Below are 288,358 nucleotides of genomic sequence, written 5' to 3'. Positions count from 1 at the left end.
TTTTTACTTTCTGGTTACCTTAAGGCTTGTGTGTAACAATTTATATTTATAGCAGTCTAGTTTGAGTTGATAAGTTTGAATGCATTCTAAAACTTTACATGTTACTCCCTTCCCCTTCAGTTTTTTATGTTTTTGATGATACATTTTACATCTCCTTATCCTCTGTGTCCCTTTTCTGATTACTGTAGCTCTAGTTTTTTTTCTTACTTCTCCCTTTAACCTTCATACTAGCTTTATAATCCATCATCTTTACTAGATATTTACCTCTTGACTGAGATCTATACTTTAAAGTTTATTTTATTATTTTATTTATTTATTTATTTTAAAGAGAGAGATAAAGATCATGAGCAGGGAAAGGGCAGCAAGAGAGGGAGAGAGAGAGTCCTAAGCAGGCTCTGCACATTCAGCACAGAGCCTGATGTGGGGCATGAACTCATGAACTGCAAGATCATGACCTAAGCCAAAACCAAGAGTTAGACACTTAACTGACTGAGCCACCCAGGTGCCACTCATATGTTTTCTTGTTACTAATTACCACCTTTTCTTTTCAGCTTACATAAGTCCCTTTAACATTATTATAAGACTGATGTAGTGACAATGATCTCCTTTAGCTTTTGCTTGTTGGAATCTTTGTAACTCTCTTTCAATTTTGAATACTAACTTTGCTTGGGTAAAGCATTCTTTGTTGGAAGTTCTTTTCTTTCAGCACTTTGAATATATCCTTCCACTCCCTTCTGGCCTGCAAAGTGCATGCTGAAAAATCTCCTAGCACTACTGGTATTCTTGTGTATGTAACAAGTTATTTTTCTCTTGCCCCATTTAAGATTTACTCCTTTTTTTCTCAACTTTGAACATTTTAGTTATAATGTGTCTTGGCACGAAGCTCTTAGAGTTCACTTCTGGAATTCCTGAATTTGGATGTCTATTTTCTTTCCCAGGTTAGGAAACTTTTTAGCCATTATTTCCTCAAATAAATTTCCTGCTTTTCTCTCTCTTCTCCTTCTGGGACCCCCATAATCAAATGTTAGTCTGCTTGGTGTTGTCCCATACGTATATTAAACTGTCTTTATGTTTTTAATTATTAATTTTTGATGTTCTGATTGCATGAGTTCCACTTCAAGATCACTGAATCTTTTACTGCATCTAGTCTGCTATTAAAATACCTCTAATTTATTTTTCAGTTGAGTTATTGGATTCTTCAGTTCTGGTGACTGTGTTGGGTACTTTATTATATTCTCTCTTTATTGAAGTTCTTACTGTGTTCATTCTTATTCCAAGTTTGGTGAGCATCTTTATGACCAATACTTTGAACTTCCTATTAGGTAAATTACTTACCTCTGTTTCATTAATTTTTTTAAGGTTTTATCTTGTCCTTTCATTTGGAACATATTTCTGTTTCTTTACGCTGTTTGTCTCTGTTTGTTTCTGTGTATTAGATGAAATAGCCACCTCTTCCAGTTTTAAAGGAGTACCCTGATGTAAGAGATGATTTATTCAAGCTTGCCCTAGCTCTTATTGTTCAAGCTTTCCCTAGCTCTTGATTGCACCTTGAACCTCTGTGATTGTCCAAGTAGCTCATTTTATTTTTGATAGCCTCCAGTTGTTGAGGCTGTGCCATGATCTGTCAGTGTCCCAAAGCAGGGAGTCTCCATAAACACCAAATTCCACATTGATTGGAAACGAAACCTTCAGGCAACAGTTTTTAAAGTGTGCAAGTATGGGGTACCTGGGTGGCTCAGTCAGTTAAGCATCCAACTTCAGCTCAGGTCATGATCTCATGGCTTATGAGTTTGAGCCCTGCATTGGGCTCCATGCTGACCGCTCAGAGCCTGGAGGCTGCTTTGGATTCTGTGTCTCCCTCTCTCTCTCTGCCCCTTCCCCACTCATACTCTGTCTCTCTCAAAAATATGTAAACATCAACCAAATATAAAAGTGTGCAAATATATTCAGTCATGTAGAAATACAATTGGAAACCCCGCTAGCCTCCATACTAGATAATCTGGAGGTGTCCCTTGCGTGCCACTCACAAAAACTGGGGCTGTAAATGAGGGCGTAAGTTCCTTTCTGGGAGTACCAATGAGCTGGAGTGAGGCAGAGGGAGAAAACTAAGATGGTGTCCCCCAGCCCGCATTCCCTGAAAGCGTGTGTGGGAAACCTAAAGCCTACCCCTCAGGCCTAAGCTCCAGGACAAGTAAATAGGCCTCTTGCACAGGTAGGCTGGGGGTATGGTTCAGTCTGCTGTCTATACGGTGCCCTGGAGGTTGTAGTTTGCCAAAATTTGTTTCTCTATTAAAGTGTCATGGTACACAGGAATGCAAGCCCCACCTGGCCACCAGAACTAGGCAGTCAAGGGATGTCACCTGTGTGGCAACTGAAAAAAAACAGGGAACCAGACATAAAACCTGGGGCACCAGATATGGGCGATAGGTCTGAGAGATACTGGTGCACTAGAGCATAGTAGAGGAAGAACACAAAGTGCCCATATTATGAGGTCTCTGGAAGTGTTCATAGTCACCTCTTAGATGTGTGTTTAGCAATTTGCCTCTCAGGCTGCAGCTATGATAATAAGCTTATAGGCTTCGTTCACAGAAAGACTGATCTCCTGGTTTTGTTGCCTCTTTCTGTTCCCTAAGCATAGTAGCTGTTCAAGAACTCTTAATTCATTGATTACAGTCCTGTGGGACTGGTGAATATAAGCTGTACTGGCCACCTGAGCCAGGTGATATAGTGGTATCCTTGGCAGCAGCTGCAAAAATTAGGGAATCAGACAAGGGTATTAGTTCCCCTCTAGGAGATACTAGCAAGCTGGTTTGAGGGAAAGGGAGAGCACAAAATTGTGTCCACTAGCCTCTTTTCCCTGGGAACACCTCTGTATGGTAGGCCAGACCAGAAACCTGTCCCTTAGGCCAAAGATCTTGGACACACAAAAAGGCCTCTAACTCAAAAAGACTGGGGTATATTTTAGTTGGCAATCCGTGCAGTTCTCTGAGGTTGGTACCCTTCCATGAACTCTTCAAATTGTTACAGTCCCATGGGACCCAGGAACACATGTCCCCTGGTCTCCAAAGCCCAGCAACCAAAGGGTGTCTACTGGGCTGAAGCTACAAAAACTGGAGCACCAGACACATAGAAAAGCTCCCTCTAGGAGACAATGGCAACATGGAGCATGGCAGAGGGAGAGCATGAAGTATTATTTGCCAAGGGAAAAAAAATATATGGTGGTTGCCAGCTTTAGCAAGGCAGAGGGAGAGCCCAAAGATGGTCCTGATCCTTGGAGAGTAAAGATGGCACCAGCCAAGAGAAAAAACAAATGGCTTTAGCAAGGTAGAAGAAGAGTATAAATTGGTGCCCAATATCATTGGAGCCCAATGGTGAGAGAATATCTCAATAAGCCCCTTCCCCTCCAGCAGACACTTGAAGATTAGCAAATCGTCTTTGATCTCCTTCAAATCTCCTTCTCATAGAGTGTGGGTGCTTTTCAAACAGCTTTTTCTGTGAAGGGCCCTGTGGCAAGTGCATCTGTGTATGAGCTGTTGAAGCACATTTTCTCAGTTTGCTAGAGCTCCTTGGCTCTTGAGGGAGTGAGCCCCATTGTTTTTCAAGGCCAGATGTCTTAGGGGCTTTTGATTCAGCTGCAAGTATTAAAATCTGGGGTGCCCGTGTGAGGTAGGAACCATTTGCTTCTCAGAGAGAAGCTCTGGGTTTGTGAGATTCCCTCCTTGATTGTGGTTTGTTGCACCAGAGGTGGGGTTCATGGCAAGACTGCATCTCAGCCTCTTCTACTTGATTCCATGGGACTCCTTTCTCCTTTTCTGATGGAGGATCTGTTCCGCTAGTTTTCAGGTCTCTGGAAAGGGAGATTTTTCAGTGTGTGCATGCGAGGAGGTGAGTTCAGCACATCCCCAAGTCAGGTGGTCTTGGACCACCTCCACTACTTGGTTGTTGTTGTTGTTTCTTCTTCTTCTTCTTCTTCTTCTTCTTCTTCTTCTTCTTCTTCTTCTGCCTTCTTCTTCTTCTTCTGCCTTCTTTTGGATTAGCTGACTATTTAATCCCCCTTTTTTGGCCTTTGAGCTAGAATTCTTTTTTTTTTTTAATGTTTATTTATTTATTTTGAGAGTCAGCACAGGGAAGGGGCCGAGAGAGAGGAAGAGAGAGAGAATAGCAAGCAGGCTCCATGCTGTCAGCACAGAGCCTAATGTGGGGAGCAGTCTCACAAACTGAGAGACCGTGAGCTGAACTAAAATCAAGAGTTGGACACTTTAGTGACTGAGCCACCCATGCTCCCCTTAGCTATAATTCATTATATTGTATAAACAATTCTGTATATTGTTATAGTGGTCACTTTAGGATTCATGGTGTACATCTTTAATGTCTACTTTTAAGTGATAATATGTTACGGCACATATACTATAGCAAATTTACAATAGTATAGTTCATCTTTCTCTGCTTGATTTATATGCTGTGATTGTCATAAACTTTATTTTTACATACATTATAAAGCCCAAAGCACACTGTTACATACCAACTAACATACATGGCAGAAATAGTAGAATTTCAGAATCATGTGCCGCTAGTATAATGCAGTGGAAAGAAAATTACCTTGTTACGTGGTGTTCGTGCTGCCAAAAAAATAAATTCCTCGTGTAATCATGAGGAAATAATCCTACAAACCCTGATTGTGGGATATTTTATAAGACTGAGAGTAAAGAGGTGGGGAGAGGAAGGTGACAACGGATAGGTGGAATGAAAAAGCAAATGTGCCAGGATTTTGTGTTGAATCTAAATGAATAGTAGACAAGTGTTAATGTATGACTATTCTTTCAATTTGTATATGCTAATTTTTTTGAAATTAAGGTTGTTTTTTTTTAAGCGGGAGATAGTTCTGATTATATCTTTGCAAGAATGTTCTTAACTGTGAACATTACTCACCATGATGAATCTTGTAGTAGATAAAGGGCTGAGATTGCTTGCTTGAGGGTATAATATTATAATGAAGTGGAATCTGCATAATCCAGCAATTTCATATTTTTTCACTTCAGGTTTCACTAATTGCATGGAAAGCATGTTGATGTATACAGATTTTAATTGGCGACATCCACTGGAGGTCATTATATATTCGTTTTGAATCTCTATTTTCTCATCTGGGTTAACATCTATTTCACAAGACTATTGTGGTAATTAAAAGAAAGTATATATAAATCGTTTAATGAAGTGCTTAACACATAGTAAGTACTTTATCAATAGTAGGTTTCCTTTCCCTTGGATACTTTAGGTCCAGGTTTAGGTTCATGTGGATATACCATCCTCTCTGGGGACTGCAGTATTCATTGATTAACTTGCAGCCTGAATTACCCCTTTACCTACCATGAACTTTTAACTCCCTTCCCTGCCTCCAGTTGGTCACTTATACAGCCTTTGTACATCTATGTGAGTAGCACAGCAGATCAGAATTATTTTCAGTTTATCCATCTTTGTAGTCCTCATGTGCGTAGACGGGTGTCTTTTAGTTAGCAAGAGGTCACTGAATATTTCAGACTAACTGAACTGTGAAATTTGGGAAAGTATCTCAGCATCCTACCTTTCCCAACACTAGCAGATATACTTGGAATACCTGAAAGTGCCATGATTTTTCACTCTATAATGCGTGTCTACAGAAGCCTGGAAAATCTTCTGACCTTAAGCATAGACAGTGAAAAGAAATGAAAGGGAAAGCAAAGAAAAGAAAGTCATTTATCAATATACTTGTCATCTTTTTCTAAGCCTTAATTAAAATTAATCTCTGTTTGGTGCTTTTAGGCTCTTTTTTTTTTTTAGTGTTTTCTCTTTGATGAAGAAAAATGTGCTCATGGATGTTCAGATAAAACCTTTGATTTCTTCTCTCCCAATCTGTTTTGGAAAACTTTTCTTCTGTTTTGAAGCCTTGCCACAGTAAACAATTACCACCTCTAATTTAGCACTTGGTATACATAAATTTCACCAAGGAGCTTTGGTGCACTGCCAGGTCAGGCAAAGGTAAATGAACTAAAAAACAGAGATGGAAAAACAAAAATGTAAACTTACTCTCTGTCACAGAGTTTCACAGAGTAAGAAGACAAGTCCATAGCCCTCTACAAAATAAGTCCCCAACTTCAGGCTCAAGTTGTTTAAGCAGCTTACATTTAAGCAGAAACCAAAATCACACAAAAAGGAAATAAAAATATAAATATTCTAGTTTTTTTTAAGGTTGAATTATCAGCATAGTACCACTTCCAGAAATGATCATAGCATTAAGTTGGAGACACAACTTGAGTAACGACATTCCAACTAATTTTTTCTGTATATTTTAGCTCTAAACAGCTGCAATAAACATTGTAATACCACATCACATTCAAACATGGCTTTATTTTACTGAGCAGAGGAGGAATTCTTCAGCACCTTTAGACCTAGTCTCAACTTCTTAAATACAGAAAAAGAAGCAATGACTAAGGGCTTTTTTTTTTTCTGCCCTTACCGGGACACAGCTGAAAAGTAATATTGATGAAAAATCAATGTATCCCATGTTGCCAGTGTGGGAATAAGAGTGCCAAGGGTATCCTTAACAGAACTGCCAAAGGAAACACTCTATTTAACTTTTTATTCCCATTCTACCAAGATTCAGAGCTTCACCAGGTAAGGTTCAATACCATCATTTATCAACTTAATGACAACAAACTTGAACAGGAGGAATTTGTGCCTGCTGAGAGCTGGTAGTGAGTTGCCCCTTCCTTCATTGGACCCACATTATCAATCCTATCTTCCCACTTTTTCTATGTTGTCTTCCTCTTCAACAAGGAGATTTAGGTATAGGTAGTATAGACAACCAACTTCAAAGTCTGGTTGGCCTGCAGCCTGCTACTTAATATTTCTCAAACTGACTATTACTCGTTTTCTTTTCTCTTCTTTTTCTGGTTAAAATGCAGCTACCTTTGGAAGGAAATAATGGTTTAAGGAATTCAGGTCATTTATTATTAAGTGTGAATATGTTTCAGATGGTTTTGATAGAAGATAGATGATATTGACAGGCATAAATATCTTTGGAAGTTAGCAGTGAGGGAAATAGTATAAGATACAGGGGGGTGGAAAGCTGATGCCAAGATATCACTGAGGAAGTGAGAGGATAAAGAGTTTATGCTCTGATTTTTCCCACCGTTTGCCTGTTTTCCTAAAATGGGGTCTGATCCTTTGGTGGTGGTTTCAGTGGTATATGTTCAACGAGGAGTTATTCTCTCCCTTCATAAAAACTACATGCATATTTTAATCTTTTACTTTCACAAAATAATAGGATTCTAGTTCAACCTGGGACCATACACTTACAGGCAAGGGTTTTTGCCGTATTTACTTTTGTATTCTCAGGGGACACATACTTGAGTGATTTCTGGTAAAGTGAACTAACGAACTTCAGTTAATTGTTATTTGCCAACATCTTTCACTGCTAGTTCCCACTATTCATATTTCCTAGGAAGATCTTTCTTGCATTGCTTGCTGATACCTAGAGCAGACATTTGTTACCTGAACTCATTTGATGGTGGCTGTGTTCTCCCCAGTATGCTCAAATCCATGAATCAGGGCATAATCTCCAGTTCTTTCAGACTGATTTTTTAAAAACTATTCAGAGGCATTCTTTCAAAAAACAATGAAGTCCAGAGAGGGGTCAAGTTAGATATTTTGGCTCCTATATCATGAAATTAAGCTAAGCTTAATTTGTGAGTGGTTTTCTAATGCCATAGTTGAATGTTTCATGCATAAGTCCCTTTACATATCAAATATTGATATTTTGTACATTAACATCAAGGTGTTTTAGGATTTACCTTGTGAATGTAAATTCCTAATTGATAGGAGTTGTGAGAAGCAGCCAAGAGAAATTTTGGAGGCAAAATTGTTCAATGATTTGTGTGTTTGCCTTCAACTTTGTATTACAGTTACTAAAATATTTGAGCTACAATAAGATAGCTGAACATTAAAGTCTTCTCAAAGATTTTTAAATTATTAACCTGACCTCTAGCTAATTTGTCAAATCATGAAATATTATCAGGAAAAAGTGGGCAAGGGGTAGTGGGGGAATTTTTTAATTGCTAAATAATGTTTTAAAGGAGGGTAATTGGGGTGCTTGGGTGGCTCAGTTGGTTAAGGGTCCAACTTAGGCTCAGGTCATGATCTCACAGCTCGTGAGTTTGAGCCCCGTGTTGGGCAGAACCTGAAGCCTGCTTCAGATTCCGTGTCTTCCTCTTTCCACCCCTCCCTGACTCATACTCTGTCTCTCAAAAAATAAGTAAACATTAAAAAAATTTTTTTAAATAAACAAAATAAAGGAGGGTAATTCATACATTGATGAAAGAGCTTAATTGTGTAATATTAATGTGAAATCCAGGAATATGGTATCTTATGGACACCATATATAAATTAGAGTGCTCATCTGAATTTCTGTCAAGTATACAAGAGTTATGACAATTATGATTTGAAGAGAAAAGTACTTCCAAGTTATTACTTTCTACCTACTTATTGGATAATGTTTTGGCAATATGTACTACTATTCCCAATTTACTCTATCATTATGACTGTATAGCATTTGAACATGGATAATTAAAAATCTACTCAACTACTTGAATAAGAAAACAACATAAATATGAACTGCAATAGAAAAGCATCCCATCATCACTAACAATCACACACGCTTAGGTAGCTGTGCCAGTTTGCATGGCAGAATGTTAGCTCTGGGGAAAAGACTGTATAATAGCGTCAGTGAATCCTTTATATTGTCTTATGCTAGCAAAGAAAAGGTGGGTGGGAGTTGTTGGTTATATAAAATCCTGTAGATAAAAGTTGAAAAAATTCAAAGGAGTATGAACAACCTAATCTTAAAGAATAAATAGCTGGAAAATACCCAAGTTATTATATACGATCGTTTACTCATCACACATACACACCTCCACACACACATACACTCACACACACTCTGAATAAGAAAAACTGTCCTACCTTGCAGTGATAGAAAAGTAGTTTTCTCTTTGATGGAAAAGATGTATCCATAAAAGAGATTACTGGATAAGAAAGCATAATTACCAAGTAATACTACCAAATGCAACACAAAATTTCATAATGGGTTGGGTTTAAAGGATAGAAAGACAAAGACCAGAAAGAAGTCCTCCAAAAAGCAAGAACTTGAGCTAAGCTCTGGTTGCTTTCATAAAAGCAGAGAGAAAAATATAAATAATGAGGTAAGAGGTTCAGAGAAAAGAGAATGGCTGGCAGTGATGTAATTGAAAGAACAATGGCTTGGAAAAAATGTTTTATGGAAATATTGTACAAGTTGCTCACAATTTGAATTTTGAGTAGGTTAGTATATGGGTAAAATAAAGTTTTGTATATGTATGCAAATGGTTTTAGAAAATATTTCAAAATTGTTCACTAACTCAGAGAAAAGGAGGAGCAAGTGGGCACAATTCTAATTCCCCCCCCAGTTTTATTAAATATTTGACATACATCACTGTATTAGGTTAAGGTGTACAATATGATGGTCTGATGTACAGATACTGGAAATGACCACCACAATAGTCTAGCTAACATTCATCATCTTATATAGATAAAATAGAAAAATAATTTCCACATATCCTAGAGCAGTGATAATTATACTCAATATATTGTATGTTGTATGACTAGTACCTATTTATTTTATAACCAGAAGTTTGTACCTTTTGACCCCCTTCCTTCAATTCCCCTTGCTTTCATCTGTAGCCACAAATCTGATCTTTTTCTATAAATTTGGTGGATTTTTTTTTAGATTCCACATATAAGTATTTATCTTTCTCTGACTTTTACACTTACCATAATGCCTTCAAGTTTCATCAATGTTGTCAAAAATGGTAGAATTTCCTTTTTTTTTTTTTATGGCTGAATTATAGTCCATTCTGTGTGTGTGTGTGTGTGTGTGTGTGTGTGTGTGTGTGTGTGTATGCATGTATACACAAACGCACCACAACTTTTTTTTTTCAATATATGAAGTTTATTGTCATATTGGTTTCCATACAACACCCAGTGCTCATCCCAAAAGGTGCCCTCTGCAATACCCATCACCCACCCTCTCCTCCCTCCTACCCCCCATCAACCCTCAGTTTATTCTCAGTTTTTAAGAGTCTCTTATGCTTTGGCTCTCTCCCACTCTAACCTCTTTTTTTTTTCCATCCCCTCCCCCATGGGTTTCTGTTAAGTTTCTCACGATCCACATAAGAGTGAAACCATATGGTATCTGTCTTTCTCTGTATGGCTTATTTCACTTAGCATAACACTCTCCAGTTCCATCCATGTTGCTACAAAGGGCCTAATTTCATTCTTTCTCATTGCCACGTAGTACTCCATTGTGTATATAAACCACAGTTTCTTTTTTTATTATTTTTTTTTTACGTTTATTTTTGAGACAGAGAGCATGAACGGGGGAGGGGCAGACAGAGAGGGAGACACAGAACTGGAAGCAGGCTCCAGACTCTGAGCCATCAGCCCAGAGCCCGACACGGAGCTCGAACTCACGGTCTATGAGATCGTGACCTGAGCTGAAGTCGGACGCTTAACCGAATGAGCCACCCAGGCGCCCCGAAACCACAATTTCTTTATCCATTCATCAGTTGATGGACATTTAGGCTCTTTCTATAATTTGGATATTGTTGAGAGTGCTACTATAAACATTGGGGTACAAGTGCCCCTGTGCATCAGTACTCCTGTATCCCTTGGGTAAATTCCTAGCAGTGCTATTGCTGGGTCATAGGGTAGGTCTATTTTTAATTTTTTGAGGAACCTCCGCACTGTTTTCCAGAGTGGCTGCACCAATTTGCATTCCCACCAACAGTGCAAGAGGGTTCTGGTTTCTCCACATCCTCGCCAGCATCTAGAGTCTCCTGATTTGTTCATTTTGGCGACTCTGACTGGCGTGAGGTGATATCTGAGTGTGGTTTTGATTTGTATTTCCCTGATGAGGAGCGACGTTGAGCATCTTTTCATGTGCCTGTTGGTCATCCGGATGTCTTCTTTAGAGAAGTGTCTATTCATGTTTTCTGCCCATTTCTTCACTGGGTTATTTGTTTTACGGGTGTGGAGTTTGGTGAGCTCTTTATAGATTTTGGATACTAGCCCTTTGTCCGATATGTCATTTGCAAATATCTTTTCCCATTCCGTTGGTTGCCTTTTAGTTTTGTTGGTTGTTTCCTTTGCTTTGCAGAAGCTTTTTATCTTCATAAGGTCCCAGTAGTTCATTTTTGCTTTTAATTCCCTTGCCTTTGGGGATGTGTCAAGTAAGAAATTGCTATGGCTGAGGTCAGAGAGGTCTTTTCCTGCTTTCTCCTCTAGAGTTTTCATGGTATCCTGTCTCACATTCAGGTCCTTTATCCATTTTGAGTTTATTTTTGTGAATGGTGTGAGAAAGTGGTCTAGTTTCAATCTTGTGCATGTTGCTGTCCAGTTCTCCCAGCACCATTTGTTAAAGAGACTGTCTTTTTTTTCATTGGATACTCTTTCCTGCTTTGTCAAAGATTAGTTGGCCATACGTTTGTAGGTCCAGTTCTGGGGTTTCTATTCTATTCCATTGGTCTATGTGTCTGTTTTTGTGCCAATACCATGCTGTCTTGATGATGACAGCTTTGTAGTAGAGGCTAAAGTCTGGGATTGTGATGCCTCCCGCTTTGGTCTTCTTCAAAATTACTTTGGCTATTTGGGGCCTTTTGTGGTTCCATATGAATTTTAGGATTCCTTGTTCCTGTTTCAGGAAGAATGCTGGTGAATTTTGATTGGGATTGCATTGAATGTGTAGATAGCTTTGGGTAGTATTGACATTTTGACAATATTTATTCTTCCAATCCATGAGCACGGAATGTTTTTCCATTTCTTTATATCTTCTTCAATTTCCCTCATAAGCTTTCTATAGTTTTCAGCATACAGATCTTTTACATCTTTGGTTAGATTTATTCCTAGGTATTTTATGCTTCTTGATGCAATTGTGAATGGGATCAGTTTCTTTATTTGTCTTTCTGTTGCTTCATTATTAGTGTATAAGAATGCAACTGATTTCTATACATTGATTTTGTATCCTGCAACTTTGCTGAATTTATGTGTCAGTTCTAGCAGACTTCTGGTGGAGTCTTTCGGGTTTTCCATGTATAATATGATGTCATCTGCAAAAAGTGAAAGCTTAACTTCATCTTTGCCAATTTTGATGCCTTTTATTTCCTTCCGTTGTCTGATTGCTGATGCTAGCACTTCCAACACTATGTTAAACAACAGTGGTGAGAGTGGGCATCCCTGTTGTGTTCCTGATCTCAGGGAAAAAGCTCTCAGTTTTTCCCCATTGAGGATGATGTTAGCTGTGGGCTTTTTATAAATGGCTTTTATGATCTTTAAGTATGTTCCTTCTATCCCAACTTTCTCGAGCGTTTTTATTAAGAAAGTGCTGAATTTTGTCAAAGGCCTTTTGGCATCGATTGACAGGATCATATGGTTCTTATCTTTTCTTTTATTAATGTGATGTATCACATTGATTGATTTGTGAATGTTGAACCAGCCCTGCAGCCCAGGAATGAATCCCACTTGATCATGATGAATAGTTCTTTTTATATGCTGTTGAATTCGATTCGCTAGTATCTTACTGAGAATTTTTGCATCCATATTCATCAGGGATATTGGCCTGTAGTTCTCTTTTTTTACTGGGTCTCTGTCTGGTTTAGGAATCAAAGTAATACTGGCTTCATAGAATGAGTCTGGTAGTTTTTCTTCCCTTTCTATTTTTTGGAATAGCTTGAGAAGGATAGGTATTATCTCTGCTTTAAACGTCTGGTAGAACTCCCCTGGGAAGCTATCTGGTCCTGGACTCTTATTTTTTGGGAGATTTTTGATGACTGATTCAATTTCTTCGCTGGTTATGGGTCTGTTCAAGCTTTCTATTTCCTCCTGATTGAGTTTGGGAAGAGTGTGGGTGTTTAGGAATTTGTCCATTTCTTCCAGGTTGTCCAGTTTGTTGGCATATAATTTTTCATAGTATTCCCTGATAGTTGCTTGTATCTCTGAGGGATTGGTTGTAATAATTCCATTTTCATTCATGATTTTATCTATTTGGGTCATCTCCCTTTTCTTTTTGAGAAGCCTGGCTAGAGATTTATCAATTTTGTTTATTTTTTTCAAAAAACCAACTCTTGGTTTCATTGATCTGCTCTACAGTTTTTTTAGATCCTATATTGTTTATTTCTGCTCTGATCTTTATTATTTCTCTTCTTCTGCTGGGTTTAGGCTGCCTTTGCTGTTCTGCTTCTATTTCCTTTAGGTGTGCTGTTAGATTTTGTATTTGGGTTTTTTCTTGTTTCTTGAGATAGGCCTGGATTGCAATGTATTTTCCTCTCAGGACTGCCTTTGCTGCATCCCAAAGCATTTGGATTGTTGTATTTTCCTTTTCGTTTGTTTCCATATATTGTTTAATTTCTTCTCTAATTGCCTGGTTGACCCATTCATTCTTTAGTAGGGTGTTCTTTAACCTCCATGCTTTTGGAGGTTTTCCAGACTTTTTCTTGTGGTTGATTTCAAGCTTCATAGCATTGTGGTCTGAAAGTATGCATGGTATGATTTCAATTCTTGTCAACTTATGAAGGGCTGTTTTGTGACCCAGTATGTGATCTATCTTGGAGAATGTTCCATGTGCACTTGAGAAGAAAGTATATTCTGTTGCTTTGGGATGCAGAGTTCTAAATATATCTGTCAAGTCCATCTGATCCAATGTGTCATTCAGGGCCCTTGTTTCCTTATTGACCATGTGTCTAGATGATCTATCCATTTCTGTAAGTGGAATGTTAAAGTCCCTTGCAATTACCACATTCTTATCAATAAGGTTGCTTATGTTTGTGAGTAATTGTTTTATATATTTGGGGGCTCCTGTATTCGGTGCATAGACATTTATAATTGTTAGCTCTTCCTCATGGATAGACCCTATGATTATTATATAATGCCCTTCTTCATCTCTTCTTACAGCCTTTAATTTAAAGTCTAGTTTGTCTGATATAAGCATGGCTACTCCAGCTGTCTTTTGACTTCCAGTGGCATGATAAATAGTTCTCCATCCCCTCACTCTCAACCTGAAGGTGTCGTCAGGTCTAAAATGAATCTCATGTAGACAGCAAATAGATGGGTCTTGTTTTTTTTTTATCCATTCTGATACCCTATGTCTTTTGGTTGGCACATTTAGTCCATTTACATTCAGTGTTTTATAGAAAGATAGGGGTTTAGAGTCATTGTGATGTCTTTAGGTTTCATGCTTGTAGTGATGTCTCTGGTACTTTGTCTCACAGGATCCCCCTTAGGATCTCTTGTAGGGCTGGTTCAGTGGTGATGCATTCCTTCAGTTTTTGTTTGTTTGGGAAGACCTTTATCTCTCCTTCTACTCTAAATGACAGACTTGCTGGATAAAGGATTCTCGGCTGCATATTTTTTCTGTTCATCACATTGAAGATATCCTGCCATTTCTCTCTGGCCTGCCAAGTTTCAGTAGAGAGATCTGTCACGAGTCTTATCGTCTCCCTTTATATGTTAGAACACGTTTGTCTCTAGCTGCTTTCAGAATTTTCTCTTTATCCTTGTATTTTGCCAGTTTCACTATGATATGTCGTGCAGAAGATAGATTCAAGTTATGTCTGAAGGGAGTTCTCTGTGCCTCTTGGATTTCAGTGCCTTTTTCCTTCCCCAGTTCAGGGAAGTTCTCAGCTATTATTTCTTCAAGTACCCCTTCAGCACCTTTCCCTCTCTCTTCCTCCTCTGGAATACCAATTATGTGTAGATTATTTCTCTTTAGTGCATCACTTAGTTCTCTAAATTTCTGCTCATACTCCTTGTTTTTTTAATCTCTCTTTTTCTCAGCTTCTTCTTTTTCCATAATTTTATCTTCTAGTTCACCTATTCTCTCCTCTGCCTCTTCAATCTGAGCCGTGGTTGTCTCCATTTTATTTTGCAACTTGTTGATAGCATTTTTTTAGCTCCTCCTGGCTGTTCCTTAGTCCCTGATCTCTGTAGCAAGAGATTCTCTGCTTTCCTTGATACTGTTTTCAAGCCCAGTGATTAATTGTATGACTATTATTCTAAATTCACTTTCTGCTATATTGTTTAAATCATTTTTGATCAGTTTGTTAGCTGTTGTTATTTCCTGGACGTTTTTCTGAGGGGAATTCTTCTGTTTCATCATTTTGGATAGTCCCTGGAGTGGTGTGGGACTGCGGGGCACTTCCCCTGTGCCGTCTTGAATAACTTGCATTGGTGGGCGGGGCCACAGTCAGACCTGATGTCTGCCCCCAGCCCACCGCTGGGGCCACAGTCAGACTGGTGTGTGCCTTCTCTATCCCTCTCCTAGGGGCGGGATTTACTGTGGGATGGGGTGGCCTGTCTGGGCTACTTGCACACTGCCAGGCTTGTGGTGCTGGGGATCTGGAGTATTAGCTGGGGTGGATAGGCAAGGTGCACAGGGGTGGGAGGGACAGGCTCAGCTCGATTTTCCTTAGGTGATCTGCTTTGGGAGGGGCCCTGCAGCACCAGGAGGGAGTCAGACCTGCTGGAGGGATGGATCTGCAGAAGCACAGCGTTGGGTGTTTGCTTGGTGTAAGCAAGTTCCCTGGCAGGAACTGGTTTCCTTTGGGATTTTTGCTGGGGGATGGGCGAGGGAGATGGCGCTGGCGAGCGCCTTTGTTCGCTGCCAAGCTGAGCTCTGTTGTGCGGGGCTCAACAACTCTCTCTCCCATTGTCCTCCAGCCCTCCCGTTCTCTGAGCAGAGCTGTTAGCTTCTAACCTTCCAGATGTCAAGTCCCACTTGTTGTTGGAACACACTCCCTCCGGCCCCTCCACTTTTGCAAGCCAGACTCAGGGGCTCTGCTTGGCCGGTGGGCCGCCTCTCTGCCCTGGCTCCCTCCCGCCAGTCCATATAGCGCGCACCGCCTTGCCGCCCTTCCTACCCTCTTCCGTGGGCTTCTCATCTGTGCTTGGCTCTGGAGACTCCGTTCTGCTAGTCTTCTGGCGGTTTTCTGGGTTATTTAGGCAGGTGTAGGTGGAATCTAAGTGATCAGCAGGACGCGTGGTGAGCTCAGCGTCCTCCTACGCTGCCATCTTTCCAGGATCCTTACCACAACTTCTTTACTCATTTATCCACTGATGGATACACAGTTTGTTTCCATGTCTTGGTAATTGTAAATAATGCCATATTGGTGGTGGTAATACAGTGTCTTTTGAGTTGTTTTCATTTCCTTTGGATATATTCCCTGAAGTGAAATTTCTGGATCATATGCTAGTTCCATTATTAACTTTTTCAGGAAACTCCCTACTGTTCTCTATAGTGGCTGCACCAGTTGATAACCTCATGAACAGTGCATCAGGGTTCCCTTTCTTCCATACATGCCAGCATTTGTTATTTCTTGTGTTTTGGATGAGGGCCATTCTAATAGGTATGAGGTGATAATTCATTTTGCTTTTAATTTGAATTTCTCTGAAGACTAGTTATGTTGAGCAATTTTTCTTGTACCTGTGCCTATTCCTATATCTTATTTAGAAAAAAAAAAAAGACTCACGTCCTTTGCCCCTTTTTAATTGGATTATTGTTGTTGTTGTTATTGAGTTGTATGAGTTCTTTATATACGTTACATATTAAGCCGCTATCAGATATATGGTTCGCAAATATTTTCTCCCACTTTTTGGTTGACTCTTCACTTTGTTGATGGTTTCCTTTGTTGTGCAGAAGCTTTTTAATTTGAGGTTATCGTACTTGTTTATTTCTGATTGTGTTGCTTGTTCTTTAGGTGTGATTTCCACAAAATCATTACCAAGACTCCTGTCAAGCTTTTCCCCTATGTTTTCTTTGAGGAGTTTTATGGATTCAGGTCTTATATATAAGTCTCTAATCCATTTCTATTTAACTTTTGTTAGTGGTGTAAGATAGGAGTCCAGTTTTACTCTTTTGCATGTGAATATCCAATTTCTCTGGAACCATTTATTAAAGAGACTGTTCTCCATTGAATATTCTTGGCTCCCTGGTCAAATATTGAATGTCCATATATACTTTTATATCCTGTATATATTTTGTATCCTGTCACTCTGATTTTGTTGATTTAGTTCTAACACTATTTTGGTTGAGTCTTGGATTTGCTACATATAAAATCATGTTATCTGAAAATAGAGAAGAATTTTACTTCTTCCATTCCATTTCTGATGGCTTTTCTTTTTTCTTAACCTGATTGCTCTAGCTAGGACTATGTTGAATGGAATGTCACGAGTGGGCATCCTTGTTATATTCCTGATCTGAAGAGGAAAGTTTTCACCTTTTACTATTTAGTATGATATTTGCTGTGGGTTTGTCTTCTGTGGTTACTATATTGAGATATGTACTTTCTATGCCTAAAGTGCTTTTATCTTGAATGGATGTTGATTTTTGTCAAATGCTTTTTCTGTATCTATTGAGATGATCATATGATTCTTTCATTCTGTTAATGTGATATATCCCATTGCTTGACTTGTTTATTTTGAACCATCCTTGCATCTCAGGAATAAATACCACTTGATTTTAGTGAATAATCTTTTTAATGTGTTGCTTAATTCAGTTTGCTGGTATTTCATTGAGAATATTTGCGCTCATATTCATTGGGGAATTTGGCCTATAGTTTTCTTTCTGGTAGTATCTTTACCTGGCTTTTGTTCAGGATAATCCTGGCAGTATAAAATGAGTTTGAGTGTGTTCCCTCCTCTTTGATTTTTTTGGGAGAGTTTGAGAAGGATTGATGTTAATTTCTTTTAAAATACTTCTTTTAAAATTGACCTGTGAAGCCATCTGGTCCTAGGCTTTTCTTTGAGTCAGTAGTAAAAAATCACCCAATCTCCTTACTAGTAATCAATCTATTCAGATTTTCTATTTCTTTTTGAGCCAATCTCCATAGCTTGTATGTTTCTAATATTCCCACTTATTCTAGGCTGTCCGGTTTGTTGGTGTATAATTCATAGTAGTCTCTTTGATTCTTTGTATTTCTGGTATCATTTGTAAGGCCTCCTTTTTCATTTATAATTTTGTCGATTTGGTCATCTCTATTTTTTCCCTGGGCAGTCTTGCTAAAGGTTTGTCAATTTTGGTTATCCTTTCAGAAAACCAACTCTTAGTTTGATTACTCTTTTCTGTTGTTTTTCTGTTCTTATTTCATTTCTATTTCTGCTCTAACCTTTATTATTTCCTTCCTTCTGCTAACTTTAGGTTTGATTTGCTCCTCTTTCTTCAAGGTGTAGAGTTAGGTTGTTTATGTGGCTGTGGGGTTTGTTTGTTTGTTATTTTGGTTTTGTTTTTTGTTTTTTTGGTTTTTGTTGTATTTTGTTCTGTTTTGCTTTTTAATGTAGACATTTATTGCTTTTAACTTTTCTTTTCCCATAAGTTCTGATAAGTTATTTCCTGTTTCATTTGTCTCAGATTTTTTTTTAACTTTAATTTCTTCTTTGATTGATCTGATCCATTGCTTGTTCAGAAAGTGTCATTTAATTTCCATGTGTCAAGATTTCTGGTCATATCATCATGGTCAAAGAAGAGACTTGGTATGATTTCAGTTCTTGAACTTGCTAAGATTTGTTTTGTGGCCTAAAACATGGCCTTCTTAGAAAATGTTCCATATATGTTTAAAAAGAATGTATGTTCTTCAGTTAAGCATCTGGCTCTTGATTTCAGCTCAGGTCATGATCTCATGGTTCATGGGTTCAGGCCTCATATCAGGCTCCGTGCTGATGATGCAGAGCCTGCTAGAAAGTGTTCCATGTATGTTTAAAAACAATGTATATTCTTCAGTTAAGCATCTGGCTCTTGATTTCAGCTCTGGTTATGATCTCCTGGTTCATGGGTTCAGGCCTCACATCGGGCTCCATGCTGGTGATGCAAAGCCTACTTGGGGTTTTCTCTCTCCTTCTCCCTCCCTCCCTCCCTCCCTCCCTCTCTCTCTCTCTCTTTCTGTCTCTCTCCCCTCAACTGACTGCCTCTCTCAAGATACATAAATGAACTTTAAAACAAAGAAGAATTTATATTCTGTTGCTGCATGGAATGTTTCATATATGTCTGTTAGGTCCATTTGTTCTATAGTTTGTTTATTCTCTGGGTGAATTAACCTTTTGAGAATTGACCCTTTATCATTCCATAATGGCCTTCTTTGTCTGTTTTTATTTATTTTTTTTCCTTTGAGAGAGAGCTAGCTAGCAAACATGAGTAGGGGAGAGGCAGAGAGAGCAGTAGAGAGCGAAATCCCAAGGAGGCTCTGCACTGAACCCAATGCAGGGCTCACATCTACGGAACCATGAGATCATGACCTGAGCCAAGAGTCAGAATCTTAACCAACTGAGCCACCCAGCCACCCCTCTTTTTTACCATTTTTAGTTGAAAGCCTACTTTGTTTAAGTATAACTATTGCTGTTTTGGGGGTTGTTCCTATTTGCTTGAAATGTCTTTTTTTTATCTGTTTACTTTCAATCTATGTGCGTTGTTGAGGCTAAAATGAATCTCTTATAGGCAGTATATTATGGGATATTGTGTTTTTTAAATCTATTCAGCCATTCTGTATCTTTTGAGCATTTAATCTGTTGATGTTTAAAGTAATTGTTGTTAGGTAAGGACTTACTGTGGCCGTTTTGTTAACTGTTTTCTGGTTGTTTTTTGGATCTATTGTGCTTTGTTTCTTACCCTGCCATCTTTTTCTCCTGTTTTGATGTCTTTTGACGTCAGTTTTCCTTGACTTTGTCATGTTCATTTTTGTAATTGGTACAGGTTTTTCCTTGTTGTTACTATGGGGCTTACATAAAGTATCTTAAATTATTAATACCTCTTGAAGCTGAAAACAACTTCAATGGAATTCCTAAACGTTCTACTTCTCCTCTCCCTCACATTTCATGTTATTGCTATTAAAGTTTATGTATTTTTGATATTGTGTAACTAATAACAGATTTTTGTAGTTTATTTTTACTCTGTTTATTCTTTAAAAGTTTTAAACTGGAGTGGCAGGTGAATTATGAACCATCCCTACCATATTACAGATTCTAACTTTGATAGATAGATGGATGATAACTTTTTATGTTTACGATTAACAGTGTGGTTTTTGTGTGTGTGTGTGCTACATTTTAATGTTTTTATGATGTTAATTCGTGTCTTTTTTTCTTTCACTTAAAGAACTCCCTTTAGCATTTCTTATAGGACAGGTCTGGTGGCAGTGTACTCCCTCAGCTTTTATTTATTTTTTTGGAAAGTCTTTATCTGTACTTCGTTTCTGAAGAGCAGCTTTGCTAGGTATCGAATTCTGGAATTTTTTTCAGTCCTCTGAATATGTTATCACATTATCTCCCCACGTAAAAAGTTTATTGAGAAATCTGCCTATGTTCTTATGGGACTTCCCTTGTGTGAAACTTCTTTCATCTTGCTGCTTTTAAAATTGTTTGTCTTTGACTTTGATAATTTATTTACAGCGTGTCATAGTGTAGCCCCATTCAGGCTATTCTCTTATTGGATAGGACTGCTCGTTTGGTTTCCTACCCAAGTGGGTAGGATGGGCTCTGCAGTTGCCTGGATTTTTTGGTCAGGCCTATTACATTATCAAGTTTTGGGTACTGCAGATGTGCCTTTAACAACATAGGTTTGAACTGCACAAACCTACATATATGTGGATTATATAAATACAGAACTGTAAATAGATTTTCTCTGCCTTATGATTTTTCTTAGTAGTTTTTCTCTAATTACTTTATCATAAGAATACAGTATATAATACATATAACATACAAACTATATGTTAGATTACTGTGTTAGCAGTTAGGCTTTCACTCAACAGTGGGCTATTAATAACTAAGTTTTGGGGGAGTCAAATTTATACACAGATTTTCAACTGCTTGGGAGACTGGCACACCTAACACCCATATTCGAGGGTAATGATAGATTCTGTAGTAGATCGGGCTGTGAATCTGGTTTCCTGCCCTGGTGGAGCAGCAGGACAGGACCCATGGCCATGCTTGGGGACCCAAATCAAGAGAGTGTGCACTGAATTCCCTGGTTAGGTGAGACTACCAGTTTTGCTGTGCAAATGGGAAAAGTTGTGGGCTATGTTGTCTTTTCAAGTGCCACCGTAAGCAGGGCTGTTGGATGGACTGTGCATCTTGGTATGTGCTTTGGTAAAGCTCCTTGGTCATTGAGGCTAAAGGCTGGATTCAGCAATGACTGGGGCTATGAATTATTTTCTCTGCCTGGGCCCAGTGAGAGAAGGACTTCTAAAGATGGTAAAGCACTTTGTTGTCTTAAACCAACCAATGCCCCAGGTTTCCCGCTGAACAGGGCCACTGGCTTTGCACTGTGCATCTCTCAGCTTGACCATTTATGGCTTATGCAGCTTCCAGCTATTTTCATCAGCCCTTCTGGTCAGATGGGTCTGGGAGGCACTCTCCACAGCAGGTGGGGCTGTCTCAGTGCCCTTGCCCAAGTAGGCTTTCTGGTCACAGTTGTCTGTGAGCCACCCTCAGCCATGGCTATGAATTAATCCCAATGCCCAGGCATACTGGAAGAATACTCCAAACCCAGTACCGACTTTATCCTAAGGGCTAACAACTCTGCCTTGATAGTGTTCTTGAACAACCTTTCTAGTTAGATGGAAGAACAGCTTCTAGGTCTTCTTGCCAATACTTGTGGTCTGATAGAGCCAGAACCCTCGTTCTTGGCTATGAATTAATTCCCCTGCCTGGGCCTAGTTGGGGAACCTTTTATGCCTGGTACTGGCTTTGCTCTGATAGTGATAAGTTCTGCCTACCCACCCCTCAGCTTGAATGTTGCTAGGCTACACAGCTTCCATGTGCTTTGACCAGACCCCGCTAGCATATAGGGCTGCGCCTCAGCTCCCTGCTTTGGTGTGGGCAAACCAGACTCTAGGGCCATAAAAGCTTGTTTGAGGACCTGATGGCATATCTGTACCCCATTGAATTCCCAGGTCAGAGTGTGCTCCCTCCCACCCTACTTTGTTCTTCAGATGAACAAAATTTTGGTTGGGATTACTATTTGGGCACTCTAGGTATGAACTCAACCTGCCAATATCGATGTACTAGTTGTTGCAAGCCCCTTTCTTGCCTTCATTCACAGTCTGATTCCCAATAGCTGGGCCCCACAGATTCTCCTTTAATCCACATCAGGTGAGACCAGAGTAGGGGCTCCAATAAAGCAACTCACAGTGCTGGAGGGTCTGATTGTCCCCTTTCCAGGCTTTCCTTTCTCATTGGAAGAACCAGAGATGTCCCTGCATGGTAATGCGCTGGCCTGGTAATGGTGGGCCGTGGTAATGATGGGGGGCGAGGTGGTCAGTATATAGCTACTCCTTTTACCTTTCTAGTGTAGTCTCTCTCGGTCTCTGTGATACAGGAGAGTTCTTTAGTTTCACCCCTACGTTACAGAACTCTCTCAGTTGTGTCTTGTTCATGGATAGTTGTTCTTGGGAAGGAAAGCAAAGTCAGGAACAACTTAAATCACCATCTTGGTGATGTCACTCTAGGTATCTGATTTTAGGAATAGGTGTCCAAGATCAGAAAAGCCCAAGGAAGTACTAAGAGAGTGGACCATGGATTCTTGCTATAGCAATGTTCTCAACAGTTTTATTATAAGTGATTGTATTGTATCACCTGTACTGAGTGACATGACCAGGTGATCTATTAGACTCATCTATGAGACAGAGGAAACTCAACTCCATCTATTTCAGAACCTTTGGGGTTAAGTATCCAGCCCAAGGAAGACACAGACTTCCCTCTGTTATACTCTATCACATAGGATATCTTATTCTAATAATTTAGCTGTTCTGTAAACCCAACTGCGGATCCCTGGAAATCGATACCTAGTTTGGTATGAGTGTGTTTTGGAAGGTTTGGGGAAAGGAGTTAAACAAGCTTGAGATTCCAGAGCTGTAGAATATTACATAAAAATGGCATTACAAATTGTGATGAGTGCTATGAGAGTAAGAAGTATAATAAGATCGTGAAAAAGGAGTATCAGCTTTAGATTAGGAGAGGCATGGAAGTTCTTTTGAAGAAGGGGAATGTAAATCAAATCAAGAGTTAGGTAAATAATCAAGAATAGAGCCCTTTGGGCCTTGAGGCTCGTATGGATGAGAGTTCTGAGGTGGTAAATATCTAAGAAAAGTAGACAAGATGAAGCTGAAGAAATGTAAGTTTCAGATCATAGAGACCTTTATAGAGCAGGATGAAGATAAGAAATATTGTCCCCCCAAAAATGCCATTGAGAAGTTTAATCATTTTTGGTAGTTCTCATTATTTGTGATTCAAAAATATCACATTGTCTTCTTTGCGGAGAAGAGTTTGGTTGGCTCAGTTGCTTATGCATCTGACTTCAGCTCGGGTCATGATCTCACAGTTTGTGAGTTCGAGCCCCACATCAGGCTCTGTGCTGCCAGCCCAGAGCCTGGAACTTGCTTCAGATTCTGTGTCTCCCAGTCTCTCTGTCCTTTCCCTGGTCACACTCTGTCTCTCAACAATAAATAAATGTTAAAAAATAAAAATAAATAAAAATGATGAGATGTGAGGAGGAGTTAGGAGACATTGCATAATTCCAGGTAGGAGATAATGATGACTTTTACTAGAGTGATAAATGAGGGGGGGGAAAAGTAAGAAAGAATGTGGCCTCAATTATCTCCCAGTATCTGGCATGAGATATTGGAGAGATGAAGGTAACACTCAGATATTAGTCAAAACGGTTACTGCTTATCAGTCTCTGAAAAAGATTTGCTCTGTTTCAGCTTTACTTTTAAATTTTATCTCAGCATTCTACACATAGGCATGGAGATGGGTAGTATTTAAGATTTTTCCCGTTTTATGCACACAGATACCAACTCACACATGAAAATACATATTATATAATTATATGAACAATGATAGCAATTTAAGATTTGGTTTCCTTTTTCCATCCCATATACTTCTTTATGTACTTCTATCCACTTAAGTGCTGGACTTAGGAAGATAATTTAGAGTTTTTAAAGGGCATATAATGTCCAGATCCAGTTTATGGTCTTGGAGAAATTACTAAATTAAGGATCACAACCATCAGTAAGTAAAGCATGCCTTATTAGTAATTCCCATACATTGGGGACTTAGAATAGTATTATTATAAAACGGCATGAATAATTTGTAACCCTGATCTAGTAAGGTTCTTTTTAAGTTTGGCAATATTTAATCCAAAACTTAAGGAAAATTTCCTTATAAACAAAAGTAAAGATTTTGGTATTTTTTACATGTTTAACTTCATAATGGTACATTTACAGACATTACCGCTCAAGAAAAGACATTTAATATTAAGAAAGCCAAACAAATTCCCTAACAGTCTTATGACATTGTCTAGTCATGTATTTTCTCCATTTTTTAAATCACTTATGCCAAAAACTAAATAACAAAGCTAATTGTAAAATCATAAGCATCTAATGAACAAAATTATAACTTCCAGTGGTTCATGTAAGAATAGCACATGGGCTTTACCATTACATAAACTCAAAGACAGTCAAACTCCCTTTCTAAAGCGTGACATGGAAATTTTTGAGGACATGTTCTGCCATACATGAGATTATCTAATCATGGAGAGGTCTGTAGGTAGAAGGGAGTAATGTCTCCTGTATAAACTGGAAGTATGATTTAGAGTTAAAAGTTTGTTTTTATTTTAGGGTAATTAAAAACATGTCTCAATGTATGATAGGATAGTCCATCACATGCCACAGTAACAAATTTGTCCTGAAAGTGTTATAAAAAAAAAAAACAAAACAACACAGCAACAATTTGTATCATTCATACTCCATCATATCCAACATAGTTTGCTGTTAGATGGGAGGCTGAAATCACACGGTCACACAGTGACTCAGGCTGACAGAAACCCTGTAATCTCCACATGAAGTCTCTATTGGAAAAGCTAGAGGAATGCACCCCAGTTTTTAAGTGCTTCAAACTCTAATAAAAAGAAAAATATTAAATATCAATTTTGTAAATTATAAAAAAATACTTATTTAGAATGATTATGGAGTCCTAAAGTATGTCTATAATTAAGAACAAATAATTTTACAAAAGAATTGGGAAAATATCTCAAGTTTTCGAAGGATCCATTTAAAAATTGGAGACATTCACCTCCGGAATGGAGGTTTGAGGAGTGCTACATCTCCATTCCTCATTAAAACAATTATAACTGATGAAAATTAATGAAAAATTGTGTTAAGTCTCTTGGAATTTTTCAAAAGGCATACAACAAATGAATAAATATTTATTCCAGAAAATCTAGTAAGAACAATGAGTCTGTGGCACTTTAGCTTTGATATACATCCTTTCTTTCCCAACTTAGTGTCATGAAAGCTTCACAAAGAAGTGTGACCAAGAACAGAACTCCTTTTCTTATCACCTCCTAGGCAAGGAATAGGATATCTTATTGGGAGGAGCAGCAGCACACCAGCGTTTCTCATTCCCTGTAGCTCTGAATTGCATAAGCTAAATCCCTGGTGCATGTAGACAAGAAGTTGTGGGTGGTCACTTCCTCCACCCAAACACCATTGATAGGAGGCGCTACCCTAGTCACAGCAGGCTGAAAATACCAAGGCCTTGATCACTCACTCTAGCTTGCTGGCAGAATGGGGATTCCATGTCAGAAGCAAGCTGAGGAGAAAAGAGGCTCCCATCCTCACCATGTACCATGCTTTTAAAGCAGAGGGATCCCTCCCAACCTGAGCTCTGAAGCAGTGGCCCAGAAATTTTGTAGGGGAAAAGGAATTTCTAAGAACAGAAAGCTCAGAAACTCTCCTGAAAGAAATTGGCTACATTTGAAACGAACTGTGGCAAAGTTCAAGGCCAAGAACACCCTCAGAAAAATGGAGATTGTCCTATGAGCAATTAAAAAAAAAAAAAAAAAGACCCCTAGCTCTATGAGCTCAGCAAACTAAACTGTATGTCAGGTGTTTCACCACAGACAATAGGGAAAGAGATACTTACCTGCCTCCTCTGAGGGTCAGAACAAATCTTAGAGTGGCCTGGAAAATTATGCTTGCAAAGAGGTCTGTGTTTAACTGGATCAGGATATGGAACAACTTATGTCCCTGGACATTGTCAAAAACGATACAGCAATTGGGTGGCAATTAGTGATTGGGTATGATACTGAATCAGGCAGATAGCTTAACAAAGATCATGGGAAAGACAGAAGGGGAGATCTGCTAAAAACATGGTCATTTAGAACACCTGTTCACAAGTCTAAAGCTCCACCATCAGATGAACCACTGTGCTGAGGAGAGGAATAGACTTCAGTAAAATGATACAGCCAAGTTACTAAACAAAAAGAAAAGTAGCATGTTGGAGAAATGCAATTTTAAAATGAAATTAATGAATCTAAAATAGAAAAACAATAGAGAAAATAAACTTAAAAATTGGTTCACTAAAATTGGCAAATTTTAGTTAGATTGACAAAGCCAAAAAGAGATTAAAATTATTAAAATAAAAGCAAGAGGAGGGGCACCTGGGTGGCTCAGGCAGTTAAGCATCCAACTCTTGATTTTGGCTCAGGTCAGGATCTCATAGTTCAAGAGATCAAGCCCTGTGTGGGGCTCTGCACTGACAGTGCGGAGCCTGCTTAGGATTCTTGTCTCTCCTGTTCTCTCTCCACCTCTATGGCTTGTGTGGTCTCTCTCTCAAAATAACTAGATAAACATTAAAAAAAAAACAGGAGATATTACTATTGAGCTTAAAATATCAAATGATTATAAAAATATATTGACAACTATGTGTTAGTAAATTCAGATAAAGGCATGATGGACAAATTCCTAAAAAGACATAAACTGCAGAAACTGAGCAAAGAAGAAATAAAAAAGCTGAATAAATCATAAAAAGGAAAGAAATTGAATTGGTAATAACTTTTAGAAAGCAACCATGAAGTCCAGCCCAACATGGCTTCACTGGTGACTTCTGAGTATTGAATGAAAAGTTAAAATTAATACCAATTCTTCCAAAACTTCTCCTAAAAATATGAGAGGAAGGTATGTATTCCCTAGTCAGTTAAGCCTCTTACTCTTGATTTCAGCTCAGGTCATGATCTCATCATTGTGAGATTTTGCCTGCTTAAGAGTCTCCTTCTCCTTCTCCCTCTGCCCTTCCCCTGCTAGTTCTAGAAATAAGCAAACAAATAAGAGGAACAAAAAAATTTAACAAAATGCTAGTAAGCAAGTTCAGCATCATATACAAATGACTGTATACCATGATGAGGCAGCATTTTCCCATGTATGCAAGATTGATTTGACATCTGAACTAATGTAATAAACTCTACTAGTATAATGAAGGGCAAAAAACCATGTAATCATCTCAATAGATGAAGGAAAAAAAACTGGAAAAAAAAACAACTTTGCATTATAAAAATATTCAAAACCCGAAAGTTTAAAATTTCAAAGAAAGGAAAATGCCACCATCTGATAAAAGGCTCCTATAAAGAACCTCTAGTTACACCAGACGTATTTGTGAGATTATAGTCACATTGTGACAAGGAACAGGACTAAAATGTCTATCCTCACCATATCTTTTCGTCATTGCACTTGAGGTAGCCAGGGCAGTTATACAAATAATTCAATTAAAAGCCCTTAATACTGGAAAGAGAAAAGTAAATCTATCTCTATTTGTAGATGATTATGTGTATGTATATATATTCCAACTGAATCCACTTAACATCTATTAAATAAAAGGACTATTAATAAAAGAGCACAGCAACTTTTCAGTTTACAAGATCAATATCAAATATCAATAGTATTTCAATCTATTTATACTGAAAATATTTAAAAATGAAATTAACAAAATAATTATAATCAAAATATTAAATTGAAGGAAAAAATGCAAGCCTTACACACAGCATTATTGGAAAATTTAAAGAAGACTTTAATGGAAAGACATTCTTCGTTCATGAAATGAAAAACTTAACATTATATTTGTCAATATCGGGCGGCTAGATGGCTTAGTTGGTTGAATGTCTGACTCTTGATTTCGGCTCAGGTCAGGGTGTTACAGTTCATGTTTGGATCCCCACCCCCTCCCCAGGCTCTGCACTGACAGTGTAGAGCTTGCTTGGGATTCTCTCTCTTTTCCTCTCTCTCTGCCCCTCCCTGCCTCTAAATAAGTAAGTAAATAAGTAAATCAATCAATCTTAAAAACAATCATCTTAAAATCAATCAATCATCTTAAAATCAATCAATATTAAAATATAAATAAATGAAAAAAAATGTTAATACTCCATACATTGATCTATAGCTTCAAAGAAATCTGCCAACATCTCATCAGGTTTATTTGAAGAAATGGGCAAGGTATTTTGGAAATTCATACAGAAATTTATAAAGAGATTCAAAGTAAACAATAGTCAAAACTATCCTGAAAAAGAAGAAAAAGTTGTAGTTTTCACTTCCTTATTTCAAAATTTACTACAGAACTGCAGTGATCAAGATTGTGTGGTACAGGCATAAATATAGGCAATATAGATCAATGGAATCGAACTGAGAGTTAAGAAATAAACCCATGCATCTAATGGTCAGTTAATTTTAAACAGAGTGCCAAGATCATTCGTCGGGAAAATAACAGTCTTTGCAACATGTTGTGTTGGGACATTTGGAAAGCCACATGCAAAGGAACGAAACTGGATCCCATCTCATGTACAAAATTGATTAGTACACAAATATATGAGCTCAGACTATAAAGCTCTTAAAGAAAATAAGGATAAATATTAATGACTTACATTAAGCAAGGGGTTTTTAGATATGATTTCAAAAGTACAAATGACAAAAGATATGAACATTTTAAATTTTAATGAAGTTTGTATGTTTTATTTCCAAGGATACCATCAAGAGAGTGAAAAGACATTTCACAAAATGGGAGGAAATATTTGCAAATTTTATATCTGGTAATAGGCTTATATCTGGAATATATGAATACCTCTTATAATTTGTTAATAAAAATACATGTCAATTGAAAAAGGCAAAGAATTTAAGTGGACATTTCTCTGAAGATCTGCAGGTGGCCAGTAAACACCTGAAAAAATGTTCACCATCGTAAGTCATTAGGGGAATACAAAGCAAAATCGCTGAGATACCACCTGATACTAGAATGTCTATAATAAAAAATGCAGAGAATAACAAGTGTTGGAGATGCTGAGAAATTGGAATCCTCATGCATTGCTGATGAGAATGTGAAGTGGTGTAGTCTCCTTGGAAGAAAGTTTCGCTGTTCCTCTAAAGGTTAACGTAAGAGTTACCATATGATCTAGCAGTTGTACTCCTAGATACAGACCTCAGAGAAATGTAAATACATTGCCACACAAAAACTCTACATATATCTACACAGTGACGTTATTTATAAAAGCCTAAAAGTAGAAATAGCTTATACGTCTTTCTTTGGTTGCCTGGATAAACAAAATGTGAGATATGCACACGATGGAATATTATTCCATTGAACAGTTAAAATATTTTTCAAAAAAGTGTAGTAGTGATACATGCTAGTACACAGATGAACCTTTGAACTGCGCTAAATGAAACAAGTCAGTCACAAAAGAACACATGCTGTATCAATCCATTTCTATGAAATATCCAGCATATGCGTATCTGCAGAGAAAGAAAGTAGATTAATAGTTGCCTAGGTCTGAAGGGGAGCTGGGGAGAACTGAGGAGTGATTGCTAATGAATGTAGATTTTATTTTGAGAAGGATAAAAATCTTTTAAATTGTGATGGATGTACAACTCTGTGAATATTAAAAAATTGAATTGTGTACTTTAAATGTGAATTATGTGAACTATAAAGCTATTATAAAATTAAAAAAACTTTTGAGGAAATATGAGGTTGGATAAATTAAAGAACTTGGTAAAAACATTTTTTCAGGGGTGCCTGGTTGGCTTCATTAGTAGAGCATATGACTCTTGATCTTGGCATTGTGAGTCTGAGCCCCACATTGGGTGTAGAGATTACTTAAAAAAAATTCTTTTAAAAAAAACCCCACATTATTTTCTTAAGAAGTTACAGAACAGTGTAATTAATTTGTGGTGGTTGCATGTTATAAGGAAAAAAGAGCACAGAATTCACAGAAAAGTGAATTTTAAGGTTTTTATCTTATTGAGGTTACGGGAAAACAAAGAAACGTAAGATTTGGACATGAATAACAAAGATAATGAGTTTAAGATAATATGTAAGTACTAGAAAAAAGTAAACATGGAAAATAATTAAAAATTTAAAAAATTAAATGGAAGGCAGGATGGTAGAACATAAGAACAGCACATAGGTTGAAAGTAGAAAAAATAGAAAACAAAGGCAAAAAGAACTTCAAATATGAAATAATTTCAACAAATAAAAATATGTTCTCTTCATGATAAAAATGTATAAAATTATAGATTTGAATGAAAAATAATATCCCGGAATATGTTATTTATAAGAGATCTGTATAAAAGAAAGTAATACAAAAATACTGAAAATAGAAAGTCAGGTAAATATGGAGCAAAAATTTTAAAAATATCAGACAAAATAGAATGTAAGGCATAAAAACAGAACTTCTCGGTAGCCTAGTGTAGAATATATGAAACAACAACCAATACACCATGAAAGTGTTCTCCGCATTAGCTAGTATTTCCAGCATAGTGTTGAAAAGTAATAGAGCATACACCCTTTTGTTCTCACCATTAATTATGACAGCTGTAGATTTTTTTAAACCAAGTTGAAGAAATTCACTTCGATTCCTACTTTACTGAATTTTTGTAATGACGGGGTGTTGGATTTTGTCAAGTTCTTTTTTCTGCATCTATTGATGATCATGTAATTTTTCTTCTTGAGCCTCTTGATTTGATGAATTCCAGAAAATGATTTTTGAATGTTGAACCAGCCTTGCATTTTTATGATATAAACCCCTTAGTTGTATATAAAGATTTTATACATATTTAGATTCAATTGGCTAACATTTTATTGAGGTTTTTTTTTTATCTATGTTAATGAGAGATACAGCTGTAGTTTTCTTGTAATATTTTTGTCTGATTTTGATATTAGGGTTATGCTGCCTCATAGAATGAGTTAGGAAATTTTCTCTCCTCTATCCTCTGAAAGAGACTGGCATAAATTCCTCCTTAAATGTTTGGTAGAAACCACCAGTGAACCCATCTGGGACTGGTGCTTTTTGTTTTAGGTTACTAATTACTGATTCAATTAGATATAGGCCTATTCAGATGGTTTATTTAGTCTTGTGTGAGTTTGGCAGATTTTGTCTTTGACAGTATTGATTCATTTTACGTACGATATCAAATTTGTGTCATAGTATTATTCATCGTTTTCCTTTATTTTCCTTTTCATGTCCATGAGATCTCTAGTGATGTTCCCTTTTTCATTTCCAATATTAGTAAAATGTATCTTCTCTCATTTTTTTAGTCTGGCTGGAGGCTTACACTCTATTCACCTTTTCAGAGAGTCAGCTTTTTGTTGATTTCTTTGCTCTATTGACTGATTTCCTGTTTTCAATTTCATTGGTTTCTGCTCTACTTGTTACTATTTCTTTCCTTCTGCTTCCTTTAGATTCAATTTATTCTTTTTCTAGTTTTCTAAGGTGTAAACTTAGATGATTGATGTTACATCTTTCTGTTTTCTAATACATGCATTCAGTGTTATAAATTTCTCTCAGCACTGCTATCAGTGCATTCTGTAAATTCTGGTAAGTTATATTTTCATTTTCATTTAGTTCATAATGTTTTCTAACTTCACTAGAGTTCTTGTTTGACTTATGTGTTATATAGAAGTACGATGTCTAATTCCCCAAGTATTTTGGAACTTTACAGCTATTTTTCTGTTACTGATTTGCAGTTTAATCCATTGTGGTCTGAGAGCCAACGTTTTATGATTTCTATTAAAATTGTGAAGGTGTTGGGGTACCCGGGTGGCCCAGTCAGTTGAGCGGCTCAGGTCAGGATCTCGCAGTTTGTGAGTTCCAGCCCCGCGTCGGACTCTGTGTTGACAGCTCAGAGCCTGGATCCTATTTTGGATTCTGTGTCTCCCTCTCTCTGCCCCTTCCCCACTCATGCTCTGTCTCTGTCTTTCAAAAATGAATAAATATTAAAGAAGAAAATTTAAAAAGCAATTGTGAAGGTGTTTTTAATGGTCCCAAATGTAGTTTTACTTGGTAAATATTCCATATGAATTTGAGAACATGTATCTGCTGTTATTAAAGTAGTCTGTAGATAAGCAATGCCATCAATCAAATGGATATAATGGTTATTGCAACTATAACCTTGACAATTTTCTGCCTACTGGATGTGTTTATTTCAAAAATTTTTAAATGTTTATATATTTTTGAGAGAGACAGAGACAGAGACAGAGCATGAGTTGGGGAGGGGGGGAGGGGCATAGAGAGAGGGAGACACAGAACCCTAAGCAGGCTCCAGGCTCTGAGCGGTCAGCACAGAACCCGGTGTGGGGCTAGAACTCACTGACTGTGAGATCATGACCTGAGCTGAATTTGGACACTTAACTGACTAAGCCACCCAATGGCCCCTGGATCTATTTATTTCTGTTAGAGGGGTGTTGATCTCTCCAACTATCATAGTGGATTGATCTATTTCTTCTTGTAGTTCTATCAGTTTATATCTCATTTATTTTGATGCTCTGTTTTTAGGTGTAGATTGTTATGTTTTCTTGGAAAATTGATGCTTTTATCATTGTGTAATGGCTCTCTTTGTCCCAAATAACCTTCCCTTGTCTGAAATCTGTTATGTCTGAAATTAATACAGCTTTTCCTGTTTTCTTGTGATTATTGTTAGCATGGTATATTTATTTCCATCTACTTTTAATCTTATATATATTTATATTTAATGTGGGTTTCTCTGCTCAGCATGTACTTGGGTCTTACTTTTGATCTATTCTGACAATTTCTGTCTTTTAATTGGTATAGTCATACAATTAATGTTCAAGGTGATTATTTATACAGTGGACTAATATCTACTGTGTTGATGACTGTTTTTGTTGCCCTTGTTCTTTTTTCCTATTTTTGTCTTTTAATCTTTTCTGTTTTGCTTTTTGTGGTTTTAATTGATTATTTCATATAATTACATTTTTTCCTTGTTAGTATATCAGTTTTTATTTGTTTGTTTTACTTTTTATAGTGGCTGCCCTAGAATTTTCAACATGTGTTTACAACTAATCCAAATCCACTTTCCAATAACACCATATCATTTCACATGTAGCACGATTATTTTATATTGACAAAATAATCCTAATTCTGCCCTCATTTTTTGTATCATCGCTGCCATTCATTTCACAAATAGATAAATGTACACAATCAAATACATTGTTATTTTGAACAAACTGTTGTTAGAGTAATGAAGAATAGGGGTGCCTGAGTGGCTCAGCTGTTAAGCATCTGACTTAAGCCCAGGTCATGATCTCACAGTGTGAGAGTTCAAGTCCCACATTGGGTGAGCTTGTGCCCCGCTTTGAGAACAAGCCCCACTTTGGGTGAATCCCACTTTGTGTGTGTGTGTGTGTGTGTGTGTGTGTGTGTGTGTGTGTGTGTCTTTCTCTCTCTCTCTGCCCCTTGCTTGCTTGAGCCCTCTTTCTCTCAAAAACAAAATAAATAAGAATAAAATAATAGAAGTTTTTCCTTTTATCTTCACTTACTCCTTGTCTGATGTTTCTCCTTTCTTTATATAGATCTCAGGTTCTGATGCTTATCATTTTCCTCTCCAAAGAAGTTATTTTAACATTTCTTGCAAGGTAGATACAGTGGTCATGAATTTTGTTTTTATTGGAGAAAATCCATTTGTCTTTCACTTTTGAAGGTTAATTTTTCAGTGAACAGAATTCTAGATTGGTGTTCCCCCCCCCCCAACACTTTAAATATTGTATTAACTCCTTTCTTGCTTCCATGATCTGAGAAGTTGGATGTAAATCTTATCTTTCTTTCTCTATAGGTAACATGTTCTCTTCCCTTCTCCCCTTCTGCCTTTTCCCTGGATTTTTTGGTTGATCTTTAGTGTGGAAATGATATGCCTAAGTGTAGGATTTTTTTTTTAATCTCTGTGTTTTCTGAACTACGGGATCTATGGTTTAGTGTCTGACATTAATTTGTGGGAATTCTCATTTTTTTTTCATATATTTTTTCTATGCTTTGTTTTTCTCCTTCTGAAATTCTCATTATAGGTATATTACAACTTTTGTAGTTGTTTTGTAGTTACTGGATATTGTGTTCTAGTTTTTTCAGTCTTTTTTTCTTTATTCTTTTTAATTTGGTCAGTTTCTATTGACATATCCTCAAGTTCAGAGATTCTTTCCTCAGCCATTTCCAGTGTACTAATAAGCATATCAAAGGCATTTTTTATTTCCATTATAATGTTTTTGATCTCTAGCATTAATGTTTTGTTCTTAGAATTTCCATCTCTCTGGGGCACCTAGGTGGTTCAGTGGGTTGGGCATCTGACTTCAACTCAGTTCATGATCTCACGGTTCATGAGTTCGAGCCCTGTGTCAGCTTCTGTGCTGACAGCTCAGAACCTGGAGCCTGCTTGGGATTCTGTGTCTCCCTCTCTCTCTGCCCCTCCCCTGCTCATGCTCTGTCTCTCTCTGTCTCAAAAATAAATAAAACATTATTTAAAAAAATTTAAAAAAAAGAATTTCCATCTCTCTGCTTACATTGTCCATCTGTTTTTGCCTGTGTCTACTTTACCTATTAGAGCCTTTAGCACTTTAATCATTGCTGTTTTAAATTTCTAGTGTGATTAATTTCAACATCGCGGCCATATCTGAGTCTGGATCTGATACTTGCTCTGTGTGTTCAAACTGTGTTTTTGCCTTTTAGTATATATTATTGGTTTCTTGATAGCTGGAAATGTACTAAGTACATGTAACTGCTGTAAATAAGTTTAGTAATGTAGTCGTGAGGTTTGTGGGGAGAAGTATTTTATCATTTTATCCGTTGGTCTCAGAACCTCAGCAGTCTTTTAGTGAGCTTTTGTCCTTGGACTGTGAACTTCACTCATGTTCTCAGTCCCTCCCAGGAACCTCTCAGTGGGACAGGATAACTAGAGTGGGCTGGGATTGGGTACTTCCCTGCCCCCAGGTCAGTTAGTTTCTGATAAAACTCCCAAAAGTTAGACTCTGCTGAAATACTTCTAAGGGCAAACCTTGTTAAGAAGAACAGAGTGCTCTGGCCTGTTTTAAAATGGTTCCTTTATCCATCTGCTTGCTGGACACGAGGGGGTTTTTCTCAGATATTCACCATGAGAACCTGGTTGAACTCCTGGATGTAAAACTGACAAAGTTTGAGGACTCCTGAAGACTGGGTCCTCCGGAGTTTTAACTCCCAGACTTGTCCACTCTGAGTCTCCACCAATTCATCAGTATTGCTCAGGTTTTTTTTTTTTTTTACCCTGGCACTGGTTCTTGAAGAAGTTTGTGCCTGTGGTAAGTCACGATTCTCTCTATTTGCCTCTTGGTGTCCAAAATGGGGGCAACAGTTTGCCCTGTAACCTTATTTCTCTGATGGATCTAAGAGAAATTATTGATTTTTCAGTTTATTTAATTTTGTACTTGTTTGAAATGGAGTGTTGACTACTAGCTTCTTATGTGCCAGACTAGAAACTGGAAGTCAGTTCAAGGGCTTTTAATCTTGGGTTCGTATGTATATATGTATGTATGTATATATAATCCCTTCTAACTGGACTCTCTGGTTTCTGTTACCTAACCCTGTAAATTATTTGATTAAACTAGTGTTTCTCTAAGTCCATGCCACTTCTTATTAGACCTTAGTAAACTACAATGGATATCAGGTGAAATCAGACACTTTTATCTTGTGTGTTCGATATCATTGCTCATGGGGTATTATTTTAGCAATCCACTCCTAGCTCAGAGTACTCTCTAGTGTTCATACAATGCCCCCATGTATAAGGTCTTTTTCCTTCTCAATAAAGTGTATCTTATTTTTTACTTGAGTTGTGTTTAATTATTCACTGGAATTTTTCTGTACTTGCTTCAGGGAATAATAGTCTTCTCTTTGTGGCTATTTATTTTCTACCTTTTCTCACTTTTTGTATATGTGTATTTGCATACGTGATTTAGCTCTATTTTCCCTCCTTTTTTCACACACACACACACACACACACACACACATTTTATTGACACTGAAGTTTATGTATGAATGAGTATCTTTATAGCAATAGCTTTTAATCCTTTTTTACAAAAAAATAATTTTTGGATGACCTTTATTAAATTTAGCCAATATTTACTGAAGCTCTATTGTTTGCCTGACACTAAATTATACACTGAAAATACAGTGATGAGGAAATCACAGGCAGTATGTGTCCCAGGAGTTTATAGACTGGTAAGATTTGAAAAACTTCCCTATCTTATAAAATAATCTCTTTATAAGACAGATGTTATATGACTTGTCACTCTGCCCCATGACATTCCAACTTGTCTTAAAGAGTGCCCCGGCCATAAATTTTATAAAGCATAGTTCTGAGCATCTAATTTTCTTAATTAAAAACTTCCACTATCTCTCTGTGTTTTTGATGATTGAATAATAAGCTGAGAAAAGTTTCAACAGCATATTTGTAACTTACCTTTCTAGGTACACCTCACTGGCTGATGAATTTCCAGGCATATCTCATTAGACTATAGGTGCTATGAGTAAAATAATTCTATTGATGAAGTTTTGGGGTGATGGGGAGGTTCATGGGGTCCAGAGCTGATGCCTAAGAAAGAATCTTGAAGACATCTTTGATACAAAAAGGTGATTTTATTAAAGCATGGGGACAGGACCCATGGGCAGGCAGAGCTGCATAGGGTCTTGATGGGTAACTCATTATATATACTCGGGTTGGGAGGGAGTCCGGGATAGAGTAAGTCTCTAAGGAATTTTGGAAGCAAGGTTTCCAGGACCTTCAGGGGCTAGCTGTTGCTAGGGAAACACCATTTATTACCATTTAATAAAACCTCAGTCATGAGACCCTTCAGATGTATATTGGGGGTGGGGGGGCATAAGCTTGGAGTATGATTGCCAGCATGTATCTTGGAGGAGTTGAAATAAAGGAAGTAGACTTACAGGATCCTCGAGGTAGGGATAATGTTAAGGTAAGATTCTCTTTTGCTCCTAACAAAGTGTCATCATCAAGGCAGCTGAGGTCCTAAAGGGAGGTAAACTGCTGGTTTCAAAGACTTGTCAATGGGCTGTAGGCAGTGAGGGAATTTAATTTTTCATTTGTCTTAGTTTTCCACATTACCACGGCAGTGCTTATACTCCTTTCCTTTGTTCTTGGGTAGCCAGGAGTGTTGGAGGAATATCACGCATATTCTACCTGGGGGGCTTGGGGGTGGTGTGCCTGCCTGTATTTTGCCCTCAGCTTGCTGCATACTCCTCATTACTATCACCCATCCACCCCCCCCCCCTTTTTTTTTTGTGCTACATGGCTGGTGACCAGCTGCTTCCTGTATTTCTCCACATACTCTGCTTTCTCTCTAATGTTTCTTCCTCCAATTGGAATACTACCTTCACCAAGTATCAACTTCTATCTGAGATGCCACCTCCTGTATAAACCATGTGTTGATCCCTGTATCAAACCAAAAGTAATAATTCTCTCACCTAAATCCTTATAATTGCCCTGTGTATTGCTATGTACCTTAGTTTCAGGTTCAGAGCTTTGCATTCTGAGGATCTGTAGAATAATTAGTCACAATGAATAGCACAATGATCCACGGCCAATAAATGTAACATTAGGCAGAGATTAGAAAACAAAACCAAAACAAACAAAATACCCCAGACCTTCCATAAATGCATTCCTACATATTTGGTAAAAATGTTATTTTCCTGGACTTTTAGCTATTTACAGTTGACACAGAACAAAAAATTAGTAGTGGTTCTGGGGTAATTTGAGCCTAATTCTGAGGCACATAATGAGGTCAAATTCCCCGTGGAATTAATGACAGAATTGCATGAGTAAGAGCTTCAGAATCATTCTTAATTAAAATGACTGATTAGAAAATGCTATTTAGAAGACTCTTTTACAATGGTCCAAAAAGGGCACTGTTAAAATGTAAACAGGACATTAGAGTTACCCTTGGAAAGGCCAAAATAAAGCTCATCCCTTCCTTCCTTCATCATTAGTAAATTTTAGTTCTTGTAATGGAAGATATCCCCAAGAACACCACCAATCAGTGAGGACAATGGAGAACTATGCTACGGAAAGTTCCTGTACTTCCCCTGGAAACTTTCTATCCCTCTTCCCATGATTCATCATTCCCATTCTGTGCCACCTTAGTGCCCCTGATTGGCTCCAGTTGATACACTTTTTAAAGGAAATTGTAATGTGTTTACTTACATTCATGTCACCTCCACTAACATGTGAATGGTTTGGTTTCTTTTCATGTCTTTAGTATTTAGCACAAAGTTGATCCTGGTGTTAAATATGTTTTTAAATACCTAGATGAATTAACAGAAGAATAAAGCTAGGTCGTTCAAGAAAGCAAACAGAGGAAGGGATATTTTAGTTGGTACAAAAGGCCTGAAGGTGTTGTGAGGAGAACATTTCATGAAAGAGAACCTTGTTTTTTCCGTGTCTAACAGACAGTTGACCTATACCTGGCTGACAAAATAGGCACAGAACCTTGGGAAGAGCATCAAAGGACTTGAGTTCTAAATCCAGTCCTACCAGCATGTTACTGGACCATCAGCTTAAAACCTTTAGTTTTTCTACCTCTAAATGCCTCTAAAGGTTGTATTTATGTTAAAAAGCAAAATAAGATTATATAGATAAAGGGACTTGGTAAAATTACTGTTAGAATGAATGAATTTATAAAGTGCTCTAAGTCACATTGTGTCTAGAGTTAGCTGTTGACAAATTGGAGGCCTATGGTTATACACATTGAATTTAATGGCTTATTAGCTAAAAAGTCATTGTAGGTCTGAACTGGTTGGATGACTTATTTCTTCCCTTGGCATCTATTATGCACCTGGCTTTGAGTCATGGTTAAATATGTTTTCTCAAATAATTGAAATTCAGCTGACACTAAACCAAATCTCCATCTCAAGCTGAAGGTATTTTACTAAACACACTAACAAGAAATTTCTTATTTTGAAAATGAGGGAACAAGACCTATTTTGAAGGAGCTACTACATCCTTGAAGGAGGAAAATATTGCCTTATCATTTAATTAAGAGCTCAGAGATTATGTATCCCTAAGCGACTCTTAGCTGAACATCACCACTTAGCTGAAAAGACACTATCTACAAACAAAACAGGCAAACCCTTACTGGTGTAAAGAATTTTGTATGGAAGTTTTGTTTTACTTCGTGTTGTTTTAATTTTTTTTTTATTTTGAGATGTTTTTAGAATTGCAGAGGAGTTGCAAAAATAGTACAGAGTTCTATCCCCTTCATTCAGACTCTCCGAATGTTAATATCTTATATAACCATAGTACAATTATCATGACTAAGACCTCAACATAGTTACAGTGCCATTAAGTAAACCATACAGCTTATTCATATTTCACCCTGTTCCAGGATCTAATCTAAATGCGCATTGCATTTAATTTTCATGTCACCTTAGTCTCTTCCAGTCCTCAGTTTTTCCCGTCTTTCACGACCTTGAGAATTTTGAGGAATATTAGATGGTTATTCTGTAGAATATCCCTTGTAGGATTGTCTGCTTTCTCATGACTACATTGGAGTTAATGCATTATTACAAAGAGAACTACAGCGATGTTGTACTTTTCTCAGTGTATTGTGTCAAGGGTACATAAGGTCAAATGAGGTAAAAATGGCTTATTTCTGGTGGTGTTAATCCTTAGTAAAAGTAGTGTCTGCCAGTTTCCCTACTGTAAAGTTACTATTTTTCACTTTGCCCTTAATAAATATTTAGAGTAGATTTTTGAGACTATGCAAATATCTTATTCCCCTCACACTTTGTCCACTAATTTCAACATATATCAGTGGTTCATGGCTGCAGCTACTATTGCTATTATGTTATCATGAGAGCTTTCTATTTCCCCTGTTGCTTCTACATTTGTTTTTATCAGTTGGACTCAAGGATATTTATTTTATGTTTAGGATTATAATACAATACCATCATTATTTTGTTGCTGAAATTGTTCCAGCTTAAAAGATACTAGGTACTTTGATTTTTGTTAATTTTAATAAAATTTATTCTTATTAATAGTTTTAGATTTACAACAAAGATAAGAAATAATATATGGAGTCCCATATATCCCCTGCTTCCCCTATTATTAACATCCTAATCAGTATCATATATTTGTGACAATTAATGAATCAGTATTGATACATTATGATTAATCAACACATTTAGTTTATTCAGATTTCTTTAGTTTTTACCTACTGTCCTTTTCCTATCTCAAGATCCTATTAAGGACACCATACTGCAATAATTTGTTGTGTTGTCCTAGCTTCCCTTGGATCTGATAGTTTCTGATGCTTTCCTTAGTTTTGATGACTTTGACATTTTTTGAGGAGCATTTGTCAGGTATTTTGTAGGATGTCCTTCTTTGGAATTTGCCTGAGGTGTTTTTCATAATTAGAGTGTAGTTCTGAGATTTGGCGAGAGGTAAAGTACCATTTGCACCACATCATATCAAGAATACATGTCATTAACATGATTTATCACTGTTGATGTTACCTTTGATTACCTGGCTGAGGTTGTGTTTGTCAGATTTCTCCTCTGCAAAGCCACTGTTTTTGTTTTTTTAAATCCCTTTCTGTAGTTCAGTTTCTGGAGGGAATTCACTATACACAGTACACACTTAAGGGGAGGAGAGCTATGCTTGAGGGCAGAATATTTACATAAGTTATTTCGAATTCTGTGTGGGTGATTGTCTATCCTTCCCCACTTATTTATATAAGTATCTGTGTCATTACAGAATCACAGGTAGTTGTTTTATATTTTGGGCTATATTACAGTACTACCTTACTGTGCTCAAATTGGTTTGGCTGTGACCATTGGGAGCTTAGAAAGAAATGAAGCTAAAAGATGGCCCTTTGACATATTCTTTCAATGTGATTTGTTTGTTTTTATTTTAGAACTTGCTGACTTTCTGGCACAATAAGATACTCTATAGTTAGGTATTTCTTGCTCCAGTTCTAGAATCAGCCTTTTCTCCAAGGGGCAGTCCTGGTTCCTTTTAGAATAAATTATGATCTGGGTTATGTGCTTGTTGATGTGTTCATTGCTACTGGGGTTTCATTGCTTTTATTTACTTATTTTTAAAGTTTTTATTTAAATTCCAGTTAATTAACATACAGTGTAATATTGGCCTCAGGAATTCAGCAATTCCATACAACACCCAGTGCTCATCCCAGCAGGTGCACTCCTTAATCCCATCACCTATTTCACCCACCCCCCTACCAACCTCCCCTCTGGTAGCCATCAGTTTGTTCTCTATAGTTAACAGTCTGTTTCTTGGTTTTCCCTCTTTCTCTTCTTTTCCCCTATGCTTGTTTTGTTTCCTAAATTCCACATATGAGTGAAATCATATGGTGTTTGTCTTTCTCTGACTGAATTATTTTGCTTAGCACAACACTCTGGCTCCATTCATGTCTTACAAATGGCAAGCTTTCATTCTTTTTTATGGCTGAGTAGTAATATTCTACTGTATTCTATTGTACCACATCTTCCTTATCCATTCATCACTTGATGGACACTTGGGCTGTTTCTACAATTTGGCTATTGTAGATAATGCTACTATAAATATTGGGGTGCAGGTATCCCTTTGAATTAGTATTTTTGTATTTTTTTCAGTAAATAGCTAGTACTGCAATTGCTAGATTATAGGGTAGCTCTATTTTTAACTTTTTGGGGAACTTCCATCCTGTTTTCCAGAGTGGCTGTACCAGTTTGCATTCCTACCAAGAGTGCGAAAGGCTTCCCTTTTCTCCACATCCTCACCAACACCTGTTGTTTCTTGTGTTGGTTATTTTAGCCATTCAGACAGGTATGATGTGATATCTCATTATAGTTTTGATTTGTATTTACCTGCTGATGAGTGATGTTGAGCATCTTTTCATCTGTCTGTTGGCCATGTGGATGTCTTGTTTGGGAAAATGTCTGTTCTTGTCTCCTGCCCATTTTTTTCATTGGATATTCATTTTGGGGGTATTGAGTTATATAAGTTCTTTACAGATTTTGGATAGAACACTTTGTCAGATATGTCATTTGCAAATATCTTCTTCCATTCTGTAGGTTGCCTTTTAGTTTTGTTGATTGTTTACTTCACTGTGCAGAAGCTTCTTATTTTGGTGAAGTCCCAATAGTTTATTTTTTCTTATGTTTCGTTTGCCTCAGGAGACATATCTAGAAAGAAGGTGGTATGGCCAATGTCAATGTTACGGATTGTGTTCTCCTCCAGGGTATTAATGTTTTCCTATCTCACAGGTCTTCCATTTTGAATTTCTTTTTGTATATGGTGGAAGAAATTCCACTTTTATTCTTCTGCATATTGCTGTCCAGGTTCCTGACACCATTGTTGAAGAGACTGTCTTTTTCACATTGGATATTCTTTGCTGCTTTGTCAAAGATTAATTGGCCATATAGTTGTAGGCTTATTTCTGGGTTTCTATTCGCTTCCATTGATCTATATGTCAGTTTTTGTGCCAGCACCATATTGTTTTGATTACTACAGCTTTGTAATATAACTTGAAGTATGGAATTGTGATGGCCCTAGCTTTGCTTTTCTTTTTCATGATTGCTTTGGCTATTTGGGGTCTTTTGTGGTTCCATACAAATTTTAGGATTGTTTTTACAAGTTCTATGAAAAATGCTGTTGGTATATTGATAGGGATTGCCTTAAATATGTAGATTGCTTTGGGTAGTATAGACATTTTAATGATATCTGTTCTTCCAATCCATGAGTATGGAATGTCTTTCCATTTTTCTGTGTCATCTTCAATTTCTCTCATCAGTGTTTTATAGTTTCAAGAGTACAGGTCTTTCATCTCTTTGGTTAGGTTTATTCCTAGATATCTTACTGTTTCTGGTATGGTTGTAAATGGGGTTGTTTTCCGAACCTTTCTGCTGCTTCATTATTGGTGTACAGAAATGCAGAAGATTTGCTTTGCATGATTTGGTATCCTGCAGCTTTACTGAATTTGTGTACCAGTTCTAGGAATTATGTGGTGAAGTCTTGGATTTTTTATACAGAGTATCATGTCATCTGCAAATAGTGGAGTGTTACTTCTTCTGTGCTGATTTAGATGCCTTTTATTTCTTATTGTTGTCTGATTGCCCTGGTTAGGATTTCCAGTACTATGTTAAATAACAGTGGTAAGAGTGGAAATCCCTGTCTTCTTCCTAACTATAGAGGAAAAGCTGTCAGTTTTTTCCCACTGAAGATGATAGTAGCTGTGGGTTTTTTCATATATAGCCTTCATTATGTTGAAGTATGTTCCCTCTAAACCTATTTTGTTGAGGGAGTTTTCATTGGTTTTAGGACTGAATGGAGCATAAACATGTATCTGTGTAGTAAGCTGTATATATGCACATATCTATAAACATTTCTGTGTGTAGCCATCTGTATCTACTTTAAGCTAAATGGGAATTCGTACTCCTGTCTTGAACACTATGACTGCATAAATCATGTTAGCTTCCACCATTTATTTACTTATCTATAATCTCACACTTGTAGGGAGGAATCTGGTTCCCATCATCCCTCACTCACTTGCTTACCTATTCAATTCCAGAATACGTAAGAGTTGTTAATACCCCACTGGAAACAACTATATCCACAAGAGTAGAGTGCTTAGGTATAGTGCTTTTTTGCTTTAATTTTACAGACTTTGCTAATTTCCCACAGTAGATAGGTCATCACTATTTCTCCACACCCTTCAACAAGGTTGTTTCATACATTTCTACTGTAGTTAGATTCTTTGTCAGTCTTTATTCCTTCTTGGATCCCTTAAACTTCTATGTATTTTCTTTTTAGTTTGAATATATTAAGGCTTAGTATTAAGCTATAGAGTTCTATGAGCTTTGACAAATGTAAAATGTCATGTATCCATCATCGAAGCATCATATAGAGCTGTTTTACTGCTTGAAAAATTCCCTGTGATTCACCTATTTAATTCTTTATCACTTTTCCCTCTTCCTGGCAATAGTTGATCTTTATACCAACTTTATAGTTTTGCCTTTCCCACAATGTCATTAGCTGAAATCATAGAAAATATAGCGCTTTTTTTTAATCAGACTGGCTTTTTAATTTAGCAATATGTATTTAAGTTTTCTATCTTTTTGTGTCTTGACAACTCATATTTTTATCACTGAATAATAATCCATTGTATAGAATTATTACAATTTATTATCATTAACGTATTGAAAGACTTTTGGGTAGCTTCCAGTTGTGGCGATTATTAATAAAATGGCGATAAACATTCACATGCACATTTTGTGTTGATGTACATTTTACAATTAGTTGGGTAAATACTAGGAGTGGGGTAGACCTATTCATTGGTAAGACTATGTTGACTTTGTAAGACAGTGCCAAATTGTCTTCCAAAGTGGTTATACCCACCTCATTTTGCATTCCTTCTAGCAATAAACAGCCCTGTTGCACTGCATTCTCACCAGTGTTTGGTATTCAGGTTTTTGGGGTTTTTTATTTTAGCTTTTTCAGTAGTTCTGCAGCAGAGTCGTGTTATTGTTTTAATTTGCAATTTACTAATGGAAAATTATGAGACCATCTTTTCACATGCATTTTTTTTCATGTGTTGATTTTCTGTTCAGATATTTTACCCATTTTTAAACTAGATTATGTTTTATTATTTCATCATAAGAGTGCTTTGTAGGTTTTGGCCACCAGGCTTTTATCAGATATGTGTTTCACAAATACTTTCTTCAAGTCTGGTTTCTTTTAGCAGTGTCTTTCTCAGGATTTCAGTTTTTAGTTTTAATGCAGTCCAACTTACCAATTTTCTGTCATGTATTGTGCTTTAGGTGTTGTATCTAAAAACTCATTGCCAAACACAAGGTCATTGAGATTTTCTCCAAAGTTCTCCTGGAATTTTATATGTTTTGATTTTTTGGTTATGTCTGTAATTCATCTTGAGTTAATTTGTGTGAAAGATGTAAGGTCTGGGTCTTTTTTTAAAAATGTTTTTTTTGAAAGAGAGGGAGACAGAGTGCGAATGGGGGAGGGGGCGAGACGGGGGGGGGACACGGAATCTGAAGCAGGCTCTAGGCTCTGAGCTGTCAGCACAGAGCCTGATAAGGGCTCGAACTCATGAACCACGAGATCATGACCCTCTGAGCCAAATTCGGAGGCTTAACAGACTGAGCCACCCAGGCACCCCAGGACTGTGTCTTAATTCATATTTTTGAATATGGAGATGCAATTATTCTAGCACCATTTGTTGAAAAAGACTATACTTTCTCCACTGAATTGCCTTTGCTCCTTTTCAAAAGACCAGTTAAATATATTGGTGTGTGTTTATTTCTGGGCTCTCTATTTTGCTCCATTGATCTCTGTGTCTATATATTTACCAATAGTACATTGTCTTGATTACTCTGGCTTTATAATAAGATTCTTGAAGTCAATTAGTATCAGTCCTCCAACTTTATTTTTCTTCAGTATCACGTTGATTATTCTGAGTCTTCTTACTTTCCATATATACTTTAGAATCAGTTTGTTGACTTCTACAAAAAAAGCTTGCTGGGATTTTGAATGGGATTACATTAAATTTACAGATCAAGTTGGGAACAAGTGACATCTTAAAAATGTTAAGCCTTCCAATTAGCGTACATAGAGTGTCTCTCTATTTATTTAGATCATCTTTGATTTCTTTCTTCAGAGTTTTGCAGTTTTCTGCATGATGATCTAGTACATATTTTGTCAGGTTTACACCTATTTTATTTTTGGTGTTACTGTACATGGTACTTTGTTTTCAATGTCACATTACGATCATTGGTTGCTGGAATATAGAAAAGCAGTTGATTTTTGTATATTAATCTTGTGTCCTACAATCGTGCTGTAATTGCTTATTAGTTCCAAGAATATATTTGTTGATTCTTTGGGCTTTTCTGTATAGACAGTCATATCACCTGTCAACAAAGGCAGTTTTATTTCTTTCTTCCCAATCCATATACCTTCTATTTTCTTGTCTTATCTTATTGCAGTCTGTCTTATCTTATTGTAGAACTTTCAGCATGGTGCTGAATAGTAGTGTGTTCCCATTACCTTGATCCCAGTTTTAAGGGAAAATGACCTCTTTCTCAGCCTTAAGTATAATGTTAGCTTTAGAATTTTTTTTAAAGGTATTCTTTATCAAGTTGAGGAAGTTATTTTTTAGTTGCTTTGTGGGATATATTGTTCATCTTGCTTTTAGAAAAAAATAATGTTGGGTAAAGTATCATTCCATCCCTGGAAATAAACAACTATAGGAAGCTTCTTAGAAGAACACTAGTAGAAATTTACTCCATTTTTATAAGAAGAAAAAAGTTTAAAAAATATGTCTCTTTTTTTATTTTTAAAAAAAATTTCCTTTAATGTTTGTTTATTTTTGAGAGAGAGAGAGTCAGAGCACGAGCAGGGGAGGAGCAGAGAGGGAGGGAGACACAGAATCCGAAACAGGCTCCAGGCTCTGAGCTGTCAGCACAGAGCCCGGCACGGGGCTCAAACTCACAAACCGTGAGATCATGACCTGAGCTGAAGCCGGACACTCAACCGACTGAGCCACCCAGGTGCCCTGAAAAAATGTATCTCTTAAGTCTTCTCTCACTACCCTCTTTCCTCATAAAGCTCTTCATGAAATGACAGGCTGACTGGCTGACAGCCCCTCCAGTTTCTGTTAGATCTCAATCACATCAGTTAGGGACAGGTTTTTCGCTTTTCTCCGTGAAGTAGCTCCACGAAGGCTGTCTTTTAGCTTCTTTATTCTCTTATGCAAACTCCAAAACCTTTATATAACAGAAAACATAAATCCAGTTACAGTTTAGCTTCTTAAATATACCTTTCTTCCTTCCATTTCTCTGGAGACCCCAAAATAGTGAAACTTTGTATAAAAACCTGTTTTTTTTAGTTTTTAAAAAATGTTTTATTTATTTTTGAGAGGGAGACAGAGATAGCACAGAGGAGAGAGAGAGAGAGAGAGGGAGACAGAATCCAAAGAGGGCTCTGCACTGACAGCAGAGAGCCTGATGTGGGGCTCAAACTCACAAACTGTGAGATCATGATCTGAGCCAAGGTTAGACACATAACCAACTAAGCCACCTAGCCTTCTAAAAACCTGGTTTTAAAATCTGTTATAACACTTCCCAGCTACATAACATGGGCTATTTATTCTTTCTGATCTTCAACTTCCTAGGGCATACATATTCTCTTTCTGCCTTATTCTATTTTTACCTATTGCTACTTTTGAATACTAAGGGAAAAATTGATATAAAAAAATCTCACACTTAGTAAGTTTTCAATAAATGTTAATTTTCCCCTCTATTTAAAGTAACACTTTAATCTGTCTGAATTCAATCAACAAGAAGTATAATGATGGAAATTTTAGATTATATGACAACTTATTGAGAAAGTCTCATCACTGACTAATTTTTTTCTAATAGATAGGAGTATCTTTTATATAAAAAAATATTTTTACTGAAAATAAGGTCATATTGTACAGAATAACTATAATAGAGTTTCAAAAATATATACTAAAGCAATGAGGTCAATGTATGGGACAAAGTAATTTTCGTACAGTGACTGAAGCACAGGAAAACAAAAGGGTCCTCTTTGATGTTAAAAATATGCACTTTATATATTGTGTAATATATATGTATATCCATAGTATATATGCATATTCAAGCACATTTTATATCTATCTATCTATCTATCTCCATGCATTGGTCTATAAAGTCATCTTAATGAGATTGTCACTGGGTCAGTGACACTAAAATAAAATGTAAAGAAAGGTAAAAAAACATAGCTAAAAGAGAATGTGTTGGGTCACCTATGAAAGTGAGGGACGTGAGAATTCAGAGAGGACATTGGCAGAGTCCCTGAAAACTCTGCCCAAGGAGAGGTGTTGAACACAACAGTTTCGCCTGTGACTTTTCATTGTGGAGAAGAACAAATCTGACTGAGTTGATCTAGGGACATTAGAGCCATCAATGTCCTAACACCATGTTCTAATCTCATACTGCTGAGACTACCTTCCGATTATAAACTGGCTCCCCAAGGATTCTACCTACAGAGATAAAATGTGCTGAATTGAAGAACTGAATTGGAAAGTTCCTTCAAAGGGGGGAAAAAGATTTTGCATTCAACGTTTATTCATTAGTATCATGAGTTGTTTAATAATGAATGTGTCCTTAAGAGATGGAGATGGTCTTAGAATGCCAAGAGATAAGGGATTTTTTTCTTTTTAAGCTCTTAAAGATTAGGTACTTTTTATGAAAACTCATTGAATTAAAGCTGTTCTTTGAGGTCTCTTGGATTATTTTCTTGAAGAGCTGTCCAGGAGGCAATGCTTTTCAGTTGGAAGGAGTTGATGAACAGTGTGAAACATGTTCAGGGTGTGCTGGCATTAATGGGCAAAGGAGTATGAGAGTTTAGATATACTGAGGTAAAATAGGGAAGAAGGAGTGGAGGAGTGAAGCTTTGAGAGAAAAGGAGGCTAGAAGGGTAAGTTGAGGCGGGAGAATAAATGCCTGTCAAGTAAAGGATTATAGACAACAGAGAAATCTTTCAGATCAGTTTATGCTGAGAAATGGTATGACCAATATTTGTTATCTATTGTTCGATAACAACAGCATTAAAATGTATGGGTTTCAAACAGTAACCAAAAATACCGGGAGATGTGATTTATTAAGATTATCAAAGTGTACCATTATGAGCAGTCTTGTGGTTTGGAAAAAAAAATCTGGTTGTAAGATAGAATATATAGTGGATCTGAGACCTGAGAATAAAAGATTAGTTAAAAAACACATGTGGAGGGGTGCCTGGGTGGCTCAGTCAGTTAAGCATCTGACTTCAGCTCAGGTCATGATCTTGAGGTTTGTGGGTTCGAGCTCTGTGTCAGGCTCTGTGCTGACAACTCAAAGCCTAGAGTCTGCTTCAGATTCTGTGTCTCCATCTCTCTGTCTGCCCCTACCCCCCCCCCTCCAAAATCAATAAACATAAAAAAAAAACCCACATGTGGTATAGGCAGGAATCTACATAAAAATTCTAAACCTGTACTGACAACCATATTCCTCAGAGAATCTTATGAGATGAGGAAAGAAATAATAGGAATATATTTCTTTTGACCTTTTGTAATCAAAAGTCCCCCCTTTTCTAACCCTTAGAAGTATAGGGAATCAGGGTTATAAAGAGAACAAGATAAAACTGAACAATACATCTTACAAAAGGACTCTTAAAATTTTTCCAAAATACTGGTGGTTTCATTTATTGCTTATTTGCCACTTTGCTTCACCCTTGGCACATTTTTGTTCCTCTCTGTAGCCTAACCCACTAAGTTTTCTACCTCACTCCCACTTGAGCCAAGAGAGTACATTCTGACATCAAGTCTGAGAAATTCTTTAAAAGTAGACAGGAGGTATGAAGAATGATTACAATGGTATTTCCTTCAGCAGTTTCACAGCCAGTGTTACCTGTGAATCTTTTTTAGTAATCAATGACTATTCCTGGTGAAAATTAATTTATAGTCCTCTAAAGCTTTATGTGAAGGTTCTGCTAAGTCATGAGTGAGTAGAAAGTGCTCAGGACTGAACAAATTCAAACCCAGCTCTGCTAATAAGTAGCTTAGGAATTTGTGTCTGCTTACCTTCTCTGGCCAAGTAGTAGCTGTCTTCATCTACAGAATAAGTGGGTTGGACTTGATGATGTCTAAAAATATCTTCCAGCTCTCTTATCTCTCAGAAGTATTGACAGGCCTTGGACATCTAAGTACTATCTTGGCCACATGTTCATTTCATGTATTTTGATTCATTTTCCTTTTAATATAAGATACTTAGTTTGTTGGTATTAGAATCAACAAAGTCCAGATTTCATAGGCTAATCAGGACAGAAACCAGAAATCAGAAAGAACTGAAAATCTCATAAGAAGCTCAGATTAATGTCAAAGATGCTGTGGTTACCCACAATCAAGCAAGATTTTGCATGAATACAGGAAAGGCCAAGATTTACAGAATTTGGAATCCTTGCCATTATCCCAAATACATTTTCCATAATAAATCTGTTGTATTAACGAATGATAACACTTTACATTTGTGTCATGTACAGTATGTTATAGATGTTACTTGCTTTAGAAGTTTAATTCACTTACGTTTACATATACTAGGAAAAAAATCAGAAGAGGTCTTAATATAGGTGTGGAGAGAACCAAGCCTTGACATGGATGAAACATAAGGTGTGTGATAAACAATATATGTATTCACATGTTCATTTATTCATTCATCACAAATCTTTTGAATGCTTACTATATGCCAGGCAGTGTGTTAAGTGCTATGAATAGGGAGATGATTCAGTTCCTGCCTTCACAGTAATAACATTTCAGAAAGAAAAACTGCCAAATCATGTAACGTGTTATGAGATACCTAGATAAAGAACACCTAATTGGGACCTGGTATGTTGAGAAAGCTTCCTGGAAACATTACATCTCCCCTGAGGCAAACTGGTGTACAATACAGTGTTTCAGGCAGAGAAGAAATCATACAAAAGTCTAAAAGCCAAAGATAGGATAGGGAACTGGATAGATTTCAGCCTAAGCTGAGTATAGCGTAGAATGAGGGGATAGTTATGTAGAATTAGGCTGGAGATGTCATCAAGGAATACCCTGAAGGATATGGTTAGTCATGATAAGGACACTTAATTTCATCCTGAAGGCAATGAGAAGCCATTGGACGTAAATGGACATTGACCGGATTTAGAATATTTGCTGTTGCTGGGGTGTAGATTATAGAATGAAAATCAGATAATATTTGAAAGAGTCAGAGGCAACGCTGTTAAAAAGGAAGGACTATAATAAGTTGAGGTGGTTCAATACAGGGTTGTGACAAGTAGTATTCAAAAGAAGTGAAAGAATTTGAGTCCTCAGAGGACCTAGGATTAACAGGATTTGGTGATGGATTTGATGTGGAGAGAAATAAAAAGTTGGCAGGTTGGATGCGCAATTCCTCATCTTAAGCACTTGGGTTGGTGGTAGTTAACATGAGCTATAGTTCTCAGAGAAAGGAGCAAAGTGGGACTGGTAGATGAGAACAGGGTAGTTTTTAGAAGTGTTAAGTCTTCAGAGTTTGTGTGACCCCTGAGAGGAAATATCGTCAGCTGGATGTGGTAGTTTCAGGAATCGGGGAGAGTTTTGAGCTGACAGAATAAAATTAGTAAGTCTCCAATATAAATACAATAATGAGAAGGACACTGAGTGCTCATTTAGAACATATTATGACGTAGTTGCTATTTAAATACTGTACGCATACTAAGTCTGTAATTCTCACAATAACCCTTTCATGTAGATGCTAATTAATGTTACTCCCATTTTATAGATAAGAAACAAAGGCAAGGAGAGGATAATAAGTGACAGAGCCAGGACTGAATCCAAACAGCTTGGTCCCAGTGTCAGCAGTCTTAACCACTAAGGTAACTGAAGACGTAGGAAGATTAATTAATATATGACTGAAGGAAAGTATGCAGTGATAATAGAAGCAGCCTCAGGACCCATCTCTCTCTCTCTCTCTCTCTCCACTATTACTAACATTTCAGAGATTTAAAGAAAAAGAACAAATAAATACAAAAGAGATTTTAAAAAGAAAGGGATAGAGGGAAATTCTGTCTGTGTTACACTGCAAAGAAAATATATTCTAAGTTATAAGGAGTGGTTAATCCTATCAAATTCTGTTCAGAAGTCAGTGAGATCAGTCCTAAAATGCCCGCATTGGGCTTGAAACATAATGAACCAAACTGAAAAATCTTAGATGTTATGCTAAAGGGTTTGGCTCTTGTTCTGTAGTCCAGTGATTGAGTTTTGTGCGTCAGGAATCAAGGCCAAACAATAGCTAAGAGATCTACGTTGGTTAGTATTTTGGATAAACTCCTGAACTTGGACGGAGAGATGTAGCTCCTCTGAATTTCTCCTGCTGTTTACTTTCATGAGGAGGATTCTACCTTGTATATCTAGTCCCGGAAACACTGTTGTATTTGCAATGTGAAAAAGCTTTTCATGGTGAGTTTAAAATGACTTAGTTTGGCAGTTAAGACGTTCAATAAGAAACTAGCAACTCTGGCACACAGTTGGAAATGAAGAGCTTCCCTACACTATGTTGTATAGTTAGAAATAAGCTATTTTTTTCTATTGCTCAGAAATGATACTTTAAGATGTCTGTACTTCTAAAAGCATTGGACGAGGGGTTCCAATTGAAAGTGTTGGGTTTGTGTGTTTATTTATTTTGAAGAATTACAAAGAATAGAGGGGGAAAAAGACATTGTTTTCTGTCTGCTGCTTTTCAAAAAGCCGTAATTGAGCACAGCTGTGATATGACACAGACCTAAAACAGGAAATGAGTGTTTCGATAATTCTACATTTCCAAAGCACTTCTTAAATGTCTTAGTGAAAATACCAACAACACTACCTTTTGAGGTTAACTGTGAAGGGATGAATTTAATTTACCAAACGATTTCAGAAGACCCCATTTTCAAAAAGACTGCGAAAAAGATCCCTTTTCTCTAAGCTGTCAGGATATACCAAACATGATAGTAAAAAGCAAGAGGATATGTGAGTGTATAAAATAGAGGAAAAGGCCGTTGTTCCAAGCGGAATTTTTCTCCCCTGCGTTATGGCTGCCAAGTACAATTTTGCATTTTTTTGATTTAAGAGCAATCGTCTCTAGACCATTTCTTCAGCGGGAATGTGGCCAGTGATGAAGCGCCTGGGCTCTCGGACGAAGTTTTTTAAGCACTTTGCAATGATGCAGTGCAGGAAGAGATTTTTGTTTCGTTTTGTTTTTGTTTAGGACTTCGAATGTCAACAAATGTTAATGCTATTAAGCAGCACCATGTCTCACACATCCTCTCCCACCACTACCTCTAGTTGCCGTCAGGATTTATTTGGATTACTGACAGATAACTCGGGCCCAGTGGCCTTGTTGCTGGCAGCATAAGAAAACCCTTGCTCTATATCATTTGACTATAATAGTTTTGGATATCGATGTTTGGGTGAGCTGCAAAGCGTGCTCAAAGTGAGAATATTTGTAATTCCTTTGTTTTTTTTTTTTCCAAAAAGGTTTCATTGAGGAAAAAAAACTAGGACCATGTTCACCTTATGTTTTTTCTTAGGAAATTCATCAATCTCTTGGTTAAGTTTGAAAAGGGAGTCTCAAGCGCTGTGCCATGTTGGTGACACAAGGATCTCCCCCCATCTGGTAGTGGTTTAGTGCAAGAGTCTGCCAACTTTTCTGCACATGGCCCAGCTATACGTATTTTAGACTTTGTGGGCCACATATAGTCTTTACCTCATGTTCTCGCTTATTGTTTTACAGTGATTTAAAGTGTAAAAACTATTCTAGGATCCATAAATCATACAAAAACAGATCCCTGGTTTAATGGGTAAATAATATATACAAGATGCTTTTACTTAAAAATGGAAAAACAATACTTTGGGCCGTATGAAAGTGCCAATAGTTGACTTTTTTTTTTAAGGCAATTTCACATGATTCAACCTATGTGTTACATTTAACCTGTTACATAAGTAAGTTCTGCACAGTTGTATTTATTATAAATAAATAAACAAATAAAGTATTATAATGTTAAATATAAATGCTTAGGAAATAAATCAAAGCTACCAGGCAGTATCTAATCAGAAAGGTGAATTTTGGCTTACATTTTTTTAACCACTCCTATTGAGGTATAATTAACATACAACATTTTGTTGGTTTCAGGCATATAACGTAACGATTTTGTATTTGTGTAATCTGTGAAATTTTCACCACAGTAAGTCTAGTTAACGTCTATTACCATGCAGAGTTACAATTTTTTTCTTGTGATGAGAGCCTGTAAGATCTACTCCTTTACCAACTTTCAAATGTGCAATGCAGTGTTATTAACTATAGTCACTCTGTTGTACATTACTTCCTCAGGACTTATTTATTTTATAACAGGAAGTGTGTACCTTTAGACTCCCCTACCCATTTTCCATACACCCTGCCTCTGGCAGTAACCAATAAGTTCTCTGTATCCAGGAGTTCATTCCCTTGTTTTTTTCTTTTCTTCCTCTTTCTTCTTTGGATTTCACGTGTAAGTGACATCATATGATATTTGTCTCTCTTTGTGTGACTTAGTTCACTTACCATTATGCCCTTAAGCTCTATCCATGTTCTTGCAAATGGAAAAAATTTCATTCTTTTTGAGAATACTGATGTGTGTACATGTACATATATATTCATTTATCCATTTATCTGTCATTTAAGTTATTACTATATCTTGGCTATAGTAAATAATGCTGCAATGAACATGGGAGCAAATATATATTTTTAAGTAAGTGGTTTTGTTTTCCTTGGATAAGTATCCAGAAGTAGAATTTCTGGATCACAGAGTAGTTCATTTTTTAATTTTTTGAGAAATCTCCACACTGTTTTCTGTAGTAGCTATACCAATTTACATTACTTACACTCCACAGGGTGTCCTTTTTTCCACATCCTTGTCAACATGTGTTATTTCTTGTATTTTTGATACTAGCTATTCCAATAAGTGAGATGATATCTCATTGTGGTTTTGATTTGCATTGCTCTGATGATTAGTGATGTTGAGCATCTTTTCATGTACCTGTTGGCCATCTCTATTTCTTCTTTGAAAAAATGTCTATTCAGATCCTCTGCCCAATTTATAATCAGATTGTTTTTCTGCTATTGAGTTGTAGAAGTTCCTTATATAGTTTGATATTAATCTCTAATATATAATTTGGAAATATCTTCTTCCATTCAGTAGGTTGCCTTTTCATTTTGTGATGGTATCCTTTGCTGTGCAGAAGCTTTTTAGTTTGGTATAACCCCGCGTGTTTATTTTTGCTTTTGTTGCCTAATCTGCATTTTGATAAGCAGAGAAGAGAGGGGGAGGGGATGAAGAAAATTCAAGTAGGTAAAATAAAATTATGCCAATAAATCCTCACAGTGGGGCTGAAGCACAAAGTAGATATGAAAAATGTACTTAGGTAAAAGTTGGATCAGTATCTGGGACTTTGTACCACTTAGACTATCTTAAAATAGGTATTTAAGGCCTAACTGGAGAAGTGGGACAACTCAATGTTCTAGAAAGCCAATTTTATTCAGGGCCAATTATTCCATATGGCCCTGGGTGCAAATTAGTAAAAACATTCCTTCCTTAAGTCCTTTCCTTCCATATATTGCAACAATTGTTTTTAATGTACTTATTTTGTTAGAACCAATAATTGCTGGAAATTTGCCGTAATAAATGTGAAAAATTATAATTTCTGCCATGTAAACAGTGCTTCTGAGGTATGGCATCTTTTGTAAGAGTTGTATACATGGCAGTCATATCTTGGCAATAAGTATAAGGATAATAGTGGTGAGGAGAAAAGAAACACTGAAGTAAACTAGGAAGCTTTTTTAATAATCCAGGTCCAAGAGAGGAGGTGATGAACTATTGGGAAGTGGAAGCGATGGATATTGTAAACACAGAAGCTATATGAGTTATTGAGTGTACAGATTAAAAAGAGGCATGACTCAAAGAATTATAAGACAACTGGCTGAAGAGCTTTGCCTTTGACTGTAAGTGGAAATGCACTGAGGAGTGTGCAGGTTTAGAGAGAATTTGGAGAGTTAAAATGTGGAGATATTAAGTATGAAGTAAGCGTGAAACACACAAACACTTTCTAATAGATGGCTAGCATTCAAGAGAAGGGCCAATTGTGAGAGGAGGAGCTAAGATGGCAGAGGAATAGGAGGATCCTAGGCTTGCCTTGTTCCTTGAACAGAGCTAGATCAATACCAAATCATTCTGAATACCCAAGAAATCAATCTGAGAACTGACTGAACACATTGCATAGCTACAGCAAGAGAGGAGGCCACATTGTAGAAGGTAGGAGGTACTGAGACATGGTTTGAGGAGAAATGGATCAGGAGTGGTATGGAGGGAAGGGGGCCTGCCCTGGTTGTAGAGAGACAGAGACCGAGAGAGAGAGAGAGAGAGAGAGAGAGAGAGAGAGAGGAGTGCATAGGAGATAGCACAAGGAAAACACTTCCCCAAAGCCATTAACAGGGAAAACGAGAGGGGCTGATTTTCATGGGTATTGCAATAAACGTAGCTCAAAAAATGGAGTTTTAGAGGTCTGTGGTATGGCTGGTATAGAGCCCTGAAGGTGCTTCAGTGCTCCTATAGAGTCAGTAGGCAGGTAACACAGGGATAGAGGGTGCAATTTGTGTATCACCAGAGACACACTGGGAGAGATGGTTCCCCTTCCTTGGAGCACATTGAGAAAGGTGGCATTACCTCTCTGGGGACAAAGAATCTGGTGGGTGCCATTTCCCTCCCCCATCCCTCAGCATAGGCATGGCAACAACTGTTGAGGGCAGCTAACCTGGACTCTGGCTGTTTAGTGTGCTTTGCTCCAAACCCCACACTCCTATGATCTGGTGCAGCCACCCTTCTGGGTCAAACCTGCATCAGTCCCACCACAGCAAGACCCTCATCCAGAAGGACCAGTGCAGGTCCCCTCCACACCAGGCCCCTAAAGTTTAGAGTTTTAAAACTCAGTTGGTCTGGTTGGGATACTGCCCAAAGTGCACTGCACTGGTCCAGGCAGGCAATCTACCCAGATACAGACAGCGTGACTACAATGATCTGAAAAACATCTACAGTACATGAGGGGAAATGCTTTGCTCTTCAGGGAGTGCTTCCATGATAGTAGCAAACATGAAATCCCCTCTCCATGGACAAAGGAGATGGCTAGTGCCATTTGCCTCCCCTGCCTGTTAGCATAAACTAATTTCAATAAACATCAAAGCACCAACACTCGTTGCCTAAATTGCTTACACCAAGCCCTGCCCCCCGTGCTCTGCTGGAAGTGTGCCTGAGAACCAGTGCAACAGGACCCTCCCCCAGAAAACCAGCACAAACCCCTGCACACATCATGTCTACTGACCATAGGGTTCTCTGCAAAGCTTCAGCTCTAGTGGAAATAGCATCAGGTTTCTTTTAACTAGCAGATCAAAGCACACCTAGTTAAAATTTGCCACATTTTGGCCAATGTCCAAGCACTCCCCACTGCAGGCAAGGAGAAACTCTGCAGAGAACTGACCTGGATAAAGGATAAAGCAGCTAGAACACAGCAGCAGAGTGTGTATCGCACACACTTATATCCTGAAGTGACATCCTGAAGTGGCAGGTCCTGATCATTATATTACATCTTCTCCATAAAGTCATTACTCTCAGGAGTAAGAAACATAGCAGGCTTTCCTAACACAAAGACAGAGACCTAGATGAAATGTCAAGATGGAAGAATTCATCCCAAAAGAAAGAACAAGAAAAGGTCACAGCTAGGGATCTAATAGAAAAATATTTAATATGACTGATGCAGAATTTAAAACAACTATCACGAGGGTACTAGCTGGGCTTGAGTGAAGTACAGAAGACACCAGGGAGTCTCTTACCACAGAGATAAAATGGCTTAAAATTAATCAGCCTGAAATGAAAAATGCGGCAACCATGATTTGAAACCAACTGGATGCAAAGACCAGAAGGGCTGAAGAATCAGAGGAACCAATAAATGATACAGAAAATAGAATTATGGAAAATAATGAAGCTGATCAAAAGAGGGAAGGAAAAATCTTGGATTACAAAAGTAGACTTAGGGAACTCAGTGACTCCATGAAATGTACCATTTATATCCTAGGAGTCACCGAAGAAGTGAGAAGAGGGTGCAGAAGGTTTATTTGAGGAAATTATAGCTGAAAACTTCCCTAATCTGGGTTAGGGAACAGACTTCCAAATCCAGGAAGCACAGAGAATTCCCATCAAAATCAACAAAATCAGGCCAGTGCCAAGACACATCATAGTTATATTTGCAAAATAAAAAATCCTAAGAGGAGCAAGACAAAAGACATCCCTAACTTACAAAGGAAGACAAATAAGGTAAGCAGCAGATCTCTCCTCAGAAACCTGACAGGCCAGAAGTGAGTAGCATGGCATATTCAATGTGCTAAAGAGAAGAAAATATGCAGCCAAGAATACTCTATCCAGCAAGGATGCCATTCAGAATAGGAGACCTAGAGCTTCCAAGACAAACAAAAACTAAAGGAACTCATGACCATTAAACTAGCCCTGCAAGAAATACTAAAGGTGACTCTTTCAGTGGGAAAAACTAAAAAGGAACAGAGAAATTATCCAGAAACAATGACAAAACAACAAATAACATTGCACTAAATTCATATTTATCAATAATTACTCTGAATGTATATGGACTAAATGCTCCAAAAAAAATACTTAGGTGTCAGGATGGATGGAAAAAAAAAAAAAAAGGCCCATCAGTATCCTGCCTACAAGAGATTCATTTTAGACCTAAAGACAGCTTCAGACTCTCAGAGGATGGAGAACCATTTATTATGCTAATGAACATAAAAACTAGAGTAGCCATACTTAGACAAACTAGATTTTAAATAAAAGACTGTAACAGGAGATGAAGAAGAGCACTATATCATAAAAAAAGGAGTCTATCCAACAAGTGGATCTAACAATTGTAAATATTTATGTCCCCAACTTAGAAGAATCCAAATATATGAAACAATAAAAACATAAAGGAACTCATTGATAATACACAGTAATAGGGGGCTTTAATGCCCCAGTTACATGGATAGATCATCTAAGCAGAAAACCAATAAGGAAACCATGGCTTTGAATGACACACTGCACCAGATGGGCTTAACAGATACATCCAGAACATTTCATTCTAATGCAGCAGAATTTATATTCTATTCAAGTGCACATGTAACATTCTCCAGAATAGATCACACACTAGGTCACAAATTAGGTCTCAACAAGTACAAAAAGGTTGAGATCAAGTTATGCATATTTTCAGACCACAATGGTATGACTTGATGTCAACCACAAGAAAAAAATTGGAAAGAACACAAATACATAGATATTTAAAGAACATCCTACAAATGAGTGGGTCAACAAGGAAATTAAGGAAAAAAAAAAATTAAAAAGTATATGGAAACAAATGAAAATGAAAACACGATGGTCTAAAACCTTTGGGATATGGCAAAAGTGGTCATAAGAGGGATGTATATAGAAATACAGGCTCACCTCAAGAAGCAAGAAAAATCTCAAATACATAACCTAACATTACACCTAAAAGAGCTAGAAATAGAGCAAAAGAAACATAAAGCCAACAGAAGAAGGGAAATAATAAAAATTAGAGCACAAATAAATGGTAGAGAAACAAACAAAAAACCCTAGTAGAACAGATCAATGAAAGCATAGCTGGTTCTTTGAAAGAACTAATAAAATTTATAACCCCCTAGCCAAATTATCAAAAAGAAAAAAGACTCAAAATCAGTAATGAGAATTGAGAAATAACAACCAATACTACAGAAATACAATTATAAGAATATTGTAAAAAATTATATGCCAACAAACTGGGCAATCTGGAAGAAATGGATAAATTTCTAGAAACATATAAACTACCAAAACTGAAATAGGAAGAAATAGAAAAATTGAACAGACTATCAGCAAAGACATTGAATCGCTAATCAAAAATCTCCCAACAAAAGTCCAGGGCCAGATGGCTTCCTAGGGAAATTCCACCAGGTATTTAAAGAAGATTAATACTGGGGCACCCGGGTGGCTCAGTCAGTTGAGCATCTGACTTTGGCTCAGGTCATGATCTCGCAGTCCATGAGTTCGAGCCCCGTGTCGAGCTCTGTGCTGACAGCTCGGACCCTGGAGCCTGTTTCGGATTCTGTGTCTCCCTTTCTCTCTGACCCTCCCCCGTTCAAGCTCTGTCTCTTTCTGTCTCAAAAATAAATAAACGTTAAAAAAAATTAAAAAAAAAAGATTAATACCTATTCTTAAACTATTCCAAAAAATAGAAGTGGAAAGAAAACTTCCAAACTCATTCTATGAGGCCAACATTACTTTGGTTCCAAACCCAAAGTCTCCACTGAAAAAGAGAACTATAGGCCAATAACCCTGATGAACATAGATGCAAAAATTTTCAACAACATATTACAAATAGAATCTAGCAGTACATAGAAGAATCATTCACCACCATCAAGCGGGATTTATTTCTGGTTGCAAGGGTGGTTCACTATTCACAAATCGATCAATGTGATACATCACATTAATGAGAGAAGAAGCGCCATATGATCCTCTCAATAGATGCAGAAAAAGTATTTGCCAAAGTAAAGCATCCATTCTTTACTACATATATGAAGGCCATATATGAAAAGCCCATAGCTAATAACGTGCTCAATGGGGAAAAACTGAGAGGTTTTCCTCTGTGGTCAGGAACAAGACTAGGATGTTCCATCTCACCACTGTTATTTATCAGAGTACTTGAAGTCCTAGCCACAGCAATCAAACAACAAAAAGAAATAAAAAACATCCAAATCAACAAGGAAGAAGTCAAAGTTTCACTATTTGCAAATGGCATGAAACTTACATAGAAAACCCAAAAGACTCCACCAAAAATAATCGGTAGAACTGATACATGAATTGGGTAAAGTTGCAGGATACAGTGTCAACATACAGAGATCTATTGCATTTCTATATGCCAGTAATGAAGCAGCAGAAAGAGAATCAAAGAATCAATCCCATTTACAATTGCCTTAAGATACCTGGGAATAAACCTAACCAAAAAGATGAGACCTGTACTCTGGAAACTGTAAAACACTGATGAAAGAAATTGAAGAGGACACAAAGAAATGGAAAAACATTTCATCCTCTTGGCTTGGAGGAACAAATATTGTTAAAATGTCTATACTACCCAAAGCAATCTACACATTTAGTGCAATCCCTATCAAAATACCACAAGCATTTCCTAAAGCTAGCACAATGAATCCTAAAATTTGTGTGGAAGCACAAAAGACCCCGAATAGATAATGCAGTCTTGAGAGAGAGAAAAGCAGAAGGCATCACAATTCTGTACTTCATGTTATATTACAAAGCTGTAGTGATCAAGACAGTGTGGTACAAAAAGAGACATATAGATCAATGGAACATAATGGAAAAACCCAGAAATGGTCCCACAACTATATGGTCAACTAATCTTTGACAAAGCAGGAAACAACATCCAATGGCAAAAAGGTAGTCTCCTCAACAAATGGTGTTGGGAAAACTGGAGAGCAACATGCGAGAGAATGAAAGTGGATCACTTTCTTACATCACACCCACAAATAAATTCAAAATGGATGAAAAACCTAAATGTCAGACAGGAAACCATAAAAATCCTTGAGGAGAGCACAGGAAGTAACCTCTTTGACATTGTAACAACTTCTTACTAGCAAGGTCCCCTGAGGCAAGGGATTCAAAAACAAACATAAAATATTCAGACTCCATTAAGACAAAATGCCTCTACACAACGAAGGAAGCAATCACCAAAGCTAGAAGACATCTTACAGAATGGGAGAAGAGATTTGCAAATGACATATCTGATAAAGGGTTAGTATCCAAAATCTATAAAAAACTTGTTTATAAAATTGAACACGCAAAAACCACCCAGTTAAAATATGGGCAGAAGACATGAATAAGACATTTTTCCAAAGAGGACATCCAGATGGCTGACAGATGAAAAGAAGCTTACTATCACTGATCATCAGGGAAATACAAATCAGAACTACAATGAGATAGCACTTTATACCCCTAAGTATTGCTAAAATTAACATAAGAAACAACAGATGTTCGCAAGGACGTGGAGAAAGGGGAACCCTTTTATACTGTTGGTGGGAATGCAAACCGGTCCAGCCACTCTGGAAAACAGCATGGAGGTTCCTCAAAAAGTTAAAAATAGAAATACCCTATGAGCCAATAATTATACTAGTATTTACTCAGAGAATACAAAATTACTGATTTGAAGGGACACATGCACTCTGATGTTTGTAGCAGCACTATCAACAATAGCCAAATTGTGGAAAGAGCCCAATGCCCATGGACTGATGAATGGATAAAGAAGTGGTACATATATATACAATGGAATATTACCAGCCTTAAAAAAAGAATGAAATCTTGCCATTTGCAAGGACATAGATGGAGCTGGGGAGTATTGTGTTAAGTAAAATGAGTCAGAAAAAGACAAATGCCCTATGATTTCACTTATATGTGGACTTTAAGAAACAAAACAGATGAATATGGGGAGAAAAAGAGCAAAGCAAACCCTAAAGCAGTCTCTTAACTATAGAGAACCAATTGAAGTTTGCTGGAGGGGAGGTAGATGGGGCGTTGGGCTAAATGGGTGATGGGTATTAAGGAGGGCATTTGTTGTGATGAGCACTGGGTATTGTATGGAGGTGATGAATCAATAAATCCTACACATGACACTAACAAAACACTGTATGTTAACTAACTGGAATTTAATTTTTTTTAATGTTTTTATTCATTTTTGAGACAGAGCATGAGCAGGGGAGGGGCAGAGTGAGAGAGAGAGAGAGACACAGAATCCGAAGCAGGCTCCAGGCTCCTCACTGTCAGCACAGAGCCCGACGCGGGGCTCAAACTCACGAGCCATGAGATCGTGACCTGAGCTCAAGTCGGATGCTTAACTGACTGAGCCACCCAGACACCCTGTTAACTAACTGGAATTTAAATAAAAACTTGAAACTACAAAAAAAGAAAAGGCGCCAATGCCATGCGTTTGATTTCTTAAAGTGTAAGAATATGAGAAAATCTGAAAGCAAAGTGGAATGTAGGTAAGAGACAGAATGAGCAGAGAACAAAATATATAAAGTCTGAATAATAATTCCAAAGGAAAACCAGATGAAGTGATACCACAGATTCCAAAGGGAGATGAAATATTGTAGAAGGTGTAAACATCAAAATAATATCCACCTTTCTGAGAGTAAGCCAAATGGTCAAAAATGAAGAGCTCAGTACCTTTGTAAGAATAGTTCGGACAATGTGGCAGATAGGATTCAGATTTCTGGATACTCAGGAAAGATGAAAAGTAATGATTTGAAGACAGTGACTATCAGATGCTTTTGCCACTATCACTTCAAAAATTCTGACTGCATAGTAAAGGGGAAAACATGAGTCAGTGTGAATGGAAATATGTGGATGTGTGTGTTTGTATTAGTAAGGATTGGAGGGAAACAAAAGTAAAGTGTTTAATATGCAATAAATAATTACATGCACGTATGATATATGAAAGATGAGTGAGAAGGAAAAAAGATAGTGAACTAAGCTTAAAGTAACTTTAAAAATCAAAAGAATGTGTGAAGTTACACAGCAGTCCATTGTTAAATAGGCAGCCTGGAAAAGAAGTGTTATGAATTTAGGTATTATTAGAACTTCCGTTTCTGCATCTGAGCATCTCTTGATGCCTTACAAACAAGATTACATTTTTCGACACAACTTGGAATATCTGGAAGAGGTTGAATAATGACCTACTGTAATTTGACCATAAGAGAAGGAAAAATATCCATGCTTCTTTTCAATTAGCTTACCTTGGATCTGAGAATTAAAGACAAACCTGGAAAAAAATCTCTCCTAATCTAAAAGCTCTTTTTCTACATAAGAATTCTAGAACTCAGCCAGGTTATTGAAAATGTAATGTCTTTAAAAAAAAATTGTTGGTTCTCCTCTTCCTCCCTCCCTCCCCCTGATCCCTGCATTAACATTGCAGTCATCAAGATCAATTTGGTATGTTTAGATTTTCCAAGGCAGTGGATTTGTTCTGAGTACAAGTGTGTAAGCACATTTGTCTCCATGATTAAAAGGAACCAGTACACCTCTGACACCCAAGAACACAAGCTTTATTTTTCTGAAAAGGATCAATAAGAATAATCTTCCGCATTAAGTGTCACTCCTGGCTACTCCTTATTTGTGCACAGACAGTAGTTTCCCTCTGAATCTCAAAGTGGATTACTACATACATTATTCCCTACAAATACAGCTGAATCATTTAGAGTTCACTTCAGCTCTGATTAGACACAATGATGCAGGAGGAACACATCAGAGACCAGAGAGCATATATCGTATCCTTTAACATATCATATTAAAGGTATTAAATATACCTTTAGAATTAGGGGCGCCTGAGTGGCTTAGTTGGGTAAGCATCCGACTTTGGCTCAGGTTATGATCTTGGGGTTCCTGATTTCAAGCCCTGCGTAGGGCTCTGTGTTGACAGCTCTGAGCATGGAACCTGCTTCGGAATCTGACTTCCTCTCTTTCTGCCCCACCCCCCCGCTTATGCTCTGTCTCTGTGTCTCTCTCTCTCTCTCTCAAAAAATAAATAAATGTTAAAAAAAATTTTTGAAGAATTAAATGGTACAATCTCTGAGACTAGTGAAATGTTCCTTGGTCTTCCTTGTTTGTAAAGAGCCTGGCAGGAATATAGAAAAGTCAATGTGTGCAGTGTGGATATTCCTTAACTAGACAAACTAATTAATGCATAATTATGACATGATCTCCAAAACCATTAAACAGAAAGTAGTGTTAAGAAACTGTAACGTGTTCAAGATGTTTGAGGGAACAAAGATGATGGAGTTGTAGATTTCAGGCAAAACAGTGTTTCTTACAACTTTATAATACAGATATTACAACTTTAAGACTTCAAATTTTTCACAAAAGTAAATATTTCGAAACTCTCACTCCCAGCAAAGTGGAAGGATTTGGTATTGTGAGAAGGTATCTGCATGTCTGTCTGCCTGGAAGGGATTGAGGCTTCTACTTTTACTCTGGAAAGATTGTGCTGTTGAGGGAAAGTTTGTGAAATCTGAATTAAGTTTACATTCCAGCTCTTACTTTTTCCCCAGAAAGGTTCCTGTTTTCCCCCACATCCTTGCCAACACTTGTTTCTTGTCTTCTGGATTTTATCCATTCTAACAAGTGTGAGGTGATAGCTTATTTTGGTTTTGTTTTGTATTTCCCTGATGATTAGTGACACTGACCATCTTTTCATGTGTTTATTGACTATCTGTATGTCTCCTTTGGAAAATATCTATTGAGGACCTTTGCCCATTTTTAATCAAATTATTTGGGATTTTGTTGGGTGGGTTGTTTCACATTGATTTGTATAAATTCTTCATAGATTTTCTTTTTTATTGTTTAAAAAAAATTTTTTTTAATTTATATCCAAGTTGGTTAGCATATAGTGCAACAATGATTTCAGTAGGTCCCTTAATGCCCCTTACACACTGAGCCCATCCCCCCTCCCACAACCCCTCCAGTAACCCTCTGTTGGTTCTCCATATTTTTAAGAGTCTCTTATGTTTTGTCCCCCTCCCTGTTTTTATATTATTTTTGTTTCTCTTCCCTTACGTTCATCTGTTTTGTCTCTTAGAGTCCTCATATGAGTGAAGTCATATGATTTTTGTCTTTCTCTAATTTCACTTAGCACAATACCCTCCAGTTCCATCCACATAGTTGCAAATGGCAAGATTTCATTCTTTTTGATGGCCGAGTAATACTTCATTGTATATATATACCACATCTTCTTTATCCATTCATCCATCTATGTCCATTTGGGCTCTTTCCATACTTTGGCTATTGTTGATAGTGCTGCTCTACACATTGGGGTACATGGGCCCCTTGGAAACATCATACCTGTGTCCCTTGGACAAATACCTAGTAGTGCAATTGCTGGGTTGTAGGATAGTTCTATTTTTAACTTTTTGAGGAAACTGTGTACTATTTTCCAGAGTGGCTGCACCAGTTTGCATTCCCACCAGCAGTGCAAAAGAAATCCTCTTTCTCTGCATCGTCGCCAACACCTGTTGTTGCCTGAGTTGTTAATGTTAACCTTTCTGACAGGCATGAGGTGGTATTTCATTGTGGTTTTGATTTGTATTTCCCTGATGATGAGTAATGTTGAGCGTTTTTTCATGTGTCAGTTAGTCATCTGGATGTCTTCTTTGGAGAAGTGTCTATTCATGTCTTTTGCCCATTTCTTCACTGGAATATTTATTTTTTGGGTGTTGAGTTTGAGAAGTTCTTGATAGATTTTGGATACTAACCCTTTATCTGATATATCATTTGCAAATATCTTCTCCCATTCTGTCAGTTGATTTTTAGTTTTGCTGATTGTTTCTTTCGCTGTGCAGAAGCTTTTTATTTTGAGGAGGTCCCAATAGTTCATTTTTGCTTCTGTTTCCCTTGCCTCCGGAGATGTGTTGAGTAAGAAGTTGCTGCAGCCGAGATCAAAGAGGTTTTTGCCTGCTTTCTCCTCGAGGATTTTGATGCCTTCCTGTCTTACATTTAGGTCTTTCATCCATTTTGAGTTTATTTTTGTGTACAGTGCAAGAAAGTGGTCTAGGTTCATTTTTCTGCATGTCACTGTCCAGTTTTCCCAGCACCATATGCTGAAGAGACTGTCTTTACTCCACTAGATATTCTTTTCTGCTTTGTCAAACATTAGTTGGCCATACGTTTGCGGGTCCATTTCTGGGTTCTCTATTCTGTTCCAATGATCTGAGTGTCTGTTTTTGTGCCACTTCATAGATTTTCAATACTAATCCCTATTTTCTATACTATCATTTGTGAATATCTTCTCCCATTCAGCAGTTTGTCTTTTAGTATTGTTGATGGTTTCCTTGGGTATGCAAAAGCTGTTTCTTTTAATGTCGTCCCAATAGTTTATTTTTGCTTTTGTTTTTCTTGCCTTAGGAGACATATCTAGAAAAATATTGTTATGGCTAATGTCATAGAAAATATTACCTGTGTTCTGTTCCAGGATTTGTATGGTTTCAGGTCTCACACTTACGTGTGTAATCAATTTTGAATTTATTTTTGTGCATGGTGTTAGAAATTAGTCCCGTTTTGTTCTTTTACAAGTATCTGCCCAGTTTTCCCAGCATCATTATTGAAAAGACTGGCTTTTCCACATTGTATATTCTTGTCTAGACCATGTAAATGTGTGTTTATTTGGGGGGGTCTCTATGCTGTTTTATTGATGTTGCTTTTTTATCCATTCCACCACTCTTTTGATCAGAATATTTATCAGTTACATTTAAAGTAATTTTTAATAGCTATGCACTTATTGCCGTTTTTAAAATTTGTTTTCTTGTTTGTAGTTATTTCTTCTATTTTTTCTCTCTGTCATTGTGATTGATAAGTATAGTGTTTTGTTTGGCTTTCTTTCTCTTTTTTGTTTGCATCTAATAGAGATGTGGGGTTTGTGGTTACCATGATGTTCATATGTAAAACTCTAAGAAAATAGTAGTCCATATTAATTGGGTGGTAATTTAAGTTCAAACATTCAAAAAGAAGAAGAAAAAACTCTTTTTATTAATATTTTTCCTATTTCCAGTTATAGCAATTTGTTTTCCACTTAAAGCAGTCTCTAACATTTTTGTAAGGCTAGTTTAGTGGTGATAAACTCTATTTTTTGTCTGGGAAACTTTTTAATCTCTCCTTCAAATCTGAATGATAACCTTGTTGGATAGAGTATTCTTAGTTGTAGGTTTCTCCTTTTAGTACTTGGAATACATCATGCCACTCCCTTCTGTCCTGAAAAGTTTCTGCTATAAAATTAGATGATAGTCTTGTGGGTTTTCCCTTGTAGGTAACTTTTTGTTTCTCTCTTGCTGCTGTTAAAATTCTCCTTTTTATCTTTAATAGTTGACATTTTGGTTATTATGTGCCATGGTGTGGACCTCCTTGGATTCTTCTTGTTTGGAATTCTCTGTGCTTCCTGGACTTGGGTGTCTAGTTTCTTCCCCAGATTAGAGAAGTTTTCATTATTATTTCTTCAAATAAGTTGTACATGTGTGTCTCTTTCTCTCCTTCTTCTTCTGGGACCCCTATAATTTTAATGTTTGTTTCCTTAATTTTATTCAAAAGATCTCTTAATCTGTCCTCATTTTTAATTTTTTTCTCTTTGTTGTTCAGCTTGTGTGCTTTCCATTATCCTGTCTTCCACATTGCTGATATGTTCTTCTACATCCTCTAATCAATTGTTGATTCCCTCTAGTGTGTGTTTTATTTTGTTGTTGTTGATTTCCTCTAGTATGTCTGATTAATTCTTTTCTAAAAAAAAAAATTATTTGTTAGAGAGCGAGCAAGTGTGGGGGAGGGGCAGAGATAGAGAGGAGAGAGAGAATCCCAAGTATCCCAAGAATCTATGCTGTCAGTACAGAGCTGACATGGGTCTTGAACTCATAACCCTGAGATCATGACCTGAGCCAATATCAAGAGTCAGACTCTTGACTGACTGAGCTACCCAGGTGCCCCTGATTAGTTCTTTTTAACATTTTATATCCTTATTGAAGGTCTCAGTTCCTCCATTCTTTTCTCCAGCCCGTGGAGTATCTTTATGATTATTAGTGTAAATTCTTTATCAGGCATATGGCTTATCTGTTTTATTTAGTTCTTTTTCTAACATTTTTCTGGTTCTTTGTTTTGTAGCACATCCTGTCTCCTCCTCCTGTCAAATTTTGTGTTTGTACCTATGGGTTAGAAAACATGAGTGTTTCTCCTAAAGTTGAAGAAATGGTCTTGTGTATGGTGTCCCTTAGGCAGACTATATGTACTTGGTGATTTGCTGGTGGGCTGGAGCTCTGGCCATATTTACTAGTTACTCTTTTAAGCCATGGCTTTTTACAGAAAGAATAAAGCAAACAATAAGAAAAAAGAAAGGAAGAAAATGAAAAAAATTTAAAAAGAAATAAAAGGAGATAAAAAAATTTTTTTAAAGAGCACAAGATAAAAAAAAACAAGTCCTAAAAGAAAAAAGAAGACATATTTTTAAAAGTAAAAAAATATTATTTCAAAAATGCCCAGAAAACTGCATTTTGTTTCTTCTGCTCCAGCACCACAAACAAGGCAGCTGGTGTGGGCTTATGGAGCCTAGGCTTGCTGAAGTCACAAGCTCACCATGAAGCAGACCCTGCCCTCATCTGGGATTTTATGCTAGAGAGGGAGAGAATGTTCTCACAATTCCTTAGCCCTTTGAAATCATAGTTCTTTTTCTGTGCCCCAGCATAACCAGGATTGGTGTGGGCTTGAGAACCATGGGTTTGCTGAGGTCAAAAGCTTTCTGTGGTAATCTGACCCACTTCCTACAATGGCCAGACCCTGTTTAACTCTGGGCTTTTAAGTTTGAGGTGGAGAGAGGTTTCCCATGGTTCCTTGACCCTGTTAAATTTGGCTTCTTTCTCTGTGACCCAGTATGACTAGGGCTGGTATAGGCTTCTGGATGCTGAGCTCACTGGTGTCAAGCTCACTGAGATGACTAGACCCACCCATTATGGTGTCTGAACCCTGCTCTTGGCTAAGTTTTCAAGGTGGGGTGGGAACATAAACTGACATTTTCCAGGCCCTCTGATCTAGAGAGCTTTCCCACAGCTCATAAATTGCTAAACAGAGCTCTGGGGACGTCTCTTGCATATGCTAGTTGCTCTTTTTTAATTTAATTTAATTTAATTTAATTTAATTTAATTTAATTACAGTATAGTTAACATAGTGTTGTATTAGTCTTGGTGTAAAATATAGTGATTCAACGATTCTATACATCACCCAGTCCTCATCATGACAAGTGCAGTCCCATCACCTATTTTACCCATTTCCCCACCCACTTCCTTTCTAGTAACTATCAGTTCTCTATAGTTAAGAGTCTGTTTCTTGGTTTGTCTCTCTTTTTATTCTCCTTCACTTTCTTGTTTTGTTTGTTATATTTCACATATGAACGAAGTTGTATGGTATTTGTCATTCTCTGACTGACTTATTCACTTAGCAGTATACTCTCCAGCTCCATCCATGTAATTGCAAATGGCAAGATTTCATTCTTTTTGATGGATGAGTAATAGTCCATTGTATATCACTTCTTTTTTATCCATTCATCTATCGATGGACACTTGGCTGCTTCCATAATTTGTCTATTATAAATAATGCTGCAGTAAACATAAGGGTGTATGTATCCCTTCTTATTAGCACTTTTTTTTTTTGGTAAATACTCAGTAGTTTGATCACTGGATCACAGGGTAGTGCTATTTTTAACTTTTTGAGGAAACTCCATGCTGTTTTTCAGAATGGTTCCACCAGTTTGCATTTCCACTGATAGTGTAAAAGTGTTCCTTTCTCCACATCCTTGCCTGTTGTTTCTTGTGTTTTTAATTTTACCCATCCTGACAGGTGTGAGGTGACATATCATTGTAGTTTTGATTTCCATTTCCCTGATGGTGGTTGATGTGGAGCATCTTTTCATGTGTCTGTTGGCCATCTGTATGTTTTCTTCAAAGAAATGTCTCTTCATTTCTTCTCATTTTTAAACTGGATTATTCATTTTGGGATGTTGAGCTTTATAAGTTCTTTATATATTTTGGATACTAACCCTTCATTGGATATGTCATTTGCAAATATTTTTTCCCATTCAGTTGATTGTCTTTTACTTTTGTTAATTGTATACTTTGCTGTGGAAAAGCCTTTTATTTTGATGTAGTCCCAATAATTCATTTTTGCTTATATTTTAGGAAACATATCTAGAGACATGTTGCTGTGGTCATTGTCAGAGAAATCATTCCCTGTGCTCTCTTCTAGGATGTTTATAGTTTTGATTCTCACATTTAGGTCTTTAATCCATTTTGAGTTTATTTTTGTGTATGGTGTAAGAAAGTGGTCCAGTTCCATCCTTTTTCACGTAGCTGACCAGTTTTCCCAACACCATTAGTTGAAGAGACTGTCTTTTTCACATTGAATATTCTTTTCTGCTTTGTCAAAGATTAATTGACCATATAATTGTGGGTTCGTTTCTGGATTATCTATTCTATTCCATTGATCTATGTGTCTTTGTGCCAGTACCATACTATTTTGATTACTACAGCTTTGTAATATAACCTGAGGTCTGGAATTATTATACCTCCAGGTTTTCTTTCCTTTTCTGGTGTGCTTTTGCTATTTGGGGTCTTTTGTGGTTCCATTCAAAAATTAGGCTTATTTGTTCTAGTTCTGTGAAAAAACACTGGTGGTATTTTGATAGAGATTGCATTAGATGTATAGATTGCTTTGGGTAGTATAGACATTTTTATTTGTTCTTCCAGTCTATGAACATAGAGTGTCTTTCCATTTCTTTGTGTCATCTTTAATTTATTTCATCAATATTTTATAGTTTTCAGAGTACAAATCTTTCACCTCTTCAGTTAGGTTTATTCCTAGGTGTCTTGTTATTTTAGGTGCAATTGTAAATGAGGTTGTTTTTGTAATTTTTCTGCTGCTTTATTATTAGTGTATAAAAATGCTATAGATTTCTGCACATTGCTTTTGTATCCTGTGACTTTACTGGATTCATTTATCAGTTCTAGTAGTTATTTGGTGGAGTCTTTAGGGTGTTCTACATATAGTATCATTTCATCTGAAAATAGTGAAAGTTTTACTTTTTCCTTTCCAGTTTGGTTATTTCTTTTTGTTATCTAGTTGCTGTGGCTAGGACTTCCATTGCTATGTTTAATAAAAGTGGTTAGAATGGACTTTTTTGTCTTATTCTTAACCTTAGGGGGAAAGCTTTTAGTTTTTCCCCATTGAGCAAGATGTTTGCTATGGGTTTTTCATATATTGCCTATATTATGTTGAGGTATGTTCCCTCTAATCCTACTTTGTTGGGGGAGGGGGGATTATCATGAATGGTTCTGCATTGCCAAATTCTTTTTCTGTGGCCATTGAGATGATCATATGATTTTTATCCTTTCTCTTATTGATGTGATGTATCACATTGATCCAACCTTGCATCCTGGGAATAAAACCCACTTTATCATGGTGGATGAAATTTTTACTGTATTGTTGGATTCTATTTGCAAGTAGTTTGTTGAGAATTTTTGCATCTATGCTCATCAGAGATAAGGGTCTGTAGTTTTCTTTGTTTTTGTGTTGTTTTATCTGGTTTTTGGTACCAGAATGAGAGTGGCATCATAGAATGAATCCAGAAGTTTTCCTTCTACTTTTTGGAATAGTTTGAGTAGAATAGTTATTAAAATGTTCTGCTTTAAATGTTTGGTAGAATTTTCCTGTGAAGCCCTCTGGTCCTGGACTTTTGTTTGTTTGGAGTTTTTTGATTACTGATTCAATCTTCTTGCTGGTAATTATCTGTTCAAGTTTTCTAATGCTTTCTGCTTCAGTTTTGGTAGGTTATATGTTTCTAGGAACGTAACCATTTCTTCTAGGTTGCCAAATCTTTTGGCATATAATTTTTCATAATATTCTCTCACAGTTGTTTGCATTTCTTTGGTGTTGGTTATTTATCCTCCTTAATTGGTAATTTTGTGTATTTGAGTCCTTCCCCCTCCCAACACACACTGTGTCTCTTTGATGAATTTAGGTAGAAGTTTATAAATTTTGTTGATTTTTTTCAAATAACTACCTCCTAGTTTCATTGATCTGCCATGTTGTTTTTTTAGTTTCTGTTTTTGAGCTTCTGTCGCTTTCTTTCATGATTTGCTCATTTTCTTTAGTGATACACTTGAATTCCTTACTCTTTATTTTTTTTGCATATCTTTTACTGTTTTGTGATTTGTGGTTACCATTTGGTTTATATATAACTTCTTCTGCATAGAGCAGTCTATATTAAGCTTAATTTTGAACTCATTTTTCACTCTGCTCCCCTCTAAGTTTCAGATATTTGGTATTATATATATATATATATATATTGTTTTTTTGAGAGAGAGAGAGAGAGAGGTGGGGAGAGAGGGAGAAAACCAGCACAGAGTCCGATGTAGGGCTCGAACTCAAACTCATGAACCGTGAGATCATAAGCTGAGCCAAAATCAAGAGTTGGACACTTAACCAACTGAGCCATCCAGGCACCCTGGTATCATATTTTACATTCTTTAATTTTGTGCTTGTCTTGACTGATTTTTACAGATCTTCCTTTTTTTTTTTTTTTTTTTTGGCCTTCTTAACGTTTCTCATAGGGCTTGTTTAGTGGTCATGAATTCTTTTAACTTTGGTTTGTCCAGGAAACTCTTTATTTCTCCTTCTATTCCAAATGATGGCCTTAATGCATCGAGTACTCTTGGCTGCAAATTTTACCCTTACAGCACTTTGACTATATCATTCCCATCCCTTCTGGCCTGCAAAGTTTCTGCTGAAATTCAGCTGACAGCCTTATGGGGTTCTTTTTGTATGCAACTGTCTTTTCTTTTGCAACCTTTAAAATTTTTTTTTTAAATTTTATTTTAAATGTTTTTTTTTATTTTTGAGAGAGAGAGTGCGAGTGGGGAGAGGCAGAGAGAGAGGGGGACACAGAATCTGAAATAGGGACAGGCTCTCTGAGCTGTCTGCACAGAGACTGAAAGGGGGCTCGCCCTCACATGCTGTGAGATCACGACCTGAGCTGAAGTCGGAAGCTCAACCGACTGAGCCACCCAGGTGCCCCTAAAATTATTTTTAATCATTTTGGTTTTGTTTTGTTATTTGTTTGTTGTCATTTTAAGTACTCTGTGTTGTGTTGCAGACCTCCTTGCGTTGAATTTATTGGAGGGATCTCTGTGCCTTTTGAATCTGGATGTTTCCCTTGCCAGATTTGGGAAATGTTTAGCTATTATTTTATCAAACACATTTTCTGCCCCCCTTTCTTGCTCTTCTCTTCTGAGATCCCTGTAATGCAAATGTTATTATGCTTGATGGTGTCACTGAGTTCCCTGTTTTCATTGTTCAGTATTTATCTCTTACCTGTTCAGCTTGATTACTTTCCATTACTCTATGCTTCAGGTCACGGATATGTTCCTCTGCTACCTGTAGGCTATTCTTTATTTTACCGATTGTATTCTTAATTTCTTTTACTGAGTTAATCATCTCTGATGTTCTTTTTTATCTCTTTGTCAGTGGTCTCACTGCTATCCTCCACCCATTTCTGGAGTCCAGTGAGTATTTTTATGAGCATTACTTTAAATTCTCGATCAGGCATCTTACTTATTTCTGTTACACTTAGGATGTATGACAGATTGGGCTGTGATTTGGACCTATTCTTTCATTTTGGATTTATTTCTCTGTCTCTTCATGTTGTCTACCTCTCTGGGTCTGTTTCTCTGTTTTAGGAAAGTCAGCTACATCTTTTGCTCTTGAAAGTAGTGGCTTTATGTAGAAGAGGCCCTGTAGTGTCCTGCAGTGCGCTGTTCGCTATTCACCAGTGCTCGACGCTTCATGGGAGTCTCCTATGTGTATTGCTTGCCTAATGCTATTGTGTCTGAGTCGCTTTTCTTTGCAGTCCAGAGGTCTGAACTGACTTTCTACCTGTTGTGGCTATGTTTGCTGTCTGTGATGTTAGTGAGACCTAGGCAGGTCTGCTCTGAGGTGGCATGACGACAGAAGGGCGTGGGGATGGGGTGGCAGTGGTAGCAAAATTCGCACTGAGCCACTAGTCCTAGGCTGGATTCTTTGAAGCACGGTGGCAGCCAGGGCATGGCAGCCAGGAGCACTCACTGTCTGTGTACAGGGTAGCTGGAAAGGGTATGCTTAGCATTAGCAAAATTTGCACTGAGTCACTAGTCTTAGGCCAGATCCCTGAGAGCATGGTGGTTGCCAGGGGCATGGTGTGTGTGGAAGGGTTGGCTGGATGGGGCATGTGTGCCATTAACAAAATTTGCACTGAGCCCAGGGCCTAGGCCAACAGGTTCGAGTAGGTCAGTCCTCAGGAGAACTTGTGGGTGGGGTACACTGCTAGCAAGTGTCTGCTCAGAGCCACCTCCTGCAGGTGGCTCTATATTTATGCTGGGAGGGGGCACGGGAGAGGAAAATGGCATCTGCCAGCTCTTTGGTTCTAGAAGTTCTCCAATAGGCTCTGGAATCAGTATAAACAGATTTCCTTCCCCCTTTGCCCCAGGTGTTGTACAAACTATGGCTTCTATGTTGCCCCTCACCCAGTGCTGAGTCAGCTGGCCTTAAACCTCCAGGCTCCAACTGCCACTGGTTTTACAAAACTCACAGAATCCTTCCCCTCATTTTCAAGGCCAGAAGTTCTGGGGATTTGTTTTCTCTGTGTGGGCTCCCTGGTGCTTCCCCCTCTCAGCACCCACAGCTCCCTCCCTCCTATAGGCAACATCCAACCATCCTTTCTGCCCTTCCTAACTTCTCTGATGTGGCTTCTTCTCTACACTTAAATGTGGAGTTTGTTCTGTCAGTCTTCAGATTGCTCTCTGGTTTATTTACTCAGATGTGAGTGATATATAGTTGTAAACATGGGCTGAGGTGAGATTAGGGTCCTGCTACTTCTGCCATCTTCCAAAATCTTTTGCTAGTTAATCTTTTAAACCATGGCAATTTTTCTGTGCCCAAAGACAGAGGAATCTGTTCCAAGTCCCTCAGTACTATCCTTCCCCACCACCATCCTCCGCATTGGAGGTAGGGGTTCCTTTTATTACCATCTCTTTCTCTCTCTTGCTTTTCTCTTGTTGTTTTCTGTCTTTGGTTGTTCAGTGACTGTTCAGCCAGCCATAAGTTTTTTTTCAGGAGCAATTCTTGTATTAATAGGTATAATTTGGTGTGTTCTGTGGAAAAGGTGAGTTCACAGTCTTCCTACGTTGCCATCTTGACCCAGAACTGAGAATCAAGTTTTATTCTTTTACAGTGAATATCCAGTTTGCTAGCACCATTTCTAGGAGAGACCATCTTTAATACGTTGAATATTTTTGACTCTCTTGTCAAACATTAGTTGAGCATATATACTAGAGTTTATTTATGAACTCTCAATTCTGTTCCATTGATATATTTGCCCGTTTTTATGATAGCACCATACTGATTTAATTACTATAGCTTTATATTATACTTTTTTTAATGTTTATTTATTTTTGAGAGAAAAAGTGTGCATGAGTAGGGGAGAGGCAGGGAGAGACATAGTCACAGAATCTGAAGCAGGCTCCAGGCTTTGAGCTGTCAGCACAGAGCCCAATGCAGGGCTCTAATTCATGAGCCGTGAGATCATAACATGAGCTGAAGTCAGATGCTCAACCAACTGAGCCACCCAGGTACCCTTCTGTAGCCTGATATTATAGTTTGAAATCAACAAGTGTGATGCCTCCAGCTTTGTTCTTTTTTATTAGGATTTCTTTTGCTATTCAGTGTCTTTGTGGTTCCATATAAATTTTAGAAGTGTTTTTTCTGTTTCTGTGAAAAATGTCATTGGTATCTTGATAGGGATTCCACTGACTCTCTAGATGGCTAGTGGTAGTATGGACATTTTAAGAATATTAATTCTTCCAATCCATGAACATGGAATACCTTTCCATTTATTTGTGTTGTATTTGATTTATTTCATCAGTGTCTTACGCTTTTTAGAGTAGAGATCTTTCACCTCCTTGTCTAGGTTATTCCTCAGTATTTTATTGTTTTTGATGCCATTATGAGGTCAGTTACTTTATTTCTTTTTCAAAAAATTGGTAGTGTACAGAAACATTACTGATTCTGTATGTTCATTTTGTACCCTGCAATTTTACTAACTTTGATTAGTTCTAAGTTTTCCGTTGAGTCTTTTGGATTTTCTATATATAAAATCATATCATTTGCAAATAGAGACAATTTTACTTCTTCTATTTCAACTCTGTCACCTTTTCTTTCTTTTTCTTGCCTAATTGCTACAACTAGGTCCTCAGGAACTGTGTTGAGTAGCAACAGTGAGAGTGGGCATCCTTCTTTTGTTCCCAACATTGAAGGAAAAGCTTTCAACCTTTTATCATGGAATATGATGATAGCCGTGTGTTTGTCATAGATTACCTTCATTATGTTGAAGTATGTTTCTTCTATGCCTAATTTAAGTGGTTTTTATTATGAATAGATATTAAATTTTGCCAACACCTTTTTCTGTGCCTTTGGGGATGATCAAATTATTTTTCATTTATTTTTGTAAATGGAATGTATATCACATTTATTGATTTGTGTATGTTGAACGCTTCTTGCATCCCAGGGATAAATCCCACCAGATAATGGCAAATGATCCTTTGAATCATTTTGAATTTGCTGAGTCATGTTGAATTCACTTTATTAATATCTTGTTGAGAATGTTTATATTTATACTTATTTAGAGATCGAGGCCTATAGTTACTAGTAGTGTCTTCATCTGGCTTTGATATCAGGATAATGCTGGCCTCATAAAAGGAGTTTGGGATGGCTCTCCCCTCTCGGATTGTTTTTTAAGAGTTTCATAGGGGTGTCTAGGTGGCTCAGTCATTTGAGTGTCTGACTCTTGATTTCGGCTCAGATCATGATCTCATGGTTCATGGGTTTGAGTTCTGCATTGGGCTCTATGCTGACAGTGTGGAGCCTACTTGGGATTCTCTTTCTCCTCTCTTCTCCTTCCCCCTCCTCCAAATAAATAAATAAACTTAAAGAAATAAAGAGTTTGAGAATAATTGGTGTTTCATCTTTAAATGTTTGGCACAGTTCACCAGTAAGTCCATCTTATATTGGGTATTTCTTCCTTGGGAGACTTTTTACTACACATTCCATTTCCTTATGTGTAATAGGTCTGAATCATGAATTATTTCTTCATGATTCATCTTCTGGTTTGTATATTTCCAAGAATTTTTCCATTTCTTCTTGGTTGTCCAGTTTGTTGTTTTATAGTTGCTCATAGTAGCCTCTTATGATTATTTGTATTTCTGTGGTATTATTTTTAATGTCTCCTTTTTCATTTATAATTTTCTTGACTTAGATAATCTTTTTTTCTCTTCATTAGTACAGCTAATGCTTTGTCAATTTTGTTTGTTTTTTCAGTAAACCAACTCTTATTTAGTTTTTTAATTTTTTTTCAACGTTTATTTATTTTTGGGACAGAGAGAGACAGAGCATGAACGGGCGAGGGGCAGAGAGAGAGGGAGACACAGAATCGGAAACAGGCTCCAGGCTCTGAGCCATCAGCCCAGAGCCCGACGCGGGGCTCGAACTCACGGACCGCGAGATCGTGACCTGGCTGAAGTCGGACGCTTAACCGACTGCGCCACCCAGGCGCCCCTTATTTATTTTTTTAAATTTACATCCAAGCTTATAGTACAACAATGGTTTCAGGAGTATATTCCTTAATGCCCCTTACCCCTTTAGCCCATCCCCCTTCCCACAACCACTCCAGTAACCCTCTGTTTGTTCTCCATATTTCAGAGTCTCCTATGTTTTGTCCCCTCCCTCTTTTTATATTATTTTTGCTTCCTTTCCCTTGTGTTCATCTGTTTTTATCTTAAAGTCCTCAGTAAACCAACTTTTGGGGTGGTTAATCTTTTCTGTTGTTTTCCTGTTCTATATTTCAGTAATTTATGTTCTAATGTTTATTATTTACTTCATTTTGCTAATGTTGGACTCAGTTTCTTCTTTTTCTAATTCCTTAATGTATAGAGTTAGGCTATGTGGGATATTTCTTATTTCTTAATATAGGTGTTTATTACTGTGAATATCTCTTGTAGAACTGCTTTTGCTGTATTCCAAGAGTTTTGGTATATTGTGTTTCTATTTTCATTTGTCTCAAGAAACATATTTCCCCTTTAATTTGTTCTTGATTCATTTGCTATTCAGGAGAATGTTGTTTGATTTCCATGTATTCATGAATTTTCCAGTTTTCTTCTTGTTATTTCTAATTTCATCCATTGCAGTCAGAGAATTGTACCTGATATTTTAGTCTTCTTGTTTTTGCTAACTCCTATTTTGTAGTCTGACACGTGGTTTATTCTTTAAAAAGTTCCATGTGCATTTTACAAGAATCTGTATTCTATCATTTGTCAGATAAAATGTTCTATATTTATCTATTAGGTCCAATTGGTCTATAGTGTTGAAATCCAGTCTTTCCTTACTGATTCTCTATTCAGATAGGCTGTCTATTGTTGAGAGCAGTGTAGTAAAGTCCCCAATTCTTACTGTATTATTGCTTGTTTCTCCTTTTAGCTTTGTTCACTTTGCTGTGTATGTTTAGGTCCTCTGATATTGGACACATAGATATTTATAATTTTTATATATTCATAAATGATTCTTTGTCATATAATGACTTTGCCTATTTTTACCATTTTTAACCTAAAGTTCCATTTTGTCTGATAGAAGTATAGCTAATTCTGCTTTTTGTTGTTGCTATCAATTGTGTGAAATATCTCTTTCCAGTTCTTCACTCTAAGTGTATCTTTAAGGCTTAGTTTTCTGTAGGTAGTATATCATTGGATCTTTTTATTTTATTTATTTTATTCATTCACCCATTCTGTATCTTTTGATAATTTAATACACTGATGTTTAAAGTAATTAGTGATAGACAGGATTTATTGTTGCTATTATGTTAATTGATTTCTGGTTGTTTCCTAGATCCATTGTTCCTTATTACTTATCTTGCTGCCTTTATGTTTTGATGTCTATCAGTAGGCATTGACTTCATCATCATGTTCTTTTGTGTAATTGCTTAGGTTTTTCCCTTGTGCTATGAAGCTTACATAAAGTACTTTACAATTATAATACCCTGTTCTAAAATAATAACAACTTCAATAGAATTTCTAAACTTTATACTTGTATTTCTCCTCCATCTCACATTTCAGGTCTTTGCTGTTACAATTTACATATTTTATGTTGTGTTACTAATAACAGATTTTTTAGTTATGGTTATTTTTAATACATTTGTTTTAACTTTAGAGTTGTAAGTGAATGATGCACCACCCCTACCATATTACAGAATTTAAGTTTAACAAAGTATTTAGCATTGCCAATGAGTTTTGTGCTACCTTTTTAATGTTTTTATGATGTTAATTACCCCTGTCATTTTACTTCCACTTAAAGAATTCCCTTTAGCATTTCTTATAAGGCATGTCTAATGGTAATGAATTCTCTCAGCTCTTGATTTTTTTCAGGAAGTCTTTATCCTGCTCTCATTTCTGAAGGACAGTTTCACCAAGTATAGAATTCTTAGTTGACAGATTTTTTTTTCTTCAATATTTTAAACATGTCAACCCATTCTGTTCTGCCCTGAAATGTCTCTGGTGACAAATCTGTCAACAGCATTAGGGGTTTTCCTTGCATGTAATTTTTCTCTTTCTGCATTCAAAATTCTTTGTCTTTTGACAATTATGTGTATTTCAATGCAGCTTTATTCAGGCTCACCCTATTTAAGGTCCTTTGACTTTCATGGACATGGATCTGTATTTCTCTTCCCAGTTTTGGGAAGTTTTCAGACCTTACTGTTTAAATACTCTTTATGTCACTTTCTCTTTTCTTTCTGGTATTTCCATCATGCAAATATTGCTTCTTTCCATGTGTCACATAAGCTCACAGGCTTTGAGTTTTTAATTTTTTTTAATCTTCTGATTAGATTGTTTCAAATGTTTTATGCTCCAGTTTGCTGATTCTTTCTTCTGTATTATCTAGTTTGCTTTTGAAACTCTAATGAATTCTTCAGTTCATTTACTGTATCTTATAAATCAGGATTTTTTTATGGTTTCTATTTTTTAATGGTGTTTACTTCTTTATTAAATGTTCTTTTTTTTTTCTTGAATTGTTTTTTGAATTTCATTTAATTGTTAGTCTGTGTGTTCTTGTTGTTCACTAAACTTCCTAAGAGGATTATTCTAAACTCTTTAAATGACAGTTTATAGATCTCCATTTCTTTAGGGTCAGCTATTACAGCTTTATTAGTTTTCCTTGGAGGTAATATATTTACCTGATTTTTCATTATCTTTGATTTTTTACATTGGTATCTGTGCAGTTGAGTAATCAGTCTCCTCTTCCAGACTTTACAAGTTTACTTTGGCAGGTGAGGCCACCATTTTGCTGGGCAAATGGGGGAAGCCATGGGTTGTGTTCTCCATTTAAGTACCACTGTAAGAAGGGCTGTTGGAGCAGTGCAGATTTCTGTGTGCTATGATTAGACTTTTTGCTCAAATAGGCTAAAGGCTGTATTCAGCTGTGAGTGGGGCTATAAATTAGTTTTCATGCCTGGGCACAGTGGGAGAAGCAGCTCTAAAGGTGAAAAAGCTTTTTATCTTAACTCCAGTTAAACTACACCCCCAGTTCCCTGGCTGAACAGAGAGACATTGGCTTTCCACTGCAGACTATCAGCTATGCCTGCCCATCTTTGCTCAAGTTGCTCACTTACACAGCTTCCACGTGTCCTTACCTGAACTTCTGGACCAGAAAGGCCTAGGAGTCACAGCGGATGTGGTTATGTTTCAGCTTACTTGCCTGGTAACCAGACTTGCTACTACATCTTGTTCCTATATTACCAATGACTTTTCAAACCCTGAGGGTATCTGTGGATGTTTGCAAAGGCTAATGGTTTACTTGCTCTGACAATTTCAGAGTATTTACAAAGCACTACTTCTGTCTAGGGATTCCCCCAGGCTGCCTAAGCCCCTTTCTTTCTCGGAGCAAGTTAAAACTATTTGCTCAGTTGCATTCTTCCAAGAAGTGCAAAGGAAGGAGAAAGGAAACAAAAACTCTCCTCAGGTTGCCTGACATTTGATCTGGAATGAGGTTTGGCAAGGGTAGGATTTGAAAATAGTCCAGTAAGTTTAGCACCAAAACTTACGTTTGGAGGTCTTTTCTTATCATGTGAAATGTTCAGAATTGGCTATCTTATTGAGATAAAAGGGACAAATCTGAACAAGATCTTTTAATGGACACCAAGAAACATGTAAGTGGCTTTATTTTTTGGATGGAGATGATTCAATTAAGATCCCAATGCAAAACTCTATTTTCCACTTGCTAGAAAGGCAGTGAACCAAGGAAGAAGAAAAAATAATGTATCTAAAATTGTGATTTTTGACCTGTTAGATTTTATCTAATGGATTTTAAGGGGCAAAATTACACATAAACAGAAAACTTTATTTTAGCAAGTGGCTTAAATGATTGCAAGAGCTGTTCTCTGAGGAGAGGTTTCAAAATATTATTTAAAAAACCAAAATGTGAGAAAAAGTCTCAAATAATGGGACTGCAGCAAGGATTCAGTCTTGGCAATAAACATTGATATTCCCCAACTGACTTACATTTGATTGTGCCGAATGAGTAATGCTCATGAATTAATGTAAATTATTTATTGAAATTCTTATACCTCCCCTTCAGCAGAACCTTGTCAGAGAAGAATAGATCCCCATAGAACTCTACCCTGAGCTTTCTGTCAGGAACACTTTAAATTACTCACATAATGATGCTTATGCATCTACTAATAGAAGTAGTTCGAGCCTCAAAATGCCCCTTAGTGAATAAATACCATGTGAGCAACTCTCTCTGACTCTGCCTCCAGTGGACATTTGTCCTGGAAGGCAGGGAGTATAAGTCTTGGGGTGTGAGGTATGTTTCTGATTGTTTAGATTTGAACTAAGTTTCTTATTTATTCTCATTCTTTCTCTTGTTCTTCTCCCTCAACTTAGTTTTATGTAAAAGGCTAACATCATGATCATCAGATTTTCTCACTGTGTCTATCATTTATGTTTAAGCAAACTGTGGAGTTCTTTGTAATTTTTTTAATATTTACTATAAGCGTCAACTGGATGGTGCCACTATTTGGTGTGACATAGAGGAATTTATGCATTGCTAGGTTATGAAAACAAATTAATGAAAACAAAAATATATGTTAGGAGAGGACTGATTTTTACCTTCTAAATATAAATGTCTGTATTTTAAATGATGAAAATAAGTTGGAAAATTTAACTTTAAAATATCAATACATATATATTGAAAAACCCAAACAGAAGGACAAAAGGAGCAATGACAAATCAATAAAAAATTTCCAAATATAATAAAGTGATACTTCTAGGAATTCAGTAAATCTTACTTTAGTTGCAAGTAAATTCTTCCTTTTTCAAAGCTCTAGTCCCATTTATCAATTTATTCTCAGGTTTTAAATTGCCGAATTCCACTTCAGTGGCTATATTAAATTTTTGCTAGTAATTTGCTAGAAGAACATCATACTTGTTCATGTACATTCACTTGGTCAGAGTTTTGTCTTATGTCACTTAGTACATTAGTACACTTAGTACTAAAGTGTCTCAATATATCCTGAAATCACCTTATCTTTGAGGTTATTCTGCCTTTTATGCTAGAAGCAGGTGATGGCATTGTGGCTGTTCTAGATTTCTCATGGTTTCCTGTGGACTTTCTCTGAGGCAAAGTCTCAGCAACTTTTCTAAGAGTCAAGTTAACTATAAAGCCGGGGTGTCTTTATACTCACAGTGTTCTACATTATGAGCATAGGTTTGTTATTTGAGGAAGCGAGAGCCAAAGATGAAGTATCCTGAGATTTCCCCTTGCCACCTCTTTCTCTCTCTCCTTTCAACTTCTATGAATGCTATAAATAATGAATCTAAAGCAAGAACAATGCTGGGAGCAAGTAGCCACTCGGGATATTATTTCATTCATGTTTTTAGAGATTTAAAACGTAAGGATAACTAATAAATATATTTGAGGTGTTTAATGCATAGCTGTATTGTATATATAATATACAACCTTGTATACATGGAGTTTGAGAAACATTTTCAGTATAGTCGAAAGAAATTGGATAGACCTTTGAGACAGCTAACAGATGTTAAAATATCAGTTCTACTGTTAAGTAGTTTCGCAAACTTGGAAGATATTTTGCTCCTCTGAGGTTCAATGTCTTTATAGAAAAAGTTTTTAAGAAAATATAAAAATCTTAAAGAGTTACTGTAAATATTATATGAGAGTAACATAAACAGTATTTGGAATATAGTAAATTCTTAGTGAACATTACTCAGTTAAAGCTTCAGAAATGAACTGCTAAAACATTTCCTGAAAAATGCCTTCAAATGCCGAAATATATTTCAAAATACTAGTTTACATGATTTTAGTATGTAAATTTGTATCAGTGGGTCTTCTTTCGCTGGGACTGCCAGTTTGCTCTTGACATCAATGGATAGGTTAAGAGGAATTAAAAGTTTGGATGGAGGAATTGGATACATCTTTTTCTTAAAGTAACATTTGTTGGGTCATATTGCATCATGATTTCAAATATTTTCAAAAATTATATGTATTTTTTTATACTTCTCATACCTATGTCAGGAGTGTGTATGATTCCGCCCTAACAGATGAAGAAGCAGAAGGTCCAAGACAACTCAGTTTTAAGAAAAGCTCTGCTCTTCAAGATCTGATATGCCATTTTAAAACTTATGATAATAAGACCAATTGATTTCAATTCTTCTTCCCAAGTTTAAGAAAAGTGTAGAGTGATGACCTCATAACCTCCAAGTCCTGGCTGACTGTATTCAGGTGAAAACAGACACTCGTGGTAAATGTCCTCTAACCCAGGATCTGTCTTTTCTTGAGGCCTAAGTCTGTATAATTGACTTGATGTGATGCTTCTGGGCAAATAGTGAGGCTCCATGGTTATGTGTGGAGATTGGGGCTTTGCACCACCAAGTTTCAGAGGAGTTTCATATCTTCTTGACAACGTAACTATATGTGGTTAAATATTAATTAAAAGATACATCACATTTTTAAAATTATTATTCTCCATGAGGTAGACTGGTTTTGATATATACATATTAGCTTCCTGTCTAAATAATTAAATGTATAATTCCCTCACTTCATTGAAAGTGGAACTGGATTGAGGATTGCTAAGTAAAACATGCTGAAATGATAGGACCAGTATCACTTATCATCTCTATGGTTATGTTAGTGAGTTTATATGTTGAAAATATCTGGTTCTCTTTGATCACTCTCTGTAGGGAGGGTTCTTCAGTTATCAGGATGGAGGAGTCATTAAATCCTCCCTAATCACTTCCATGATGCTGTCTCTTCTCCGGAGAAGCTGAGTGGCAAGCTCTTAGATTGTTCTGTCTGCTGACTGCTTTGTAAGCGGCCACCTGGAGGGCTGGTCACAGGCTCATGTAGGAATCCATCTACTGCCTAGTGCAAGAGAAGGGAATCACCTCTAAAGATTCTCAAGTGCTAATATAGAGGAATAGAGGGGGGAAAGGAAGGTTTATTTTTAATATTAATAGGTGTAAACCTGAAAAGCTACTGTGACCTACTATAATCAAGTAGCCTTCAAGGTGTAAGGAGTTTGGAATGATGTAGTATCTAGTGTTTGGGGGACATTATTTAAAATTTGTCTATAGATATTTCAGGGTCACATGTCCTTTGCTTATCTCATGCATTTGAAAAAAAAGAATGAATTGCCATAATATCTCTTTGCCCGGTGATTTTTGCTGGACTCTAGTTTCTTAAATATAATAATTGAAAGGTAAGGAAGTTTATGTAACTATGAGGTGTAATACTTTTTAAAGGAACAGAAAGATTTTATATGGAATACTATCAGAAAAAAAAAAAGGAATAATCACTGTCAGAGACACAGCTACAACATTGATCATAGAGTTGGGGAAGATCACAAGAAACCAGGCTTAATTCCTACCTTGCCTACAGTGTAACTGTGACCACTTGAACAAGTCATTTGACCCGCTAAGACCAGTGCTGTCCAACCTAACTTCCAGCAACAAATTCAAGCTTTAGATGCAGTTTGCTTATGGAAAAATAGGAAAAAAAAAATACCTTCTCATAACAATTTCTTTTATACTTAAATAAGATAATATACATCTTAACATATTTAGAATGAAAATACACTAAACATCAAGGCCAAGATAGTGGAGATGTTCTTGTAGTGGGGCAAATCTGTAACTATAGGACATAGCATCTTGCCAGTTAATAAAAATTAACATCTATCATTGGTTACCCTTTTCTTGTGGTGGCAGCCCCCTGGATTTTTCATTCATGCTTTTCCATGAACAAGGAGTGCTATATAATGCAAACCCTGATCATCTACACCTGGAGTTTGAATTTAGGGAAGAAAGGTCCAGAAAGGAACATAGTTGGAAGGATCTCATGCCAATGGAGCATTCCAGAAGAAACTATCCGTTTACGCCCACTGCCTGTTTCCCTGGACCATCACTGGTTGCTGTCCTTCCTGAGGCCTCGTGACTCAGTTTTTCCTTTGATTCTTCAAGAGTCCCTAGCTTCTCCATAAATTCCCCTCTTTGATTAGCAGAGTCAGTTTCTGCCAAACACCCTGGGCTAAAAACTGCACTTTTTTTTTTCAACTTTTTTGTTTTTTAAGTTTATTTATTCTCGAGAGATAGAGAGGAGGAGACACAGAATCTGAAGCAGGCTCCAGGCTGTCAGCACAGAGCCCGACACGGGACTCGAACTCATGAACTTCAAGACCACGACCTGAGCCAAAGCCGGAGGCTTAACCGACTGAGCCACCGAGGCGCCTTGTAAAAACTGCACTTCTAATTCCCACAAACTCTTTTGATTTGGACACAACTCCTGTCCTAATATCTATTTCAATACTTTGGACAGATTGTTAAGCTAACTGGGAGATAAACAGTCACTCACGTTTTGTTTGGTATCTACTCGCAGGTTTTCTGATCTGTTGGTCTATGGTGTCTAGTAAGGTAACCACGTGCTAGCCACATGTAACTACTTACATTTAAATAGAAATTAAAGTTGCTTATTTGCACTAGCCAACTTTCAAGTGCTCAAGAGCTACATATGATCAGTGGCTCCTGTATTGGACAGCACAGAATTAGAATATTTCCATCATCTCAGCAAGTTCTATTGAACAGCAATTGGTCCAAGGCCTTTCCAAAACACTTGTTCAAAAATAGACTAAAGGTTGAGATACTTTCGTTTTGAAGGTTGTTGAATAAAGACAAAATGAAGTTTGCAGTAAAAAAAAAGAATTATTTGAAGAATGGAGATTAAATATGTCTTGCATAAGAATAAAACTAAGTTAAAAAATTATGGTGAGGATAATTACAATGCTTTGAGAAAGAGTGCATATGGAGACTAATAGACATTCAGTATCTTAATTTTTCCTTTGATGATTAAGAGATCCTTTCCCACAGTGCTCTTCCTTTAGGACATTGAGGAATTAAATTATAGTGTTAGTTTCCTAAGTAATTTCAGGGGCTCTCTACTCATTCTCACTCATTTTAGAGCTAAGAGGATTGTCCAGAATACAGAGGTCACTTTCTAGGTCACACAGCTCAACTACCTGCAGACACAACATGAGAACAACACACATCTCCTGAAGTCTTAATCTGAATCGTTGTTCTCTGTTGGACAAGGTATATTCAGGACATCTACCTCAAAATCTTTTCTTGAGTATTATCTCAACCAAAGATATTCAAATTAGAGCCTTCTGGAATTCAGCCTTTCCTGCCTCCAATGAAATGGGTAATTGTGTAACTGCCATTTAACATGTATCCGGATTTCTCTAAAGGCCAGAGAAAGGGAAGTCAGCCCCCTAGAGTTAATAACTACGACTGACCCTGAACTGTCTGAATCTCCTCCTCTGAAATGTCAAGTCCCTATCCACTTTCCCAAGCATTTGAGGAAATTAAGTCATCTTTTGCAGGTGTATTTGTTCAGGTACGTGTCTTCAGAGCTAAAATAATGTATTGCATAAGATGGAAAAATAAATCTATTGGTAGAATTCTTTATGATGTGTATTATAAGCAGGAACCAGAGAGAGCATTAACTATTTTATAGGAAAGGTTGTGGGTGAGGAAGAGCAAAATTGTCAAGTGTATAAACCTGCATTTAATTAGGTCAGTTTCTAAGAGTCACATTCATACGTATGTAAGTAAATATATATTTTTGTCCTTCAGGCCTAAATCTGCCAGGTCTTCAGTTCCGGGACTGACTCAGGACAGTCTTTAAGTTTTACATTTCCTTAAGTGGTTTAGTATGGGCTTGGCCAAAATCTCCCTGCCTGCCTGCCAAGTCTCCCTGTCTGTTACACATTTGATGGCTTCCTTCTGGGGCTTGCTAACTTCTGCTGTCTGACAAATGAATTAACAACAGGATATCATCAGAGTGGTTCCTAGATAATTAATGTCCATTTGACATTTCAGGGAGTTTATGCATTGAAAGACATTTGCTTCTAATGTATACTTCTATCCTCAGCTGTGCTTGGAATTTTTTTCAGCTCCTTTTTACAACGCTTTTGGAATAATACTCAGGTTTCCTCTCCCAGGCTAAATCAAATTTCATGTACTTTGCTTACCTTCTTTCACAATTCCTTGTCTCCTTTCCCAATGCTCTCATTGATTCTAAACTGGGTCATTACTGGCCTTTAAGACCTACTGCTCCACTCAATTTTATATGTTTTTTTTTTAACTTTTTCCTGAGCAGGTTAAACCAGTGCTCTGTGCTTGAGATGGCCGGCAGTACTACACTCAGAGTGGAAGTCATTCCCTCTAGGAGACTGGAGATCTCAATTTTCAGAGAAAATCAGAATACAGGGATAGTTTACTTTCTGAGAAATGGTAGAACCAAACTGAAAGTATTTTTTTTTTTATAAAGGTTTTTCTGATACTGTTTACCACCTTTTCAGAACAGAAGCTGGGTAAGGTAATGCTTAAATTTGGTGTAACAAAAACTTATTTCCATACCCATCCTCTTTAATTCACCTGTAAACATGTTGTTTTCCAAACAAATGTAGATATTTATATCTTTGGGTCCCAAGCCTGGATTTTGAGATGTCTTTTGCTAATTTTCCTTAGCATCTCTTACATAGTCTTAGATACATCAGTGTATTTCCTGAAAATAAGGCTTTTCTTGCAAGTCCTTGAACTATACTATACATAGGAGAGGGGTAGACAGTGACAGTTACAAACCCAGAATATTGATTCAGATTGCTTGGATCCTAATCTCCACTGTTACTTACTTATCTCTCCACTTCAGTTTTCTCATCTGTAAAATAGACATAATAAGAGAACCTCCTTTATAGGATGTTATGATTGAAAATGAAAATCTAAAGTGAGAGATTAGAAACATTAAATATTTTATTATAGAACTTAATGATAGTTTATTATCATAAATGTGAAGTCTGTCTTTAGTAGCCTTGTCCAATAACTGATGCAAGTGTTTTTTGTCTTCTAGGAAGCCTAGACTTACAATTAATATTTCCCTCTTTGAAGACAAGATGAATTAGGTGATGTATGTGTTCCTAGAAGTTTAAACTCATGACTGTATGCAAAGCTATTCTTCTTAGTATTCCTTAGGATACTCGCTGAGCAGCTAAATCAAAGGCCCAGACAAAAGTGGTTAAAAAAGTGGTTAAAAAGTGTTTCCCTTTCCTGTAACATTCCAACCTTAAGTAGTCCAGGTTTGATACGGTCATGCGATTCAGCTGTCACAAGCAGGCGCACATTTTAGCTAAAGAAATAAGAGAAAAGGACAGGGGAAGACCTACCCCTTTTCCTTAAGAGCATAAACTGAATGTTGAACTCATCATTTCTGTTCATATACCTTTAATTAGAACTCATTTACGTTGCCTTGCCACATCTATGCACAAAGGTTGAAAGGTGTCTTTAGCTGGCAGGCCATGCTAAATCCACATGCCCTCTAAAATTGAGGGGTTCTATTACTAAAGCTAGAACAACGGATATATATGCACAACTAGTTCTGCCTTCCACAGTCCACTCCTCTTATACCTATTATTACTTAATCCTCCCCAAGGGAGTCAAACTTCCATTTAATTAATGCTTTCATTGCAAGGTCCAAGGTGCTTAGGCTTGATAAAATACTTTCCTTCAGTTATGTGTATGGCCATTCTTTGTTTAGCACTCTAAAAGCTAAAATGAAAGTATTTTACTTCTATCTCAATCCCTACTATTCCCAATATAGAATGACGGAGAATGGAGTGAGCACAGAATATCTACAACAAACACTTCTCTTTGGAGAAGACTTGGAATGGGGAACACAAAGTAGGTATTCTTCATAACAGTTATTAAGTCTTGCCAGGCAAGGACTATCAACATTCTCAGTCTCCCCATGGATTAAGTTTCTGGTTTAGCACATCCAGTAGTTGTTACTTGGGAGTCTATTTTCTTCTGTGGGTCAGGGCTTTTCCTCTTAGAAGCTTTCCCTTTTATTTTAGCCATAATGTGCACTTCTGAAATGGGCATTGGGTAGAATTCCCCTCTGGAGGACTATGCAGCCTTGGGGTTGTCTGAGGTATTAAATAGCCGCAGGCTTTGAAGGTCAGACTAGTGGTTGCTTTAACAGTGAAACACCCTCAAAAAACCTGGAAAGCTTCTGGTCTATTTGCTTTTAGTCAAATTTCTATATGCCAGAAAGATGGTCAACTATATGAAGTCAGTATACATGTTTCTATACTTGAAAATTTTTCTCCTTTAGGTCCTAGCCTCAATGATCTGGCCATCTCCATCTTTTTTTGACTTGTTGGAGGATCCATGAAATCCTATTGAAATAAAGCTTAGATGACATCTTCAGTTGGATTCCTAGGAAATAAAACCTGAGACAAGTGTTCATGTGAAAATCACTCAATAGTAAGTATTATCAAGGAAAGCCAGTAAAAGAGTAGGAAAGTGGGACAGGATACCAAGGATGGCAAGCAATATGAGTGGAAGGTAATATTACCTCGGTTGCCCCCAGGGGAGGACACAGCAGTGGATATCACACCTTTAATATTTCTAATCAAGTCACAATGAAGCTGGAGTGTTTATACTTCTGCATTCATTGGTCATTGCTTTGGGTAAATGAAAGAATTTATAGGCGCTTCTGGATTTCTCCGTTTGAGGCATAACAATTCCGGCAGGCCAAGGGCGGCATGCCATAAAAGGATGCAGATGTTGGCTGCAGGGAGGGGAAGCAGTCCTGGGGTTGGTGTGCACTAAAAAGGTAAGGAGATCACAGTGAATATTGGCACAGCATTACTACATGGCCACATGATTCACTAAGAAGGCCAGTGTGGTCTACCAAGCTCGATGCGGTTTTAATTTGCATTTTCTTATTAATGAGTTTTTTTCACATGTTTAGCAGTGCTTTTTATTTCCTTTTCTATCAAATGACTAATAGATCTTCAGGCAATTTTAATTTTCCTTAGTTTTTTTTCTTCTAGATTTCCAGAAACTCTAATTAGGGAGATTGGTCACTTTTCTATGGTGTGAGTTACAGATATTTCACCTTTTTCAAACAATTATTTCTTTAAAAAAAATGGGCTATGTTGACATTTTACTGCTAAGAGTTACTGCTACTGTTTGCATTTTTGAGGTATTTTGTGTGGTGCTGTGGGAGTACACTTTTCATGATCAATTATTGCATTAATTGGATTTTTCTGAACTTGAGACTTTCCCGTGATACTCGGTTTTGATTTTTAAATGATCCATAGTGATGTTTTTCTGGTTAATATTCTTCATTTGTGTTAGTATGATGGTCTTGTGCATATTTTTAAATATCTCTGCTGATGCTGTGTCAAACTCCTTTTAATTATTGTTTCCTGAAGTCTCCTGGAGTGTGGGGAGATGGCAGGAGGCTGGCAGAAACAACACAACTGAAAACCTTTTTCTACTCTGCTGCCAAAGATTCAGACTGCTTCCCACAAATACAGCTTTTCTGTGTGATTCCTTGAGCCCATGTTGACAAATGGAAAACACGGCATTTGTATTTCAAAGAAATCTCCTTCCAAAGGAAAAATTTGCTCCCCTGCTCCCAGTACTTTCTAAGATCTGTGGCTGCTTGGTCCTTGTGCCATTACTGTGCTTTATCGCTTTACCTGTTTTGTGTAATTGACTGCTTCCTCAGCTGCCTATATATTCCTAAGTTTAAGTTTATAGGGATTTTTCTTTTTTCCCCTTTTTGCATGTGTTTACTTTAGGTTTGGTGCTTATCGCCACAAATGTATTTATAATCGAAGTTTTAGTCTTAGGGAAAATAGTCTTGCTGAGAACTCTTACAAGTAGACAGCACCCACATTTCTGCAGACATAGGAAAGAGTTACAAAGACAGTTTTGAAAGAGCATGAAACACACTAATGGAAAGAGTAAGGGCTTTGGAACTCAACAGGCTTGCACTTATATGGTGCTCATCCACTTAATAGTTGAATTATCAGAGGCAAATTACAACATTCTAAACTTGTTTCCCTCTTTTGTATAATAATAGTAATATTTTGTTAAGAAAATATTAAATATTTAAGAATTATTTTGTTAATAGGATTAACTACAATATATTTTTAAGTCATCCAGCCATATGTGTTGATTGTTTTTTTTAATTGCATTCAAAAATAGTTAATATAGGCAGGGTACTAGACAGAAAAATGGCTGGAAATAGTTTAAAATTATCTAATAGGTAGAAACACTAATATAGACAGTTGTTAAAATTTGTGAAGGGACTTTTGTTTATTGATTTTGAAAAATGTTGAAACTTACTTCCACTTAAAATATCTTATAGAGGTTGATGGTTAATTTTATGTGTCACCTTGGCTAGGCTAGATACCCCCTTGTTGAATCAAATACCAGTCTAGATGCTGCTGTGATGGTATTTTTTAAATGTGATTAACAATCAGTAGACTTTTGGGAGGATAATCTGTTTTACTCACTGTCTATGGGCTACATCCAATCAGTTGAAGGCCCTAAGAGCAAAGCTTCATGTCCCCAAAGAAGGAGGAATTCTGCCAGAGTTTCTAAATTTCAAGCTCAAGATCGTAACATTGTAGAAGAGGAAAAAACTTTTTCCCTTTACCCTAAATTCTTTGTTGAGGCCTCCTTCTAATAAAAAAAAAGTGATTAATAGAAAAACAGAAGTTTAATAACATGCATACCTCCTGTGTATATGTGAGATACCAGGTACCTCCCTGAAATGGCCCAAGCTACCACCTTAAATACCATCATCAGCTAAAGACAAAGGAAGCTGGGGTGGGGGGAGCCAGTTTGGGGAAGTTATCAGGTAAAACACGATAAATAAGAATAGGGTTGTTATGCAGATTTAAGTCTTTGCCTTCTTCAGTGGTGATGATTTCTGGAGATCTCCTGGTATAGAGACACGCTTGGAAATGAAGAATTCCCTCATACATCTAAATGTCTCTTACAAAAAGTTGATTTCTACTTTGTTTTCAGAGCATTTACTATGGCTGCTGTATTGTAATTATCAGCTCAAAATAATTCTTATGCCACAGAGGCATATTTTTGGGTCATATATTTGGCTCCCCTTCAGTCCCACCTTTGAACCTCATTTCTTCCTATCTCATCAAACCAGTGTCTTCTTGGTCCTGAGGCCAATCCAGTTAAACAGTAGTGCCCTTGCACTTTCAGATTTCAGCCTTTATAGTATGAGCAATCTTGTATTTAATACGAGGCATTGCAGTAGAAACAAAAGAAGAATGAAGGGAAATTGTTGGAGCAGACTATAACACCAGTCTGAGTACTGAGGGCAACAACGGTCCAGAAGATTTCTAGATGCCTGGCTCAAAACATCTTTTGATGTTTCAGTGTCTCTGATGATGTCATCATGTGTTCAGGTAAACTTTGTGAGTGGCCCACACAGCAGTAGGCATGAGGATTGTATATGCAAGCATTGCTGTGGTTATTTCTCTGATGTTTACATCAAGTTGTCCCCCTTCAGTTTGTAGGCATCAGGAAAAAATTACTAAGAACAAAAACTACACAAGTCACAAGGGTAGGAGATAATTGCAAACTTCAGTTTGGAAATTCATAGCCAGATTTTGAAGAAGCTAGAAGAATTCAGGATCCAGTCCATAAGTAGAAAATAAAACCTTAAAACCAACAGCACTAGAATCCAGTTATTTACAACGGTGTAAACATAATCTTTCTATGATCACCCAGATTTCTACTAAAAATAATCACAATACAACTAATTTGTTTGCAAATTAAGTCTAGTTTGAATAAATTTGGTCTGATTATATAAGTGGAACAAGAATATAGCTATTGACCATATTGGATCTTTTTAAATATGCTTTTCTGGAACTTTTCATAAGGAATCTCGTTGAAACTTTTTTTTTTGGAAGTCTAGTTTTCATACAATGTTATATTATAACAGTTTCAGGTGTACAACATATTGATTCAACAACTCTATGTTATGCTATGCTCACCACAAATGTAGCTACCATCTGTAACCATACAGTATTATTGACTATATTCCCTATGCTATGCTTTTTTCCTCGTCACTTATTTATTTTATAACTTAAAATTTGTACCTCTTAATCTCCTTCATGTATTTCACTCACCACCTCCCCCCAAAACTTGTCTCTGGGAACCACCAGTGTGTTTTGTATACTTAAGAGTCTCTTGGTTTGTTTTGTTTTGTTTTTTAGATTCCACATGTAAGTGAAATCACGGTGTTTGTTTTTCTCTGACTTATTTCATTTAGCATTAATACCTGCTCGGTCTATCCATGCTGTGGCCAGTATAGTCTAGGGTGAGTGTGGGTGTATATGTATAATACCTTCTTTGTCCGTTTGTCTATAAATGGACACTTGGGTTGCCTTCATATCTTGGCTAACATAAATAAGGATGGGATGAACATCAAGGTGCATATATATTTTTGTTTTGGGGGGATAAATACTTAGTAGTGAAATTATTGGATCATAGGGTATTTATCTTTTTAATGTTTGGAGAAAACTCCTTACGGTTTTCCACAGTGGTTGCACCAATTCACATTTGCCACCAGTCATTCATGAGGGTTCCCATTTATTCACATCCTCACCAACACTTACTTCTTGTGTTTTTGATACTACCCATTCTGATTTCTAGGACATGATCCTTAATTGTGGTTTTGATTTGCATTTCCTGATGTTTAATGATGTTGAGGATCTTTTCTGTATCTGTTGACCATCTGTATCTCTTTTTTAAAAAAATGTTTATTCATTTGGTGTTGACTTGTACAAGATCTTTATATATTTTGGATGTTCACCCCTTATTGGATATATATTTTGCAAATATTTTCTCCCATTCATTATGTTGCCTTCTCATTTTGTTGATGGTGTTCTTTGCTGGGGTCCCAATAGTTTATTATTTATTCTGTTCGCCTTGTGTGGAGACATAGTCATAAGTCTAAGAGATTAGTGCCTGTTTTCTTTCAAGGGTTTTGTTGTGTAAGGTCTCACATTTAGGTATTTCATCCATTTTGAGTTTATTTTTGTGTAGAGTATAAGAAAGTGGTCCAGTTTCATTCACCTGTGTGTAGCTTTTCAGTTTTTCCAACACCATTTTTTTTTTTGAAAAAGCTGTCTTTTTCCCCATTGTATATTCTTGTCATAGATTGACCACTTAGGCATGAGTTTGTTCTAAGCTCTCTTTTCTGTTCCATCGATGTGTGTGTGTGTATGTTGATTATTGTGCCAGTACCGTACTGTTTTGATTAGAACATCAGAGTGTATCTTGAAATCTGGGATTGTCATAACTCTAGCTTTGTTCTGATTGTCTTGGCTGTTCAAAGTCTTTTGTGATTCCATATAAATTTTAGGATTATTTGTTCTAGCTCTGTGAAAAATGCTGTTGGTATTTAGATTGCTTTGGGTAGTATGGACATTTTAATAATAATTCTTCCAATCCACAAGTATGGATGTATTTCCACTTGTTAGTGTCTTCTTCAGTTTCTTTCATCACTGTCTTATAGTTTTCAAATTATACGTCTTTCACCTTCATGATTCAATTTGTTCCCTGGAAATTTTATTCCTTTTGTTGAAATTGTAAATAGGATTATCTTCTTATTTTCTGTTTCTGCTTCTTTATTATTCGTTTTTTTAAATTTTTTTGTTTTTAAATTTTTTTTTAATGTTTTATTTATTTTTGAGACAGAGACAGAGCATGAACAGGGGAGGGGCAGAGAGAGAGGGAGACACAGAATCTGAAGCAGGCTCCAGGCTCTGAGCTGTCAGCACAGAGCCTGACACGGGGCTTGAACTCACGAACCGTGAGATCATGACCTGAGCCGAAGTCGGACGCTTAACCGACTGAGCCACCCAGGTGCCCCCATTATCATTTTTTGATGAAGTCTTCAGGGTTTTCTATATATACTATCATGTTTTACTTCTTCCTTATTGATTTGGATGCCTTTTATTTCTTGTCTGATTACTATAGCTAGGACTTCCAGTACTGTATTTAAATAAAAGTGGTGAGAGTGGGCATCTTTCTTGTTTTCTGACCTTAGAGGTAAAGCTTTCAGTTTTTTACCATTGAATGCGATGTTCACTGTGGGTTTTTCATATAAGGCCTTTATTATGTTGAGGAAGATTCTCTCTAAACCCACTTTGTTGAGGGTTTTTATCGTGAACAGATGTTGAGTTTTATTAAATGCTGTTTTTTGCACATATTGAGATGACTATATGGTTTTTATCCTTCCTCTTGTTAATGTGCTATATCACAAACACTAAATCACACTTGTATCTCTCAAATACATCCCCCTTAATCATGGTGAAAAACATTTTAATGTACTGTTATACGTGGTTTGCTAATATTTTGTTGAGGATTTTTGATCTTGGCCTGTAGTGTTTTGTTTTTGTTTTTGTTTTTTTCTCTGTGATGTCTTTGTCTGGTTTTGGTATTAGGGTAATGCTGGCCTCATTGAATGACTTTGGAAGTTTGGAATAGTTTGAGGACAAAAGTTCTAGGAGAAGTAGCTGTATCACGCAATTCCTAAAAACAAACATGGAAGGTCAAGCAAAATGAGGAGACAAGGGAGCACAACCTCAGAAAAAGAACTGAACGGAGATAAGCAATCTGTGTAATGAGGAATTCAAAGTAATGATCATAAACATAGTTACATGACTGAAATGAAGAGTGGATGAACTCCCTGAGATAAAATTAATAAAACTTTGGGAAGACCCAAATAAGAAATAGGAGAAATAACAACTGACCTCACAGAAATACAAAGGATTACAAAAACAACTATGAAAAATTATATTCCAACAAGTTGGACAACCTAGAAGAAATGGATACATTCCTAGAAACACAGTCTTCCAAAAATGAGTCAGAGAAATAGAAAATCTGAACAGATCAATTAATAGTAATGAAATTGAAGCAGAAAAAAACAACTCCCAACTAATAACAGTCTGGGACCAGATAGCTGCACAGGCAAATTCCACCACACATTGAAGGAGAAGTTAATACCTATTCCCCTCAAACTATTCCAAAAAAAATAGAAGTGGAAAAAACTTTTAAATACATTCTTCAAGGTCAGCATTACCCTGCTACCAAAACCAGATAAATAAACTACAAAAGATGACAACAGGCGGATATTCCCAATGAACATAGATGCAAAAATCCTTAACAAAATATTAGCAAACCTTAGTCAACAAAAGGATCATTCACCAAATGTGATTTATTCTGGGGATGCCAAGGATGGTTCAAAATCTGCAAATCGATCAGTGTAACAAAATGAAGGATAAAAAAATCGTGATGACCCCAATATATGCAGAAAATCATTTGACGAAATTCAACATACACATATGAGGGAACATAACATATGACAAATCCACAGCTAGCATCATACTCAGTGGTGAAAAACTGAGACCTTTTCCTCTAAGATCAGGAACAAGAGAAGGTTGTCCACTCTCACCACTTTTATTCAACATTGTAATGGAAGTCCTAGCTTCAGCACTGTGACAAGAACAAAGAAAAGGCATTGAAATTGGTAAGGAAGAAGTTAAACTGTCACTATTTGCACATGACATGATGCTATACGTAGAAAATCCTACAGACTCCACCAAAAAAACCTAGAAGAAGTAATAAATTCAGTCAAGTGGCAGGATACAGGATATACAGACATCTGTTCCGTTTCTATACACTAATAATGACGTATGAGAAAGATGAAAAAGCAATTCCACTTATAGTTGTACCAAAGAGAATAAAATACTTGGGAACAAACTTAGGCAAGTGAAAGACCTATTCTCTGAAAACTAAAATATTGATGAAAGAAAGACATTGAAGATGACACAAAGCAATGGAAAGAAATACCATGCTTACGGATAGAAAGAATTACTATTGTTAAAATTACTACCGTACTATCCCAAGCAATCTATGGATTCATTGCCGTACCTATTAAAATACCAACAGCATTTTCCACAGAGCTTGAGCAAATAATCCTATTTGTATGGAATCACAAAACCTTAAATAGCCAAGGCAATCTTGAGCAATAAGAACAAAGCTAGAGGTACAAAAATCCCAGATTTCAAGATACACTACAAAGCTATAATAATCAAGACAGGATGGGGCTGGCATAAAAATAGACACATAGGTCAATGAAACAGAGAGCTCATAAATAAACTTACACCTAGAGGGTCAATTAGTCTATGACAGAGGAGGCAAGAATATAAAATGGAGAAAAGACAACATCTTCAATAAATCATTCTGGGAAAATTGAACGGCTACATGCAAAAGGTTGAAACTGAACCATGTTCTTACACCATGCACAGAAATAAATTTAAAATGGATTAATGACCCAAATGTGAGACCCGAAACCATAAAACCCTAGAAGAGAGCACACAGAGTAATTTCTCTGACATCAGCCCTAGCAACAATAGGTCTCCTGAGTCAAAGGAAGCTAAAGAAAAAGTAAACTTAACTATTGGGACTACACCAAAATAAAAAGCTTTTGCATTGTGAAGAAAACCATCAACAAAACAAAAAGTAAATCTAGTAAATGGGAGAAAATATTTGCAAATGATATATCCAATAAGGGGTTAGTATCCAAAACATATAGACAGTTTATACAATGCAATACCAAAAAAGCAAATAATCTGATTAAAAATGGCCAGAGGACATGAATCACTCTTTTTCCAAAGAAAAAATAAAGATGGCCATTATATATGAAAAGATGCTCAAAATCACCAATCACAAGAGACACACAAGTCAAAGCTACAATGAGATATCACCTTATATTCTTGAAAATGGATAGTATAAAAATGACAAGAAATAACAAATGGTGGCAAGGATATGGAGAAAAATGAGCCCTTGTGTACTGTTGGTGGGAATGTAAATTAATACAGCCACTGTGGAAAACAGTGTAGAAGTTCCTCAAAAATTAAAAAAAAAATAGCAATACTCACTAACCCAGTAATTCCACTATTGGGTATTTACCAAAGAAAATGAAAATACAAATTCAAAAAGATATATTCCCTTGTGTGTTGATTGCAACATTATTTATAATAGCCAAGTTACAGAAACAACCTCAGTATCTATTAATAGATGAATTGGTACAGAAGAAGTGATTGATATTTATTCATTCATTTTTTAATCTATTTTTTATTTATATCTCTTTAAGTGGAATATTACTCAGCCATAAAAAATGAAATTTTGCCATTTGTGGCAATGTGGATGGACCTAGAGGGTATTATGCTACGTGAAATAATCCGAGGAAAGACAAATATATACTTCTATGTGGGGGCTAACAAGCAAAACAAACCAGGCAGAAAATGTCCCATAAATACAGGGAACAAACTAGTGGTTGACAGACAGGACAAGCAAAATGGGTGTATGGGAGTGGGAGGTACAGGCTAACAGTTATGAAATGCGTAAGTCATGGGGATGATAGGCTGTTAGTAGTAATTAAGCCCTTGGGGAGTCAAAAGTTATACATGGATTTTTGCCCGTGTGGAGTGTCAGTGACCTTAACCCCCATATTGTTCATCAGTCAACTGTAACCTAGATATACAATATATTTCCATCATTTAACTTAGCAGAGCACTAAAGTTACAACTTATCAAAGAAAGTTGGAAAACTATATTTTTAATGTTTATTTATTTATTTTGAGAGAGAGTGTGTGTGAACAGAGTTAGGACAGAGAGAGAGACTCCACCCTGACAGCACAGACAACTCGAGGCTCAATCTCACCAACTGTGAGATCATGACCTGAGTCGAAATCGAGAGCCGGATGCTTAACTGACTGAGCCACCCAGGTTACCCTGGAAAACTTTTTTAAGGACACATACTGTAAAACATAATCATTGTTGAAAAGTTTACACAAAAACTCCTATCCCACTTTATCTAAATCACTTGCTTCCAACAATTACATTTAGACTACTCACAAAAACAAAGTCAACCATTATCCCAATCTATTTTTCTTGCTACCACATTTTCTAACAGATAATATGAACCTATTGAACTAGTAAACCCAGATAAAATAAAAGTTCTATGTCTGCATTATATTTAATGCTAGTAACTATGAAGAGGTGCCTATTTTAATTAAAGCAACAAATTTTATTCACTAAAGATTATCTCAGATCATGTTAACTTGGAAAACACTTGGGTTATTTTCTACATTTTGGGGTTTAGAAATACTTAGTTTGATAAGTACTTATTTTTAAGCCAACCAAATACAGCTCTTTTACAAATTAATTTTTGCATTACCAGCCAGAAAAAAATAGCACATATACATAACATACGTATGTAGATTCAAATATACATACAGACAGAGACATTATAGCTGCAATTCTAAAATTTCAACCATGAATCAGGTACTATGCTATAAAACTCAGTGGTTTATAAACAACAGTTGAATCCAAATTGTGTTTCTAGCAGTTTATGCACTCAGATGACTAAAACCTTTTCTTCTAAGATTTGTCAAGAAGACACTTAAGAGTTTTCATTAGCTCAATTCCACATAGCATTTTTTTTTCTTCCTGATGAGAACTATTCCCCTGAAGTTTGCATTTAAAAGAGCTAGCTCCTAAGTCCTGAAGAAGATGGGGGAGAGAATCCACACCAAAAGACACAGAGAAAATATCCAGGCTTTCTCCTGTATTTTTTTTTTTTTTGGAGGGAGTTGGGGGGAGGGACAATATATTTGCTTATTAATCCAAGATCTAGAGTAATTTCTATTTAAATTTTCCTTTTTTAAAGTGTATGACAGTTCTGTTTCCAGTATCTTGATCCTTTATAAAACCTACAAGCTTTGAGAAAAATAGAGGAGGGTTTAGGATTGGTAAAAGAATAGGCGGGCTTTGAATTGCTTCTAGAGCCACATTACTAATTTTGTAATGATTGGTAAGACAAGACAATTACTTCTAATTTCTGAAATAATTGCTTTGCAGCCTGAATAATGTCAAAGGACTAACCGCCCATCCAGCTACGTTATCTTCAATTTGTTTCTTTATATCAAGGAGAAAACTTGTGACTAAAATGGAAATTTAAAAAGTTCTACATTCTGGAGCATCAAGATCTAATGCAGTATGCCTTTGCAAAGTTTGCATAGAGTATTCAACAAAGCCGTTTTAATGTTCTTTTACTGAGCGCACAGTTCAATGGTGGACCAATTTGCCTTAAAGGGATAAGCCTCTACTAATATTTTGCTCAGCCTCTGAACATTGGCATCCTGCTGATCCATTTCTTCCTCAACCCTAGGATAGCCCAGAAGAAATGCTGGTCACCTGTTTCCTCTGTGAGGGAGTTTGGCTCCTCAGGAGGCCATTTGGCTTATCTGTTAACTACAGTACAATCATGGGTGGGAAGAACATTCCTTAGCAGCCAATCAAGGTTCCTAAGAATGAGATTTGAAGGACTGCTCAGCTTTCTCACTCTTCTCTAAATTTGGTCGGATCTTCTTCCAGTGGAGACAAAAAGGACTTTTTAATTTCATCCTGTCAAGGGAGTCTCAGGCTAGCTGCCATACTCCTTTGTGTTCTCTTTTCAGTTACTCTTGCCATAGTATCAATAACACAGTTTTTGAAAATTTGAGCTGGAATTTTTTTTTTCAAATACAGAAATGTTTCCATCTCAGAAGATTCATCATTTGGCCACTGACAAGAGGAACTTCCATTAATCCCAATGGCAATTTAAACCAGTAACCCTTGATTTATGACTGCAAGAAGCATCCCAAAAGATACAACAGATGCACCCTTCACAAGATTCAGGATATTCACTTCCTGTATCAGCCTAAGAAAGCTAAGACCTTCAGTGTCCCAGGCAGCAAGAATGGTATAGAGAAAACGGTATCTCTGTTTTTCCCGTAGGAATGGGAGATGACTGCACTCACAGACCTGCTCATCTGTGACACTGGGCAGGCATTGTTGGATTGGGACTTTTCTAGTGCTAACAGGACACAAATGTTGAGACAACAAAAGCCCCTTATGGAAGTTGACCCCTTATGACATGCTCCCCTCCAAGTTGGCATACTTGGACAGAGGATGCTGCTTCTTGGATTCACAACCTATTCATCTGTCTGCCAGATGCATGCCAACACTAGCATATTCTGACTGGCAGAGACCCAGAAGGAATATTCTCACTGGTCACAAAGCCAAGTGCTTAAGACATAGTGTAGGATGAGAAGAAAACCCATCTGGCTTATTGTTTCCTCCTTATGACAACACAGAAGACCAAAGAGCTCGATGGCCATCTTCTAGAGGAAAAAGAATCAGTAGAAAATAAGAATATTCACTGAGCAGGGAAAGAATGATAAGGAGGCAGGTAGGCAGAAGCTTGGATTTGCTGCCGCTGCTCGTGGGACTGTGACACATGTGAGGCTCCTTAGGTAGAGGGGCCCAAGGATGGTGACAGAGAAATCTACTCAGAAATTGAAATTACCATAATAAAGTACCCATGTCTGAAGCCTTCAGGTGAGCTCACCATATAATTCAGCATGGCTGAGTTGCAGATGTGAGAAATTTACCATTAGTCTACCTTTAGACACCATAACCAGGGGTACTTCACTGTTTTTGAATGAAATTTTTTTTTACTTTTTAAAAAAAGTTTATTTTTGAGAGAGAGAGAGAGAGAGAGGAGATAGAGATCCGAAGCAGGCTCCAGGCTCTGAGTTATCAGCCCAGAGCCCAACGTGGGGCTGGAACCCATGAACCATAGATTATGACCTGAACTGGAGTCAGATGCCCAACTGACTGAGCCACCCAGGTGCCCCAGAATGAAAATTTAAATTGAATATATTCTTAAAATAAATGTTTGTGACTGATTCCACTAAGATGGCATCTTAGTGCTTTTTGTGAGGGAAAATAAAGTCAGGAATAATTCAGCAACTGCTGATAAACAATACACTAAGAATGCTGGGACAGGAGGGTGAGGCCAAATTACACCTCTGTGTCACAAAGCCCAAGCCAGACTGAATTTGAAAGGTAAGAGGAGAAGGTACACACTGACCACATTTCCCCTCCCTGAGGCCATCACAGTACCATGCACAGAGATCTCCCATGAGCTTCTGATTCCTCTAGTGGGAAAAGAGAGCCCAGGGGAGACAAGCAGTCTTAACTTTGTGGGAGCCCCTACTCTGCTTTCATCCCACAGCAATTACAGATACAAAAATCCTCAACAAAGCATTAGCACAGCAAATCCAACAAAACATTTAAAAAATCATTCACCATGATCAAGTGGAATTTATTCCTACGATGCAAAGGTGGTTCAGTATTCACAAATCAATCCATGTGATGCATTACATCAACAAGAGAAAGGATAAAAACCAAATGATCTTTTCAATAGATGTAGAAAAAAGCATTTGATGAAGTACAATATCCACTCATAAGAATCCTCAACATAAGTAGGATTAAAGGGAACATACCTCAACATAATAAGGCTATATATCACAGACCCACAGCTAACATTATACTCAGTGGTGAAAAATGAGTGCTCCTCTTCTAAGATCAGGAATAAGACAAGGATGCCCACTCTCTCCAGTTTTATTCAACATAGCACCAGAAATGTTAGCCATAGAAATCACACAGCAAAAAGAAATAAAAGGCATCCATATTGGTAAGGAAGAAGTAAAACTGTCACTATTTGTAGATCACCAAAAAAATATTACAAGTGATAAATTCAGTGATGTCACAGGATACTAAATCAATATACAGAATTCCATTGAATTCCTGTACACTAATGAAGCAGAAGAAAGAAATTAAGAAAACAATTCTATTTACAATTGCACTGAAAATAATAAAATACCTAGGATCCTAAGGAGGTGAAAGACCTATATTCTGAAAACTGTAATACGTAGATGAAAGAAATTGAAGATGACACTAACAAATGGAAAGATATTCCTTGCTCATGGATTGGAAGAATATTATTAAAATGTCCACACTACCTAAAGCAATCTACAAATTTAATGCAATCCCTATCATAACACCAACAGCATCGTTCAGAGAACTAGAACAAATAATCCTAAAATTAGTACGGAACCACAAACAACACACATAGCCAAAGCCACCTTGAAAAGGAACAACAAAACTGGAAGTATCACAATCCCAGATTTTAAGATATGTTACATTGCTGTAGTCTCCAAATAATATAATACTGGTACGAAAATAGACACATAGATCAATAGAACAGAAAAGAAAACCCAGAAATAAACCCATGATTATATGGTCAATCTTTGACAAAGGAGGCAATAATATGCAGTGGGAAAAAGACAGTCAAATGGTGTTGACAAAACTGGACCACTTTCTTACACCATTGAAAACCAATAAATTTAAAATGGATGAAGGATCTAAATGTGAGACCTGATACTATAAAAATTCTAGCAAAGAGCACAGGCGTTAATTTCTCTGACATTAGCCACAGCAGTATTTACGGGAAGCAAAAGCAAAATAGACTATTGGGACTACATCAAAGTAAAAAGATTCTGCACAAGGTAAACAACCAACAAAACTGAAAGACAACCTACTGAATGGGAGAAGATCTTTGCAAATGACTTAACTGATAAAAGGTTAGTATCCAAAGTATATAAAGACCATACCCAATTCAACATCAAGAAAAACCAATAATCCAATTAGAAATGTGAAGACTAGAATACACATTTCTCCAAAGACCAATAGTTCACCAACAGACACATGAAAAGATGTTCAACATCACTCATCATCAGGGAAATGCAGACCAAAACCACAGTAAGGTATCACCTTACACCTGTGAGAGTGGGTATAATCAAAAACACAAGAAACAACAATTATTGATGACAATGTGGAACAACAGGAACCCTCATGCACAGTTGGCAGAAATCAAACTGGTGCAGCCACTGTGAAGTATGGAGGTTCCTCAAAAAACTAAAAATAGAAGTACCATATTATCCAATAATTCCATTACTGGAATATGAAAACATTAAATCAAAAAGATAGATGCACACCTTTGTTTATTGCAGCATTATTTACAATAGCCAAATTATGGAAGCAGCCCAAGTATCCATCAATAGATTAATGGGTAAAGAAGAAGTGGTATGTATATATAATGAAATATTATTCAGCCATAAAAAGAATGAAAAATCTTGCCATTTGCAATGGCATCGACAGATCTCGATAGTATCATCCTAAGCAAAATAAAGTCAGTTATAGAAAGACAAATACCATATGATTTCATTCATATGTGGAATTTAAGAAACAAACTAGCAAATAACAAAAAAAGAGACAAACCAAGAAAACAGATTCTTAACTATAAAGAACAAACTGACAGTTACCAGAGGGGAGGTGGGCGGGGTGGGGAGGTGGTTGGATAAAATAGTTAAAAGGGATTAGGAGTACACTTACACAATAAACCCTGAGTACAGAATTGTTGAATCACTATATTGTACACCTAAACCTATTATAACCTCACGTAATAATGTTAACTATACTGGAATTAAATCACTTTCTGTGCTCATCCATAAAAACCACTCCTCATCCATTCACTTTCTATCATGAAACTAAAGCAATTCAGTCCTATCTTCAGGCTCCACTTCTAATTCTAGTTCTCTTGCTGTTTCCACCACATCTGCAGTTACTTCCTCCACTGAAGTCTTGAACCCCTCAAAGTCATCCATGAGGGTTGAGATCAACTTTTTTCCAAACTTCTGTTAGTGTTGATATTTTGTTCTCTTAAATCAAAAATCCTCTTAATGACCTCTCTAATGGTGAATCCTTTCCATAAGGCTTTCAATTTACTGATCCATCAAAACAATCTATCTATGGTAGCAATAGCCTTGCAAAAAGTAAGATGTTAAGTCAAAATGACTTCTCTGTTCATGTGCTGCAGAATGTATATTGTGTTAGCAGGTATGCAAATAACATTAATCTTGTACATTTCTATCAGAGCTTTTGGATAACCAGATGAATTGGCAATAAACATTAATATTTTGAAATAAAGCTTTCATTCTGAGGTCTCAACAGTAGGCTTACAATATTTAGTAAACCATGTTATAAACAGATGTCCTGTAATCCAAGCTTTGTTCTTCCATTTATAGAGCACAGGCAGAGTAGATATGGCATCATTCTTAAAGCCCCTAGGATTTTTGAAATGGCCAATGAGCATTGGCCTCAACTTTAAGTCATTAGATTCATTAGTCTTCACCAAGAGAGTGAGCCTGTCCTTTGAGGCTTTGAAGCCAGGCATTAAGTTCTCCTCTCTAGCTATGAAGATCCTAGCTGCTGTCTTCTTCTAATAGCAGGCTATTTAATTTACATTTAAAATGTCTTTAGGGTAGCCATCTTCATTCATGATCTTAGCTATATCTTCTGATCACTTGCTGCTGCTTCTTGCTCTTTTATGTTCTGGAGGCAGCTTCTTTCTTTAAACCTCATGAGCCAACCTCTGCTAATTTCAAAGTTTTCCCAAACTCCTGCAGTTTCCTTACCTCTCTCAGCCTTCATAGAACTGAAGAGAGTTAGGGCCTTGCTCTGGATTAGGGTTTCAATTAGGGCAACTTTGTGGTTGGTTTGATCTTCTGTTCAGACCTTCAGACTTTCTCCACATCAGTAATAAGGCTGTTTTACTTTCTCATCATTCATGTGTTAACTGGAGTAGCACTTTTAATTTCCTTCAAAAACTTTCCTTTGCATGCACAACTTGGCTGTTTGAGACAAGAGGCCTCGATTTCAGCCTGTCTTGACTTTTGACATACCTTCCTCATTAAACTTAATCATTTCTAGCATTTGATTTAAAGAGAGATGTGTGAGTCTTCCTTTCATTTGAACATGTAAAGGCTATTGTAGGATTAATATTTGGCCCAACTTCAATATTGCTGTATCTCAGGGAAGAGGGAGAGCGAGGGAGAGCGAGGGAGAGCGAGGGAGAGCGAGGGAGAGCGAGGGAGAGCGAGGGAGAGCGAGGGAGAGCGAGGGAGAGCGAGGGAGAGCGAGGGAGAGCGAGGGAGAGCGAGGGAGAGCGAGGGAGAGCATGGCTGATGAGGGGAACAGTCAGAACACATAAACATTTATCAATTAAGTTTACAGTCTCAGGTGAGTATGGTTTGTAGTGCCCAAAACATTTACAAGAGTAACAAAGATCACTGATCACATGGGGTGCCTGGGTGGCCCAGTTGGTTGGGCAACAGACTTTGGCTCTGGTCATGATCACTCAGTTTGTGAGTTAGAGCCCCGTGTCAGGCTCTGTGCTGACAGCTCAGAGCCTGGAGCCTGTTTCAGATTCTGTGTCTCCTCCTCTCTCTGCCCCTCCCCTGCTCACGCTCTGGGTCTCTGTGTCTCTCAATAATAAATAAACGTTTAAAAAAAATCACTGATCACAGATCACCATAACAAATGTAGTAATAAAAAAGTTTGAAATATTGTGAGATTACCAAAAATGACATAAACAAGCAAGTGAGCAAATGCTGTTGGGAAAATGAAGCCAACAGACTTGCTAAACACTGAGTTTCCACAAACTACATTTGAAAAAAACTGCAGTATCTGCCAAGTGCAATACAGAAAAGCACAAAACAAAACAAAAAAACAAGTATGTCTGTGATATCCAAGATTATAAGGAGCTTACATAAATCAATAGCAATAAAACAAATAATCCAAGTAAAACAATGGGCAAAGGACACAAACATTTTTTTCAAAGACAGTATATGAATGGCCAACACGCACATGAAAGATGTTCAGTATCACTAGTTATTAGATAAATGCAAATTAAAACCACAATATTTTATCACTTCATACTTGTTGGAATGGCTGTTATCAAAAAGACAAGAGATCACAAATGCTGGCATGGATGTGGAGAAAAGGGAGGCCTTGTACGCTCTTGACAGGATTGTAAATTGGCACAACCACTATGGAAAATGGTATGTAGATTCCTCAAGAAATTAAAAATAGAATTCACCACATGAACTAGCAATTCCATTCCTGGGAATATATCCAAAGGATATGAAAATGCTAACTAAAAGAGCAATCCGCACCATGTTCATACCAGCATTATTTACAATAGCCAACACCTGGAAACAACCTAAGTGTTTATTGATGCATGAATGGCTAAAGGAGTTGTTGTATACATATACAATGAAATGTTATCCAGCCATAAAAATAAGAAAATGATAATATTTGTGATAGCATGGACAAACCCTGAAGGCAGGCTAAGCAAAGTAAGTCTGAGAAAGGTATGACTTCCCTTTATGTGTAATTTTAAAACAAAACAGAACAAAACCCCTTAAACAAATGGAAAAAGAGATCATAGTTTTGGTTACCGGAAGTAGGGAGTGGGGAAAAGGAGAATTGGAAGTGGGTGGTCAAAAGTTATAAACTTCCAGTTTCAAGATAAATAACTACTAGTCCTGTAATGTACAGCATGATGAGTACAGCTATTACTGCTATCTAATATACAGAAAAGTTGAGTATATTCTAAGAGTTCTCATCACAAGGAGAATTCTTTCTTCTATTTTATCTATAGGAGATGTTGGATAGTAACTAAACCTTTTGTGGTAATCATTTCCAAATATTTGTAAATAAGACAATTTTGCTGTGCATCTTATACACACAGTAATGTAGGTCAATTATTTCTCAGTAATACTGGGGGAAAGTGTGCCCATAATAAATCTTTACCAGTGTGACTATACCCAAGGCAATTGTTCACACAAATTGGTTCTCCCACTTGTAAGGGAGGGGACAAGTTTAAATTTTTACCTTCTGCTCGTGACTGGGCACTAGAGTGTGAGATCTGGGAGAACGGATTTTGGTAATAATTCTTACCCTTTGCCAGCTTCTGCCAGTTTTCCAGGTTCCTGTCTGCAGGCTCTGAAGTGAGTACAGTGTCTCAGTAGGCTCCATCATGGGTCACTAAACTGTAGGTGAGGAAAACCAATTATCTCTTTACCCTTATAGGTTCTTGGCTGAGACCTCCTGTAGTAAAAGACATATAAATACTGGGAAAATAAATATAATAATATGTATTCTTCTCCTATACATGGGAAATATTAAATTCCCAGGAAAACTGAGTAACTCCCTGACTTGACCCAAGTTACTTCCTTAAATACCATCTTTAGTTAAGACAAAAGATGTGTGTGTGTGGAGTCTAGCTATGGAAAAGCACAGGAAATGAGGATATGAGTGTTATGCAGATTTAAGTCCCTGTCGTCTCCACTGGTGAGAGTTTCCAGAAATTTTTAACTCCCCTTTTCCTGGTAGAGACAGGGAAACACCTTTACAAATGAAGGTTTCCCTCATAAATGTAAATGCCTCTTACAAAAAGGTAACTTCTATTTGGTTTTCAGAGCTTTTCCTGTAGCAGCAGTTTCTTAAAAATATCCAGCTTGAACAGTCCTTATTGCCAAAGAGGCACTTTTGGGTGTTAGATTTGTTCCCCTTCTATATCAACTCTTACCAAAATGTTCAGCCTTCTGGATGCCCAGATCCTAATTTTGGATCTGCCATCACCCACAATTGCATAAGCCACATCTTTAAAATAAATCTCTCCCTCTCATCTCCTATAATATCTATATCTGTATCTAATCTATATATATGAACATATCAACCTATCTATCTATAGGATATGTTTTATCTGTTAAATAAAAATTAAAATAGTGTTAACATTAGCTTATGTGTGATGAAATAGGAATTATGGTAGCATTAGCAATTGGAATGACATGTTCTTTAACATATTATAATGGCTGATAGCTCTTTTTCCTTAAGCAATTTGACAATGCATTACAAGTGTTACAAAAATGTTTGTATCTTCCAATCCTTCAGTAAAACTTCTAGACTCTCTTCTAAGAAGGTCATTCAAAATAGAGAAAAATATCAGTACACAAAATCTTAAGTATTAACATTTATATTATTTTCAAATTTTCACTATTATAAATCATGGGGTAACAATTATGGTACCATCATGTACTGGGACATAATATAGAAATTAACATTAAATATAATGAATGAATATAACATTTTTAAACCCAACATAAACAGCCAAACTTTTACATATGGTCTTATCACCATTTGTATAAAATATATACGTATGACAAAAGACTTGAAAAATCATTTTAAACTGGTAATCTTAGCAGCAGCAAAACATTCAAATGAGCTTGGATATTTTTTGTTGTGGTCACTATGTTCTGAATTTTCTGTTCAATAATTATTTTTTAAAAATTTTAATTCAAACAAGTTTTCTTTAAGCACGTTTTTAACAATTCTTCTTTAATTTCAGCTTATTTTTAGATGAAGAGTTCTAGGATATAGGAAATGTTGGGGTTTGGAGCTGATGGCCAAGAAAGAATTCTGAGAGCCACACATCTTCAGTGCAAAAAGGTGGTCTTATTAAAACATGGAGACAGGACCGGTGGGCAGAAAGAGCTGCACTGGGTTTGTGTCGGGTGACTAATATACCTTATAAGCATGTACCTTCAGGTTGGGAGGGGGTTAGGGATAGTGCAAGTCTCTAAGGTATTTTGGAAACAACGTTTCCAGGACCTTGAGGGGCTAGCTGCTGTTAGGAAAAGGTCATTTATGATTGTTTAGTAAAAACTCAGTCATGAGACCCTTCAGATGTATATCAAGAGGCTGTAAGCTTAGAGTATGATTGCCAACATATATCTTGGGAAGGTAGATATAAAGGAAGTTTCCAAAGGCATTTTTATATGTTGAGGTAGACTTACAGGATCCTGGGGGTCAGGATAACCTTAAGCTAAGATTGCCTTTTGCCCCTAGCAAAGTGTAATCATCCAGGCAGCTGAGCTCCTAGAGGAATGTCACTCTGCCTGACTCAAAGACTTGTCATTGGGCTGTAAGTTGTAAGGAAATCTAATTTTTCATTTACCTTTGTTTCCCATATCATACTATATTTGGAAAAATAACTTTCATTTTTATAAAAACCACTTCTGTAATTGATACCTACTTTTTAGTATACTCTGTCATAATCAAGCTACTGGAAAAAGGAACCAAAAAAAAACTTGAAAATTTTAACTGTAGATAAACAAAAACTGGTAGAGAATTTCAAATGATGAAAGTATGCAGTTAAAAAGTTAATGAAAAATAAACTATATGATGAACTACATAGATAGCAAAGGTAATTTTCTTCACACATATAACCTTGAATTTATTCCAATCTTTTTTTGAGAAAGTTTGCAATGTAAGCACTTGGGGTGATGGTGTTCCCTAAGTGGGCAACATAGTCAATTAATGCAAAAAAGAGATGACGTCCGTACCAAGGTCAGAAATATATGAATCTCCATAGTGCAACCTAGGTTGGAGGCAGCTGAGGAATTAATTATACCTGAATTTGAGAAGAAGATGAAGGTCAATCACTATTTCAGTTATTTAACCTCAGAGAATTATCTCTATCTCAGATCATTCTGGAAACTCATTAACAGACCTAGAGGATTAGTCTCTTCTCTGAAACTTAGGTTGGAAATAATGGACTAACAAGCAGAAGCTATGACATGGCAAACTCTAATTAAAGGAATTATTTCTATGATGGGAACTAGAGAATTGATTTTGAAACTACTTGGTCTTATTAAACACAAGGAGGTGATGAAGTGTTTTGTTTTTTGGTTTCTTCCCCCCCTCTCCTAACTGGAGAACTAGCCAATATTCTGGGAAGCTTTCAACATCTCTAAGAGGGGTGGATTCTAACATCAAAATACAGCTTTCCTTTTTGTGAAAATGATGAGCTTAAAATCAATGAAATATATAGTGCTTCTTGTAAAAGGCACTATATTAAACTCAATATAATTTTATAAAATTTGGTAAGTATATGTTTCTCAACAATTCCTATTCAAGAAGTAGAGCCAATGATCCATGAACTCTAGGATTAAACTCCCTTCTTTATACAGAAATAAAACTAAAGTACAAAAAAAATTCTGTTATTATTCCAGACAAAATACTAAATATCTAGATAATATAGAACCAGAACCAGCTGTAGCTCTATCAGAATTTAACCTTGCATACTGACACCTCCCTACTCCCCCCCCCCAATACATATTACCATATTGTTAAGAAACCTACCTGGTTATAGTGACATCTTACTAAAAGAATATTCTATGGAATAGATACCAAGTATATAATCACTAGACATTTTTTCAATGTTTTCAGTATTATGGGTAATAGATATATATTTGCAACAAAAATCTGAATGGCCCAGTTAGGCACCTATCTATCTCTGGTTCAATTGTCAATGACCAAGGGAACAGTCAATAGTGAAGACATGGTTTCTGGGCACCTGAGGGTCATTTCTAAATTCTAAATTTCTAAATTCCAGTCTCTCTGACATTCATGCTGAGAGTTGCTCAATTCAGTCTTGGAAAACATGAAATATGTAAATAGGGAGATGGTGAAAAAAAGAAGGCACGATGAAGTGAGAGGGGGACATATTTCATGAAGAGTTTATGGGAAAGCAAAAGGAAAACATAGTTAATCAAAACTAAAAATGAATGTGTTTAAGTGTAATAATTGGATAAGAAGGGAGGAAACAGATTATGAAATTTATTGAATATTTTGACAATAATTTTGAGATGATAGAAACCACATGATGGAAAGTTTGAGTTTGTGAATCACCATTTGTGAAGGTCCTGCACTAAAGAGGTCACCCTAATAGACTTTGTATGACTGATAAAAAAAATATAGGATATATGATGCCTCTTAGATTTCTAATAAGTTCTCAGGAGACAATGATCCTGCTATTGAGAACACAATTTGAGAATCACTGGTTCAGGCAAACTAGAAAAATCAGGTATTTCTTGCAAAATGCAGTTCATTTCTGAATTAGAATGGTAACAAAAATTAAAAGTGAAAATAACAAACATGATCAAAGAAGAAGTTAGGTATCTTATATAAAGTTTATATTATTTGGTGGCTAATTGCCAAAAAGCAAAGTATTTTTTATGTTGGATATTTTGAGCCTAGGTGACACTGAATGTTCATTCTTTTTGACTAGGTAGCTGTCATATGGCTTTTTTTTTTTCCTTTCCACTTTTGGAAAGTCATTTTACTGTCTCCAGTATTCTATCTTCAGTTCAGCCTATCTATCCATTAAAATTAATCATCCTTCTAAATTACAGTGACATTATCACCTCAGACGTCCCCCACGCTTATTCAAGATTTCATTGTTTACTATCAGGAACAACCAAATCCATCTTGTTGCCCATACTGTTTTAACTCGTTTTCTTGCTTCTTTTTCCTTTAATACTTTATACTTACCAAGTAGGAACGTGAAGGAACAGTCACCTCTGCAGAAGATGTGAGAATCCCTGGAGCTCTAGTGCTTTTTTCCAGAAACGGAGAGGTGGCTGCTGCCTTAGCTTAAAGCAGAGCAAGTCCAGAAGACTCCAGTCTCTGCCAAGAAGGCACTGATTTCTCAACATGTGAGGGTCAGCCCTCTTTGTACAGTGACTCCTGACACTTGAATAGGCACTGGTTTTCCATCATTAATTATAATTATGGCTGTCTACATTGCTGACTCCTTGGATTAGAAGGTTGGAGGTGGTGAGCTGTGATGAGGGTTAATGGCTAAGTCAGCAGAAGTCATTCCAGATACAATCTTAACACTGGGATGAATGCAGTAGCTGTTTTTGAGCAAAGCAACTCCAGCTCTGAGAAAGGTCTTATCATGGTAAAGGGCAAGTAGCTCTCTAAGGAAGTGAACTCTTGCGTTCTGATCCTGATGTACCCTTCCATGTGTGTGGAACCACAAGCCACAAACCCTGTCTCTAGATCCCAGCTCTACAGACCCTTTGTGGAAAACAAGGACTTTCCCTGTAGAAGGATGAGCATCCTTCTGCAATCAAACACCACAGACACAGATTAGACCTCAACATAAATGAGGGGGCTGCTCCTTTCCCTACAAAGGTATGTTTCAGAGTCTTCATAAGCTGTCCTTATCGAAATAAATCCAATAGAAGTTTTGGGTTGGTAAACACATGGAAATCTGGGGAGAGTGGCCCACTTAGAGCAGGGAAGCTCCATGTTCTTTCCCACATACCTTGCCTACGTATCTCTTCCATCTGGCAGCTCCTGAGTTATATCCCTTTATAATAAATCAGCAACACAGCTTCTAAATAAGAAAAATGACGTAGGAGTGATATCACCAAGATAGTGACAGAAGTCATTCCTGATTTTGCTCCCCCCTGCCAAGAAGAACTAACAAATATTCATGGACAAGACACCATTGAGAGAATTTTAGAATATGGAGGGGAGGCTGAAGCATCTCTCCTCAACCAGAGAGACTAAAAATTCCTTCATTTGAAGGGTAGGAGAAATAATAGATACACACTGTATTGTCCCCTGTCCAGGTCAGTGCAGCACTACATGGAGAGGTCTCCTATGAGCCTCCAGTTCCTGCAGTGGAAAAGCAGCCTGGGGGGCTTCCAATCCCCCAACATTTTGGGTTGCTTCATGGGAGCCCCAAATCTGGCCTTGACTGACAGAGATGGCAGGAAAAGCTGCAGGTCTCACACACTAGGAATCTGACACTGACAGAGAATTATGAAGGCCTTGCAATAACTAGCATACAGATCTTGGCAGATCAAATTCTTTCTTGCTATATCCTACTAGTAAAACCAACCAGTGGTTTTGCTTATTTACAGAACCAAGTTGGTGGTGCTATCTGACCAGGAAATTTGTTGGGGTATGGATCTGCCCAATTCAGATGCTCAAATGAAAAGTTTTGCTGGTCCCAGAGCCTGGTTTGCCTATGCCCAGGCAAGGGGCTAAGTCATAGCCACCCCCACTAGGGACAGTGTCTCCTGGCTCCAGCTGGCCAGAGAGACTTGTGACAATACCTGGAAGCTATGTAACCAGTAAATCTTAAGGTGAGAGAGGAAAGAGATAATACCGTCCCCCCTACCCCCCCCCCCCCCCCACAGAGCAAAACCAGTACCAGGCCTCCTCCTGTGTTCTGCTACACCCTGGCAGCAGGATTAATTTATCATCAAGGCTGAGGGTACCCTCCTGGGCCAATCTGAACCAAAAGCCTTGAAAAAAACCTGAAAGTTGCCTACACTGACATCGGCCTAATACACTTATGCAAGAAAGCTGAAACATACCCACTAGGACTCTCAGGCCCCATCTGACCTAAAAAGTTCATAAGCCAGAAACACTGAAGCCAAGAGACAGGCAGGCAAAGCCAGTAGTTGTGTTCATCCAGAGAACCTGGGCCACACATGTCAGCTTGAGTTAAGATGAAAAGCATTACCAGCTTAAGACCTGCTTCACCCACTGTGCCCAGGCAGTAAAACTATTTATGGCCCCACTCATTACTGAATGCAGTCTTTAGCCCGCCTGAGAGGGGAATATAATCAGAGCACAGAGGAAGCTGCATAGTTCATCCAATAGCCCTGCTTACCAGGAGCACAGCCTATGGCTTTGCCCATCTGTAGAACACAACTTATTTCTTTACCTGACTGGGGAAGTCAGTGCACTTTTGCCCAGTTTCTGTCCCCAAAGATCTGTACAAACCCTGAGTCTCATCCTGCTTTCCTATCAGGGCAGAAAAGCTAATTTATAATCCCATCTACTACTGAATATAATAGTCCCAAATATCTAGTAAGCGTCAACAGAACAATTAAGGCCACTGGACAACTGCAGAGCCCATCTTAAAGCCTTACTTGGATAGGAAATGAAGCCAGCAGTCCTATCCAACTGTTCTTAACCAGTGGCACACTCCTCCATCCCCAAAATCAGAGTTCAAAGAGTTGCCTTGCTCAAAAACAGACCCTAATCATAGGCCCCAGCTGCTAAAGGACATTAGTAGCAAACATACCCAGAAACCCAAATTGACCTGTTGGGGATGAAGAACTATGTCTGCCAAAGCTAACCTATGAAGCCTAGAAAAGAAAACTACTTATTCAAATGAACAGATACCAACATAATGAATCAAGGATCACAAAAATCCAGTAAGTATGATGCCATCAAAGGAAATAAAGCTGTGACAACTAACTCTCAAGAAATAGAGATGTATGTATTGTCAAAAAATTCAAATAATCCTCCTAAAGAATTTTAGCAAACTATGAGAACACACAAATATTAAACAAAATTAGAAAAACAATGCATGGACAATATGGGTTCAACAAAGAAATAAAAGACATCACACACCCTTGCCCCACCAAAAGAGAAAGACTTTCAGAAGCAGATTCAACCATGCAGAATAGCTAAAAACTTCCCAAACCTGTGAAACGAATAAACATCCAGATTAATGAAACACACATAAACCCAGTAAGTTGATTTACACTGGGGCACCTGGGTGACTCACTGGGTTAAGCATCTGACTTTTGTTGGCTTGATTTTGGCTCAGGTCATGATCTCATGGGTTTTTAGTTCAAGCCCCATGTCAGGCTCTGTGCTTACAGCCTGGAGCCTGCTTGGGATTCTCTCCTTTCTCTGCCCCTCCCCTGCTCATTCACATGTGCATTCTCCCAAACATAAACGTTTAAAAAATAAAATAGGACTACACCAAGACCTATTATGATTAAACTGTCAAAAGTAAAAAAAACAACTATAAAAACATCAAGAGAAAAAAAGAGGTTGCAGACAAAGCAACTACTATTAGACAACTGGTGTATTTCTCAACAGAACTTTTCAGGTCAAGAAAAAAATGGAATGACATAGTTAAACTACTGAAAGAAAGAAAGAAAGAGCATAACCAATTGCTATACCCAGAAAAGATTTCCTTCAGAAACAAAGGAAGGATAAAGATTTCCCAAATAAGGTGAGGGAGTTCATTACCACTAGACTGCCTTATAAGAAAATCAAAAGGGAATTCTTTGGTTAGAATAAAAAAGATGCTAATTAATATCATAAAATCATAAAGAAGTGTAAAACTCAATGGTAATGGCAAGTATGTAGTAAAAGATTCTATAATAGAGAAGAGATGGAAAAAGATACTTCAAGCACATGGTAACCAAAAAGTAAGTAGAGGTGACTATACTTCTATCAGACAAAATAGACTTTAAAAATGATAGAGACAAAGAATGTCATTATATTATGTTAAACTTGTCAATACATCAAAAAAGTTGTAAATATATACGTGCCTGAACATCTAAATACATAAAGCAAAAGCTAACATAACTAAAAGGAGAAATACACAGCAATATAGTAATACCTGGGGACTTTAATACCCCACTCTCAACAATGGATAGATCATCTAGATGAAGAATCGATAAGGAAACAGCAGATTTAAACAATACTGTAGCCCAAATGGACCTAACAGACAGAGACACTCTAACAACCACAGGTTACACATTCCTCTCAAGTTCACATGGAACATATATTTTTAGGATAGATCATAGGTCTCAAAAGAAGTCTTAGCAAATTCAAGTAGATTAAAATCATACCAAGTATCTTCTCTGACCACAGTGGCATGAAACTGGAAATAACAAAAGGAAAGCCTGAAATATTAAGAAATATATGGAAGTTAAACAACACTATAGAACAATCAAGGGATCGAAGGAGAAATTAAATGGAAAATAAGTTTCTTGTGACAAACAAAAATGGAACCATACATCCTTGAACTTAGGAATTTAGCAAAGGCAGTTCTAAGAGGGAAGTTCATACCAATAAACTCTTATATTAGGAGGTAAAGAAGATCACAAACAACATAACTTTATGCTTTAAGGAACTAGAAAAAGAAGACCTGATCCCAAGTTTAGCAAAAGGGAAAAAAATTAATAAAGATTAGAGCAGAAATTAACGAAGGAAAAGAAAACCAATAGAAAAGCTAAGAGTTATTTCTTTGAAAAGAAAAACAAAATTGACAAACTTTTACCTAGACTGACCAAGGAAAAAAGAGATAGAACCAAATTAACTAAAGTATATATGAAAAATAAGCATTACGACTGATATTGCAGCAATACAAAGAATCATAAGATGCTAATATCAACAACTATACACCAAAACTGGACAACCTAGAAGAAATGGAAAGATTCATTAAAAATGTACCAACTACCAAGACTGAGTTAAGAAAGAAAATCTGAGATCAGTTTTACAAGTAAGGAGATTGATTCAGTAATAATAAATCCCAATGAAGAAAAGCCCAAGATCTGGTGGATTCACTGGTGAATTTGACCAATTAAAAAAATAATTTATACCAGTATTTCTCAAATACATCCAAAAAACAAAGAGGAGAGAACACTCCAAAACTCAGTTTTTAAAATGAAAATTATTCTGATATCAAAGCCAGATAAGGACAGTGCTGGAAAAGACTATAGACCAATATCTCTGATGAATATAGGTGCAAAAATTCTCAACTAAATATTAGCAAACCAAATTCATCAGCACACTGAAAGAACCATTCACTGTGATCAAGTCGGATTTATCCCTGGAATGCAATGATGGTCTCAAAATCAACGTGATACATCACATTAATAGAATGAAAGAAAAGAACTATATGATCACCTCAATAGATGCATTAGAGCATTTGACAAATTTAAGATCCATTAATGATAAAAACACAGCAAATGAGGCATAGAAGTAACATATCTCAACATAATAAAGCCCACATATGACAAGCATACAGCTCACATCATACTCAGTGGAAATGCTGACAACTTTTCATGTAAGATGAGGAGCAAGACAAGGGTGCCGACTCTCACCACTCCTGTTTAACAGTGTACTGCAAGTCCATAGCTAGAGCAATCAAGCAATAAAAAGAAATAATACCATCAGAATTGGAATGGAATAAGTAAAAATTGTATTTGCAGATGACATGATTTTACATATAGAAAATCCTAAAACTCAACCAAAAAACTGTTATGACTAATAAATCAATAATGTTGGAGGATGCAAAATTAGCTTCCAAAATGAGTACCACCTGTATACACTAACAAGTTTTCTGAAAAGGAAATAAAACAATCTGACTTACAATAGCATCAAAAGCAATAAAATACTTAGGAATACATTTAAATAAGGAGGTTAAAGATCTGTACTCCGGAAACCACAAGACACTGATGAATGAAATTGAAAATGACTGAAATGCAAAGATATCTCATGCTCATTCATTGGCAACATTAATATTATTAAAATATCCATAATAGCAAAAGCCACCTATGAATGGAATGCAATCCCTATTGATATTCCAATAACATTTTTTACAGAAATAGAGCCCTAAAATTTATAAGGAACTAGAAAAGATCCTGAGCAGCCAAAATAATCCTGAGAAAGAACAAAGCAGGAGGCATCGCACTTCCTAATCATCACACTTTCAAACAATGCTATAAACTATACTAATTAAAAAAGTGTGATGCTGGCATGAAAGAAAATAGACCAAATGTAACAGAATTGAGAGCCTAGAAATAAACACAAGCACAAACAGACAACTATTTGACAAGTGACCCAAGAATATTTAGTGGAAAAAACACAGTCTTTTCAGCAAATGGTGCTGGGAGATTTGGATATTCACGTGTAAAAGAATGAAAACTGACCCCTACATTACACCATTTACAGAAATTAACTTGAAATGGATTAAAGACTTAAATGTAAGACCAGAAACCATGAAACTCCTAGAAAAAAAAAGTAGGAAAAAAGCTTCTTGACACGTGTCTTAGTAATGAATTTTAGAAATCATACCTAAAGCACAAGCAATAAAATAAAAATTAACAAGTGGGAGTACATCAAACTAAATATTATCTGCACAGCAAGAGGAACCATCAACAAAAACAGAGACAATCTAAGAAATGGGAAACATTGTTCACAAACCATGTATCTGATAAAAGGCTGACATCCAAAATATATGAGGAACTGATACAACTCAATAGCAAAAACCCCCAAATAATCCAACTTTAAAAAGTGGGTGAAGGATCTGAATAGACATTTTTCCAAAGAAGATATATGAATGGCCAAGAAGTACATGAGAAGATGCTCAACATCTGTAGTCATTAGGAAAATGCAAATTAAAAGTATGATGAGATATCACCTCTCACCTGTTAGAATGGCCATCATCAAAAAAAAAAAAAAACAAACAAAACAAAACCCAAAAACAAAAAACAAGAGATAACAAATGCTGGTGTGGATGTGGACAAGAGGTAACACTTGTGTACTGTTGGTGGGATTTTCAATTGGTGCAGCCACTATGGAACACAGTGTGGAGATTTCTTAACAAATAGAACTACCATATGATCCAGCAGTACTATTTCTGGGAATATATCCAAAGGAAACAAAAACACTATCTTGAAAAGATATTTGTACCCCCATATTCATAGCAGCATTATTTACAATAGCCAAGATATAGAAACCATCTTTGTCCGTTAATGGATGAATGGACACAGAAGTTGTGGGGTGTATGTATGTGTGTGTGTGTGTGTGTGTGTGTGTGTATCAGATTTGTGTTGTGTTCACCAGAGGCCAGGGGAATGAGGAGGGGAAATTGGAGGAAGGTGGTTAAAATGTTCAAACCATCTGTTACAAGAAAAATAGGTACTAAGGGTATAAGGTACAACATGATAACTATAATTAACACTGCTGTATGACATACAGGAAAGTTGTTAATGTTGTACCTATAAGAGATGATGGATGTTTAAGTCTATTGTAATCTGTGCCGTTATGTAAATCAAACTGTTATGGTATACACCTTAAACTTACACAGTGATGTATGTCAATTATTTTTTCAATAACATTGAAAAAAGAGTGATCTTCTGATCCAAGATGGCAACACAGGAAGACTGAATTCATCATCTCCACAGGCACACCAAGTCTATATGCAATTATACAGCAATTCCTCCTGAAAAAGAACTGAGGGCTGACTGAACAGCTTCTGCACAATGAAAGATAGGCCACATAGAGAATGGCAAGAGAGATGAAGACATGGTAACAAAGGGAACCCCCGCTCCCTGATGCTGCAAACTGCAGAGGGGAAAGGTAGTACTAAGAGACTGTGAGCAGATTTGTCTGCCTTGGGCACAGAAAAAAAACTGTGGTTTAAAAGGGCAACTAGAATATAAAGCAATCAGCCCTAGAACTCTGCTAAATGACTTGGAATTGCTCAAACTCTCACTGGGTTACAGGGGCTGCTGAGCACCATTCTTTGTATTCCACCTCCATCTTGAACGTGCAGATAGGAGCAGGGTCTGTTTGCCATAGCTGGGCCCCTAGTCTATACCAGCCCCAAATGCCCTGAGACACACCTGCTAAAAGCCACAGTTTAAAATACCAACTAGAATGCAAAGGATCTAGCCCTAGAACCTCACCAAACACTGGGGGAGATACTGGATTCTCTCCAGGAAGGAGGGCCTGGCAAACACCACTGCCTATGTTCCCCTTCCACCTTGACAGTGCAGATGAGAGCAGGGTCTGAGTGCCCTACCTGGCCTACTACCTCAGTGAGCCCTGGGCCCCTACTCCACACCAGCTATGGCCATCCCCATAAGGCAGCCCCAGTGTGGCACATACCTAGACAGCCTCATAGGTGCTCAGACAGCTCCAGCTGTCTTCCCAAGGTGATACAGATGCAAATTACCCCCAGAACATTCCAGGCCTCCACCACTTCACTCAGATGAATTTCTAGGAAATCCTTGGTGCAAAGCACTCTGGGACCTCCTGTCTCATGCCTGACATGGCTCCAGGCACCTCACCAGGGTGGTCCCCTCCTGTGGAGCACCCTGGGTCCATCACAGGCACCTAGTCTTAGTTTCTAGCTATCTTAATAGAGTATCCCCTGGGTGAAGCACCCCAGGATCACCTAGCCAGACCCTGCTTCAGCTGCTTTGTGAGGATGCTCGCTGCACTGAACACACTGGGGATACGCTGGTTGACACCCTGCTTTGTCACCAGCTGCCCCCCACCAGAGCACCCGTGCACACAGGGCCCTGGGACCCCAAGCCCATACCCCACCTAGGCTCCAGCCACTAGGGTGCCTTGTACACTGAGCATCTGGGGACATCTTGGCTTACACCCATTTCAGTGTCAGCTATCCTACCAGAATACCATCTACGTGGAAAGTCCTAGGACCAACTTGCTTGCGTACACTTCAGTTCTGATTGCCCTACCAGGGTGCACTGTGTGCAGAGAGCCCCACGATACTTCAGCTTGCACTCACCTCAGCTTTAGCTCTTCTGGCAGGATACTCACTCATGGAGAACCTTAGGACATACCCAGCCTATACTTTAGCTCTGGCTATCCCAACAAGGTACCTCGAGCACAGAGTGCCCCACGACCCCGTGTGCACCCCAGCCATAGCTCCAGCCAGTCACCCAAGGTTACCAAGTACATACCGCCTACACAGGGAATTACCATACATAAGATAATTCCTTCAAGTTTGAGAAGTGGCTGTACTGCCTAATTTATGGGGGGAAAAACATATAAACATCAAGCAAGATGAGGAAAGATAGGAATATGCTCCCAACAATAGAGCAAGACAAAACCACAGAAAAATAACTATTAGAAATGGAGATAATCAGTGTACCTGATAGAGATTTCAAAGTAATGGTCATAAAGATGCTCATCAGACTAGAAAAAAAGATGAGCTTAGCAAGAATTTAAAACAGGAGATGGAAATACTAAAAAGAACCAATCACAGTGAAGAATATGATAACTCAAACGAAAAATACACTGAGGGAATCAACAGCAGAGTAGAGACTGCAGAAGAATGGATCAGTGATCTGGAAAACAAGATAATGAAAAGCAACCAACCTGAACTGCAAGAAGATTTTAAACAAAGAAGATACGTTAAGAGATCTCATGGAAAACATCACACACAAACATTCACATATAGGGGTCCCAGGAGTAGAGAGATAAAGGGACAGAAAAATTATTTGAAGAAGTAATAGCTAAAATATTCCTTAATCTGGGGAAGGAAACATACGTCCCAGTTCAAGAAGCAGAGAGAATTTCAAAGATGATAAACCCAAGGATATCCACACCAGGACACATAATAATTAGAATGGGAAAGATAAAGAGAATTTAAAAGCAGTGAGGGAAGTAATTAGTCACGTACATGGGAAACTGCATAAGGTGATCAGCCATTTTGTCAGCAGAAACTGCATGCCAGAAGAGAGTAGCATTAAATATATTCAAAATGCTGAAAGGAAAAAACCTACAACCAATAATATTCTACCTGGCAAGGATATCAATAAGGAGTGAAGAAGAGTTAAAGAATTTTTCAGACAAACTAAAATTAAAGGAGTGTATTACCACTAAATTGGCCTTACAAGAAATGTTAAAGGGATTTAAGTAGAAAATAAAACGCCATACTTAGAAGAAAATTATGAATGACAATGCTATAGTTAAAAATTTATGAATGAAAATATTTCATAAATAAGAGGACCAGATGGACAAGCAAAAGTTAATGACCAGATGGATTCACAGATGAATTCTATCAAACATTTAACAAAAGAGGGGCACCTGGGTGGCTCAGTCAGTTGAGCTTCCGCCTTCGGCTCAGGTCATGATCTCACCGTCTGTGAGTTCGAGCCTCGCATTGGGCTCTGTGTTGACAGCTCAGAGCCTGGAGCCTGCTTCAGATTCTGTGTCTTCCTCTCTCTCTGACCCTCCCCTATTCATGCCCTGTCTCTGTCTCAAAAATAAAATAAAATAAAAAACATTAAAAAAATTAAAAAAAAATTAACAAAAGAGTTAATACCTATCCTCCTCAAACTATTTCAAAAATAGAAGAGGAAGGAAATCTTCCCCATACAGTTTATGAGGCCAGCATTTCCCTGCTACCAAAAACAGATAAAAGCATTTCAAAAAAAGAACACTACAGGACAAGATCATTGATAATAATCCATACAAAAATCCTCACAAAAATTATTAGTGAACCACATTAAATAACACGTTAAAAAAAATTCACCACAGTCAATCAAGAGGAAGTTGTTTTGGGGATTCAAGGATGGTTTAGTATTCACACATCAATCACTGTGATACCCCACATTGATAAAATGAAGGATAAAACCTTATGATCATCTCAATAGATACAGAAAAAAATGTGACAATTCAACATCCATTTATGATAAAAACTCTCAACAAAGTGGGTTTAAAGGGAACATACCCCACATAATTAAGAGCATATATGTAAACTCACAGCTAACATCACATTCATTATGAAAAACTGAAAACTTTTCTCTAAGATGAGAAACAAGGCAAGGATGTCTATGCTTGCCACTTTTACTCAACATAGTACTGCAAGTTCTGGTAACAGCAATCATCCAAGAAAAAGAAAGGAGAGCCATACAAATTGGTAAGGAAGAAATTAAGTTGTCAGTATTTGCAAACAGCATGATATTATACATAGAAAACCCTAAAAACTCCACCCCCCCAAAAAAAAAACTACTAGAAGGAATTAATGAAGTCAGTAAAGTTTCAAGATACAAATTAATATAAAGAATTTATTGAATTTCTACACACTAATAAGTAGCCAAAAGACAAGTAAACAATCCCATTTTCAATTGTACCAAAAAGAATAAAATACTTAAGTATAAACTTTCAAAAGGGGTGTGGAAGATCTGTACTCTGAAAACTATAAAACATTGATGAAAATTCAAAGACAACACAAAGAAATGAAAAGATACCATGCTCATAGATTAGAAGAATAATATTATTCAATGTCCTTACTACCCAAAGCAAGTATAGACTCAATGTAGTCTCTATCAATATAATAGCATGTTTAACAGAACCAGGACAAGTAATCTTAACATTTGTATGGAATCACAAAAGATACTGAATAGCCAAAGTAATCTTGTGAAAGAAGAACAAAGCTGGAGGTATCACAATCCCAAATTTCAAGATAAATTACTAAGATGTCGTAATCAAAATAGTATGGTACTGGCACAAAAACAGACACATGGATCAATGGAACAGAATAGAGAGCCCAGAAATAAACCCATGCTAACCCATGCTTTTATGGTATGGGGAGATAAGACTATACAGTAGAGAAAAGATATTCTCTTCACTAAAGGGTGCTGGGAGAAGTGGACAGGTATGCAAAAGAATGAGACTGGACCACTTTCTTATACCGTGCAAAAAAAAAAAAAAAATCAAAATGGACCTACACATGAGATCTAATGAAAAATTATATGTCTAGGTGAAAATATAGAAAGTAATCTCTTGGATATCAGGCTTAGCAAAATTTTTCTAGGCATGTCTCCTCAGACAAGGAAACAAAAAACAAAAACAAATTTAAAAGGTTTTGCATAGCAGAAGGAAACACCAACAAAATGAAAAGGCAACCTACTAAATAGAAGATATTTTCAAATGATATATCCCTTAGGGGGTTGACACCCAAAATTATTATAAAAAACTCAGACAAGTCAACCCTAAACAATAACAATAAAATAATGCAATTGAAAAAAATAGGTAGAGGACCTAAATAGACAGTTTCCCAAGACCGCAAACAGTTGCCCGACACGGGAAAAGATGCTGAACGTGACTAATCATCTGGCAAATATAAATCAAAACTTTAAGGATTTGCATTTCCCTGATGATGAGTGATGTTGAACATTTTTTTCATGTTTTGGCCATCTGGATGTCTTCTTTGGAGAAGTGTCTATTCATATCTTTTACCCATTTCTTCACTGGATTGTTTTTTGGGTGTTGAGTTTGATAAGTTCTTTATAGATTTTGGATACTAACCCTTTATCTGATACGTTCTTTGCAAATATCTTCTCCCACTTTGTCGGTTGCCTTTCAGTTTTGCTGATTGTTTCCTTTGCTGTGCAGAATGGATGAATGGATACAGAAGAAGAAGAAGACCACACACACACACACACACACACACACACACACACACAATGGAGTATTACTCAGCAATTAAAAAGAACGAAATCTTGGGGCGCCTGCGTGGCTCAGTCGGTTAAGCGTCCGACTTCAGCTCAGGTCACGATCTCGCTGTCCATGAGTTCGAGCCCCGCGTCGGGCTCTGGGCTGATGGCTCAGAGCCTGGAGCCTGCTTCCAATTCTGTGTCTCCCTCTCTCTCTGCCCCTCCCCCATTCATGCTCTGTCTCTGTCTCAAAAATAAATAAAACGTTAAAAAAAATTAAAAAAAAAGAATGAAATCTTGCCATTTGCAACTACTTGGATGGAACTGGAGGGTATTATGCTAAGTGAAATTAGTCAGAGAAAGATAAAAATCATATGACTTCACTCATGAGGACTTTAAGAGAAAAAAACAGATGAGCATAAGGGAAGGGAAACAAAAATAATATAAAAACAGGGAGGTAGACAAAACAGAAGAGACTCATAAATATGGAGAACAAACTGAGGGTTACTGGAGGGGTTGTGGGAGGGGGGATGCGCTAAACAGGTAAAGGGCACTAAGGAATCTACTCCTGAAATCTTTGTTGCACTACATGCTAACTAATTTGGATGTAAACTTAAATAAAAAATAAAACAAGTTAAAAATCAAAAAAGAAAAAAAAAACTTCAGGGAGATTTCACCTTATACCTGTAATGGATAGAATAAAAAAGACAAGAAATAACAAGTTGGACAGGAAGTGGAGAAAAACGAACCCTCATGCACTGTTGGTGGGAATGTAAATTGGTGAAACTATTTGGAAAACAGTATGGAGGTACCTCAAAAAGTTGAAAATAGAAATATTATAGAATCCAGTAATTCTCTACTGAATATTTATCCAAAGAAAACAGAAACACTAATTCAAAATGACATATGCATCCCTATGTTTATCATAGCATTATTTACAATAGCCAGTATATGGAAGCAACTTAAATGTCCAATGGTGAATGGATAAGGAAGATTTGGTGTGTGTGTGTATACAGTGGAATATTACTTACCCGCCCCACCCTCCCACACACACACCAAAAATGAGGTCTTGCCATTTGCAACCCACATGGATGGACCTGAAGGATATTTTGTCAAATGAGGTAAGTCAGACAAATACTATATAATTTCACTTATGTATGCAATCTAAAAAATAAAACAAATGGATGAAAAAGCAAAGCAGAAAAAGACCCATAAATACAGAGAATCAACTGGTAATTACCAGAGGGAATGGGGTGGGAGGATAGGCAACATGGTTGAAGGGGAGTGGGACGTACTGGCTTCCAGTTGTGGAATGAATAAGTCATGAGTACAGCATAGGGAATATAGCCCACAGTAGGTAATGTAAAACTAAAACTAGAAAAAAAAAAAAACTTAAAAAATTATCCAAATGACCTCTCTACCTGTGCATGTAACAGTCTACTAATTGCAGTGTTTCTAGGGGAAGATGTCCCCTTCCGTTATCTAGGATGGAGTTCTTTCAATCCCTGGCTTTTTTTGTTGACAAAGGAAAGAGCATTCAACCATGTTGAGTTTTTATGAGTATTTTTTATAACCAAAGCAACAGCTAATGGCTGTTTCAAGGGGTATGTGGCTGGATTGCTGGCACTCTTAAGATAAATGGAGGACTTATGGTCTCATTTGCTCTAGAACCTTCCAGGTATTCATCTAAGAAGCATTCTGTTTTAGCTCTACCCTTGTTAGGTTACCCCACTAGTTTCAAGTCTTATCTCAGATTACAGATGGAAAATTTAGATGATAATTAGAAATACTTGGGAAATATTTTTGAAACTGTAGATTATACAAACCTATCCTGAGAAACTCTTATTCACAAAATCTAAAGGAGGTGGAGAACACACATTTAAGAAAAAATGTTCCTCCAATAAATCTGATCATTAGCCATATTTTAATAGCACTGACGTAGGAGAAGCAGGGAGCAAGCAATAGGACAAATAATACCAGATGCCTCTTTAAGGCTCTTGGCCTTGAAAAGCATCCCTTGTACTCAAAGCCTCCATCAGCCAACCTCTTCTCGTGCTGCCACCAAATATCCAGATTGTCAAAGCTTGATAAGAAAGATGCATGCGTAGTTAGTCCTAGACTGTCTTCCAAAAAAAATGACTGCACAACACTAGCTCCAAACAGCAGACTATGTGCTCATTTTATTCAACCAGTATGTGAATAAGACAGATGTACTTCCATGGGGGAGAGGAGGAAAAGAAAAAAAAATGGCACAAAACTATAAAATTAATTCTCTTTGAGCAGTGCAGCTCTCTGCCTGGGATATTTCACCCTACGTTTTCATCAGCCAGATGAAATTATTTTGATATTCCCTTTTTGGCAATGCTAACCCAGAAAGAAAGGGAAATGTTTTTTTCTCTTTTCCCATAGTCTCCTTTGCCTGACTTTTATTCTTCCAGGTAAGGGTAGCCAGACCCATACACGGAATTTATCTTTCCAACTTTCCTGATAGCTGCATGTAATTTTAGGATCTCCTAATCTATAATAAAATAACATTTACAGGTTCTACTCTCAAGGTCCTCTGGGATGTTCAGGACATACGTGTTTACACTCTGCAACTGGGCCTTGAATCAGATATAAGAAAGAATGTACTATTATTCCCGTACAGTACTGGGAGCAGACTGAGCCTCAGATCAAACATGTAATGATAAATAATTTTGTTTAGGTGCCCCTTCTCTACTGTTCCATATACCCTGGGTCCTACTCTCTAGAACTATACCCACCAACCCTACAATTCCTTCCTGGCTAATAGCATCATGGCAGAAGACATTTAACAACTATTCATAAATCACACCTACAGACTTCAATTCCTATTCTAAGAGGCTAATGCTTGATTCTATGCCACTGTTGTTAATTTACTCAAGGGAAAAACTAGATGCTAGGTATGGTTAGTTGCTAGTAGGTTTGTGCTTTACCTCTTACGGTATATTCCAAGGCTCAGAGAAGCCATCCAATTCATGTTCACTGAATTAGGGAACATATTGCATTCAAGCTGAAGTCCTCTAGCAACTGCTTTAATCCTGGAGAATAACCGGTTATTCTTGAGGTTTTCATTTGACCCTATTTCAAATATGATTTCTTGTACCGTTTATGCATGAGGTGGCTTTGAGAACTGGGACTGGAACAGAAAGAGTCAATTTTCAATAAAGTGGCAGGACATGGCTACATTCATCTCCATGCGCTATAGTCTCCAAGAAACTGTCCCTAGAATGAAAGTAAGGGTGGGGAAAAAAGGTAGAGAAAGAACGCCAGAGTAAGTCTAAGATGATTAGAATTTGGGTCACAGTCAGTAAATTTTCTACACACTTTAATCGCAAGAAAGTACTGAGAGCACCCATAAGAAAAACGTGTTCTTATGACCTTAAAAACAATTTCAAAGAAATTCTAGAGTAATTCTCTCAAAAAGTATAGTTTTTAGGCACTCAGCAACTTAGGAACCCATTTTTACCTGCCTGTTAACAGGATCACATTACCTACCCAACTTTCTCTCCAAGAAATTACTAACAAAGTAATATTCTTCACAGATCACTGTTCTCTATACTACTATGCCTGATGTATTTGATAATATTCTATTTCATGCACTGAATTGGTCCATCCCTTCCTCTGCTACTGATAGTTCATTCATTCTTTGGGACTGCAGCCCTATTCTCTTTCTAAATACATCCCCTTACTATTTTTTTTCACCTTCTGACTTTGTGTAATTCCTATCTTCGCCACTTAGGATAAGCTAATTTTTTATAACTTTTTCAAATGCATTTTAAATTATCAAGTAAGTTGAGAAAAATTTTGAGGGCAAGATTCCTGTCTTAAATATCACCATAGATAGCAAAGAAACATAATTGATGCTTAATAAATATTTATTTGAATAATATCAAATTCATCATTTCAAATCACAAACCTCATAACTGATCAAAATGATTGCAAAACCCATGTGTTAGGGTCATTTAGGGAGCAGGGAAGAGGACCATCACTCTTTTACAGGTCTCTGACTTTGGGCCTGTGTGATCACATCTTTTTCTGAGATTCCAGGGGCTTCAGAGGACAGTCATGCACCCCTGAAAGAAAGAGAGAGAGAGAGAGAGAGAGAGAGAGAGAGAGAGAGAGAGAGAGAAAGAAAGAAAGAAAGAAAGAAAGAAAGAAAGAAAGAAAAGAATGCATTCCAGTTTTAAGTCTATATAGTATACAACTCAGGTGACTGCTAGACCAAGCCAATTTACTCAAGTTTTTATTAGGAAAGGGGAATTTATACATTTTTAACCTTCAGATATCCCCTGAAAGGCTATGTGTGAACAAATAAAAATGTGTCCATTATTCAATAAGTGTAGCCAAATATTATATATTGGCCTAAATTTTTTCCTAGAAGATATTAGTTCTTTCAAGTGGACAACACATATCATTTTAACTATTCTCCTCTGTAATTACTCACTCAAATGCTGGCCAATACAAGTTATCTGATCCACGAACAATTTCTTTTCATCAGAAAATGAGGAGTATTTGAGATCTGAGTAGTTTATACAAATGTACTAGCTCCTCTGCCAAGGATAAACCCCAGGAACCTGTCCTCAATTGGATTTACCCAAGTTTACTATTTTCTTGAAAGGGCTGGGACACTTGATGACCTCCAAGGCTTTTCTGAAAAAGGGAGAGTGCTTTGCATCTTCTCCCCATCCATCATAATCAGAGCATGTGAATTAAAAACATGGATTTGAGCTCCCTGTGACTGCAGGCTGAGAACTGCTCAGGGAGCTGCTCTGCTGCATTAGCCCATCAGCTGCACTTCATTAGGGGATGCATTCACCTTCTTAGAAGAGTTCAGGGCTGTGTGGCTTCGCCATAGGAGCCTGGCTTCCTGCCCAGCATTATTTAACCCTTCCGTGGAACTGAGATGTCCCTCCCAGGAGGGGCATCTTCACTCAGAAAACTGGTTGAAGGAAGGAGCCTCAAAGAGAATTTTCAGCTTGATTTTTCCCTTTGCCAGCAATGTGCAGATGGAGGGGTGGGCAAGGAGTAAGGTGGGTGTATTCCTTGACAATAAATGGAGATGCTAATAAACACATTTGTTCCTGACTTCACTGAAGATTTGTGGTTGCCCAACTGACAGTTTAGCACCTGGTGGAGCACTGCATGGATCAACTGCAGATACCATGCACTAGTCCTAATAGGAAAAAATGGGTAGAAATCAGTAGAGATGCAATACATATAACTACTCCATTGGAGACTGTTTTGCAGTCTCCTGTAAATTTACTGTTACATTCAACTGCAAATTTGCTATCCTAGCTCACCTCTTTCACTTTGTTTCCAATTTTCTCCCCAAATTTTCTTCTGCCTGAGTTTAGGTTCCCATCAATGCCGCCCCCCCCCCCACTTTTTCCTCAGCAGGCACTTAGAGAAAAGGCTAAATAAAATTATCTTGAAATGTGTCACTGTAATTTGGGGTTCTAAGGGTAAGAAGACAAGGTAGTTCTATCAGTTTGTTTTATGCACTATTTTTAGTTTACCCTTTTCACTTCAATCTCATAACTTCAAGTAGTGCTCAGCATCTACCTCATGTATGCCAATACATTTTGGCAGAAATTTAGGTTACAGTCAGTCTTTTTAAGGATAACTGCATATGTTGAAAGGAGGCCCAAAGCTACAATGCTCAGCTATTTCCAAATATAGTGGCTCCCCCTTATTTGTAGTTTTCTACAGTTACCTAAAGTCAGCTGTGGTCTGGAAGCAAATGATTCTCCTTATGACTGTTGTCACATCATTAGTGGCCTAATGCTACATCACAATGCTTATGTTCTTCACCTCACTTCATTTCATCATGTAGGCATTTAATAATCTCACATCATCACAAGAAGGGTGAGTATAGTATAAGAAGGTATTTTGCAAGAGAGAGATGATCTTCACATAACTTCTATTACAGCATATGGTATAATTGTTCTATTTTATTATTGTTAACCTCTTACTGTGTCTAAGTTATGAATTCAACTTTATCATAGTTACACATGTATAGAAAAGAAACATTATATACAGGGTGTGTTACGATTTGCAATATTAGGTATCCACTGAGAGTCTTGGAATGTTATTTTCTATGGATAAGGGGGACTAATGCACATAGCAAGTTCTCAGTGTATGTTAGTTATTGTTCTCTCTCTCTCTCTCTCTCTCTTTTTTTTCCCAGGGAAACTTAATTTTAAGTTCCAGTAGCATCTTAAGAACTCTGTGACTTTGGGAAAGTCACCAGGCTTTTCTGGGCACCAATTTGCTTATCTGTTTTTAAAGTCGTGGTGTTGGAGGGTAGGTTGAAAAAGAGAATTTTCACTGCCTCTTTCCAATTTTATGCTTGTATGGGGAGAGAGACATCTTAAAGAACGCTAATTTGTGTCTACGAATAGTCTTAAACCAAGTTTTTAAAACATGGAATAAATATTAAAAATAGAGCTCTCAGAGGGGTTTTTTCCCCTTGTTAATTGTTTGTTTTAAGCATCCAATTCAGGAAAAGTGAATGTTTGCTGAATTCATGAACATTTGTAAAGAATCATTAGTTTTTCAGGGCAATTGCATAAGCCCCATGCTCTCATGCTTTCATGGAGCAATTGCAACAACTCCCAAACCCAATGACCTGCTTTCTTATGTTGATATTGGTATTCTTTCTTAAGAAGGTGACTCTAGAGCAAAATTTACGCCAAGAATTTTTCCTTAGAACACAAATTTTTACTCATTATGTATGCACTTATTTCATTTACCTAACAGTTACAGAACACCAACTAAATATTGGGCTCTGAGAACTGCAAAAGTGAGTGAAATCTCCCGGTCATCAGTAATACTAAGGAAATGAAGAACCACACAGTGGGAAACACAGTTATCAAGAAAGTTATAAATCCCCTATTGGTCCTTTATTCTGTCTCTCTATTGATTACTCAGAAAAGGAATACTGAAAAAAAAAAAAGACTTGATTGAACATTCCCTTTTAAAATTCATGTGCTATGTTCAAGAAGATAGTATGGACTAAAATACAATGAGCAATCTGTGTTGAAGCCATCTATCACAGTATAAACAGCAAAGATATTAAAGGATGCTAGAGAAGTCATCCATGTCTCCATTTAGCCATTCATTTATTTACAAATATTTATTGAATATCTATTAAGTGCCACATATTGTACAATAAAGGAAGAAAACTGACAAGAGCTTGCATTTTAGAGGGGGATGATGACAGCAAATACTTAAGATAGAGAAAACTTTCTCCGGGGCGCCTGGGTGGCTCAGTCGGTTAAGCGGCCGACTTGGGCTCAGGTCATGATCTCGCGGTCCGTGAGTTCAAGCCCCGCGTCGGGCTCTGTGCTGACATCTCAGAGCCTGGAGCCTGTTTCAGATTCTGTGTCTCCCTCTCTCTGACCCTCCCCCGTTCATGCTCTCTCTGTGTCTCAAAAATAAATAAACGTTAAAAAAAAAACAACTTTCTCCAATGATGGATTGAGATTTAAGGGTACCAGGGTCATCTTCTTGGATAAAGAAACTTAATTCTGAGATCTACAATATAAGTAGGAGTGTTATGTAAAGAGCAGGGTGAGGAGTGAAGCAAAGGAGTGGGGGAGGGATTTGTGCCACCCAAAAGACCAAACCCCAAGGTCAAGAAATAAGCGACAAGAGGAAATGGAATTCAGTTTTATCTAAGTGGTGACATCCAAAGAGAGAAGGAAATGACATGGAATGTGGCTAGATATATAAGCTGAGAAGATCTTACAGGTCCAGTAGAAGTTGTAGGCAGAAAAAGAATGGAATTAGATCTGTAAATTAAGACAGTCTCTTAAACTGCAATGTGGTTTAAGTGGAAAATATATTGAACACAGTAAGACCAAATAGGAAACTGATGCAGTAAGCAAGTGAGAGATGATGATAACTTCAACTTCCAGTGGGTTTTGGAAAGGGACAGCTTTGGGTGATCTTTAGTTAGCAGAGTAGACATGACTTGCTGATTAGATGCAGGAATGAAAGAGAGCTTTGATAAGTTTCTGCCTGGATTATGATGGAATGTCATTCATTGGCTAAGATGCAGTAACTATGATGCAGGATAAAGATAGTTATTGAGAGGAGATAGGATGACTTCCATTCTGAATGTTCTGAATCTTATATACACATGGTACATCCCAGTAAGGTTCTCCAGTGGGCAGTTTGTTTGGTTTGGATCCAAAGTTCAGCGAAAATAGAGGAATTGATTAGAGAATCATCATTTTAAAGAAAATAATTGTTGGCATGGGGATCCAGGGAGAGTATATGAAATCATCCACTAGAAAAAAGACTTTGAATAATATTTAGTGTTAATATTTATGAGAAAGAAAAGTCTAGTAAGGAGATTGAGTGGAAGTGTTCATAGATAGAGAAAAATATTTTCTGTACTGAATGTTACTAGAATGGTCAGATTTCATTTACCTATTTGTATTCAGCTCATTCCCATTCTGTGTGCTCAGCTGTGAATTACAGGGGAGTGAGCCACTCCAAACTACATTCCCCAGACTCTATTAGTTGACTTCCATTTCAGTTTAGGCAATGAGAGAGGCCTACTGGAAATTGGAAGCTGTAAGAAAGGGAGAAACTACTGAATTTTTCTGTCATTCTTTCTGATAATGTCTCTACCAGTGGTCATGTCTGGTGGGGACTGTGGGCTCTCCCAATGTCAAAGGTTCCCAAGCTGTAGTTTTAACAGTAGCAACATTCATTTCCACCAGTGTCAGCTCCAAGTGTGCTCCTGAGCTGTGGCAGAACTATCTACTGCTTTATTTACCCTACCCTAGGGATGGTTATTAAAGTTTCCTGTAGTTCCTTCCTGTACTAACTTGCTTTTTGTTCTTGCTCCCTAAGCTCTTCAAATACTCAAATTCCTAAACATGGCTTACAATACTACGTATCATCCTTCTATGAATAATTTTCCAACTTTATTTGTGCCATTCTGTTTCCTCTTTTAAAATTAATACCCCAAACATATTTGAGATTTTAATTCTTCCATCTTTGTAACAGTTTCCTTGTATTAAATCTCCTCCATTTGAAATAACTGGCATGGCTCTTGTATTCCTGGTTGGAACTTAATTGATTCAGAATTCCTACTTAAGAAAAAAAGGATTGGTATTATATGTGGCAACAAAGAAGTTGTTAAGGACTTTAGCAAGAATCAGTTCAGTGTAAAAGTGGGGCAAAAGTCAGACTGCTGCAGTTGAAAATATTCAATGGTGATTAAGTCCAGAAAGCAAGGATAGACATGTTCTAAAAGTCTGGCCATAAAAGTGAGGAAAGAGGGAACAGTTGGGAAATAAGTATTACCCTTGTGCTGTTAAATATGGTAGCCAGTAGACACATGTAGTTATTGAGCATTTGAATTTCTTTAGTTTGAATTGAGATGTGCTCTAAGTAAAAAACCAACTTACTGTATTTCAGATACATAGTATTAACATAGGAAATATTTCACTAATAATTTTTAATTGATTACCTATTGAATCAGTAGGAATATGTTACACATATTAAATTGAATAAAAACACTACTTAATTTAACCAGTTTATTTGAAATGTTTTATATAGTTACTAGCACATTAAAATTACATTCATGGTTTGGACAGTGCTGTTCTAGACTAAGAATGAAATAGCCAATTGTGCCATAAGTCTTCTTTATGCAGTATGGCCTACATGGTACCTGCTTTAAAGAGTTAGGCATGGTAGCTTTAAAGAGTTAGGCAGGGCCTAAAACATACAACATGCACATGAAACAATGTTACATCAAAACAAACTTAGGTAATATAGAAAAATGCTGATTATTCCTAATCCCATTACAAAAAAACCCATAATTTTCTGTGCTCAGAAGACTCTTGAGAACAAATGGTTTTTGTAGGAGACATGCTCAGATTTGCACTAAGAACTATCACGGCAGTGTGCAAAGTAGAATTGAGAAAGGACATATTGAAGTCAAGAATATCAAAGGACATTAGGAAGAGTCCTGGAGAGAGGTGATGGAGTCCTGACTTAAGATGGTGTAGGTGGGAGAGAGAACAGAGGGTGGAATAATGGATATTATGGAAATAGAATTGTCAATGTTTGGATGATGAATAAATGTCGAGGTTTAGAGAGAAGACGCACCATCTATCAGCTGTGAAGCACTCCATGAAGGTAGATTGAGTACTCAGGTTTCAGATAGTTTTGCTTAGAAAGAGGAAATGCCATTGCTTTGGAAAATAAGCTTACTTATATTATTGGTTTTCCAAGGACCAGAGACATCACCACATGCCCTGATGGTGCAACCAAACCTCCTTATACCAAACATTCTCTTGAAGTCTATAAATAGCAATTCTGATGCTGATGACATATACAACCATCCCAGTTCTCACACTCGGTCAAGCATTTAATAGAAACATCAGCTGGTTATTAATATCATCCTCAAATGATGCTGAACAGCTACAGGCAGTGGAAACTACCCTGGAGGTGGAGGCAGCAGGTAAGACTTTGAATCAACTATGAAAGTAACTTTACCTAATGGAACCTCAATTCCTTCACCCATAAAATTAAGATAAACACATCTGGCACCAGATACTTTAAAATTGCACAAGGCCACGTAAGTGAATACACCTTATAAATGAGGAGATTTACACAGATATATGTATGGTACATTTTTATGGCTTCTATTTCAAGTTTACACACAGTTATTTTTTAGTGGAAATGTATTTCCACAAGTGAACTTTTAGTGATTAAGCTCTTACACCATGGAGCAAAGAAAATCTGAACCACAGTATCTATTAATAGTGATTCCAATACTCACCCACCCCCATAGTAAATGTGTTGGTATGTGTGAGCTTGTGTGGGGAGGCGTGTGTGTGTGTGCGCGCGCTTCAGAGTGGCGATGTTGAAAGAAAACATCACAGCTTGAAAAAGCTACACATGACTGTTCTGCAAAAACAGTTTCTACAATTAACCCTGCTGATCTGTTTATAAACCCAAAATAGTATAAACACACACAGTTGCTCTCATTAATTTTTGATAAGCAATAAGGCTCACAAATATTTTATTTCCAAGCATATGTTATCTGCAGTTGGCTACAGTGCAGGCATATGCTTTGACATATGATACTCCATCTTGTACCAATGCACATGACTCACATCTAAAACAATAGATGAACTACACGTGGGCATCTCATTGGCTGAGTGTTTGGCTCATTTATATTTAGGATTCTTTGAATAAGATTTTAAACCAGGGAAATATACAAATATCTAACTCTGGGACACTAAATTTTGTGAATGTATGTTGCCTTATCCATTCTTAAAACAGAAATATGTAATGTATATACGGTGTAATTTGAGTTTGTGTATTTTGTTTTCTCCTACAACATCCATTTGTCCTCAAATAACCGACAGAAATCTGACACACTGGGTCCTTTCCTGAAAATATAATTCTCAAAGTCATTCTTTTGTTTTAAGCATCCCAACCAAAATGGAAAACCTTTTACAAATTTAGCAAAATATTTACTACAATGTTTTCTAAAAGCAGCAAAAGACCCAAATAACAACCTAGTAGGCAGAATGGAGAGTCGATATATTTATAAACAAAATTAAAAAGTCACCGTTATATACAAACTTCTTTATTATTCAATGAAAACTAGTAGGTTCTATCATTAATCACTGTCAGACTTGAATCCTGGAAAACCTGAGGAGTTAAAGGAAGTGATAAGAGAGGATATAATACAGAAATAATGACTGACTGACCTGAGGATAAACCATAGATAAGTTAAGAATGTCCAAAAAGAGGAAGAAGACATTCTTGTTGTGGACAAAACATGAACCATATATGAAGGTTTAAATCAATTTTTGTGTCAATCGTAAAGGGAAACTGGTGTTAACAAGGCAGAAGCATTTGGGGGAAGAATTTGTCTGAAGTTAAAGGAATCTAGAGACCAGGGTAGAGGAAGATGGTGGTGGAGTAGGAGGTCTCTAGGCCCCTGTGAACATAATTAGATAACTATCAAATCATCCTAAATACCCTAGAAATATACCTGAATAATGACAAAACAAACTCTACAATTAAAGGGAGAGAAAAGGCCACATTGAAAAAGGTAGGAAATGCACAAATGTGGTTTAGAGGAGAAAGAGATCACAGGTGGTACAGACAGGAGGGAGCCACGGTTGCAAAGAAGGGTGAGAAAGAGAGGCACACACATGGGAATGCACAAAAAAGAGTATTTCTCCAAAGCCATTGGCTTGGAAAATGAGAGGGGCTGAATTTTATGAGTTCTTGAAATCAGCAGGGCTTAAAGCCTGAAGCATTAAAGGTCAATGGTCTTGGCTGGGATAGAGCCTAGAGGGCAATGCACTGCTCCCAGAAAGAAGGAAGTCAAACAACTCAGGGGCAGAAAGCATGGAAACATTTATCTCAAGAGCACCTGGAGGATACAGGGGGAGATTATTCACTCTTCTCAGAGTGTGTCCCTGAGAGGAAGCATTCATGAAGACATCTCTCAGGGAACAAAGAAGTTGGTGAGCACCATTTCTCACCCCCACCCCTCAGCATAAATACAGAGCAACCTGTGGGAATAGGGCAGCACCAACACTGGCTTCCTATCTTGCATACACCAAGCCCCACCCCCTTTCACTCGGTGCAACTACCCTTCTCAGTCACTATTGCTTCAGTCCCAGCACAGCAGGACCTACCCCAGAAGATAAGCAAAAACCACTGCCCACACCATGTCTCCCAACCAGTGAGTTCTGCATGGTCCCAGTTGCTGTAGAGGAGGTGACAAGTCTCATTTCACAAGCAGACCAGAGCACACCTACTTAAAAGTCACCACATTTAGGCCAGGGACCAAACATTTCCCACAGCAGGCAAGGAGAGCTTCTTTAGATAATTGGCCTGAAGGATAGAGCAGCCAGAACATAAAAGCAGAGTGCACACATCAGTGATAATCCCTGAAGTGCCAGGCCCTGGATACTACATGACCTCTTTTTCATAAGGACATTACTTTCAGCAGCAAGAGATATAACTGGCTTTTCAAATACAGAGAAGGCAGCAACTCAGACAAAATGCAAAGATATAGGAATTTATCCCCAATGAAAGAAAAAGATAAGGCCATGCTACACACCTAAGTGAAACAGATAGAACTAACATGCCTGATGGAGAATACAAAACAATGATCATAAGAATACCCACTAGGCTGGGAAAAAGAACAGAAGACCTCAGTGAGACCCTTACCATAGAGATAGGAGTTAAAAAAAGAATCAATCAGAGATGAAGAGTGCAATAAACAAGATTAGATTCATAGGGGCACCTGGGTGCTCAGTCAGTTAAGTGTATGACTTCGGCTCAGGTCATGATCTTGCAGTTCATGGATTCAAGCCCCACATTGGGCTCTGGGCTGACAGCTCAGAGCCTGAAGCCTGCTTCAGATCCTGTGTCTCCTCTCTCTCTGTCCCCTCCTGCCCCACATACACATTCAGTTTCTCTCTCTGTCAAAAATAAACATCAAAAAAATAATTTAAAAAACAAGATTAGAATTACTCTTGATGCAATGAACAGTGGGCTGGAAGAAGCAGAGGAACAAATTAATGACATGGAAGACAAAGTAATGAAAAGCAACATGAGAATAGACTTTGGGAACTCAGTGACTCCATCAAACATAGTAACATTCATATCATATGCATCCCAGAAGAAGAGAAAAGTGGGTAGAAAATTTATTTGAAGAAATAATAGCTAAAAACTTCCCTAATCTGAGAAAGGAACTAATATCCAGATCCAGAAGGTGCGGAGAACTCCCATCAAAATCAACTAAAGCAGGGCAACACCAAGAAATATTTTAATTAAACTTGCAAGTTATAAAGAAAAAATCTTAAAAGCAGGAAGACAAAAAGAAGTACTTAACTTACAAGGGAAAACCCACAAGCCTAGCTAGAGATTTTTCAACAGAAACCACAAGCCAGAAGGCAGTGGCATGATATATTCAAAGTACTGCATGGGGAAAATCTGCAACAAAGAATCTCTACCCAGCAAGGTTATCATTTAGAATAGAAGGAAAGATAAAGTTTTTCCAAGAAAAACAAAAATTAAAATTAGAGCTCCTGACCACTAAATCATCCCTGCAAAGAATATTAAAAGGGCCTCTTTGAATGCAAAGGAGAAATAAAAAGTGAGAAAGAAAAAATGGGTCAGAGAAATCTCAAGAAACAACAAAACAAGTAATAAAATGGCAATAAATACATATCTATCAAAAATTACTTTCAGTGTAAATGGACTAATGCTCCAATCAAAAGACATAGGATGTAAGAATGGATTGGAAAAGAACAAAAAAAGAACGACCCATCTATATGCTGCCTCAAAGAGATTCATTTCAGACCTGAAGAAACCTGCAGATAAAAAGTGAGGAAATGGAGAAACATTTATCATGCAAATGGGTATCAAAAGAAAGCCAGAGTAGCAATACTTACATTGGACAAACTAGACTTTAAAACAAAAACTGTAACAAGAGACAAACAAGGGCACTATATAATAATAAAGGAGACAATCCAACAAGAAGCTATAACAATTGGAAATATACATACACACCATGGGAGCACCCAAATACATAAAACAATTCATAACAAAGAATTTAATCAATAATAATATAATAATAATAGGGGATTTTAACAACCCATCTACATCAATGGAGAGACAATCCGCAGAAAATCCACAACAAAAAAATGGCTTTGAATGACCTACTAGACCAGATGGACTTAAGAGACATATTAAGAACATTCCATCCTAAAACAGAAGAATACATGTTCTTTTCAAGCACATGTAAGACATTCTCCAGAAAAGATCACATATTGGGCCACAAAATTAAGATCAAAGCCATACTGTGCAACTTTTCTGACCACAATGATATGAAAGTAGAAGTCAACCACAAGAAAACATTTGGAAAGAGCATGAATATATGGAAGTTCAACAACATTCTACTAAACAATGAATGAGTCAATCAAGATATAAAAGAAAAAATTAAAAAAACATACATGGAAACAAATGAAATGAAAACACACAGTTCAAACAAACCTTTGGGATGCAGCAAAAGTAACCCTAAAAGGGAAGTATACAGCAATACAGGTCTACCTCAAGAAGCAAGAAAAATATGAAACTGCCTAACCTTAAACCTAAAGGATCCAGAAAAAGAAAAATGAAGCTTAAGGCCAGCAGAAGGAAGGAAATTATAAAGATCAGAGCAGAAATAAATGATATAGAAATATAAATATGAATGACTAATAAAACAAGGAGCTGGTTCTTTGAAAAAAATATATAAAATTGGTAAACCTCTAACCAGACTTATCAAAAAGAGAAAGGACCAATTAAATAAAATCACAAATGAGAGGAAAATTAACAACAATACCACAGAAGTACAAACAATTATAAGAGAATATTATATTATGAGTGGCTCAGTCAGTTGAGCCTATGATTTCAGCTTGGTCATGATCTTGCAGTTCATGAGTTTGAGCCCCATATTGGGCTCTGTACAGACAGCTCAGAGCCTGCAGCCTGCTTCATATTCTGTGTCTCCCTCTCTCTCTGCCCCTCCCCTGCTCATGCTCTGTCTCTGTCTCAAAAAATAAGATGTTAAAAAAATAAAAAAGAAACTATTATGAAAATCTATATGCCAACAAAGTGGACAACCTAGAAGAAATAGGTACATTCCTAGAAACAGAAACTATCCACATTTAAACTGGAAGAAATAGAAAATTTGAATGGATAACCAGTGAAGAAATTTAATCATCAATGAAAAAAGTCCCAACAAACAAAAGTCCAAGGCCAGATGGCGTCACAGGCAAATTCTACCATTTTTTTAAAGATGTTTAATTATTTTGAGATAGAGTGAGCAAGGGAAGGAAACAGAGAGAGAGGGAGAGAAAGAGAATCCCAAAGAGGCTCTACATTGTCAGTACAGAGCCTGACATAGGGCTCAAACTCATGAACCATGGGATCATGACCTGAGTCAAAATCACAAGTTGGATGTTTAACTAACTGAGCCACCCACGTGCCTATACAAAGCATTAAAAAAAAAGTTAATACCTATTCTCAAAGAATTAGAAAAAAAATGGAAAAGGAAGAAACTTCTGAATTCATTCTGTGAGGCCATAATTAACCATGATGCCAAAACCAGATAAAGACACCACAAAAAGAACTACAGACCAATATCCCTGATGATCATAGATGCAAAAATCCCCAACAAAATACTAGTAAACTGAATCTGACAATACGTTAAAAAAATCATTCACCACGATCAAGTAGGGTTTATCCTGGATTGCAAGAGTAATTTAATGTTTGCCAATCAGTTTGATCCATCACATTAATAAAAGAAAGGATAATAACCTTAGATCATTTCAACAGATGCAGAAAAAGCTTTTGACAAAGTTCAACTTCAATTTATGATCAAAACCCTCAACAAAGTAGGTTCAGTGGCAACATGCCCCCACATAATGAAGGTCATATATGAAAAACCCACAACTAATATCACCCTCAGTGGGGAAAAACAGAGCTTTTTCTCTACCGTCAGAAACAAGGCAGAGATGTCCATTCTCATCATTTTTATTTAACACAGTACTGGAAGTCCTAGCCACAGCAATGAGACAACAAAAACAAAAAGCATGGAAATCTGCAAGAAAGAAGTCAAACTTCTATTTTCAAATTACATCATACCCTGTACAGAAAATCTGAAAAATTCCACCAAAAAAACTGCTAGCGCTGATACACAAGTTCAGTAAAGTTGCAGGATACAAAGTCAATGTACAAAAATCTGTTGGATTTCTATACACCAATAATAAAGCAGCAAAAAGAGAAATTAAAGCATCAATCCCATTTACAGTTACACAAAAATCCATAAGATACTTAGAAATAAATCTAACCAAATAGGTGAAAGACCTCTACTCTGAAAAGTATAAAACATAAATGAAAGAAATTCAAGATGATACAAAGTAATGGAAAGCCATTCCATGCTCATGGATTGGAAAAACAAATATTGTTAAAACGTCCACACTACCCAAAGCAATCTACAGATTTAATGCAATCCTTATCAAAGTACCAACAGCATTTTTCACAGAACTAGAACAAACAATCCTAAAATTTATATGGAACCACAAAAACCCAGAATAATCAATGCCATCTTGAAAAAGAAAAGCAAAGCTGGAGGCATCACAATTCCAGACTTCAAGTTTTATGACAAAGCCATTGCAATCAAAACAGCATGGCCCTGGCAGAAAAATAGACATGTATGTCAATGGAACAGAATGGAAAACCCAGAAATGAACCTACAACTATAAGGTCAACTAATCTTTGACAAAGCATGAAAGAATATCCAATGGGAAAAGGACAGTCTTTTCAACAAATGGAGCTGGGAAACTGAACAGCAACATGGAGAAGAATGAAACTAGACCACTTCCTTGCACCATACACAAAAATAAACTTTAAATGGATTAATGACCTAAATGTGAGACTGGAAACCATAAAAATCCTAGACGAGAATATAGGCAGTAACTTCTTTGACATTACCCTTAGCAACTTATTTCTCAATGTCTCCTGAGGCAATGGAAACAAAATACAAAATAAACTATTGGTACTATAACAAAATAAAAACCTTTGCACAGCAAAGTAAATAATCAACAAAATTGAAAGGTAACCTACTGAATGGGAGAAGATATTTGCAAATGACACATCTGACATAGGGTTAGTATCCAAAATATATAAAGAACTTACCAAACTCAACACTCGCAAGCCAAATAATACCATTAAAAATGGGCAGAAGACAGGAATAGACATTTCTCCAGAGAAGACATACAGATAGCCAAAAGACACATGAAAAGATGCTCAACATCGCTCATCATCAGGGGAATACAAATCAAAACTACAATGAAGTATCACCTCATACATGTCGGAATGGCTAATATCAACAACGCAATAAACAACAGGTTCTGGCAAGTAAGTGGAGAAAGAAGACTCTTGCACTGTTGGTGGGAATGCAAACTGATGCAGCCATTTTGGAAAACAGTATATAAATTCCTCAAAAAGTTAAAAAAAAATAGGGGCAAGTGGGTGGCTCAGTTGGTTAAGCATCCAACTCTTGATTTTGCCTCAGGTCATGATCTCACAATTTGCGAGTCAAGACCCTGCTTGGAATTCTCTCTTCCTCTCTCTGCCCCTACCCCATTTGTGTTCTCTTTCTCTCAAAATAAATAAACTTAAATTTTTTTTAAATTAAGATCAGATATATTCTACAATTGCTGTAGTAATTTCTGTAGTAGGTGGTTACCCCCAAACTACAAAAATACTAATTCAAAAGGATACATGCGCCCTGATGTTTATAGCAGCATTATTTACAATATCCAAATTATGGGAAAAGCCCACGTGTCCATCGACTGATGAATGAATAAAGAAGAGGTGGTATTTGTATTACTCAGCCATAAAAAAGAATGAAATCTTGCTATTTGCAAATTACATGGATGGAGCAAGAGAATATTATGCCAAGTGAAATAAGTCAGTAAGATAAAGACACATACCATATGACTTCACTCATATGTGGACTTTAAAAAACAAAACAAATGAGCAAGGAGAAAAGAGAGAGAGAGAGAAAGAGAGAGAGAGAGAGAGAGAGAGAGAGAGAGAGAGGCAAACCAAGAAACAGACTCTTAACTATAGAGAGCAAACTGATGGTTACCAGAAGGTATGTGGGTGAGGGGATGGGTTAAATGGATGATGAGGATTAAAGAGTGTGTTTGCTGTGATGAAAACCATTTGTTGTATGGAAGTGTTGAACCACTGTATTGTATACCTGAAACTAATGTCACATGGTATGTTTATTAACTGGAATTTAAATAAAAACTGATAAAAAAGTTAGAGACCTACTTCTAAGGAATTTGGGTGATAGAAGTGATGAAAATTGATAGTAATAGAGTAGGAATAGGATCAGATTAGTCTGATGCAATATTCAATGAAGAATAAAGGCATAGAATAAAACCACCAAGATAATGATATAGGTTATTTATACCTTTGTTCCCCGTCATGAGAAGAACTAACAGCTATTCCTGGCAAGACACCACTGAAAGAATCCTAAAACAAGGCAGTGAGGCTGAAACACCTTCATGCACCACAGAGACAAATACAGACTGCATTAGAAAGCTATGGAGAATAGCTACTCTCTGACCACACTGCCCAGACCAGTGCAGTATCACGTGGAGAGGTCTCTCCTGAGACTATAGTTCCTGAGGTGGGGAAAGAGAGCCCATGGATGACATCTGGTACCTCCAGCATTGTGGGTTGCTTAGTGGGGACCCTACCTTGGTTTCGACCCATGAGACTTGCAGGGGAATCTACAGGGTTTAACCACTGGGAATCTGATTGTGATAGAAAAGCAGAGGAACTTCCAACAACCAGTACATGGATTTTGGCAGGCCAAATTCCTACCTGCATTGTCCAAGTAGTAGTCTCAATCAGTGTCTTTGTTCACCTGCAGAACTAACTTGCACAGTTTGAGCAAAGAATATAGCAGGATGCAATTCTGCCTCATTTGGGTCCACAAATGAGGAGTTTCATTGTCCCTGGAGCCTGGTCTCCCCACACCTAGGCAGAATTGCTGAGTCACAACTCCACATGCTTTGGAAATGGTTCCCAGACTCTCCCAACCAGAAAGGCTGTGACAGAGTTACCTGAAAGTGAGGAAACTGAGTCACAATGCCACCTGCTATGAAGTGTCTAAAAGGAAGGCTGGTGAGAATACCCAGAAGCTGCATAACATAGCACCTCTTGAGCCGAGAGGTAATTGGATAAAGTGCCCCCAGAGCAAAGCCAGTGTCCCTGTTCCACGAGGGCCTGTGAGCATGGGTTGACTTGAGTCATCACAAATAAAAGTAGCAGTGGCCCTGGAGATTCTTCTCCTTCCCCATGTCTGCAGAGTCATAATAAATCATAGCCCTACTTATTGCTGAATACAGCCTGTGCAGTCAAAACACCTTTCTAGAGAACATGGGAAACTGCATAGCCAATGTGACAGCCCTGTTTACAGTGGCACTTGAACAGAGAACACAACCTGTGGCTTTTCTTGTCTATAGAAACAAACAGTTCTTCACCTGACCAAAACACTCAGTGCACACTCTTGTATGATTTGGGTTCCAAACAATGAGATGTGTAGGTCCTGGGTTTTCTCCTACTGCCCTTCTGGGGCAGGGAGCTAATTCATAGCACCAACTAGAGCTGAGTATAGTATCTAGTACCAATCATTAGGTAAGCCTGACCAGAGAATCCAGGCAACTCAGAAGCCCATCCTATAGCCTCAGTTGAGCAAAGAAACGAGTCAGCAATTCTATCCAGCTGTCATAAGTTAGTGGCACACGAACACCCCATTCCTTACCTCAGTGCTTAAATAGTTGCCTTGCTCCCAAATAGAATCTAATAGAAGTCCCACCTGCCCTAGAACATTGCCAGCAGACATGTCCAGAAATCCAAACTGAACTGACTGGTGAAAAACTGTGTCTGTCAAAGCAAATTTGTGAGGTCTTGAAGAGAAGACTACTTAATAAAATGGTCAAATGACAATGTAACGAATCAAGGATTATGAAAAATCAGGTAAATATGACACCACCAAAGGAAACTAATAAAACTGTAATATTTGACCTTAAATAAATGAAGATCTATAAATTGTCCAAGAATGCAGAATAACCCTCTTAAAGTAAGCAAAAAAAAAAAATACATACACATATATATGTATGTATACATATATGTATATATATATGTATATATATATCAAGGGTAGCCTAATATACTTGCATTAAACAAAACAGACTTTAAAAATGGCAAGAGACAAAGGCAATTATATAATGATAAAGGGGTTGATACATTAAGAAGATATAACAATTATAACAATTGTAAATATTTATGCACCAACACCAGAGCACCTGAGTACATAAAGTAGAAACTAACAGAGATAAAAGGAGAAATAACAGTATAAGAATATTTGGGGACTTTACTACTCTACTCTCAACAATGGATAGATCTTAAAGACAGAGACTTAATAGGGAAACAGCAGATTTAACCAACATTTAACCAAATGGACCTAACATACATAGAACATTATATCTGACAAAGGAGAAGGCACACTCCTCTCAAGTGACATTTTCTAGGAGAGATCATATGTTAGTCCTTAAAACATGTCTTAGAAAATTCAAGTAGACTGAATTCGTATGAAGTACCTCTCTGACAATACTGGCATAAAATTAGAAGCCAGTAATAAGTGGAAAACTGGAAAATTTATAAAGACATGGCAATTAAACAACATTCTCCTGAACAACCAATGGATCAAAAAAGAAATTAAAGGGGAAATAAAGTAGTTTCTGGGGACAAACAAAAATGGAAACACATATACCAGAATTATGGGATGAAGCAAAAAAAGTTCTAAGAGGAAAGTTTATATTCATAAATGCCTACATTAATAAGAAAGTATTAAATAAACAATCTAATTCTATGCCTTAATAAACCACTCAGAGAAGAACAAAATGAGTCCAAAGTTAGTAGAAGGAAGAAAATAGTAAAGATTAAAGCAGAAATAAATTAGAGAACAGGAAAACAGTAGAAAAGATTAACCAAAATGAGTTGGTTCTTTGAAAAGATAAACAAAACTGACCAATCTTTAGCTGCACTAACCAAAGAAAAAAAGACAGAAGACCCACACCAAAAATTATGAGAAAGGAAATATTACAACTGATATAACAGAAATACAAACGGTCATGAGAGGCTATATTGAATAATTAAATGCCAACAAACTTAACAATTTAGACAAGTTGCAAAAAATCTTAGAAACTACAAGAAATAAATATAAAGAAAGAATAGACCAATTACTAGTAAGGACTTTGAATCAGTAATCAAAAATCTCTCAATGAAGAAAAAGCCCAGGACCAGGTGGCTGTACTGGTGAATTTACCAATTATTTAAAGAATAATTTACATCAATCTTCCTCAAACTCTTTCAAAAATCAGAGACAATACTCCCAAATTCATTTTATGAAGTCAACATTATCCTGACACGAAAGTCAGATAAGGAGACTACTAGAAAACTACAGTCCAATATCCATGATAAATACAGGGGCAAAAGTTTTTCAATACAATACTACCAAACCAAATTCAAAACAATCATTCACCATTATCAAATAGGATTTATCCCTGAGATGGAAGGATGATTCAACAGATGCTTATGAATCACTTTGATATATATTAATAAAATGTAAGAAAAGAATCATATGACTCAATGGATGCAGAAAAAGCATTTGACAAAATTCAACATATGTTCATAAGAAAAACACTTAACTAATTAGGCAAAGGATCATATCTCAACATTATAAAGGCCATACATGAGAATCTTATAGTATCATTTTTTTTAATATCAGGAATGAGAAAATTGTGCCCACTCTCACAACTCCTATTCAATATAGTAATGGAAGTTCTAGCTAGAGCAATTAAGTAAGAAATAAAACACATCAAAAGTCAAAGGAAGAAGTAAAATTGTCTCTTTGTAGATGACATGATTTTATAGGGAGAAAATTCTCCCGATTTAACCAAAAAGTGTTAGATCTAAACAAGTAATTCAGTAAAGTGGCAGGATACAAAAGTCTGTAGCATTTCTATACATTAACAATGAGTCATCTGAAAAAGAAATAAGGGAAATAATCCCATTTATAATAACATATAAAACAAATAGATGAGTGAAGGTTTGAAAATTATATTGGAAGGATACAAATAACTCTAGATCTACAGTCTTCAAAAACCTAGCATAATTATTTCATCTTTCAGTAGCAATTTGCTGCCATTTGTATTGGGCTGAAGAAATTACTATTCCGGTATACTCATATCTTTTTAAAAAATATTTTCCTCTTTTAATTAATTCCCTTACACTGGTTTTCTTGTGTTATTATCACTTCAGGCTTCATTTTGCTTTAAAACAAGCTGAGCACACTATTAAACCATGATTTTTCAGGACCTTTGGTTTTGGACACTTTTATTTTTGGGTAGGGAGAGGTTACATAGGAGTATGGAATATGCTATAAATAAAAACACAAGCTAGTGCTTTGTCTCAGTAATTTTAAGAAATTTTAGAATATATTTAATTTTTCTTCTATTAAAAAGCCCTATGATTGCACATTTTGCATTCCTATAAGTAGGTAACTGTGTTTTTAAATTGCTATAATTTCACATCCTTTTGAAATCTGCCCTACAAATTTTGTTAGGCATAAACTCACTGCTGTAGGTGAAAGATTTCTAATCTGAAAACTACATATACTGTTGAAAAAAATCAAACAAAACACAAATCAATATAAAGGTATCCCTTGTTCATGAGTTGGAAGAATCAATACTGTTAAAATTTTCAGTGTCAAAAGCCAACTCTAAATTCAATGTAATCTCTGTCAAACTTCAATGGCACATTTTTAGAGAAATAGAAAAAAAAATCCTCAATTTGTATGGACTTCAAAAGATCACAAGTAGCCAAAGCAGTCCTGAGAAAGATGAAAAAGCAGGACGTATCAAATTTTCTAGTTTCAAGCCACACTATAAAGCTATAGTAATCAAAACAGTATAGTACTGGCATAAAAAAGCAGACAATTTAAAAAAAAAGGGAGGAGACTCAGAAAAGTGAATCAGAAATAATAGAGTAACTGACACCCCAAAATTACAAAGGACTATGAGACTAAAAAAATTATATGCCAACAAATTGGAAAATCTAAAATAAAATAATAAATTCCCAGAAATATATGATCTTTCAAGACTGAAACAGGAAGAAATAGAAAATCTGAACAGACTAGTTACTAATTACAAAATTTTGTCAATAATTAAGAAAACTCCCAAGAAGCAAAAGTCAAGGACTAGACAACTTCACAGGTGAATTCTAACAAATATTCAAAGACTTAATACCTATTCTTCTCAAACTACTCCAAAAATAAATAGAAGAGGAAGGAAATTTTCCAAATTAATTCAACCAGATGAGCATTGGCTCAGTGGGTTAAGTGTCCAACTTCAGCTCAGGTCATGATATCACGGCCCGTGAGTTCAAGCCCGGCATCTGGCTCTGTGCTGACAGCTCAGAGCCTGGAGCCTGCTTCAGATTCTGTGTCTTCCACTCCCTCTCTGCCCCCCCTCCACTGCTCACACCACATCTTTGTCTCTCAAAAATAATAAACATTAAAAAAAATTTTTAAAAACAAGATGAGCATTACCCTGATAACAAACCCAGACAAAAATATATAAAAAAGGTAAATTATAGAACAATATCCTTGATGAACATAGATGCAAAAATCGTTAAGAAAATATTAACAAACTAAAGTCAACAATACATTAAAAGGATTATTCACTATCATCAAGTGGAATTTAACCCAGGGATGCAAGGATAATTCACTATCCACAAATCAGTGCAGTACAACAGAGTAACAACATGAAGAATAAAAAGTATATGATCACTTCAATAGAAGCAGAAAAAATATTTGACAAAATTCAACATCTATTCATGAAAAAACTCTCAACAAAGTAGGTATAGAGAGAACATACCTCATCATAATAAGGGCCATATATGACAAACCCACAGCTACCATACTTAATGGTGAAAAGCTGAAAGCTTTTCCTCTAATACCAGGATCAAGATGAGGATATCCTCTCTCACCACTTTTATTCAACATAGTGCTGGAACTCCTATCCAGAGCAGTCAGACAAAAAAATAAATAAATAAATAAATAAATAAATAAATAAATAAATAAATAAATAAATAAATAAAAGTCATCAACTTGGTAACGAAAAATAACACTGTCAGTTTTCTCAGATGACATTATTATATCTATATGTTTAGAACTTCCTAAAAACTATTAAAATAATAAATGAAATCAGCAAAGTTGCAAGATACAAAATTAATATACAGAAAGCTGTTGTATTTCTATACACTAATAATGAAATAGCAGAAAAAGAAATTAAGAAAATAATTGCATTTAAAATTACACCAAAAACAGTATTTTGTAATAAATCTAACCAAAGAGGGGAAAGACCTGTATTTTGAAAACTGTAACATTGGTGAAAAAAACTGAAGATGACAGAAATAAATGGAAAGGTATACCATGCTCATTAATTCAAAGAATTACTATTGTTAAAATTTTCATACCACCCAAGACAACCTATAGATTGAATTCAATCCCTTTCAAAATGCCACAATAGTATTTCTCACAAAACTAGAAAAATTTGTATAAAACTGAAAGGGCCCTGAATAGCCAAAACAATTTTGAGAAGGAAGAACAAAAGTATAGGTATCACAATCCCAGATTTTAAACTATACTACAGAGCTATAGTAATTGAAATAATATGGCACTGGCACAAAACTAGACACTTGGGTTGTTAATTTTAGCCACTCTGACTGGTGTGAGGTGGTATCTCAATCTGGTTTTAGTTTGTATTTCCCTAATTATGAACAATGTTGAGCATCTTTTCATGTTCCTGTTGGCCATCTGGATGTCCACTTTGGAAAAGTCTCTATTCATTTTGTCTGCCCATTCCCTCACTGTATTATTGGTTTTTTGGGGTGTTGAATTTTGTAAATTCTTTATAGATTTTGGATACTAATATTTTATCTGATATGTCATTTGCAAATATCTTCTCCCATTCCATCGGTTGCTTTTTAGTTTTGTTGATTGTTTTCTTTACTGTGGTCCCAATATTTCCTTTTTGCTTTTATTTCTCTTGCCTTCAGAGATGTGTCGAGTAAGATGTTCCTGTGGCCAAGGTCAAAGAGGTTGTATCCTGTTTTCTCTTCTAGGGTTTTGATGGTTTCCTGTCTCACATTTAGGTCTTTTGTCCGTTTTGAGTTTATTTTTGTGAATGGTGTAAGAAAGTGGTCCAGTTTCATTCTTCATCATGTTGCTGTCCAGTTCTCCCAGCACCATTTGCTAAAGAGACTGTCTTTTTTCCATTGGATATTCTTTCCTGTTTTGTCAAAGATTAGCTGGCCATACATTTGTGGGTGCATATCTGAGTTCTCTATTCCATTCCATTGGTCTATGTGTCTGTTTTGTGCTAATATCATACTGTCTTGATGATTACAGCTTTGTAATACAGGCTAAAGTCAGTGATTGTGACCCTCCTGCTTTGGTTTTCTTTTTCAACATAACTTTGCCTATTTGGGGTCTTTTGTGGTTCCAAACAAATTGTAGGATTGTTTGTTCTAGGTCTGAGAAGAATGCTGGTGCAATTTTGATTAGGATTGCATTGAATGTGTAGATTGCTTTGGGTAGTCTTGACATTTTAAACATTTGTTCTTCCTATCCAGGAGCATGGAATGTTTTTCCATTTTTTTGTGTCTTCTTCAATTTCTTTCATCATAAGTTTTCTATAGTTTTAAGCATACAGATCTTTTACCTCTTTGATTAGGTTCATTCCTGGTTTATGGTTCTTTGTGCAAATGTAAATGGGATGGATTCCTTGATTTCTTTTTCTGTTGCTTCATTATCGGTGTAAAGAAATGCAACCAATTTCTGCACAATGGTTTTATATCCTGTGACATTGTTGAATTCATGTATCAGTTCTGGCAGTTTTTCGGTGAACTCTTTTGGGTTTTCCATGTAGAGTATCCTGTCATCTGTGAAAAGTGAAATTTTGACTTCCTCTTTGCCAATTTGGATGCCTTTTGTTTTGTTGTCTGATTACTGAGGCTAAGACGGGTGAAAGTGGACATCCTGGTTATGTTCCTGATCTTGGGTGGAAAGCTCTCAGTTTTCCCCCATTGAGGATTATATTTGTTGTGGGCCTTTCATATATGGCTTTTATGATGTTAAGATATGTTCCTTCTATCCTGATTTTCTTGAGGGTTTTTATTAAGAAAGGATGCTGTATTTTGTCAAGTTCTTTTTCTGCATCTATTGACAGGATCATATGGTTCTTATCTTTTCTTCTATTAACGTGATATATCATATTGATTGATTTGTGAATATTGAACTAGCCCACGAATGAATCCCACCTGATCACAGTGAATAATTCTTTTAATATTCTGTTGAATTCTATTTGCTAGTATCTGGTTAAGAATTTTTGCAGCCATGTTCATCAGGGATATTGGCCTGTAATCCTCCTTTTTAGTGGGGTCTTTGTCTGTTTTGGGAATCAAGGTAATACTGGCTTCATGGAATGAGTCTGGAAGCTGTTCCATTTCTACTTTTTGAAACAGCTTGAGAACAATAGATGTTAACTCTGCTTTAAATGTGTGGTCGAATTCCCCTGGGAAGCCATCTCGCCCAGGACTCTTATCTGTTGGGATATTTTTGATAACTGATTCAATTTCTTTGCTGGTTATGGGCCTGTTAAAATTTTCTATTTCTTCCTGTTTGAGTTTTGGTAGTATATGGGTGTCTAGGAATTTGTCCATTTCTTTTATATTTTCCAGTTTGTTGGCATTTATTTTTTCATCATAGTATTCTCTAATAATTGTTTGTATTTCTGTGGTGTTGGTTGTGATATCCCCTATTTCACTAATGATTTTATCCATTTGGGGTCTCTCTCTCTCTCTCTGATATAGAGGAAGGGGAACTTTCTTGCACTGTTGGTGGGAATACAAACTGGTGTAGCCACTCTGGAAAACACTGTGGAGTTTCCTCAAAAAATTATAAATAGAAATACCCTATGACCCAGCAATAGCACCACTAGGAATTTATCCAAAGGATACAGGAGTGTTGATTCATAGGGGCTCATGTACCCCAATGTTTATAGCAGCACTTTCAACAATAGCCAAATCATGGAAAGAGACAAATGTCCATCAACTGATGAATGGATAAAGAAAATATGTATATATATGTATATATACACACACACATACACATATGTGTATACGCACACACACACACACACACACACAATAGAATACTACTTGGCATTGAGAAAGAATGAAATCTTCCCATTTGCAACAATGTGGATGTAATTGGAGAGTATTATGCTAAGTGAAATAAGTCAGAGAAAGACAAATATCATACGTTTTCACTCAAATGTGAAATTGAGAAACTTAACATAAGACTATGGGGGCAGGGAAGGGGAAAAATAGTTTCAAACAGAGAGGGAGGCAAACCATAAGAGACTCTTAAATACAGAGAACAAGCTGAGGGTTGATGGGGTAAGGTGTGGGGGGAAGGAGATATTGGGTGTTGGGCACTGGAGAAGGCACTTGTTGGGATGAGCACTGGGTGTTGTATGTTAGCAATGAATCATGGGAATCTACTCCCAAAGCCAAGAGCACACTGTATATACTATATGTTAGCTAACTTGACAATAAATTATATTTTAAAAAATAGACACTTAAATCAGAACAGGATAGAAAGCCCAGAAATAAAACCATGCTTACATGATCAATTAACCTATATCAAAAGAGGCAAGAATATAATAGGGAAAAGACAATCTTTTCAACAGGCAACACTGGGAAAATTGGACAGCTATATGCAAAAGAATGAAACTGGACCCCTAACAATATACACAAAAATAAGCTCAAAATAGATTAAAAACCTAAATATGAGACCTGTAACCATAAACTCCTAGGAGAAAATATAGGCAATAATCTCTTTGACATTGACCTTAGCAACATTCTTCTAGATGTCTCTCCTCATGCAAGAGAAATAAAAACAAAAATAAACTCTTGAGTATACACACACACACACATTTTGCAGTGAAGGAAACCATCTATAAAATGAAAAGGCAATCTAATGAACATGAGAAGATGTTTAAAAATGCTACATCCCATTGGGGTTAATATACGAGACATAGAAAGAATTTATACAACTCAATAAATTATTGAATAAATTATTCAATATTTATTGATTTATTATTCAATAAATTATTCAATAAATAATAATTTAATTAAAAATAGGTAGAAGGCCTGAATAGCTATTTTTCTGAAAAAGATATATAGATGGCCAACAGAAACATAAAAAGATGCTCAACATCACTAACCATCATGAAAATTCCAATCAAAATCACAATAAGATATTACTTTATACCTGTCAGGGTGTCTAGACTCAAAAAGAAGCAACAAGCATTGGCATGAATTAGAAGGGAACGCTCATGAACTGTTGACAGGAATGTAAATTGGTAAAGCCATTGTGGAAAACAGTATGGATGTTCCTCAAAAATTAAAAAACAAAAATACCATATGATCCAGTAATTCCATTACTGAGAATTTAATGAAAGAAAACAAACAAAAAGCAGTAATTCAAAAAGATGTATGCACCTCTATGTTTATTGCAGCATTATTTACAATAACCAAGATATGAGAACAACCCAAGTGTTCATCAGTAGATAAATGGATAAAAAGTACACGCACACACACACACACACACACACACACACACACACACACACAGGAATATGAGTCATAATAAAGAATGGTATCTTGACATTTGCAACAACATGGATGGACCTAGAGTGTATTTTGCTAAGTGAAATAAATCAGAAAGGGAGAAATACCATATGATTACGTTTATATACGGAGATCTTTAGGTTTTATATATAAACAAATGAACAACCAAAATCAGAAACAAGCCCATAAATACTTGGAATAAACTAGTTGTGACAGGGGAGGAGACTGGGGAGATGAGCAAAGTGGGCTAATGGGAGTGATAGTTACAAATATCCAGTTATGAAATGTCTAAGTCACAATGATGTGAGATAAGGTACAAAAGACGGAATATTGTGATAATGTTGCATGGTGACAGATGTTAGCCACACTTTGTGGTGAGCACAGCATAACATACAGAGTTGTCAAATGCCTATGTTTTACCATGAAAGTAATGTAACATTGTAGGTCTACTACAAAAAAAATTAAAACTCAGAGAAATAGACCAATGGAACACAGCTGAATGTCCAGTTATAAACTTATGTAAAGACTGTCAACTAATATTTGATAAGGGAGTTGAGAATACTTGATAGAGAGAATATAGTCTCTATCACCAATAAATGGTGATCATAAAATTGTATGTTCATATGTAAAACAAATATAACTAGACACCTATATTTTACCACTCATGAAGATTAAATAAAAAATAGGTTAAAGACTTAAACTTAAGACCTGAAACCATAAAACTCCTAGAAGAAAACATGGAAAGAAAGCTTCTTGATATGGGTCTTGGTGTGAGTTTTTAGATAGGACACCTAAAGCACAAGCAACAAAATAAAAAACAATCAAGTGATATTATATGAAATTAAAAAGCTTTGGCACAATAAAAAAAAATCAAAGTGAAAAGACAACTTACAGAATGGAGTAAAATATTTGCAATTCATATTTCTTCTAAGGGTTTAATATACAAAATATATGAAGAACTCATACGTTCAATAGCAAAAATGAAAATAATCCACTTAAAAATGGGCAGAAGACCTTTCTGACATTTCTCCAAAGAAGATATATGAAAGATATCTGAAAAGATTCTTAACATCACTAGTCATTAGGGAAATGCAAATCAAAACCACAATGAGATATCAAGTCTTACCTGTCGAAAAGACAAGGGATGAGGAGTTAAAATGGTGAAGTAGGGAGACCTTGAGCTTCCCTTGTCTTCAAACATAGCTGTATTGAGGTCAGATGACTTCGAACACCCAGGAAATAGATCTGCAGAGCATCAGAAGGGTCTCCACAGCTGGAAGGAGACAGGTTGGTAGATGTGAGGTATGTGGCTGTGTATTGGGGGAGAGAAAACAGTGAAGCTGCAGAAAGGAGAGAACCCTTTGGGTTGAGAGACAAAAAACAGACAAAAAGAATGGGGATGAGAAAGTGTGGCATCAAGTTAGCACAAGGGGAAAACCACTCTGAACCATGGACTGAAGAGCAAGAAGTACTGAGTGTCTCAGTTCTTTCTTGCAAACAGTTTTTGGAGCTCCAATTCTGAGGTTTTGGAAGTGCATGAGTTTCTTAGTTCTCTTTTGCAAATAGCTTTTGGAGCTAAAGCTCCAAAGTTTTGGAAGTGAGGGACTTTGTTTGGAGCAGAGCTATGGCAAATGCTCCTGGGGAGGAGGCAGCTGGCCCCAGAGCACACAGTGTGGTGTGGACATCCCCAGAGTACACTGAGAGAGAACAGTCCTCTTCCTGGAGTACTGTTTGAAGAGGGTTTATGGCATCTCTAAGGTCAAAAGACCCTGCAAGTGCCAGCCAAAGGCCTTTCATCAGGGTGGAGAGGCTTCTACTCTGGAGGAGGGGAGCAGGTCTGCACCATGCTAGGCTCTTTACGACACTGGGTTTTGAATCCCACCTGTGGGTCAAGGAGAAGGCCCAGTATAGTTATGGTGCAGGGTAAGCTGACTGCCCTTGCTATTCTGTGAGGGTGCCCTGAAAAAAGCAGGGGTTAAGATCCCTGACCCGGCACAAGAGATTGGGTGGTGCCATTTCCCCCACAACATCCACAAAGTGGGACTTCAGAGAGCAACACAGCAGCCCCCAGTGGAGGCAGGACTTGCTTATAGCAACCTTTACAACAACGCAGCTTGGCAACTGCTTATTTACTGGGGCAAGACTGACTCAGACAACACAGCCAGCCTCTCCTCCAGACCAGCACAGCCACCAACCCCCAAGGCACCAACAGACAACTCTTTTTTTTCCTCCTTCCTTATTTCTTTTGGAATCAGGTTCATAGTTTCTGATTTTTTTTTGTCATTTTGTTTCATATTTTTATTTTTTTAATTAGGCTTTTTTTCTTTTCTTTTTTCCTTCTTTTCTCTTCTTTTTCTTTAAAATCCGCCTTATAGTTTTTTATTCTCTGTTTAATTTGTTGTTGTTGTTGTTCCCTTTCCTTTTCTCTTCATATGGGATCAGGCTCTCCGCCCCGCTTTTTCCCCAGGGTTAACACAATAGTCCAAATCTTTTGGGATGCAGCAAAGGCAGTCCTAATAGGAAAGTATATTGTAATTCAGGCATATGTCAAAAAGCAAGAAAGATCCCAAATATGCAACCTAACATTACACACAAAAGAGCTAGAAAAGGAGCAGCAAATAAACCCAAAGCCAACAGAAGAAGAGAAATAATATAGATTAGAGCAGAAATAAATGATATAGAAACGACAGCAACAACAACAAAAATCAGTAGAACAGATCAATGAAACTAAAAGCTGTTTTATTTAAATAAACAAAATTCATAAATACCTAGCCAGACTTCTGAAAAAGAGAGAAGACCCAAATAAATAAAATCATGAACAAAAGAGATCGCAACCAACACCATAGAAATATGAATTGTAAGGTAATATTATGAAAAATTTGAAAAATTATATACCAACAAACTGGACAATCTAGAAGAAATGGACAAATTCCTAAGCACTCACACACTACAAAAACTCAAACAAGATGAAATAGGAAATTTGAACAGACCCATAACTAGCAAAGAAATTGAATCAGTTATCAAAAATTTGCCAGGGGGACCTGGGTGGCTCAGTCAGTGAAGGGCCTGACTTTGGCTCAAGTAATGATCTCGTGGTCTGTGAGTTCGAGCCCCACATCAGGGTCTGTGCCGACACCTCAGAGCTTGGAGCCTGCTTCAGATTCTGTGTTTCCCTCTCTCTCTCCCCCCTTCCCAGTTCACACTCTGTCTCTCTTTCTCAAAAATAAACAAACATTAAAAAAAAAATATCTTCCAACAACCTAGAATCCTTAGCCAGATGTCTTCACAGGGGGAATTCTACCAGACATTTTTAATAGAGTTAATACCTATTCTTCTCAAACTGTTTCAAAAATTAAAAATTAAAAGAAAGCATCCAAACTCATTCTGTGAAGCCAGCATTACCTTGATTCCCAAACCATACAGAAACCCCACTAAAAAAGGAGAATTACAGACCAATATCCCTGATGAACATGGATGCAAAAATTCTCAACAAGATACTAGAATTCAACAATACATTAAGAGAATTGTTCACCATGATCAAGAGTGATTTATTTCTGGGCTGTGTGGTTGGTTCAATATTTGCAAATCAATCAACATTATACACCACATTACTAAAAGGGTAAGAACCACATGATTCCTTCAATAGATGTAGAAAAAGCGTTTGACAAAATACAGCATTGTTTCTTGATAAAACCCTACAAGAAAGTAGGGATATAAGGAATATCCCTTAACATCATAGAAGCCATTGATGAAAGGCCCACAGCTAATATCATCCTCAATGGGGACAAAATGACAGCTTTCCACCCGAGATCAGGAACATGACAGGGATGTCCAGTTTCACCACTGTTGTTCAATATAGTGTTGGAAGTCCTAGTCTCAGTAATCAGAGAATATAAATAAGTAAGTAAATAAATAAATAGATTGCAGCCAAACCAGCAAGGAAGAAGTCAAACTTTCACTTTTTGCAGATGATAGGATACTCTACATGGAAAATCTGAAAGACTCCACCAAAAAACTGCTAGAACTGATATGTCAATTCAGCAAAGTCACAGGATATAAGATCAATGTACAGAAAATGGCTGTACTGCTGTACAGCAATAATGAAGCAGCAGAAAGAGAAGTCAAGGGATTGATCTCATTTGCAATTTCACTAAAAACCCTAAGATACCTAGGAATAAACCTAACCAAAGAAGTAAATGATCTGTATGCTGAAAACTATAAAAAGTGTTTGAAAGAAATGGAGAAAGACATAAAGAAATGGAAAAACATTCCATGCTCATGGATTGGAAGAACAAATATTGTTAAAATCTCTATACAACCCAAAACAATCTCTTATTCAATGAAATCTCTATCAAAATAATGCCAGCATTCTTCACAGAGCTAGAACAATCCTAAAATTCGTATAGAACCAGAAAAGACCCTGAAGAGCCAAAGCAATATTGAAAAAGAAAAGCAAAGCTGGAGGCATCACAAAGTTGTAATCATCAAGAGTGTAAGGTACTGGCACAAAAACAGACACATAGATCATTGGGACAGAATAGAAAACCCAGAAATGGACCCACAAACCTATGGTCCACTAATCTTTGACAAAGCAGGCAAGAGTATCCAATGGAAAAAAGCAAATGAAAAGCAAAAACCTTTTCAGCAAATGGTGTTGGGAAAACTGGATAGTGACATGCAGAAGAATGAAACTGGACCACTTTCTTACACCACACACAAAAATAAACTGAAAAGGGATGAAAGACCTAAATGTAAGACAGGAAGTCATCAAAATCCTAGACAAGAACACAAGCAACCATCTCTTTGATCTTGGCCATATCAGCTTCTACTAGGTATGTCTCCAGAAGCAAGGGAAATGAGCAAAAATGAAGTACTGGGATAACTACCTTATCAAGGCAAAAAGCTTCTGCATAGTGAAGGAAACAATCAGCAAAACTAAAAGGCAACTGACAGAATGGGAAAAGATATTTGCAAATGACAAATTGTATAAAGGTTAGTATCCAAAATCTACAAAGAACTTACCAAACTCAAGGCCTAAAAAACAAATAATCCAGTTCAGAAATGGACTGAAGACATGAATAAGACAATTTTCCAAAGAAGACATCCAGATGGCCAGCAGATACATGAAAAAATGCTCAACATCACTCATCATCAGGGAAGTACAAATCAAAACCACAATGAGACACCACCTCACAACTGTCAGAATGGCTAAAATCAACAACTTGACCAACAACAGATGTTTGTGAGGATGCAGAGAAAGGGGAACCCTCTTGCACGGTTGGTGGGAATGCAGACTGGTACAATTCTCATTTATATTGCAACTACAAGTTTGTACCTTTTGATGACCTTCCACTCTTGAAACCAATACTACACTGTATGTTAACTAACTTGAATTTAAATAAACACATAAATACATACATAAATGACAAGAGATATCAAATGCTAGCAAGGATATGAAGACAATAAAACCTCTGTGCTCTGATGGCGGGATTGTACACTTCTACAGACACTATGGAAAACAATATGGGGACTCAAGAAATTAAAAATGAAACTAGCACATCATCCAGCATTTCCACTTCCAGAAATATATCCAAAGGAAAACAAAACACTAACTCAAAAAAAAAAATCAAAAAACCTGGTACCATTGTATTCACAGCAGTGGTTATTTACAACAGCCAACACATGGAAACAACTTGAGTGTTGTTCATTGGTAGATGAGTGGATAAAGAAGTTGTGGCATACATGCATATATATATATATATATATATATATATATATATGTATATACACGCATGCATGTGTATATATACATACACCCACACCCACAGGAATATTATACAGCCATAAGAAAAACAAGGAAATCCTACCATCTGTGACACCATGGATGATCCTTGAAGGCATTATGCTAAGTGAAATAAGTCATACCAAAAAGACGAATAGTATATGATCTCATTTATATGTGGAATCTTAAAATAATTTAGAAATAATAGAAAAAGAGATCAAACTGTGGTTTACAGAGAGGTAGGAAGGGGCTGGGGGAATTGAAAGAAGGTCATCAAATAGTACAAACTTGTAGTTACAATATAATTAAGTAATAAATCCATGATGCACATGAGGACTATAGTTAACAGTGCTGTATGTATATATTGTTAGAGTAAATCTTAAGAATTCTCATAAAAAGGATTTTTTTGCTTTCTCTTTTTATTATACTTATACGACATGATGGATGCTACCTAAACAATAATCATTTCACAATATATGTAAACTAAACTTTTATACTGTACACCTTAAACTTATGTAGTGATGTATGTCAGTTGTATCTCAATAAAGTTGGATTAAAAGAAAAATAATAGAAACAGGAAGACAAGGTAAATTTCAGTAATTCAAGTGTGGGATATTGAATGCTTGAACTAAGATGAGACTGCAAAGGATGAATGGAATAAAAAAGTCCATCCTTCATACTAGGGAAAATGGCTCTTGTCACTGACATCTTTTCTTCCTTTCCTCCCCCTCCTCCCCCCTCCTCCCCTCCCCCTCTTCCTCCTCCCCTCCCCCTCCCCCTCTTCCTTCTCCCCCCTCCTCCCCCCTCCCCCTCTTCCTCCTCCCCCCTCCTCCTCCCCCTTCTCCTCCTCTTTCTTCTTCTCCTCCTCTTTCTTCTTCTCCTCCTCCTCCTCTTTCTTCCTTCAGTCCAGTAATTAAGCACTTATTATATGCTAGGCACTGTGCTAAACCCTTCCATATATTATTTTTTAATTTATTTGTCAACTGTAGGTCTTTATTTTTACATGTACTGTTTAGATGAATAAACCAAATCTTTGAGAGAAGTGCCTAGCCCAAGCCCCCCAGGGCAGAGTCTGCTTGACCCTGAAATCCTAAGTGCACAACTATTAAAACAAACACCCTATATTATCATGGGGGTGTGTAGTCACTCTTCGATTATTCCTATCTTCTGTTTTATTTTTACATGTTTGTTTAAATTTAAAACTAAAATATGCACATTAAAAAAATCCTCAAGTACTGTGAATGTTCATGGACTACAAGACAGATATCCTATTCACCACTATGACCCACCCCCAGCAATTTCTATCCCCTCTGTGGAGGAAACTGATAATTAGTTTATAGTGTTTTTTTTCATTGGTGAAGGCAATCTTTCTCCCTTAAGAATTTGCACTGCTTTGAATTCATCTTGATATATAAGTGGGATCTTGCCTTCTCATTCCCCTCGGTGTGGGTAGAGGAGATGGAGGAGAGAACAGGGGACTCAAAAAATATGGCCTGTGTAGTAGCATAAATATTCTTTCATTTTTTTATAAAGCTGTCTCTTTACTTCTCAAATTTAAGAAATAAAAAAAAAAAAAAAACAGATCCACCCTGTACATTTACTTCAATTCAACAAATGCTTATTGAGAACTTACAGTGTTTCATGCACTGATGTTATAAACACATAAAACAAGGCACCTATCTTTAAGATGTTCGTAGCCTAGTAAGGGAGACAAACATACAAAGCAATGAATATATGGAGTAGACACATGCAATAAAAGTCACCTGAAACCAGATAAATTGTATTATAGTTATTTATTGCTACATAATAAACCACCTCAAAACTCAGTGGCTTTAAACAATTTATCATTCTCTCTCATGCTTTTACAATTTGACTGCACTCAGTTGGTACTTCTTTGTTGGGGTCTTTTATTTGATTTCAGTCAGATAACAGCTGCATCTGAGGTCATCTGCAGAACTAGGCTGGTTATCAAAGATGGCTTCCTCACTCACATGCCTCATCCCTCAGTGCCCTTCTTGGTTATATCTGTGTCCACCAGAGTAGCCTGGACTTTATATGCTGGTTCAAAACTGTGACAGGGAGGAAGTTGAACTGCCAGGCTAGTTTGGGTTATAAGATATTATAAGAATTATAACATCATTTGTGCTGTGTTCTATTGGTCAAAATAGTCATAGGGCCTGACCAGATTCAAGGGAGTAGACAAATAGATTACACCTTTTTAAAAATTTTATTTTTTTTAACATTTATTCACCTTTGAGAGACAGAGAGAGAGAGAGAGAGAGAGAGAGAGAGAGAGCAAGTGAGCAGAGGAGGGGCAGAGAGAGAAGGAGACATAGACTCCAAAGCAGGCTCCAGGCTCTGAGCTGTCAGCACAAACCCTGACATGGGGCTCGAACCCACAAACTGTGAGATTATGACCTGAGTGAAAGTCAGACATTTAACCAACTGAGCCACCCAGGCGCCCCTAGATTTCACCTTTTGATGGGGGATTGACAATGACAATGTTCAAATACAGAATTGCTATTGGTGGTAGATATTGTCAAAGCTTCTCTGTGAAATACAATCTCTCACAAGCAGTAAAAGGAATTGGAATAATAAAGTGTTTTGGGAAGAGACAGTATCATGGGAAAGGCAAAGTTGAATCAAGTTTTGAAAAATAAATCAAAATTTCATAGGTACATAGGTACATAGAGTATTAAATTGCATGCTGGGTGTTAGGGAGAGTTTAAGGGCATATATATTAAGGCAGAAGATTATAAAATATAAGGTCAGGTCTTTGACAAATGGGTCTGGAGACTTGGACATGGATTTAATAGTGAAAGATCCTGTCACCTATATTCAAGTGATAAAAATATTCTTTGAAGGGTTCCAAACAAATGAACAGTAGTGTTAGATTTTCTCTCAAGAAAGCTCCTAGTAGCAGTAGTGTAAATTGAGAGAGAGAGAGAGACAGAGAGAGAGACAGAGAGAGAGAGACAGAGAGAGAGAGAGACAGAGAGAGAGAGAGACAGAGAGAGAGAGAGAGAGAGAGAGAGAGAGACAGAGAGAGAGAGACAGAGAGAGAGAGACAGAGAGAGAGAGACAGAGAGAGAGAGACAGAGAGAGAGACAGAGAGAGAGACAGAGAGAGAGAGAGAGAGAAGAGTCAGATAAACCAATAGAGTGTTATTTCACCAAAGGGCAAATGCCTACATTGGATTTGAATTCAGTCTATCTGGGTTTGAACCCTGACACCAACATTTACTAACTTTGTGAGACTGTGCAGGTTACTTGGCCTCTCTGTGCTTCATTTTCTTTATCCGAAAAGTAGACTAATATACATAGCATTACATAGGCTAATCTACATGAAGCATTTAGAACAGTGCCTGGTGTACAGAAAACATATTTTATGGAATTCTCCTGAAGTTATATTTCACCAGCCTCTTGTAGCGGGAGCTCACCTTGTACCTACCACAATATCTCATTTAATATCTTTAAAAAATTTTTTTTACATGTTTATTATTTTTGAGAGAGACAGAGCAAGAGAGAGAGAGCAAGAGAGAGCGAACAAGCAGGGGAGGAGCAGAGAGAGAGGGAGACACAGAAACGAAAGCAGGCTCCAGGCTCTGAGCTGTCAGCACAGAGCCTAATGCGGGGCTTGAACTCCCGAACTGTGAGATCATGACCTGAGCCGAAGTCAGATGCTTAACCGACTGAACCACCCAGGCGCCCCTCATTTAATATCTTAAGAAAGCAATGAGATAGATACCATTATCAGCCCCTTTGACAGATGAGGACACTGAGATATAGAGGACTATGTAACTTTCCCAAGGTCAGTCAACTGCAACACGGACCAAATTTAGCAAAGAGAATGAAATCAGAAAAATGTCGAAGCAGAATCAATTTTCCATTTTAGATTCTATGTTAACAAAAAAAAAAATAAATAAAAATGTATATTTCTACTTAGAGTACCAAAAGAGTTATCTTCAATGATGATGATTGTCATTTTTAAGAACATCGTCTCTCAACCGATTATTTTAATTTTTGCCTAAGTAGAAGGCCTACCAGTTGCTAAAATTAAATTTATTAAAAACTACAAGTCACCATTTTCTTAGAGAGACCAATTAGACTTTTTATCTGTCAGCAGGAAAATAGCTGACAAGTTAACTTGCAGGAAGTGTCAAAGCTCAAGCTCACCTTTTGTTAGCAGCCCTACAAAACACTTCTATGATTTGGCCTAGTAGCTTCTTGCATTCAACTCACTCTGATATAGAGACAACTAACTCACCCAAAATATACAGCATGGAGTGTATGCATCAGAAATTGCAACCTGAATACAAAAGTAATAGGAGACTTGGACTTCCTTCAAAGTGATAAATTATTATTTCTTATTTCCCTGTTTCTTCAATGATAATTTTGTGTCTTCCATGATACATAAGACACTTTGGTGAGAACAGAAATAAAGCTTCAGGAGACCTCTCTAGTTAAAAAAAAAATTAAAAAGAACAAGAAAAAAAAAAAAACAGATCTGGGCCAACAACTAGCATCCATGGAGTAAACACTTCTTTCTCTTTGAGACATGTTTTGTGGGACAAATTGAAATGACATAGTCAAAAACCTTTCTTGCTCACAACAGGGAGCTCTTGGCTATAGGGAGAATTCTTGTGAACTCCTTGGGCAGGCACTGTTTGAACACTTCCCTTAAATGCCTGGTTGCTTCTCCGTGTATTCATGCTCATTATCCATTGGAGAAGGAATCTGTGGGAAACTTGTTGCATTCTTTTCACTCAGACTCCAACTAACTGTTTCATGGGCTCTTTTATTGATCGATATTGCACCCATATCAGTTAGCTGGAAGGTTGATTTTCATTCGAAACAGCCTGGAAACCATGGGAATCACATTAGCTAAAACTCTTCTCTTGACTGGAAGGGAAAAAAAAACTGTCTATTTCATTCTCTCCTTTCTCCTCTGGTTTTGTTCTAACCAGATGGATTCAGTAACCGGAACTCCAAAAACTATAAAGTAAAATTACGCCTTTCTTCATGATGGGAAGTTCATTGCCAATACATGGAGGACGAGGCATTCTTTAGCTCTAATATTTGGGGTTCTAACTGGCCCCTTGGGAGAGAGCAGCCTTGTCTTCACCAGCAGCTACTTCTTGAGCAATTGGAGGGCAAGATGCAGGATGAAATGCCAAAGGCTTTTCTTGGCCACATTTCTTCTCTTTAAAAAGCTTGTTTTTCTATAAACGAGTCATGCAGGCCAAAAAAAGGAAACAGTTCTCCTCCTTTCCTGCAGTCAGGAAAACTGAATCACTTTAGGATTACTTAAAATTATTATCATCACTTCTAGGGCCACTCAAACCATGAACCGTATTTTTAGCAGTGTAATTGAATTCTCGGTTTTACTCTACTTTACATTGTGTTTTTCAAGTCATGCATAATGTTGGGATCTGTTTCTTAGGGGTTGGGGCAGTGCATATGGTGGAGTCTGTAACAAAAAGAGCCACAGAACAGATACCAAAACTAATTTGATTGCAATTCAGGGTGATGTTTTAAGCAGTGCTAAATATATTGGTTGTGTTTCCCACAAACAGGTTGAATGTCATCTTATGAAAGGTGAAATTACCTGTATTGATGCAAGACATACCAAAGCATGGTCTAGATCCAGGGCAGGGGAAGGAATTGGCAGGAAAAAAAAAGGCCAGGGAGATAAGGTCTCATGTGACTATGCCTCAGTTCAGACAGATTACTGATGGAAAATTGAAGAGGTCATTGGAAATCAAAGCAGAAACCAGCTATCCATATCAAGTGAAGTTTAAAGAAGGAGGCTGCACACCTGATGGGCCAGGTTCACTCCTATAACACACTCTGTAGAGACAATAAGACTTTCAAACCCCAGTGTAGATTTGGGAGCTTTCACCAGATAGCTCATTGTCCCTGGGCCTGAAGTGGCTCAACATGCAAATAGTCCATGCAGGCAAGAAGTGACAGACACAGACATCTAATTTTTCTACAAGATTATAATGAAAACTCTGGCAACATACAGATTAGGGCACTGTTAACAACCCCTAGATTTAATGTTGGTAGATACATTTGGATCAAGAGACTGGTTTCAGAGCCCAAAGTATATCTTTTTTTTGCTTTTCTAATTAATTCCAGTCTGACATTCTGTTGAGCAGAAATCAAAGCAGAAACATTTTAATTATTTTGCCTAGGCTTTTGGTCAAACATTGTCAATTTTTGTAACTGGTTTTAAGAGACCTACTCTAAAAGCAAACTTTGAGAACTTAGTTGGAAATCCTTACAGAGACCCAGTATGTGTAAGAAGAATGAGGAGGTGCTTCTGATGCATGGTGCTTTATATTGGAAAGTGCATCCTTTGCAATAAAGCTGTCTGCTTAAGTCAGGAGGAGCTGAAAACATGAGGCCAGTCAGAGACCCCATCAAGCCCTGGAAGTCACTGGAGTCAAGCACTCAGCCAGCTTATTCTCACAGCTTTGTAAGTAACTTAGCTTCTGATGTCGGATGGGCCCCAAAAGCTAGGCCTTCTGTGACCAGTCTATGTGGGTAGGGTAGCAGAGTGTCTTAAGATATTCCATAATAGAGAGCTGAAAGAAAGTCAACACAAGTGCAAGGGGGCATTGAAAATACTTTTTCTGTCAGTGGAAGCCTCTAATTATCTCTTGGAAAACAACAGTTTCATGATGAGCAGCCTGGGGTGTAGTTCCTAGAAATGGATTGGGGGGGGGGCTTATTTGGAAGCACAGGCTTTAAAATAAAGGTAAAGAGAAGAGTTCCAGTCCAAGATGGTGATGCAGGAAGACTGTGAACTCACCTCCTCCATGAATGGTTACCAAATCTGTAACCATTTATAGAGCAATTCCTCATAAAAAAAGAACCGAGGGCTGATGAAACAGCTTCTGCACAATAATAGAGAAACCACAGAGAGAATGAAAAGAGACAGAGATGGTGGGCAAGTCCCACCCCCAATGGTGCAAACTGCTGTGGAGAGGTTAAGTACTGGAGTACTGTGAGCAGATTCATCTGCCCAGGGGCACATAAAAACAGCTGTGTTTAAAAAACAAAACAAAACCAACCAACTAATGTGTAAAAGATCCATCCTTAGGGCTCCAACAAATAGCAAGTGAGCTGCTAGAACTCTCTGCAGGTTGCAGGGACTGGTAAGCACCATGATTTACAGTCATTCTCCATACTGACAGTATAGATAGAAGCAGAGTTCTGTGTATCATAGCCGGTCTGACCCCTCAATGAGTCTGGGCCCCTAGCTCACACCAGCCCCATTTAGTGCAAGGTGGTCTCAGCACGGCACATATTGGGATACCTCTGGTAAGCACTTACCACAGCTCCAGCCATCACAACAAGATGACATAGGTAGAAAGCACCCCAGAACACTCAAGGATAGCGCCATTCTGGATCTAGACAACTCGGTAAGGCATCCCAGCACAGAGCACTAAGACCCTCAGGCTCATACCTCCTTCAGCTCTATCTACCCTACCAAGGTGTCCCCTACAAAGAATACCCCAGGAACCCCAGCCCATGCTTCCAGGGTATTTCCAGTGTACAGCACTCTGAGACCCCTAACTCACAGCCCACCTTGGCTCCAGCTGCCTAGCAGGGGACCCCCTATGAGGAGTGTGCTGGGAAACCCTGGCCCACACCACCCTTGGCTCCAATAACTCCCACAAAGCAACCCCTGTGCTTAGCATGCCTGGACATTCCAGCTTGCACCCATTTCAGCTTGAGCTGTCCTACTTGGGTTCCCCTTGTGCAGGACATATGGAGATGCACAGGATCATGCCCTATCTTGGCTCCAGTCATCCAACCAGGATGCTCTTTACAAAGAACACATTGGGACACCCTAGCTAGCAGGTACGCCAGCCAGAATCACTAAGTACACCTAGTATACACATGGGATGACCATACATAAGACCATTACCTCAAGTTTAGGAGAAGTAGTTGTTCTGCCTTAATTCATAGAAACAAGTACAGAAAGTCAAGCAAAATGGGGAGACAGAAAATATGTTCCAAAGAACAAGATAAAACCTCAGAAAAAGAACTAAATGAAATATGGATATGCAATATGCCTCATAAAGAGTTTAAAATAATGATCATAAAGATGCTCAGTGGACTAGAGAGATAAGTGGAAGAATTCAGTGAGAACTTCAACAAAGAGAAAAATATTAAAAAGAACCAGTCATAGTTGAAGAATAAAATAACTGTAATGAAAAATACACTAGAGACAATCAGCAGTATATTAAAGGATACAGAATGGATGAGTGATCTGGGAAGACACCCAAGGGTGTAATGGAAAACACCCAAGCTGACCAGAAAAAAAAAAATGAGGATAGTTTAAAGGATCTAGTGGACTACATCCAACAAAGTAACATTTGCATCATATGGTTCCCAGAAGAAGACAGACAGGAGTAGAAAACTCATTTAAAGAAATAATAGCTAAAAATACCTATACACTAGGGAAAGAAGCAGATATCTGGTTTTAAGAATCAGAGAGAGTTTCAAACAAAATTAACTCAAGGATGTCCACATGGAAACACATAATAATTAAAATATCAAAGTTTAACGATAAAGTTAGAATTTTAACAGCAGGAAGAAAGTAGGAAAAAGTTGTACACACAGGAAACCTTCTAAGTCTATTAGCTGAATTTTCAGCACAGACTTTTCAGAACATAAGAGAGTGACATGATATTTTCGAAAGAAAGAAAGAAGAAAGAAAGAAAGAAAGAAAGAAAGAAAGAAAGAAAGAGAGAAACCTACACTTAAGAATACTCTACCTGGAAAGATTATAATTCAGATTGAAAGGAGAAATAAAGAGTCCCAATAATAGCTAAAGGAGTTCATCAACACTAAAAAATTCTTACCAGAAATCTTAAAGGAAGTCCTTTAAGTGGAAAAGAAAAGGTCATAATTAGAAGTAAGAAATTTTTAAGAAGACGTATGACAATATATACATAAAATGTGGAGGATGTAGTATAAATGTTCTTTCAGAATCTGTTTGACTTAAATAGCCATCAAATTAACATAGACTGCTCTCTCATTAGGATATTATATATGACCTCATGGTAACCACAAACTCAAATCTATAACAGAAAAAAAAATAAAGAGGAAGAAGGACAAAAATAACACTACAGAAAGTTAGCAACACAAGGAAAGAGAGCAAAAGAAGGACCAGACAGCTACAAAACCAACCAGACAACAATTAACAAAGTAAGAGTAAGTTCTTAACATTACTTTAAATATAAATGAACAAAATACCCCAATCAAAAGACCTAGGGTAGTGAAACGTTAAGAACAACAACAAAAGACTCATCTATATACTTCCTATGAAAAACTCATTTCAGACATAAAGACATATAGAGACTGAAAGTGAAAGGACAGAAAAATATATACCATGTAAATAGAAGCAATAATAGTAATAAGAAGAAGGAGGAGGAAAAGGAGAAGGAAAAGGAGGAGGAGGAGAATAAAGAGGAAGAAAGAAAAGAAAAAGAAAAGAAAAAAGAAAATCAGGTAGCAATACTTATACCAGAAATAATTTTTAAAACAATAACAAGAAAGAAAAACATTACATAATTATCAAACAGTCAATCTGACAAGAGGATCTAACAATTGTAAATATTTATCTACCTAATATGAAAGCACCTAAATACATAAAACAAATGTTACCTGACTTAAAGGGAGAGATTGACTTTAATATTCTGTTTACATCAATGGATTCAGACAGAAAACTAACAAGGCAAGTGTCTTTGATGACACATTAGACCAGATAAACTTAACAGATACATACAGAACATTTTATCCAAAACAACAGAATACACATTCTTTTCAATGTATATTGAACACATGAAACATTCTCTAGGACAGACCACATTTTAGGCTACCAAACAAGTCTCAATACATTTAAGAAGATTGAAATCATATCATGCATCTTTTCTGAAAATAACAGTATCAAACTAAAAATCAATCACAAAAAAAAACTGGAAAAAAAATAGAAACATGGAAGCTAAACAACATGCTACTCAACTGGGAATTGGTCAATGACGATGAAAGAGGCAATAAAAAAAAACCATGAAGATAAATGAAAATCAAAACAAAACAGTTTAAAATATTTGGGATGCAGTGAAAGCAGTTCTAAGAGGGAAATTCATAGCAATATAAGCATACCTCAGAAAAACAGGACAAATCTCAAATGATCTAACCTATTTCCAAGAGAACTAGAAAAAGAAGAAGCCCAAGATGAGCTTAAAAAAATATTAAAGATTAAAAAAACACACGAATAAAATAGAGACTTTTTACAAAGGCAAAATAAAGATCAATGAAGAAAAGAGTAGGGCTTTTTGAAAAGTTGAACAAAATTGATAATCCTTTAGCCAACTCATCAAGAAATAAAAAACAGAGAAGACATAAATAAGTAAAATTAGAAATTAAAGCAGAGAAGGAAAAACCGGCACCACAGAAATCCAAATGTTTATGAGACAATACTATAAAATAACTTATGCCAATAGTTATAAATTCCTATTTGAAAGAAATAGAAAATCTGAACACACCAATCACTAGTAATGAAATTGAATCTGTCATTTTAAAAACTCCCAACAAGAAAAACAATCAAGACCAGACAAACTTACAGATAAATTCTACCAGATACTCGAAGAGTTGATACCTATTCTCTTCAAACTTTCCAAAAAATACAAGAGGAAGAAAAGCTTCCAAATACATTTTATAAGGTCAGCTTTACTGATATCAAAACCAAAAGACACTATAGGCAGATATTCCTGATGAACCGAAGTACAAAATTCTTCAAACAAAATATTAGCAAACCACATTCAACAATACATTAAAGAGATTATTCATGACAATCAACTATGATTCCTTTTGGTGATGCAAGGGTGGTTTGATATTCACACATCAATGTGATGTACCAAGTTAACAAAAGGAAGGATAAAAATTCCATGATCATCTCAATAGATACAGAAAAGGCACTTGACAAAATTCAACATCCATTTACAGTAAAAACTCTCAAGAAAGTAGGTTTAGAGGAAACATCTAACATCATTCACAATGTGAAAAAAATTAATTTCATTTAAGATCATGAACAAGGCAAGGATATCCACTCTGACCACCTTTATTCAACATAGTACTAGAAGTCCTAGCCACAGCAATCAGACAACAAAAAGCAATAAAACACATCCAAGTTGGTAAGGAAGACGTTAAACAGTATTTGCAGATGACAGGATGCTATACATAGACGACGCTACACCAAAAAGACTACACCAAAAACTATCAGATGATATACACCAAAAACAGAAGAAATAAATGAATTCAGTAAAGTTGCAGGACACAAAAGTCATGCACAGAAGTTGTTTGAGTTTCTACATACAAACAATGAAATAGCAGAAAGAGAAATTAAGAAAACAATTACATTTACAGTTGTATCAACAAGAACAAAACACCTGGAATAACTTTAACTGAGGAGGTGAAAAACCTGTTCTCTGAAAACAATACAACACTGATGAAAGAAATTGAAGAGGACACCAACAGTGGAAAGATATTCCATACTCATGGATTGGAAGAATTAATGTTGTTGAAATGCTCATGCTACCCAAAGCAATCTACAGATTAAAAATGCAATCCCTACCAAAATACTGAAAGCATTTTTCACAGAACTGTAACACATAATCCTGAAATATGCATGGAACCACAAACGACTGAATAGCTGAAGTAGTCTTGAGAAAAGAGAACAAAACAACAGGTATCACAATCCCAAATTTCAATATGCAATACGAAGCTGTAGAAATCAAAACTATATGGTACTGGCACAAAAACAGACACAGAACACATGGCCAATTAATCTACAATAAAGGAGGCAACAATATAAAACGGGGAAGAGACAGTCTCTTCAAAAAATGGTCCTGGGAAAACTATACTGCCATATGTGGAGGAATTAAACTGGAACATTTCCTTATATCATACACGAAAATAAATCCAAAATGGATGAAAGATCTAAATGTAAGACGTGAAATCATAAAAATCCTAGAAGAAAATACAGGCAGTAGTCTCTTTGACATTGACCTTAGCAACATTTTTCTAGATATGACTCCTTAGGCAAGAGCAACAAAAGCATAAATAAACCATTGAGACTACATAAAAATAAAAAGCTTCTGCACAGTGAAAGAAATCAACAAAATAAAAAGTCAGCCTACTGAATGGGAGAAGATATCTGAAATAATGTATCTGATAAGGGGCTAATATCCAAAATACATAGAGAATTTCTACAACTAACATAAAAAAAATTATTCAATTAAATATAGGGACCTGAATAGACATTTTTTGAAAGAAGACCTATAGATGAAAGCCAAAATGAAATATCACCTTATCCCTGTAAGAATGGATAGAAACAAAAAGATAAGAAATGACAAGCATTCATGACAATGTTGAGGAAAAAAAAAAAAACAACCTTTATGCACTGTTAGTGGGAATGTAAATTGGTTCAGTCACTGGTAAATAGTATGGAGGTTCCTTAAAAAAAAAATTAAAGGGACACCTGAGCAGCTCAGTTGGTACTTTGATTTAGGCTCAGGTCATAATCTCATGGTTGTGAGATTAAGCCCTGCAACAGACTTCTCACTGGGCATGGAACCTGCTTAAGATTCTCTTTCTTTCCTTTTGCCCCTCCCCCACTCATGCATGTGTGCTCTCTCTCAAAATAAACACACAAATAAATATAGAAATACCATATGATTCAGTAATTCCTTTACTGGGTGTTTACCCAAAGAAAACAAAAATACTAATTTGAAAAGATATATGTGCCCCTAATGTTAACTGGAGCACTATTTATGATAGCAAAGATATATATGGAAGCAACACTCATGTATATCAGTAGATGAATGGATAAAGATGTCACACACACACACACACACACACACACACACACACGCGCAATGGAATATTGCCCACCATAAAAAAGATTGTGGTCTCACCTTATGTGACAATATGGATGGACCTTGAAAGTATTACGCTAAGTGAAAAAACGAAAAGACAATACTGTGTCATTTAACTCATATGTGGAATCTAAAAACAACAAATGAATAACAAAAAGCAGAAATAAATTCATAAATATAGCAAATAGGTTAATGGTTGCCAGAGGGGAGGGGAATGGGACCATATACAAAATGGGTTAAGAGGAATCAGAGATAGAGGCTTCCAGATATGGAATAAATTATGGGGATTAAAGGTATAGCACAGGGAATATAGTCAGTGATATTGTAATAGCGTTGCATGGTGATAGATGGTAGCTACATTTGTGGTGGGCATAGCATATTGTATGGAGTTATTAAATCACCATGCTGTGTACCTGAAACTAATTTAACCCCATGTGTCAACTATACTTCAATAAAATTTAAAAATTTAAATCAAACAAGGTGAAGAGGCCACGGCCTAAAAGCTATCAGTCATGACAAATGGCCTCTGTCACAAGAGACTAAAAGACTTGGCAACCATCAACACATGTATGTTTGAGATCACAAGAAACTTACACACACACACACACACACACTTCCTGAACAATGTATTCATTTATTTAAAAGATATTTATTGGGCACTAATAATGAGCCTGGTTAAAGTAATGTTAACTATGAAAGATGCAGAGTAATCAAGGTCAAATTAAGACAAAATAATTCCTCATTTCCTAATGTTTGACTGAGAACCCCAGCCTATTCCTTATATTTGCTTCTTTAAAGAGAAACATGAATAAAATTTTAACTTTTCTAAAAGTTTAGAACTTGAATTACATCTTTTACAGACAATGTCACCACTATGTCAGTTACTTCAAGGAATATTCTTTGACTCCTCCCAAAATTAGTTATAATATGGACAATTTAAATTTAATTTTTCATTATATTTTCAATAAAAGGAGTATTTTCTTGAATTTCTCACTCTCCTCCCTCTCTTCCAACTCTGAACACAATTTTTTATAAATTGCTTTATTGAGTACCCTCTATATGCCTGGTGAAAATAGTTAAAACTATGTAAGATACAGAAGGAATCTAACCTCTAGAACTAATGTCTCATTTCTGACATATTTATGATTCCTTCTTCTTTATATTCATAAAAATACTCCACAGATTATAAAATGCTTTAATACATCATCATATTATTATTTATAAGGACTTAGTATGTATCAGACCCTGTCCTAATTATTTGTGTAAATAACTTCCCTAAAGCCAAATAACAACCCTTGAGGAGTTACTAATATTTCCCAATTTTCAAATGGAAATAAAAAAAACTGAGATCCAGAAAAAGATTATAAAGGAACAAGACTTGAGGGCAGGGAAGCAAATCTAGCCTTTTCAGTTTATTGCAGCTTCTAGGAAATTACTGATTTAAGATAAATCATGAAATTGATGCTTGCTCACTTGGGAGCTTTTCCAACAGTAAGAGCTAAAGGAACCCTCATCTGGCTAAGAGCAAACTTCTATGAACATAAAGACAGGTATTGAAGATGAAAACCACTGCTTAACTATTGTGGTTGCCTGCCATTGGTTTCCTGAGCTCACCCAGAACATATTATTTCAATCACCCATTTAATGCCTACCATAGGATTACTTATTCATTAATACAGATAGCCCATATAATCAAATATATTTAAGCCATAATCTTTCTCAGGTCAGAGACTATAACCAGATCCTAGCCACACAAACAGTGGGTGCTGATATCATTCATTCATAGCTATATACATTCAACAAAAGAACCACCAAAATTTTCCTTACTGCTTTAACATTAAGTGCTTGTTTTGTTGTTGTTGTTGTTACTGTTATTATTATTATGAGTTCTTATTTTGTACCAGAAAATCTCCTATATTTTAGGGATCTAGGGGTAAAGAAGACAAAATTCTCATTTCACAAGAGAATTCCAGGCAAGGGTAACAGCAAACCCAAAATCCTGAGTTGGAAATAAGCTTTGTGTGGACAAAACAAAACAGAAAGGTGAGTGTGGAAACAGGGAAATGAATTAGGAGGTAGTTGCAGTAATTACAGAGAAACTAGTTGGCTTTAATTATGGCAAGAGAGATGTTGAGATTTGGGCATATTTTTTTTTTCAGATCTAAAATCACCATGATTGGCTGATAATTAGAGTGTAGAAGCTAGCCAGAAACTTTTGTCATTTGTTTGTAAGAGCAGGCTATGTGTGGAGAGCAGATAACCGAGTTTTCCGTGGGTCATGATAAGCAGAGATACCCATTAGAGGAGAAATGTCACGTGAACCATTGGATATATTAGTCTGGTGCCCAAAAGTAAACTCAGGGCTTGACTGTGCTACATGCTGAAGTCACAAAAATAAATAAGCATAATTTCTGATCTCAAGGTCCTCACAATGTTTTGGTTGGACATGATTTGGCTAATAGAAACTTAGCTCTTGTTTATTTCTTGAATAGTCCATTATCTTCGCAAGGACAGGGATGTTACTTCATCCATCTCTGAAACTATTCTTTACCACATATTATATTCTCATTATATTTGTGTTAAGTTGGGCTGAACATCATCAGGCCAAGCTGAGAAGCACTGGACTAATACATCAATAAATGCCAGAACAGAATATGCTACAAAAGATGGATTCTGCTTCCATGAGCATAAACTTTACATGAGGCCACAAAGTACTTTCTTGAAAACAGAAATTTGAAAGCACATATACTAGGTATCAAATGCATGTAAACAGAAATACTTAAAGGGTATGAGTAGAAACATATCTGAGTTTGGAGTGATCAAGGAAGCTGTTAGGGAGACATATACCTGGGTCCAAGCCTTGGGGGATATATAGGATTCAGAGGATTGATGATATGTTTTATAATAGCAGGTACCATCTTATATTCTTAGAGAATCATCTATGTCAGATATTAATTTGAATCAAAATATGGAATCTTTTTGAGGTCTTTAAATATTGGTTAGATACCTAGAACTTAGCATGCATACAGACCAATTAAATGGAGGCTCTCCCCAGGGTCTATGCAACTAGAACTTGGAGTCCACCAACTATCCCTCTCAACTTTTATAGAAAAAGCCTTTAATGATGCAGTAGTTCAACTGATGGCTGCTAAAATGCCAGGATTCAAGAGGACTTGGAAAATTACCTCATACCCAAAGTGCTCTTCTATCACTTTTATCACCTGCCTCAGTGTAAGAAATGCCACCATTAAAGGATCATCCCTTTAAGCCAAGACAGCTCATTTGTCTTCCATTTAGGGTCTATATTCTAATGCATTTGGTGCTAATGCTTTAAGGGACCTAGGTTGATGGTGTGAAAATATCCAACATTAGATGGATAAGTGGGGTCCCAAAAGTTGAGAGGGATGTTAAAAGAGATGGCCAGATAACTTACAAGCTCCACTGTGCTCTGGGATGATTTTCTAGTCCTTTCCTCACAGTTTTATAGACACATTTTTTTCACAGAGAAGAAATCTGTTTTTTAAAAATCATCATACAACTATCCAAGTAAGGTCCGCATTATATTTTAAGAAGAAAACATTTCTATCATTTCATTTGTTTTTTAAGATATTTGGGAAAATACTGAGAAACAAAGAATAGATTTATTTCTGTACCAGAAAAAGCTAAAGTGTCCCCAGACAGTGGCTAGCCATATCAGAATGCTGGATGCTCTTCTCTTTCCCTTGACTAAGATTCCTTATCCATTTTCCTGTCACTACCTGCGTTTTGCTTCCACATCTCCTCCCTAGAGTATTCAGCCATAATTTTTTAATATTCACTAAGGGAACTTGCTGACTCTGCTCTTCACACCTGAAATGTCAGAACTAAAGCAAGAGAGCTTTTGAATATGAAACTGGAAGCACATGATGAATCGAGTGTGGGCCACCTCTTGTCCCCTAAAGCCATCTATTGTATGTGTCTCACAGCTGCCACACTATTGATCAAGTTCTAGTTCTGTTCTGATGTCAAAATGTCTAGTTGGCTAATAGAGAGTTCACTCAAAAAGGATGAAAATTTGGGGATCTGGGGAGCTGAATGGAGAACTCCACCTAATAAGAAAATTGGAAAAAAATATCAGTTTCTGCTGTTTACTTTTCTTGGGGCTTGGCATATTCACAAAACATTTTAGCTGTACTAGATTACTTTACAGTAGCCTTCCCCCCTTCCCCACCCATGGGGAAAACATTCCAAGAGCCCCAGTGGATGCCTGAAACCAAAGAGTAACAAACCCTATGTATCCCTTTTTTAAATTTTACCATTACATAGCTCTGATAAATTTTAATTTACAAATTAAGCATAATAAGAGATGAACAAATAAAACAATTATAACAATATACTATAATAAACATTATGTGAATATGGTCTCTCTCACAATACCTTACTGTACTGTATTCACTCATTCATGTAATAATGTGAGATGATAAAATGCCTACACGATGAAATGAAGTGAGATGAACGATGTAGGCTTTGTGACATAGCATTAGTCACTACTATTGACCTTCTGATGATATGTCAGAAGAAAGGTTATCTGCTTCCAGACTGTGACTGATTGTGGGTATCATTGTTTAGGAGTACAGACCACTTTTGGTACAATTGATACAAATATCCCTTCCATTCTGTTCTGCAAAGATATCAAGAGTTTGTTATGTGAGTTCACTGTATTTGGGATTATAGTGTAGGCACCTTTTTTTATTGTAATGCAAGTTCTTGACTTAAGCTTTTGATTGCTGAGGCATCTGCTTCAAAGTCAAATACACAGATTGTCAGCCATAGTGCTACATAAAGAGTGAGGCCATCCCACTCTCATCTCCCTACTCCCCCAAACCTTTCCTTCCCCAGGAAAGTTTCCTTTTCTTTTAGTGCTCTCTGGTTGACTTATATAAATGACCACTTGGCTGCTTGTGTTTCCCTTCTTGTAATTTAATTCCTTCTCTTAAGTTTTAAATTCACCAATAAAGAGTGAACACATGAAATTCTATGTCTTCACCATTGACCTCAATAAAAGTAGACCCCAGGCCTGTGCTCTCTATGCTCTCTTTTTCTCTCCTCCACCACCCCTATCCTCATATACTTGATGTGTGGCCCCAGGTGTGCCACGTATGCTTCCCAACATTTCCCCCCCCCAAAATTTCCTGGTTATTGTGGAGGATATTATGCAATTATGATAAAAATCACAAGGGTCATTTTAGCCACAACATTGGTTCTGAAATGGGAAATGTCTTTGGAGAGTTTGCCATGAGCACAGGTAAGTGCCTCCAGGCATTTCTAGCCAGTAACATTACTATCAATAGGCCGAGACCAGCACAAAACAGAAATAGAATCACTTTTTCCCCCCTTACTACCCCGAAATTAATCCTTTCCAAATATTTGTCATACTGGTTTAGAGTGTTTATATGTTTGCATTCTTCACTAGACTAGAAGTGTCCACAATGACAAGAAATGGGTTTTTCTTGCCTACCACTTTTACTTAGCAACAAATGTAATAGCTAACATTCATTCAATGAGACTTTCTTACTGGATGCATGGAATGCATGAATGAATGCCTCCACAACCACCAAATAAGTAAGGCCTCATGCCTATTCTAACAAAGCATCTAGCCTAGAGGAGCAGATAGTCACTCATAAAGATATTCTGACATTTTAGAGGCATTTGCCCTTTTTCCATTTTGAAAGCTTTGAATTCAACTAAGAGATTCTTGTGTAACTGTATGGGCTTCCTTAAATAGCAGGCTTTCTTGGTTTTAATGTTTGTCCTAGCCTAAAAATTACCTACTTTGGGGTGATGTCAGAAAGCTGACAGAATAGGAGGACTTAGGTCCCCATTACCCACAGAGGTATCATGTTAACAAAATGTGAATCAAATCCCTTTTATAAGAACTTTAAAAGCCAGTTAAGAGGTTGAAGCACCACAGGGTGAGCACAAAGTGAGCACAAAGACAAGAAGAGTCAGATCCAAGTGGGCAGGAAAGTATTTTGCATTTGCCCACCATAGTCCCTCCCCTTCTCTGGCAGTGTGATGTGATTAGATAAAATTCCCAATCTCCAGTCTTCCCCATGGCAGGGTAAGAAAGTAAAATATGCATCTACCATTCTGGCTTTTCAAGGGGCTTCCTAAGGAACTGGTTTCTGTTTCACCTAATCTGGAGCACTGAAGGAAATGATGTTATAATTTGGATGCCAGACTGGGGACCTCAGAGAACAAAGGCAAACACTACCACTTGTTAGAGCACCAGAAAGACTGCAATACAACAGACAGTTACCAGAGGTAAAGAAGGTATTACAGGTTCTTTAAAAGAAATGGAGAAACTACTTTAACTGGAAATTACACACACTGCCCAAGAGCAGACACATTCCCAGAAAAGGTTTCAAAGGTCCCAAGAATCTCTAGCTCACCTGAATGGTGAATGTCTTCCCCCGCACAAAATTCAGACACTAAAGTTTAGGAGAACTGTTTATTCAAATGTCCAAATATGAACTAAAGATAACAAGGCATGCAAAGAAATAAAGACATGGTCAATCAAAGGAACTAAATCTCTAGTAATCAATGATAAAAAATAAAGCTCTATGAATTAGCTGATAAAGAATCCAAAAGAACCATTTTAAAGGCACTCAATGAACTAAAAGGGAACACAGCAACTACACAAAGTCAAGAAAACTATGTATGAACAAAATGTGGGTATCAAATTGGAGACAGAAACTCTAAGAAAGAACTAAACAGAAATTCTGGAGATGAGAAGTATAATAATGGAATTGAAAAAAGTTACTGGAGGGGTTTGAAAGCAGACTTGATTAAACAGATGGAAGAATCAGCGATTTTGAAGACAAGGTGTTAAAATACGAGGATAAAGAAAGAAAAAGAATAAAGAAAAGTAAAAAGAGCCTACAGGACTTATAGGAAATCACCAGACAGATCAATATACTCATTATGGGAATCCCAGACAGGAAATAAGATACAACGTAACAGAGAGCCTATTTAAGAAATACTGGCTGACAATTTCTCAAATATGAGAAAAGAAATGGACAAACGAGCTCAAGTAGCTCAATAAACTTCTTAGAGACCCACTGTATGACACATGACAATCAAACTGTCAAAAGTCATGGACAAAGAGAGAATCTAGAAAGCAGGAAAAGTGATTTCTCATATATAAGCAACCCCCCCATAAGACTATCATTAAATTCTCAGCAGAAACCTTGCAGTTCAGAAGGGAATGGCAAGATATATTCCAACTGCAAAAACAAAACAAAACAAAACAACTTCTAACCAGGAATACTATGTCAGGAAAAGCTGCCGTTCAAAATTTCAGGAGAAATTAAGACTTTGCCAGATAAACAAAAGCTGAGGGAGTTCATTGCTACTATGTTTATTCTACAAAACAAAAAAACTGGAAACACAATAGCAACAACAACAAGAAAAAACAGCTAATAAAGCCCTTCCAAGTTTAAAAGGATGCTAGACATCAACGTGAAAATATACAAAGTATTTTCTGATAAATACATAGACAAATACAGAATCCTATAGCATTGTAATGTTAGTGTGTAAATCTCTTGTAAGTCTAATATGGAATTTTAAATATAAAAAGAAAAAACTATAAAATAATGTTAATCAATACACAATGTAAAAATGTCATTTCTGACATCATAATATAAATGGGAATAAAGATATAAAGTCTGTGTATGTAATTGAAGTTGTTAGCAGTATAAAATAACTTGTTATAAGTTTAATATATTTTACATAAGCTCCATGGAAACCACAAAGAAAAACCCTATTGAAGATATACGAATGAGAATGTGAAATGAATCAAAGCAAACTACTACCAAAAAAAAAAAAAAAAGTCAACAAAACACAAAGAAAACTGCCAAGAGGGAAAAAAAAGAGACAAAATGGCTGTAAGATATAGAGGAAGTTGTTATAACAAAATGGCAAAAGAAAGTCCTTCTCTATCAGTGATTAATCCAAACATAAGTGGAGTAAACTCCCCAACAAAAAGACATAAACCGGCTGAATGGATAAAGTAACAAGTCCCATGGAGATGCTATTTACAGGAGAGTCACTTTAGATGTAGGGCACGCACTGTCTGAAAATTAAAGAATGGAAAAAGATATTCCATCTAAGTGGCAACCTAAAGAGAGCAAGTGTCGCCATACTTATATCACACAAAATGGACTTTGGTTAATAACTTATCACAAGAGACAAATGAGTACAATATATAATTATAAAAGGGCCAATTCACCAAGATAAAACAATTATAAGTATACATTCACTTAACATTAGAATTCCCAAATACATGAAGTAAAAATTGACATAATTGGAGAGAAATAACAACACAGTAATAGGATAATTAAATACCCCACTTTTAATACTGATACAACAAGCAAACACAAGATGAATTTAAAAAAAAGAAAACAAATGAAGTAAATAATAGTATAGATAAATTAGATTATAAATATAAATTATAACAGACATATATAGAACACTCCATGCAATAAGAGTATAATATACTTTTTCAAGTGCACATGGAATATTTTCCAGGATACACAACATGTGAGGCTACAAAACAAGACTTAACATATTAAAGATGATTGAAATCATAAAATTAACTTCTCCAACAACAAGGTATGAAAGTAGAAATAAATAGAAAGAAAAGTGGAAAAGAAACACAAGGAAATCAAAGGCTTAATCAATAGGTCAAAAAAAGAAATCACAAAGGAAATCAGAATGTATCAAGACAGATGAAAAAACAAAAACATAATATATGAAAACATACGGGATTCAGTGAAAGAAGTATTAAGAGAAAAGTTTATAGTGGTAAATGCCTGTATTAAAAAAGAGAAAATATCTTAAACAATTTAACTTTATACCTCAATAACCCAGAGAAAGGAGAATAAACTAAATCCTGAAACCAAAATTGCACTATATGTTAACTAATTAGAATTTAAATAAGAATTTGGAATAAAAAAATTAAATGTAAATATAAATCATAAAAAGTAAAAAATAAAAACAAAATTTAAAACTCTTAGAAGACAACGTAGAGAAAAAGCTTCATGATACTCATCTTGGCAATTATTTCAATGATTTTGTTGCATAGGCAACAAAAGTAAAATAGAGAAATGAGACTACAGGAAACTTTAAAACTTCTATGCATCAAAGGAAACAACAGAGTACAAAGACAACAGAAAGAGTAAGAAATAATATTTGCAAATCATCTTTTAAGAGATTAATATCCAAAACATATACAGAAGTCCTACAACTCAGTAACAAATATTCCAATTTAAAATACTTGAATAGATATTACTGCAAATAAGATATACAAATGGACAACAGCATATAATAAGAAGCTTAGTATCAGTAACCATTAGAGAAATGTACATCAAAACCACAATGGAGAGCAACTACCAAAACACATACCACTACCACCACCACCACCACCACCACCCACCACCACACAACAACAACAGTAACAAGTGTGGCAAAGATTAGGAGAAACTGGAACCCTTGCAAATGTGCAAGGTTAGAATGTGAAATGATGCAGCCACTACGGAAAACAATTGGGAGGCCACTCAAAAATTTGAACATTGATTTATCATAAAATCCAGTAAGCCTGCTTCTGGGTATATATCCAAAATAATTCAAAGCAGATATCAAAATAATTCAAAGAGATAGTTGCATACTCATGTTTATTACAGCATTATTCATAATAATCAAGAGGTGGAAGCAATCTAAATGGCCAGATAGACGAATGGATAAAGATAATGTAGCATAAACATATAGTGGAATAATAGCCTCACAAAAGAAGAAAATCATGTCACATGCTACAGCATAAACCTTGAGGACATTATGCTAATGACTGAAATAAGCCAGTAATAGAAAGACACTATATGATTACACCTACATGAGGCATCTAAAATAGTCAAAGTCAGGGTTCCTGTGTGGCTCAGTCAGTTAAGCATCTGACTAAGACTCAGGTCATGATCTCTCAGTTCATGAGTCTGAGCCCTGGATCCAGCTCTATGCTGACAGCTCAGAGCATAGAGCCTGCTTCAGATTCTGTGTCTCCCTCTCTCTGCCCCTCCCTTGCTCTCTCTCCTTCTCTCTCTCCCCTTCTCTCTCTCTCTCCCCTTCTCTCTCTCTCTCTCCCCTTCTCTCTCTCTCTCTCTCCCCTTCTCTCTCTCTCTCTCTCTCTCTCTCCCCTTCTCTCTCTCTCTCTCTCTCTCTCTCTCTCTCTCTCTCTCTGTCTCCCCCCTGAGAGTGGTCCCTGGGACCACTGGGCCATGCCCGCATCACCTTCAGCCACCTTGCCATGGCACCCCTGTGCAAAGCTCCTTGAGAATCCCTGGTCTGCACTGCGTTGGCTCCAGCTACCCAACCAGAACACAACCCTGCCCCAGGATCCTCTGGTTTGCACTGACTTCAGCTTCAGCTCTCCTTTATCCTCTATGCAGACAACACGAACCCCCCTGGCTTACACCCACATTAGCTTCAGCAATCCTGCCAGGGAGCCCTCTACATGACGAACCCTGGGACTGTCTATGCCCATTCTCATGTCAGCTTTGGCAGTCCCACTAGTGCAGCCCCAACACAGAGTGCCCCAGGACCCCCAGCTCATGACAGCCACAACTCCAGCTATTCCAACAAAGTCACCAGGCACACATAGTCCACACAGGGGATGATCATAAATAAGACCATTCTTTCACGTTTAGAAGTAGATGTTCTGTCCAACTCATAGAAATAAACACAGAAAGTCAACCAAATGAGGAGACAGAAGAATATGCTCCAAACAAAATGACAAGAGCAAATTTCTCAAAAATAGCTAAATAAAATAAAGACAAGCTATCTATCTGATAAAATGTTTAAAGTAATGGTCATAAAGATTCACACCAGACTCGAGAAAAAATAGATGACTCAGTGAGAACTTCAGCAAAGAGATAGAAAATGTAAAAAAAAAGAACCACTCTTAGTTGAAGAATACAATAACAGAAATGAAAAATACAACAGAGGGAACCAATAGAGAATAGAGAATGCAAAAGAATCTATCAGTGATCAAGAAGACAGGGTAATGAAAAGCACCTAAGATGAACAACAAAAGGAAAAGAAAAATGGAATGAGGATCTCTTGAATAACATTAAATAAGTATTCACATTATAAAGGTCCAAGAAGGGGAAGAAAGAGAAAGGGGAAGAAAGCTTATTTGAATAAATAATAGCTGAAAAAAAAATACCTAACTGGGGAAGGAAACAGGTATCCAGGTTCAGAAATCACAGCAAGTTCCAAACAAGATGAACGCAAAGAGGTCTACACCAAGACACCTAATAATTAAAATGTAAGATTGAAGATAATTTGAAAAGCAACAAGGGAGAAGCAACTAGTTACATATGAGGAAACTCCATCAGACTATCAGCTGATTTCTGAGCAGAAACTTTGCAGACCAGAGGGAGTAGCATGATATATTCAGCGTGCTGAGCGGGGATAAAAGCCTAGAACCAAAAATACTCTACTTAGCAAGGGAGAAAGAGTTTCTCAGAGAAACTAAAGATACAAGAGTTATCCTAAAGTGGTACTTAAGGAAATGTTAAAAGGGACTTCTTTAAATGGAAAAAAAAACCATAATTAGAAATTAAAAAATTATGAAAGGAAAAAATTCATGAGTAAAACCAAGTGTATAGTTAATGAGGAGGAGGAATCACTTAAAAAGTTAATGTGAAGGTTATAAGACAAACATAATAAAATTGCTTATGTCTAAAAATTAGTTAAGAGAGCTCACAAAATTAAAAAAGTTAAATATGACAACATATACATAAAAAAATGGAGGGGAGTAAAAACGAAAGATTTTTAGAATGAGTTTTAACTTAAGTGATCATCAACTTAATATACACTGTTATATATTCAGAATGTTATATATAAACCTCATGGTAACCACAAACCAAAAACCTGTCATAGATACAGAAAAAAAAATAAAGTCAAGCATAACACGAAAGAAAATCATTAATCACAAGAGAACAAAAGAAGGAAAGAGCGACAAAAATAACAACAAAAATTAATAAAATGGCAGTAAGTGCATACCTCTTAATAGTTACTTTAAGTGTAAATGGACTAAACACACCAAAAGACATAGGGTAGTGGAATGGAAAAAAAAAATCAAGATCCACTTACATGCTGCCTATAAGAGACTCACTTTAGACCCAAAGACCCACACAGACTGAAAGCGAAATGATGGAAAAAGATATTTCATGCAAATGGAAGCAAAAAATTGCTAAAGTAGAAATACAGACAAAATAGACTTTCAAACAAAGATTGTAGAAAGAGACAAAGAAGCACACTACATAATGATAAAGGGATCAATCCAATAAAATAATATAGCAAGTAAATATCTGTGCACGCAATAAAGAAGCATGTAATACATACAGCAAATATTAAGAGACATACAGGGACATATTGACAGTAATACAGTAATAGGAAACTTTAATATCCCACTTATATCAATGGATAGATTGCCCAGGCAGACAATCAATAAGGAAAAACTATCTGAACAACACATTAGACTAGATGGAATAAACAGATATGTACAGAACATTTCATCCAAAACAAAATACACATTCTTTTCAAGTGCACATGAACACTTGCGAAACATTCTGCAGGATATACAACATGTGAGGCCACAAACAAGTCTCGATACATTTAAGAAGACTGGTATCATATCAAGCATCTTTTCCAAACACAATGGTATAAAACTAGAAATCAATCAGAAGAAAAAAATACAGAAGAAACATAAATATGTGGAGGCCAAATGACCACAGAACAGCAAATGTATCAATAAAGAAACTTAAGAAGAAATTAAATACATGCAGACAAGTGAAAATAAAACACAATGGTCCAAAATCTTTGGAATGTAGTGAAAACAGCTCTCAGAGGGAAATCTGTAGCAATACAGGCCCACCCGGGGGGGGGGGGGGATCAAATAATCTGACTTTACACCAAAATAAACTAGAAAAATAAAAACAAGGCCCACAGTTAGTAGAAAAAAGAATTTGTTAAATATCAAAGGAGAAATAAAAGAGACTAAAGCCACAGAGATCAATGACCAAAATCTGTTTTTTTAAAAAGATACACACAGTTGTTAGACCTTTAGCCAGACTCTTCAAGAAAAAATAAGAGAACCCAAGCAAATAACATCAGAAATGAAAGAGAAGTAACAAGCACCACAGAAATACAGAGGATTTTAAGAACAACTATAAAAAAGTGCATGCCAACAAACTGGACAATTTAAAGAAATAGGTAAATTCCTAGAAACATGTAATCTTCCAAAACTGAATCAGGAAGAAATAGGAAATGTGAACAGACCAATGACTAGAAATGAAATGGAAACTAATAAAAACAAAACAAAACAAAACAAAACAAACTCCCAGCAAACAAAAGTCCAGGACCAGATGGATTCACAGGTAAATTCTACCACACATTTAAAGAAAAGTTATACCAATTTCCTTCAAACTATTCCAAAAAATAGAGGAGGAAAGAAAGCTTCCAAATACATTCTATAAAGCCAGCACTACCTTGGTTCCAAAACCAGACAAAGAAAATACAAAAAAGAAAACTACAGGCTAATATTCTTGATGAACATAGATGTAAAAATCCTCAACAAAAAATTAGCAAACCACATTCAAGAACACATTAAAAGGATCAAGTGGGATCTGTTTTGGGGGATGCAAGGATTATTCAAAATCTGCAAATCAATCATGTGATACCCCAGTTTAATAAAACAAGGGATAAAATTATATAATCATCTCAGTAGATGCAGGGAGAAAATTTGACAATATTCAACATCAATTTATGATAAAAACTCTCAACAAAGTGGACTTAAAGGGAAAATACCTCAGCATAATAGAGGCCATATATGAAGAACCTACAGCTAACATCATACTCATTGGTGAGAAACAGAGAGCTTTTCCTCTAAGATCAGGAGCAAGACAAGGATGTCCACTTTCAACACGTTTAATCAATAGAGTATTGAAGTCCTAGCCACAGAAAAAAATAAAGAGGAGAGAGAGAGAGACAGAGAGAGAATGAAAGGCATCCACATTGGTGAGGAAGAAGTAAAACTGTCACTATCTGAAATGACATGAAACTATATATAGAAAACCCTCACGTGTCCACCAAAAAACTATTAGAATGAGTGCAGTAAAATTGCAGAATACAAAATTAAAACAGAATTCTGATGCAATTTTTATACACTATACACATTTTCTACAAAGTAGCAGAAAGAAATACTAAGAAAACTATTTCCAGGGGTGCCTGGGTGGCTCAGTCAGTTGAGCATCCAAGTCTTGATTTCAGCTCTGACCACAAGAGCATTAAACTAGAAATCTAGTTCTACATATGGGCATGGACACTGGGTAAGTGACATCCCCACTTTCACAGAATGGGAGAGGGAATCTTCTCCTGGGAATGTGTCAGCTATAGTTACATGCTTCCAAATCAGGGAAGGATGAAAAGGAAGCCATCATTTATTCAAACTCTACTGTAACAGGCACAATTATAGACGACTTCCATATAGCGTCTCATTTCCCTCTCACTACAGGTAGCTAAATCCTAATTTACCTTATTTTATGATTTTAGGAGACTTCCTAAGTTCCCCTATTAATAGGAAAAGTTTATTATTATTTGCAAGGAAAGAAACTGAGGTAGGTAGCCAACAACCCCAAAGTAAAAGAAACCCTTTTAAAGAGAAAGTTCTCAAGGACCTTTAAAAATATGTCCTAAACTTTCTACTACCCCCAGCTTAAGAAACGCTGACTTGAACAGAGAATGTCCAATTCTATTTAAAGTATCTTTCAATTGCAAATCATGACCTGCAAAGAAAGTATACCTTTCTAACTGGGAAGATATTTCTAAAGAATAGGATACTCTCAGTATTAAAACCAAAGTATATTTTGGGGTGCCTGGGTGGCTCAGTCTGTTGGTTAAACGTCTGACTCCTGGTTTTGGATCAGGTCACAATCTCACAGTTTCCTGAGTTTGAGCCCCTCATCAGGCTCTGTGCTGACAGTGCGGAGCCTGCTTGAGACTCTCCCTCCCTCTCTCTCTAAAAATAAATAAATAAATGTAAAAAAAAAATCAATGTATATTTTAATGAAAATCTTAAACATTCTCTTAGATCTTACAGACTTTCAAGTACTTTCCAGGCCCTGCTGCTACATACATTGCTGCTTAAGAAAGAGTTTACTCAAAATTTTGTTAGAAAATTGTACCTACACTGTTTTTTGAATGGTTGTCTTAGAGAAGCAGATAATCTACTCCTAAAAAGGCTGCATGGAAGAAAGGTGAGAGCACTTTAAGGCAACTAACAGAACTGTATTTCCCCTTTTGGTAGAACTGATGTTGATATCCACTTGAAGGCTTTATGCAAGTGATTTTGAAGTGTTTTGATTACTTTCAGGTTATGAGGGATAGCTGCCAAAAATTCTAGAACTGCTACTTATTTGTCTAATTAGGTCCTAATTGGGGATGCAGTTATGCTGCTCCTTAACATGGAAAAAAGTCTGTTGCAGCTGTAAGGGTCTGTGTTCACCATTCAAAACCTTTCTGGCCTGAAAGGGTGATAAACTCTTTAGTGCTTTCCCTGAAGAGGGTGATTGGTTTCCTGTTGGTAGTCTATTGTGCTGTTGGTAAATCCTACGTTTTTCTTTTATGTACATAAGTCAGAGGAGGAGGAATTTGCTTCTGGTTCAATCAGTATTTCTTCTGGAAGGTAGAAGGAGGCCCTGGAGAGCTGTTAATCCAGTCTGCTGGGGTAGCTTATGGCACAAGTGAAGAAGCAGGCTACTAAAACAATAGCCATGAGTGGTAGGACTCAATGATCTATAGACTTCACCTTCGCGGAAACCAAAGCCTATAATAAAGTTTACAGTTTATAAAACACAGTCTTAAAATATTTATGTGGCTCTGTAGGTGAATTGGATCTGTTTTTCAACTCTGTACGCAATCACACCATACAGAATGCACTGACCTTTATACAGGAAAATATAGAGCTTCTCTTAAGTTGTTCAATGAATTTGACGTTCTATTTGAATAGGGATGTCTAGTTTGGGGGAGAGTTGAGGGGTGAGTAGGGGAATGGAAAGAAAGGGGTTGGTTCTCTTAATAGAGACCAATGGATATTTTGCATATTCTTAAAATGATGAAAAGCCTTTAAAGTAACACTGTGTAACAGAGTATCTTTCCATCATTGCAGAAAGTTCTATGTGTACTGTTCAATACGGTAGCCACTAGCTACATACAGCTACTGAGCACTTGAAATAGGGCTACTTTAACTAAAAAACTGAATTTTTGGTCTTTAATTTTCAGTTAAATGTCAACTAATTTAAATTTAAGTAGCCACATGCGGCCAGTGCAGACCATATTCAATAGTTCCAAGGATTCATTTTAATGCCTGAGTTTATACAATTTTTTATAAATGTGCTGAAAACTACGGACCCTTTTTATCTAGAAGAATGCTAATGCAAACACTTTCCAAGTGTTCACAAGACACTCTGAATCACATCTATGGATCCAGAGAGGTCTGTGAAACCCTGAGAACTTACATTCTGGAGTGAGATATTTTAGGTTTGCATTATAATCACAAAAAGTTGCATGACTCAAATTAGATAATATTTATAAAATGTGTCTTTAACCTGCCAAATGATCCTACTAGTGATACCTACTTCATAGACTTGGGAAGATTAAATAAAAACCTTCATTATCATGCTTAGGTTAATGTTTGAGTCTTTGAAAGAATTATGGAAACATTTTATGTTTTAACTGGGTGAACACTGGTCTGTTTCAGTCTGAGTTTGGTCAGGAGAATGGGACCCCTTAAAAGTATTATGGGAACAGGGTATACGTGACCAGAATTAGATCTTACACAAATGCAAGAGGAAGCAAAGAAGGGAAGATGTAGAAAGGGGAAACGGGAAGATTCAAAAAATAATCATTAATCATGTTCTCCTGAAACACCAAAGCATATGAACATGTTAGAGGTTGCAGGAAAATGCTACAAGCAAAGTACTTCTGGACATCTAAATAGGATCATAAAGGGAGTACTTGTGGGAAGGCCTGTAGTATCTGTCCCTTTTGAGGAAGTTAGTGCCTGTGTATAACTGGTGTCTCCCTAGGCTTGTAGACAAGTGCCTGGTGGTGGGCTTGGTTTCACTGTTGGTTGATGGGACCAGCAATTAGAAACACAGATGAACTCAGACTGGGAGGAGAGTAAAAACAAACTCGAGTTTACTTCTGCTTTATTGTCCTGATATGCAACGGCTGAGTTTCTTCTCAGAGTAGTGGCTTTGGCATAACTTCTGCCTTCTGATGTTGTACTAGTTCCTTTCTTGACCTGCTCTATTCTGGAAACACCCCAGGAAGAGAATTCTGGAAAATACAGCTTCCAGTCTTAGCCAAGTTGATAAAACTTATTCAAGCACACAGTCTAGTCTCCTTATTTTATAAATAATTTTGATTTTCTCATTTATAAATAATAAATTGTAAATGTTAAAAAATTATTAAAGCTTATTATTTTGAGAGAGAGCATGAATGTGTGCATGCACATGAGCAGAAGAGGGGCAGAGAGAGATAAAGAGAGAGAGAGAGAGAGAGAGAGAGAGAGAGAGAGAGAGAGAGAGAATGAGAATCTCAAGCAGGCTTCCATGCTGTCAGTGTGGAGCCTGACATGGGGCTTGAACCCAAGAACCATGAGATCATGAGCCAAAATTCCAGAGTCGGACACTCAATGGACTGAGCCACCCAGGCACTCCCAGATATGTCAATTTAAAAATCATTTAAAGGGGCACCTGGGTGGCTCAGTCCATTGAGCGTCTGACTTCAGCTCAGGTCATGATCTCACAGATCGTGGGTTCAAGCCCTGTGTGGGCTCTGTGCTGACAGCTGTGAGCCTGGAGCCTGCTTTGGATTCTGTTTCCCTCTCTCTCTGCCCACTCACAGAGTCTCTCACAAATGAGTCAACATTAAAAAAATGTTTTTAATTAAAAAAAAATTTAAATTGACCTGATTCACCCTTATTTTGTAAATGGTTTTCAGAATGCTCTGTGACTGGCTCAAGAATGTTTAATAGGAGGTCACTATTAGAACACAGGTTGCCTGATCTTCAGAACAGGGAGGACTCTTTCTACCTGCACCCAGGCTAACAAGCCCTGGAGCAAATCTATTGCTCCTACTTTTATGCTGATGAGAGAAGCTAAAGGGCAAAATAACATCTAAGGTCAGTTTACATTTCTATTCAAAGACAGTGACTCAGGTGGCACTAGCCAAATGATCACTGGAGTACACAGAAAAAGCTCAAGGCCACGTTACTCATTGGGCTTTTTATGTCTCTTTTTTATGTCCCATTAGCCTTTGGCTAAAATTCAGGTATATCTTTATAAAATAAAAGATTAGTATTACCTTCCTAGCAAAAAGAACTGAAGGAACGTATTGTGTTCACAGTTACCCGTTGTGCCAGTTAAGAAGTTAAATCGATCTCCATTCTTTTGTGACAAACTTGTAGAAATAATAGTGTGTAAGCAAATGAAATGCAAGGGAATTATTTATGTAATGGAGACATTTGTTCTCATAAATTGTCAAATTATAAATAGCTGCCCACCACCTGTTGGATTTTCCTAAGGCTGTGCTCTTTGCTTTTATCAACTTTATATATGATTTATGAAGGCAGATCCATCAGATTGAAAAACGGTAAGGAAATGTGCCTTGCCTAAAAACATAATTCAGAGATAAGTTCATGAGCTTTAAAATGTACTGACTCAGAACACAGAATTTCATTGGTGTGATGACATAAAGTTTGCTTATTTTCATTAAAAAATTAAGAATTTTTATGTAAAATACCTGCTACTTAAGAATTAATCACAAAACTTTGTGAAGTTGTTATTACAAAGCTCATTTTGTGTAAGAAATAATTGAGACTCAAGGAAATGTAGCAACTTGTTCACATTGTTGTCCAAGGTGAAGATGAATGGTAGTTTGCTTTGGTCCCAGGCTATAAATCTTTTTAGTCTTAAGTTGGTCTAAAAATATATCTAGACTCAAACTAGGCTATCACTTAGGAAATTCAAGTCCTGCCTTAGTCATGTACAGCTAAGTTCCATGTTTCCTTTCTATATAAAATTTAAGGAGAGTGTATTAAAAGGAACTCAAATTACAACGAAACTGGCTGAGGAAAGATCTGGTCAAGAACCACATGCTTCCAGGAATAAACATCATGGCACAAAGTACCATGATCACTCTTTATTAGGTACATGATACGGTTAGATTTTTCTATGACTAAGTTTCTCTATTAATATTTTCTATACCTCTGTGAAATAAAAATTACATATATAATGTATAATGTATAGCGCATGCGCGCGCGCGCACACACACACACACACACACACACACACACACACACACACACAGTCTGTCTCTGGTTCCTGGCATCGAGCTCCTAAAACCCTTGTACTTTCCTAACATCTTTTCTTCTAATATTTCGTCTTTGACCCTGGTTTCTTATACAGAATTCCTAAATCCCTTCACCTTTCTAGGTAATAGTAGTGTCTTTTGTTCTCATGAGGGGACTCAGAGAGCTCCTGGATAGAGAGCCTGCCCCAGAAAGTCCAAGCCATGATTAGAAGCTTGGAACGTTCACCCCAACCCCATTCTTCAAAGAGGAAAAGGACTGGAAATGGAGATAATGATCAATCGTGCCTACGTGATGAAGCCTTCTTACAAATTCCAAAAGTTACAGGGTTTAGGGAACTTCTGTGTTGCTGAATACATGAAGGTGCAGGAGAGGGATGTTCCTGGAAAGGGCATGAAAGCCCTTTCTGTGCCCATTCCCACATACTTCACCCTATGCATCTTTTCTATTCATCTAATGATGTTATCATATCCTTTTATAATCAACTGGTAAAAAGTAAGCCATTTTCCTGGTTTTGTGAGGTGCTGTAGCAAATTAATAAAACCTAAGGAGGGATTTGTGGCAAACTGCAGTTTATAGCTAATTGGTCAAAAGAACAGGTGACAACTTGATTTATAATTGGCATCTTAAGTAGGGGGAGAGCAGTCTTGCCGGAACTGAGCCGTTAACCTGTGGGATCTGAGGCTATCTCCAGGTAAATAGTGTCAGAAATGAGTTAAATTGCAGGACACCCAGTTGGTGTAGCAGAATTGCTTGGTATGGAAAAAATCCCTATACCTCTGTTCTAGTGTTGTGAACGTGAAGTTGTGTAAGCATAAAGGAGAAACATAGGAGTAATGCATGTTTTCCATACAATATCCCTGCAGACAACCAACATAAGCAGGAACTATATCATCACCATTATTTTTATTCCTTTAGCTCCAACTGTACCTTGAACAGATACACAATAAACATTTGTGGGGGGTTTGTTTGGTGCACACCTCTTTTGATCTTTAGACTCATTTCTAACTAACACCATCAACACCACCCTTGGATCAGTTCTGGACATAGAGAACATGGGGTGTCCCAAGCTCAAATTATCACTAATGAATCCTTCCTGCCAACCATTACCTTCTAATAGTCTCCAACTTTGTTAATCTACCCTCAATTACCCAATAACCCAAACTAGCAAACTGGGACATAGTATAATGTAGCAAAGGCCAGACAGCCTGCATTTGACTTTACCTTTGCATGAGTTAGGTAATTTTGCCTCTCAGTGACTCAGTTCCCTCACATGTGAGGAGAAAATAAAATGGTACCTATCTTCCAGGATTCTAGTGTAGATTAAATGTAGATAAATATACAGTATTTAAAATTCAATAAATCTATACCTTTGATTCCTCTCCTTTTATGTCTTACATTTCATTTATAACCTGATCATTTTATTTCCTCTTATAAAAATTGCTTGGCTCATTATTTCCTTTGTGTTTATTCAAGCCCTTATAACCTCTTACCTTCTAACTCATTTAACCTGTATCCAGTATCTACAGAACATCTCAACCTTCTATCTCCACTCCTCCTCTTTGACATATTTAACCCATTCTCTATTGTATTGTTACCAATTCACATGTATATGATCAAGCCACTCTCTCAAGAAAAATTTGCTATCTCTTCAGTACTCAAGACATACAAGAACTTTTAACATCTGCTAGAACGTACTTTTATCAACTATCTTCTGTTCTATCCAAGCTGAGAATCAGAACCATCTACACCAAAACATCTTACATTCTACATTAACATGACTTTATTATTCCACTTATCATTAATATAACCTTATAATTTCACGCCACTTTTGCCAGGCAAAATGAAAGTTGCAAATATCATTCATTCTAGGAACTACCTCACAGATACATCAACACTCCACTTGAAAGGTCAAATGATAGTTTATACCCTAAGACTCTGAACCCCCGTTTCAAAATCCTTGCCCTGCTGGTCTGTAACAATCCTAACTTAAATAATTTTTCAACCCTCACTTTTAAAAACCAGCCGTACACTTGATTTTAAAACCTCAATAAATATTGCAACTTTGCCCTTCACCCTCAGTCAATACTACTGCAGAGGGAGCTCTCTTACTGCGGTAAGAATTTTGTCTCATTGGCTGGCTGTTTGGCTTCTATTTTGGGGAGGCCACATTTGGCACCACCTTGCCAATATCAGCTAATTTACAGTTCCCCAAATGTCTCATTCTCAATCACACCCTATTTCTTCCCTCAAGCCAGGGATGTTTTATACCATCCCCTGCCCCCCCTTTTTTTTTCAACTGACACGCTTCAACTTCAACTTGAAGACCAATTTTGTTATGTGAAGTCTCCTTCAACAATTACAGTTAGAGACAATTAATTCCCTCTTGGTGCTACCAAAAGATTTTGCATGTGCCCAATTGTTACATATCACATATATGCTTTTCATGTTCCATGAAAACATGCTCCCTGAAAACATGTTTCTTTCACCTCAGTATCCCAAAGCTACGTTTCTTTCACTTCAGTATCCCAAACAGCCAATCTAATGACTGACCCATTGCAGCAATGCATTTGTTCTTTAAAAATTGAATGAATATACATAAACATGAGCCTTCTTAATATTAGGTATTCATAAATTAAGCTATAGTTTTGTTTATGGTATCAAATAGCTCAAATCAATAATTCAGCAAGGTAGTGATGAATGAAAATGTAGAAAATGGCACCCAGCTTCTCATTACAAGAAGAATTTACCCCTTTTGGAGGTCAACGACAATGTGAGACTTCAAGTGGTGAAGGGTTATGGCCTAAGACTCATGGCCTTTGGCAAAGTTCCTTTCCCTCTCCTTCAATTCATAGAACTGTTTTCTGCCTATTTTCCAATTCATTGGTAGTTAGACTACTATGGGTTTCATTCTTATTTTTTTTCAAGTTATGTCCAGTATTTCAGAGTTGATTCTCAAATCCAGAGAGTAGATACTGTGGCAAAACGGGAATGGATTCCAAACAGAACAGGAGTTGTAGGATTTTATTCATTATAATAGGTATATTTCTTTTACATTCCCTACTTGCTGTAATATTTAAGCTCTTATTTCTTCTCCATTCAGTAAGGAGGATTTGTTCCTAAATTAAATATACAATTTTCTACAATTGGAAAGAATAAGATTTAAAGCCAGAGAATCCATTGGGTGCCTAGGTGGTTCATTTGGTTAAGTGTCAGACTTCAGCTCCAGTCATGATCTCACGGTTCTTTGTGAACTGGAGCCCTGCACTGGGCTCTGTGCTGACAGCTCCAAGCCTGGAGCCTGCTTCGGATTCTGTGTCTCCCTCTCTCTCTGCCCCTCCCCTGATCATGATCTGTCTCTCTCAGTCTCAAAAATAAATAAGCACTAAAAAAATTTAAAGCTAGAGGACCCATATTTTAGCACTATATATATACACCAATTTCTTTCTTTTTTAATAATAGCTTGCTGTGCTTTCTTTTTTTTTTAAATGTCTATTTATTTTTGAGGTTGGGGGGGGGGCAGAAAGAGTGAGAGAATCCCAAGCAGCTCTGCACTGTCAACACAGAGCCCTACTCATGAACTGTGAGATCATGACCTGAGCTGAAGTCAAAAGTCAGATGCTTAACTGACTGAGCCACCCATGCGTGCTCCCCCCACCCCCACATACCATTTTCTAAATGCAGTTTCTGACTAACACTCTTATTAATCTAGGATCTAAAATGGATGTGCCATTTTAGAGTTTTAATAAAACTCTAAGAATAAAAACTCTGAGAATTAAAAACATTAATACTCAATCCACAGGATCATGTGGAAAATTTAATGTGATAAAAAGTGTTCTAGAAATGATAAAAATTGAGGCAAATGTGGCTATTGCTATTCCCTTCTCAATTTGTCGAGAAAGGAATTCTCTTCTCTAAGCTAATTACGCCCAACATATCACGATGGTCTCTGTACCCAAAGCTTGACACATGGACCATCTGCAGAACTTTTACCACATGTAAGAGTAGATGTAATGTTCACCCAGCAATGACAGTTTCCTATCTGTACCGTGACTATTCCAAGGTCCTACCAATCCTTTTATCCATAGTATCCAACAATTCCCTTTTGGAATCAGTTTTTACTGTAAGTGTCAGTTCAATCACAAACAAGGAATCAAATGGCAAGTTGGCAAGTAGAACTAATTCTGGGCCAATTTGTGAAAATTGGGAATGTATTTGTTCCCTACTTTTTCCTGAACTTCTCAACCTTTTCAAGATCAATTTCTAGCCTGCATCAAAGCAGCCACTTTGGACCTAAATACAAGTGGAAAAGCAAATTTGCCAATATAAAATTTTACCTAAATGCCAAACAATGAGAAATGAGTGAAATTCAATGGAAATCAGAAAAGAGTGGATGGATTAAGGTAGAAGGATTCATCTGTAAAGAAAGAGAATGGTAGAAGGGAGCTTCCTTCTCTTTCAAAACTGTAGAACCCCACAGTGGAGTTGAAGAGGAATTGGATACCAGGGAACAATGGAATAGTTAAGAAAGATAAAAAGCAGAGATTTTATAATCAGAGAGTTATACAGGGATTTTGGATGAGGACAGGAAGACTTTTGAACTTCTGCGGCCTTGACTGTCCTTGCAGGTAAAAGCTCTGCTCAGCAGCAAATACTCCTCATAGGATTTCCTCTGTGCTCTATCTGTTGAGTCTTTCAGGAATCTTCTGAGCATAGAAAGTGAGTTTTAGGAACATGAGAAGCCCCAAGAGGGTTTGCCCCAATGCTGTACAAAGTCTGGTAAGTGCTGTCCCCTCCACTCTTATCTGCGTCACATTTAAGTGTGCTCTAAAGAAGTTCCTGAAGGGCACATGGCTTCCTGATTCCTCTGTCATTTAAGTTCCTGGGGTTTCTTTGGAGAATAATGAGAAATTGACAAGAGTACTGGGCTTCTCTGGATCTGAGTCACAATACTTACATTTACTAGTTTTGCAAAATTAGGAGAAGGACTAACATTTCTGAGATTTGGAACAAGTCAGGTATAAATTTGCTTTTCTGCATTGTTGGAAGGAACATGATAATAGAGAAGAGAATTTCTAAATCTGTAAACAGATCAAAATTACCACATTCCCTTATCAACCTCTCAATAAATACTTGACATTTTCTGGTATAGGTCTCTGGTATAGAAGCCACAACATGTGTGCATATATGAATATACTATAAATATTGTACATACGCAGATACAAATTTGCTGCTGGTCAGAACTTGTAGGCCATCAAAAAGAAAACAGACAAAAAGACACCCACACACTCTGCCTGTGTTTTTTACTTCTACTACTCACATACAGTATTTCTGACAGTAGAGGTGCAGGTTTTCCACTCCCCAAGTAATTTTCTGGCAACAGCTGAGTATCCTACTATGTAACTTAATTCTGACACTACCCGGAGCTAGCATCAGACCCCTTAGGGGCTCAGTTCCGCAAGATTGACGCCCCGCATCAGACACCAATCACAAGTTCCAGGCTATCACTTGTACTTCGGTTAGCCAGTGATCAATTGGGGTTCCTACTATCTCCTGCTTGGGTTTGATCCTGAGCTCACAGAACTCAGGGAGACTTATTTACCAGTTTATTACACAATAGAGGATACGATAAAAGATACAGGTAAAAGCCATATGAAGAGACACATAGGATAAGGTCCAGAAGGAGTCCCTAGTATAGGATCTTTTGTCCCCAGGGAGTTGGGGTATACCACACTTTCGGTGTATGTAGAGGTATACACCAACCCAGCAGTTGTCTGAACCCTATACTTTCAGGGTTTCTGCGGACCCTTCATCATGTATGCATGGTTGACCATTAGCTCATCTGACAGCACTTCTCCCCTTTCCGGAAAATGGGGCCTGGGACTAAAGTTTCCAAGCTCCCAGTCATGGCTTGGTCTTCCTGATGACTGGCCTCCATCCGGGAGCTCACCTAGAGTCATCTCATGAGAGCAAAAGACATCACTGTAACCCAGCCAATTCCAAGGGATTTAGGAACTGTGTCAGAAACCAGGGTCAAAGACCAAGTATTAAAACAGAAGATGCTCTTAGTACTGTATCACTTAGGAAGCTGCAAGGGTTTTAGGAGCTCTGTGCCAGGAACTGGGGGCAGATAGATCTATCTTTACCTATTATTTCACAAAAGCAAACAGCACAACACAAGAGCCTCACTGGTGAGGTGAGGATACACACTCATAGTGTGTCTAATACCAAGTTAGATTAATGAACCCCCAAAGTCAGTTTAATCTGGTAGCACAGGATACATCCTAAGCCATTTGCTGTTAGTTTACAGAGGAAAAAAATGTATTAGTATTATCTTTTGAGATCCTTTGGCTTTTCTAATTATCCAGCATGTCCTGAACTCACTGGGTCTACCAAAATGTCTACGAGATATTACTCTATCTCCCCCAGTCAGTTCAATGCCTTTTAAAACCACCTTTCTTTTGAGCTGATTAAATTTCTTTTTTTTTTTCTTGGTCTCTTTCCTGTCAAAGTGGCCCACTCCAAGGCTCAGAAATAGTCTTCTTTCCTGGAAATGCCACTAATAATGTTAGTGCCTATTAATACTTGAACATTTAGCCTGTTAATGTATATGAAAACAGATGGCAACATCTAAACTACATCAAATAAATGCAACACATGTAGGTATATCTAAAGCCAAGTTACCATGGATTGTTTTTTTGTGTTCAGGTTGCAAAGTACTAAATTCAAAAATGTTATTAACAGCTGATTTTGACAACTATATAGTGAAGAAATGATTTGTAATATGGTTAAAAAAGGAATAGTGAAACTTCATAGTTAGAAATATGTTCCAAGATTACCTTTTACTCCGATGTATAATGCTTGTATATATGTTATGTGCCCTTTTGTAAATATCAATTGTTTAATAAATTTGCAATCAATCTGCGCTTTAAATTTTAAGTATATCCAATTCATTAAGCAAATATGCTTATTTACTCAATGGTTACTATGATGCCAAAGTATATACTGTTACTTCAGGTAAGAAAGAGGGAACTTAATTCTATCTGATTCCTACTCTGAACCAGACACTCTGTATTTGTTATTTCATTTAATCTATGTAGTTCTCCCTTATACCATAGGTACCTAAAGAATATCGTAAGGAATCTAAGGCTTCAGTACATCAAGTAACTTGCCTAAGTTCTGGAGTTCAGAACCAGGACTAGTTGACTTCAAATTTTACTTTCTTTCCACCTTTATCAAAATAAGCTCTGCCCAACAGGAGTTTATAGGCTAAATGAATAAGAGAATAAATACACATAAAAACAATTAATGAAAAAGTAACATAGTAAGATTCACCTGTGTAGTACCACAATACGCATACAAAAAATTGCTAAGGGGAAAAAAAAGCCGTGAATGTAAGAAAAAGGTTTGGTAATCCCAGATCTGGCACAAATGTAGGTTTACTTAGCTAAAAAAAATCAGCCTAGAACTGCTTACCTGTCAATCTGATTGCAGTGCTGCATTTGTTTCCTATGGCCATTGCACCAAGATACAGCAAGTTGGGAGGCTTACAACAACAGAAACTCATTCATTCATAAATTCTGAGGTCAGAATTAGGGTGTTGGCAAGGCCATGCTCTGTCTGGAGATTCTAAGAGAGAATCCATTCCTTGCCCCTTCTAGCTTCTGGTGGCTTCAACATTTCAATCTGCCTCAGGGAACACACCTTCCGGTCAGTGTCTCTGGTCTGCTTCTGCCTCCCTCTTATAAGGTTACACGTGATTGCCTTAAGGGCCCACCTGGATAACTAAGCTCTTCTCCTCAAGAGTCTTAATCATAGCTGCAAAGATCCCTTTTTTGGTTTATTTGCCATAAACGGTACATTTCCAGATTCCAGGGCTTAGGACATGGATATTGTTTCGGGGGAGGTGGTGGTAGTGGGGGTGCATTTTTTTTTTAGCCTACCTCAATTATTTTCTTGACAAATTGAAAAATCTTCAACAGATTAAATGGGAAGAAAAGTTTTGAACCTGCAGTACATTCTATTGGTTCTCGACTCAGAGCCCTTAGCCAGGCCCATGAACCATCCCAACTGCTATGAGGGTTGGGTAATAATTGCTCACAGCTGCCTTCCCTGGAGAATTGTCTGCTAATGGAAGATGCCTTAGTCCCAGCCTGCAGCCAATGACTGACTGATTCAGGGGTTCAAAAGGTCAACTCTACTGCCCCAGTAAGAATTAAAAACTGTTAAACATATTACTCTAACTTAGCAAAATGTTTTGTGTAGGAACCAAAATCTGCACCTAGTAAATGAAAATATTGCAGCCCACCTTTTTTCACTGATTGAAAATTTAAATACAAATAAAACTCCAAGTGGTCACAATGAATTATAAAATTGAAATAACTGAAGTTGTATTTCTTTATCTTTACTACCACTGGGCTATTATTGTTTATTTCCAATGTACTGTTTAAATAAATGCAAGACTACATATCCCCACAAGGACACACAATTCAATCAGAAAGCAAAGAATTCTATCCTTGCCAATTAGCTCTCATAATGAATATGTGTTCTGGGACACCTGGATGGTTCAGTCGGTTAAGCCTATGACTTCAGCTCAGGTCAAGATCTCATGGTTCATGGGTCTGAGCCCCACATCGGGCTCTGTGCTGATGGTTCAGAGCCTGGAGCCTGCTTTGGATTCTGTGTCTCCCTTTCTCTCTGCCCCTCCCCTGCTCATGTTCTGTCACTCTCTCTCTCTCTCTCTCTCTCTCTCTCAAAAATAAACATTAAAAAAATTCAAAATGAACACATGTAGCTTAATCTGCATATGTTGACAGCCATGATATAAATGGGAGAATGTCAAACTAATTTCCATGTAGAATAGAACACTTACCAAAAAAGAATAAAAATGTGTAATTTGAAGCTTAAATATAAATTACTAGGACTCAATAGAGACTGAAAACAGTTTTCTAAATTTAGTATTCAGACTAACCAAAGATTTTGGTGCAGGGGGAGAACTACAAGCAAGAGAAGAGTGGTAATGACACTGATCTTTAGTTGGCTTTAATATTGCTTTCACATTCTTTTCAGAGAATATATCCCCTTATTTACAGCCTGCACCCAGGACAGAACGCTCTTCCCACCCTTGGTACTTGTTCAGTTGGGTAAATAGGACAAAGAGTTTTGCTTTAATTGATGGCTGATATTGTTCAATGAAACATTAATTCTAATGGTTTTTAATTAAAATTCTATGAAAAATTCTGTGATCTGTTAGAGAATGAAAAAAAACCCCACAATTAAACAGTTCTTTTTACTATAAGATTTCTCAGATCTTTAACATGCAAAAATATATGATAAGCCTTCAAAGGCAAGTTTCAGACTTTTTTTTTTAAATTTTTAACATGGAATTCTTTGCTCCCAGAGCATCTGGAGAGATTAATGTTCAAAGGATATCACTTTGGAAAACACAGCTGTAGTAGAATTCCATCCAGCTTTTAAATAATACAATAAAGTTTGTTAGTGACATTACTATTTAATATTTTTCTGGAGGGTCTATTCAAAGTCAAAGGGAAAAAAAGGAAGAAGAAGAAAGAGCAAGTAACAAGACTTAAACTTACCGGAAATAATGGAACAAGATGATTGCAATGATGTCATCACATCCATTTTGTTTTTAAAGAATGTAGAGGATTAACTCCATTATGTTATTATATTTTAAATAATAAAAAAATCCAGTAAAACCGCTAAATAAAAAAGCAATAAACTTCCTATGTATCAGTAAAGCCAGTTAAAACATTTAATGCATCGAAGTTCCTTCAATAATGCGATGTAAATAAATAAAATATACAGAAATGATCAATTCTCATGGAAAATGGTTAGAATTCATATATGCAAAACCACAACACTTTCTAAGAGCTATGATATTTAAATAAATGAGGAAACAGTATTTCTTTGGATAGAAATATTGAATACTGAAAAAGGTGTTATTTCTGTCCAAAATATTTCTCACATTGAGTGAAATCTCAACTGAAAATTATTTGCAATTTGATGAAATAATTTAAAGTTGTTTGGAAATATTTTGAGAAATTATTTTGAATATGGGACTAAGGAACTTCCATCATTAGACATGTATATTTATTATAAAAGTACCACGGTTAAATGACTCATTGGTATAACATGGAATATATATATATATATATATATATATATATATATATATCATATAATAATAATAGATAGGCCTATCTATTATATACTATCTATTATTATGAGCTAACATAAGTAGTTCTAAAATAGACCAGAGAATATCTAAGAATGCAATATGTGATACGATATATGATATGTAAGTGAAACAATAAGCATTCCAACTCCACACAGTAAAGACTTAGAGATATTCCAATAAAGGCCAGAATCCTTGTGTGTCTATGAATTCTGATTAGCAGATAAATATTTATAAATGTTTATAACTTGTACAGTTACATTTATATACTTCTATATGTTATAACTTATAACTTAAAAGAGGGATTTATGCTTAAGGTATTGTAGATGTCTTACTGAGAAGTCAGAAAAGGAAAATGTTAATTTATTAAAGCAGGCATAATATAGCTATCACTTTATAGACCAAAAAGTTATTTTATATGCTCTCTACCCATCAATTTTAGAAAATACAGCACGCTCACACACACACACACCCCCACACACACACATTCACAACTTAGATGCTGAACAAATAAATACATCAAAATAAGCAATAAACTCAGGAATTAAAGCATTTATGAAAATAAATGAAAAGACTTGAAGAGAGAATGAAGGTAGTATTTTAAGTGACTGCATCATGGGTAACTATTTTTTAAGAATATACTAAGTTCAAAAATTTATACTTGTCTACAGAATAATGAAATATATGTGGACAAAAGTAAACAATAAAATTGAATTTGTATCTCTAAAAATATACTACTATAAATCATTATTTTGAAAACAATGCTATCTGGAGATTGAGAAAGTCAATTGAAAGAAGGAAGAATATAAATGGCTAATTAACAAATGAGAAAGGTTATTCCCTCTTATAGATAGAAAAATGAAAATAATATGATAAACCAAAAAAGAGTGCACTTTTCATCTAGTAAATTGACACAGATTAGAAATAGTAATGATAATCAGAGCTGGCTAGATCAATGCAACAATGACACTGGTGGCAGCACAAATTGCCACGGGTGACCTGAAGGGCAATGTTACCATATGTATACAGAGCCTTGAACAGGTCTTATGCACCTTGATGTAGAAATTTCATTTCTATCAATCTTTACTAAGAAAATAACATGTACAGATATAACTATATTATAAGGAGACTTATCCAGGGGTGGGGATTTTCCCTGTGTGTGTGTGTGTGTGTGTGTGTGTGTGTTGTAGAAGGGCAAAACTTTGGAAACATTCCATATGCTCAGAAAAAAAGAAAGAATTATTGAAAAATATATGATATATCTATGTGAAAAATCTTGCGCAGTTATTCAAATTATGTTGTCAAAAGTGTTTTTGACATAGAATGATATAATAAAACATTACAAGAAAAAGCTCACCAAATTTATCCACGCACAGAGAAATAAAGAGAAACACAAAACTATATTAATATATTTTAATGCTCTTATACTTTTTTATAATTTAAGTTTTATAGACTGAGCATATAATCTTATAATCAGAAAAACAAATTTTTTTAGGATAAATGCAAATTTGTCTATAATCATATAAAAGAATTTGAAAACCTAAACTCTGAAAGAATTCCCTGGATGATACATTATGTTTTCTGTCACCAGCTTCCTAGCACTGGAATAACAAAACACAAATTTCCCCTTCCCCTCCAAAAGCAAGAACAAAGAGCTAACACAAAATCCAAAAAATAATCAAAAGCACCTCATTAAAGAGTGGCTTGAAAAACTAGATTATAATCAATTTATACATGAAACCTTCAACAGAACAATATTCTAGTTTCATGATTCAAATATCCCCTCAGAGATTCAGTATCACATCTGGGGATTATTTTACAAATAGAAGCTTTGAGTTTTGTCAATCTGAATTTAAAATGTCATCTTCATTAGCATCACCTACAAACGTGTCATTTATTCCTGCCAAGGTTGGTAATGATATGCTAAACACTGATTGAGAAATATGATTGATGTCTTTTTTGTTGTTTTAATCCAAAACTGGTTCAAGGCAGCTAGGTGTGTGTATAAGCCTCTTTTTATATTTTAGCAATTACCTTTTTTCTGTATGTCTTACAAGAGTAAGACACTTCCTGACTAAAGCATTAGGTTTTTTGGAAACAAAAAAAGCAAGAATTTGACAAATTCCAAAAGGCACACTGTTTCATTGCTTAAAACACGCCCCTAATTTATTTGCATTGCAATAACTAAACCCTTCTTTACCCATAACCTTAATTACCACAATCATCCATTCTTTAACAGCTCTTATTTCCTTGACTTCTCTCCTTCCAGACTCCAATTTGTAATGTTGCCTCCTTGAGGATTCATTATCTGGCATTCTACACCCTGGCAGAGGGGAATTCTCTCTTCAAGCTCCACTCTCTGAGCATTTATAAGTCACCCTTATAAGCATTTATAAGACCCTCTTGCTGGAAATATATTGCGGCAGTCCTGTCTTTATGAGGTGGCTAGTATCCATATGAAAAAACAACCACTTTCTATAAATAAGGGTTAAACCAAAGATATTCCTTTTTGCAATGAGATGTTAATTTTTCCATTAAAAATAGAATCTTTCATTTTAAATATTTTGATGTAGTGGTTCAGAACATAACCAATCACCATAGTCATTATATTTTGGGTTCTCCAAATCTAACATGCATGTTTACTGTACCATTAATTCAATTACTAACTGGAAATGTTTGTATTTCTTTTAATTTGCCATTCATATATTTCAAACTCTGACAGCCATCTAGACTTATCCCTAATGAAGCTAGGAGCAATTCCTATAGGATGGACCACCCAAATGTTGACCAGAACTATCCTCTCTCTTTTTGCTGTAAAATTCCTGATACAAATCCCAACCTTCTAGTAGCCTATTATACTTTCCTGATACCATGATCTTCCTGCCCAAACGAATACATCTTCCTTTTTCAAAAATATATATCTGACCATATCATACCTGTATGAAAAATTCTCTAATGGCCCTGTGCACTAATTAGGGTGAAGCTAGCTGCAGTTACAAAAAAAATTGACAATGCCAATGGGATAACAGAGTAAAAGTTAATCTCTCAATTGTGCACGTGTCTAATGCAGGTGTTCTTGGTTAGCAGGGTGGGGATATGATTCATCAAGTCATTAAAAAGCCCAGGTTGGTTTTTTTGCACCACTTTGACCTGGGAGAGACACATAACCCTGTGGCTTACGTTTAATTAGTGAACACTACTCACCATCTAGATTTGTCAGTGACTGGAACATGTCGTCCCTGGCCAAGAAGCCATATTTAACAGTAATTCTGTATTACAAAATGAGCCCCCAGATCTTTGGTGGTCAGTTTCCATTCTCCAACGTCATTTCCATCACCAGCCTTCTCAGTAAGAAATGCAGAGATGATAATGTAGCCCTTTGCTAATGTGTCAGCCTCTTTTCCTGTGCTTTGCCTGGGCAGTCAGTCAGCTCAATGCCCTCTAACTGTGCTGAACAGGGTTTCACTGTTAAGCCCCAGATCTCTGCTCAAGTTACATTCTTGCCCAGATTTCTCCTTCTCTTGTTGATAGTTTCTTGAATCCCCAAAAGTAGAATTAGGAAGTTCTCAAGCTCATTTTTATGGAGCAATTTATACATAGAATACATTTGATGTATGACTGTTACATGCCTGAGTCTCCTACTCCATAGTGAACTTTTGGAAATCAGGAGTCACTTGGTTATTGAAGGGATTCAGAATGTGCCACCCCAAAATATCCTGCTTTGGAACATTGATTGTTTTGAGCTGCAGGCATTTAAGAAAGAGTAGATACATGAAGGTCTCTCTGACCTTCCCCATTCTACCTAAAAGCAAGCATAACATTCCCATGACAAAAGTGGCTTCCTTGTGGGGCACCTGGGTTGGTTAAGTAACTGAATCTTGATTTCACCCGACATTATAATCTCACAGTTTGTGAGTTCCAACCCCACCTCGGGCTCTATACTGGCAGTGTAGAGCCTGCTTGGGATTCTTTCTCTCTCTCTCTCCCTCTCTCTAAAAATAAATAAACTTTTTAAAAAAGTGACTTCCTCATACTGAGAAGAACATTTTATCACCTGACTGGGAGTCAATGATAAAATGGATCTGTTCAAACAAACCCAGTAAAATAGCCCTTTTCTTCCGTTAGTTTCTCCCATGTATTTCCTAGTCACTTGCCCATAATTTACTACTCCTAGCCTAAGTACAGTTGACCTTTGAAGGTTTGAAGTGCTCTGGATCCACTAAAACACAAATTTTTAATTAAATAAATATAATACAGTGCTGTAAATATATTTTATTTTCCTTATGACATAAAAAATGTTATGTTTATTTATTTTTGAAAGAGAGAGAGAGAGTGGAGGGGGAGGGGGAGAGACAGAGGGAGACACAGAATCCAAAGCAGGCTCCAGGCTCTGAGCTGTCAGCACAGAGCTCAAAGCAGGGCTCAAGCCCACAAGCCATGAGATCATGATCTGAGCTGAAGTCAGATGCTTAACCGACTGAGCCCCCAGTTGCCCCTATTTTCCTTATGATTTTAATAACATTTTCTTTTCTCTACCTTGCTTTATTGTAAGAGTATGGTATATAATACATATAATATACAAAATATATGTTAATTGACTTTTATGTTACTAGTAAGGTTTCTAGGCAACAATAGGCGATTAGTAGTTGAATTTTGGGGGAATCAAAAGCCACACAGATTTGTGACTGTGCAGGCAGCCAGCTCTCCTTGCCCCTGCATTGTCAACTGCATAACCTTTGGGACCTTACAGCTTCTTTGGGTCTTCATTTTCTTTTGGAAGACTCTCATGTACATTATACAAAATATTAAAGAAAATGTGTACACTTTTCTTCTGTTAATCTGCTTATGTCAGTTTAATTCTTAAGCTAAGTCATAGATCCTAGAAAAATAAAAGGAAGTTCTTCTCCCTCTACATTAGTTTCTTTGGGGGAGGGAAATGCCTGCTTGGGTAAAAATGTGTCCCAAATTTCTAACACATGTCTAGGCACCTAATAGAGTCTCAATAAATATTTGTTGAATAAGTAAATGTGCAAACCTTTGCATTATTAGTATCTATTAGTGTTGACAGTTGACTTAAGGAATATACAGCAAAGAAGAAAGTAAAAAGTAAAAAGTAAACGAGAGGATGGAGAGAAGGGAAACTTGCTAGGTTCTTTAGCATAGCATCCTTTATTTCAAAGGTCATCTTCAATAATTTGGAGTTGGAAGTATATGCTGTATACTATTATTTAAATAAAATATGTGATTCAACAAATAAGTTCACATCATACACAGATTTCTCCATGGATAGACAGGGCGATGACTTTCTCTAATGTAGGTTATTAAAGAGACTTCTCATTTACATACAATCCTAGCTACATCTTCAATTTCTAAGTCTTAGTAAATATTATCTGGGGTGTGGGGGGTGGTGGTGGTGGTGGTGGTGAGAATCAGAGAGTGTTATGATTTAATGGCACCAGACAGATATGACAAAGAAGAGTTGAAACACAGAAATGTTCTTTTAGTCTGAAAATAGACAAAATGAGAAACTTTTACAGCTATAGTTTGGAAAACATAAATATTGTATTGAATGAGGCTATAGAAATTCACTGGGTAGAGCTAAGAGCTCACAGAAAGCTCATAGTTACAGAACTTCTAGAAAGTACCTGATTGCTAAAATAAAACTCTTTATAACAATTTATTTAGAGGTTTTTATCCCAATATTTGGAAAGATTCCATGAAATATCTCCAAAGTATAATTAATATGAAAGAATTTTGTTTTCTTCTTGGCTCCATGCTGGTTGTCCTGGGATGTGTTCAGCCAAGGGGCACTTAAGAAGTTCAGTGAATGACTTCATTATGTATAAAGGGTAATGAGCTTGAGTGTTCTACACTGGTAAAACCTGCAAGAGAAATTTCCTCACTTGCTCAAACTCATTTCCCTGTAGCAAACTTGAAGTCTTTGCTCCAATAGTCATCCAATGATCAAAGCCACAAAGGCAAAACATACTTTCCTTTGGGACTTTTATCTAATCATTGAACACTGAAGACTGCAAAGGAAAATGCTCTTTTTTTTTTTTTCGTACAATCACTTAAATTCATATTCCTGATTTCTAGTTAATGTATTCAAGATCTGAATCCAATTATCTCTCATGGTAAGATTCCCTCATTTTATCTTATTCCTTTTGAGATGAAGGTCCTCTTAAATCTTATAAACTCAACCTCTCTTATTAACCCTATCATCTAGATGCAACTGTTGTTTTCATTTATTTAAGCCATTCAAGAAGTGTGTATCCAGAATAAAAAAAACAAAATAGCATTAATGTAGAATTAACTCTATGATCGCCACAAAATAATGACAAATTCCAGATCTAGAAGCAGTGCGGTGTTGCTGCAATTGATTTACCCGGGCAACAGTCTCTGAGATGAAGTTTAACATGCAGGAAATTTATCAGGGAGTGCTCTGGGGATCTAACCTATGGAAGAAAAAGCCATTAGGCAAAATGAGAAGTTGAACTGCAATGTGGCCTCAGTGTAAGTCACAGATGATCCAGCAGGGAATTGTAAAGAAGGGATACTTCTTCAACCTTCCTCACTTTGGGGTTAGAAGCCAGGCCCTTTGACTTTTGGTTAGTCATTGGTTGCAGACTATCCCAGGAAGTAGAGATGAATTTGAGTGAGGCAGATCTCTACCCAAGGCAGTATCTGGAGGGGGCTGAAATCTGAGACACCAGCAACTGGAAGTTTAAATCCTTCATTCCTGTAGATAATTTGGGCAAGAGTCACAGCATCTACCACAAAGTTGCAGCTACACTTGGGTAAAATAGCACAGAGAGCCTATACACTGCAGAAGGTAAGACAGGAATAAGTGGTTGAAATCTGTGTTAATAAGTAGTGGAGAATGGATGATATCAAGCAATCACAAGGGAAATGCAACCAACAACCCCCACTGGGAACATTTGGAAATTTGGGGCCTACTACATCGCTTCACTTCTGCTTCCTCATCTAAAAACTTGAAATATTAATGCATTCTCCACAACGTTATTGGAAACATGTTTAAGACCCTTCCCTGGAGCCAACAAGCCATATATCCTCATTGATCTCAAGTACTGAGGGAAAAGAAGAGGGAGTTCTCTCAAAACAACAGCATGGGAACTCTGCAGACAACTCTCAGCAAGGTAGTCTCCATCTCAAATTGCTCTGATTAACAACTCATTGATAATGATTTCTCACTTGTTTCTATGCAACATTTTTCAGTTGGCACATACTGGCATTATCAACTACTGGGGCTCTGCTAAGACCCTGAGTTAACAGAGCAATGAAATTTCTATTTTCTAAATGGCATATGACCAAAAGGGTGGTTTTGTTGCCAAAAAGATGACCTAACCTGATTTCACACATTTTAATATTTATCTAATCACCCTTCTTATGATTACTTTTTCATAAAAGAATCAGAATCACCCCTTACATCTGTACCCTTGTTCAAATATGGGAAATGTTTGGCAAACTTATACGGTGATCTAACCAATAAAATTCCAGTCCACAAAACATGTGACATATTACATACCTACTGAATTTGATATTCAAATTCAAAGACCAGGATAATTATTTTTTGTTATATAAACAAAAATAAGTTTAGAAAAAGAGATGTACAACCAATATTTATTTAAATATGCAATAGAAGTCATTTGCAGCACAAAGTAGCTACAAAAGAACTCCAAATGGAATGTAAGTATTATATCATTAAAATTGTCCTGTGAATGACTTTAAGAATAGTAAAAATTCACTTCATAATCTGGACTCTATTAACAATAAATGCCCAGTTACACTATTGCACTTTTACTAATCCATTAAGCTGATGTTTTAAAATTGCTTATAAGGAAATGTTAATATGGGATATAATAAAATACTATACTATAGCTATAACATGTTGCATTTTAATTACTATTCTTATAAAATATGAATTAACATGGTGGAAATTCACTTGAAATCTAATTAACATGCTTTAGCTATCTTGCTCAATGCCCACAATACACAAATAATTTTTACAAAGTTATCATATTAATAAGAATATGATTATGCATTTTCCTTAATTTAATTTCTATTTAATTATGTTACTAAACTTGGTTTGTCTCCCAGTGAAGTATCAATTTTGTAAATAGTATCTGTAACAGTCACTTGATCAGAGCTTTTAAATACAACCCAGTACCTTATTAATTCTGTATAAATTATTAAATGCATCTGTGCTTAATGCCCAATGCCCCAATTTTCTGCCACTCTGAACCAGTGCTGCTCTGATTCCTACACAGATTTCTTGTTAAGTGAAATAAACACTTTGTGGAGTTACAATCCCCATGCCCTAGGCATCTCCCCTGATAAAAAGAGTGAAATGGAAAAGATAGAAGGAGACTGGCAGGAATAAAGGGATGCCAGGGCAAGAGCAAGTACCAAGGTCAACTTAACAGGTCATGTGTAAAAAAAGATGTATATTATTTGTAAAGCTTGACGCTGCAGATTTTTAAAAATACTAATGTTATTCTGAGTTGCATTCATTAAAAATTTTTTTATTACGTTTCTTTATTTTTGAGAGGCAGAGACAGAGTATGAGTGGGGGAGGGGCAGAGAGCGAGGGAGACATAGAATCTGAAGCAGAATCCAGGCTCTGAGCTGTCAACACAGAGCCCGACGCGGGGCTCAAACCCATGAACCCTGAGATCATGACCTGAGCCAAAGTCAGATGCTCAACCATCGGAGCCACCCAGGCGCCCTGCATTCATTTTTTTTTTTTAATATTCATACAAAGCAGCTCAAATTTTCCTACTAATACAGGGAGGAATATATTATGTAGCAAAGAATTGGAAATCTACTATTACATTCATCAGCTAAACAGAGTTCCATCCCAGCTCTTTACTCCTTCATCACCTGGATCATAAAGAGAGCAGCTGGCACAAGTTCAAGGGCTTATTATTTTTCTTGTGGGACACCACATGTCATGGGAGTAACCAATATTCTTTGCCTATCCAATTCTGAGAGATTTTCATAAGATACCAAATTATAATAACTTCTTAAGCCTCTGTGATCAATCTCTTCTAGTTCACATGCATGTGAGTGAAGGGAGGTGTTACAAGGAGAGCAAAAGGAAACTTTCCAGGTGAACTGATCTGCACCACTTTTGCCCTATATGCTGTGAGATTTCTGATTCTATCTTGTGTGTGTGTGAACTTCTGGCATCTTATGATCTCTGACATCTGTCCAAAGAAGCCATGTTAACGCTTCATGCCAAACATCATAAGTCTCCAATTTATATCCCTTCCTCTAGCATTATTTACAGTGGCAACTAGAAATAGGCTAAGGTATGGAGTTAAATTCTTCTTAACGGATTTTCATTCTATTAGCTAAGAAGAAAAGGAAAAGAGAATGCAGATGTGGATTTCTGGCCATTCAGATCCATCTAGTCTGAAATATATTTGGCAGATATTAGGGGAAAATGGTAGATTTAGTGCTTCTGGGGCAATCTGCACCATTTTAAAATTAATATCTGGAATTTGAGTGAGTATTCATATTACAATTCAATAGCACTACCTTTTCTAATTAGATGGGGTTATGATATGGGATAGATAAAAGATTTGTAATTAGAAAAATTAGACCAAAGTATGGGTGAAAGTAGGTGGAGATGATAATCTTTAACATTTACATAGAGCCTTAGTATCTACTGACTATTCTCATCAAAACATCAATGCTAATTCATTTGAGCCCAACAAAATCCTTCAAAGAGATAGACACTATAATCTACATTTTACAGATGAGGAAACCAAGGCTCAGTGGGATTAAATGATTGGTCCAAGCATCTCTGGCAAGTCAGTAATACTTCTATGATTTGAACTCAGAGCTTTGAACTCTAAGCCTATAAATGCTAGAATATAGGTTATGTTTCATTTTTATTCTGCTAAATTTAGATCATGCGTTCTTATGAGGGGTGGTATCAACTTCAAGGGTGTGAAAACTGGTTCTTAAGGGACAAAAAAGCCCTGAGCGTTCTAATGTGTAAAGCTCAGATACACATTTGGTACATTAACAGAGATGGCGTGTACCTGGAATATGATATTTCATGAGAGGTCATTTATGTAAACAAACGTCTAAGCAGGTTCCTTCGTGGAGATATTGGAAAAAAAATATTGAGAAATAGTAATCTACATAAAGAACTTAAAAAATTTTAAACTAGGAGCACTTCGCTAGAACTCATCGGAGACTACGCTTTAAACACCACATAAAAGTTGTCAGTGCACCACCTCTCTTCCACCATGGTCATTTTTGTTACATCACTCTAGAAAAAAAGTGTCCACATTTTGTTATTCTTGTTCTGAAAGAGCATCTTGGTGACCCTAAGCTTGGTCACATTTGTTGTAGCAAAGTAGGATATGAAGGCTTTGGTAAAATCTTTTACTGTATGACTTTAAAATGAAACAGTATTGTGTACTGTGTGTCCCCCCATATTTCTCAGTCCCTTTCCAGTTTGGTGGGGCCAGACAACTAGTGCTGGCCTATGGGCTCAAAGCAAAAGTAACAAGTCTCATTTCTAGGGTGAAGCATTTGAGAGCCAGAGGCCTGTGTTCCAGAAGGTGCAGCTCTAAATTACCAGAGCCTCCAAAGGCCTGGGTCCACATGGAAAAATGTGGAGGAATGGTTTCTGCCCATCTGCATGAGAAAAGTAGTCTGAGTGAGAAATCAACTCTGCTTGTGTTAAGTCACAGAAGTTTTAGGGTTAATCTGTTACAGGGTCATACTTTGGCCTATCTTGAAAACTACAGAGGTGATTGTTGGTTCTCAAATGTGAAGTTGGTACTGGGGTTCCAAATTGATTAACCCCTGCAGCAACTTTATAGCCTATGTAAAATATACTCTTGTATAAAGCCCAGGTGTTGTGGACCAGATATAAATGTTTCATAAACTTCCTAATGGAAAGCCCACAGGTCTTCTTCAAAAGCAACATGTTCTCTTTTTTATTTCTTAAAGACTTCATTCAAGTGCCCTCAATGGTGAATCTTAATAATACAGTCAACTCTCAAGGCGGGGTTCACAGGATTAAAAAGGAAAACATCATAAAGCAAATATTACCAATGCTTTGGGAATTATTTTTTATTTTTATTAAAATATGCTTGCCTCCAGCATTCCTTTCAAGCCCAGCCAAGTGCCTTTTAAATCCTGGGCCTGCGGGCCAGTGCTTATTTGCATGCTAATTACCAGCTAAAGGCATTTTATGCTGATCTAAGTTCTTTAACCAATTAATGAACCAAGAAAAGATGATCTTTCCTTAGAGGAGAATTGCTTACTTTCATCATCATTACCACTGAATTGCATTCATTGTACCCATTGCCTCATACTTCAGGCTCTTTCCTGAATATATAAGTAGAAAATTAAGTAGCCATGGTTGGATGCCACCGAGTATCTGATTGCATATATCTATACTTAGGAAACATGCCAGATACTGTAGATATGTAACTGACACTAAATGGGCAAAAGGAAAGTCTAAACCAGTCTTCCTGCCATGCCACGCTTCTTAAGGAAGCAGTTACAGTCTGCCGAAGCTCTTAGATCTTTAGATGAGTCCCTATATAGCCCCATGATCAAATAATTTTTATTGCTGTATTTTGAGACACTGCAGACAAATAAATGGAGAGTCTAGTGAGAGTAAAAACTAAGAAAGCAGTATCAAACAGTAAATGGAGGTCAAGTGAAGTATGAAAACTGAGATGCTATACACGATACTTAGGAAGAAGACCTAAGTGTTTGGTTTCCATATTTTATAAGAGGGTTCCACATAATTGTGAGAGTTTTTTGAAAACTATAGCTGCTTACAACTGCTGTTTCAATGACTTAGAATATAGGGAAATACACATAAAGTCCTTAAAGCATGGCATTATCTAATTTCAATGACCAAAACAGTTTACCTATCCTGTTCTTTTCCCTGAGAGTTGATCTTTATAATTAGAGGCACAGTTCTAGTTCTCAGCCTAAAGGATTTTTAAAAAAATGCATCAGTACAAATACATAACAGTGGTCTATTATTTCTCCAAGCTATCCATTTCTTGATCGTGACCCTCTGAATTCTCCTAGGCTTACCAGTGTTGACAATGAGCAATGACAATACTCTACCTTAGGCACTTCTCATTCCCAGGAATAGGAACAATTCTATTGTCCTCTAACAGAGATTCAAAATTAGTAGTATGTTGAGAAACGCAGCTTTGCTTTTAGTTTTCTTAGAACTAATTGATATGATGCTCTGGAACACTCTCTACTGCTGAGAGAAGGGAACCGAAATTTTTCTATCAGTTCAGTTCAGTGACTTAGACCAATTTAATAGCTTAGATTCTCTAAATAACTCAGTCTCTGGGCAGTTCAGTAGATACATCTTTCTTTCAGATTTAAGTCAACACTCCAACAAAACTCCTTTCTTCTATCACCAGTGCTACATAGGAACTGAGTGAGGCTGCTCTACCTCTGTCACTCAGAATAGTAATCAGCACAGAACAGGCACTCAATAAATATTTCTGAATGAGTAGATGAATAAATACACATGGTTCTCCTTCAAAAGCCCAAACTAGGGCAGGAGCACTTGGTATTCTCTTCACTATTACAATCTACTGAAGATTTAAAGCAAGGATACTAGAACATAATCTGAAGCCTTCCTTCTGTTACCATTTTTATCCACATTCTCTTCATTATTAGCAACTAGAAGGGGTCTTCTTCGAACTTTCTCTTCCTGACTGGATCACCTTTACATAAAACTTTTTGCTATTTCACCTACCAGGTATAGCTCTTGATCAGCAAAAGAAGTGATCATGGAACTCAGTGAATTCCCTCTTCCCCCACTCCTTGTTTTCTAATCCAGTGTTAGGCTAAACAGGCTAATATCAGCCCATTCCATCTTCTAATTTAGGAGGCAGGCCTCTAGACTCAGTCACAAAGAAAGAAGGCTGAATAAAAAGAGGTGTGAGGCAGAATAAATGTATATAGTTCATAGTGGCAAAATATTCGCTAGTGTTTTACTAGGAATTATAGGAGCATTTACAATCAGTAATGAAATAAAGGTCAGAGTCATTTTGAATGGAAGTTCACAAGTCATTGGTAACTAACCGAGGGAAAAAAAAGCAATTGATGTACATTTGGTCAGGGACTGCATATCCACTGGTCATTTCACCTCCCTCCTGAGTATATATGCCAAAGACTAATGACAATGATTGGTTCAGTGAGAAAAGGGAGTGGTGTTCATGGTTATGGGAATAATGAAACTGGAATACTCAATAGAGTCCACTAGCCAGGACCTTCTCTTTGCTTGCTTTGTATGCTGTCCCTGCTATTCCAAGTGTTCTTTTTAGTTATTAGTATTAAATATCCCCCATGTTTTCATGGGGTTTGGATAAAGACATACCCAAAACACCTGCTGAAGAAGAATGGGAGATAAGAAATGGCATGCTATGGGACGCCTGAGTGGCTCAGTCGGTTAAGCGTCCGACTTCAGCTCAGGTCACGATCTCACGGTCCGTGAGTTCGAGCCCCGCGTCAGGCTCTGGGCTGATGGCTCAGAGCCTGGAGCCTGCTTCCGATTCTGTGTCTCCCTCTCTCTCTGATCCTCCCCTGTTCATGCTCTGTCTCTCTCTTCTCAAAAATAAATAAACGTTAAAAAAAATTAAAAAAAAAAAAAAGAAATGGCATGCTAGCTATTTTGCTTTTAGTTTGCCTGCCTCTGCTACAAGTTGATTAAATAATCTATGCTCCAGTATTAACTATGATAAAGAAAGTGATTCAGATTAGTACTATGGATCCCACTATTGCCTGCACATGAGAATCTCCTAGGGAATTTCTAGAAAATATTGATTCTTGGACCCTATCCTCAGATATTCTGATTTAATTTTTCTGGGCTGGGGCCTGGGCACTGATTTCTTCCCCTCCCCACCCCCTCCACCCCCAAATCCACAGGTTCTTGTAATAGAAAGTTCTGAAGGCACGAATTGGAACCACTGGATTCAGGGCCACTCTGTCACTAACTGCCTGATCCTAGGCAAGCCATCGCACTCTGTGTAGCTCAGGTTCCTCATTTTATTTTATCTATTTATTTTTTAATGTTTTATTTATTTTTGAGACAGAGAGAGACAGAGCATGAGCATGGGAGGGGCAGAGAGAGAGGGAGACACAGAATCTGAAGCAGGCTCCAGGCTCTGATCTGTCAGCACAGAGCCCAATGCGGGGCTCACTCACGAACCGCAAGATCATGACCTGAGCCAAAGTCGGACACTTAACCGACTGAGCCACCCAGGCGTCTCTCAGGTTCCTCATTTTAAAATGTAATGTAATAATGCTAACTTACAGAGTTATTTTGAAGAGTTATTTGATAGTGCATTTGGTTATTTGATAGTGCATCAAAAAATGTTTGGAAACTCTGAAGTTTTATATAAATATTAACTATGCACCTGAAGCTTAAATGATTACTCAGATTGCATTCAATTATTTGAATTACAAACACTTAAGAAACATAACAATAGTAATAGTAATAATAACAGTAATAATAAACTACTCTCTCAACCCCAGGAGAAGGCCTTTGAAAATCTTTTATGGAATATGATGGTGCAACGGCAGTGAGGGAGTTATTTGTTTTAGTAGTCTATGAGTTTCTCTTGGGAGACCATTCCTAATAAAACTGAATTTTATTTCAAATTTGTTTTTACCTAGGTTATTCTTATTTCTTATTCTTATTCTCGTATTTCTTCCCCATCATACATGTTTCCCGTATTCAGAATGGAGTTCTAAAGTACTACAGATCCTCTGAGAGGGGTTTGCAGGTAAATGCAAAATACATGTTGGTTATACCCATTGCTTGTTTATGAAGCTAAAGGACAGCAGGGAGCCATTTGGATGTGCTGTTGTTTGCAATGATAAAGTGTAGGAACATGAAGAGGGAGAGAAATTACCTTAAAGTAGGGGAGGGCCAGAGGATAGGATACATTTGCTGCATAGCCTTCCAATAAAAATATCCTAAGTAGACTGCTGGAACTATTCCTGGATGGAAGGAGACAACATGACTGGCAAAAAAAGGAAAAAGACAGAACTAGCCAACAAATAAAGAGTGCCTTTGAATGTTACCGAGAGGTGACTTGATTCCTTCCTTAGTGAGGGCTTGGTAAACAGGCCGGAGATGTATAGTCTTTTAAATAGCAGCCCAGGAAACACCTGCATCGCATGGAATGATTTCTGGCTACTCTTTCTGAGTTGGCTTTGCCTTCAAATCAAGGAGCTCTAAACTGGCTCAAATTCTTACCTAGGGCCACAGAAATAAAACTGAACCATGGGTATATCCCCCATGTACCACCACAGGCTGAGCCCAGAGGATTCCAGGGCAGATATTTGCCAGATAACCAAAATGGAAGACTTCCAGTGGTGGAGACAAAGATGCTGCGCTTAACTCTCCATGAAGTTGAAAGACATTCTTAACATATCCATCCTTTCCAATGAATCTTTGGCCTGGGAGTTGTGTTCCACATAATCTCTGACTCATATCAACAATCAAGAAAAAAATATCATTCTTGGTGACATCATGTTAAAAGCATCAATCATTACTACAATAATCTTCCGTGTTTGAAACTTGACATTCCAATGGTCAGGAAATGAACTCCTCTCCCCCTATCTTTTTATTTTACTTTTTGAGGGAATGTTAGGCTATTTCGGGGCCAGTAAAATATATTTACGTATGAACAACCATAGAAGAAAATGGGCATGTAATCTTTAAACTATGTATGCAATAAATAGCCTCCTTAAATGAATCATCCCAGGAAATAGAGTGTTATTTCTGTCCCAGCCTTTGCTGATCTACACTTGCTTTAAGCTACATATTTCAACACTGCTGACATCTAGAAATGCAGTGCATAAGCTGTAGCTCCTACATCTGCCTCGTCTCACTTTCCCCCTGTGCCTCAATTCTAAGGCATGCCATACATTTCACTCCAAACGTTTCCCAGGTTCTTTTGATTATCTTATGGTCAGATGATGACCAAACTTGGTGTCAGAGAAGGCATTTCAGAAACCTCAATAAATAGGCTTTCAAAAGGAATACCAATGTTAGGAAATGATGAAGAAAAGATGTGACTTCCCGCCAAGCTCCAGAGAGTTGAAATCCTTTCTGAAAAGATGATGAAGAACAGGTCCTTCTGTCTCTCTCAGGGCTGCTCTAGTGCCAGCCAGATGCTTCCAGAGCCAGGCTGTTAGCACGTGCCTTGCCAGGGAATGTTAGAGAGAAACATGAGAAACAGCACATCAAGACCTTGCTCCAAAATGATGTCCTTTGGGGGGAAAAATTAGCAAAATCCTCTTGATGCTCAAATAGCGTGGATTTTATGCACAGCCTAAATTAATAAAATGATGGCAATACACACAGATTTCACTCTTTATTTATACCCCAAGTGTTCCAGGATGTTTTTCAAAGCAATTGGACAAACAGAGCTCAGATGCCAGCCTTCCACTTATTTATTGACATGAGAATGGAGACAGTGTAGATAATTAAATCAACTTACAGGGTCAGACACAGGAAAGGCTAAAAATAAGTGACATCTCTTCTCAACAGTTTTTCTGTACCTGAGAAGGCTTAGGTTTTAGTTCTAGCTCTGTTAATACCTAAATAAATGGCCCTGGTCAAGTTGTCCTATTTCATAGGGGTTAGGCCAGCTTAATTGTATTTCTCCCCAATCCCTCTATAATATTCAATGATTTTTTTTTTTTTGCCTTTCCTTCAATTCCATCCTTCAAGTTCACCTTCTGCTAAAATATCTGGGGCAGATGCTCATCCCAACTCAGGCTTTTCCTTTTCTTGGCCAGTGGTTCTCAAAGTATAGTCTAGCAGCATCAGGTCACCTGGTAACTTGTAGAAACACAGATTCTCAGGCCTCACCCTAAAGCTGTGGATCAGAAACTCTGGGAATAGGCCCAGCACTCTGTACTTTATCAAACTCTTAAAGGTGGCTCTGATACAAGCTAAAGTTGAGAACCACTGCTATAAACCATGCACCACAATCTCCATCATGTTCTGTTTAGTAAAGCTCTTGGAGTCAAGGTGTAAATACAGGAGAATAACTTACTTACAAAGTAAGAGAGTCACAAGTAAAACTTGGAGCCAGGAGAACTGGGAATGGAATAGTGGCTTTGCCACGCTGTGTGACTTGGCCCGAGCCATCATTTTCCCTTTCCTCATCTATAAAATGGTAATAAGAAGACTGCCTCCTTCAAGGGGTTGTTGTAAGAATTATGTGATACTATTTGTTTCTGAAAAATAGTAAGCACTCAGCAAATGGGAGCTATTATTCTCGAGTTACTTAGGTATTTTTTTAGTATTATTTATTGTTTTACCAAAAAAAAATTAGAGCAATGTGAGAATTTGGGATTCATTGAGTGCGATAACCAGACTCCTCAAAAATATCCATGCCCTGACACCCCAGAATCTGTGAGTATGTTACTTCACTTGGCAGAAGGGATGTTGCAGATATGACTTAGGGTAGAGACCTTGAGATGAAGAAATTACTCGAGATTATTTTGGTGGGCCAATTTAACACATGAGTGGAGAACCTCTCTCAGCTATGATCAGAGCAAGATATAACGATGGAAGGAAGGTCAGAGAGACGGTACCTGCTGATTTAAAGATGGAGGAAGGAGGTCAAGAGCCAAAAGATGCAGCTAGTATCTAGCAACTGGAAAAAAAAGAAAATAGATTCTCCCCTACAAGTTCCAGTAAAGAATGCAGACCTGCTTGGACTTTGATTTTAGCTCAGGAGACCCATGTCAGACTTCTGAAAGAAAGAGGAACTAATGAGCCTTGAATTAATGACAGGAGAAGCAAAAGAGTTGGATAATCCATAAAATGGATAAGCAGCCACTGGATAATTAACTGCAATTTAACTGTAGTTAGAGTTTCTTATCTAAAACAAAGATATAGTATATTCTAGGATACTTAAATCTGTATAGCAATAAGCTCTTCCTCTAATTTCTGCTTGGAAGTTTTTGGGAAAGACACCTGGGGCACACTATAATGTCCATGTAATTTGTAGAATATAAAATACTACTTCTACTGATGATTAGCATCATCACGATGATCATATTTATCATAAAATAGTGTTTTAAGAGTTCTGATGACTAGGGAACTAAGAAAAATCAATGTAAAATTTAGGCAAAGAAGCTCTTTCAACTGTTTTTTTTTAATAAAAATGAGAAATAATGCACTGGCATACATATACAGGCTTTTGGTACATATTAGTTTCCTGTGATGCTGTTAAGTCAAAAAAAAAAAAGAAAAATGTTTTGGAACTATCTTTATTTTTAATGTTTATTGATTTATTTAGAAAGAAAGAGAGAGAGAGAGAGAGCACAAGTGGGGAATGGGCAGGAGAGAAGATTCCAAGCAGGCTCCACTCTGTCAGCACAGAGCCTGACACGGGGCTCTATCATAAACTGTGAGATCATGACCTGAGCCGAAATCAAGAGTCAGATGCTTAACTAACTGAGCCAACCAGGTGCCCCAGAAATATCTTTAGCTTACAGATTTCTGAGTACAATTCTCTACAAAACAAAACAAACAGCTACAACAGGGATTGATATACAACAAAAGTTTTAACAAATGATTAGTGTATACTCTAACACTAGGGTTTTATGTACTGAGTGTAGGCCTCTGCTGTGCAATTCAGGATGTGTGAAATTTAAACTTTTTAAAAAATTTGATTACATTTTCTTTCAGTGACAAACTCTAATTACTTAATGACTAACGTAGGCAAACAAATGAAAAATCACAACCGAAGTGGATTCTGTTCATCAGTTCTATTAATTCATATATTAGTAATCATTTTTCCCTTTCAGTAGTATCTAAACTTTTTGTAGGGTTGTTGCTTATGCTTTTTTGGATACTTATTTTGCGTGTCTTACTTTTGTATGTATGTTATATAGTGTTTAAACAATCTACCACAACCAGGTCATGGTGACAGATATAAACAACTTGATATTGCTTCTCATCTTTGTATTGTATGCAACTGCACTTACTGAACGCATTTGGAAATCATGTATTTCAAGCACACAATGTGTAACATCATGTGGTAGAAATAAATCGATCAATAAATACTGGCATTGCCCTCTCTTTGTTTCCAGGAAGTCACTATGATTACTCTGATTTACCATATTGAATTCCTTGAGCCATAGTATCCAAATTACCCATCTATTACTCTGGGCTACTTTGAGTCCACACAGAATGTGACCTGGGCAAACAGTAGAGATCTAAACATTCTAACCAAAACACTGATTATTTTATAACCATTTTTTTTAATGTCAGAAGAAATATTCTTTTTCATTCTACTTACATCCATCAAATAAATTGTTTTACTCTATTCTTTGAGTCTAAATCCAAATTTTGCATGCAAGATTTCATCGTGGGGAAAGGAGATTTGTTGGGTCATATGTAGTTGATATAACGATTCTGGGTGGAGAATGTTTTACATGTGACATATTTAGTAACAAGTTAAATATTGTACTTATTTAATTTTGAAGGCAGCCTGAAATTTTCAACAAACCTGTATCCTCTTAATCTTCTGACTAATTATTCAACATGCAGTGGGTGGTTGTTGCTTCTAAAATAAAGCAGTTAAACATATACAGTCGTATGCTCCCAGACAGTTTATAATGTATAGGAAGGAGTTTTCTAGATTTACATAGAAATAGAAAAAGCAAAAACAACTAGCTTGAAGCAGAAGTCCCAAAGGGGACTCCACACACTGGTTTCAGGTTTACTTATTCAGATCTGCTATTACTCTAAAATAGTTCAAAGAGTGATAAGAAATAAATAGTGTCTTTTAAGCATGTACATGCTGGAGTTGCACTAGCCAGCCATATTGAAACCTCCCACCTTGCTGAAAAGCTTTGGCTTCAAATACATGTGAATTATAGCCAGTTACCTAAATAACTGAATAAAATGGATAGTGTTGGTAACTCACAATCCAAGGAGGTTTTAAGAAAAAGATTCTTTCTGTATATATGTTATTACTTTCTCCTTTGTTACTCCTTACCTTACTCTATTTGTAGATCTTCTAATTTATAGACTATTTTAGCAATTTAATGAAGGGACTCTGGTTTCATGTTGCCTGGTGAATTGTGCCTGAATGAAAATATCTTCAGTTCATTAATCAAAGATGTCACACTGGGTTATTTTTTATTATTGTTCATTGCCAAGTCTGCATATGCAGAGTCATGATAAAAGGTCAAATACTATTCGTTGACAAGAATATAATGAATGGAATAGGATAAACCGTAGAAAAGTGCAAATCTTCTGGACTTCTTATAGAAGTGGAAGCTCTCTTGATATTCATGCACAGTCTGATTGCACTACATAGCTCACTGAAGTGCCAAATTGCTGACTTCCAATGCATTCATATATTCAATGAGTATATATTGACTATCTACCATGGTACTTATGCATTCTGTTTCATAAGAGGATGCAACAGTAAACAAACAGGTAAATTCCCTAGGTCAGTAATTAAATAAATAAAATAAAATAAATAAATAAATAAATAAATAAAATAGTATATATATTAATACTATATATATACACACACTAACTGGGGGTGAGGGACTTTGACCAAAATAGCCAGCTAACACATACAGCCTGCTAGAGTGTTATAAATGATGTATAAATAATACATGATAATAATAAAGCAGGGTAAAATAAAAATAAATATGAGGGATAAAGGCTAAAATTTAATATTTCTACTAGTATAAACATAAACATCAAAGCTCATTAACTCAGATGCAATATTCAGAGGAAAAAAAAAGATGCCTACCCTGGTGGAGTTAGCATTATATACTATGCAGTATGTTATAGGATGAGGAATGTTCAAAGATAGAAACGGAAGGATAGGGGTTTTAGGAATGCCAGGGGTAAATACAGAGTTGGGTTGCAAATTAAATATGGTAGTCAGGGTAGACTTCACTGAAAAAGTGAAAGTAAGCAAAGAGTTGATGGAGATGAGGAAGAAATTATGTAGACATTTAGAAAGAACATTTTAGACAGAGGAAATCACCCATGTAAAGAACACATAAATGGATTGTGCCAGTTTGCTCAAAGAACATCAATGAGGTCAGAGTGTTTGGGATGGAGTAAGAATTGGGAAGAACAGTAGGAGCTGAAGTCTGAGAGACAATGGAGGCCAAGGTGTACATGGCTCAGGGGACACTGTTGTGTTTGCTCTAAGGAAAAAGGAACGAATTGCCAAGTTTACTTAGAGAAATTACATAATCTGACATATTTCCTCTGGTTGCTCTGTTCAGGATAGAACGTAGAGCAGCACAGGCAGAAGGAAGCAGAGGATTCTAGGGCCGTTAAAGTAACCCACAAAGAGATGGTGCTCAGAAGATAGCAGTCATGGAGATGGGAAGTAATGGTTGTGTTCTGTGTCTGTCAATGCAGTAAGTCCAGAGATGACTAAGATTAGGGTAAAATGAAGAAAAGAAAGTCCAAAGGGCAAGTTCCATATGGTGTTTTATTTAGCCATTTATTCTATTCATTATTTGCATTATCTGGACACTTGAGGAACTCCAACACATAATTCCATTGCCCTGGAATCCCCACCCAAAAGTAGTTAAACAGTTTGTGTCCTAATTGAATGATAAATCATGATTTTTTATTTCAGTTACAGACTTTGCCCCCTTTCATCATTGTCTTAAGAGAAATGAAATTATAAAAAAAAAATTGCAAAGTTCCATTCCAAGGTGGTGATGTAGGAAGACCCTGAACTCACCTTCTCCACAGACACACCAAATCTCTACCTATTTATAAAGCAATTCCTTCTGAAGAAGAAATGTGGTTAACTGAACACATCCTATACAATAAAAGATAGAGAGACAACATAGAGAATGGCAAGAGGGATGGAGACACGGTAATGAAGGCAATTCCCCACCAGACTCAAAGTGAAGAAGGGAGAGACAGTACTGAAGAACTATGAGCAGATTTGTCTGCCTTGGAGGGACAGAGAAAAGCTGTGGTTTCAAAGGACAACTAGAATATAAAGGAACCAACATTAGAACCCTGCTAAGTAGGGGACAGGGGAGCTGCTGGAACTATCTCCGAGTTGGAGGGCTTGGCAAGAGCCATAGTTTCTGTTATGCCTCTACCTTGCAGTTGGGAAGTGTTCAGGTGCCATAGCTAGCCTGCCACCTCAGTGAGTCCTGGGCCCCAGATGCCCTAGAGCACAGAAAAAAAAGCCTTAATTTAAAAGAGCAACTAGAATATAAAGTATCCAAATGTAGAATTTTACCAAATGTCAGGAGAACTTCTAAAACTCTCTCTGGGTCAGAGGAGCTGACAAAACCATGGTTTACAACCCCCCCCCCCCACCTTGATGGCATAGACAGGAACAGGCTCCAGCCTACCACCTCAGTGAACCTGGGGTCCCTTGCTCATACCAGCCCCAACCATCCCATCAAGGTAGCCTCAGTGTGGCACACACTGGGACACCCCTGGTGAGCACTCACTGCGGGTCCAGCCATCTCACCAAGGTAACAGGTGCAAATCACAGGGCAGTGTAAGCCCACACTGCTTTGGCTCTAGCCACACTTGCAGGATGCCCTCTGTACAGAGCACCCTGGGAACTACTGTCTCATCCCTGCCCTGTTTTTAGCCACACCCCAGGGTGCTTCCTGTGAAGGGTACTCCAGGACACTTTGGCTTGTACCCACTTCAGGTTTAACTGTCCTCCCAGGATGACTTCTATGTGGAGAGCCTGATGTCTTTCTCACTTGTACCAATTCAGCTTTAACTGTATAGCCAGGGTGCTCTCTGTGCAGAGACATCTAGGACTGCCCTGGCCTGCACCCACTTCATCTCTAGCCATCCTACCAGGATGTCCCCAACACAGCGTACCTTGGGACCCCCAATTTGTGACAGCCACAGCACCAGCCGCCAGTTGGCCAAAGTTACCAGGTACATACAGACCACACAGGTGATGACCAAACACCACATCATCACTTCAAGTGATAGCTATTCCACCTAATTCACAATACAAATACAGAAAATCAAGCAAAGTGCAGAACAGAGGAATAGTTTCTAAAGGAAAGAACAAGACAAAACCCTAGAAAAAGAACTAAAGGAAGCAAAAATAAGCAATCTACATGGTAAAGAGTTTAAAGTAATGGTCATAAAGATGCTCCCCAGACTGGCGACAAGAGTGATGAATTCAGTAAGAACTTCAACAAAGAGAATATATTTTAAAAAACGAGAGATGAAGACTTCAATAACTAAAGTGAAGAATATACTAGAGGCAATGAACAGTAGATTACAGTCTGCAGGGGGCGCCTGGGTGGCTCAGTTGGTTAAGTGTCCCACTTCAGTTCAGGTCATGATCTCGGGGTCTGTGAGTTCCAGCCCCATGTTGGGCTCTGCTCTGCTCTGGCAGCTCAGAGCCTGAGCCTGTTTTGGATTCATGTCTCCCTCTCTCTCTGTCCCTCCACTGCTCGCTCTCTCTCTCTCTCTCTCTGTCTCTCAAAAATAAATAAACATTAAAAAATTAAAAAAAAAAAGATTATAGGCTGCAAAAGAATGGATCAATGATCTGGGAGCTAGGCTAATGGAAAACATCCATGATAAATAGCAAAAGGAAAAACAATTAAAAAAAATAGGATAAGTTAAGGAATCTCTTGGACAACATCAAGTGAACAAACATTAGTATCATTAGGGTCCAAGAAGTGAAAGAGCAAGAGAAAAGAACAGAAAATTAATCTGAAGAAATAATAGTGGAAAACTTCCCTAACCTAGGGAAGGGAACACACATCCAGGTTCAGGTAAAACAGTAAGTCCCAAATAAGATGAACCCAAGGAAGCCCAACTAAAACACATAATAATTAAAATGTCAAAGATTAAAGATACAGAGAATTTTGAAAGCAGTAAGAGAAAAGCAACTAGTTATATAAAAAGAAAAGCCCATCAGGCTATCAGCTAATTTTTCAGCAAAAACTTTGTAGGCCAGGGGAACCTTGGTGGCTCAGTCAGTTAAGCGTCTGAGTTTGACTCAGGTCATGATCTTCCCGTTCATGGGTTAGAGCTCTGTGTTGGGCTCTGTGCTGACAGCTCAGAGCCTGGAGCCTGTTTCAGATTCTGTGTCTCCCTCTATCCCTCTGCCCCTCCCCAACTCTTTTTATCTGAAAAATAAATAATAAACATAAAAAAATTAAAAAACTTTGCACGTCAGAGGGAGTGGCATGATACATTCAAACAGCAGAAGGAAAAAAATTACAACCAAGAATACTTTACCTTACCAGATTATGGCTGAGAAATTGAAAGATAGCTAAAGAGTTTCCCAGACTAATGTTAAAGGAGTTTGTCACCACTAAACTTATAAGAAATCTTAAAGAGATGTTTAAAAAATAGTGTTTATTTACTTTTGAGAGGCAGAGACACAAAGTGTGAGCAGGGGAGGGGCAGAGAGACAGGGAGGCACAGAATCTGAAGCAGGCTCCAGGCTCTGAGCTGTCAGCACAGAGCCTGACATGGGGCTCGAACTCATGAGCCATGAGATCATGGCCTGAGCCAACGTCAGACACCTAACTGACTGAGCCACCCAGGTGCCCCTTAAAGGAACTTTTTAAAATAGAAAATTAAAATCCATAATTGAAATAAAATTATAAAAGAAAAAAATCATGACTAAAAGCAGACAGATAATAAAGACAGTAGAGCAATCACTTATAAAGGTAGTATGAAGGTTAAAAGACAAAAGTAGTAAAATCAGTTATATCTAAAAATAGTTAAGGGGAATTCACAAAATAAAAATATGTAAAATATGACAACATATACATAAAACCTTGAGGGGGTAAGTAAAAATGAAGTTCTTTCAGAATGTGTTCAAACTTAAGTGACCATCAACTGATGGTATATATGAGCTCAAATGGTATATATGAGCCTTATGGTTTCACATGGTAACCACAAAACAAAAAACTATAATAGATACCCAAAGAATAAAGAGAATGGAACCCAAGCACAACACTAAAGTGATCCATCACAAGGAAAGAGAGCTAGAGAAGAAAGGAACCAAGAACTACAAAAACAATGAGAAAACAATGAACAGAATGGCAATAAGTACATACTTATAAATAAACTTTAAACATAAATGGTCCAAATGTTCCAACTAAAGACACAGGATGACAGAATGGATGAGATGAAACAAAACAAAACAAACAAAAGAAAACAAAACAAGACCCATCTATATGCTGCCTATATGAGACTCAGTTTAGACCTAAGGGCACGTATAGATTGAAAGTGAAGGGATGGAAAAAGATACTCCAGGCAAATGGAAGAAGAAGAAAAAGCCAGGTAGCAATACTTATATCAGACAAAATAGACTTTAAAACAAAGACTGTAACAAGAGACAAAGAAGAGTATTACATCTTGATAAAGGCATCAATCCAAAGACAATCTCAACATTGTAATCTCTGCACTCAACAGAAGAGTGCCTAAATACATAAGGGAAATATTAACGGACGTAAAGATAGAAACTGACAGTAATATAATAATACTAGGGAATTTTAACACCCCATTTACATTAATGAATAGATCCTTCAAACAGAAAATCAATAAGGAAACAATGTCTCTAAATGACATATTAGACCTGATGCACATAACACATACATAGAATGTTCCATCCAAAACAAAAGAATGCATACTTTTTCAAGTGCATATAAAACATTCCCTAGGATAGATGAGATGTTAGGCCACAGAACAAAGAAGATTGAAACTGGGGCCCCTGGGTGGTTCAGTCAGTTGAGTGTCTGACTTTGGCTCAGGTGATGATCTGGCGATTTGTGACTTAGAGCCCCACATAGGGCCCTGTGCTGACAGATCAGAGCCTGGAGCCTGCTTCGGATTCTGTGTCTCCCCCTCTCTCTGTCCCTCCCCTGCTCATGCCCTGGCTCTGACACACACACACACACACACACACACACACACACACACACACACACACTCTCTGTCTCTCTCTCTCTCTGTCTCTCAAAAACAAAAAAAAAATAATTAAAAAAGAAGATTGAAACAAATATGCATCTTTTCCAACTGTACTGGTATTCAGCTAGAATTAACTACAAGAAAAAGACAGGAGAAAACTCCAGATACATATGGAGGCTAAACAATATGCTACTAAAAAACCAAAGAGTCAATGAAGAAAACAAAGATGAAATTTTTTAAAAAATGCATGGAGAAAAGTAAAAATGAAAAAAACAACAGTCCAAAATTTGGGGGATGCAGCAAAAGCAGTTCAAAGATGGAAATTTATAGCAATATAGGCCTACTTCAAGAAACAAGAAAAATCTCACATAAACAATCTTAACCTTACCTAAAAGAAATAGAAAGAGAAAAAACAAAGCCCAAGGTTAGTAGAAGGTAAGAATTAATAAGCCAAAGTAGAAATAAGTAAAATAGAGACTTAATTTTTTTTATTTATTTTTATTTTTATTTTTTTAAATAGAGACTTTAAAAAACAATAGATTGGGACGCCTGGGGGGCTCAGTTGGTTTAGCATCCAACTTTGGCTCATGTCATGATCTCATGGTTTCTGAGTTTGAGTCCCACCTTGGTCTCTGTGCTGACAGCTCAGAGCCTGGATCCTGCTTCAGATTCTGTGTCTCCCTCTCTGCCTCTTCCCCACTTGTGCTCTGTCTCTGTTTCTGTCTCTCTCTCTCTCTCAATAAACATTAAATTTTTTTTAAAAAGAAAAATATAAATAAAAAACAATAGATCAAATAACCCAAAAGCTGGTTCTTCAAAAATATAAGCAAATGTGATAAACCTTTAGCCAGACTCACCAGTAAAAAAGAGGAAGAATCCAAACAAAATGAGAAATGAAAGAGAAGTAATATATGACAACACAGAAATACAAAGGATTATAACAGAATACTACAAAAAATTATGTGCCAACAAATTTGTCAACCTAGAAGAAAAGGATAAATCCCTAGTAATACATAATCTTCCAAAATTGAATTAGGAAGAATTAAAAAATATGAACGAACTTATTACTAGTAATGAAATTGAATTGGTAATCAAATAAGCTATAAACAAATAACATTTTAGGACCAGATGGATTCACAAATGAATTCTACCCAATATTTAAACAAGAGTTAATACCTATTCTCAAAGTATTCCAAAAAAGAGAGATGGAAGAAAAGTTTCCAATTGTATTTTACAAGGCCAGCATTACCCTGATACAAAGAGCAGACAAAGACACTACCAAAAAAAAAAAAAAAAAAAAAAACAAACAAAAACAAAAAGCTACTGGGACTATATCAAACCAAAAATCTCTTGCATAACAAAGGAAACTATAAACAAAATTAAAAGGCAATCTGTTGAATGGGAGAAGATATTTGCAAATGATATATCTGACAAGTGGTCAACATTCAGAATATACAAAGATCGTATTCAATTTAACACCAACTAAATCTGATTTAAAATGGGGAAAATGGCCTGAATATATTTTTCCAAAGAAGACCTACAGACAGCCGCAGACACATTCAAGGATGCTTAACATCACTAATCATCAGGGAAATGCCAATCAAAACAGCAATGACATATCACCTTACATCTATCAGAATGACTAGTATCAAAAAGACAAGAAATAACAAGTGCTGGCAAGGATAAGGAGAAAAAAAGAACCCATGTACACTGTTGGTGGAAACGTAATATAAACTGATGTTGCCAGTGTGGAACACAGTATAGAGGTTTCTCAAAAAATTATAAATAGAAATACCGTATGATCCAGTAATTCCACGACTGGGTACATACCCCAAAAAACAAAAACACTAATTTGAAAAGATATATGCAACCTCATATTTATTAAGGCATTATTCGCAATAGCCAAGATATGGAAGCAACCAAGGTGTTCATAAACAGAGAATGGATAAAGAATTGGTGTGTATGTATGTACATATATATAAAACGGAATACTGCTCATCCATGTAAAAGAATGAGATCTTGCCATCTGCAACAACATGGATGGACCTAGAGGGTATTATACTAAGTGAAGTGAGTCAAACAGAGAAAGGCAGATACCATGTTATTTCATTTATATATGGAATCTAAAAAATAAAACAAATGAATAAACAAAGAGCAGAAACAGACCCATCATACAGAAAACAAACTGGTGGTTACTAGAGAGGAAAGTGTTAGAATGATGGGCAAAATGGGTTAGGGGAGTGGGAGGTACAATCTTCCAGTTATGGAATGAATAAGTCATGGGAATGGAAAGTACTCCATAAGGAATACAGTCAATGATATTGTAATAGTGTTGTATGGTAACAGATGGTTGCTACATTGTGGTTAAGCATAGCATAACATATAAACTTGTCAAATCAGTATATTATACACCTGAAACTAATATAACATTGTGTCAACTATATTTCAATTGAAGAAAAAAAGCAAGTGCAAAAAATATTCAAGAACATATCCTTTTCTTCTTGATTAATGTGATCTATTATTATATCACTACTATAGAACTATTGCAAAATGTTGCAGTTTGTTCTTGATTTTCCACACAATTACAGACAAATTTTAGTTCACAAAAAGGAATAAAGACCTGATGAAGAAATAAACCAACCTTGAATATGCAATTGTGTATTACTATTAAAAAGTCCATTCTCATCTACAGATTAATCCAGCAGCATAAATATATGAAGATTTTAGGCATGCCAAGGAAATAGGGTGGCTGTAATCACTACATGAAATCTTTTTGAATAAAGAAAACATTTGCTATTTATTCTGTAAGCTGCACAGTCCAATAGAAGAGCCACTAGGCAATGGCTAGTGAGCAGTTGAAATGTGGTTAGTCTGAAGTGAATGCATTGCAAATGTAAAATATATACCAGATTTCAAAGACTACAGGAAAAAAATGTAAAATATCTAATATTCTATGTTAAAACAATAAATCATTAAATGTATTAGGCTAAATAAAATGTATTATTAATATTTAATCTATTTTAGTTTTTTTAATATAGCTACTGGAAAATTTAAAATTACATACATTGCTTATATTTATAGGTCACCTTATATTTCTACTGGACATTTCTTCTCTAAGGTAATAAAATAAGGATAGTATTTTAAATATTTTCTTTTATCCTATGTCCCTTTTAAAAGCTTGCTTAAGGGGCGCCTGGGTGGCTCAGTTGGTTGAGAGTCGAATGCAAAGAGAAAATATAGGATATATTTTTAAGGATGTATATTCCTAACTCCCCTTTTTAAAGCAGGTAATTCCTAACAATAATGAAACAAATTTCCACATGTCAGAGATAATGTGTTCACATGAACACTTAAATTCTAACTATAGCCTTCAGCTTCAGACTTAGAAAAAAGTTAATTTTGTTGTAGTTTAACTTATTGGTCACTGACATTAAAAAAAAAAAAAGTTCCCTCCAAAATATTGTTCACTCCTAGTTTCTGTACCTGGGCAGAGACCACACTGTCAAAATATTTATTGTCATGCAGAATCCAAAAGAAAATCCTCAATTGTCCAAATCATTAATTCCCAAATTCTAAATAAACCTTTAATCAGTATTGTATACCATTGTGTAGCTTACCTATATTATTATTTTTTTTATTTGTTGTATGATATTTACTACCTGAATTAAATATTCTTTTTAGAAAACATTGTTTATTTATTAATTTTTGAGAGAGAGAGAGAGAGACAGACAGACAGACAGACAGACAGACATAGAATCTGAAGCAGGCTCCAGCCTCTGAGCTGTCAATGCAGAGACAGACACAGGGCTCAAACTCACGAAATATGAGATTGTGACCTGAGCCAAAGTCGGACACTTAACCCACTGAGCCACCCAGGCACCCCTTAAACATTCTTTATGTAGTTCTTACCTTTGGATAAGCATTGCAAATCCCTATAATCCAAGACTAAAGATGCAATTAAAAATATTTATTATACCCATATAATCTAAGACTAAAAATGCAATTAAAAATATTTATTATACTTTCCATTGTTCTATAGGTAGATTTCTATTTTACACTTTATGTGCATGATTCATCTTGGTTAGTTTATCTGTGTACAAAGTGTGAGATTTAGATCTTGCATCAGTGGATTAAGCCCCACTTGGTCATAGTTTATAATTATTTTAATATATTTCTGAATTCTATATCCTAACTTTTTAAAAGGATTTTCCATCTTTGTTTTTGCTTGTTTGTTTTTTAGTAGGCTCCAAGTCCAGTGTGGAGACTAACAAGGGGTTTGAACCCATGTCCCTAAGATCAAGACTCAGAGCTTAATTGACTGAGCCACCCAGTCACCCCTGACTCTTTGTTTTTGAGGTGTTTTAGTTTTCCATTTTGTGTTGTCTTTGTCTGGTTTTGGAATAATGGTAATACTAATTTAATACTATGCATAGAGAAATGTTCCCTCCATTTCTATTTTCCAAAAAAATTTTGTTTAGAGTTGATACTAATTCTTTTTTAAATATATAGTTTATTTATTTATTTTAAGAGAGAGAGAGAACAAGAGGGGAAAGGGGAGAGAAAGAAAGAGAGAGAAAGAAAATCCCAAGCAGGCTCCATGCTGTCAGTATGGAGCCTGACATGGCACTCATGGAGCCTGCTTGGGACTTGATCCCACAAATTGTGAGTCATGACCTGAGCCAAGATCAAGAGTTGTACACTTAACTGACTGAGCCACCCAGGCGCCCCTAGAATTGATGCTAATTCTTTAAAAGGTTGGTAGAATTCTCCAGTGAAACCATCTGGGCTTGGAGATTTTTCTTTTGGAGTTTTTAAATGATGAATTCAATTTCGTTAATAATTATAGGCCTATTCAGATTATCTATTTCATACTGGGTGTGTTTGCTAGTGGTATTTTTCAAGGAAGTGATCCATTTTGTCTCAGTTATTAACTCTGCCAATGTAGAGTTGTCTGTAGTATTCCATCATCATCACCATCATCAACATCATCATCACCATCATCATTTGATGTCCATAGTGTCTCCAGTTATATATCTTATTTTTAGTATTTATTTATTTATTATTATTTATTATTATTATATTATTTATTTATTATTATTTATTATTTATTTATTATTTATTATTTATTTATTTAGTATTTATTTATATATTTAGTTATATATCTTATTTATATATATATCTTATTTTTAGTATTGATAATGCATGTCTTTTTTTTTTTGGTCATTATTACTAGTAGTTTGCAATTTTATTTATGTTTTAAAAGAACCAACTAGTTGTATCATTTTCTCTAATGTTTTGCTAGAAAAAAATCCACTTATTTCTACTTTATTATTTCCTTATTTCTGCTTGTTTTGAGTTTATTTTGCTTTTTTTTTTTGCTAGGTTTTTGAAGTGGGAGCTTAGACTTTGGGTTTGAGACTTTCCCCTTATATAATGTATATATTTAGTACTATAAATTTTCCTCTTAGCACTGCTTTGCTACATCCCACAGATTTTGATAGGTTTTGTTTTCATTTGTATCAAGTTCAATGTAACTTAACATTTTTTTTCTTGGGTCTTGCTCTTTGGCCATGTGTCATTTGGAACTTTCTTGGGGCATCTGGGTGGCTAAGTGGGTTAAGCATCCAACTCTTGATTCTGACTCAAGTCATGATCTCAAGGTCTGTGGGATCGAGCCCCACATCCCTGCTTGGGATTCTCTCTCTACCTCTCTCTCAATAAATATTTTTTTTTAAAAGAAGTGTGTTTCTTAGTTTCCTAGTGTTTAGAAATTCTGTTATATTTCTGTTATTGTTTCTATCTTAATTCTATTTTTCTCTAAAAACATATTGTAAATTATTTCAATTTAAAAATTTTGATTGTTTTATGGACAAGGATATGGTCTTAGTATACATTTTCCATGGGAACTTTAAAAGAATGCATATTCTGCTCTTTTTAGGTAGAGTTTTCTTTAACTGTCCATTCGATTCTGTTGATCGATGATATTGTTGAATCATATATACTTTCTGGTTTTTTTTCTCTTGTTGTTCTATCGATTGTTTAGATAGGGCATTGAAGTCTCTATAAATGTGAATTATTCTCCTTTTAACTCTCAGTTCTTGTTTCACATACTTGGTAGCTCTCTTGTATATGTACAGTCTTGGTGGATTAACCCTTTGCCATGGATAATTCATTCTCTGTCTCTGGTACTGTTCTTTGCTCTGAAATCCACCTTATCTAATATTACTATAGTTACCGCTGCTTTCTATTAATTTTTGCATTACATACCTTTCTTTATCCTTTTACATTTTACCTGCCTACATCAATGTAAGTTTCTTGTACCACATTTTTAACCCACTCTACCACTGTTATAATTTGTATATTTAGACCTTTTATATTTAATGTAAGTATTCACACGTTAGGTCGTCTTCATTCTATCAATGTGTTTTTAGTTTTCTGTTTGTTCTTTTGTTTTTCCATTTTCCTGTTTTCTACAGATTATTTGTAATCATGTTTAGAATAAAATTTTCTTAATTTTTTAAAATGTTTATTTATTTTTGAGAGAGAGAGAGAGACAGAGACAAAGACAGATTGCAAGCAGGGGAGGGGCAGAGAGAGAGGGAGACACAGAATCTGGAGCAGGCTTCAGGTTCCAAGTTGCCAACACAGAGGCTGTCGTGGGGCTCAAACCCATGAATTGTGAGATCATGACCTGAGAGCTGAAGTTAGATGCTTAACCAAACTACCCAGGAGGCCCTTGAATAACATTTTGATTTGTCTATATACTTTTTGTTGTGGTTGTTGTTGTTGTTGTTGTTTTTTAAACATAATTTATTGTCAAATTAGTTTCCATACAACACCCAGTGCTCATCCCAACAGGTGCCCTCCTCAATACCCATCACCCACCCTCCCCTCCTTCCCACCCCCCATCAACCCTCAGTTATTATCAGGATTTAAGAGTCTCTTATGGTTGGCCTGCTTCCCTCTCTGTAACTCCCCCCCGCCTTGTCCTCTCCCTTGGTCTTCTGTTGAGTTTCTCAGGATCCACATATAAGTGAAAACATATGGTATCTGTCTTTCTCTGTCTGACTTATTTCACCTAGCATAACACTCTCCAGTTCCATCCATATTGCTACAAATGGCCAGATTTCATTCTTTCTCATTGCCACATAGTACTCCATTGTGTATATAAACCACAATTTATTTATCCATTCATCAGTTGATGGACATTTAGGCTCTTTCCATAATTTGGCTATTGTTGAGAGTGCTGCTATAAAAATTGGGGTACAAGTGCCCCTATGAATCAGCACTCCTATATCCCTTGGGTAAATTCCTAGCAGTGCTATTGCTGGATCATAGGGTAGATCTATTTTTAATTTTTTGAGGAACCTCCACACTGTTTTCCAGAGGGGTGCACCAGTTTGCATTCCCACCAACAGTGCAAGAGGGTTCTGGTTTCTCCACATCCTCTCCAGCGTCTATAGTCCCCTGAGTTGTTCATTTTAGCCACTCCGACTGGCATGAGGTGGTATCTGAGTATGGTTTTGATTTGTATTTCCCTGATGAGGAACGACATTGAGCATCTTTTCATGTGCCTGTTGGCCATCCAGATGTCTTCTTTAGAGAAGTGTCTATTCATGTTTTCTTCCCATTTCTTCACTGGATTATTTATTTTTCAGGTGTAGAGTTTGGTGAGTTCTTTATAGATTTTGGATATGAGCCCTTTGTCCGATGTGTCATTTGCAAATATCTTTTCCCATTCCGTTGGTTGACTTTTAGTTTTGTTCATTGTTTCCTTTGCAGTGCTGAAGCTTTTTATCTTCATGAGGTCCCAATACTTCATTTTGCTTTTAATTCCCTTGCCTTTGGAGATGTGTCAAGTAAGAAATTGCTGCCGCTGAGGTCAGAGGGGTTTTTTCCTGCTTTCTCCTCTAGGGTTTTGATGGTTTCCTGTCTCACATTCAGGTCCTTTATCCATTTTGAGTTTATCTTTGTGAATGCTGTAAGAAAGTGGTCTAATTTCATTCTTCTGTTAAAGTTTTGTTAAAGAGACTGTCTTTTTTCCATTGGAAATTCTTTCCAGCTTTGTCAATAATTAGTTGGCCATACATTTGTGGGTCCAATTCTGGAGTCTCTATTCTATTCCATTGGTCTATATGTCTGTTTTTGTGCCAATACCATGCTGTCTTGATGATTACAGTTTTGTAGTAGAGGCTAAAGTCTGGGATTGTGATGCCTCCTGCTTTGGTCTTCTTCAATATTACTTTGGCTATTTGGGGTCTTTTGTGGTTCCACACAAATTTTAGGATTGTTTGTTCTAGCCTCGAGAAGAATGCTGGTGCAATTTTGATTCGGATTGCATTGAATGTGTAGATTGCTTTGGGTAGTATTGACATTTTAACAATATTCTTCCAATCCATGGGCATGGAATGTTTTTCCATTTCTTTATATCTTCTTCAATTTCCTTCATAAGCTGTCTATAGTTTTCAGCATACAGATCTTTTACATCTTTGGTTAGGTTTATTCCTGGTATTTTATGAATCTTGGTGCAATTATGAATGGGATCAGTTTGTTTATTTGTCTTTCTGTTGCTTCATTATCAGTGTATAAGAATGCAACTGATTTCTGTACATTAATTTTATATCCTGCGACTTTGCTTAATTCATGTATCAGTTCTAGCAGACTTTTGGTGGAGTCTATCGAGTTTTCTATGTATAGTATCATGTCATCTGCAAAAAGTGAAAGCTGGACTTCATCTTTGCCAATTTTGATGCCTTTGATTTCCTTTTGTTGTCTGATTGCTGATGCTAGCACTTCCAATACTATGTTAAACAACAGCGGTGAGAGTGGACATCCCTGTTTTGATCGTGATCTCAGGGGGAAAGCTCAGTTTTTGAGCTTGATGGTCAAGCATTTTTGAGGATGATATTAGCTGTGGGCTTTACATAAATGGCTTTTATGATGTTTAAGTATGTTCCTTCTATCCCAACTTTCTTGAGGGTTTTTATGAAGAAAAGATGTTGAATTTTGTCAAATGCTTTTTCTGCATTGATTGACAGGATCATATGGTTCTTTCCTTTTCTTTTACTAATGTGATGTATCACATTGATTGATTTGTGAATATTGAACCAGCCCTGCAGCCCAGGAATGAATCCCACTTGATCATGGTGTATAATTCTTTTTATATGCTGTTGAATTTGATTTGCTAGTATCTTGTTGAGAATTTTTGCATCCATATTCATCAGGGATATTGGCCTGTAGTTCTTTTCTTTTTTTGCTGGGTCTCTGTCTGGTTTGGGAGCCAAAGTAATGCTGGTTACATAGAATGAGTCTGGAAGCTTTCCTTCCCTTTCTAGTTTTTGGAACAGCTTGAGAAGGATAGGTATTATCTCTGCTTTAAATTCTGGGGAGTCTGGTAGAATTCCCCAGGGAAGCTATCTGGTCCTGGACTCTTATTTGTTGGGAGATTTTTGATAACTGGTTGAATTTCTTTGCTGGTTATGGGTCTGTTCAACTTTTCTATTTCTTCCTGTTTGAGTTTTGGAAGTGTGTGGGTGCTTAGGAATTTGTCCATTTCTTCCAGGTTGTCCAGTTTGTTGGCATATAATTTTTCATAGTATTCCCTGATAATTGCTTGTATTTCTGAGGGATTGGTTGTAATAACTCCATTTTCATTCATAATGTTATCTATCTGGGTCCTCTCCCTTTTCTTTTTGAGAAGCCTGGCTAGAGGTTTATCAATTTTGTTTATTTTTTTCAAAAAACCAACTCTTGGTTTCATTGATCTGCTCCTCAGTTTTGTAAGATTATATTGTTTATTTCTGCTCTGATCTTTACTATTTCTCTTCTTCTGCTGGGTTTGGGGTGTCTTTGCTGTTCTGCTTCTATTTCCTTTAGGTTGGCTGTTAGATTTTGTATTTGGGATTTTTCTTGTTTCTTAAGATAGGCCTGGATTGCAATGTATTTTCCTCTCAGGACTGCCTTCGCTGCATCCCAAAGCGTTTGGATTGTTGTATTTTCATTTTAGTTTGTTTCCATATATTGTTTAATTTCTTCTCTAATTGCCTGGTTGACCCACTCATTCGTTAGTAGGGTGTTCTTTAACCTCCATGCTTTTGGAGGTTTTCCAGACTTTTTTCCTGTGGTTGATTTCAAGCTTCATAGCATTGTGGTCCAAAAGTATGCATGGTATGATCTCAATTCTTTAATACTTATGAAGGCCGGTTTTGTGACCCAGTATATGATCTATCTTGGAGAATGTTCCATGTGCACTCGAGAAGAAAGTATATTCTGTTGCTCTGGGATGCAGAGTTCTAAATATATCTGTCAAGTCCATCTGATCCAATGTATCATTCAGGGACCTTGTTTCTTTATTGATCCTGTGTCTAGATGATCTCTCCATTGTTGTAAGTGGAGTATTAAAGTCCTCTGCAATTACCACATTCTTATCAATAAGGTTGCTTATGTTTGTGAGTAATTATTTCATAAATTTGGGGCTCCTGTATTCTGCACATAGACATTTATAATGGTTAGCTCTTCCTGATGGATAGTCCCTGCAATTATTATATAATGCCTTTCTTCATCTCTTGTTACAGCCTTTAATTTAAAGTCTAGTTTGTCTGACATAAGTATGGCTACTCCAGCTTTCTTTCGACTTCCAGTAGCATGATAGATAGTTCTCCATCCTGTCACTTTAAATCTGAAGGTGTCCTCAGGTCTAATATGAGTCTCTTGTAGACAGCAAATAGATGGGTCTTGTTTTTTTTATCCATTCTGATACCCTATGTCCTTTGGTTGGAGCATTTAGTCCATTTACATTCAGTGTTATTATTGAAAGATACGTGTTTAGAGTCATTGTGATGTCTGTAGGTTTCATGCGTGTAGTGATGTCTCTGGTACTTTGTGGTCCTTGCAACATTTCATTCACAGAATCCCCCTTAGGATCTCCTGTAGGGCTGGTTTAGTGGTGATGAATTCCTTCAGTTTTTGTTTGTTTGGGAAGACCTTTATCTCTCCTTCTATTCTGACTGCTGGGTAAAGGATTCTCGACTGCATATTTTTTCTGTTGATCACATTGAAGATTTCCTGCCATTGCTTTCTGGCCTACCAAGTTTCAGTAGCTAGGTCTGCCACTAGTCTTATGGGTCTCCCTTTGTAGGTTAGACCTATTTATCCCTAAATGCTTTCAGAATTTTCTCTTTATCCTTGTATTTTGCCAGTTTCACTATGATATGTCGTGCAGATGATCAATTCAAGTTACGTCTGAAGGGACTTCTCTGTGCCTCTTGGATTTCAATGCCTTTTTCCTTCCCCAGTTCAGGGAAGTTCTCAGCTATAATTTCTTCAAGTACCCCTTCAGTCCCTTTCTCTTCTTCTGAAATTCCTATGATACGGATATTGTTCTATTTGATTGCATCACTTAGTTCTCTATTTCTTCCCTCATACTCCTGTATATTTTTATCTCTCTTTCCCTCAGCTTCCTCTTTTTCCATAATTTTATCTTTTAATTCACCTATTCTCTCCTCTGTCTCTTCAATCCGAGCTGTGGTCGCCTCCATTCTATTTTGCACCTCATTTATAGCATTTTTTAGCTCCTCCTGTTTCTTAGTCCCTTGATCTCTGTAGCAATAGATTCTCTCCTGTCCTCTATACTTTTTTTCAAGCCCAGTAATTAATTTTATGACTATTATTCTATATTCTTGTTCCATTATATTGCTTAAATCATTTTTGATCAATTCGTTACCTGTCGCTACTTCCTGGAGTTTCTTTTGAGGAGAATTCTTCCGTTTCGTCATTTTGGATAGTCCCTGGGGTGGCTCCCAACTGCAGGGCACTTCCCTGTACTGTCTGAATAACTTGTGTTGGTGGGCGGGGCCACAGCCAGACCCCATGTCTGCCCCCAGCCCACTGCTGGGGCCACAGTCAGACTGGTTTGTACCTTATCTTCCCCTCTCCCAGGGGCAGGACTCACTGTAGTGGTATGGCCCCTGTCTGGACTATTTGCACACTGCCATGCTTGTGGTGCTGCTTGGATGGGATCTGGTGTATTAGCCTGGGTGGATCCGCAAGGTGCACAGGGGCGGGAGGGGAAGGCTCAGCTCGTTTTGCCATCAGTGGTCTCCTGCGGGAGGTGCCCTGCAGCACCGGGAGGGAGGAAGACCAGTTGGAGGGATGGATCTACAGGAGCACAGCGTTGGGCATTTGCCCAGTGCAAGCAAGTTCCCTGATGGGAACTGGTTCCCTTTGGGATTTCAGCTGGGGGATGGTGAGGGAGATGGCGCTGGCGAGCGCCTTTGTTCCCCAACGACCTGACCTCTGTCTTCCAGGACTGAACAACTCTCCCTCCCGGTGTCCTCTTGCCCTCCCAGCTCTCTGAGAGCAGAGGTGTTCACTTTTAACACTCCAGGTGTTAAGTCCCGTTGGCTGTCAGAACTCACCGTGTCCAGCCCCTCTGCTTTTGCAAGCCAGACTCGGGAGCTCTGCCTTGCTGGGTGGGCTGGCTGCCCCTCCACCGCCCTGGCTCCCTCCCGCCAGTCCGTGTAGCGCATACCGCCTCTCCGCTCTTCCTACCCTCTTCCATGGACCTCTCGTCTACGCTTGGCTCTGGAGAGTCTGTTCTGCTAGTCTTCTGGAAGTATTCTGGGTTATTTAGGCAGGTGTGGGTGGAATCTAAGTGATCAGCAGGATGAGGTGAGCCCAGCGTCTTCGTAAGCCGCCATCTTCTGAGAAGTGTCTATATACTTTTTGAAAGTATCTCTTTCAAGTAAAGTTTTTTAGTGGTTGTTCTGAGCATCACATTATAGATACATAATTTATTACAGTCTATGGGTATTGTCATTCCACCATCTGTATGAAGAATAGAAACTTTACCTCCCTTTATGTTCTCTTACCTTCCCTATTTACAATATACTTTCCTTAAGTATTTCTTCCATATACATTTAGAATCACTACGTGCAAGGATACTTTTATTATTTTTTACTTTAAAGGAGAACATCATTAGAAAATAGGAGACAGAAAAACTGTTGCATTACCAACATTTTTGCTTAGTGTATACTTCATCTTTTTTTATGTTCCAAGCAAGTTTCCTTATTTTTTTTTAACTCTGTTTAGGAAATTCTTCTTGCCATTCTTTTAAGATAGACCTGCCAACAATAAATTCTCTTCGTTTTCCTTTGTCTCAAATGTTATGATTTCCTTTTCATTATTGAAGAGTAATTTCTCTGGATATGGGATTGTATTAATAGTTTCCTTATTCAAGTACTTGAAAAATCTCGTGCTGCTTCCTTCTGGCCTTCATGATTTCTGACAAAAAGCCACTCTTATTCAAATAATTTTTTGCATCTAGGTAAGGTGTTTTTTATCTTGCTGCTTTCAAGAATTTTTTGTTTTTAGTTCTCCTAAGTTTGACTATGATTTATTTGTGTGTGGAATTCTTTGGGTTGATACTGTTTGGAGTTTACTAAGATTCCTGAATCTGTAGTTTCATACCTTTTACCAAACTTAGGAAGTCATCATTTATTTCTCCAAGTACTTTTTCCTCTTTCTCTTCTACTTGCTAAACTTTAATGACATGAATGTTAGACTTTTGTTATAGCCTCACAGTGCCCTGATTGTTCATTTTTGGTTTTTACCTTATTTTGTCTTTGTTGTCCAGATTGGTTTTTTTCTGTTGTTGTAATTCTTCTTTCTTTCTGTTCCTCCATTTAGTCATCCATTGATATTTTTATCTTGGTTCTTGTATTTTTCAGTTTTAAAATTTCCGTTTGGTTCTTCTTTATATTTTCCCTTTCTTTGCTGAAGCTTTCTATTTATTTGTTGCAAGTGTTTGAAAATTATCAATTAAGAATTTTTACGATGACTACATTAAAATTTTGGCACTAATTTTAACATTTCTGTTATCTTGAAATTGACATCTATTACCTGTCATTTTCTCAATCAGTTTGAGATATTCTTAGTTCTTGGTATGATGAAGTATTTTTGTTTGTTTATTAAAAGCTGGACATTTTGAATGTTAAGCTTCAATTTTAGCCTGTTTCCTCTGACAGTATAGAAGGGGTTGGAAGGAATGTGCCACCTTGTCACTGCCAGATGAGAATTCATGTTAAGTTTCCCAACTCAACTTCCATTCACACTCTGGTAGACAAGAGGTTTAGTCATTACTGAATGGGTGTTCATGTCTCCTACTAAGTCTCCATTAACACCTTTCTGGTTGGGAAAAGTAGGAGCGTCTTGTTATTCTTCCCTATGAGGCCTCTACTGACATCATGGAAAAAATTGGTTATCACTGGTGGTGAATATCCTGATTCTCCATTAGACCTCTACAGACACCAGCCAAGCTGGGGCTGTAAGTTGTGCTTTACTATTGCCAGATATATTTGGAAATCCAAGTTTTTCTACATGGTCTTTAACTCCACAAGGGGAGGTTATCACCTAGTGGTGATGAAATTCTTGGCTTTTTAGTTTTGCCTCTCTGAAATCATTCTGGCAAAGGTGGAAGTGTAGACTACCCACTCAGTCTTATCTTAAGTGGTTGGGGGTGAGGGTCACAATCTTTTTCTGTGGTATTTGGATTAGGTAGAGAGGTATTGTCTAAAGTTTCTGTCTTCCCACATTGTCCTTTTTCTGGTTCTTTGGATAGTAAAATCCAACTTTTATTGGGGATATTTTATTCACTGGCTTTTCTGGGTTGTCATCTTCTTTAGTTCCAAGTCTGGAATATATTAAGCAAAAAGAAAACTCAGAAAACACAATATCTTATCCATCTTTGTGCCTCAAGACCCCTAACCAATCCACTTTCTTCTACCTTAGTTTCTCATATATATAATATCCAAGATCTTTAGTTGTACCTAGTGGGAGGAATAGAGAAAAGTATATTTATTGCATCTTTTCAAATTTTGTTACTCTTCCCCATGCAGCCCAGCAAGGAGAGAAGTACCTTGAGGCTATATGTCTTGGCCTCGACTCTGCTGATGGTCAAGTGTGGGTACTTCCACATGAAGACTCAAGGGCAGATGTGAAATTTAAGGCATCTCCAGTTTCTTCCTAGCTTCTATCTTATGCACTTTGCCACCTTCTAAAATGAGATGCTCAAGACACTTGATTAGAGGGGCACAGAGAAATACAGGTATATAAGGTCTGTTTCTTGACAACGTGCATCACTTGGAGGGAGTTATTTAGTTTTTTCTCCTGCAGGACTTCTAATTATCATGAGGAACCACAAATTACCATAAATCATTTGAGATACAAGGTCAGCCAGCCCATCCACCTGCACTGTGGGAGGCCTGATTTTATTAGTACTAACCATGCTTGATAGATGGATGTCAAGGCTGTCTTGAATTCCTTTCACAGAAGAATCTGAGTAACATTACTTAGCAGATTACTCATTTATTCTGGCTGAGTTGTCACTGGATTTGACTTTCAGTGAAGCCAGCTAATAGAGACAATAGTAAAAAAAGTAAAAACCAAAACCCAACCAACAACAACAAAACCCCCAAAAAACAAACAAGAAGGCGGCATAGAGTCTGTCATTCAAAGGGGACTTGAGGGGAAAAAATAGTCCCCTATTTATTTTCCTAAAGGTGGGAAAGGAATGAATAGAACATACTAGGTCACACTCATTCTACACTTCAGTATCCTCATTCATTAGCATTCTCTAATTTGCAATCATAGTGTTTACCCTCCTTACCTCTAACGGTTTCTGCGAGGCTAAAATGAGGTATAATATCACTCCTCCAATGATAAGTGAGTACGAATCCCTAATTATTGGCAAATTTGCCTAGTCAACGCCTCCTCTGTGTTCTTTCTGCTTTCTTATATTCTTCTTACAGTTCCATTCAGGATTTAAGAAGGAAGTGGAGAAGGAAATTCCAGGATCCATGAGGTATAATGAAATAGGTCTTGTGATGCCAATTGTATTTTTTCACCATAAGCCTTGCTGGCATGAGGAGCAGAAGAAGATGGGAAGATGTAATGGAAAGAAGAAAGACGTTAAGTCAGGAACTTGCATCTACTCATAAAATATGTTAGTCCCTCAGTATACCCCAGGCACTAAGCCAGACAGTGGAATTAAAAGTACATGTGACCCAGTCCTCCACTGGATTCCCATATAGAGGGATAGACAATGAAACCAATAATAATCATACAATGTCAATATTGTCAAGGACAATGATTTATGCAACTGTCTTTAAATACCTTTAAATACCTAGCATTCTTAACTCTGCATATATGTTCAGGGAAGCAAATTTTCACTGAGATGATCATATTCGAGCTAAGTCTTATAAAGGATAAGGAACTAAGAAAAGAGGGATATGTGAACACTGGAGAAAAGTTCGCTGCAGCAACAATTTGAAGTGACAATAGAAGGGCTACAATTTACCAGCAAGGAAATTGTTAAAAAAATAATAAAGTACCAAAAAAAAAAAAACAAAAAACAAAAAAAAAACAGATACAGCAAATGCAATTTGAAAGCAAGGTAAAGTTGAATGCATTTCAGGTTAGCATAAAAAAATTTAGTCTTCAGCAGTTTCTTTTTAAGTTAGCAACATTTTATTTTGGAACAAGAATTCCCCCAACTTGCCTCTGTTCTTAAAACATCAGAAGCTTCGTGTCTGAGAAAGGAGAATAAAACCCTCTTTTTCTCTTAATTCCTTCATATATATAGGCCATATGAGGCGCTTGATGCCCTGGTGACTCACTCACCTATTCTCTTATTGAATTTGATAGGCCACAAGCTCTGGAATTCTCTTAAGGGTATAAAAAAAGAGGACATGGAAAGATCAAGAAGCTATTGTTGAAAGTAGATGGCATCGAAGAAGTGGCACTTATTTTTGCATTTTACATGTTTAAATCCACTAGGATCTTTGTCCAAAATCTCTAATCACAAATTCAAGGGCCACTTCTGTATACACAAGGTGTATTTATTTTGTCCACATAGCTTTTTAAAAATCTTGAAATTCATGAATAGACACTTCTCTAAAGAAGATATCCGGATGGCCAACAGGCACATGAAAAGATGCTCAACGTCGCTCCTCATCAGGGAAATACAAATCAAAACCACACTCAGATATCACCTCACGCCAGTCAGAGTGGCCAAAATGAACAAATCAGGAGACTATAGATGCTGGAGAGGATGTGGAGAAACGGGAACCCTCTTGCACTGTTGGTGGGAATGCAAATTGGTGCAGCCGCTCTGGAAAGCAGTGTGGAGGTTCCTCAGAAAATTAAAAATAGACCTACCCTATGACCCAGCAATAGCACTGCTAGGAATTTACCCAAGGGATACAGGAGTACTGATGCATAGGGGCACCTGTACCCCAATGTTTATAGCAGCACTCTCAACAATAGCCAAATGATGGAAAGAGCCTAAATGTCCATCAACTGATGAATGGATAAAGAAATTGTGGTTTATATACACAATGGAGTACTATGTGGCAATGAGAAAGCATGAAATATGGCTCTTTGTAGCAACATGGATGGAACTGGAGAGTGTGATGCTAAGTGAAATAAGCCATACAGAGAAAGACAGATACCATATGGTTTTACTCTTATGTGGCTCCTGAGAAACTTAACAGAAACCCATGGGGGAGGGGAAGGAAAAAAAAAAGAGGTTAGAGTGGAAGAGAGCCAAAGCACAAAAGACTATTAAAAACTGAAAACAAACTGAGGGTTGATGGGGGGTGGGAGGGAGGGGAGGGTGGGTGATGGGTATTGAGGAGGGCACCTTTTGGGATGAGCACTGGGTGTTGTATGGAAACCAATTTGACAATAAACTTCATATATTGAAAAAAATAAAAATAAAAAATAAAAATCTTGAAATTTACTTATATGTATTAGTTGAATTAATTGCTTCTCTGTAAAAATCACAATACCTGGCTGTCTAGACCCAAATTTCTGCATAACAAGTGAACAGACAGTGAGGAACTACCATCTCCTGTAGATAAAGCCTGTGCTCTTCAGTTTACCATGTCTCCATTCTACTCTGTTTCCTTATACCTGGCCAGATTCACTCAATTTGTTTTTTCAATGCAGTAGACTTAGAATTTATGAATCCATATATAAATAAAGCAATTTAAAATGTATCTCACTTGATTTTAATGATGTGCCCTATCTTCAGTTTTCACAAATGCAAAACCAAAGACATGGATTTGGATACAGGTAGTTTATTTGGAAGGTGAGCCCAAGAAGCTATATTGGAGAGGGAGCAGGGAAGGGAAGATTGCCAAGAAAGACAGGGTAAATTGGCAACTTTCTGCATGAAATATATGTGACTTTCTGAAACATAATTTAGAATGTCTCAGGGAGGCAAGAAAACTGGAGCATTCATCCACTACATTAATGCTTTCATTGGTTGACAGTCATACTTGAGGGATATTTAACTCTCCTATATGTCCAGCTTCTACCAGGTTGCTTGAGCATAGGAGGAGTGCTTGTATTCGGGAGTCATTGTAAGTGCTCATGAGAAGTTTCCACTACAGTTGCAGACAGCCTCAAATTGGTCCAAGTAATACGGATGAGGTAACAATAGTTCTTGCTAGATAGTGATACTCCCGAAATAGAATGTTAGTCCAGGTCCCTCAAGAGGCAGACAAGAAGATGGAAATAAGCATGCAGGAATTTTATTAGGGGAAATACCTATGAAAGAAAATGAGAAAGACTGGGAAAGCCATGAGAACTCAATGCAGGTCTGTTGTTAAGTGAGGGAGACGGGACTCAGAGATAAGGCAGAAGTGACTCATATGGCCAAGGGGCTTAAGAAAAGGTTTGGCAAAGCCATGGTGAAGTATGTGAGTCAAAGTCTGTCCTTAGAGGCATTTCAAGTCTTCCAGGAATAGGCTTGCCTTAGCATCCCTGCCATCTTGCCACTGGCTGGGTGTCATCCTAAGAAGTATGTCCTCTGCTCAAATATGATGGTTCTGGAGCATGGCTGCTGATTAACTGCCATCCTTGTAGTCAAAGGTCTTCTAAGTGCATAGTGGTGGCCACCGCAAATAGAAATAGATATATAGCATGGCATACAACATCCAATAATGTGCAAGCGTCAGGCCATGCTGGCCTGTGTATCTCCTTCAATTCTTGTTCAGTGACTCCTTGGCAACATGAAATTGGCCATGATGGGAATCTTTGCAACACAGACACTGACAAATGCTGCAAATCACTTTTTCTCCACTCCAGAGACTGTTGTTGAACACGTACCAGTGCCCCACGAAAAACATCTCTACTAAATGTGTCACAATGTAATAGAATAAAACCCTCTGAATATTCTTCCATTTTCAACCTTACTGAGATTGCACTTCTTTTTTTTTAAATTTTTTTTTCAACGTTTATTTATTTTTGGGACAGAGAGAGACAGAGCATGAACGGGGGAGGGGCAGAGAGAGAGGGAGACACAGAATCGGAAACAGGCTCCAGGCTCTGAGCCATCAGCCCAGAGCCTGACGCGGGGCTCAAACTCACGGACCACGAGATCGTGACCTGGCTGAAGTCGGACGCTTAACCGACTGCGCCACCCAGGCGACCCGAGATTGCACTTCTTTAGAATGATTCCATACTGTTTCCTCTGAAATAATGTCACTCACTTATTTTTACCACCCAAAGAGACTTCGTTCCTTTATCTGTCACACAAGAATGTCATACAAGTGCTCTTTCAAAAAAGAAACACATGGTATTTTTATATCAGTGTTTTATTGTCTCTCTAGTCTGAACACTCAAGAAAAAAATTACATTGAAAAGCAAAATTGGGGCCCTGGTAGCTCAGTCAGTTAAGCTCTTACTCTCAATTTCGGCTCAGGTCATGATCTCACAGTTGTGAGACTGAGCCCGCATCCAGTTCTGTGCTGAGCATGGAGTCTGCTGAGGATTCTCTCTCTCTCCCTCTCTCTCTCTCTCTCTCTCTCTGCCTCTCCCCTCCTGATGCTCAGTCTCTCTCTCTCTCAAAATCAATAAATCATCATTAAAAAAAGAAAAGCAAAATTGTATTGTTATTACAATATTATATGTGGCATTAAAAATAAGAACACCTTTTTTTGGTGAACATACCATCTCTAGATGCAATAATAGAGTTAAAGTTTAACCATCAATGAATGAAATAAGGTACACTCAACCTAGCAAAAGGGTGAGAGTCAATTCAGACGCCTGAATTCTAATATCATGTGTGTTACTCGCTCTTGAATTTCAGGGCACTGAATCGGTCTCCCTTCTATAGCCTAATTCAACAAATGAATAGGTAGTATTGCCCCCTACTTACTGCAGAGAGAGACATATATATCGTAGAATAACACCATTAAAGCAATTTAGGTTTCTGAGAAGAAAGGTCCTTTATAAATAGGAAGCATTATTATTCATATTCAGGAATCTTAACAACTCCCACAGCTTCCCTTATGATTATCTGCCATTTCCAATAAGTAACACTTCAACATTTGAGGTTATCATGCAATCATAATAAAAGAATATTAAACTAGAAAAAAAAAGAAAACCAAACACATGGAAATGTCTATACATTGTATTGTATCATATCATGTAATTTAAAATTCATAAAGTCTACAAGACTGGTATAATTTAAGCCTATTCAAGTATATGCTGTCATTTTGGAATAAACATTGTTTCTCATAAAAATTAGACATTTTTATGAGGGTGTGACATTTTAAATAAATACCCTACTCAAAAGAGAATAGAAAGTTAATGTTTAGATTAGGTGGTACCCACCTGTCAGAGATGCTGTGCTAAAAGTGGATATAGTCACTCTCTTGAGAGTACTGGGATTTGAATCGTGTATGAGGGGGTAAGAGCAAGGATGGTAAAAATTGATGTGCCTACTAGTGAAAATACGTGTTGGGGACAAAGTGGGATTTTGCTCAAAACCGCATTCTCGAACTGTGCCAGGGATTTCGCTTAAAAAGGTATATAAGAATTGCACATTTGCAGAAGCCTATGTTTATAATCCTAGCCAATAGGTCTATGCGGAAGATAAAAAGACCGCTCAGTCCCCCAAATGACTTCCTATCTTCTCCTCATTAGAGATTCATTATGTTGGATCTTTAAGATTCTTTTTATCTTCAAGTATTGTCTTTTCAATTAAATATATCCTTGAGTTAGAGTCATTCTTTAAGAAAGTCTCAGTAAATATTTTATTGATAAATGAGCACCTTAATTTCTAGTTAAGAATGAAAGACCAGGGCCTTTTTGGTAGCTGTCTAGAGAGAGGAATAGAGTCACAGACGACACATCTTGGGGCAAGGATATGAAAACCAAGGGAGAAAAGAGGTGTGAAATAAAGTAAATAAAATAGAGTAGGGAAATGTACAGCCTGGTCCTGTGTTTCTCAAATTATGCCATTCAAGCAGTTTTGCTGATTTCTGGGTTAATAAAGTTCCTTTATATATAATGGAGGTTCTATCTTCATAGCTATGTGTTGGCTGTTTATTTTTATACACACACATGCACACACATACACACATGCACACACACGCGCACACACAAATGTGTGTCCTTTGCAATGAGGGACATACAAAATACATTATATATGATGCCTAATTTGGTTTTGTTAACCATTCTATGTAGTATATACAATTCATTATATCTTACAGATGAGATCACAATAGCTCAGATATGTCAAGTCCTTGGCCCCATACAAGATATTTGAAAGAAGAACTGTCAAACACGAATACCCTTTACTAACCATTATGCTACAACATCTTCCTCCTAGCAACTTGTTCAAGAGATGGTTTATTAAGAAAAGTTGTTCTGTGATTCAGTATGTTTGGAAAATGTTACGTATTATAAAATCTTGGATGATCAGAAATAACATTAACATATTAAAGGCTAAAGAAATATCATATTTATCTAAAATAAAACACCTTTGTGTAACCTGCCATTTTCAAAGCTGATCAATTTCTGATGGAGCTAATACTCTACAGACCGTAACTGGATATCATGAGCTAGAGAAACATGAGTTAATCCTACATTTCCCTCCCTTCTCTTGACACATTTATAATTTTACTAAAATCCCTTCTTGGGGCACTTGGGTGGCTCAGTTGGTTAAGCATGTGACTCCTGATTTCAGCTCAGGTCATGATTTCACAGCTCATAAGACCCAGCCCTACATCAGACTCTGCTCTGACAGCATGGAGCTTGCTTGGGATTCTCTCTTGCTCTTTCTCTGCCCTTCCCCCACTCAAGCACATGGGTGCACTCTCTCTCTCTCTCTCTCTCTCTCAAAATAAATAAACATTTTTAAAATTAAAAATAAATAAATAGGAAATAAAATCCCTTCTTGATTGTTCATGAAGCCTTTAAGTTCAGTATAGAATCCTGAATGGAATTTAGAGAGATGATTCCTTAATGCCAAGTCATTTGTGTGAAACCTGATTAACTGCTGGAATTGTAAATCACTAGTAATTTGCAGGTATGTTTCTCCTAGGAAATAAATTTGGATTTTGGCTCACCAAGTGCGTATTATTAGAGGTTTTTTTTTTTTCCCTAGTTCTTACTAGATAATAAGCTCCAGGAGGGCAGGGAGTAAGTTTTTCATTCATTATCATATATTGGCAGTATAATTCGTGGGTCATTAAGAGCTACTGAACAGACATTTGTTGAATAAAGATTATCAATGAGGCGCACCTGGGGTGCCCAGTCGGTTAAGCATCCGACTTTGGCTCAGGTCATGATCTCACGGTTTGGGAGTTCGAGTCCCACATTGGGCTCTGTGTTGACAGCTCAGAGCCTGGAGCCTGCTTCAGATTTTGTGTCTCCCTCTCTTTCTGCCCCTCCCCCCCACTTGTGCTCTGTCTCTTAAAAATAAATACACATTAATAAATAATAAAAAAATATTATCAATGATTAAACAGTAGAAAAGTGACTTAAAACTCAACATATTCTCCACACTAATGTCTGACATTAAAATCCAGGATAAGGGTTGTCCGTGGAATGAGGGTAAGAGGTGGTGACTGGAAGGGACACAAATGGGGCCTTCTGGAATTTTCACAATATTTGTTCCTGATCCTTGTGATGGTTATACGAGTGTGCTCAGTGTTTGAAAATTCATCAACCTGTGCTTCTTCCCATGTTTACTGCATTTCAATAGTACTAGGGAAATATGCGAGATTTAAAAGTGATCTATGTTTTCATCCATTTCATCAATACCTTCTGAGTATGTCAGAGCTCATAGATACATGGAGATCAAGAATTCACTACTAACTACTGATAGACAGTTGGGTATGGTTAAAATCTCACAGTGGTAACCTTCCCTAGATGGACTTGGCCTAGGCCTCCGGACCTTTCTATGATGTTTGGGAGTTTTCAGATTGTAGTTCTGTGAATGCTGGGGCTATAGTAGAGAAGGCAAGTTACATATTTTGTGTTTGGAGTTGTACTCTGTAGTTTACTTGCATCACCTAATTCAGTCCTCCCAATAATTCTACGTTGAATACTATTCTCTCTCTTTTATAGATGGAGAGAGATACTGAGGCCCAACGGGCTAACCTAACTGGTCCAAAGTTGTAGGGCAAGCACAAGATTTGAACTCAGATTCTCTAGTCTTGAAGACCCAGACTTTTCTAAATACCATGCTGCCATGAAACCAGTTCTCCTCTAATGAAAAGGAACTCTCTGTCTTGGATAAAACAGAACAAAAGAAAACAAATCAAAACAAAGAAAAAACCCACAATTCATCAGAAATTAGACTCCAAAACCACCACGGATCTGAGATTTCAATTTACTTTCAACTCCAATGTTCGACATATGTGAATTCCAATGATTTGCCTTTTTTTTTTTACTGTGTTAAGAATCCTTAATAAAAATATACTTCATATGTGCTTCTCTTTTTACAAGTACTATTTCTGCACATAAGTGTAAAATATAAATGAAATATCCATAATTGTCAGTTAATAAGCATGCGTTCTGCTAAATTTTTTACATATCTAATTGGCTTTATTAAAGTGTTCATGAATCAGACAGCATCCCATCCAGCAAGTGGAAAGGAGGTTCATGTTCTTTTCATTTTTTTAAACTATGTTTAACCTTCCAGATTAGACATACTCACAAAGTTGAATGATACCCTGAATCTCATTCTGTTTACAAATAACATGTGTTAGATTTAAAATTTTATATTTGTTGAGGCGCCTGGGTGGCTAAGTCAGTTAAGTGTCCAACTTCGGCTCAGGTCATGATCTCATGGTTTGCGAGTTTGAGCCCTACGTCGGGCTCTGTGCTGACAACTCAGAGCCTAGAGCCTGCTTTGGATTCTCCGTCTCTCTCCGTTCCTCCCCTACTTGCGTGCTCTTTGTCTCTCCCTTTCCCTCCCCCCCCCCCCAAAATAAACAAACATTTTAAAAAATAAATAAAATTGTATATCTGTCCACAAATTCCATCTGTGGTTTGAACGGTACAATAAGTTTGGAAGGGGAGTCAGTTGGATAAAATACAGCTTATTCACATTTGGCTCAATCAGCACATGGAACAATAAGAATAAAAGAAACAATTAAATTGCCTTTTAAATGTATTTTGACAAGGCCTTACAAAAGCAAAAGTTTTATCAGGTAAATTCTGGAAACAACTTTATTTAGGTTGTGCATTTTCTGCTTTAGTAGGGATCAGAAATCAGAATCTTGGAGAGAGTTTTCTTCTTTTACTTTAAAATAAATTGCCATTCAGATGCTGGGTAAAATCATAAAAATTGGGAGAAATCAGTCAACTCCAAAAGGTTCATTTAGTTTCTGACAATATTTCTCACACTTGCAGTGAACTATGCAGAAAGAGACAGGTGATTAGCAAGTGTCATTAATCATGTAGGTAAAAGAGAGTGGGGGTGGGGGGGGACTTTCATTTTCAGTGAGCAGAAACTCAGAGGCTAATAAAGGCAAAAGTCAATGGGTGACGTGTAGTTTACTTATCTCATAGAATAAAGTCTGATTTGGAAAAAAAATATTGTGATTCCAGCAGCATTCTTTTATGATTATTGAAGTCATTTATTCTCCATGGCACACGAATATATCATTTGTTGAAACATATTGGCTTTTTAAAATTTATCTTTTTCTATTTATTTTCACTGTTCAAAGAGAACATGTAGCTTTCTGATCTAAAAGCATATTCAGTGAAAACTGTGGATTATTCTGCCTTCTGAGTGACTCTTCAAAGGTAATTTCCCTGCCACCAAAGGTCAGAACAAAGAGTTACAGTCTTTGTGTAACAGGTGCATAACCTGTTCACGTAAAGGTAAAAGAAAACAGATACTATTCAAACAATTCTAGGGTGGCCTTTGACTAGGGGAGATTAGAATACAGAAGTGGAGATAGGTCAGGTAGTTCTTGAAAAATTTTGTAGGGCACTCATCAGCAGAAGAGGCTTGATCTTTCGATCAGTCAGGCTTCAGCCAGGAAAGAGAGATCATACACTAAATTGAATAGGGTTAATTTAATAGAAAGAATTATTAAATAACAACAGATTAATGGCAAAGGAATAAAGAGGATGCTAAAGAATTCCAGAATAGGGCATTTTAGAAGCAGCCACTACCTCTAGGGATAAGACAGAGTACCTAAAGAAGGAACACATTAGAAGATGTTCCCTATCCCCTACCAAGGTTGAGATTCAGACTTCGTTGTAAAAAGGTAGCTTTCGCGGCCCTAATGGCAGAGAAATTTGCTGGGATGCTGCCAGATAGGGCTGGAAGGCAGGAAAGTACCAAGTACCGTGCTGATGAGAACCACTGAAAAGCTGCTTCTAGGGGCACCACTACAATACTCTGGGAAACTACCCTCTGGGCAACCACTGAAATTCATTTGCAGGGGAGTGTAAACGAGTGTTTTGCATGTCCGCCAAGGGCTGCAAGAGCAGGGGAAAGTACACTAGAAGAAAAGAAGTCACTTCCTCCTGTAGTGTTCCTCCAGTGCCATCAACTTACAAAGCTTAATCTTGTTCCAGCTGCAAAGAAGAAATGTTTCCAGGGTCCAGCTATAGTATCACAAAGCAGGGCAACAAAGAGCGGATTTGTTACTGAGAGGAAATACAGCGGTAAGTGGCACAACCATCAAGCATATGTCTGGGTGCACAGGCAAACAAGCACACCCTGTGGACTGCATACAAAAGTATTTCAAGATAATAAAATTATTAAGATTGGAAATTCCAGCTAGATGAGATCACATTGGCTCCAAAACTTTAATCTCATTTCTTTAGCAAACTTTCACTGAGCGAAATATATATTTAGTCCAAGTTATCTGAGCTATAAGAGTAAAAAATCCTTTCCTAAACCAACTTTAGTGTTTCCTTTTTCTACAAATGGTTCCGACATCCACTAAGTTGGACAAGGAATAAACTAGCAATAATTCTTTTTTTTTTTAATGTCTATTTATTTTTGAGAGACAGCATGCATGAACAGGATAGGGGCAGAGAGAGAAGGGGTCAGAGGATCCAAATCATGGAGCTCGAACCCATGAACCGTGAGATCATGGCCTGAGCTGAAGTGGGTCACTCAAACAACTGAGCCACCCAGGCGCCCCAAACTAGGAATCAAGTTTGAAAACTCGTTTCAGTCGATCACAATGTTAAGTTGTGGACCCAACAAATACTGTTAATTGGAAGGAATGCACTTTACAAACCTCTCTAGTCAATGATTCTTTTCTGTCTCCACCGAGACAGGACGCCACCATCTCTTCCCTAAACGACTCCAATAGTTGTCAGGGGATTTTTGCATCCAAATAGCATCTGACTTCTGTGCATTTTTAAAAAGGAATTTTAAAAATGTGCAATATGTCTCACAAGAGTGTATACAATGGATATACTACCAAGAATAGACATCAAAGTATCCTCCATGCATTAGACCGTTACCAACACCAGTGAAAACCTGAGTCATTTCCCAGTCTTGCCCTCTACCTCTCCCATCAACAGAGTTCCTTTTTCTGAGTGTTGTGCTAATGATTCACTCCTAATAGTTTTCTGCACATATATGCATCTTTGAATAAATTCCCTAGTTGCATTTTTTTAAACTTTACATAAATAGAATAATGGCATCATCCTCTATAACAACTGTTTTTTATTTGTTTGCTGATAAAGTAGCTGCCTATGATTGAGTTTCATTATGGTATTCTCTTTGTGACTATCCCATGCTTTCTATATCCATTTTACTGTGGAACGATTTCTAGGTGTTTTTTCTTCCTCTTGTTATGAACAGCAATGTTACAGATTCTTAAACATATCTCCTGGTGTCTCTGTGGAATAGCTTCTTTTTGACAGATGCTGGACTAGAAATTGAGCAAATTTTCAATCGATAAGATATAGGACTTCCCATTGCTCTACATGCTCGCCGACACTAATTATTCCAGAATTTTTAGCTTTTGCTAATTTTGCGTCTGTGACATGGTCATTTATTGTGGATTTTCCTGTATTGTTCTAATTACCAATGAGGTCACACATCTTTCCAGATATTTAATGGTAACTTGTATTTGTTCTTTTCTAAAGAGCTTGTTCAAGTCTTATGCACATTGAAATAAATTATTTCTACATGTTCCTACTGATTTGTAGTGATTGTAAATTTTGTCAGTTAATATGTTGCAAATGTCTTCTCCTATTAAATGGGTTTTCTTTATATTCTCTAAATACTGTACTCTAATGAGCAGACATTCATAATTTTATTATCATCAATTTTCTCAATATTTCTCTGTGTCCTTTATGCCTTGTCATATATTGTTTAGTAAGTCCTATAACATTCAGAGTTGAACAACAATCATCCTATAGTTTATTCTAAAGGTTTAAAAAATTTGCCTTTTTAAGTCTGTCTTTGATTAAGCTGAAATTATTTTTTGCATATAATATTAGGAATATATTTTAATTTTTCTGCCATACAAATAATACAGTGCTTTTCATTTATAACAGCTTTGTAACAAATTTGTTATTAATAATACCATACAATTTCACTTATATGTAGAATTTAAAAGGCAAAAGAAATAAAACAAAACAGAAACAGATGCATAGATAATAGACAGCAATCTGGTAGTTGCCAGGGGAGGGAGGCGAAATAGGGTAAGGGGGTTAAAAGGTGTAAAATTCCAGTTATAAAATAAATAAGACACGGATGCAATGTACAGCATAGAGACTACGGTTAATAATAGTCAAACCATTTTGTATGGTGTTCGATTGTAGCTAGATTTAGTGTGGTGACCACTTTGTTGTGTGTATAAACGTTGAATCACTTTGTTGTATGCCTGAAACTAATACAATATTCTATGTCAACTACACTTCAACTAAAAAAAAAAATTGTTCCGGCACTATGCTTTGAATATTTTAACATTTTCTCACTGATTTTCATTACTAGCCACATCATAAAATAGGTTTCCATGTTTGAGTCTGTTTCTGGTTGCTCTCTGTCCCTTTGATCAATTCTGTGCCAATACCACACTGTTTTAATTACTATTAAAAATCTTACCTGATGATTCTTCTTCATCAGTGTCTTGACTTTTCTTAGCTCTTTTCTATCCCATAAATCTAGAATAAGTTTGTCAAATTCTTTGAAATATACTAGTGAGAGTTTGCTTTGCAATTTTATCAGATCTATAGATCAATTTGAAAAAAAATTGACAATTTTACTATATTGGGTTTGTCTACTGTAAAACATTACTTTTAAATATCTCAGGAAAATTATGCAAATTTTAGCTAATGGTCTCACATATATTTTGTTACATTCATTCTTACAAGCTTTCATTTTTCTTATGCCATTGTAAATGACATTTTTGAGTTTCAAATTTACAACAAACCAATACCATATGTCACAGATAATGGCAGGGATCATATCATGAGTAAGACAAGATAGTAATGAAGAGAAGAAGGAATTGGGCCATGAATAGAATTTGAGATTTCACAGTGTGTAATTAAACACTATGAAGACACAACTTGGTCCAGTGGCTGTCTCTGGTGGTCTATGATTGGGGTGTAGGGGGGCACAAATAATTTTATATATTTAACTTTCCAAATTATTTCAGTATGTATTTTAGTATCATTTTAAGAGAAATCACTCATTTCATCGTTCTCCAGAAAATATTACACTCTGCCTAAACTACCTTTATATATGTGTGTGTGTACACGCATGTGTATATATGTGTTTTTATTTTTGTTTTAACTCTGAAACAAGGTTCTCTGATCTCTCTAGTGGATGTGTTCTATTGTCTCACATGTTTTGGTCAGAAGGTGCTTATTCAATTCATGAAAATTCTTCTATGGGTAACGGTAAAACCATTTCATCCTTAGTAGAAATGAAGAATAATCCTTCAATATTAATAAACTATTTCTATATGTCATAAAGCTGTGATAGAGGGGAATCATATATTTCAATACTGCATTTTTCTTTTTTGAGTCAGGAAATCTCAATTCCTATATCTTGTCTTCCTGTGGTTAGTTCAGTCCAACAAATACCTCTTGAGGACTTTTTCTGTACCAGGTAGAATGTTACTTGCTGCAGAAAAACACGTAAGTTACGGTCTCTGTCTTAAGTGAGATAAATAGTTTCAACAACAGATGTACGAACAGAGCCCCAGATTGTAAGAAATATAACTTGGTTTCCTGCAAGAAGGAGGGCAGGTGGTCATGGAAATTTCAGAGTCATATTAGCAAATAATTTAATTATGTACATGGTTCTTTACGCATTGATTCAGATTCAAGTTCTTAATAACTTTCATATCCTAAAGATGTGAGTACAGTCCTGTTGCTGCCTTTCACACTTATGACTTGTTGCCGCAAGATGACTAATGAAAAGAGACTCCGTATCTGCCTCCGTCTAGTTTGGAAGGTACACGATATATATTTGGAACAATGGCTGAGTTAGTGCTATATAATATTATTACAGGTCAGTCACTGTGGAATTGTGGTCTCAGAATTATTTTGTCAAGTTATCTCTCATTCTTTTTAATACTCTAAAGGCAGTGCAGAATGATCGAATGTTCTTTGACTGAATGAGAGAAAAAATGCACCCTGAACATGTGAAAAAATTTACTGTGATGAAAATAAACATATTTAAATTTGAAGTGAATTATTAAAAGAACAAATAGAATTATAACAGATCGGCACTGCATGGAGGTCAGGGAAATGGGGAGTGTACATACATTTTATTTATGTCCAGAAATGAGAGAACCAACTACTTAACATGCTCTACGTCACTCGGGGGTCTTTTACTTCTCACCAAAAGCTGCAGTGGAGCATTATTTCTAAAGGAGCCATGCTAATAATTAGAAACATTACAAAGCATGCCAAGGTTATGTTCTTAGCAGGTAAAAAAAACATCGAGATTCAAACCCAGGACTGTCTAGTCCCCCAAGGATGTGCTCTCTCTTACAGCCTGCAATACTTCCCAGTTATCAGAACTGTGAAATAAAAGCATCACGGGAACCATACAGAGTGGGGTTGGCACACGGTGAGTGCTTAACAAACGCTAAATGTTGTCTGTTTCTGTTTTTATATTTTGCTACCATGTAATTAGAATCTTCTAGGGAAAAATAACCAACAGTCAGAGGGATCACCATCCCTACTTGGTTTGTATAGCCAGCATTTCTCACAGTGTGCTGTGTACCTGAAGCACTGGAATCATCTTGGAATTTTCTTACAATGTACATTCTGATAATGAAGGTTTAGAGAGGACCCCAAGATACTACATTTCTAATAAGGCTTGCAGATGATGCTGTTGCTGGTTCAAGGACCGCACTTTGGGCAGCAAAAGTTTACAAATCTGTCTCTGAGTCACCTGGTACATTTATTTAAAATGTACTGTCCCATAGTTACTGTCCCATAGTTACTTACTTAGAATACTTGAACGTAAGCCTTGGGAATATGAATTTTCCACATCTCCTGGCACTTTTGCACACTAAAATTTAAGAACTATTTGTGTGTTCTGGGGTGCCTGGTGGCTCAGTCAGTTGAGTGTCCAATTCTTGATTTTGTCTCAGGTCACGACCTCATGGTTTGTGGGTTCGGGCCCTATGTTGGCTTTGCACTGGCAATGCAGATCCTGATTGAACTTTTCCCTGCTCCCTCATATTTTACCCTTTTCCTTCAGGGAGATAATTTCACAAAGAGATGAATCTGGATGAACAGTTATTCCAGATTTCTTCCCTGAGGTGAGTCTTCAGCCTAGAGTTTCTAGTGTGTGTGTGTGCGTGCGTGTGTGTGTGTGTGTGTTACATTTCGGGATTAGGCTGATGAACCAGCCACCCATAATTAGAGGGCAATGGCCGTGTGGCTGTCCCTGAGAGTCACAAAGGAAATACAAACCAGGATATCTAAGAAGGTCAAGAGAAACATACAAACCCAGAGAACCTCAGACAAAAGTCACAGAAAGGACAGAATATAGAAGGATGTTCATGAGTGCTAAGAGGTTGGTTTTGTGTATCAAAACAGGATTCTTGGAGAAACTATCTTAAACAGCAGTCTGACAATGTTTAATTCATCTAATACTTACTGGAAGATATTACATGTGTCATGTGCTGGATAAAAGGATATAATCCTTTTCCTCATGGTAATTGAAATCTAGCAGAAGAAGATAGCTTAATAAGGAGAGGTTAAACCTGAGTTCCTGGTGGGAAGAAAGTCAAAGAGCAAAGTAACTTTTCCGGTCATTTTTTTAATTCAGTGAGAAAAACCTATGTTCACAAAGGTTTTTAATAATCTAAAATAACTGGAAAAATCCAAATATCCATCAACAGATGAATGAATAAAGAAATTGTGCCATATTCACACAATGGACCACTCCTCAGCCATAAATAAAATGAACAAATGATGTATGTAAAACATGAGTGTATCTCAAAAGCATTAAGAGAAAGAAGTCAGATATAAAACAATGTACATTCTGACTCAACCTACATAAAATTCAGTAGAAGGTAAAACTAATAATTATTAGCTAATATTAACACTGAGGTTGACAGTAATAAGGATTTCCACACCATGAATACCTACATTAGAAAGATTATTACATAATAATGTAAAGCATATACACACATCTATATACCATGGTACATAGGTATATGTGTATGTATACATCAATATATACATATTGTTCAGGAAAAGGCAGGTAGGGTTTATCTTGCAGAAGATCAAACAATTTATACGTGGAGATATTAATATAGCCAATATAGAATGGTGGGGTTAATTTATCAGTTTGTGAAGAAATTGAAGGAAATTCCATGTCATGGAATTTTCGTTTGACTTGAGAGGCAGTTGAAACTATTATTTCAGAGAAGTAGATTAAGGCAATAGTGTCTAAGGAGTATGGTTCTGATTGTGTAAGGTATTTTTCTTATTGTTCTTATAGAGTGAGACCTGGTGTGTTACAGACAGGAGGATGATTGATGTCAAGGAAGGACCTACAAGGAAAAGAAGGCACTTAACAAAAATATCTGAAATTAAAAGTGTTTCCCTTTCAGTGTAGGTCTGAATAAGCAGCTACTTTTCTGTGAAATGTACTGGGTCAGAAATGGCAGGAGTTGATAGTAAACAAGACATGAAACACCCAAAAGGAGGGAGAAGGCCAACTTTCTTGTCAGAAGGGGGTTTTGTCAACAATGGAAATGTTTAAAAGGAAGAGCACTTTGGCAGAGAGGAAAAGGAAGTCAATATGGAAAATGTTTTGTTTTATGTTATGAAAAGACACAGAAGTGCAACCTCCAGGTGCAGAGGCATTGAGGTTCAGACAGAAAAGAAGTGCAGGAAGTGTAGGTCTGCTGGGCTGCATTTCAGCCAGATTTGTGTTTGATGAATTCTCCAAATCTCACCTAAGGGAAGGAAAATGGAATAAACCGTGAAAGGCAACCATAGAGCTTCTAATGGGATTTAGCGTAATTTTAAGTGTGCATTATCACAATACTCCCATAGGGGGACTTCTCTCTGGAATATTCCAGGTCAGGGAATCTCCATCGAAAGGACACAGGATTTGGAGTCAGATCGTCCTTGGGGTAAAGCCAAGCTTGAGTAATTGCTTAACTTCTTTTAACTTCGATTTCCTCATAGACAAAATGGGATAATAACAGCATTCTCTTAAGACTTGTGTTGAAGATTAAATGAGGTGATGATGGGTGTGAGGTGCCAGGTTGGGTATCTCCTACATAATTTTCTCTCAAATATTGATCGTTACAAGTCAATATGATAGAGGATGTGAATGTCCTTTTAGTTTCAACACGTCTGTTATTCCCAGTATGTAAAATAGCACACCCCATTCTTCTCTCCTTCAATCGAATGTCGGCGTCCCCTTCTTTCAGTTGTATATATTCCCATTCTGAAACTTATTATTTTCAAAAAGTGCCAAGTTAATTGGCAGCAGTGATGCATGGTAAGATAGCATTCACTGCAATTTGTTAAAAGATCCATGAAATGTAATCAACGGCCATCAAGTGATTCTTTCGTTTTTAATGAAAGAGCCAGATGTGTAATGCAGTGTTTTTCTTTCTTGGCCTTTGCCTGAAAATTTTCCTGTTAACATATCATGCCTTGTTGTGACATTACAAGTTTTCTTTGAAAAAACCCCTTTCTCTCTGGAGCACCTGGGTGGCTCCGTTGGTTAAGCTTCTGACTTTGGCTCAGGTCATGAACTTGCGGTTCATGAGTTGGAGTTCCATGTCGGGCTCTTGTGCTGACAACCCAGAGCCTGGAGCCTGATATGTGCCTCCCTCTCTCTGTTCCTCCCCTGCTCACACTCTGTCTCTCTCTCTCTCAAAAATAAAGATTTAAAAAAAAATTAAAAATCCCTTTCTCTTAAAATGAAAACCAGCCAAGCAAAGTAAAAAGTATAATTTCCATGCACAAAAAGAACAAAAATCTCTGGGATTTATTTGTTTTTAGCTTCCAAACAAAATCCCCTTTGAAATATCTGGATGTATTGTGAATGTAGTAGTCCTCAAATTTATATCTGAATCAAATGTCTGTGTTTGCTAATCTCTTCACTGTTTTCTAAAGGTTGTCTTCCTTTCTGCTGAAATAATAAATGGGTAAATAGTCATATGTGAGATGCTTGCATCTTTAATATGCCAACACCTTCTGTCTTAGAGGCATATTGTGCCAGATGGAACATTTCACAAACACTATAACAGACAAATTACATTAGATACCCTGGCCAGCACAGTGACACACAGCACCTTGATATAACTCAATTTTGTCTTTGCCTACATCTCAACCATTGCATTTTAAATCAGCAGTGGGGTAGTATAAACGATCATCGCTGAATAGAATGATAAATCCATCCACTATGTTTATAAAGCATTCAGCTTCTATTAATTTTTTTCATAGCAATATTTATGCTAATAGTCAAACCTCAGAATGGCAAAGCAAGATTGTTTTCCCCACAAAACCATTCTCAAAAGACAGTACCTCTTTCTAAGAGTATTGTAAGGACTATGAGATGAAACAATTGAAATACATTTGAATCCTTGTTTTGGCATTTGCAGCTGAGCAAATGACTTAATGTAAACATTTTTTTAAATTCTTTTTTTAAAGAAATTAGTAGCTTGAAGGTTGAAGATAAATAATTCCCATTACACAAAATATTATGACTTTTTGGTATTTAAAGAAGGAATATGCTTTTTTCCCCCAATATATAAATGGGGAAAGTAAGAGAACACTCAGAAGTAAAATAGCAACTAGAGAGATGGATAGATAGATAGATAGATAGATAGATAGACAGACGGACAAATAGAAAGAGCTCATCTAATCCTGGGAAGTCAAGAATAGAATTTATTTTTCCAGTTTGAATAATAAAATAGTTTCTTGCATAGTGTAAGTGCTTAATTTAAATAAGTAACTTTAGCTTAAAGGCTTTCGTGTAGGTGTTGTTTTAGACAGGAATTAATATCAGAAGTTGCAAGCATTTAAAGATAGAATTAAACATTCTTAAAAAAATTATTTATGACAAAGATGGAATTTTGACAGCCCCTTTTCTTCACAAAGACCTGTCTGTTCTCTGTTGCCTGCCCTATTAACTTTCAGGGCACTTACCTGGGGGCCTGACTTTGCAGGCCAAGGATTCACAGCATGCCCTCCCCACTTCCCATCATAAGGAGCTTTTACACGAAAATGTTTCCATTCTCAAGACAAGGCGATAATTATTTTTATTCATGATGTGGCTTGCCTTTACAATCTAGTTTATTATGCAATTTAGTAGAAACTAAGGAAAGCTTAGGAAATGCCTCATGAATTCATGGATTAAAATCATTGCCATAATTGGACACTCCTTAATCTCATGAAGGAGACAATGAAATTTATAGCTGCATGACTAAGTGCAGAAATTGACAACTTTTTTCAATTAGTGGTCTAAAATATAATTTCAGTGTGCTAGTGATGGTGAGTTAATTAAAACATAAAGCACTGGTAAACCATGTAAATCAGAAATTGCATAAATCATAATAAAAATTCCTAAAATTTTATTCCTTTAAAAAAATAAATTTGTAGTAAGCATATTTGGAAATGTGTGATCAAAGAAAATACGTTATACAAACAAATCTGGTCAGTGAGTTAGCAAAGTATGTTTTTTTAAAAAATCTTTTGATACATCAGAACTGTTCTTTTTGCTGAATTAACTATTTGAGAAAGAAAAAATATATACATGATTAACTAAAACATTCATTATCATAATTTAATATGACCACCATTTAGAATAAAGAATCTGATTTGATAGTGGATCTCTTTTTTAAATGTTTTCCATTATAAAATTAACATAACACATTTTTAGAAACTACTGAAACAAAAAGGAAATATACCCATAATCTTAACACACCCATAATCTTAATACACATTTCGTTGTAGATTTTTAGTTTTACTTCCTATTCATTTTTTTTTATTATGCTGTCAGCCAGCTTATACAGCAATGTTCTTTTTCTTATTTTCTGTTGTATAGTCAGCATTTTGAGTCTATTAGTCTTTATAATACTCAATTTTAATAGTTGAAGAATATCCCATTCTGTAATTTTAAACCATCCCTTTATTATTGCACATGGGCATTTTCTTAGCTGTAGTTTTACTGTAATTTGAATAGAATTGCCACTTTAAAAATGGTTGGAAGAGGTAGAATTGCTAGCTTGAAGCACATGAACTTGAAATTTTTCTTTGGCTGTGCTTATTTCTTATTAGACTTTGAACAAAAGATACTTCGTACACAATTTAAAAACATATAAGTGAATGGATATTATCGTGAAGGTGTTCTTTCCATCTAAAAGTATTCCCCCAAAACTTATGAAGACTATGGAATCATGGGGAACTGAACTGGACTGCTCCTACTTACACGTGACCCAAGGCAAACCACTTAACATTTTCTTGGCCCCAGTTTTTCCAAGTGTACAAAAGTACAGTATTGGTATCTACCTCTGGGGTGTTTTGCTTGAGTATTAAACAAGAAAATACACGAAAAGTACTTAATATGATATCAAGCAAATTGGAGGTCTCAGCAGTATTCCTTAATTCCTTAAAAATCAATGCTGGTATTGACAATAATATATACTCAGGCCCTTGCTAAATAAATTCATTAAATAGCATGTCTAAAAAAGTTTAGCTAACAATGTATGATTATTAAATTAATACTAGTGACTAAAATGTCCTGAAAAGTCTCAGATGGGCTGGGCTTTCCCCCCCCCTGGAATTGGCCAGCAGTTTGGGCATCATATAAACTCTCTGGATCAGATATCTGTACGATTGATTGAATTGGCCAGCTAGTTGATCTGAATTGGCTCTTGAGACAGTATTTATCAAATAGATGTGTCTCTGAGTGACGTGGATGGCTATAGGCATTCACATCTCACACTTCCACAATGACATGAGGATGTAATGTGTTCCTCCCAAGCTTTAATTTGGCAAGGAATCTCTGCCTCTGAAAGCAAGGATGTGACAGCTGTCTGAGGAGGCACACAATGTAAGGGAGGAATTACATAGCTGCAAAGACGGGGCGCTGCTCTGTCATTACCATCATCATCATTTAATATTTATCAGGGTGTCCACCATGTGCCTTGTGCTTTCCAGGCTGCAGGCATCCCTACGCCTCAGGAGAGAGAAGCAGATGAAAGTCAGCACATGCCAAAGATGAAACAAACACCCACCCTTCATCAGATGTACCTGCAATATTTAGAAAGATGCTACTTATTTCTGAATGCTGAGCTTGTACGTGCTGGTGGGCAGCTTCCCAGCCAGCAATAACAGGCCTTCAAAAGGAGAAGAAGCAAAGGTGAGATTGGGGAATCTTTTTAAGCAATGATCCTGATGCAAAAATAAGGTTGAACACTATTTTGAAGGTACGTTCTTCCTCTTTGTCTCTGTTGCCCCAGACGTGAGGTAAAGAAAGTGGATGGGACATCTTGTTTTTCAAGTGTCACATTTAAGATGTTAAATCACTCAGAGAAACCATTCATTTCTGGGAGGTTACTGTAGAGTAATGGTCAACGGTCTGTACCAAAGTGAGGGTTTACATTTTGATATAAGACAATACTATCAGCAATTTTTAATGGTATACTTTTGCTCGATTTATTAATGTTTTTGACTGTAGGATAAATTAAGGAAAAAAAATATATACAAAGAATATAATAAAAATTAATTCCTTAAATCTACCATGGTTAACATTTTGTGTACTGCATTTCTGTTTAGGCATTTCTCCATTTAGGAAAGACTTTCCTTCTGAAACTTAATTTTCATCATTAAAATCTAAGTAATTTCTCATGAAAAATTTAATTATTTTTATTATTCTTTTAAATAGTTAATTAGCAAGAAATTCTTTATGACAAATAACTAGAAATTCTATTTCCTGGGACAAAAAGTCATGCCCATTTTAAATTTCAATGGATACTAACCAGTCTTTAAAAACACGCATATAGCAAAAGAAGTAAAGACGGAAGAGAATTAGGGGGACTAGAATTTCCCTTGTCCCTCAAACACAGCCATATTGAGGTCAGAACACTTGGAATACCAAGAATACAGGCTGCAGAGTGACAGAAAAATCTGTGGTACTGTATTTGTTGTTTTTTTTTTTAATGTAATTTATTGTCAAATTAGTTTCCATACAACACCCAGTGCTCATCCCAAAAGGCGCCCTCCTCAATACCCATCACCCACCCTCCCCTCCCTCCCACCCCCCTTCAACCCTCAGTTTATTCTCAGGATTTAAGAGTCTCTTATGGTTTGCCTGCTTCCCTCTCTGTAACTTTTTTCCCCCCTTATCCTCCCCTCTGGTCTTCTGTTGAGTTTCTCAGCACCCACATATAAGTGAAAATGTATGGTATCTGTCTTTCTCTGTCTGACTTATTTCACCTAGCATAACACTCTCCAGTTCCATCCATGTTGCTACAAATGACCAGATTTCATTCTTTCTCATTGCCACGTAGTATTCCATTATATATATAATCCACATCTTCTTTATCCATTCGTCAGTTGATGGACATTTAGGCTCTTTCCATAATTTGGCTATTGTTGAAAGTGCTGCTATAAACATTGGGGTACAAGTGTCCCTATGAATCAGCACTCCTATATCCCTTGGGTAAATTCCTAGCAGTGCTATTGCTGGGTCATAGGGTAGATATATTTTTAATTTTTTGAGGAACCTCCACACTGTTTTCCAGAGCAGCTGAACCAGTTTGTATTCCCATCAACAGTGCAAGAGGGTTCTGGTTTCTCCACATCCTCTCCAGCATCTATAGTCCCCTGAGTTGTTCATTTTAGCCACTCTGACTGGCATGAGGTGATATCTGAGTGTGGTTTTGATTTGTATTTCCCTGATGAGGAGTGATGTTGAGCATCTTCTCATGGGCCTGTTGGCCATCTGGATGTCTTCTTTAGAGAAGTGTCTATTCATGTCTTCTGCCCATTTCTTCACTGGATTATTTGTTTTTCGGGTGTGGAGTTTGGTGAGTTCCTTATAGATTTATAGATTTTATACTAGCCCTTTGTCCGATATGCCATTTGCAAATATCTTTTCCCATTCCATCGGTTGCCTTTTAGTTTTGTTGATTGTTTCCTTTGCAGTGCAGAAGCTTTTTATCTTCATGAGGTCCCAATAGTTCATCTTTTGCTTTTAATTCCCTTGCCTTTGGAGATGTGTCCAGTAAGAAATTGCTGCCGCTGAGGTCAGAGGGGTTTTTTCCTACTTTCTCCTCTAGGGTTGTGATGGTCTCCTGTCTCACATTCAGGTCCTTCATCCATTTTGAGTTTGTTTTTGTGAATGGTGTAAGAAAGTGGTCTAGTTTCATTCTTCTGCATGTTGCTGTCCAGTTCTCCCAGCACCATTTGTTAAAGAAACCGTCTTTTTTTCCATTGGATACTCTTTCCTGCTTTGTCAAAGATTAGTTGGCCATACATTTGTGGGTCCAATTCTGGAGTCTCTATTCTATTCCATTGGTCTATGTGTCTGTTTTTGTGCCAAAACCATGCTGTCTTGATAATTACAGCTTTGTAGTAGAGGATAAAGTCTGGGACTGTGATGCCTCCTGCTTTGGTCTTCTTCTTCAAAGTTACTTTGGCCATTCGGGGCCTTTTGTGGTTCCATACAAATTTTAGGATTGCTTGCTCTAGCTTTGAGAATAATGCTGGTGCAATTTTGATTGGGATTGCATTGAATGTGTAGATTGCTTTGGGTAATATTGACATTTCAAAAATATTTATTCTTCCAGTCCATGGGCACGGAATGTTTTTTCAAATCTTTGTATCTTCTTCAATTTCCTTCATAAGCTTTCTATAGTTTTCAGCATACAGATCTTGTACATCTTTGGTTAGGTTTATTCCTAGGTATTTTATGATTCTTGGTGCAATTGTGAATGGGATCAGTTTGTTTATTTGTCTTTCTGTTGCTTCATTATTAGTGTATAAGAATGCACCTGATTTCTGTACATTAATTTTGTATCCTGCGACTTTGCTGAATTTATGTATCAGTTCTAGCAGACTTTTGGTGGAGTCTATTGGGTTTTCCATCTATTTGTGGTGTACAAGAGAGTCATTTTAGACATGAGGATACCTTCAGATGTATTTGGACAAGAGAAAAACCTCTCCGGACCACAGACTGGGGATGAGAAATACAGAGGGAGCCAGTCGCTACTTTGCAAACAGCCTCAACAGCTAAGGATTGTTTTCAGGGTTGCGAGACTTTGTCCAGACCAAAGCTTTCCAAGTGTGTGCACCAGCTCCAGGGCTGGGTAGTTATCTTGGAGGTGCACAGGGAGAGAATAGGACCCCCTCCCTTGAGTACTGTGTGAAGAGGGTATATTGCCCCCCAAGGACAAAAGACCCTGCAGGTGCCAGCCAAAGGCCCCTTGTCAACTGGGTGGAGTGGTGCTACCCCAGAACTGGATTTGTGTGGTGTGGGATCCTTTAAGACGGTGCATTTTGCATCCCAGCCAAGGGCCTAGGTGGTGAGAGAGACAGTGGAGCAGGGCAAGCTGACCACCTGCACTACTCTGTGAGGACTGCCTGAACAGCTGGTTTGAAGCACCAAGTCTGGGGAAGAGAAATTGGAGTGTCACCATTTTCCTCCCCAACACCAACACGGTGGGGTTTCAGACAACAGAACAGCGGCCCCCAGTGGAGGTGGGACCCACTTACACCAAACCCTGCCCGTCTGTTCCTGGTAATTTACACTGAGCAAGCCAGATGGCCTCGCCTCCTCCAGACGAGCACAGCCACCGGTCCCAGGCACCAACAGACAACTGTCTGAGGTTTTGTATGTTTATATTATTTGGTTTTGCTTTTTATTTTCTTCCCTTCTGTTCTCTTTTCCCTTCTGTTTCTTTCTACCCTCCTCTTCCCCCCCAACCTTTGGAATCAGGCTCATAGTTTCTGATTTGATTTTTGATCAATTCTTATTGTATTTATATATCTGTATCTATATATCTATATCTATATACACACACACTGTATATATATATATATATATATATATATATATATATATATACACACACACATATATACATGTATCTGTATATAAATATCTATATATCAATATATAAGTTTATATAGATATCTACATATAAGGCTATATCTATTTATCTATATATAAATTTATATATATATATATATTTTTTTCTTTCTCTGTTCTGGTTGTTTGTTTAATCAGGGATTTTTATTCTTTTAACACCTTTTCTGTATCTTTCTTATTTCTCTCTCTCTCTCTCTCTCTCTCTCTCTCTCTGGCTTAAGCCTTATAGTTTCTTTGATTCTCTGTCTGGTCTTTTTTTTTCACCCCTTTCATCTTTCTCTTTGTATGGGATAATGTTCCCCCCCCCTTTCTTTTTTTCCATGGTTCTTTCTTTTTTTTTTTTTTTAATTTTTTTTCAATGTGTATTTATTTTTGGGACAGAGAGAGACAGAGCATGAATGGGGGAGGGGCAGAGAGAGAGGGAGACACAGAATCGGAAACAGGCTTCAGGCTCTGAGCCATCAGCCCAGAGCCTGACGCGGGGCTCGAACTCACGGACCGCGAGATCATGACCTGGCTGAAGTTGGACGCTTAACTGACTGCGCCACCCAGGCGCCCCATCCGTGGTTATTTCAATGAACAAATCAAATCACACCTGGTGGAAGGTACAAACAATCCACCACTACGAGTAAGGAGGAGATTTGCAGAGGACTGACCAGTGGGAGAGGGCAGCCAAATATGCAAAAAGAGAGTGCATGCAACACACTCCAAAAACACTTCCTGAAGTGCCAGGTCCTGGACAGTGTATGACCCCTTTTTAATATAGTAGTTCTCACAGGTGCAGGATACATAGCAAGCTATTAAAACACATAAAAGACACAAACCAGGCCAAAATGACAAAATGGAAGAATTCTCTTCAAAAGAAATTCCAGGAAGAAATGACAGCCAGAGAATTGGTCAAAACAGATATAAACAATATATCTGAACAATTTACAATAACAATCTTAAGACTAATAGCTGGATTTGAAAAAAGCATAGAAGACAGCAGAGACTCTATTGCTGTGGAGATCAAAGACCTAAGAAATAGTCACGATGAATTAAGAAATGTTGTAAATAGGTGTAAAATAAACTAGGTGCAGCGACAGCAAGGATGGAAGAAGCAGAGGAAAGAATAGGTGAAATAGAAGATAAAATTATGGAAAATGATGAAGCTGAAAAAGAAAAAAAGAAGGATAGGAAATTACTAGACCTCGAGGGGAGAATTAGAGACCTAAGTGATTCAATGAAATGAAATAATATCCATATCATAGGCATTCCAGAAAAAGAAGACAGAATGAGCCAGAAGGTTTATTTGAACAAATTATAGCTGATAGCTTTCCTAATCTGGGGAAGGAAAGAGACATCCAAATCTAAGAGGCATACAGAACTCCTTTCAAAATCAACAAAAACAGGTAAACACCATGACATATCATAGTGAAACTGGCAAAATACAAAGATCAAGAGAGAATTCTGAGAGCAGCTAGGGACAAACAGGTCTTGACTTACAAAGGTAGACACATAAGGGTAGTAGCAGACCTGTCCACTGAAACTTTACAGGCCAGAAGAGACTGGCAGGAAATATTCAATGTGCTGAATAGGAAAAATATGCAGCCAAGAGTCCTTTATCCCACAAGGGTGTCGTTCAGAATAGAAGGAGAGATAAAGTCTTTTCCAGACAAACTGAAGCTAAAGGAGTTCATGACCACTAAACCAGCCCTGCAGGAGATCCTCTGCTTCCTTCTGCTCTGTGAGTGGAAAGCAGCAAAGACTACAAAGGACCAGAGACATTGCCACAAACACAAAACCTACAGATAACACAGTGAAACTAAGTTCGTATCTTTCAATAACCACTCTGAATGTAAATGAACTAAATGGCCCAATCAAAAGACAGGGTATCAGAATAGATTAAAAACAAAAACAAAAAACAAGATGCATCTACATGCTATCTACAAGAGACTCATTTTAGACCTGTGGATACCTGCAGATTGAAAGTGAAGGGGTGGAGAACCATTTATCATGCTGTTGGATGCTAAAACACACACATATACACTAAGAATCTACTCCTACAAGTAATTTATGAGAATTTCCCTCTGTTTATGCCCTTGCCAAGCCTGGATACTGGCTAAAGTTTGACATTTTATTATTGTTATATTTGTTTTTTTTATATAAAAATTGGTTAAAGAATTATTTCATATGTTTATTTGACCATTTTAGATTTTTCTTATGTGAATATATTATTTATTTCACCACTGAAAACTTGGCTATCTTTTTTTCTTTTTCCCCTGACCTGTGTTAGCTCTTTACGTTTTCTGGTGTCAAAGCAAAAATTGCACCAGACAAAAATAAACACACAAGGAAGACTTTATTCAAGGCCATTTCAATAGGGTAGAGGCCAGAACTCCAAATAAACTCAACTCTGTGGAATTGAAGGGCAGGGAAGTTCTAAGTATGGGGGTGAGACAGAGAACGCAGGTCATCTGTGTTTACTAACTAGCTTTACCCAGGAGAAAGTAAACTTTCTCATAGAGCTCTGACAGGAGGGAGACTCATACCTTCCCAAAGAAACTGGAGATACACGTGGGGTTCTGTCTCGCTTGAAGATTGCATTTCGAAGAAGTAGCTCCTGGGTCCTTGAGGAAGGTATTCTTGGGTCATAAAGCTGTCAAGAGATGTTTTAAAATTTTTACAGAGAAGATTATAGGAATATGGCAGAGTAGGAAGCACCAGGCATCTATCTCACCAGCTAGACAATAACTGCACTGGCACAATCTATCTGTGTAACTGCTTCGGAAATTTAGAGCCTACTGATTGCTTGACACTTCTAGGGGAAGATATGATTGGTAAATCAAGGTTTATTTTGCTTAATCCCATCTCTTATCACTGCAGCAGCCACCTAGCCCTAGCCCTACTCATGGCACACAGCTATGCACCCACTCCATACACACAGCTTGTGGGGACCAGAATGTACAAAATGCACCCTATTCTCCAAATAGTTGGATCTATCCTTTAATTGCGGGCTGCGGCTTCCAGTTACAAAGGTACAGACAAAAAAAAAGCTGCGGCCATTGTTGCATTTCAGCCATAATTATGACCCGCTCCCCCACCCCCGCCCCACCCCAACTGAACTTCTGGGAGATTTAAAGGGCCAGTGCCCTTCTTCCTCATCGTCTTTACCTGTCCCCCATTTGGGGAGCCAGACATTAAAGACTGGAACATTCAAAACCAGTTGCATTTATGGGGAAAGTTAGAAAGTGACCATGTATTCTCAGGGAGAGGCAGTATGGTGGTGCCTCAAAAAGTTAAAAATAGAATTACATCTGGTTCAAAATTCCACTTCTGGGTATATACCCAAAAGAAGTGAAATCAGGTTCTCGAAGAGATATTTGCACACTCATGTTCACAGCAGCATTATTCACAAAATGCGAAAAATGTGGAAGCAGCCCAAGTGTCCATCAAGAGTTGAAAGGATAAGCAAAATGTGTATACACATACAATGGAATTTTATTCAGCTTTAAAAAGTAAGGACACTCTGACATATGTTGTAACATGGATAAAACCTGATGACATTATGCTAAGTACAAGTGAGTCACAAAAAGACAAATTCGGTATGTTCCCATTTATGTGAGGTACTCAGCGTAGTCAAAATCCTAGAGAAAAAAGTAGAATGGTGGTTGTCAGTGTCTGGGGTGCAGAGTTTCATCTTCACAAGATTAAAAGGGTTGGATATGATGATGATGATGATGATGATGATGATGATGATGATGGTTGCACAACATCATCAATATATTTAATAGCACTTCATCGTACACTTAAAATAGTAAAGATGGCAAATTTGATGTTATGTGTATTTTACCACCATAAAAAAATACTGGAAAAAAAAGATTTACATATATCTCAAAGGGGCACAGAAAGCACTTATAAGCTTTCTAAAGAAAATGCTCTAAAACAAGTAGGTCAGGGCCTAGAATCAGGAAGAAGCTGAGGGGAACATTAAGAAAGGTTGTTGAATTCTATGTTACAATTATTTTCTCCAGGTCTGCCACTGACATTTTAACTTCTATGCTTTTTTTGTAAAAGGATTTTAATTTTTATAGAGTAATTAAGGATTTTATGATTTGTATTGGTTTCAGAAGATTCTAAGTTTAAAAATATATTTTTCCGTTCTCTAAAGTGTGTATTTTGGATATTGGTATTAATTCATCTGAACTTATTTTTAGAAACTAATATTTTTCTCCAAATTCTATGGCTAAATATCCTACTACCACTTATTTACCGGTCCATCCTCTCTTGTCAGTGTTAATGCCAACTTTATTTTATACCACATGGTGTTAATCATGGGGCTACTACTGATCTCACTCTAGTCTGCCTATGTATCTGTTTAGAATTCATGAATGAGGAGAAACAGACTATGTAAAGAATAGTGAAAGAGAGTGTTTGGGGCTGAGAAAACAGAAAACATAGAAGTTCCGAGATGGGAAGGATCTCATTTTTTTAAGAAGGAACAGGAGGTTGGTATGTCTAGAACACAGTAGGTCAAGAGGAGAACGGTTCAAGATCAAGTTTAAAACATGAGGGGGGCCGATCACACGTGGTTGGTGGTGCTTCTGCCTAGTGAAACTCACAAGGAGTGTGGGTGGACACATTTGTGGTCACTGCTTTTCTGGAGAAAATTAGAGACAGGTAAGGTCTGTCTCTTCTCCAGGCCTCCCTGGACCTCTATCCTCCTCAGACCAGTTACAGAAGAATCTCCATTGGATGGTTAGGGAAATCTCAGAAAAGTACAGTGTGGAGATTATGTGGAAGTTCAATCTAAATTACTTGCTCCCTTAGATTATGCAGAAGCTCTTCCAGACTTAGCTGTTGAAACGAGTGTCCTATATAACTTTCTCTCTCTAGACCCCAGGGCCCACTCAGTCCCATCTTCTCCCCAAAGCCCTTTTAAATTTTCCCCAGGTCCACACCTTTAGACATTCCGTAAAAAAACACACTGGTCTTCCAGGGATAAGGAGCTTCATCCTCTTCAGCACCTTACAAAGTTGTGAGCCGGTGGGATTCACTTATATGCCAGATTATCTTACCCTAAAGATGCCTGAGGAGAAGGAGGAGACAGAAATCATCAGGTTCCATTAAAGTGTTACCTTTGGTTTCCTAAACTTTCAATATCCAATGACATCTCTATGTTATAGTATATTCCTTCTTTTTAATGGCTTTTAATGTTAATACGTGGATATTTAAAGATCTATACTGGTATCATGGATTGCAAGCAAGTATCTGAAGAATAATAGAAAACCTCAGAGCCTTTGGTATTTTTGGAGTGGATGGGTGGGTACTGGTCATATATCCTCATAGGCAAAGTCTTAAAAATTTGAAGATGATTATGGTGATAAAACCTGCACTTAAATAATGTATACATGTATGATCACATATACTATCCTATTTGAGTCTCACAACATCCTTCGAGATAGGTTTAATTATTATTTTCACCACCTTACAGCTAAGAAACAAGTTCAGTAAGAAGAAATTGCTTTATTAATAACATATATGCACACAGAAGATGGATCTGGAACCCAGTTTCTCTAACTTTGTAGCCATTCTGTCCTTATTCTACTAAAATTTCTGTCCTTATTCTACTAAGCACACCATTCTGTCCTTATTCTACTAAAAATTTTTTTAACGTTTATTTATTTTGGAAGGAGACAGAGACAGAGTGTGAGGGGGGGGGGGCAGGTGCAGAGAGAGAGAGGGAGACACAGAATTCAAAGCAGGCTCCAGGCTCCGAGCTGTCAGCACAGAGCCTGATGCGGGGCTCAAACCCACAAATGGCGAGATCATGACCTGAGCCAAAGTCGGACGCTCAACCGACTGAGCCACCCAGGCGCCCCTGTCCTTACTCTATTTAACTAGGGAGGCAGCAATATTGTCACTCTACTCTTTACATTTTTTTAAGGGCTACTATTAGGAAAACGAACAATTAACTCACTATTAGAAAACCAAAAAACATTGTGACTTCTTAGTCATGAAGGCAGAAAGATTATGCTAATAGAAACTTGAACTGATGAATAACCTTTTATCGTGCATTGCAATGTAATACCTGTAACATTTAGCTGCAACAATATTTTAATTTTGCGAAGCTTTCTGTAGTACTGTTGGCACACTCCTATGAAAATCAAGCAGAGAGAAATATTGAAAGAATCCTAATGGGAGCCATTACGCAGATAACCTGCATCCTCGGAGTATTTATAAGTCAAAGAAAAACTATTCCATTTCTCCATTTGAGAGATGAACGAACTTTGGCCTGAGGGAAACCTGAGAAGCCTCTGGTAGCTTTACTTGGACATATTTTTGGAATCTCTATGTTCATCTCCTCCTTTTCTTGTGATTCTTCTTCACCACTTCTCCTAGCTCACCTGGGGTGTTCCCATGACAGTGTTCCTTCAGATACATAAACGTTCTCCAGCAATATGCATTTTAGAGTGGCCCTTACCGTATTTTGAAGATGGTTTTAGCTCTTCAGGGAAAACAAAATAAAGACAAGTCTTTAATTATAAGCTGAATTTCCAGGCAACAAGCGCGATTTCGACTGTGTCATTTACTCACAGACATTCTTTTATGTAGACACTGGGTAGTGTATGTGGAATAGTGATCGTTTCTCTTGAGTATTATAATTTAAGAGCTGCTTGGGCGCACTGGAGATGATAACATCCTCCCTTTGTTATAGTAAAAGGCCATCACACCGGTCAGAGCGGCTAAAAGGAACAAATTAGGAAGCTACAGATGCTGGCAAGGATGTGGAGAAATGGGAACCCTCTTGCACTGCTGGTGGGAATGCAGACTGGTGCAGCCGCTCTGGAAAACAGTGTGGAGGTTCCTCAAAAAGTGAAAAATAGACCTACCCTGTGACCCAGCAATAGCAATACTAGGAATTTCCCCAAGGGATACAGGAGTGCTGATGCACAGGGGCACATGTACCCCAATGTTTATAGCAGTGCTTTCAACAATAGCCAAATTATGGAAAGAGTCTAAATGTCCATCAACTGATGAATGGATAAAGATGTGGTTTATATATTCAACGGAATACTATTTGGCAGCGAGGAAGAATGAAATCCTGCCATTTTAAGCAACATGTAGAGAACTGGAAGGTATTATGCTGAATGAAAGAAGTCAGTCAGAGAAGGACAGACATTCTATGTTTCCACTCATATGTGGATCCTGAGAAACTGAACAGAACACCATGCGGGAAGGGAAGGGGAAAAATAGATACAAACAGAGATGGAGGGAGGAAAACCACAAGAGACTATGAAATACAGAGGACAAACTGAGGGTGGATGGGGCCTGGGGGAGAGGGAAAATGGGTAATGGGCATTGAGGAGGGCGCTTGTTGGGATAAGCACTGGATGTTGTATGTAAGCCAATCTGACAATAAATTATACTCATTAAAAAAAGAGGCTAGACTTTATATTCTTAATTCATAGTCGCTTCCTTTTATCGAAAACTCTTCAAAAACATAGGTCATTTGATTGTCTTGCAGCTAAAATTTAGGGAGAATAATACTTGGCATATAGTTAATAATGCATAGGGATACCAAACACGTATTTGTGAGAGAAAACACTCTTTCTGAGTTGAACGGATAATTTGCAACCTGCAAAAACACTCTGACAAACTGAGCTGGGCAAATTGGCCATTTCAGGTTAGCTTGGCTGTTCTTGATGTATTCAATGCTGAACAATGTCATAACAACACTGCATTTTATTTCTACAATCTCCATGCACTATAAAGGAAGTCCCCTAGGTGCTAAATAAGACTAAGAGCAGTGAAAAGTTGTTGTACAATAAACTCACAAATAATTTAGCCATTCCAAGTGGATTTATAATACACCTTTTGTGTCGAAATGACACAACACAACAAAGAAAACAAATCTCAAATTAGTGTGTGTGTATATAAAATTAAAATTATATATTACACGTAAATATACAATTTAAAAGCCAAGAAAAGAACATTGGAGAAGAAAAAGAAAAAGGAAAAGGAAGTTGACTGGAATAGCGGATTGTCTCCTCAGAGCCAGAGGGTCCCATTTCTCTTTAGCAACAGGACAGATAGAGTCCTCTTGATTGATTTTTTTTCTGTGGTTTGAGCTCTGGTTCTGAGGCTCTTTGTTGAGCATTCATAGATAGATTAGGAGTCCAGATAAACTACGGTCCTGTTTTAATTAAGATCAGGAGGCAGCCATAGGAGTTCTTTTGAAATAAATTACAGTGTATTTTCTCCATGAAGAGAATCAGGAAGCTAGAGCACAATAAGAAAGAGAATGAAAAGTAAAGGAAATGGGGAAATGCATTGGATGGTACCACTGATTGTTACCAAAAATTAATTTGTTCTTTTTTGTGAACCTTTTCATCAGGAGAGTCTCCATCAAGTGCAACATGATGTTTCCAATGAATGTCCTCAAGGCAATAGAAGTAAAAATTCACCCTGTGTTGCAGCAAATGCTCACCCTGAAATTGAACAGAAGCGATCAATTCAAGTCCAAACAATAACATTTAAACAAATAATAAGAAAGACTCCAGATCAGGGGATGATATAATTAAAAGGCAGCCTCTTGAGAACTGAAAAGGTTTGGGGTTTAAAAAAATCCAATTTCAATAAAAAGAAACCTGTTGAAAAATGTAATCATATTTCAAAATAATTCACTTTTAGAGGAAAATACTTTTTTTTTACATATTCAATTTAGAATGGAATATTGAACCTGAGTATACAGAGGATAGCAAGGGCTGCTTTAAGGTGTTTTCATTATAATTGCTTTGATTTTCTTTGTTACGATTGCTTGCAAGATCTCAGAGGGCAGATGATTATTATCTCTATTTTTTTCAGAGAAAGAAATGGACACAGAGACATCCAATGATATATATCCAAGTGGTAGAGACAGAAACATTGGTTTTGTGAGTCCTCATCACCAATGTGTTCCTATAAAACAAGCATTTTTTAAAAAGCAAATGACAACAATATTTTTATGAAACAGTTTCTGATTTAATATCAAAGTTTAATTTATATAATATATGATTTCTAAACTTTGGTCCTTAGTTTTGAGATTTGGAGCTGACATGTTTCTGATTAATGAATGTATGGATCACCTTGAGTGAATATGCCTGTGGTATTTTAGAAGTTTTTGGGTTTTTTTTTTGTAATTTTGAAATAATTTTAGACTTTAAGAGAATTGAGGGCACCTGGGTGGCTCAGTCAGTTAAGCATTCAACTCCTGATTTCAGCTCAGGTCATGATCTCACAGTTCGTGAGTTCAAGCCCTGAATCCGGCTCTGTGCTGACAGAGCCTGGTTGGGATTCACTCTCTTCTCTCTCTCTCTCTCTCTCTGCCCCTCCCCCAGCTTGCACGTGCATACACACATGCTCTCTCTCTCTCAAAATAAACACACATTAAAAAAAAAAATTGTAAAACTAGTACAAAGAATCCCTTATACCCTTTACCTAGATTCTTTAAAATATAACTAGAATTAATAATTAAAGTCAGGAAATTAATCTTGATAACAATATTAATATTTAGATCTACAGACTGGTTTTGCCAACTGACCCACCAATGTTCTTGTACTGCCCCAGGATCTAATGTAAGATGAGGATTCATTTTGTTGTCCTGGATTCCTTTCCTTTAATCTGGAAAGGTTCTTTCATTGACCTTTGTCTTTCATAACCTTCATATTTCTCCAGAGTACTGGAGTGTTAATTTGTAAAGTACTTCTTGCTTTAGTCTGATGTTTTCTCAGGACTATGTATTTGTGCTAAGAATGCCACAAAAATTCTGCTGTGCCTTCTTGTGACATCATGCTTATCTCACACTCATGATGCCCATAGGTCTTATTACTGGTGAAGCTAAGGTGATATCTGCCAGATTTCTACACTGTAAATTATTATCTTTCTTTTTGTATTTAGTATCATGTGGGGAGATGCTTTGGAATTATGTAAATATTTTATTTCTCATCACGCTTTTGCCTAGCATCCATAAATGATTCCTTACTGAAGCGACTATTGTATTTTGTATATTCTAAATTTATTAGTTGGAATTCTGCTTTCAGCAGAACCATACATTGCCTACCATTTATTCATTCTTTCAATTTTTTAATCAGTATGAACTCATGGCTTCTTATTTTAATGTATGGGTAATAATCTAGTACTATCATTATTGATTGATTTTTTTCCAGGGACATTTTATAAATCAATCTGTTGGAAGTGTCAGAAAAACAGGTTATAAAGGTGAATTGGTATGAGCTGGTAAGATCCCTTTTAGGGCTAAAGTTCTATGCTCTGGATGTTCCCACATATTGGAATGTGTCTGAGGTGCAATTTGCTACCACGCCTTCCTTTGCTGGAAATATATTTATGAACCGAGAGACCATTACTGGGTTTCAAAAGTGTTTTTTCTGCGCTGAAGTCTGATGGTCTGCCCGTAGGCTAATCCTTGGGCTCAGCCAAACACTGCCTTGCTCTATTTCTAACCCTGCCTCAGGCTATCACCCAGATCCCTTCACTTATCCATTCCTTCTGCGCCCCGGAAAGCCCCAAACACTAAAAGTTCTTCAGCTTTATGTTTCTAATTTATCAAAATAATAACATCATCATTCCCCACTCAGGTGGCTCTTTGCAATGTGTAGGCTGTCATTTGGGTTCTCCTTATTAGCGATCCTGAGACAAGGATTCATTTGTCAGTAGTATGCTTGAGCAGTTCAGATAACACAGGTGGAGACATGATATAAGGCATGGAAAGCAGCCAGTGGAAGGTGTGCTATTAAGCCAGCTGACATAGCATACAAGTTGAGCTAAATCCTACTTGGACTCTGGAAATTGATACAAAACACAGACGTCATAATTACGCAATCTGAAGTATAAGGCAACTAGAGTATTTATATACTAATTCTAGAGAGCCAACGGTTGAGAGTTGCTCCTGGAGCTGTTAGTTCCTCAGTATTCTCCCTGTTCTGTGTATGCACACACATGAGCACATAGATAGTGAGGTTTTCCGTGGTTTCCGGGGGGGAAAAAAAGAAGCCAGTGTTTTCAGAGTTTCAGATACGGGAAGTTTGTTATTGGCTAGAAACACTGAAAGATGCTAGAGTTATGGGTGAGGCAATGATAAGGTCTGCTACCCAAGTCCTTTTGTGTATTTTATTTAAGGCTCTAAAAGAATCATGCCCAAGTAGGAAGGATAGATGTCATTTTCATTGTATAAATTAAATAGCTGAGGTGTGGAGACGTGAGTGGCAAGCTTAAGGTCACATACTGTAATGTATGTACATAAAGGATAGGGCTAGACAATTGCAGCGAATAGGGGAAAAAATACAATGTCTTCACTTCCCTTTTTTAGAGTATGGAGTTGCTGGTATTAGGTTGACCCTTACAGGGAAGAGATTTGCTCCTTAGCTTTCTAAAGTGGACCCTGGGACCTCTCAGCCACGGGAAGTCCTCAGACATACTCCAAAGTGCAAAATGGCACGAACCATCCCCATTTCTCGGTGATTTACATTTTGCTGCTCTGCTCAATTGATACCACTGAGTAATGACCTATATTTCATTTCTTGCTGACTTTACTGCACATTAGGCAGTTTCTATTAAAGTCCTAATGTACCAAAGCAAATGGCTGACCAGGAGATGGGCACATACAGCCCCAAAGTTTCCTTAGAGTCATCCACCACGAGACCCAGTCAAGCTAATGCCTGGAATCTAAAAACTAGGAAATGCCTGAGCTAATTCAGCACTAAAAATAAAGGAAGTGCTCCATATTTTTACTAGACATAAATGCAATTATAGATCTAAGAAGAACAGAATTACTGAATAGTCAAAATTATATCAATTCATTCATTTACTATTTTATTTATATAAATAAATACTTATTTATTTAGCTTATTATAGTTCATTTATTGATTCCTATTATATGCCTACATCTGTGTAAGCACCAACACTATAAAAATACATGTCATTGTCCTTGCTTTTATGAAACATACACTCTAGGGAAGTATGGAATGCAAGGAACTCCCTAAAAATTGAAAACACTTGTGATGCAAAATGGTAGTCTACAATAGAATACAGGGTGGCAGAAAATGAAACTGGAATGACAGATTGGATCCAGATTGTGAGGGGATTTTAATGTGATGACAGGGGTTTTGGATTGTTTTAGGTAACAAGGAATCAGTGGATTTTTCTTCAAAGCAGTGGTATGACTTAGAAACATATCAAGAAAGTGAAGAAGATTATTACTCCCTCAATTAGGCAATCCAGTTCTTGAGCACTATCGTCTCCTTCAAAGAAATGCCCTGCTATTAAAAATGACCTAATGATTCTATGGGCCATTTGGTCACAACTTTTTAAATTTTTTAAAAAATTTAATGTTTATTTATTTTTGAGGGAGAGAGAGAGAAAGCAGGGGAGAGGCAGAAGATCCCAAGCAAGCTCTGTGCCGATTGCCTGACGTGGGGCTCACACTCACTCCAAGATCATGACCCAAGTCGAAGTTGGATGCATAACCAACTGAGCCACACAGGCTCCCCTTTTTGGTCACAACTTTTGAGTAACTTGCCTTGTTTGTTTTCTTTGAGGGCACATCCTTTGCTTGCTGATATTTCATCCATGATTCTGACCCACCTGTAGAAAGCATTAAAAAATCCATAGATAAATGAGGGGAATATTATAGGTTATGGATCTTTGTAGTGCTTTATCTCTCACAGCAGTTTTTTTCCAAGGAAACTTCTGAGTATTCCCTGCAGAATTGTCTTATTGGTTCAGTGAAGCAATGAAAACCAGGCGATGAGAATGCCTAAGAAGAGTATCAATACCAATAACATGTAAGTAGTGAGGTTTTGTTATATCCCAGACACTATGTCAGGTACTGCAGGCAGAATTGGGAGTAACACGGGTAGATTCACCTCCATCCTAATCTGATAGGTGGGTAAATGTGGAGAGAGAGCCGAATCATGGAAAGAGCAATGAGATTTGGGGACTGGGATGTGAATGCCACACGAACACTGGGAAAAGTGCCTCACTTCTTGGTCTTAGCTTATCGTTTATAAAATGGAGATAAGATAGTTTACTTTTTATAACTCTCAATCCCCATTAATCTCTTTCCACTAACCCTGCTCTATTCAAGTATTCATCTATTCTTAAAAATGTATGACATGTTTCTATATTTGTTATATCTCTCCCCTCATTAAAATACAATGTCCACCAGGGCAGAGATCTTAACCAGTCTTGGCTACTGTGGTAGACAGAATAGTGTTCCCTCAGTGATGTCCAAGTTCATATTATATGACATGGTGAAGGGGAATTAAGGTAGCTGATTGAATTAAGCTTGCTCATTGGCTGACATTAAGATAGGGAAATTATTGATTATCCAGGATTTCAGATAGAACAACAGAGTGAATGGCAGTATAAGGACCACTCAGCACTGCTGGTTTTGAAAATCAAAGTATGAGTTCACAAACCAAGGAATGTAGGTGGCTTTTAGAAGCCAGAAATAGTAAGAAAGAAGGTCCTCCCCTAGAGCCCCAAGCAGTAACACAGACAGCTGACACTTGATTTTAGCCCAGCAGGACCTATCTTGGACTTCTGACTTCCAGAGATGTATAATATTTTTGTGTTACTCTAAGCCACTAAGTTTACGACAATTTGTTATACCAGCCATAAGAAACTAATATTGCTGCTCAGGACTTTTTTTTTCCTACTACTCTGTCACTTACTGTCTAGCATAGTGACTGTAGCACAGCAACAAATAAATATGTGTGTATGTGTGTGCATGTGTATTTTATTAATTAGTGAAGTGATACACAATCAACTGGAATATAATGACACCACTATTTAGTTAGTTAGTTAGTTAGTTAGTTAAAGTTTATTTATTTTGAGAGAGAGAGACAGAAAGACCATGAGCAAGGGAAGGGCAGAGAGAGAGAGGGACAGAGAACACCCCAAGCAGGCTCTGCGCTATCAGCACAGAGCCCAATGTGGGCCTCAGTCTCACAATTAATGAGATCATGACCTGAGCTGAGATCAACAGTCAGATGCTTAACCAACTGAGCCACCCAGATGCCCCAATGACACCACAATTTAAGGGCACAGAAATCTACAAGTAAAACACACATAGATATGAGCATGTAAAGGCCAAATATGTATCAAAGAGATTTAATGTAAAATTATTTCATTAAAATTATATTCATTATTTTACACACATATAGAATGATATGTACTATTCCACAGAACGTATCTTAGTTTGCTTTGGTTTAGGAACACAGAATTTTACGTAACATATGTTAAGGAAAACGTGCTGAAAGACCTTCTGATCAACTATTATCACAAGTTTTTGTCAATTACTGCTGTGTAAAACCCTTCTGGGTTTTAGTATTACATGAGAGCCTAGGTGACATCACTGAGAACAGAAGTAAAGGAAGTACAGTCTTTTCTAAGTACAATAACAATGATAAGGCACAACACCCTCTTGATATTAGTATTTTCTTAGCAGTGTTTCCTTCTCACCATTACTGTCATTCTCTTCTAGCTCCATTGTAAAGAGAACTCATTACATAATCACATTTTAGTATTGATATTCCTTTCCCCTAGACCAAACATCAAGCACCTCACTAATCTTATTTCATCATAGCTATAACATAAGGAGACAGAAAATAAACAAACATAGGCACAAGGTAAGCCTGAAACAGATTTTTGTGCCATAAAATAAGAGATCACTGAGTGAATGATGGAAATCTGTTAAAAATTCTCTTGAGCCATTTCAAAGGGCTCCAAGTAGTCAAATCTGAGACAACTGGAACATAAAAATAAATTATATTAATGGTTTATATAATCCATTGAAGAAAATAAAAATACATGAATTCAAAAAGATATAAATAAATAAGTGGAAGGAGAAAGGAAATCTCTTTCTTAAAAACAAAAACATCAACTAATAAATACAGAATAGATAATAGAGTCAGTCATCCATGGATACTAATATTAGTGAGTGAAAGTTTGAGGAGGAACAAGATATGTATAGTATCAAAGTATTACCCCACAGATTACTGTTAACTACAAAGGGAAAAAAATAATAGCATCACAGTGGAGAAATACAAAAGAAACCATTTGAACAGATAGCCAAGGTTATCACTAGTTTTGAGGTAAATCAACACCATGTTGCCGGGATATGCTAGGAAGAATATAACATTTCTGGGATATTCCTGCCACAAATGTGTATAACTTGAATAAAACTGTGAAGAAATATTAGACAAACCTAAACTAAAGCACATTCTGTACAATAACTTACCTGTGCTATGTCAAAATATCACACTGAAGAAATTTTCCAGATAGAATAATCTAATAAAAAATGACAAATAAATGTAATTTATGACCTTAAATTGGATCCTGAAACAAGGGAAAATAGCATAAAGGATATTGTTGGGGCAACTGATGGAATTTAAATAGTGATTGAGAATTATGAGAAAGTACAAAATCAATTTTAAATTTCCTGCTTTCCATAACTGTACTGTGGCTAAATAAGAGAATATCCTTATTCTTAGGAAATTCACACTGAAATGTTTAGAGATAAAGGGATATACATGTCTAGCTTAGTCTCAAATGGAGCAAATACAGGGAATAGGTGAATGCAAGTAAATGGTATACAAGTTCCTTTAAGTGTTCAGGTGACTTTTCTGCATATTTGAAATTACAACAAAATTTAAAGGTACAAGCAATACCAGTAGGTTTAGATTTTACAGTTTCCAGAGACACTGACAGTGCCAGTAGTTCATAAAGACATGGAAACACCATGAGTGGTATTTGAATTGCTACAATGGCTTTGGAAAGGAAATTGATAGCATCTAATAACTGATGATTTGTATCCTTGTGGTAGGCTGAATAATGTCCTCTCAAAGATATCCACATCCTAATCTCTGAAACGTGTCATTTTGCGTAATAAAGGGACTTTGCAATGTGATTAAGTTAAAGATCTTGAGGTGGGGGGCTAATCCTGGATTATCTGGGTGGGCCCAACATAATCACAAGGGTCCTTTTAAGAGGGAGACAGAAGTGAAGGGTCAAAAGCAGAAAAAGATTTCAGTTTGGTGAAGAGAAAAAAAGATTCGCTCTCTGAAATGTAGGTGCAATATGATACCATATATGTAAATTCTTAAAACAGTACTCTATATTAAGGATACATATATATGCAAAAATATATGTTATAATATGAAATCATGTACAGAAAGGATGCACATTCAATCAAGCATTACACCTGGAAGAGGGAGGGGGACAGAGATTGAGGAGAGGCTACCCAGATGATTTGGTCAAATTAACATAAAAATGAATATGACATGATTAATAGATATGAACAGTGAAGAGAGAGGAGTCAGTAAGACCAGTATTTTGTAAACTCAAGTAAGTATTTGTTGATAACTGTAAGCGGGAGTGGTAATAAAAAAGGAAGAAGAACATGTTTTTGAGAAAATGAAATAATTTCTGGTTTAAATCTCCAGCATTTGAACACTTTCTCTAAGATGTCTACAGGGAATGATGCAAATAGATCTATGATACTACCACTGTCCTCAAGATGATTATATTCTGGACCAGAGGTAGGCAAAATTATCCTGTAAACGATCAGACAGTAAATATGTGAGGCTTTGAAAGCCATTTGTTGTCTATTGCAACCACTCATTTCCAATGTTATTGCATGAAAACACATGTAAACAACATGTAAGCGAACGGGTGTGGCTCTATTCTAAGAAAATTGTATTATAAATACAGGAACTTGGCCGAATTTGGCCCACAAGCTGTAATTTTCTGTCTCCTGTTAGACTCAATATTTTACATTTCTTCATGTAATAACGGCTATAGTTGCACTAGTCTATTGATTGAAAAAATATACAAACATGTATAAATGTATGGGTCCCCTTTAAGAATTCCATTCCTTCCAAGGGGCTGAAGGTTTAGGTCTGGGGAACCACCGTTATGATGGAAGTAAATTAAGTGTGCAAATAATTAAAATGCAAAACTGAACACACTAGAAAAGAGATTTGAACAGAGGTCTTGGGAATTTACCTAGGAAAGTAATCAATAGGGTGCTGGAGAATGTTTGGCATATGAGTGGGGTGTGGCTAGATGCGTACAGGCTGAAAATTACATGAGCCAAGAAAGGCATGGAGCCCAGCGAACATGTGGTATATAAGCAAGGGGGGAGCATAGGGGTGATGTTGCTATTTGGTAAATGTGTAGACTACAGGAAGCAGTGGGGGTTAAAATGCTCTCACAGAATGTAATTTGGAAATTAGGTCTTTAAGGGCCTTAAGCGTTAAGTCTAAGACCTATGTTTTTGGAATCTGTAATTTCTCACTACTACATAAATCTTAGGATACTCTATTAATTTGCACCATAAGACATTTCTAAATGTTCAGCTTGCTGGGCAAATGGCTGAAATTGCTTTCAAGATACAGCATGTTTTTTTTTAATCTTTTTTATTTTATTATTTTTTTTGGCTTATAACACTGGGGGAAAAAATGTGTTCATAAACTCCAAGACCTTTTAAGATATGAAATGCATTTTTAAAAACTGATGAATAATAATGAAAATGACCTAAGAGGTCTCTCACTCTATCTTTCTGCCAGCTTATTGTTGCCCATATTAATATATTTTGCTGTCTCTTATCTACTCTGGTTTAAAAATCCACTAGGGATGAAACTATTGAAGTAATTTGCAGTTTCTTCCCTTGACAAGTTATCATTGTGGTCAGATCAATTTCTGTTATTTTCAGAGTAAATTTTTTAACACCAGGGTATAATTCCTTGCTTTGTTGCTAAGAAAGAGATTCCTTCCTCTCAAGATTTGTTTATTGCCTCTTTTTGTATGCTTTCCACACGTAGCTTAATAGTTCATCATATTATAGCTTCATAGTTAAATCATATTATACTATGCAAATCCAGCAATACAAGCATTTCTTTATATATCAGACTTCTGTGACTCCCCCCCATGATGTATTATGTTAGCAGGAAAAGCCCAAGAACATCACCAAAATATTGCCTTCTCTGTTTCTTCTAACTTATTGGAGTTTGGTA

At 37.0% G+C, this 288,358-nt stretch overlaps 2 long non-coding RNA genes across 5 annotated transcripts; one reads left to right on the top strand and one right to left on the bottom strand.

Annotated features, from left to right (window-relative positions):
• Nucleotides 1-88,991: 88,991 nt before the first annotated feature.
• On the top strand, nucleotides 88,992-102,546 carry LOC128315313 (uncharacterized). The gene is made up of 5 exons (XR_008298017.1): nucleotides 88,992-89,034; nucleotides 89,730-89,809; nucleotides 90,250-90,394; nucleotides 93,155-93,360; nucleotides 100,891-102,546. It is a non-coding gene; the product is annotated as an uncharacterized LOC128315313 (long non-coding RNA).
• LOC113599791 (uncharacterized) lies at nucleotides 90,462-278,775 on the bottom strand. Of its 4 annotated transcripts, XR_008298015.1 has the most exons (7): nucleotides 278,669-278,775; nucleotides 275,243-275,370; nucleotides 272,834-272,940; nucleotides 257,817-257,941; nucleotides 245,094-245,342; nucleotides 244,710-244,838; nucleotides 242,554-244,118 (listed from the first exon to the last, which is right to left on the bottom strand). It is a non-coding gene; the product is annotated as an uncharacterized LOC113599791 (long non-coding RNA). The 4 variants fall into 4 exon arrangements; XR_003420683.2 differs by lacking the exon at nucleotides 242,554-244,118 and having other exon boundaries at nucleotides 244,643-244,838; XR_008298016.1 differs by lacking the exons at nucleotides 242,554-244,118; nucleotides 244,710-244,838; nucleotides 245,094-245,342; nucleotides 257,817-257,941 and adding exons at nucleotides 90,462-90,738; nucleotides 108,721-108,812.
• Nucleotides 278,776-288,358: the final 9,583 nt, after the last annotated feature.

This window comes from Acinonyx jubatus, chromosome C2 (assembly GCF_027475565.1).
Source record: "Acinonyx jubatus isolate Ajub_Pintada_27869175 chromosome C2, VMU_Ajub_asm_v1.0, whole genome shotgun sequence".
Taxonomy (NCBI): Eukaryota; Metazoa; Chordata; class Mammalia; order Carnivora; family Felidae; genus Acinonyx; species Acinonyx jubatus.
This window is presented reverse-complemented; position numbering and strand designations above follow the sequence as displayed.